Here is a 277382-nt window from a genome sequence, read left to right on the forward strand (position 1 = left end):
GTACAAGCTCTCAGAGTGCTACTCCTTCATCAGGTAGCTACCTGATGTGTGATTTTTAAACTCACCTTAGTGTCATCCGCAATCTTTGACACACCACACATGGTCCGCAACTGCAAATCATCTATGTAAATTGTGAATAATTGCAGTCCCAACACTGATCCACGAGGCACACTACTAGTCATTGATTGCCCACCAGAATAACACTTATTTACCCCCACTCTGTGCTTCCTGTAGGTTAACCAATCCTCTATCCATGCTAATATGCTACCTGTGAAGACCTTTATCTTATGCAGCAGCCTTTTCCAAGTGCAAGTCAATCCTATCCCTAAGGTTCTTCGCCAGTAATGTCCCAACCACTGCTGTAAGGCTCACCGGCCTGTAATTTCCCACCCTGTTGCCCTTCTTAAACAAAGGAACAACATTGGTTACTCTCCAGTCCTCTGGGACCTCTCCTGTGACTGAAGAGGATATAAAGATTTAAACAAAGCCTGAGCAATTTCCTCACCTGCTTCCCTCAGCATTCTGGGATGGATCCCATCAGGTCCTGGGGACTGGTCTATCTTAGTGCTTTTCAAACACCCAACATTTTAAAAACATATCGGCATGCCCAAGAAGATCAACCTAGCCCGCCCGAGACTCACCATACACCATGGCCTTCTCCTTTGTGAATACAAATGCAAAGTATACTTCCTCCATCTCAAGGCATAAATTCCCTCCTTTGTCCTCGAGTTGATCTACCCTTTCCCTAGCTGCCCTCTTGTTCCTTATGACAGTATGTATAAACTCCTTGAGATTTTCCTTAATCCTATACCAAAGACATCTTATGACTCCTTTGAATTCTTCTAATTCCTTTTGAGTTCTTTCCTGCTATCTTTGTATTCTTCAAGATCCCTGTCTGTTTTCAGTTTCCTAAACCCTACATATGCTTCCTTCTATTTGTCTAAAATTGCGATCTGATTTGTCATGCAAGGTTCCTGAATTTGGCCATCCTTATCCTTCACCTTTACAGGAATATGCAGGTCCTGAAGTCTGATCAACTGGCCTTTAAAGGATTCTTACATTCCAGATATGTGGATTAACCTTCAAATTGCCACCCCCAATCTACATAGCCTTCCCCGAGTTTAGTACTTTCATCTGAGAATTACTCATCCTTGTCCATAACTAACTTAAAACTTACAGAATTATGCTCACTGTTCTTGAAATGCTCCCCCACCAAAACTGAGATCACCTGGCCAGGTTCATTCCACAATACCAGGTCCAGTGTGACTCCTTCCCTTGTTGGACTATTTACATATTGTTTCAAAACCATGCTAGATGCACCAAACAAACTCTTGTACAGGTCCCACATGCCCCAGAAAACATCCCAATGATGCACATTCCTCCTATACCAACACGGGAAATTAAATTGGGAAGCACAAAATTCTTTTCCACAGTCTGATGAAATTGTGAGGACAACCAAGAGGATTCTGTTGGCGATGTGCAATATTTTCTGGTGCATTTTGCTCTCTGCCTCTCCCAAACAATAGGAAATGATGGCAACTTTCCTTCCTTTTTTGTATGAACACAAATCAAATATTTTCCCTCACATTTCTGTTCCAGTTTGCATTTTCACATTATCATACTGCATTCAGCCACTGGAAGTTTCCCATCTCACCCTAGGTATTAAATTTCAAAAGACAGAAAAGAAATCACAAACTCATAATTTTTCCTGTTGGTCCTAACATGTCTGCTCAATTAGACCTCCCAACATGCTCTGCATTAGATTCAGAATCTCCCAATAATTCATAGTCAACTTATACATTGAATCCTGATATTCTGGGCTGAACAATGCAAGTCCTGATCTCTAAGTCAAATGCACTAAGAGCCCACATTTACAAAGGACCATGATATGATTTCACAAAATAATCAGACCATAACTTAGAGGCAGCTCCTTTTCCTAATCTTCTCCATTCCCTCCAAACTTTAATCGAGAATAATTGCATATTCTTTCAATCCTGTAGTAATCTGCCTATATGCAAATCTTGCCTCAGCTACCTTCTCTCGCACACACCCACTGCAATCTTTTACCTCAGTACAAATCTCTGCCCCAGCTCTAGGTATGGATAGTTTGTCTTATCAAAACACACAGCTATTTTAATTCTATTTAATTTGACCAAAAAAGTCAAGATTTACCACAAAAAGAGATGACCGTATAATTTTAAGAAATGTATTCACAGGTCCTTAAAGACAAAAATGAATCCAGAAAGCACAAGAGGGGAATAATTTCATTCAATTTGAAAAATGTTCATCTTCATCCATGGATGAATTCCCTCCCTAATGGCATTGTGGGTCAACTCACAGCAGGTAGACTGAAGCAGTTCAATAAAGCAACTCACCCCCAGTTTCTCAAGGGGAACTAGGGCCAGGCAATAAATGCTGGTCAGCCAGTGACTCCCACATACTAGAAAAATGAATATAAAAAAAAGGCTCATGTTCTGGGGGTAAGTATTTAGAGCAAACAGTGTGCGTCAGAACCAAGAGGTGGAGGGGGGTGGCGTCCATGAGGGCAGGGAGCTGCTGATGACCAGGGTAAGGGTGTGGGGAAGGTGAGGGAGTATTATAGAGATCAGTAGGGGGCAGCTGGAAGAGATTGCTAGGATGGGGTCTGCAAATAAACTGCAACTTGAGTGTGTTTGTACTTAAAAGAAATGCTAGAAAAGTATACAACTAGCTGAACTAAAAGCAGAAAATGCTTCAGAAACACAGCAGCATCTGTGGATAGAGAAAAAGTTAACACTGAACTCAAATATCTCCCTTCTTCAGAATCCCAGAATGTAACTCACTAAACCTGGCAGATTCTAAGTAAAAAAACAATGACTGCAGATGCTGGAAACCAGATTCTGGATCAGTGGTGCTGGAAGATCACAGCAGTTCAGGCAGCATCCAATGAGCAGCGAAATCGACGTTTTGGGCAAAAGCCCTTCAGGAAGAAAGGCAGCTGGAAGCGTGGAGAGATAAGCTAGAGGAGGGTGGGGCAGATTCTATTACCATTTAACCATTGGTTCTCTCAACCACTGTCAAAGCCCAGCCTTCTACCATTATGGCAAAATCTAACACACAAAGATGTCTGTGCATCTAATAATTGCTGTTTCATCTCTTCACATTGTTAATCAGATAAAACTCTCTGCAGTTCAGCTAGCACTGAATACTTTGGTGAGAGTTTGATATTAGATGTCACATTTTTAAACGGTTTAATGCTTCCCTGGAAAATGATACACCCACTAGAAAGGGTTGAAATTACTCCCAGTGTGTTTCTGACAGTTTCAGTTAAAGCTTAATTTAAATAAAACAAATCAGTTAATTGGCAGGAAGGAATACTAGGGTTAAAAGTGTATTCATGCTTCCTTCTACAGGATTTTCACCAGAAAGGAAACAGCCTGATTTGGTCATCTTTGAGGCTGCTAAATAACAGCCCATGGTGTTTGGGGCAAGGTACTGGCCTGGAAGGAGGACTGGCTGACCGGCAGAAGGCAGAGAGTGGGAATAAAGAGGTATTTTTCAGGATGACAATTACTGACTTGTGGTATTCCACAGGGGTCAGTGTTGGGACCACAGCTATTCACATTATATATTAGCAATCTGGACAAGGGAAGTGTTGATAGGTTTGCAGTTAACACAAAGTAGGTGGATGGACAGATAGTGTTGAGAACGTGGGGTGTCTGCAGAAGGACTTGGACAGACTAGGAGAGTGAGCAAAAAAGCGGCAGATCAAAATACAATGTGGGAAAGTGTGAGGTTATCTACTTTGGTAGAAAGAATAGTGGCATTAAGTATTTTCTAAACTGGGAAAGGATTCAGAAATCTGAAGCACAAAGGGACTTAGTAGTCTTAGTTTAGAGTTCTCTTAAGGTTTACAAGAAACTTCTGGTGGCAGTTAGAAAGGCAAATGCAGTGTTGGCATCCATTTCAACAGGGCTAGAATACAAGATTAGAGATATACTTCTGTGGCTGAATAAGGTTCTGGTCAGACCATGTTTTAAATATTGAGAGCAGTTTTGTGCCCTGTATCTAAGGAAGCTGACCTTGGAGGGGATCCAGAGGATGTTTACAACAATGACCCCAGGGATGAAGGGCTTGTCATATGAGGAGCAGTTTAAAAACTCTCAGTGTATACTCGGTGGTGTTTAGAAGGATGAATACGGAGAGGTCTGGATAGATTGCACGTGGAGAAGATGTTTCCACAGGTCAGAGAGACTCGGAGAAGCCTCAGAGAGAAGGGACAAACCTTTAGAATGGAGATGAGGAGAAATTTCTTCACCCAAGGTGTGGGGAATCTGTGGAACACATTTCTGCAGAAGGGTGTGGAGACAAAATCATTGAGTGTATTTAAGACAGAGTTAGATAGGTTCTTGATTAGTAAGGAGATAAAGGGTTATAGGTGGAAGACAGGACTCTGGGTTGAAAAACTTATCAGCTATGTTTGAATGGTGGAGCAGGCTTGATGGGCTGAATGTCCTAATTCTGCTATCTTATGGTCTGCCATCTCCATTAATCTTTTCAAAGAAAGCATTTATATCCAAGACTTTCCTGTAAATAAAAAATGACCATTCCATTACTCCATCAAAAGAATTCAATGGGATTGCTTACATTCAGGCTCAACAAATTCAGTTGATCCAGAAAGTTCCCCTATTCTGTGTATTTCCTTCAAAACCCATCTCCAAGGTCACTATTTGCATGTTTTCCTTCTCCCGGCATAATCCACCCTCATTGGTGCAGAGTACTCAAAATCATTTTGCCTGCGTTTCCTGTAACGTGCAATTTGCTGCCTTCTCCACATCCTGTCACACAGCAGTAATGTCTCCTAGACAGGTTATCTAGCAATTATGAGCCAATACAAATAACAACTCAGATTCTGTGTGGGGAGAGAAAACAAATTCTATGATTCTGTGAATTATCCTCACTCTGCAATGTGTGGTCTGATATTGTTCATATATCTCCTTTATTGAATGGTTTGTTTTATAATATTAGAGTCATAGAGATGTACAGCATGGAAACAGACCCTTCAGTCCAAACCATCCATGCCAACCAGATATTCCAACCCAATCTAGTCCCACCTGCCAACACCCGGCCAATATCCCTCCAAACCCTTCCTATTCATATACCTATCCAAATGCCTCTTAAATGTTGCAATTGTACCAGCCTCCACCACATCCTCTGGCAGCTCATTCCATACACTTACAACCCTCTGCATGAAAAAGTTGCCCCTGAGGTCTCTTTTATATCTTTCCTCTCTCACCCTAAACCTGCGCCCTCTAATTCTGGACTCCCCGACCCCAGGAAAAGACTTTGTCTATTTATCCTATCCATGCCCCTCATAACTTTGTAAACCTCTGTAAAGTCACCCTTCAGCCTCCGACGCTCCAGGGAAAACAGCCCCAGCCTGTTCAGCCTCTCCCTGTAGCTCAGATCCTCCAACTCTGGCGACATCCTTGTAAATCTTTTCTGGACCCTTTCAAGTTTCACAACATCTTTCCGATAGGAATGAGACCAGAATTGCACGCAATATTCCAACAGTGGCCTAACCAATGTCCTGTACAGCCACAACATGACCTCCCAACTCCTGTACACAATACTCTGACCAATAAAGGAAAGCATACCAAACACCTTCTTCACTATCCTATCTACCTGCAACTCCACTTTCAAGGAGCTATGAACCTGCACTTCAAGGTCTCTTTGTTCAGCAACACTCCCCAAAACCTTACCATTAAATGTATAAGTTATGGTAAGATTTGCTTTCCCAAAATGTAGCACCTCGCATTTATCTAAATTAAATTCCATCTGTCACTTCTCAGCCCATTGGCCCATCTGGTCCAGATCCTGTTGTAATCTGAGGTAACTTTCTTCAGTATCCACTACACCTCCAATTTTGATGTCATCTGCAAACTTACTAACTGTACCTCTTATGCTTCATCCAAATCATTTTTAATGTAAATGACAAAAAGTAAAGGGCCCAGCACCGGTCCTTGTGGCAGTCCACTGGTCACAGGCCCCCAGTCTGAAAAACAACCCTCCACCACTACCCACTGTCTTCTACCTTTGAGCCAGTTCTGTATCCAAATGATTAGTTCTCCTTGTATCCCATGAGATCTAACCTTGCTAATCAGTCTCCCATGGGGAACCTTGTTGAATGCCTTACTGAAGTCCATATAGATTACATCTACTGCTCTGCCCTCATCAATCTTCTTAGTTACTTCTTCAAAAAACTCAATCAAGTTTGTGAGACATGATTTCCCACTCACAAAGCCATGTTGATTATCCCAAATCAGTCCTTGCCTATCCAAATACATGTACATCCTGTCCCTCAGGATTCCCTCCAACAAATTGCCCACCACCAAGGTCAGGGTCGCCGGACTATAGTTCCCTGGCTTGTCTTTACCGCCCTTCTTAGACAGTGGCACCACGTTTGCCAACCTCCAGTCTTCCGGCACCTCACCTGTGACCGTCAATGATACAAATATCTCAGCAAGAGGCCCAGCAATCACTTCTCTAGCTTCCTACAGAGTTCTCAGGTACACCTGATCAGGTCCTGGGGATTTATCCACCTTTAACCATTTCAGGACATCCAGCACTTACTCCTCTGTAATCTGGACATTTTGCAAGATATCACCATCTATTTCCCTACAGTCTATATCTTCCATATCCTTTTCCACAATAAATACTGATGCAAAATATTCACTTAGTATCTCCCCTATTTTCTGAGGCTCCACAGAAAGGCCGCCTTGCTGATCTTCTTAATCACGTTGTTCAGGTATGTTATGACAATCATCTGGAGCAGGTGTGATCAGAGCCCAGGCCTGGTGGCCTACAGGTGGGGACACTGCTACCGCACCACAACAGGCCTCAAATTGTTTTATATTGTTTTTCGTTCCAATGTCTGCTGTTTAATTATCAACAGAAAAGCATTCCTTAAAAGTTTATAGTCTTTGCTCTCTTATTGCTACAACTATCCACTTGTCTATCAGTTAGTTCCAGTCTCGCAATGTCTGTTGAATATTTTGTCCTTTCCAGATCCTGTGCAATAAGGCTGCAAATGGACATGATCCTCCAATCAATGCTGCCTATACAGATCACAGAGCACATATCCTGTTCTGTACTTTCAGTTGGATCTTTCAATCCTGACTCTAAGAATGACACTTCAAATGCAGTGATAGCCACAGAGGAGTACAGAAGGCATGCTGAAGTCTCCAACCAGCGATTCCTTCAAAACATTTGCGGAGGGTCCAAGGAAGCACAAATCAGTTGAATATTTCAGTACCAAGCCTTGAATTCTACCATTTTAATTATTACAATCTCAATATACACCAGTAACTTTATTTTTAAAATAATCCAAAATCCTAGTTACTGACTAAAAGAATGAAACCAAAAACTTTCATGGTTTAAAACAAAAGAATATTTACTGTACTTGAATCAAACAAAATAAACCATAGGTAATACCTTACTTTACTACTTCTACTTTAATATCCAGAATCAACACGCTAAACACAAATTAACAGGTATATTGTACTTGATTATAAACTATAAACTACACATTAAATGATAAATACAACTAAGGTAGATCTTACAAACTGCTTGGCAGTTCACAATATAAATCAAAGTTCTTCAATGATTTGTCTTACAAAGCATTTCAGCTCCTCTGCTTCCAGAATGTAGTTTGCTCCCCTGCAAACCACAATGAACAGAGTTTCATGGTTATGGTCATTTGCACAAATGGCACACATCTGCGGAAACTCCTCAACTCAGTTTCAATGATACAGATTCAACATTATCTTCAAATAACAGATAGAACTGTGGCAACTATACCTGCTTATTCTCAGCTTCTGGACTTATTCTCTGTGTACCTTCAGCTTGCCTGTGAACTTGTCAAATTCAACTATTCAGCTTTTTTTGATCAAAATACAAAGCTGGGAAAACTCAGTAGGTCTAGCTGCCTCCAAGGACAGAGAAGCAGTGAATGTTGAGTCCAGTTTGACTCTTCAAAACAGGTTTGATAATGCAGAAAAAAGATGTCAAACATAAGCTGTATTATTTCTATAACAAAAATGTTATATACTATATTTGAATACTCACTTTGCATGAAAATTATTGACATATATTTTCTTCCAAAAAGAACAGTTTTCATTCTGTCCTCTACAATTTATGTTTGCATTTCTTAGCCAGGCCACATGATGGCATAATTGACCAAAAACAGTAAATGCATTTGCACAGTATTGCTGTATAGAAACAGCAAACCTATTTAAAAGGTTCTGCTATTTTGGTGCAAAATACATAACTTCTGATGAGATCATCACATATTTAAAATGCCTGAAAACATTAGCAATGTTTGCTTATCAAGACACTGTTTCCCCACCCTAGAAAACCTTGAACTAAATGTCTTCCTCTGCAACCCTATGACAAGTGGCAGATCTACAACAAAAAAGCTCTAGGGCCAACATGCATCTCCCAGAGGTAGATTTAATTGTGTGTCCCATTGGAAATGAATTATTAAAACTTCTTGACAAAAATCTGAAACAGCAAGCACTTTCCCCACGATGATTAGAATGAGTGAAAACAGTCAGCGTATCAAGATGAAAGGTTGCCTATAAAACACATGTTTGCCTGCCTGCAATCCCAGAAGACATATTGAGAGCAGCTGGACCAGCTGGTGTGTGGCAGAAAAATGTCAGGAATCATTTCCTGCAAACGAGGATATTACAGCGGAGGTGGAGTATGCTGGGACAATGGGATTTTACTGAGCTGGGGGAAGGAAGCATCTACGTTGTTATGGAAATGTGCCAGAGTAATAAGAGACCTATCACCAATTATTTTATTGAGTGGCTTAAACTGGACTGTTGTCAATGGTAGGAGCATAAATTCTAATTGGTAGTAAACAGCATCAATAAAAAAGCTTAATAATTTCTATCTCCGGTGTTTATGATACACCCATGGTAACACATTGAAACACAAAGTTAGCAATGAAGCAAAGGGCAAATGCACCAAGCATGCTAGTATTAATCAAGTATACAGAGCTTAATTGATTTGGGAATATACATAGGATGAAAGATGGCCACATTACCAAAGATGTGTTTATATGGAGAAGGAGACAATTTCCAGAGGCCACCAGGGTGCCCAAAGCTCTAATTTGGGGATATTGTCAAAAGTGACATGGAATCCAATAACACCAACCAGGATAAGTGGGAAACTTGAGATAATGATGGAGGCATCAGCTGTGAACAGGGAGTTTACCACCACCATGACTTGCGATTTTAGAAGCTTCAAAGCGGATTCCAGCCCTAAAAAAAAGTATCAGCATAGGTCAATCCACACCATCAGCAAGGGACAACTCAATAGCATGACATTTGTCATAGACCTTGCATTTCCAAAATGGGATCATCAGACACCAAAACAGGTGCAAATAATCTCATCTGACCTTGAACAAAACTCTTAAGCTATGTTCCTGTCATCATTTCTTTTTGATGGAAGAATGCCATTCTTAACAAGTATCTGCTGATGCTATTTGAGTGTGCAGGCAGAACCATAAAATTACAGTGACTGGATATTCATTATGACTGTATTGAACAAACCAACCAATTAGTCTCACTGCCTTTTGCTTGCTCCATAGCACTGCAAATTGTTCCCTCTTGAAAATTATTATTGGATGTCCTTCTAATGTAATGCATTTCAGATTATAAAACTGATTGTAGAATCAAAAACTCATCTGCCCTTTAATTACTTAGCAAATTATCCAATCCAATAGTGTTGGACTACTATCCCACTCATAAACAGATAGTTTCCATTCATTAAAATCCTTGTAATTTTGTGCATCTTTATAAAATGTAGCAGAAGAATCCTAGTTCTATAGTTTCTATGTCCTTCATCCTGTGTATCATTCTGGTAATTCCCTGCATCCTTTCCAAATTCTTGACTTCCATCCAGTATCATACCCAGAATTGGGTATAATACCTTGGTCAAGGCCCAGACGTTTAGCATCATTTCTTAGTTTTATAAATTGAGACGTAACATATAAAAAGTAGAGGATACTGTGTGTTTGACTTTCTTTAGATGCCACATCAAGACTTGAGAAATACCATCAACACTGAGATGGATTCTCTGCACCAGCAAGGAGGACAGGTGTACTAACATCAGCATCCTTGTAGCAGCTAATAGCACCAGCTATGATGATCCGAAACCACCTGCACTGAGCTTGTCATGCGCTTATGATGCCGGAGTTCTGACTGCCAAAGCAAATCATCTTCAACCAGCTCAAGGAAGATACTCAAACAAGGAGAACAATAAAGAAAGCATTACAAAGACTTCCTGAAGGCTTCCCTCAAGAAATGCAACATGTATGTCAATGCATCGGACACCCTCATTCAGGAGAAACCAACTTGGAGGAAATTCCTGTACAAAGGGACATAATTAGTCGAGAATATCCGTTGACAAGACAAAGTATGGAAAAAGAACCAGAGAAAGGAATGCCAATTATCTAAAGGCCTCCTGGAAACATCTAGTGAATGCATTGTTGAGATTTGGCTCTGGGATCAGGCTCATCAGCCATACAAGGATCCACACATCCCAGGATCAGTGATATGGAATTTCCTAGGTGGACAATCATACTCATTAGGGAGTGATTGCTGATGACAACCCAATAAAACATTATATTATTTGGTTTATATTTTCTGTTGCCAAAAGTCTTCAAACATTGAAATTGTGACCCCACACTTTCCTTACAATTAGCAAAACATTATCTGCTTATGACAAATGTCTTCGAACCCATGAGACAAAATGAATTTACGTGAAATATGAACATTGACAATCTTTCAGTAATCCTGTCTTAAAAGGAACTTCATTTCAACATAAATTTAAAAGTAATTAGTCTTTTCTTTGCCTGAATGACATTATTTGGTCGTCATATCTCTTGCATAATAACTGTAAAGACTGGATTTAGAGGTTAACATTTTAATTAGTGGGTCATCTGCATTTTCATCATGTGTAGCTCAAGTTAATTTATTAGATGTTGAGATTATTGCGGGCTATTGGGGATAAAGATTCCATTTATATCAGATTTTTAAATTGAAGTCATTAAAATTGTGTGTTCATGAAGCCATAGACTGATAATACAGAATGTGTATAAACATTTCTTGACTTTCATGAAATGTGGATTATTTCCTCACACTATTCTTCCTTCTCTACTGTATACATACAGTTAGAGTTAGAATTACATTCTTGTTTTTTTTTTAAAATTGAGGTTGAAAACGATGTTTGTCAATCAGAAAATGGGGCTTTCATCTAAAGTGACAAATTGACGATGGTAGATTAAGAAAATACATTAAAAGATAATGACAGTGGGCTCGTGTGGTGCAGTGGTACTGCCCGTGCCTCTGAACCTGGAGAGTTGGATTCAATCCCATCTTCTCCAGAGGTATGTAATAAAGTCTTTGAACAAATCAATTAGAAAATAAAAGATATGATGGTAGACAGGTGATGGCACATGTTTAAAAGAAATAATGCGTAGTACACAAAAATAAATTTGATTAGTGTACATAACCCAGACAAAAGTATTCTAACCGTGATGAAGAAAAGAATAGAAGAATGTATTAACTCAAAAGAAACACCTTATAGAGTATTAATTTTAGAATTCTGCAGTAAAATCCTATTACAGAAAGTAAATTAGAATGGAGTAATTCACTGTGAAACATGAAAATGGACTGTAAATGGCTGTAAAAGTGGGTGGCAGGGTGGCACAGTGGTTAGCACTGCTGTCTCACAGCGCCTGAGACCCGAGTTCAATTCCCGACTCAGGCGACTGACTGTGTGGAGTTTGCACGTTCTCCCCGTGTCTGCGTGGGTTTCCTCCGGGTGCTCCGGTTTCCTCCCACAGTCCAAAGATGTGTGAGTCAGGTGAATTGGCCATGCTAAATTGCCCATAGTGTTAGGTAAGGGGTAAATGTAAGGGGTGGGTTGCGCTTCGGCGGGTCGGTGTGGACTTGTTGGGCCGAAGGGCCTGTTTCCACACTGTAAATAATCTAATCTTAAAAAAAAGCTTCTATAGGTACATGAGGGGGCAATTATTCTTGGGACTCAGTGTATTTACAGAGTACAGTCTGAACAGTAGGGTTTTCTTTTAACAAGACTTTTATTGTCATTAGAAGTTCAAAAGAAGCAAGGTTAATTATTTCAAAATTGACCCAGTAATAAAAGAGAAAGTGCACATCAATTATTTTCTGTGAGGACGTTACATTTATTACAGAGGGTTAGTTTTTCTCATTGATGTATCAGATGTGGATGTTGCTGGCTAGGCCGGCATTTATTTCCCATCCCTAATTGCCCCTGAGAAGGTGGTGAGCTGCCTTCTTGAACTGCTGCAATCCATCAGTAACCAAACATTGTCATTAGGGAGATAGTGCCAGGATTTTGACCCAGAAGTACAGAAGGAATGGCAATAGATCTCCAAGTCAGGATGGTGAGTGTCTTGGAAGGAAACTTGTAGGTAAATGTGTTCCCATGTATCTTCTGTCCTTATCCTTCAGGATGGAAGTGGTCACATGTTTGCAAATTGTTCTCTCTGGAGTCTGTGTGAATTTCTGCAGTGCATCTTGTAGGTAGTAGCAGCAGTGTGTACTGAGTATTAGTAGTAGGAAGAATGAAGAGTTATGGATGAGGCATTAATCAAGTGGGCTTATTTGTCCTGAATGGGGTCAAGCTTCTGGAACGTGACTAGAGCATTGAGGAAAATGGCAAGTCTTTTATCACAGTCCTAACTTGTGCTTTGTAGATGATGGATAGTTTCTAGGGAATCAAGTGGTGAGTTACTCACTACAGGATTCCCAGCTGCTGACCAGCTCTTGTCCTATGAAAAGGCAGGTTTAGTTTCACATCAATGATACCTCCCAATCTGGTTACAGTGGGAGATTTCCATTGAATGTCAAAGAGCAATGGTTAGGAACTTAGAAACAAAAAGAATTAGGAGTGGAAGTGGGCAATTCAACCATTTGAGTCCACTCTTGCCATTTAACATGATCATGGCTGATCTTATCTGGTCTAGATTTTCCCTAGTTATTAGATGGTCATTGTCTGGCACTGTGTAATGCAGATGTTATTTGCCACTTGTCAGCCCAAATATAGATGTTGCCCAATTCTTGCTGCACTTATGCATAGACTGTTTCACTATTCAAGGAGTCACAAGTGGAGCTGAACATGGTGTATCATCAGTGAATATCCCACTTCAGACCTTTATGATAGAAGGAAGGTGATTGATGAAACAGCTGGAGAGGGTTGTACTTAAAGATGTTATCCTGCAGAGATGCTCTGGAACTGAGAACATTGATCTCCAACAACAATAATCAATTGTTTTATGCTGGATGTGACTGCGATCCCACAAGAGATCACCCTTGGTCACCATCAGTTTAGGTTTTGCAAGAGTTCCTTGGTGCCACACTTGGTCAAATATTACCTTTGATAGCAAGGGCTGCCACTCTCAGCTCACCATTAATTTCAGCTCTTTTGTCCAATTTAGGGCCAAGGCTGTTAATGAGAGTAGCAGCCGAGTGAACCTTTTGGAATTACTGAGCAAGTGGTGCCTGATAGTATTATTGAGAACCCCCTTGCTTCATTTTGATAACCGAGAGGAGATTGATGGAGCAGTAATTGTCCACAATGGCTTTGTCTTGCTTTTTGAGTAGAAGGCAGACCTGGGCAATTTTCCACATTGTTATTAGCATTGTAGTTCTATTGGAACAGCTTGGCTAGGGGCAGTGCTAGTTATAGAGTATGTTTTCTGTCCTGCTGCCAAGATGTTGGCAGGGCCCATAACGTTCGCAGTATCTGGTGCCTCCAGATGTTTTTGATATTACATTGAGTGTCTCAAATTGGCATTTGTGATGACAGGGACCTCTAGATGAGGCCAAGATGGATTATCCTGAAATTTAAATTGAATTGAATGATTTATTGTCACATGTATTTAAAAAAAAGTGAAAAGTGTAAAATGGCACCATTGTGAAGTACTGAACATGTTAAAAGACATTACTGAAGTAGAGTTTATCTTTCTCATTCCTCCCCCGCTTGATGTCAGGCAGAGTCTCTGTAATGGACTCTGGGTATCGGTTACAGGCCTCTGCTGCTGCCACTCCCATGACTGAGCTGGAGCCATGGGCCAATTCTCATACCCCTGGAGCCCCAACCAAAGGTCATCCAGACAATACATCGGGACCTCACTCCTCCGTTGTCCACTCCACTGATGCTTCTGCTTGTTCAGGTGCCCAGGCCTAGCTGCAGACTAGGACTCTTGGCTAAGACAACAATTCAAGCTGGAGAACCTGCACCGTACTCGCTGGAAGACCCTGGACTTGGATAGTTCCATGTTTGCCTCATCCTGGCATTGTTGCCATTGATGATGCCTCCTCCTTTATCATTCACTCTGACTCAGCCACCACTGATGTCTGGGTATCTTCGTTCACCATCCTCTCTTTTTTTAAAAGATCATTGTGATTGATGTGATGTGCTCACCATCATCAAAGATGGAGATATTTGTGGTGACTGTCCTCCTGATAATGGAAAATTAAGCAACTACCATTCACAGCTGTATGTGGTACGTTCAGAGCTTAGGTCTGATCAGTTAGTTGTGGGATCATTTATCAGATATTGCTTCCAATGTTTGGTGTATAGGTAGCTCTGTTTTTAGCTTCAGCAGGCTGGCCTCTCATTTTTAGGCATGCAAGTACTGCTCCTGGCATACCCTTCCGCACACCTCACCTCATCACTGTTGATTCCTCCGATTGGCGATAATGGGGAGTGGGCTGATACCATCAGTTTACAGACTGAAGTCGAATAAAATTTGGATGCTACTATTGGCCCACACTGCCACGTGGATAAAGAGCTGAGTTACTCAATCTATTTATGATCTGAAACAAAGACAGAACCTGCGGTAAAGCTCAGCAGGTCTGGCAGCATTTATGGAGAGAAATCAGAGCTAACGTTTCAGATCGAGTGACCCTTCCTCAGAACTCGACCCAACATGTTAACTCTGATTTCTCTTCACAGATGCTGCCAGACCTGCTGAGCTTCACCAGCAATTTCGGTTTTTGCTTGATTTGCAGCGTCCACAGATCTCTCGTCTTCTGTTCAAAATCCATCACATTTTGTAACATTTCTTTGCAGTAGGCTTTTAAAGAATTTTTCCAATGACAGTTTTTGCATTCTCTCTTTCCACTAAACTCCTTTTAGCCTTTTTTTTAAATGTTTCATTTCACTCAGACTATAATCTCTTTTGGGAAGATTTTCATCAAAATTGGCCATTGCTTTGCACAGCTTTTTCAAGACGTCATTAATTATTGAACAAAATGACTCTTTCTTATTCATCAATCTTCATCTTTACAGCTGTCTGTGTTTTGTAGCTTTCAACTCCTCCGTAGATGCCACATGGGAGGCAAAAGATTCTAAAACCCTGAGCACTTAGCTTATCCAACTCCATTGGTGTGCCCATTTCTACATTTGTCTCCTGGGTTTTTCCAATATGTTCCACATAGCCTTTGGCTCCAAGACAATTTGGCCACAGCTTCCCCCACATACCATGTTGCGTGAGACAGGCCATCTCATTCCAAGCTATAAGGATTTTAGGAATAGCCTTAACTATATTATAATCCTTCCATAATTCCTGTTGGAATCAAGTATTTTCGGTTTGGAATGATTCACAAGCACAATTTCACACTAAAATCACCTCTTGCATTTCTACCATGCAACAATGTCAGATCATTCTTTACTGTTTTCAAGTCTGGCATACTCTTCTTTGAAATGCATGTCCTGGAGTCAGCTTTTTCCTGTGAATCATTGCATCAATGTTAAAATACTTATTGAGCAGTCTATCCAACTTCCTCAGTGATTTCACTTGGTGAGATAATGAAGGCCTCGACCACTTTAGCAACTTTCCCATTTACAATCTTCTGCAAATTAGAATAGGGAAAGGCTTTGGAAATCTGAAGTACAAAGGAACTTGGGATTCCGAGTTCAGATTTCTTAAAGTTAACTGTCAACCGAATCTGCATGTTAGAAAAGCAAATCCATTCTCATGAAAAGGGTTCAAATGCAAGAGCAGAAATGTACTGCCGATGCTATGTAAGCCCTGGGTCAGACCATATTACAAATATGAGCAGTTTTGGGCCCCATATCTATGGAAGGATATTTTAGGCTTGAAGAGGACCCAGAGGAAGTATACAAGAATAATCCCAGGGATGAAGGGCCTGTCATGAGGAGTGGTTGTTGACTCTGGGTCTCTACTTAGAGTTTAGAATGATGGGTGGGGCGGAATCTCAAATTAAAAGTATAGAACAGTGACACGTCTAGATAGAGTGGACATGGAAAAAGATGTTTCCACCAATAGGAGAGACTAGGACCTGAGGGCAGACCCTGCAGAGTGAAGGCACAACTCTTCAGAACTGAGATGAGAGAGTCAGAGTTGTACAGCAAGGAAACAGACCCTTCAGCCCAACTAGTACATGCCAACCAGGTATCCTAAACTAATCTAAACCCATTTGCCAGCACTTGGCCCATATCTTCTAAACCCTTCCTATTCATATACCCATCCAGTTGCCTTTTAAATGCTGCAATCATACAATCCTCCATCACTTCCACTGGCAGCGCATTCCATACACACACCACCCGAGTGAAAATGTTACCCCTAGGTCTCTTATGTCTTTCCCCTCTCACCTTAAACCTATGCCCTCTAGCTCTGGACTCCCCCCACCCCACAGAAAAGATTGTGTCTATTCATCCTATCCAAGCACCTCATGATTTTATAAATCTCTAAGGTCACCCCTCAGCCTCTGACGCTCTAGGAAAAAACAGCCCCAACCTACTCAGCATCTCCCTATAGCTCAAATCCTTCAATCCTGGCACCATCCTTGTAAATCTTTTCTGAACCCATTCAAGTTTCACAACATCCTTCCAATCGGAAGGAGACCAGAATTGCATGCAATATTCCAAAAGTGGCCTAACCAATGGCCTGTACAGTTGCAACGTGACCTCCCAACTCCTGTATTCAATGCTCTGACCAATAAAGGAAAGCAGACCTTCTTTCACTATCCCAACTACCTCCAACTCTACTTTCAAGGAATCATGAATCTGCACTCCAGGGTCTTTTTGTTCAGCAAAGCTCCCCAGGACCTTACCATCAAATGTACAAGTTCTGCTCTGATTTGCTTTTCCAAAATGCAGCACTTCACATTTACTTAAATTAAGTTCCATCTGCCACTCCTCAGCCCATTAGCCCATCTGATCAAGATCCTATTATACTCTGAGGTAACCTTCGCTTTTCACCACATCTCCAATTTTGGTGTCATCTGCAAATTTACTAACTATATCTCCTATGTTCACATCCAAATCATATATGAGATGAGGAGGAATGCCTTCAGCCAGAGGGTGGTGAATCTGCAGAGACCAAGTCATTGAGTGTATTTAAGACAGTGATTGATTCATAAGGGAATCAAATATTACAGGGAAAAGACAGGAGAATAGAATTGAGAAATATATTAGCCATGATTGAATGATGGAGCAAACTTGATGGGCAGAATGGTTTAATTTCTGTTCCTTTATCTTGTGGTGTTTTGCCATACCTTTTCTACTTTGGAGACCACTCAAATATTAAATTGGAAATTCCACCATCATCTTAAGATCATATAGATTCCTAGGCAAAAGTGAGGACTGCAGATGCTGGAGATCAAAGTCTAGATTAGAGTGGTGCTGGAAAAGCCCTGCAGGTCAGGCAGCATCCGAGAAACAGGAAAATAGACGTTTCGGGCAAAAGCCCTTCATCAGGAATGAAGCTTTTTTCTCGAGGACCAGTTCAGCCAAACGAATGAGTGTGTCAGTGGAAGGGTACTGCTGGGGACGTCGGGAGAGGAAGAAACGGAGGGCTTGGAGGCCATGGTCATGGTGGACGTAGGTGTAGAGGTATTGGATATTCATGGTGAAGATGAGGTGTTGGGGGCTGGGGAAATGGAAGACTTGGAGGAGGTGTAGGGGGTGGGTGATGGCTTGAACGTATGTGAAGGGTTCCTGGACTAGCGGGGGGATAGGACAGTATCGAGGTAGGTGGAGATGAGTTCGTTTTTTTTCTTGAGGACCCGTTCAGCCAATTAGGCTTTTCTTGAATAAGCACCAAACTAAGAGACGTGTTATTGAGGTGATGTTCAATCCAAATGGATAATTCCATTGTTTATTTGTACCTAACCTAACAGAGCTAAAGTGGTGGTTAGCTTCTGAAATTCATGTCTTTGGTGCTTCTAATAAATCAATTATTTTTAGCAAGTCAAGAGCTCTCAAGGTCTACTCCACATCCACCCAAAGCAGTAAAACCTGTTTGAGAACACTTATTAAAATATCCCATTTCACCTGGAGGTGTAACCCATTTTTGTGATTTTTTTTCTCAGCAGAAAGCATTGTAATCACTTGATGTCTTTTTGGCTCATTGTGAACGAATTTTATGGATGAAATTAACAAAATGACTCCACAACAATTCAAACCGAACACGACAACAGAACAAACATGCATGGGCAACAAGTGCTGGCCAAGCCAATACCACCCATGTCCAGAAATGGATAAATTAAAATACAGTTTTTGCACAATTCAGAAAATAGCACAGCAAATACTCAACCAATTTACAACTTTCAAAGCCATGAGTGTTTGCCCAGCAATCTTTAGAAGAACCACTGGATACTATAACAGTGCAACTGATCCAGAACAAAAGAAAATCTGAGCTGCTTCCAATCAGAGATTCTTAACTACTACTCAAAATTGATTCTTCCTAAATTTCAACTGAGACCCACATCTCAGAGGCTCAATGTGATACTTGCACAGGAACATCCAGGCACATAGTTATATTAATACTACATCGGGTATTCATGAAGACCAACATTAACATGAAATAAGTTCTGCAGGGCAACACCAGTGAAAACTTCCCATAATGGAAAATTGATTGTGAAACATTTAACTTATTTTAGATACAGTCAGGGGATAAACAAGAGTAGAGGATAAAGCAACGAGAGCAGAACTTAAAATGAAAGTGTTTCCTAACTGAAATGAACAAAGTACCCAAAGAAAATAATTTATCACTGGCACATGGATTATATTGAATCCCAAGTGTAACCTTGGGATTCAATATTGTGTATCCATTTCTAAGATGTACTGGCAGATCTTCTACTAGCCTACTCACTCTGCCTATTTCAAAGGATGGGTGGTAATTTCCCTGCAGAGCTATATTCGCTCTCTTCTCCCCCAGCAGAAGAGATACATGGACCACCTCAATGTTCCAAGTCAATGTTCTGAGCAATACTTAGAGCTGCAAAGCACAACTTTATTACCAATGAGAGCATAAAGGCAGCTGAAATATTGCCAACAGATACAATGAAAGAAAATAGCAAACTATTCGAAGTGTTGTAAAACATATTCCTTCCTAAGAAATATTTTACGTGCATTCAAGGAAAGCTCTATTATTCAAAGTCTTTAACAATTAAAAACATTTTTCCAATTTTGTTAATTCTGTTTTAAAACTTTTAAAAATTTCTAAATTTTGTTTTTGTTTTCTTCCAAGGATTTTAAAATATGTTAATATACTTAATTTTTTTGAAATAACCTTTAACCTTCAGCGTTTTGAAGCTTATTCTTCCCCTGGTCCCCCACTTCGATGGTAAGCAAGAGTCCTTCTCCAGGTGTATCGGGCTGAACAAGCCTATCAGACTCCTATCCCAGTGGATGTGTCTGCCCTATTGTCCACAAGTGCAGCTATTTCATTATAACACTCATCTCATTTTACTTTCAGTATTTTGATCAAGGCCCAAAATGGTTTTAAAAGTTATTTTCTTCCCACAGATAACTAAGCTATAAAACAATCCCAACAAAGGTGATCATCTGTCTCTTATTTCTCAGTTCCACTCATAATTTTACTGAATGATCTTACAGAAATATCCTCACTCAATACAGCTGTAATGTTATCCCTCACCAAAAAAGTCACTCTCCATTCACTCTATCCTTCGTGTAGCATCTATATCTTAGAACATTAAACTGCTAATTCTGTCTATCCCTGAACCACTTTTCTCTAAAAGCAATGATATCTCAGTCCCATGTTCCCAATCATGCTCTAAGCTCACCTGCATCCTACATTGAAGTTAATGCAGTTTAATTTGAGTCTTACCTTGCTCTCTGCCATGCCCTTGTCTGCCTTGACTATTTGACTTGCTCCCCTTATCTACTATCATAGTCACAGCCTTTCCTGAACAACACCCGCAGATCCCCCCCAGAAAGATATTGGTCCCCTTCCAATCCAGGTGGAACCCATCCCGGTTATACCTCTGAAGCGATCTAATGAACCAAAAATGTGAATCCTTGTCCCCTAGCAGCATATTCACATGCTGTATCATCCTATTCTTAATATCGCTATCGTGTGGCATTTGTGCTAGTCCAGATATTACTATATTCAAGGACCTGCTTTTTAAAACCTCCTGCCTAGTTTCCCATTTTCTCGGCTGAATATGATCCCTTGCTCCTACATCGTTGGTTTCAACCTCCTGCTGGTCACTCTCCCCTTTCACCCTGACAGAGACATCCTTGACTCTAGCAACAGGGAGACAACACACCATCCTGATGGCACAGACAGACATTTCTGTGGCCCCAGACTAGAAAGTCCTTTATTACAATCGATCGTTCGGAACCTAACATACGCCTAATTGCAGTTGAGCCAGTTCCTGTATCAGAAACCTGGTGTCAGTACTATACTCCCCTGAGAGGCTACACCTTCCCACCACCCCCCTCCGCAATCCACATTATTCAAAACAGGACATCTGTTCGAAATGGGTTAGCCACAGAAGGCTATCCAATTATACGGGTAGAACAGAGAACTAAACTTCTGCAGTATTTTTCTCATTTGTCTTTCATTATGATGCTTGCCCATATTGTAGTATTATATTGTTCACACTTTAATTTAGAAAATGACCTTCATTCGACTTGATTGCGGTCGTTATCTCTGGTCTTTTGCTATTGACTCTTTTGCCTTTAAGAACGAGAAGAATATGCAGGCACTCTACAAAGTACTATACAGACATTTTGTAACCAGAAATGTATTTTTCACTTCTTGTCTCTGTCACTTTCTTTCACGTGTACAGATCATGCCACTAAAACTTTATCTGAAGAATCTGCAAATTTGTACTGAGGAAACATGCTGCTAGATGTTTGATTGCTGCGGCCACAAATGGCCACTTGGAATCTTGCTGTAGCTTTAGCAATGTTGCATTTTCCTTTCACTACCAGTGCCTCCACCATTGAGGTGGCTAGCAAATTACAGTGCAAAAGGGAAAATCAGAAATAGTCTCAGGGACCTAACAGCAGGTTTAAAACACTTCTAGTATAAAGCTAGAGATAAATGCAATGAGAATAATGTAGCCTGATGCTCAGTATGTAGTTATCAACTCAGTATATTTCCACAACTTTGTACATTAAGTCTCCTCCAACCTTACCTCTATTTCCAGATTCTGTCAACTTTGATCATGATATTAATCTTAAATTGGTATGGTATTAATTATCTTACTGGAAAAGTAACTGGTTTTATTCCCCAACCTCAAATTCTGCTATCTCCAGTCTTTTGCAATAAGCAACATATATTCATTTTTTCCTTTCACTCATCCTTCACACACCCAATTAGTACCTGCTGTTTTTGGTGATTATGTTTTATCTGTTCCATCTGCTGCTTTAACAGCTTCAGTCTCTAATTATGGCTCCACAGGTACATTCCCAAATTGGCCACATGGTACGAATTCTACCCCATTGAGTTTGTGTTAGTTCAAAGTAGATGCCACTTAACAAGTTTCTAATCTCGTTAATTCTTTAGCAGACCAAGGCTAGTGGGAATAAGCTGAAAAGGGACATGTGTAATTCAGTGCCATAAATACAAGGTAATTCCATTTGGTAGAAATATAGCAGTAATTATTTTCTGAATGCAAGTTGGCACTGAATGCAGTGATATGAAACAGCAAAGGAGATTAGGACACAGCTTAACATTAAAGCCAGCACCACAGAGCAGTAAAACTGTGAATAAAAGCAAACAGAATTCTGGTTTTAATTCCAGGAGGAAATGACAAGTGTATGTAAAGCCTCAAGACCTCGTTCAACGTGTGCATATAACACCATGCTGTAGAGGAAAGGTAAAAGCTGTAGTGGGTTGGGGGAGGGGTGGAATAACACAAACTCACAAAGGTTGATACATAAAAATCTTCTGTTCAAATACAAAAAGAATTAATGACCCATTTAAAGTATGCTTTTGAAATTGAAAATATTGTTTATGTGGACAGAAGCAGACTTTCTCCAGTAACTGATGGATAAAGAATGAACGACCATAGATACATTGATAAATTTCTGTGCAAAAACAAAGAAAAACCTTAAAGACTTAATTGCCTGCATCTGCTCACTCCTGTGTACCTTGAGTTTCTGGGCAGCCATTACGCTCTATATTCTTCTTCACCTCTTCTCACTTTCCATTTCAACAATTTACACTCACCTCTCATCTTTCCAAAAAGCTTTGGATTGTGGAGCACAGACTAATAACTAAAGTCACAGCAAGTGGTGTCAGGTGAAAGACAGCAGAATGGAGAGCAAGCTGACTCCAGAAGAGAAAACAAAGTGACGATCAGATTGGTAAGAGATAGGAAGAGTTTCCAAGTGTTATTATCTGGTTAGGAAACAGTATTGTCTTGAGTAGTCAAAGTTTGAGATTCCAGTTACCTAATGAGAGAGAATAAGGCCAAATGATTCCAGAGTTTTGAATAAATAAACTATTGTTGCTCTTCAAACTTTGTATAGTTAAGCAAATGCAAGTTAAGACAAATTATAATCAAACATCCACCAAAGCACATCAATTATCACGTGATCAAGACAGGGCCATGAAATTCAGTGTGGTTTGAGAGATGTTAACAAATAATTAGGAAATCTATTTAGTAGAGCATGATTATTCCTTGCAATGGAAATATTGAAGTAGAAGTTTATGTTTAAGTTATACCGGATACTGATGAGACTGCATCTAAGGTGCTGTGTACAGTATTGGTCACTTTATTAAAGGAAGGATGTAAATGTTCTGGAAGCAGTTCAGACATTCACTGGACTAATGGGCAGGTTGTCTTATGAGGCAAGGTTGGATAGACCTGGCTTTTATCTGGAGTTTTGAATAGTAAGAAGCAATTTGGTTGAAAGATCTTGACACGATAGATGTGGAGAGGATATTTCCTTTAATGGGAGAATCTAGAATTAGGGCTCACTTTTTAACAATAAGGAGTCACCTATTTTAAGAATGAAATGAGAAAAAAATGTCTTCCCTCAGAGGGTGATAAGACTTCGGAACTCTTTCTGAAAAGGCTGTGGAAGCATAGCCTTGGTCAATTTTTAAGGCAAATGTCAATAGTTGGTCAGCAAGCAAGGCAGTGAGAACTTGAGGATAAGCAGGATTATAGATTTTTGGTTACCATCAGGTCAGCTATGATCTTATTAAGTGGTGGAATAAGCTCAAGGGATTCCAATTCTTCACTTAGGAAGACCTAAAAGTTTGGAACGCCTTCACAAGCTGGTCCGTTACAGACCATATCAACAACTGTTCGTGCCATGGCCATTTAATCTCTGCTTGAAATGGTACTCCACTGGATTCCAAAGACAGCACTTCAGCAGCTAATCACTGCCACAATTCCAGCTCTTACACATCCAGCTAGTTTCAATAAAGCTAACGCTACCTTCCAGAGATTCACCAAGCTCCCATAGGTCTCAGCTGCACCAAACAAACACTGACGACTGCCTTCACATCCAACTGAAGGCATGAATGGTTCTCACCCTCTTGCTCTAAATGGGGTTTTCATAATTTTCCTGAGCCTTAATGCCACCTCATAGCTCACTTAATGGTTCCTGGAGGTTTTGCAGCAAAATTACCTGGGGCATCCATCAGGAGCGCCACTTGTCCTATAGCAGACCATTATCTTGTCAAATAGTTTACATTTACCCCCTGGCAAATGTCCTGTGGTTGTGTACACATGACACCACCACCCCACACCCCCTACAGCCCACCATCCACAGCTGCCTCAACATAGAACCTGTGCAACCCATTCTGTCCTGTGTATGTGTCAAAACATCCAGGATATGCAGCAAGTTGTCGTCCTTAGTCGTCTCTTGTGAATAAGGCCCATTTGAGTTTCTTAAAAATGTTCCATACTAACAGACCACACAAAATTACAGGATGCAATCATGGTCTCCGTGAGGTAAAGGTATCGGACAGGGTCTCTCATTCCATAGCAAATCAATAATATTCTTTACAAACCTTGTTGAAAACTAACAAAGATTTAGTAATCTACAGGAGGAATTTTCCTTTCCAAAAATTAGTTAATTTCATGCCAAATTAAAATTTTAAGGCACCCAGTAACCAGGAAAACAAAATTTTCAACCCATGACAATTATCACTTTAAAACTGTCCGTTAGCCACAACAGTAATGGAAAAAATATCTTGCAGGTACCACCATCCTTTGGCCCAATAATTCCACTGGGTTTTCAACATTTTTGAACCGAGGCTTGGAGTAACTCTGTTCACATACTAGCAAACTGCTTCATTAAATTTCCTATAGCTATGCTTATAGTGCATTAAGGGGCAATTTTGAATGAGAAATATAGGCATATCTAATCCAGAATAGGCTGGAGATAGGTGAAGAATTCTTGAGCTGAAAATTGATGAAAGTTTGCATATTGTTTACTGCAGCTGACAGATTTTTTTTGGCAAGCGCACTTTATTTTGCCTTGCACATGGACTGCCTCAAACTGGATTTCAATTGACAGTATAAATAGGAGATTCTCAAGTGTCCCACTCCTAACCACTATGAGGAGGACACCTCAGAAGTCAATTGGATATTTTCAATAGGTGTGCCTTTGTTTCCATTATTTTTAATGCAAATAAAAAGACAGCAATGAAAAAAAAGATTTGTTAACTCTCCCCTCTAAAGAGGGGAAGTTCTGTGATGACCTTATTGCAGAGAGGATTGAAAAAAGTGCACGTTACCAGAAAAGACAGACAATCAGGGAAGTCATTCAGCTTCTCCCTGAGAATCTGCAACTACATGAATTAATACACACCACATTAATGGTTACAAAAATAACTTCACACTTTAATGGAACTAGGTATTAATTTAGGCAGTCATAAGGAATCTCTCTAATATAACAGTGATTTCCAGGCATGTCCTGTCAGGTGAATGGCTAGCTTATCTGAAAAACCGAATTCAGTGTGTCAAACCAAGATAACTGAACATAAGGCAATTTAGTTTTGAATGTAGTTTCTCTCTTTGAGGACAGAATACAATAGAAACCAGTCCTTTCAAAATACAACAGCACTCTCAATGCTAAGCTTCCAGTTGTGTACGTAGAGATGACATATGATATGTGTAAGATTTTTGAAAAGCTGTGTTTATTTTTACTGTAACAGTAAGGGGGTCAGTTCTAGTACATGCACAGATACTGTGTCAATAGTTTAGACTGTGATTTCATTACTTGTAACCAAGTTAAGCTTTAAATGCAAACTGAAACCTGGATTAGGAAGTATATTACTAATCATTTTAGGATCGACTGTTTCCCAATAGTTCTATTCATTGGTCTGGTCTTACTATTACAATTATGAATACATTGGAGTATTGTTTTTCCAATTGAATTTTTTTGCAGTTTCTATGAAAAGGATTTATTCAGTTTTCTATAACTGAACATGCGCTTCAGCCAATGAATAACAAACAATATTAAATTTTAAAAATCATCACTTAATATGCAGTTTAAATCCAGAATCCAGGTTTAAGAGCCCCATCAATTACCAACTAAGCTAGCTTGGAACTACAACAGCAAAGTTTTCCTAAATTACTTCAGAGAACTGCTGCTTGATCTGCAAACACTATTTCCATTTTGTATATTTGTGATACATGACAAATTTAGAAAAAACTTTATCACCAAGAATAAAGCAGAAATCTAATGCTCGGCAGCTGTGGTGCAGCTCGGATGGCATTGAACAGAAAGTCACCATGATCAGATATCCATGATGCCTTTCCTGTAAGCAGGAGTACTAATTAAGTTACCATGGTGTATTCATCCTTTGGAATTCACCTCTTCCTGCCTTAATCAAGAAGAAAAATACAAGTTTAAAATTTATGTTTATAAGTGGCAAGTCTTGCCTTCCTACTCCAATTTATAATGATCCTACCAGATTTCATAAATAGCAGAGTTTACAAAAGCATCTACCTCCTTCAGTGACTATCAAAAATACTAAAAGGGATTAAAGCAATAGATAAAACCTGGATAGATCAACGAACTAAGGAGTATGTTAATATTTCCTGTGCAAACTTGTAGCCTTCGCGCCTGAGTTGTATCATCAGAAAGCCTAGGACTTGACACTATTCAGGAAGTGGCCCTTACTACTTTAAACGCAGAGACACTTTGCATCACTGAAACAATACGTCCCTTTCACCATTCACAGCAGGTTGCACACTATTCACTCTTTGTCCCTCTTACCAGTGAACACAAAATACATGGATAAAATAAAGTTAGGGTGGAAGACTGTGATATAATTAAAGAAATTAGTGGTCTGGTAGGCTTAAAATTAGATGAATACCCAGGGCCAGATATGACATATCCTAGCCTATTGATTGAAACAAGGGAGGAAATAGCAAGAATACTGGCAACTATTTTCACTTCCTTTGTGGCAGGGCAGAGATACCAGAGGATTAGAGGACATTCAACCTAATGCTATTATTCAAGAAGGGAGCAAGGGATTAACCAGAAAACTATAGGCCAGTCAGTCTAATTTCAGGGATGAATTCACTGGCAATTGGAGAGGCAGGGAACTATAAACATGGTTTTGATATCGATCATATCTGACCAATTTGATTGCATTTTCAGAAGAGGTAACCAGGCATGTAGATAATGGCAATGCATATTAATATAGTGTACTTGAACTTCAGAAGGGCTTTTGATAAGGTCCCAGATGGGAAACTGATCATAAAAACAAGAGCTGATGGGATTGAAGGACATTTTGCTAATTGGATCCAGAATTGGCTGAGTGGCAGGAAGCAGCAGGCAATCGTTCAGCTGTGTTTTTGTCACTGCGTCCAGTGGAGTCCTGCAGGAACTGGTATTGGAGCCCTTGCTGGTTGTGACATATATAAACAATTGCAATTTGAATGTGGGAGTATTTTTCAGCTATGTTCGTAAAATACAAAAATGGGAGGGGTGGTAAATTGTGAGGAGGGCATCAGGCTGGTCAAACAGGCTAATCAGTGGCAAATGGAATTCAAATCCCACAATCACCTGAATAAGGAGCAGCGCTCCAAAAGATGGTGTTTCCAAATAAACCATTGGACTATAACCTGATGTTGTGGTTTTTAAACTTTGTACACCCCAGTCCAACACCGGCACCTCCAAATCATTCAGATTAGTGAGAGGTAATGCACTTGGGCAAGACAAAACTTGAAGAATGGTAGGCTTTGGGAAACAGAGAATCAAAGGGGCCCTTAAGCTAACAGGACAGGTAGATAAATTGGTTAAGGTGCATATGATATATTTGCTTGTATTAGCCGAGGCAGAGTGTTTATTAATAGGGAAGTGATGCTGGAACTGTACAAAATGTTGGTTAAGCCAATAGAGTATTGTGTATAGCTCCGGAATTCACATTATATGGGTGATGTGGTTGCACTGGAGTTGATACAGAGGAGATTAGTATTGAGAGAGATTGGACTGCCTAGCGTTATTTTCCTTGGTGCAGTGGAGGAGGGACTTGATTGACCAGTGTTAAATTTTAAGGGGAATAGAGAGAAGAGACCTTTCCCCTCAGAGGAGGGATCAGTTACCATGGCAATAGATTGATGGTAATGTTAGAGGTAGGAGGTTGAGAGAACATGAGGAAAGAATTTTTCACCTGGAGGATGGTGAGAATCTGGAACTCACTGCTTGCAAGGGTTATAGAGACAGAAAACCCCATAACATTTAAACAAGTATTTAAATGTACACTTGCAATGCCAAGGCATACAAGGTTTTAGGCCAATTGCTGAAAAGTCAGATTAGAATAGTTATATGGTTGTTTTTGACTGAGCAGACTCAATGTGCTTAAGGGTCTTTTTTCCACATGGTTGATCTTGAATGACTCAATGCTTACAAGCCTCAGAAAAGTATACTCATCAGCATGAACATGCCATTGAAAACATTTAGTAAATAATTTAAACTATGCTCAGAATTACGCCAGAAATCAACTGGAATTCTGTCTGACCAATCAAAATTTAGTCTGAGAATTAAAATTGACAGAAAATTGTTCTTGTCACTTCTCCATTCTAATCATGGCTCAACCAATCAACGATCTTTCCGCATATTACATAAAATGGTGCATTATTCTTCCCCTCTTCTGTACCACCATTGCATTAGATTGCTATTAGCCTCCTCAAAAGATAATAGATCCAGGATTTCTGGAGTTTAAGGATTATCACCTGCTTACTTTTAAAATGTATATTTATATTTCATTCTACTTTAGAGTTTAAAACTATTTTCCACATGCATTGCTTCTATGCAATATAATAAACAAGAATTAACTCAAAGAAAATACATTGATGAAGTAAACAACCATCTATTGTTTACTCATTATGGTCCTCCTCCCCAAACTGATCAATTCCTCGAAAACCAAGAGAAATGAAGGGTTACTTGGATAGGGTAAGGGGTGGGTCTGAGTAGGTTGCTCTTTGGATGGTCGGTGGGGTCTCAATAGGCAGAATGGCCTGCTTCCATATTGTAGGAATTCTACAATTCCATAAAACCATGTTAATTTATAAAATTCAAATGAACTGGAGGATGAACCCATTGTGGATTTATATTCAGTCCACAATAGAGAGTAAATACTGTTTTTTAAAGTGATACACTTTCCAGCTTGGTAACATATTTTGTATATTAAGCAAAATTAATAATGCAGCCAGTATGATAGCTACATTTCAGGCAACTTCAACCTTCACTAAATGAGAAAAGTGCATTAAATGCATTTAAACACAGATTACATCACTTAAAATACTAAGTTTTGTTACTTCACACGACATACAATTTTTCACGAGTTTGTATGTATTTCACTGCATATGTAGTTAATTTGAAGGCAGGAAGCATTTCAAATTTCAGTATTGCAAATATAAAAATAAAAACCCTTTAAACAAATGAAGACACATGAAAGCATTTTGAACCAAAAACAAAATTGTGCAATTTCTGACATGCATTTTAGAAATTAAAATTTACTTCTATAGTTTTTTTATTATTCATACATGGGAGAGTATGGATATTGCTGGCTGGTCAGCATTTATTTCTGATCCCTAGTTGGCCTCGAGAAATTGGTGAGCTGCCTTCTTGAATCACTGCAGTCTATTTGGGATGGGTAAATCCATAACTTTGTTTGGGAGGTGGTGCCTGGACTTTGACCCAGCAACGGATTTCCAAATCAGGATTGAGTATGGCTTGGAGGAGCACTGCAGGTGGTAGTGTTTTTATGTCTATGCTACATCATACTGATTGAGGTTTTGGAAGTTGCTGTCCCAAGAACCTAGTTAAATTTATACAGTGTCTCTTGAAAACCGTACACACTGAGCATTGATGGCAGAGGAACTGAACATTTGAGAATGTGGTGCTAAATCAAGCAGACTGCATTGTGTTGGATGATGTCAAGCCTCTTGAACATTGCAGGAGTTACTTTCCATTGTCTGGTTGAGTATATTTTAATCATGCCCCTAACTTGTACCTTGTAGATGGAGAACAGACTTTGGGGAGCGATAAGTGAAGTTACCACAGGATCTCATGTCTGAACTGCTCTTGTAGTCACAGCATTTAGCTAGTTAATTTTCTGGTCAATGGTAAGCTTCAGGCCGTTGGTGGTGGAGTATTCAGCAACGATAATGCCATGAATGTTAAGAGCTGACGGTTAGATTGTTTTTTTTGTTGGAGATGGCGATCACCTGGCAACTGTGGGGCAAAAATGTTACTTGCTATTTGTCATCCTAAACTTGGTTAAACTTGGTCCAAAAGCTTGGCTGCATTCCTGAAGAAGGGCTTGTGCCTGAAACGTCGCATTTCCTGTTCCTTGGATGCTGCCTGACCTGCTGCACTTTTCCAGCAACACATTTTCAGCTGCATTTGGACACAGACTACTTTCGTATCAGAGGGGTCGGAATATGCTGAATATTGTGCGATCATCCCACAAACATCCCAAATTCTGATCTTATGATGGAGAAAACTCATCACTAAAGCTGCTGAAGAACTCCTACTTGTTTTGTTGCTGTGACAGAAGCAATTCAAAATGTAAGAGAATTCTGAAATAACTCCACAGAGGCAGGTAACCCAACACAGAGTCACTCTTTATTTATGTGGAAAGTCCTTGACACTGATCTAGCTTTCTCAGAGCCAGCTCTGAGTGAATAGAACCTCTGACACTCCTATTTGTATCTGTCAGCCACAGCTCCTTGATTTGACTACATTAACAGCCCCAATCAGGGAACTCATTCTAGGAGGTTCACCTGACTCACCTCATTATAATCACTACAAATTCCAGTAAAGCAGGGAACAGATTTGGGAGGTGACAATTAAAGACTTAGGGAGGCAAGGGAGCTTGGAAATCAAACGTAAGTTTTTAAATGTACCATGGGATCAAGGCTTGATTTTCACTCTTAACCACATTCTCAAAATGTTTATACAAAGACAGCTTAGGATTTGTAATGTCCAATACAATACAGGACACAGCTTTAACCAGTGAATTAATGAACTTGTACTTTTGTCTGTTGTTAGTTAATTTTTTTTTACATTAAATGGCAAATCCATAGAAAAATACAGCGCAGTACAGGCCCTTCGGCCCTCGATGTTGCGCCAACCAAATCCTACCTAACCTACACTAGCCCAATAACTTCCATATGCCTATCCAATGCCCGCTTAAATGACCATAAAGAGGGAGAGTTCACCACTGCTACTGGCAGGGCATTCCATGAACTCACAACCCGCTGCGTAAAGAATCTACCCCTAACATCTGTCCTATACCTACCACCCCTTAATTTAAAGCTGTGTCCCCTAGTAACACCTGACTCCATTAGCGGTAAAAGGTTCTCAGTGTCTACCCTATCTAAACCCCTAATCATCTTATACACCTCTATCAAATCTCCCCTAAACCTTCTTTTCTCCAATGAGAACAGGCCCAAGTGCCTCAGCCTTTCCTCATACGATCTTCCTACCATGCCAGGCAACATCCTGGTAAACCTCCTCTGCACTCGTTCCAATGCCTCCACATCCTTCCTATAGTATGGCGACCAAAACTACACACAATACTCCAGATGAGGCCGCACCAGAGTCTTATACAACTGCAACATGACCTCAGGACTCCGTAACTCAATTCCTCTACCAATAAAGCCCAGTACACCATATGCCTTCCTCACAGCACTATTTACCTGGGTGGCAACTTTCAGAGATCTGTGTACATGGACACCAAGATCCCTCTGCTCATCCACACTACCAAGTAGCCTACCATTAGCCCAGTAATCCATCTTCTTGTTACTCCTACCAAAGTGAATGACTTCACACTTAACTACATTAAATTCCATCTGCCACCTTTCTGCCCAGCTCTGCAACCTATCTATATCCCGCTGTAACCTGCCACATCCTTCTTCACTGTCCACAACTCCACCGACCTTTGTGTCATCCGCAAACTTGCTCACCCAGCTTTCAAGTCCCTCCTCTAGATCATTTATAAAGATGACAAACAGCATCTTTGTAGGAGTTGTTGAACAAATCCTACAAATTAACTTACTTAAAGCTCATTCCTCATTTATTTCAAGTTAGATGTATTGAATTTATGCTCAAGGTTCCTGATGTCTGTAATTCTGAATCTCAGATTGTGGGGTACTTGGTCATTCTCTGTGCACTCTTATATGTGGGTTGAGTCAGTAACCATTACCAGGTCAACATCCATACTGCCTCTCACAGCTTTCCTGATGCACTGGGTTGGGGATTACATCTTCCAATTGTAATTCGGATGTACTTACATATTTTTAATTTGTGTTTGACAAATTGAAGAAACGCATATCTTTATTATATCTTGATACAACAAAATATATTATTTCTTCTGTTTTGATGATATAGCGCAACCCTTCTGCTAGCCTTGTCTTTTTCACATTAAAGATTTCTAAGCAGAGTTGCTCATTTTGTAGCTCTCCACCTAAAGTAGAATCCAGCTGCAGTGGTGCCCCAGATATCCCTTAAATACATTAAGAGCGACATTACCTCCATCTCCAGTTGTTCCTTCTTTCCTTAAGAAGGTCATGTCCCTATATTTAGTATTTGCTACCGTCCTCTGAAATTAGTCACTTATTAAGATTTAAAAATATAGAAATTTCTTTTTAATTGAAAGAACACAGTCTGTTGATGGCAGAAGACGTTCTCACTTATATTAAACCTGAAATAAAATAGAATTTGATACAGAATATCATTTTCAATTAAATTGAAAAAGACTTCATTGACAAAGTGGCAAAATAGCTGACTAGATGGCTTCAAGTGGTTGACAATAGCAGATCATCCTGGTATTTTCCATAATTATGGAATTATTCGATTACTTGTTTTTAAAAAAATTGCAAAATTATCATATTCAGCATTGCAGCAATGCAATATTCCATCCAACAATATGACAGCAGCAACAAATTATTGCCTTGAAAACTGTAGCGCAACAGCATAAAATCCAGAAACACAAGGAACAGGCACAAATTCAATTCTAGGGAAAAGCATACGACTAATGATTATTCATCATTAATCTGTCGACAATGTTACTGAAGAAGGGCTCATGCCCGAAACGTCGACTCTCCCGCTCCTTGGATGCTGCCCGACCCGCTGCGCCCCTCCAGCAACACACCTTCAGCTCTGATCTCCAGCATCTGCAGTCCTCACTTTCTCCTAGACAATGTTACTGTTCCTCAGACATTTCGGGCAAAAGCCCTTCATCAGGAATAAAGGCAGAGAGCTGGAAGCATAGAGAGATAAGCTAGAGGAGGGTGGGGTGGGGAGAGAGTAGCATCGAGTACAATGGTTGAGTGGGGGAGGAGATGAAGGTGATAGATCAGGGAGGAGAGGGTGGAGTGGATAGGTGGAAAAGAAGATAGGCAAGTTGGACAATGCTTCCAGCTCACTGCCTTTATTCCTGATGAAGGGCTTTTGCCCGAAACGTCGATTTCGCTGCTCGTTGGATGCTGCCTGAACTGCTGTGCTCTTCCAGCACCACTGATCCAGAATCTGGTTTCCAGCATCTGCAGTCATTGTTTTTAACCCTACTGCGAATCCTCTTGCAAGGATGCCTGCCTTGAAGAGGTTTTCCTCCTCTCTCTACAAGAATCTCAGGGAGTCCCTCTCCCACTGCAACTCCCAGGTCATTTCCTCTACCCTGAAGCTCTTCAACCATGTCGTGAAACAAACTCGGTACCACAGCCACATTTGCTTACTTCAACAGCTTCCTCATTTCCCCTTCCCCCACCTCATCCTAGTTTCAAACTTCCAGTTCAGCACTCTCCCCATGACTTGTCCGGACTTGTCCAACCTGCCTATCTTCTTTTCCACCTATCCACTCCATCCTCTCCTCTCTGACCTATCACCTTCATCTCCTCCCCCACTCACCCATTGTACTCAATGCTACTCTCTCCCCACCCCACCCTCCTCTAGCGTATCTCTCCATGCTTCCAGCTCACTGCCTTTATTCCTGATGAAGGGCTTTTGCCCGAAACGTCGATTTCGCTGCTCGTTGGATGCTGCCTGAACTGCTGTGCTCTTCCAGCACCACTGATCCAGAATCTGGTTTCCAGCATCTGCAGTCATTGTTTTTACCCTGAAACAGCAAAGGGTTTAGTTATATAGTTCAGCAATGATCAACTTTTGGTGAACTGTGAAACCACTACTTTATAAATTTTGAAAACAAATTAAGCCAAAATATAATGTCAGTACTATCATGCAGCTTTGCTACATTAAGATTAAAAGTTCGAATGAAAATCTTAGTATGAAGTTAGTAAAGTCTGGGACTAAAGTAATAGTGATGACAAGTTAATGATTGTACAAAAATGCTTATGCAGAAAATAGGAAGTGAAGTTCACATCAAAGAAAACTACCATTCAAGAGAGGGCATGCATCAGGAAATCTTATGTGAGCTGTAATCTCTTTACATCACTCAAAGAACAATCGAAAATTGAAAATAAAAGTGCAATGTTTGGTCAATTCCTCAGATTTCAGAACTCATTGTGGAAAAGTGCATTGCCAAATTAATTCTGTTTGAAATATTGATTTCAGACTAAATGCAGCTTTATAATTGCAGCTAAAACAATTGTCAAATGATTTCAATAGTGTATTTTCAAATTTGGATTTTTTAGCCAACTAAGGTACATTTTGTTTTAAATATTCCAAAAATAACATATCCAAAAAGCTTCATTCTGACATGTGCATTTAGGTTACAGTATATTATCTAAATAATGTTGATACTCTCCTTGAATATACCTTATACAAGCAATAGCACAGCTTGAGAGATTCCCACTTTCTCTAACCCATAATGGACTGACCCTGATAAGACTCCTGACCATTATTGCCCAAATGGATTATCTAATTCCCCTGATGGAATTGAGAACACTCAACTGTACACAATCCTGTGCCTAGAGTAGTATTTCCAAGTTCTTCTTAACTCAAGAACGTTAGCTGGACTCAAATCATTAAATGCCTTCTCTCCACAGATGCTGCCAGACCTGCTGAGTTTCTCCAATGATTCATTTTTGAGAGAGACATACCTGTAAACCCTGGACTGATTGGACTTGACTTGCCAGTCTAAGCATTTCTCAATCCCCAGGCAGCAGAGACAATGATCCTCAGACTGACCATGACCAAGCCCCTAGGAAAGCCCCTTTATGATTGATAAACTCACCTCAGTCCTCTTGATCACATTATGTTGGGCCCCCCGGACTCTGACAAATGACCATTTGATTGAAGCACATGCAGTATTATTACAATGTGAGCTGCTGCCATAATTTTGTCAGTGTGACATTGATGTAGCACAGTGTTGCAGAGAAACCATAAGACATAGGAGTGGAAGTAAGGGCATTTGGCCTATCGAGTCCACTCCGCCATTCAATCATGGCTGATGGGCATTTCAACTCCACTTACCTGCATTCTCCCCGTAGCCCTCAATTCCTCAAGACATCAAGAATCCATCAATCTCTGCCCTGAAGACATTTAGTGTCCCGGCCTCCACTGCAGTCTGCGGCAATGAATTCCACAGGCCCACCACTCTCTGGCTGAAGAAATATCTCCGCATTTCTGTTCCGAATTGACCCCCTCTAATTTTAAGGCTGTGTCCACGGGTCCTAGTCTCCTCGCCTAACGGAAACAATTTCCTAGCGTCCACCCTTTCCAAACCATGTATTATCTTGTAAGTTTCTATTAAGTCTCCCCTTAATCTTCTAAACTCCAATGAACACAATCCCAGGATCCTCAGCCGTTCCTCGTATGTTAGACCAACCATTCCAGGGATCATCCGTGTGAATCTCCGCTGGACACGTTCCAGTGCCAGTATGTCCTTCCTGAGGTGTGGGGACCAAAACTGGACACAGTACTCCAAATGGGGCCTAACCAGAGCTTTATAAAGTCTCAGTAGCACAACAGTGCTTTTATATTCCAACCCTCTTGAGATAAGTGACAACATTGCATTCGCTTTCTTAATCACGGACTCAACCTGCATGTTTACCTTTAGAGAATCCTCGACTAGCACTCCCAGATCCCTTTGTACTTTGGCTTTACTAATTTTCTCACCATTTAGAAAGTAGTCTATGCTTTTATTCTTTTTTCCAAAGTGCAAGACCTCGCATTTGCTCACGTTGAATTCCATCAGCCATTTCCTGGACCACTCTCCCAAACTGTCTAGATCAAATATGTCCAGCCAACTAACTGTTTGGTGCTGCCAAGCATGACAAGCTTCCTATCTGCATACTAAAGGCCAATACAAGCCTGAGATGCTGAGATTTGCAAATTGAGCGAGTATTAAGAAAATAAGCTCGAACCTAAGATGCATTCCATGCTGTTGCATGAGATGGGTGGCTCCAAAGCCTGCAGCCTTGAAAGGTAAGGTTATCACAAGCTTCAGAGTGAAAGGGTGAAATATATTATGCAATATAGGAGGTTCCTGTTTTTGAGGTCAACTTCCATAAACAGGGAGGAGACAGGCATTGTTCAACTAGCATGCAATGAAATGTTGGTGAATGGACCTTAAAACAAAGACACTCAGAAGCAAGTGGTGAGCCCTATCCACTAGGTAATCACTTTGGATTTCAAGTCAGGAATCATCACTGTCTAGTTTTGAGACAGGAAGAGAGAATCACAAACCACACAGAAATGAGAGGAGATTAGATAATGAGATGGAAATAAGTGGTATATTATTGTTTATCAGTGGATTTCCAACTCACAATTGAAACCTTAAGGGGGAAAAGTTTGAATGTGTTAAGATTCAAAATTTTTTAGTTCTACTGTATTTTCCATGTTTTTCAGCAATCCCCATGCTGCTCAAGGGCTCGGAAAATTCTGCCCCAAGAGATCTTATTAGCCACATAGATTAACTGTTTACCCACAGAGAATTGAAGAGCAGTAGTACTGCAGAAACCAGTGAGCACATTCCAGAGGTTCATTACTCGAGAAAAGATTAGCTTAATATTTAGTTTATCCTTACTTCTGCATAAATTAAAATCATATCCCTGAAACTTCTCAAAAGTGTCACACTTCATAGACAAAATAAAATTGAGGGAGTTGTATGTTTACCAAGTTGCCTTCAAGTCCTATGATGCTTTTAATAAATCAAACTATTTCAACCTGAAGAACAAATCAATAACAGTTAAGGATTCCAACAAAAAGGTCATGGACCAATGTTTCCAAAAAGCAAAATTACACAAGTTTACTTATTTAACAAATGTAAATCCCTGAAACCAAACAAGCATCTCCTCATTTGCTGAATTTGAAGTGATGAGTCTGCCACTTAGCCTGTTGAGGGACCACTCCTTAGTAATGTGCAGCATTGTTTGTGTCTCTCCACAAGTGCAGAAAAGGATTAGGACAGAGGTTCCTGTAACTGTAGCTCTCAATCTGCCATTCAACATATGAAGTTTGTTAAAAGGAATTATGCAAGTAAATTCCAATGAAAAACATTCCCAGCAGTTTTCTTGATGCCTTAAAAAGGTACTTGTGACTATTTCCAATTAATTAGTACCTGTGTTTCTATTCAATTATAGACAAACATAATGTCAGCCATAGCTCAGTAGGTTGTACACACATCTGAGCCAGTAACTTGTAGATTCAAGACCCACTTCAGAGACTTGAGCACAGAGCTTCACTTTTTTTCAAGCAACAGTTGGAGTGGGTGGAGCGATAACGAGGACCAGAGGGCTGACTGGAAGGTAAATTTTAAAAGATATAACAGTTTACGTCATGTAAAGATGGAGCACATACTGAGCAGGAGCAGAAAGAGGACTATGGGTAAGTGAGGCTAATTATGTATGGGTGATTGCTTTACCCAAAACACTACTCAGGTAGCGTCCCCCACCTGTCATCCTCATCCAACCAAAAACAAAAATTCTATGTGCCAAGACAGTGAGAGAGAAGAGTTCAACACGTGGCTACAGGAATGGTGCAGGGAGGAGGGTTTTGGATTCCTGGATAATTAGGGCTCTTTCTTGGATAGATGGGACCTCTACAAACAGGATGATCTTCATATGAACCAGAGGGACACCAATATCCTTGGGGGGGGGGGGGGGGGGTGGAGTTTGCTAATGCTGTTTGGGTGGCTTTAAATTAATTCAGCAAGGGGAATGGGAACCAAATTTATAGTTCAAATATACAGAAGGCGGAGAGTAGTGAAGTCAGAACTAAGATTTCAAGGTCGCAAGAAGATACTGGCAGGCAAGAGGTTGGTTTGAAGTATGTCTACTTCAACACCAGAAGCATCCAGAATAAGGTGGATGAACTTGCAGCATGGGTTAGTACCTGGAATTTCGATGTGGAGGTCATTTCAGAGACATGGGTAGAGCAGGGACAGGAATGATTATTGCAGGTTCAGTAAGATCAGAGAAAATGATAAAAGAGGGAGAGGTGTGGCACTGTTAGTCAAGGATAGTATTATGGTTGCAGAAAGGACATTCGAGGACTCGTCTACTGAGGCAGTATGGGCTGAGATTAGAAACAGGAATGGTGAGGTTAGCCTGTTGGGAGTTTTCTATAGGCCTCCAAATAGTTTGAGATGTAAAGGAAAGGATAGCAAAGATAATCCTCAATAGTAGAGAGTGACAAGGTAGTTGTTATGGGGGACTTTAACTTACCCAATATTGACTGCGAATACTATAGTTCAAGTACTTTAGATGGGTCATTTTTGGTCCAGTGTGTGCAAGAGGGTTCCCGGACAGTATGCAGACAGGGCAACAAGGGACGAGGCCAAATTAGATTTGGTACCGGGTAATGAAACCGGCCAGGTGTTAGATTTGGGGGTAGGTGAGCACTTTGGAGATAGTGACCACAATTAGGTTATGTTTACTTTAGTGATGGAAAGGGATAGGTATATACCGCATGGCAAGAGTTATAGCTGGGGGAAAGGAAGTGCAATTAGGCAAGATTTAGATTGCCTAGGATGGGGAAGGAAACTGCAGGGGATTGGCACAATAGAAACGTGGAGCTTATTCAAGGACCAGCTACTGTGTGTCCTTAATAAGTATGTACCGGTCAGGTAGGGAAGAAGTGGTCAAGCGCAGGAGCTGTGGTTTACTGAGGAAGTTGAATCTGTTGTCAAAAGGGAGGCGGCAGCTTATGTTAGGATGAGATGTGATGGCTCAGTTAGGGCGCTTGAGAGTTACAAGCTAGCCAGGAAAGACCTAAAGAGAGAGCTAAGAGCCAGGATGGGACATGAGAAGTCATTGGCAGATAGGTCAAGGAAAACCCTAAGACCTTCAATAGCTATATCAGGAATAAAAAAGAATCACTAGAGTAAAATTAAGGCCAATCAAACATAATAGTGGTAAGTTGTGCGTGGAGTCAGAGGAGATGAGGAAGTGCTAACTGAATACTTTGCGTCAGTATTCACACTAGAAAAAGACAATGTGGTCAAAGAGAATATTGACATACAGGCTACTAGACTAGATAGGATTGAGGTGTATGAGGTGGAGGTGTTAGCAATTCTGGAAAGTTTAAAAATAGGTAAGTCCCCTGGGCCAGATGGGATTTAAGTAAAAAGTGAGGTCTGCAGATGCTGGAGATCAGAGCTGAAAATGTGTTGCTGGTTAAAGCACAGCAGGTTAGGCAGCATCCAAGGAACAGGAAATTCGACATTACGGGCCAGAGCCCTTCCTGATGAAGGGCTCTGGCCCGAAACGTCGAATTTCCTGTTCCTTGGATGCTGCCTAACCAGATGGGATTTATCCTAGGATTCTCTGGGAAGCCAGGGAGGAGATTGCAGAGTCTTTGATCTTGATGTTGATGTTGTCATTATCTACAGGAATAGTGCCAGGAGACTGGATGATAGCAAATGTTGTTCCTTGTTCAAGAAGGAGTAGAGACAACTCTAGAAATTATAGATCTGTGAGCCTTACTTCAGTTGTGGGTAAAGTGTTGGAAAAGGTTATAAGAGGTAGGAGTAACAGGAATGCAGAGTACTGAGCTAATGGTAAGCTTCTTGGTAGTGTAAATGAGCAGAGAGATCTGGGTGTCCAGGTACACAGAAGTTTGAAAGTGGCCACCCACGTTGATCGGGTTGTTAAGGCGGCATACAGTGTGTTAGTGGTAGAGGGATTGAGCTTTGGAACCATGAGGTAATGCTGCAGCTGTACAAAACTCTGGGGCGGCCACATTTGGACTATTGCGTACAGTTCTGGTCACTGCATTATAGTAAGGATATGGAAGCTTTGGAAAGGGTTCAGAAGAGATTTACTAGGATGTTGCCTGGTATTGAGGGAAGGTCTTATGAGGAAAGATTGAGGGACTTGAGGCTGTTTTTGTTAGAGAGGAGGTTGAGAGGTGACTTAATTGAGACATAAGATAATCAGAGGGTTAGATAGAAAAAAGGCTTTCGCTGTCATCCTCGGATGGCGGTGGCTAGCATGAGAGGACATAGCTTTAAATTGAGGGGCGATAGATATGGGATGATGTCAGAGGTAGTTTCTTTACTCAGTAGTAGGGGCACGGAACACACTGCCTGCAACAGTAGACTCGCAACTTTAAGGGCATTTAAATGACCACTGGATAGGCATATGGACAAGAATGGAATAGTTTAGGTTAGACAGGCTTCAGATTAATTGCTCAGGTCAGTGCAACATCAAGGGCTGAAGGGCATGTATTGCATTGTAATGTTCTATGTTCTAGAAGTCTATGCTGTCACTCCAACAGAATACAGAAAGTGGTGCACTGTCAATGGTGTCATCTTTCAGGTGAATTATTAAGTTAAAGACCTTTTTGCTCACTTTAATACAAATGATACCAAGGCACTTTGTTGAAAAGAAACAAAGGTGTTATACCCATTATACTGTATCTATCAATATTTGTCCCTCAATCAACACAAATGACCAATGGTTTTTACATAATTTGTGGGAAATTGCCTCAGTGATTCCTAGATTATAACAGTAACTATATTTCACAAATGCTTTGAGATGTAAAGCACTTCAGTACATTGAGGATATGAATGCTGCTATATAGGTCTTTCCCGTTTACTGCATTAGATGTAGTTATGTGCATTTGTGCGCACAAATATAACGATGCACTTTTTTTAAAAAGTAGAATCAGGATTCAATTAAATATATAACTATCTTTAACTTCACTTTACACAAATATACATAGATATTAGTTCCCAAAACCATTAATTTCAGAATTTTATATTAAAATACTTCAAATTTCAGGTAGTATTGCATTGAAGAACAGTATTTGATAGAAGTTTGTAAGCAGTATTAAAAAGCCCCAAGAGTGCCTGGAGAGAAACTTCAATAATTGAGGTCCGCTGGTCAACATTAGGTGACTGCACGGTGCAAAACCTCAAGATGACATTTTTTTCTTGAAATTCTGATTTCAGTCTTGTGAAAAATTGAAATGCTTTTAAAATGCAAAAGAAAATGTAATTTCTGTATACAAGATCCGTGTCCCTAATACGCTTTCTTTACAGTTATAACATTACCTTCAATGTCTTTTTAATCCAGAGTTGAATAGAAATAATGAATACAGAGTGTATAGAAGCATGAAACTATGTTTGTGTTTTTTTTAAAAAATGCCATTTTCCATAAATGGCAACTGAAAAATATTTACTGTCTGGTGCACTTGGTAGAATTATTAACTTTTACAAATATTCACTGCCTTCTGATAGGATACACAAAATATTTGTGTCAACTACTTTTCTTTATTGCATTTTACCATTCGGAACTAACAAGTCAAAAAAGTACACGGCATTTGTGACTGATCAGGTTATAATGACATCCCACTAAATTAACAACAAATGAGATCCTTTGTGTACATTCTTGTTTACAAATATTTTAACCATTTTTGGCATTTTAAAAAAAAAGGTAGTCAAATAAACCCAAGAAAGCAGTGAGCTTCTACCGGAACCAGCACCAGTCTAAAATACTTTTTAATAGTGGCACAGGGAATTGCTTTCACATTTCTACTTTGGAAAGGAAAGCAAAATGGGCATTTTGAAGTCCATAAGGAAATACAGGGTGTACACTTACGTGGACACACATGTATACATTGACAAACACACACACGCGCACACTCAGACCTAAGCTTTTATAGTGTTCTCACTCTTTACAGGACCAAATCAGAACACTTATTTCCCCTAGCCAATAGTTTAAACAGCACAGTGTTCACACAGTTTTAAAACAAAACATTAGATCCTGAATCACAAAACTTTACGAAAGCGAGCCCTATTCATAAACACAAACCTGTTTTCAGGCACTTTGGTTAAGGGATCAATTCACCACACAAGTGAATGGAAAAGGCTCTTCCATTAGTTGCTACCAAATTAATGCCTTATGATTCGGCTACAAAATTTGAATAATTTGTTACAGTACTTGAATACATATAATGTCTTGACACCTCTTCCCAAATATGTCCAAATATAAATAGGCTGTAGAGTTTGATTCTCCTGAATTATTCACACTGTCCTTTTTACAATAACCATTTTCATTCTGCAATTGCGTTATAATTAGATACGAGGTTACTAAAGTCATTTTTAAATTCAAGTTTCAAGCGCAGTTTTTTTTTTCTTCCTTTAAACAAAATTCTTACTTTTCCCCATAATCCCCCAAACCAATATAGCTGACAAGAACCATTTCAATTATATTGTGTGTCTGGCTATGGTCCTGCTGTAGAGCTGCCAGCAGCAAGAAAAGAGGTTCAACATTACATTGCCCCTTCAGAGAACCCTCATTATCATCCCCATTAATTATGGAATGTTTTTATAAAAGCAAAGGAAATCTGGATATCACCAACATACTATAAACATATTCCCATGATCATACTCATTTTCAGTCAGAAAATAGTTGAGTAAACAATTTTAAAAATAAAAAAATTCCCAACTAAGAATTGTTTTTAAAAAAAAATGATCAAGGGAAATTACTCAATTCCTTGGAACCAGGTCAAAAGCCACAGATGTTTGCAGGTCTTCAGCAATACACATTTCAATTGTTGCTTTTATGCTTCACTTATTTAAGTCTGCATGGTCTTTCCAGCATACTCCAGCTTCAGGTTCAAATCCAAGTAATCATCAACTCCATAAATCTAATTGTGTCAGCACCATCTTTAATCCATTAGGTTGCTTAATCTTTCATTTAGTTTGAATGGAATGCTTATGCAGCAGAAAATTTGTGGAAGAGCATGTTTTTATGAAATCATGAAAACAAAGTTTTGCTCAGTGAATCCTAGAAATGTTCAAATGTTTTATGTGCTTCAGCACCACATAAACAAAGTTCTCTTTTATTAAGTGTGGTGCATGCAAAACCCAGCTACAAAAAGGGACAGGGCGTCCACTATGAAGAACAGCAGCCATTTATAGGGCCAATCGGCAGTATTATCAGTGTAATCACAACAGGACAGTAACACGCAAGCTGGCTGCTACACAGCCATGATTCTGCACTACAGGCAATGGCTTAATAGTTGAGCTTTGTAATTGGCCGTTCTCGACTACCATCTACTTGGCTGATGACACGCTTGCGATTGCGCTTTAGTTTGAAATCTTTATCGAAGACTTCCCCTGAACGTAGGGCTGACACCAGGTCATCAAATTCTCCTCCCTCTTCACTGCCTTCTTTAGCCTTTTTTGCTTTGCGCTCTCTTTCACGTTGCTCCTTAAGCTAAAAGAAAAATAAATTTGTTAAAAACAAAATTGTTACAAATGAAGAAAAACAAAAGCCGTTTCATGCTTATACATTGATAACTCACAAACTCACTTTATACTTACCCCTCAAGAGGGACGTAATACCAAGACAATTTGTAAAAGGTCTTTATAAATAGTCATTATTTATCCTATTGTAGGGAAATGTTATTGATACAAATCACAATGACAAAAGGAGCAACTAACACACATTGTAAGAACCATGTCTATAACATTATGGTACGAGAAAAATAAACTTAAAATCAGTGTGCTTTGAGACAGACAATTGAACACGAGGAAGAAGGATCATGTCGACACTGGAACTGGGAAGCACAACCACTGAACTGACTTTCCAGGTCTTTCTGCATCCACCAATAATCTATTTTGCTGACAGGTTTGTCTGTGAGCACATGCACGTGTGTGTGTGCATGCTTGTAGCATAGTATCACAATAATAGAAGGAGGCAGCCATTTGGCACATCAAGCCTGCTCCACCCTTCATTAAGATCATGGCTGATCTATCATCTTAGCTCCTCCTACCTGCATCATCACCATAACCCTCAATTCCCCTGCCATGCAAAAACCCATCCAATAGTGTCTTGAATATATTTAGTGAAGCGCGTCTACTGCTTCCTTTGGGTAGACTATTCCACAGATTCACCAATGTCTGGGAAAAGCAGTTCTTCTTCATCTCAGCCTCAATTCTACTCCCTGAAAATCATCAGGCTATGTCCCCTAACCTTAGTCTTACCCACCAGAGAAACAACTTGCCTCTCTCTATCTTATCTATCCCTTTCATAATTTTGTGTGTGCAAGGGAGAGTTTATAAAGAGATTAGAGTTTTAGTTAGTAGCATTATATGCAGATGGTTTGTATGAGTTTTCCTGTAGCTGTCTAATTATTTCACAATAAATTCTTGTTCAGTACAGAAACCTGGTCAGTGCTTTTGATCAATATTGGTCTGCAAGTCAAGTAAATCGGGGTAGTCGTGTGCTCAATAAAATAACTAACATTTGCTGCAACTTCACAAGCAGCTGAGCTCAAATTACAGCATGCAATCCCAGTGGGGTGTAATATAATCCATAGCTACTAATATTGCAATTGAATAATTAATTTCGTGTAAACATCCAGGAATCAAAATGACTCCCAGCTACAAAATCCACTTGTCCAACACTGAGCCTCCTTTGTTCAATTAAATAAAGATGAGTTTCACATCAGAGCTATACTTTCTGAACTCAAATCTGCACTGCAAATGTCTGGCTTTAAAGCAACAAATGGAGCTTGCTTCATTATTTTTAAATAACTTTATCCACAACAATGCTGCCACTAACAGGAGTGAAATTAATAAACACCTTGGGAAAGGGTAGAAAACAAGTTCAAAAGTCTTTTGCAAATACCACAGATGTTAGTTCAATTGTCAATTTTAAAGTCAGAGATGAATAGATTATTGCTATCAGAAAGCTTTAAGAAATACAAGATAAAGGCAATGATGTGAAGTTAGGTCATAGATCAACTATAAACTCAATAAATGGTAGAACAGGCTCAAAGGGCTAAATCACCTGTTCCTATGCCTATGAATGTATTGTACCTGCTGTCAGTAAATTCCCTCATTCAAATATTCTAACAAACATTTTAGAAAAGCAAGTTTCAACTGGAAGGAGCATTTCTTGCACATCTATTCAACCATCTGTTAATGCTGATAATAATTAACCATCCTTTTGTAGTGTTCTAGTAGATTTCACTAGTCTAAAAGACTCTCATATTAAGATGATTACAATGGAACAAAAACAGGAGGCAAACAAACAAACAGAGAAATAGAAGAAAATGAATGGGACTAAAGGCTGTTAAGATGCCTGGATGCAACTGCCTGCAATCTAGCTGCAGAGAGAGAGTGTGATTGTAATGTACTAAAATTCAACCCAGAGTCTGGAAAGGCCGCCGTTGACTGGAAAATCATAAATGTAAAACCGCTATTCAAGATCAGGAGACAGAAAGCAAAATACTGAGGTAAGTTAGTCTAACGTCTCTCATTAATAAAATACTAGAATCCAAAGAAGTATTAGCAGGATATTTAGAAAATCATAATACAATTGGGCAGAAACAACAGGGTTTTTTGAAAGGAAAATTCTGTTTGAAATGTTTGAGAGTTCTTTGAGGATGTAACAAGCAGGTGGGTAACGAAAACTATCTAATAGGCCTTTTGTAAAATCCAAGTACTAAAAAGGTACTACATAAAGTTATTGCACAAAAGTTCATCATATTCGGATGATATATTAGCATGGACTGAGGACTGCTTCCTGTTAGCTAGCGAATCAGGATAAATGGATCACATCCAGGTTGACAATCTCTAACTATTGTAATGTTACAGGGACCAGTGCTGATGCCTAAACAATTCACAATCTATATTAATTGATGAAATGTTTCACAATATGGTCGGCAAATTTGCTGATGAAAGATAGGAAAGCGAGTTGTGACAAGGATACGAAGTCAGAATGTAGATAGATTGGCTGAGTGCAAAATAATTTGGAATGTGCAGTATAATATAGGACAATGTAAACTTGTCAAGTTTAATGGAAAGAATAGAAAAGCAGAATACTATTTAAGTACAAAGAAACTGTGGGATACTGCAGTCTGGAGGAATATTGTATTGATGTGCAGAAATCACAAAAGGTTAACATGCAGGTAAAGCAAGCAATTAGGAAAGAAAATTGAATGGTGGCCTTTATCACAAGGGAGATGGAGCACGAAAGACAGGTGGTCTTCCTGTAAAAGCAAAATGCTGTAGAAAGAGCTTCAATGAAAACGAGTCATGTTGGACTTGATACATTAACTGTTTCTCTCCCCACAGATGCTGCTAGACTTTTCTCCAGCACTTTGCTTTTATTTCAGATTTCTAGCCTCTGCAGGACTTAACTTTTATAGGAACTTTTGCTACCATTGTACAAGCATTGGTGAGAATATACAGAGAGCTTCAGTACAACTTTGGTCTCCTCAATTGAGGCATCCTTGAGGATTAAAAAAGTGATCCTAATGAAACGCAAAATTCTGAAAGGATGCGACGGGATAGAAGGCAAGATATGTTTTCTCTTGTGTGGGAACCTACAAATAGGTTTAAAAAAAAACAGATCTTCCATCTAAGATAGGTAGCAGAAGCAACTTCTTTTCAGAGGGTTGTTAATTTTCGAAATTCTCTTTCATAGACAGCAGTGAAGATTGGGTCATTGCATATATTCAAGGCTGAATTAGATGGAATTTTTATTTATATGGAATTCAAGTGTTCTGGTGGATTGACAGACCATAAGCAGATTAGTCATAACCTTCTTGAGTGGTAGAGAAAGCCTGGTGTATCAAATGACCTAACCAGCTCCTATTTCTAGTAATCTTATAAATATTACACAGCAAATGACTTTTTTAAAAATGAAATAATTTACATACAAAGCAACAGCCTTAAGGCCACAGCAAACAAAAAAAATATAAAACTGGTAATGAGTTACAGTAAGAAACAAGAAATAGACACACAAAGAAGAATCAATAAAGAGAATGGAGGGTTATGGAAAAGGCAGGAAAGTGGAGTGGAGGATTATCACACCAGCTGTGATTTCATTGAATGGCAGAGTAGACTTGATGGGCTGAATGGCCGACTTCTGCTCCTACATTTTATGGTCTAATCACCAATAGAGTTGCTGTGCTCTGACAGTACAAACAATCTTTTGGACTTAAATATCTGTATATCCTAACCTAAAGTTTCATATTTCATGAACAATAAGATAGGAAAGAACTAACACTCAAAAGCTCTATGCCTAGTCTCAATGAAAAGACTATTTTCAAAGCGCTGAAGTCTGATAACTATCAATTTAACAGTACTGTTTGAAATAGTATTGTGGAACCTTCTTGAAGAAAATTACAGAAGTGTTAAAACCAATATTTATCATTTCGTCCACATCTCTCAAACAGAATTTGGTCATAACTATAATGTTGTTTGTGAGCTTAAGTTTGTTTCCGATATTCCTACAGTGGCTTTAAAGTATTTGCAGCATCCTAAGTGTTATGAAAGTGTAGAGGTTTACTGTACCTTTGAGAGAGAGTTGAAATGCTAGCAAGAACTGAAAGCACAAAGTCCTGAACATAGGAACAATGTAACAATTGGTCAAAACAAATAGCAGCAAATTTGGCCAGTTTAAATTATGCCCCAAGATACCAAAATCCAAACATATTTGAATGTATTATTTTGATACTATTAAAACCCAATGAAACAATCCAATGTTTTGGGGTATAAAACTGGACATTTTGAACAGTTGGGGGAAAAACTGTCAAAGACCAACAAATGTATACCGCAAGCTGATAAGCTCTGAAAGGTACCTGTCTGTGAGGAGTTTGTGCAGCAGAACCGGGTCTGACCTGGAGAGAATCGGCAGAGGAGACTGGTTTTAAAATATCGTTTTTCTTTTGTAAATCTTAAATCGGGAATTTTTAAATCAGACTAGTATTGTAGAGTGGGAGGTAGAAGATAGGTTTAAGTGAAAGGAGTTGTAAATAGTTGTTTGTTTTAATATCCTCTGCAGGACGTAAAGAATGAAGTTGTTCATTTTTACTTTAGTGACTTCTGGGATAGTTCTTTGCCTCTCAAATTTTAACAGGTTACAGCTTGAGGTGAATCTTGTCTGTATGCCTGGTTTAAATTAGGATAGGGGTTCACCCTGTGTCACAACAGTAAATTATCAAAGGCAATATAATAGTGTATGACTATGATATAGAATATTAGAGGTCAAGCATAATGGACTAAGTCAATTCAAATAGTTTATACAAATACAGACATTTACTTGTGCTACTTTTTTTTTCCCCAGATAGAAAAGCAAAAATTCCAATTTTCCAGAAAATGTCATATCATTTGAGAATTTGTTACAAGAAAATGTAAAACAACAACAACAAAAATGTCTGTGGCTATGAGAAATACATTTCATCGAACCTGTGCCTCCATTTTTGCCCTTCGTTCTTCCTCCTCCTTTTTCCTCCTCATGTTCTCATTTTCCTGTTTGGCCTCTGCAAAAGCTTGGAGGAATTGATCAAAAATTCCAAAGAATTCATCAGGCTGTATTTTGCCAGTTTCTTCTCCAAAGTGCTTTACAGCTTTATGAAACTGGGAGGAACACAATGACAGGGTAGGAAAGCAGAAATTTACAGAGAGAGATCAATATGTAAATACAAATCACATTTATGATACTGAAGAACATTGCTTTTCAATGGCTAAAACTGGTTAAGCACTATAGTACATGTTTATTGCATGTTCATAAAATTCAATAGATGACAAAAAAAATCTTTATATTATTCACGTGGATTTTTGCTTAAAATAGGCAAGATGTAAATTTTACCAAGTCCCAGTTGCTAACACAGAATGTGACTATTTTTGATCAAGACACTTAGAACAAAACAATTGGATAAATCGCACATGTTATGGAACAGTAGTCATCGTTACTTCAGACTAATGTTTGACAATGATTTTTAATACATTGAAAATTCTTTCATTTTCATTCCTAATGTGGTTAATAATCCTTCTTCGCACCAGGAGCAAATGTCATTCAATGCTACTGATTTTTTGTTCAAGGATGTGTTTCCACATTTCTGCCTTTTCTGGGAATTGCCCAATAATGCATAATCCCTTGCTGGAGACCGTAAATCACGACAGAAATTTGCAGCCCATTTCAGTATCTGGTGTCACTTTGTCTCCCAAATCCAAAACTAGTACATTTCATGTCCACCTTCGATTGTACTTTTCCAGCAAAGCTCTAGTTATACCAGACTCTAATATTAGACAACAGTTGCACCTCACTTATAGAATTACTATAATAAGATTTGCACATTAAAGACATGCAATCTTGTTAGGTTAGTTTTTTTTCTTCCAGATTTTTTACTGCCCCTATCCCTCACCATTCAATCTTGTGTTCAACCTCATCCCTGGTCTTCATTTAATTAGTTCTAGTAAATGCAGCAGTAAAAAAAAAGAGCAGTACACATCGTAGTGCTCAGAATTTCAGTTTAGATCATAAAACTTTACAAAACATTTTAATAGTAAAGTATTAAATTATGAAGTTGCTTTGATGTAGTTATTCCCCTCTTATCATACAGTTTCACTATTAGTACCATCTGTATACTTTTCTTTACAGTCCTGAGGCAAACATATTCATTTTATTAAACACAGGAACCAGGCATGTAGCTCAGCATTCAAATAAAGGATGTGTAACACAAAGTCTCAAGAACATCAGGTGGTCAAAAATATATTCATTACTGAGCTAATTTCTACATAGCCAATGTTAGACACACTTGTGTTTAGATAATAATGACAACAGGACCCCAAATTGAAGGGCAAAAGATTTTCACTTCCAAAAGTAAGGTTTGCATGCAGACAGTCCAGATTTACAAAGGGTACAGCACAACTAAATATTTAAAATAAAACACAAAAACATATTATTGTCATTGAATTATAATGACATTAAACAGTGTGTTTTTCAGCAAAGACCAAAAATATGCTATTTGTCAACTGGAATTAAAGTGCTATGCTCAGGGCGCAAGCAGTTAAATGTAATCATTTTGAATTAGTTCTGCTTTCATTAAGGCTTACTTATTTAATAAGTCATTTTTCAACTTGAGCTATAAGCATTTGTTCTGCAGTTTCAGTACGGCCACAGAAGCTTATTCTGATGTATTCAATTGTTCTCCAGAGTAAGCACTACATTTACCCAGAAATAGCAATTTTAATTATTATAACGATACGAAAATTGTAAATGAATTATTCTATTTATACTGACTCTTTCAGCAAATATGTGGCTCTAGTTCTATAATTCTAAAACAAATGACCTGTAATGGTAACTCAGTGTTGCCCCATGGGAGGGCAGAATGACACCAGAGTGGAAGAAAGTACATCTGAAACCCTGCTTCATTTTTGGCAACCTCAGTCAGCCTTCATGTGGAGCTGAGTACTGAGCAGCTTATTCCCAGTTAAGAAGCTACACATCTTTCCCTTCAGTTGTGTCAGAACAGCAAGATTAGTAACCCAAGAACAGGATATTCAAAAATTGCAAGTCCGTGGCATGGACTGACTGAAAGGTGTAGGAAAAGAAAATCAGAAAAAAAGAGAGAGAGGGGTTCATGATTATAGGAAGGTCTAAGTGTCAGTAAACTTAAAATGTGTTGGGTTAAAAGGGGTACAAATGCAAAGAAAAATAAAAAGTTCATTTTATTTACCAGATCTTTAGCTTCCGACAGCAGATCTTCCACATCAGAGAAGCTGAAGCTTGCCACAGTGATAAACTGACTCACCACAGAGACAAACTTGTCACCAGACTGTGCAGGTTGTGATTTTTGGTATTCCAGCTCCTACAAAAAAATACAGTGATCTACTTTTCTAATAATCACTTAAGCATTTTTGCCATCTTAACAATTTGCAACACAGTGATGATAAAACTCTTCCAAAGGTGATATCCAGGGCAGAGGAGTTTTGTTGCAGGGTATGGAGGGGACTGAAAGATTCAGGTGGATTTGGTAGAAGTGACCCGTACAAGAAGGATGATTGCACCTGAATCAGAAGGGGACTAACATACTGGCAGGGAGACTTGCTTGAGCTGCTCGGGAGGATTTAACCTGGTAAAGGTAAAAGGTAGAGAGGGGGGACCCAGTGAGATAGCGAGAAAAGAGATCAATCTGAGATTGGTAGAGTTGAGAGAAGAATTGAGTCAAAAAGTCAGGGCAGGCAGGGACAAAGCGGAGAACAAGGCAGGACTGATAAATTAAACTGCATTTATTTCAATGCAAGGGGCCTAACAGGGAAGGCAGATGAACTCAGGGCCTGGTTAGGAACATAGGACTGGGTTTTCATAGCAATTACAGAAGCATGGCTCAGGGATGGGCAGGACTGGCAGCTTAATGTTCCAGGATACAAATGCTACAGGAAGGATAGAAAGGGAGACGAGAGGAGGGTGTGGCATTTTTGATAAGGGATAGCATTACAGCTGTGCTGAGGAGTATATTCCCAAAATACATCCAGGGAAGAAGTTATTTGAGTGGACTGAGAAATAAGAAAGGGATGACCACATTATTAGGATTATATTACATACCCCCTAATAGTCAGAGGGAAATTGAGAAGCAAATTTTTTAATGAGATTTCAGTTATCTGTAAGAATAATAGGGTGGTTATGATAGGGGATTTTAACTTTCCAAACATAGTCTGGGACTGCCATAGTGTTAAGAGTTTAGATGGAGAGGAATTTGTTAAGTGTGTACAAAAACATTTTCTGATTCAGTATGTAGATGTACCTACTGAAGAAGGTGCAAAACCTGACCTACTCTTGGGAAATAAGGCAGGGAAGGTGACCGAGGTGTCAGTGGGGGAACATTCTAGGGCAAGCAACCATAATTCTATTAATTTTAAAATAGTGATGGAAAAGGATAGACCAGATCTAAAAGTTGAAGTTCTAAATTGGAGAAAGGCCAATTTTGATGGTAGCAAGCAAGAACTTTCAAAAGCTACCTGTGAACATCTGCCCCCAGTTAAAGAGATGGATGGAAAATGGGAAGCCTTCAGAAATGAGAGTCCAGACTCAGTAATTTCCAGTTAGGGTGAAAGGAAAGGTGGACAGGTATAGGGAATGCTGGATGACTAAAGAAATTGAGGTGAAAATGTGTTGCTCGAAAAGCGCAGCAGGTCAGGCAGCATCCAAGGAACAGGAGAATCAACGTTTCGGGCATAAGCCCTTCTTCAGGAATGAGGAAAGTGTGTCCAACAAGCTAAGATAAAAGGTAGGGAGGAGGGACTTGGGGGAGGGGCATTGGAGATGCGATAGGTGGAAGGAGGTTAAGGTGAGGGTGATAGGCTGGAGTGGGGGTGGGGGCAGAGAGGTCAGGAAGAAGATTGCAGGTTAGGAAGGCGGTCCTGAGTTCGAGGGATCTGACTGAGACAAGGTGGGGGGAGGGGAAATGAGGAAACTGGAGAAATGTGAGTTCATCCCTTGTGGTTGGAGGGTTCCTAGGTGGAAGTTGAGGTGCTCTTCCTCCAGCCGTTGTGTTGCTATGGTCTGGCAATGGAGGAGTCCAAGGACCTGCATGTCCTTGGTGGAGTGGGAGGGAGAGTTAAAGTGTTGAGCCTCGGGGTGGTTGGGTTGGTTGGTCCGGGTGTCCCAGAGGTGTTCTCTGAAACGTTCCACAAGTAGGCGGCCTGTCTCCCCAATATAGAGGAGGCCACATCAGGTGCAGCGGATGCAATAGATGTGGAGGTGCAGGTGAATTTGTGGCGGATATGGAAGGATCCCTGGGGCCTTGGAGGGAAGTGGGGGGGGGGGGGGGGTAGTGGAGGAGGTGTGGGCGCAGGTTTTGCACTTCTTGCGGTTGCAGGGGAAAGTGCCGGGAGTGGAGGTTGGGTTGGTGGGGGGTGTGGACCTGACGAGGGAGTCACGGAGGGAGTGGTCTTTTCGGAACGTTGATAGGGGTGGGAAGGGGAGGGAAATATATCCCTGGTGGTGGGGTCCGTTTGGAGGTGGCGGAAATGATGGCGGATGATACGCTGTATATGGAGGTTGGTGGGGTGGTAGGTGAGAACCAATGTGGTTCTGTCTTGGTGGCGGTTGGAGGGGCGGGAAGTGGAGGACATATGGTGGAGGGCATCGATGATCACGTCTGGGGGGAAATTGCAGTCTTTGAAGAAGGAGGCCATCTGGGTTGTACGGTATTGGAACTGGTCCTCCTGGGAGCAGATGCGGCGGGTTTGGTTCAGAAAAAGAAGAAAGCATATGTCAGGTATAGAAGGCTGGATCAGATGAATCCTTAGAGTATGAAGGCAGTAGGAGTATACTTGAGGGAAATCAGGAGGGCAAAAAGGGGACATGAGATAGCTTTGGCAAATAGAGTTCAGGAAAATCCAAAGGGTCTTTACAAATACATTGAGGACTAAAGGTTAACTAGGGAGAGAATAGGGCCCCTCAAAGATCAGCAAGGTGGCCATTATGTGGAGCCGCAGGAGATGGGGGAGACACTATACGAGTATTTTGCATCAGTGTTTACTGTGGAAAAGGACATGGAAGATATAGAAAGTAGGGAAATAGATGGTGATATCTTGAAAAATGTCCATATTACAGAGGAGGAAGTGCTAGATGTCTTGAAAGGTATAAAAGTGAATAAATCCCTAGGTATACCCTAGAACTCTGCGGGAAGCTAGGGAAGTGATTGCTGGGCCCCTTGCTCAGATATTTGTACCATCAATAGTCACAGGTGAGGGGCCAGAAGACTGGAGGTTGGCAAATGTGGTGCTACTGGTTAAGAAAGGTAGTAAGGACAAGCCAGGGAACTATAGACCAATGAGCCTGACGTCGGTGGTGGGCAAGTTGGAGGGAATCCTGAGGGACAGGATGTATTTGGAAAGGCAAGGACTGATTAGGGATAGGCAACATGGCTTTGTGTGTGGGAAATCATGTCTCACAAACTTGATTGAGTTTTTTGAAGTAACAAAAGAGGATTGGGCAGAGCAGAAGATGTGATCTATACGAACTTCAGTAAGGCATTCGACAAGGCTCCCCATGGGAGACTGGTTTAGCAAGGTTAGATCTCATGGAATATTGGGAGAACAAGCAATTTGGATACAGAAGTGGCTCGAAGGTAGAAGACAGAGGGTGGTGTTGGAGAGCCTGTGACCAGTGGAGTGCCACAAGGATCAGTGCTGGGTTCACTACTTTTCATCATTAATATGAATGATTTGGATGTCAGCATAAGAGGTATAGTTAGTAAGTTTGCAGATGACACCAAAATTGGAGGTGTAGTGGACAGCAAAGGTTACCTCTGATTACAACAAGATCTTGACCAGATGGGCCAATGGGCTGAGGATTGTCAGATGAAGTTTAACTTAGATAAATGTGAGGTGCTGCATTTTGGAAAAGCAAATTAGAGCAGGACTTATACACTGAATGGGAAGGTCTTAGGAAGTGTTGCTGAACAAAGAGCTTGGAGTGCATATAGAGTCACATATAATAGTGAAGGTGGCGTTTTGTATACTTTTCTTTATTGGTCAGAGTATTGAGTATAGGAGTTGGGAGGTCACGTTGAGGTTGTAAAGGACATTGGTTAGGCTACTTTTGGAATAGTGCGCGCAATTCTGGTCTCCTTCTGAACAGATGGATGTTGTGGAACCCGAAAGGGCTCAGAGAAGATTTACAAGGACTTTGCCAGGGTTGGAGGTATAGGGAGTGGCTGAATGGGCTGGGGCTGTTTTCCCTGGAGCGTTGGGAGGCTGAGGGGTGAGCTTATAGAGGTTTATAAAATCATGAGGGGCATGGATCAGGTAAAGAGTTTTCCCTGGGGTGAGTCCAGAACTAGAGGGCATAGGTTTAGGGTGAGGGGGGAAAAGATATAAGAGAGGCCTGAGGAGCAACTTTTCCATGCAGAGGGTGATGCGTGTGCAGAATGAGCTGCCAGAGGATGTGATGGAGGCTAGTACAATTACAACAACATTTAAGAGCCACTTGAATGGGTATATGAATAGAAAGGGTTTGCAGGGATATGGGCCAGGTGCTGGCAGGTGGGACTAGATTGGTTTGGGATATCTGGTCAGCATGGATGAGTTGAACCAAAGGGTCTGTTTCTGTGTTGTACATTTCTATGAGTTTAAGAGGTAAGTGAGTAGATTCACTGGCAACAGCAAGTTTTTATCTGCTCTTTCTAGCTTGAGGAGTGAAGCAGTTTTATCAAAATGATTACATGGGTACCTTCCCACACGCACTCTCCCCCACCCACTTCTTTTAAAACACGTCTAACAGCACATTTTGATGGTAGCACATTGTAAATTAGGAACATTTAACAAATTAGTACTGCCTCCATTTTCATTTAAGTGTGGTTACCATATAGACTTGCTCTTAAAAAAAGCACTTTCCTCACCCAGACACCTGTTGCTTCCTGTTTGCATTCTCCACCCCCGTCTATGAGCAAGGGCTTGGCAGAGGAGCTGGAGTGAGAGGGAGTGGGGTGCGTGGCATGGCAGGAAGTTGTGAACAGGAGATTCAGACAAAGGAAGCAGTGAGCAGGAGAGGCAGCAGGGTGCAGGGAGAGACAAGTAAAAAAGTAATTAAGAGTCCCAGTAAATGGATTTGTGAACCAGCTAGACTCAAGACAGTGAATTACAGGACAGGAATATGATTCACCCTTATTATATTGTTGTTCTGGGAAAGTGATTTTTGTTCAGTACAATTGTTTTAAGAATACATTAAGAGTGAGAAACAAGAGATCAGTGTCATTGACAATTTTCATAATCTCTGCTAAAACTTGCATAATATAAACACAGCACAAAATATTTCCTATTTACCAGTTTCTGTGAGGTACTCTCCCACCCTCCTTCAAAGCATGAAGAATGAAAGATCACAGCAAAGCTCATTACTAAAATACCTCCTATCTTAACATGTGCTAATTTCCACTTTTGCAGAGACAATTTTCAACATAATTGACATGGACCTTATTTTAGTAACTTGAAAGTCAAAAATCCTTTTACAAATACCATGACTAAATCCAAATTGTAATGGTTCATTTTTTGGATCTAAAGTTCCATTCAGATTCCTTTGTCACAACACAATACCTACTAGATTCACTAAAATAGCAATGATTTAATAATTGCAAATGCTAAATAATTCTAACGTGTCTCAACACAATCAGGTGGTTTATCATATTAGAATTCATTATATTTTAAAAGATAGTTCAAGAAAACAAAGAAGAATAAGCCACTCCTAAAAATAATCTTACTAGGTTTTCCTGTGCATCTGGCTTCCTACCTTTTAAATGCCTGTACAATGGAATTATACAGGAAAGCTAAATTTAAAAACACACACAAAAAAAAAATCACAGTTGGCCAGTGTGTGTCCTGCAGCTGAAAGGTGAATCTAAAGACACCTGGTTACCTTGAAGTCTTAGAACAACTATTGCACTAATATTTCTTACAAGTGTTGAGTTAACTAACAAACTCAAAATATACATTTAACAGAAAAATCAAGCTGCCCTGGTACAAATAAAAGTACATAATACAGGAAGGAATAGGCACATTTGTAGAGTAGTGAGGAAGGAAGTATGTCTGATGTTAAGGGAAATGGCATAACACAAACGACCATCACAGCTTTCCACCCCGATTTCCTTTGAATATATAATAGAGAAAACAATCCAACAATGAACAAAAGGAGGAAAAAAAATGTATTGGGAATACTTACATTCTCAACAGCCTTCAGACCATTTCTGAGACTACTGAATTCTTTTTCCAGCTCAATCAAACTACAAAACAAAATCACATCTCTGATCAATGAATATGTTTTAGAGAACACCTTCTCAATAATTAAAACTAAATCCCATTTTAAGTTAAAATCAAATGCCCGCTTCCCAAGTTTAGTGAGTATTATTTTGTCAGACATTTTTGGAATGGAAATCAGCTTTAAAACAGTGAAGAACTCTCAATGCTTCAGCAATCCAATCATTTGAGTTGTAGTTTCATTCATCATTTATGAAGTTAGGCAAAGTTAACTGCCCTAAGACACACGCATTGATTCTTTATGTTAACCCCACTCCACATTACTCCATCGGTGTTATCAAAGTCATAGCCTCTCCCAGCTAGAAAGATGATGGCAGGTGCACAAAAACATCACCCTCTAATAGTTTCCCTCCAAGCTGTGAATCATCCTAAAATGGGTCAAAATGTTAAGCTCTACAGATACCACCGCCACTGAAGCACCTTCACCATGTGGACAGCAGTACTTCAAGGCAGCAGCTAATCATTACATTCTCAAGGGAAACTAGAGATAGGCAATAAATGGTAATGATGCCAGTAGTAACCATAACCCCAAGAATTAAGAAAAATACATTGCTTTCGGCTTTTTAATCTTTCAAAAAGAGGCACATTGTCATAACCAAGTCAAAAATAAAGAAAAGCAGGCAATGTGTTTTCACTAATATAAACGAGAGACTTCAATATTTCAGAAGAATATTATCTGAGATGACACTGTAGAATGAAAATAATGTCATTCGCAACATATATCTTTTAAGTAACAAGAAAGAAAGAATAACAGAGCAAAACTGATGCCGTGCTGTCACTAACACTTCATGGGCACAATTTGTCATTATATTAACAGCCTGATATAAGAAGAAGAAAAATAATACCTATAATTCAGTGTTGCACAAATACCCATTCCCTAAACTTAACAAATACATGATGGCTCAACCATTACTTAAGTATTTTGTTTTTTAAAAAAAAGGTATTAAATAAAGATCTCTAACCATGCAGCCACACATCTCAGAAAAAAAACTTACTTTACTTTGGCTGCATCAGGAATGCTCTGCAGGTCATCATGTATGTTCACCACCTTTGGGTATTTCTTCTCCAAAATTGTAATCAAATAGTGCAAAAGGGTAATGCTCCTTTGAAAAGAATAACAATGTTAATTATTTTAAGCATTCAAAACCACAAAGCAGAAAAAAAGAATCTACAGAATCAAAGAGAGACTCTTACAAACTATTTGGAATCTGCAGTCACAAATGGCTAAAATTCTTGCTAATTCTTCTCAACTTGGATGAAGTAAATTGTTAAAACTGCTTCAAACGTAACTAATTCCTCTGCTGTATTTACCAATGAGCAAGTGTTTCAAACAAATGGGGTACTTCCTTCTGATTTAAAGCTAAATCATTTTCCTTTGATTTCTGGAGAACATTTGATAAGGTCCCTCAAAGACAATGGCAGAAAATAAAAGCTTTGGTGTAGGGGGTAGCATATTGGCATGGATACAAAAGTAGATATAAATGGTCTTTTCAAGTTTGCAAGATGCACAGGGAATAATGCTGCAACGTCAACTTCTTACAATTTATACAAATTATTTCAGATGATGGGACAAAAAATGGTAGGCAAATTTACTGACTGAACAAAGATAGATAGTCAGAGTAATACAGTATGGAAACAGGCCCTTCTGCCCCAAACTGGTCCATGCTGCCCACACAGCTAGTTCCAACTGCCCATTTTTGGTCCATACCCCTCTGAACCCTTGCCAGCCACATACCTATCCAAATGTCTTTTTAAATGTTGCTATTGTATCTGCCTCAACCACTTTCTCTGGTAGCCCATTGTATGTATGCACCACTGTGTGAAGAAGTTGTCCCTCAGGTCCTTCTTAAATCTTTCCTCTCTCACCTTAAACCTATGCCCTCTAGTTTTCAATTCCCCAATATGAAGCAAAATAAGCTGCAGAGGACGAGAGGTTAAGTCAGTGGGCAACCATGTGGCAAATGGATACAATATGGGAAAATGTGAAACTGTCCATTTTGGCAGGGAGAATAAAAGAAGCATGCTATCTAAATGGTGAGAGTTTGCAGAACTGAGATATGGAGGGATCTGACATCCTTAATCATGAATCATAAAGTGTTAGTATAAAACTCCAGCAAACAAATAAGAAAGCAAACAGAATGTTGTCATTCGTCAAAAACAGTTTAAGTAAAAAGGAGGGAGCTTGCGCTTCACTTAAAAGTGAGACTACATCTGAAGTATTGGACACAGTACTGGTCACCTTATTTAAGGAAAGATGCAAATGTATTAGAGGCAGTGTAGGGGAGGTTACCTGACTACACTTAAAATGGGAAGGTTGTGAGTAAAGACTTAATGGGCCAAATCGCATAATTCTGCTCCTATATCTTATGGAAATTTGGCCTGGCTAGGAATACTCTTCTAAACTCCAGAGAATATAACAGGTGACTTGATAGGGTAGATGCAGAGAAGATGTTTCAGATTTGGCAAAATGTTTTCCCGTAGGAGGATCTTGAGTATTTGGAATTCTCTTCCTAAAAATCTGGTAGAAGCAGAGTACTTGAATATTGCTAAGCCAGAGGTAGATAAGATTCTTGTTAGCAAGTGGTTAGAAGATTATCAGGTGTTGGCAGGAATGAGAATTAGAGTTTACAATCAGATCTGGCATAATCAATCTATAGCACCCATTTGAAAATGGTCCCATAAGCTAAAAGTCTTGGGTTCAAGCTTCAAAGCAACGATTGCCAGTGTGAAACTCCATTATAGCAGCAGATTTCTGTATCAACAGATTGATCTCTGCATTTACAAGCCTCTCCTAGAACTCCTATACCACTCTTGCTCTCTCCACAACACAACATCCTCATTCTTTTGGGTCTCTGAGGGAGAGATAGTTTTCAAGCTTTGAAAAAGGGGGCACAGCAGGGACTGTGTTTGGAAAGCGCTGCTTGAAGGCTATTTTTAATCCACATTTACTGCAGCTTCTGAAGCCAACAAGTGTAACCAAACATGTTAACATATATTTTAATCTATCTGGATAATGTAATGGAGCACTATCTATCTCGAAATTTGTCAAAGCAGCAACGAACAATCTGATTTTGAATGAGCAATGTTACTCGTGTCTTACTTCTCAATACTAGACTTTGTGTCTGCGATTTTGTTGAGACTAGAGAGTTTAAAGCCATAAGCATTGCCTCTTTGTCCCTTGTTCATGTAATTGCCAAAAGCTAAAACCACCTCCAGCAGCTCCTTCAGATTTTTGCTTCGTAGAACTTCCTTGGAACTCAAAAGGAGAGCTGAAAAATAATAAACAGTAGTGATTTTACCGAAACTAAGCGCGATAGTTTATCATGCTACAAAATATTTAAAATGAAGTGATCTAAAAACTTAAAGCTATAAAATTCAGAAGCAACTCAAATCATATTCTAATACTACCTTAAAAACTCAAGATCATGTTTCAAGTATCAATCAGCAAAATGATGCTTATGGTTTTGCTAAAATAAAATATTACATCGACTACAGACTGCATGAAAATAGACAGCAACAGGACTTGCTATAAAGGAGAATACCTTTCCAATTTTAATTATAAACGCTATTCAATATGCTTCACAATAACTACATTAAATATTCATTGAAGAATACACAATCAAAAATGTTATCCAGCAGAACTTGAAAAATGGTATCTGTACTTGAGGAAAAATTGCCATCCTTGAATTAAGTTGGCCCAAATAATTTTGTAACATTATTAATCAATTGTTAATAATTGAATCTGCATGCGATTGTTATATAAAGGTAATGGTTCTGAAAGAGTTGAAGTTGCATTAGCTCCACCCTAACTTACATCACATTGATGACAGTCTCTGGATAGAGAAACCATCTTTCTAATAGAGACCGACGTGACTAACCTGACTCTGGGTAGTTTGCAATTATACCTAACTAGTTTAGGTTACTGGTGTCCATTGTTAATAGCATTAGCCAATAAATTATACTTCATTATGTAAGGCAAGTGCTTCATAAGAATAAGGCTCTCTAGTGGTCTATCCTATACCACTGATAATCAGACAGGCTCACAGCCAGCGTAAGAAGCCAGAGTGAGTTCGTTCCCAGAAGCGTGTCATAATATCTCCCTATTGGTTGATTAAAAGTATCTATCTATAAGTAGAATTTGTTATTGATCGTCTTGGGACTCTTGTGGTGCAGTTGCAGTGCCCTTACCTCTAAACCAGGAAGATTAGGTTTAAGTACATGTTTGGTTTCTATTGTATTAATGGCTTCAGTTTTAAAGAAGGAAGTAAGAAAGCACTGCTGTCAGATTCAGATTCAAAAGGTGATTTTATCTGGTTGTGACATAGGCAAAACTTATTTGTGTTTAACGGCAAGGTGGTTACACTGCAAATCCATTTGTAATCAAAAAGAGTAAAAATACTAAATTATAGTGATCAGTTTAGCTTCTCACGTGTAGATCCACGTTTAACACTGCATAAATAAATTGATGCAGTGGAGGGAAAGGTGGATTTTCATTTTGTGCTGCTAAGGTGATTCACAGGAGAGTTTGATGTTGTAACATGGGTAGAAAATTGATTGAGAGATAAGATACAGTAACAAATCATTTTCAGAATAGGGAAAGGTTTACAGGGAAGTACTGAGGGGTAGGTATCAGGGTTTCTGTCCTTTCTTAATGCATATGGCACAATATCACAATTTGTGGATTATATTTGAAGCATTGTAAATTGTACAGAGCTTCACAGGACAGAGACGAGTTGTTGGAATGAGAGGACAAATGACAGCTTATAATTAATGAAAAAAGTAATTTATTTTGATAGAAAGAAAACAGAGAATACAAGCCAGAGTGGAATTCTACAGTGGGGGCAGGAGCAGAGAGATGAGAATGTGCAAGAGTTTAAATCGTGGAAGCTGGCAGGGCTGGCTCAGAGTGTAGTTGGAAGCACTGTCCACCTTCCCAGGCTGGATTAGAGGGGGGAATTGGATTATCTGAAAAGGGAAGAAAGTGAACACATCAGCACACAAGAATTAGGAGCAGCAGTAGGCCTTCCAGCCCTTCAAGCCTGCTCTGCCACTCAATAAGATCATGGCTAATGTTTTCATGAACTTAGCTCCACTTACCCGCATTTTTACCAGATCCCTTAATTCCGTTTTTTTAAAAAAAAGAGTATCTACCTTAGTTTTAAAAGTGATTAAGGGCTATTAGGAGAAGACAAAGACAATACTAGTCTAACGAAGGACTTATGCCCGAAACATCAACTTTCCTGCTCCCCTGATGCTGGCCGACCTGTTGTGCTTTTCCAGTGCCACACTTTTCGATGAGGTTAAAAATACCTTGTGAGCCAGCACCGTGATTATGGACAAACGATCTCCTTCTATGCTGGAACAATTCCATAATTCTGTGAAATTATTTATTCTAAACCTATTGGAAATTTTTTTGCACCTAGCTAGATATTTTGCAAAATAGGACAAGTGAAGTGACATTGAAGAAAATGAAGACCAATTTCCATTAGTTATTCTTAATGATGTTTATCTTATCTAGTTTGAATGTTAACAAGCCCAGAAATACTAAAGCAAGGAAAAATGATAAGAACATAGGTTATACCTTCAACTTTGGGTTTAATTTCAGCCACTCTTTCAGCAAATTTTTTCTTGAAATAGAGGGATTGTAATCTTTGCTGGTAGTGGGGAATTCTAGTAAAGATAAAAAGAATCCATGTGAACATGAATGCAGTGTCTGATCGCAGGAATTCTGACTGAAAATTGCCATCATTAAGTAACTCAATCAGATCATTCCAGTGGCAATGTACATTTCTTTTCTAACAATGACATTTTAGCATTAGGGATGACATACTGAAACAATATATTTTAAGTCTGAGACCTGCAAAAATGGTTTTGAATGCACACATACAAGTTAGTCTTAAACTGATCTGTTATTTCTACTTGTGTCTTTGGTTGTGAAATTCAATTTTGCTAGGTCACCAGATAAACAGAGCAGAGGAATCACTCATGATGCATCCAATCAAAATTCCCATTCTAGTGATTTCAACAAGAAGGAGAAGGGAAGTGGGGTGGGGAGGTCTTACAATTGCAGATCAATCTGTTGCTGCCCACTTCGCACCACAACTGAAGCTGAATTTCATTCCTTTTTATTTATCTCAATTCCTTAATTTAATCGAAAGGCAATGCAAGTCTCTAAACAATATCAAGTTATGGCATAGCATCGTATCTATAAGTCTTTCAGTCTAGCAAAAGTAAAGTTGCCACAGTCCTAGATGACCATAACACTGCTCTCTCATTACAGAGGCATGACTGGTGTTGAGTTTAAGGCAGCAGGACAGTTATGGTGACCTCAGCCACTGATGGCACTGCGCATCACAAACCAGCCATATACTCAACTGAGCTAACTGATTGCCTTTCAGTCGATATACTAAATAAACTACGGTCAGTCAGTGTCCAAGCACACAAAGTTGCTTCTGACAATAGTCAGTTTCAGGAAATCCAATGAAACTAAGTGCCACGGTGCAATAGTAATTATTACTGCAAACATGTTATGGTTTATTAAAAAGAATATAATTATTTCAATACACCAACTCTTTGGTCAGACTGTCTATTTTCTTATGTTTTGTTTTATCCAAAAGAATATTCAACCAGCCTACAAGTTCCACAAAAGTGCCCTGCAATTCATTTCTATAGCTAACCTTCATGAACACTTACCACTTGCAGAGAAGAACACGTGCCCTAATACTGTAACAAACAAAATGCTGGCACAAAATCATTCCACCAATTTATTTTGTCAATAGATTTCTGCTTATATCAGTGTTTTGACATTTATACCTGCTCATTTCATACAAGAATCTATCTGCTTTTGCCATGCGCTCAATTTCATGCTTGTGCTCCTCTAGCAGATCAACATCACTTTTCTCAGGGACAAATTTCAGCAGCTGAAAAGGAAATTCAAAATTAATTTCTTTTAGAATTTCATAAACAGGGTTTGTTTCTCTGCACACACATTGCACATGTAATCTGAAGAATTTTAACTTTGTTATTTTTTTTAAGACTGTTCATGCAATGTATTCCCAGTTGGAACAAAAATATTAGTAACAAATTAAAGCATTCTAACTAAAATAAAATCTCCCAAATCTGGATCTAGATTATAGAAAAATAGCCCAAAGTCAAGTACCTTGCCATTTTTCATCTACCCACATAGGGAGTCACTGGCCCCTTTTAAGAAACTGCTCCACAACGGAAGGATCATTTCTAACTATAATGTTGTTAGGTAGGACAGATCAATCCAGGGTGCCAACGTGGTTCTCAGATTATATTCTTGAATTGTTTTTTTTTAAAATGTAACTAGGTTATCTATCTAAAATGCAATAAAACAAAAGTTCTCTTCCACAGGGAAAGAATCCAACCTAAAATGATTAGGCAAGAATTGGGAGGTTAAAATCAACTTGGCGAAAGTAAGGATTGCAGATACTGGAGATTAGAGTCGTGAGTGTGGTGGTGGAAAAGCACAGCAGGTCAGGCAGCATCCGAGGAGTAGGAGAATCAATGTTTCGGGCAAAAGCCCTTCATCAGCATTGGGAGATGTCTACCAGTAATTGGGCAGCAGGTGGCTCAGAGGTTAGTATGCTGCCTTACAATGTCAGGAACCGGGATTTGATTCCTCCTTGGACAACTATGCAGAGATCGCACATTCTCCCAGTTTCTGCATAGGTTTACTCTGGGTGCTCTGAATCATTTCCACAATCCAAAGATATGCAGATTAGGTGGATTGACCACATTAAACTGTCCATATTGTCCATGGATGTGCACGCTAGGTGGATTAGCCATAGTAAATGCAGGGTTACAGGGAATGAGATTTGGGTGGGACACTCTTCAAAGGGTCGGTGCAGACTCAAATGGGCAAAATGGCCTCTGTCCACACTACAAGGATTTTATGATTTCAGAGGTCCCAGCCTTCAGAAAATTTCTACATCAGTTTAGACATATAAATCAACACACTTGCTGATATTAGGAACACTATTTCTTCAGCATCAGTTGATATATAGATACCTAGTTTGATTCACGATATAATGCATTAGGTGATCTGAGTTTAATTTTATGTAATTCCTGATCATGTTCCAGGGAGAGTCTTAGTCAAAAATAAGATCACCTTAAGCTGTGAAACTTGGTCAAATATCTTACCATCATTCACTGTCTAAACTCATTTCAGTCAGGTATCGGACCATAATCAATAACTACACAAGCCTACTCTACAATCATTCAGGAGTCAGGCAAAAATAAGAAACCTTTTTAGGGAAACGGAGCAAAAACACTTTCAAAAGCACTATCTGAATTTGATCTGGAAACCAGAGTATAGCAAAATACTTCGAGCTCTCACCTCTGAATAGATTATTCAAAACATTGGCAAAACATGGTATAGTCAAGTTACTGAGCATTAAATATTCTATTTGTCTGAAATATTGACATTCAAAACTAACCAAACCTTTTACATCTTTTAAAAATGTCTCAATTTATTTTTTTTACTAAATTTGTAAAGAAACAATTAAAAAGGTTTGTGTTAATTAAAATATCCAATAAACCTCTTTGCAAAATGGTGTATTCCCTCTTGAATTCAATGTTGTAACAGACCTTTGGCACCCTCCACAAATTTTTGCTTTCTTATGGATTCAGGCAATTTAATCTTGACGATAAAAATATCAATAAAATTTCAAGTTTCATAATACAAATATCTTACAAGCGAGTCGAGTACTTGAAGTAGTTGTGAAATTGTATTTTTCGCAGGTTACTTTCTGCTTTGTGTGACTTCTAATGGTTGGTAATGACTGATGCTCTTTAATGCTTTCCCTTCATCTCAAGGAAAAAGGACCCTTGATCTGGACTACATTACAAAGATCCTAATTCATACTAACTTGAAAGAACTACTGCTTTATTTGTTCGTATTTTAAACTGTAACCAGCTGTCTCCACTCAGTTGACTAATGGCAGTCAGATGTGGCAGCATGAAGCTGAATTGATGAAAGAGAAGTGATTAAGGTGCAAGGAGATTCCTATAAAAGTAATGAGCCGGCTTCTATCACCCTAAAGCAACATTATGTACGTCAAACATGAATACAAAAGCTGTCCGTATTTTCAAATTGTAAACCACATGTAATTCAGAATCTATTATTCAACCCTTTTACAAATCACTTAACTTTAAAAAGGTCTTGTGTTTCAGGTCAAAAAAAGTTAAATCCACAATTAAAAATCTTTTTTGAAATAGTGCAAAATGTAACAGAAGTATGGTATTTATTTTTAATAAAAATTCAGGTGGATGTAAAAAATGTCTAAATAGACCCTGAATATGCATATATCTAAATAATCTGAGTTACTGGCAGTTTTATTGCCAACACTGCATTGGCTTATATACCAAGAATAAAACAAATTTAGTTAGACTGCTAATCCAAAATCCAGTTTATATCAAGGGCTTCAACACTGCTGACAATTGATGATCATATTACCTGGCACTTTTAGAATTCAACTGCATAACTCTCAGCCACCTTCTACCGACTCAAAATTCACAATCAAATGAATTCCAACTAGGTTTGGAAGATTATTAGTTAGCTATCTCTGCAAAACATTCCTTCTATTACATCCTCAGATGTTCTTCTCCTGATCGTGGGGACAAACTTTTATGTACGGGGAATCTTTGCTTTATTAATCTTTAGTCATTCCTATCTCTCAACTGCCTCCATTTCCACTATGTAGTTAGCAGCAGCATCTTCCTTGATGAAAGCAACTGCAAAGTACTCATTCTTGTATCAAGCTATGCCCTCTAAAACTACAGTACTACTGACATGGCTTTCTTCTTCCATAACTGTAGTTTCCTGCCTCGTGGTTGACAGGATCTTCAACCACATCCGACCTGTTATCCATGCATCTGCCCTCAAGACACAGGGGTGACGGTTAGTGAGAACCGTGGCAAGTGTTTTGAAGGTATTCTTACCATTAAGACCCAGTAAGATTTCTTACAAGCTTGCCAATGCACCTTATTAGCTATCTAGAGTCAATAGATGTGACGCTGGCAAAGCACAGCAGGTCAGAAGTATCCAAGGAGCAGGAAAGTCAAACGTCTCAGGCCAAAACCTTTCATCAGGACTGACAAGAGGTTTCAGCCCCAAACTGTCTGATCTGCTGTACCTTTTCAGCTTCACATGTACTGAATCTGGTTTCCAACTTATGCAGTCCTTACTGTCTCCAGGTCACTTATTATCTATCTACTCTGGCTCTACATCATCCATCATGTTTAATTCTATCCCTATTTTAAAACATTCCATTCCTGGAAAAACCCACCACACAGCAGATATCCACCAAATGACCAGCAAACCTGAGACCATGCCATTTTTAAAATATTGCTGTGCAGCTGGACCTGTTGTGGCAATCTAATGTTGCCGCTCACTGGCAACATAAATGGACAGCAACCAAAAAGCCACAGTGTTCAGAGCCGGAATGGCTGATAATCCTTCACCCGTACGTCATTCACATACCCTAAAGCAAATCAGTGTTTAACCAACAGATCCTGCACTTCACTTGTCCTCAGCTACATCCCTTCTGGTCAAGATCCCTATTATGAAAGAGAAGTGGAGATATGGTATTCCCTTTCAGAAGGATACTCATTTCTAAACTCTTTTCACTTGCAGCAATCTGTTCAAAGTGGCACAGGGAAGATTTATCTTCCAACCTGATGTGTGGTGGCCATTCACTTCTAAAATATAATTTACCATGGAAGTGATATAGCCTCCCAGACACAGCCCCATCAAGTACAACCACAGTACAAAATGCTTCAGAACCAACACGGTACCTGTTCAAGCATGTCCTTAGGTAGATCCTCTTGTTCATCCATTGTTAAAATAGCACGTTTAATCTCCTCATTGGACAGCTTTAACCTAAATAAATAAATAAATAGATACATAAATTGCATCACTACTACATATACACCGTGTGGCTAGAATAAAGAGATTCTCCATGCTAAACCTCCAAACCACTAACAATAGTTGGGTGATATCAGAGCTACTTTACAGTTTCTTTTTCATATGGCAGTTACCAAAGCATGCTCAGTAAATACATAGCTGTTATTTGATTGAAACAGAAGTAGATGTTTGTATTTCAGCAAGTAGAACACCATGCCTTTAAATAAAAGCAAAGTACTGCAGATGCTGGAAATCTAACATTAAAACAGAAAACGATGGAGAACTTCAGCAGGTCTGGCAGCATCGGAGCAGTTCTAAAAAGTCACATCAACTAGAAATGTTAACTTGGTTTTTCAACCTTCAAACGTTGCTAGATGCTGTCAAATCTGGAACTTAAATTCAGATCATCCCTTCATTGATGGTTTCATGTGTCATAATAATTGAGTTGAGAAGGTTTGGATCTCATTCCTAGTACTAAACTTTCAGGGGGAATTCTATACCAGCTGACAAGATCACAAAGTCAAACCTGTCAAACAGGTATTCATAGATAGTTCCTTTGACCATATAATCTACTTTTCTCTCTTTCACACCAGTATATAGTAAATATATATGGAGAAAAGTTACTTATTCCTGACTGGACCTTCGGTTCTTCTGGTTTGATACTGCACTTTTGATACTGGTATAGCATTTCAGTGGCACAAAGTCAACACCAAATGCACATTATGAAATTGATAACTGGCAGAGAGTGAAGGCTACCTAGATTCCCAATGGCAAGTATGAGCTTCAGCGAAAGCAACAAAAGCATAAAGTGTGAACCACTGAAATAAGCAATATTTAAAATGGTGACCAATCGTTACATACAAGTTATAAATTTTAATCATGTAGTTTCATTTGTGCTCTGCTGCTGCAACATTCTTCTATCTTCTCCAACCACAGCAAAACAAAAATGTATTGAACGGAATTATATGGCAATAAGTAGAAAGAGGCTCACAGCTGTCTTTGACATTAAGATGATTTCTCTGTCGTATTCACTCCTTCCACTAGTCCACCAGGCCAAGCCTTCTTTAAAGCTCCCATCTGCCCTAGCCTGAATTTATCTTTCTTGTTTCCTCTCCAGTCTGGTCTTTTGCTCTCCTCTATCTTTTTTGTTCACAAGACTCTGCTCCTCCCTCCTCAACCTAATCTGACTAACTTGTTGACCACATTTTCAGCTCTGATCTCCAGCATCTGCAGACCTCACTTTTTACTCTAACTTGTTGACCACCAAACTCCCTCATGATCCCCATGTTAGATGATATTGTTAACAATATCGATTATCTTCACATGCTGTCCTTTGCTCCTTTAAACCTGATGCTATCACTCCTCTTTCAAAAAAGAAAATTAATGGTCCCACTATCCTCACAAATTACCATCCCATCACCAATCTCTCCTTCCTCTCCAAAATTCTGTAGATGCCTTCCAAATCAGAGCCATTTTTATTTGACTCCTTCCATTCAGGTTTCCACCCTTACAACTGTTTGAAATGGTTCAAAGTCACAAAATGTCTTTGAGAGATTGGGACAAAATGTAAACGTTACTTCTTCGTCCTCCTGAGCCTGCCTTTGACCATGCCACCCTCCACAGGAACACATGTAATAGCTGAACTTCTTACTCACAAACCAACACCACTGAGGTTTTCCCACCATCTATCCTTGGTCCTCTCCTATCATTCACCCATTTGTTTTCCTATGATGGCATTACTGAATTGTGCAGCATGAGTTTGGACATCGCTGATGTTATGACTGGACAAGTCAGTTTCCAGACTGAAACCATTGTTTGTTCTGGTTTGAACAGGGTACTCTCTCACTGCAACTGAAGCATGCAATGTGGCAGATTTTGTTTCAACAATAAAACAAAAGTTTATTCAGCAAAAGAAAATAACCAATCTATTGACTTATAGCACAAAGTTTTAAAATGTACAGTAAATAAGTGTAATCCCATTATTTACAAAACAGGTTACAAAACCAAGTTAACATTCCTAGTACAGGAGCTAACAGCAACCCTTGTACAGTACTCACACCACAATCCTTTCCTTTATAAGTACCTTGTCAGGTTTAAAGTAACTAACTTTGTAGGCAACCTCCAATAGTTTATTTTTAGAATTATCACAAACTTAAGATGAAACAAACAGCCTTCAACTCCTCTTCGGGTTTTATCTCAACAGTTCCAGCCTGGAACTGCCATTAATTCCTTACTCTAACACAATCTTCTTTATAACATTCTCCACATTGAAAACTCCTCTATGCATCTCTATGCAAGAACTTCACAGGATTTTTGGAAAACAACGTAAAACTGAAACAAAAAAAAAGTCTCTCTCTCTCTGTAGGTATTTCTCTCAAGCTGGAAAAAACCCCAGTATGGAAATTTCAAATAGCAATCTTGAAGCACAATAGTTCACCTTCAGTTGTAAAATGCTGAAGTAAACAAAAATCCACCAAGCTGCCAAAAGAGCCTTCACAAATTGTTACAAAATAATTCACTACAGCTACAGAAATACTTTGAAATTAATTCTCAACTTCAGACTCAGAACCAATATGTTACTAAATCAAAACTTCAAAACCCAAACTCAAAATATGTTACAAATGTAAATTGTAACATAAAATTACAAATGTTACAAATATGTTATAAGATGTTACAAATGCTGACAACAGGATAGAATGGGAGGCAGATGGGCCAAATTTTGCAAATGGGACTAGATCAGATTGGTCTATGATTCTGACATTCCACACTACCATCTCTCAATTCCTCCACTTTTGCAAGCTATCAGACTGCTTTTCCAATATCCTGTACTGGCTTAGCAGAAATAGCCTCCAATTAAATATTTAGAAAAATGAATCCTTCATTTTCAGTCCACATTTTTAACATTTACAAGCCATCAACTTAATCACTGCCATTGGCCAAAGTTTAAACAAGTCTGCACAATTTTGGTGTTGTAAGATGAGAATTCAACTGTGGCATCAAAAACCCCATACTACATTCCTAACAGTTTACCTGTGTTGTATGCCTGATAGCCAGTTGGTGAAGGAAGAAAACAAAGCCAAAGACAACCTTTGCTTAGCTTAGGTTTATTCAAAAAGAAAGTAGAAATTTCATATAGTATACTACTGATATGACCAGATTTTATTCATTTTGTGGGATGTGGGCATCGCTGGTTGGCCAGCATTTATTGCCTGTCCAGAGATGCCCATGAGAAGGTGGTGGTGAGCTTAATTATTTTAAGAATTTAAAATAAAATAGTGTCACATTTTCTTATAAAATAAAGCAATTACCTGGATAGAAGAATGTTGCAATTCTGGGCTCTTCGCCCATCAATTACTGATAGTTCTTTCACTTTCTTGGTGGAATTAAATGCGTCTTCATTGGCATCTGTCTCTTTCTGTGGGCCAAGAAAATATTACAACAGGAATTAAATTGAATATACCATAGAAGACCATAGGCAAATTTTATTCGTGGGGCTACAGTCATAGCATGTTTGTAACAATTTAAAAAATCAAATAACACTATTTCCAGGCATTTGGATCATCTCTATAAAAGTTTTGAAGGTTAAAATGAAAGATGCATTGTTAAAAACATTTCCAAGTATTATCAGCTCTACGTGTGGATTTGGTTTTTACATTATAAAAGACAACCCCATTAATCAACGCATGCTCAATGGCTTCATTACCTACTTTAGACCAAGACTTTGCGTTAAATGTGTCAATGAATAACACGGTGTAAATACAAATATACAATAGAAAGATTATCTGGTAAGCATTCAATCTGTCTCAGAAGTTAAGTTCTCTCTCTCCAGTCTGGTAAAACGTTAAGGTATCAAATTAAATTTGGGACTAGTAGAATCACTATCACTACAGTGTGGAAAGAAGCCATTCAGTGCATTAAGTCTGCATCAAACCTCCCACGCAGACCCAGCACTCCACTTTATCCCCATAATCCCACATATACCATGGCTAACCCACAAAACCTACATACTCCTAGGCAGTACAGGACAGTTTGCTGTGGTCAACCTACCTCATGTGCACAACTTTGGACCGAGGGAGGAAACACACACAGACCCAGTGAGAACATGCAAATTCCACATAGACTGTGACCCAGGCCTGAATTGAACTCAGATCCCTGGCGCTGAGAGGCAACAGCATTAACCACTGTGCCACACAAATAGATGTATTTATAACTTAAATTGTCATACATTTCCTTGGCTTGATAAAGTTTTGGATTGCAGATGAGCAACAACTAAGCTGTTGCTTTCAGCATGGATAGGAACTGAAGCCAACTTCTGTAAAGTATGACAAAACATTTCTTAATATATATCCTGTCCTTCTTAAACAGTTGTTAGACTATGAGTTGCCCAGCTTTATGGTTACGGAGGATGTTAGTGTGCTTGCACTGCCAACTTCCTAAGCAAAACACACGTTCACTTTTCAGGTCTCATTTGAATAATACTGTTCAGCTTTTAACACTAAATTATTTTCAGCTGACTACTATCTGTTTAGACTGGACACACAAATTCAGCCCAAAACTTACAAATTTAGGCAATTTTTGACATTATTTAAACGATTCTGTTGATAAACAATCCAATTTGAAAATCAACCACACACAAGATCACAAAGACCTTGAATAATCAGTATCAAGTTGGCAGATTATTAGTTTGGAACAACTAGCTTTAGTTCTCTGATGAGGAGGAAAATATTGGTTAGAAATCACAATTCTAGGTTCTTATCCACTGCCTGGTAGTGTCCAAGGGTGGACACTGGATGAGGTCAGTGACAACCCTTAGGGAGGTGCCTTGCATCATTCAGCAACAAAATGAAGGCAGAGACACAGGATTGCTAAACAAATAAAATAGCAAATGTAGGAAAATCGACATCTATGAATGCATGCAATATGTGTAAGCTTTTTCTAGAAATTTCTCAATTATTGGTAATCTATATGGTCCGAGGACTAAAGTGGCATTCTGAAATCAATGCATGACAGATAATAATGTAGTAGGAACTCATACATCACTTAAAATGTGATGCCCCAATTTTAGCAAATAAAAATACAAAGTGACATGCAGCTTGTTGTATAAACTGAAATATGAAGCATTAACAAACTATGTCCTTAAATTTTAGGTGCAAAGCAAAGCTCGTTTGCAATTTGAGTACTGAAGTTAAGCAATGGGTCTTTTTATTTCAAAAATGTGTAAAATTTAATATTATAAATCGTGCTGCAACCCATTAAGTACAGAATTGTCAGAGCCTGTTTACAACTTTAATAAGATAAAATTAATTGGCATAATATTCTACTTCCCCATTTATCTTGGTCATAACTCTATTTCCAAATTATTCAAAAATCAGGTTCCATTGTAACAATGTTTACATGCTCGGAGTATAAATTTATACCTTTGCACAGTTTTCAGTGGATTAGAAAATATTACATTAAATGATTTGTCAGTTATGCTACAAATATACTGCTGAGAATACTCACTAAAATCGACATATACTCAAAAATCAAACAACTTCAACATATATTTTTACCACCATAAACCTCGCACTCTGATTTATATACAAGTAGATCCCTTTCGCTTTATCAAAGCACATGCTTACCTGTTTGGAATGATTGCTGAGAAAGAAGTCCTAAATGCAGGCCAAAAGCAAAAAAAGGAGGATAACAGGTAGCATCAGTTAATAGCAATTTTATAAAGTGCAGTTCAGCGATTGTTGCAAAATGGAAAATAAAATAGATACAGCACAATAAAGTGGATAAAGCATTATCAGAATGTGATTAGAGATTTTTGCACAACAAGCAAGAATGTCATCTGCCAAGGTTAACCCTTTCACCATGTGGTAATAGCTCAGGCATAGAATAAGTTACGAGTGCAAGTTTATCAGAATCTGGATAATATTGTTATCAAATTATACATTCCAAACATACACTGTTCACAACATCAAAATAGATACAACATTTCAACAATCCTACAGAAGTGTTTAAATTTGTAACTTCAATACTGTGTGGACTAATGATGATTTTATAAAGTGTTACTTGTTGAGATATAGATGCTCATGAGAAAGGTTGGAACATCTGAACTTGTTCGGTAATCAAACACTAAAGCATCATAATATAAGGCAACAAGCTACGTTGTTACGAATCAGACCAAATCCCCTCAAAATATTTTAAAGGTGGTGGCCGAGACCCCAACTTTTCTTAGTGTGAAAGGCAAGTGTAAGGCGTTGTGTTCCAAGTGCAATTCGATTGGTCAGACCACCAGGCTTGAAGCAAAACACGTTTTATTGTTATACTATAGTTAAAATACATTCAAAATAATTTAAAAATTAGCTTTACTATCACTATCGAAATATTTAAGATAAGATGCGTTATTACCCACTGATTAGTTGTTCCAAAATAGTAACATTCTATAAACAAACCCTTAGCAGAGGCAATTTCAGTAAAATAAATTGTTTCACACGCAATTCTAACAGCAGAGAGAGAACACCCCAGCTTTTAGCTATATCAGAGAAAAGGACAACAGCTTCCACCTCCAGCTTCCAAACCCCAGCAGCTACTGAAAGTCAAACTAAATTCCTGATACTCTGGGAGCTTGACCCCACCCATTTATGCTGCTTCTATTATTCTACCTTTCAAAAATAAAACCGAGGCCTCACAAGCTGTTTATTGATTTGAAACAAACCACTCGGCGTCTCTGTCTCAACCTCACTTCATTAAAAAAAAGGACAAAATACATCTCTGAAAGCCATGGTATTGTCACAGCTATGTCATCCAAATCTCAGAATTAATTTAAATAAATTGCATTAACATTTCTGCAATATTGTATAAGCTTAAAAGGCAATTCACACACCAAACGTTTTAAAAATCTTAACAAGAAAACGCATGAGATTCAAAATGAATTGAACAATTGAATCTCTAGAACGAAAGGAAGCATTTTTTCTTGTCTGCACTGACCCCTTGCAAGTGTAATCTAAAACTAAGTCATACTGTACAGTTTGGAGTAGGCCACTATATTTTTCTGCTTGTGCTTCTTCATTTTGTCTTGAAGGTGTAATGGCTTCAGCCACAAATATTTTTGATGTATTAACAAGCGTAAGCATAAACAACTTTTTACTAATTCCTCCATCACAGAGAAGCTTTTACTAGCTACTCAATAGTTCAGAATGCAAAGGATTTGGTCCTTCTACATTCCACAGCCAAAATTAATGTTTTAACCTCCACTGAGCACAGGGATAGGAATAGATCTCAATTTTTTTCCCCTGTCCGGTAGCAGTGGGAGACAGAGCAGAGGTGACACTGGAGACCAGGAGGCTGTCAGGAAGGGAAGGACTTAGTATAAATACTTATCTTCAAAGCCCACGGTCTTTTTCCTGTCCAGAAGCAGCGGGCGATAGAGCAGAGGTGACATTGGATACCAGGAAGTTGGAAAGGTAAGGATTTAAACTAATGGGGCAGGGCTGGGAACCAGAAAAGCAAACTAGTAGACAGTGTGGTGGAAACTGGAGACTAAGGATCATGAAGTTAGCATTACGAAGGGGAAGAGTAGGCAGAGAGCAGATGAACATAAAAGGAACCGGTGGTCTGAAGAGCATATACTTTCATGCAAGGAGTATAGTGGGTAAAGCAAATGAACTTGGGGCTTGAAGTGGTGCCTGGGAGCATGACATTATTGCGATCACATAGATTTGGTTGAAAGAAGGGCTTGATTGGCAACTATAGCATATAGATGCTTCAGACAGGACAGGGAGGCAAGTAAAAGGAAGGGGGAAGGAGTTGCATTGCTGGTCAGGGATGACATCACAGCTGTGCTAAAGGTGGACAATATGGAGGACTTGAGCAGTGAGGCATTATGGGTAGAGCTGAGAAATAAGAAGGGTGCAGTTACATTGTTGGGGCTGTATTACAGGCCTCCCAACAGTGAGTGTGAGGTAGAAGAACAAATAGGTAAACAGATTATGGAAAGATGTAGAGGCAACAGGGTGGTGGCGTTGGGAAATTTTAATTTTCCCAACTTTGACTCGGATACACTTAGTGTCAGAGGTCTGGATGGGGCAGAATTTGTAAGGAGCATCCAGAAAAGTTTTCTAGAACAGCAGGTCAATAGTCCAATTAGGTAAGGGGCCATATTGGACCTGGTATTGGGGAATGAACCAGGCCAAGTGGTAGGAGTTGCAGTGGAGGATTTCTTTGGGAATAGTAACCACAATTTTCTAAGTTTTAGAATATTCTTAGGCAAAGATTAGAGGGTACTAAGGGAAGAATATTAAACTGTGCCAAGGCCAATTATATCAAAATTCAGCAGGAGCTAGGAAATGTGGATTGGGGCCAGCTATTTGAAGGAAAGTCCACACCTGATATGTGGGATGCTTTCAAAAGGTAGGCTGAAGAACAAGATAGGCGCGTCCCTTTGAAAACAAGCGATAGGAAAGGCAAGATCAGTGAACTGTGGATGACAGAAGAAATTGTGTGACTTGCCAAGAGGAAAAGGGAAGTGTACATAAGGTCCAGGCAGCTAAGAACAGAACAGGCCTTCAAGGAATGTCAGGAGAGTAGGACCAATCTTAAACGAGGAATCAAGCTGGCTAAAAAGGAGATCATGAAATAACTCCAGCAAGCAGAATTAAGGAGAATCCCAAGATAAGCAGAATTAAGGAGAATCCCCAAGGTCTTTTATTCCTTAAAAAAGCAGCAAGAGGGCAACTAGAGAAGGGGTTGGTCCACTAAAAGATAAGGAAGGAAAGTCATATTTTGAACTGGAGAGAATGGGCGAGATTCTCAACGATTACCTTGCAGCAGTGTTCACAAAGGAGGGGGATATGATCAATGTTGAGATCAGAGATAAAAGTGTGTTTACTCTGGAACACGTTGACATAAGGAGGAAGACGTGCTGAGTAGGCTAAAGGATATTAGGTAGGACAAATCCCCAGGACCAGATGTGAGGGAGGCAAGGATAGAAATAGCTGGGGCCCTGACAGTTATCTTTGTAGCATCCTTATACACAGGTGAAGTGCCAGAAGACTGGCGTGTTGCTTCTGTTGTCCTCCTCTGTAAGAAGCATAGTAGGGATATTCCAGGTAACTACAGACCAGTGGGCCTAACATCAGTGATGGGAAAGTCACTGGACAAGGTACTGAGGGATAGGATCTATTTATATTTGGTAAAGGATGAGCTTATCAGTGATAGGCAACATGGTTTTGTGTGGGGCAGATTGTACCTTACCAACTTAGAGTTCTTTGAGGAAGTGACCAAGTTGATAGAAGGAGGAAGGGCTGGAGAGATCATATACATGGGCTTTAAGGCGTTTGTTAAGGTTCCCCATGGTAAACTAATGGAGAAAGTGAAGTCACATGGTGTGCAGGGTGTTCTAGCTAGGTAGATAGAGAACTGGTTGAGCAATAGGCGACAGAGTAGTAGTTGAAGGGAGTTTCTTGAAATGGAGAAAGGAGATGAATGGTGTTCCACAGGGATCAGTGCTGAGGCCACTGTTGCTTGTAAAATACATAAATGATCTGGAAGAGGGCACTGGTAGCCTGATCAGTAAGTTTGCAGATGACACAAAGTTTGGTGGAATAGCAGAAAGCATAAGGGACTGTCAAAGAATTCAGGATAATATAGATAGACTGGAGAATTGGGCGGAGAAGTGGCAGATGGAGTTCAATCTGGGCAAGGTGATGCATTTTGGAAAGTCTAATTCTAGAACGAACTATACTGTAAATGGAAGAGCCTTGGGAAAAGTTGCTGAGCAGAGAGATCTGGGAGTGCAGGCCCATTGTACCCTGAAGGTGGCTGCACAGGTGAATAGAGTGGTCAAGGAGGCATATAGTATGCTTGCCTTCGTTGGAAGGAGTATTGAGTATAAGGGCCCGCAGGTCATGTTAAAACTGTACAACACATTGGTTCAGCTGCATTTAGAATACGGTGTACTGTTCTGGGCGCCACATTACCAAAAGGATGTGGACGCTTTGGAGAGGGTGCAGAGAAGGTTTACGAGGATGTTGCCTGGTATGGAAGGTGCTATCTATGAAGAGAGGTTGAGTAGGTTAGCATTGTTTTCATTAGAAAAAGGGGACTGGGGGGACCTGATTGAGGTCTACAAAATCATGAAGGGTATAGACAGGATGGATAGAGATAAGCTTTTTTCCCCAGGGTGAGGGGGGATACACATGGAACGTACTTTACACAGAGGGTGGTAGGTGCCTGGAACGTGTTGCCAGCAAAGGTAGTAGAAGCAGGCATGGTAGATTCATTTAAGGCGAGTCTGGATAGATGCACGAGTAGGTGGGGAGCAGAGGGATACAGGTCCTTAGGAATTGGGTGATAGGTTTAGACAGTGGATTTGGATTGGCTCAGGCTTGGAGGGCAGAAGGGCCTCTCCCTGAGCTGTAAATTTTCTTTGTTCAATTCAGTTTAATCTCCTGTTAGCCTTTCTGTACTGAATAGAAAATGATCATACTAACGGACGAATAAGCTGCTTATTGATCTGCGACTCAGAGTTCGAAACATAATTTAGATCATGTTGGTAATATCACTACATTTCTCGAAATCCTGCCGAACTAATCGGAAGTGTGGTGGTTTACAACTCCATCTATCATTACAATGAACAGACTACCATAACTGCTAAACATTAAAAAGAAAGGAATACATTGTTTCATTGCTAAATAAGCAAAATTACCTATTTTGTTTAAAGTCATCCAATTTGCTGAGAAACAGTAAATAAGAGAAGTATTTGAGTATAAAGCATTTCTTTGTAATTGATCTAATCAACACATGGTTCAACGTGCAGACTTTTATGCCTATATTAATACCATGTGCTGGAAGCAGAAACTTAATTCAAGTTACCTGTTGCCTTTGGTAAGCTGAAAAAGTCTTTTCTATGTCTTCCAAGTCAAGTACTTTGAAAACTTTCAAATCATCAATGTCCATCCAGATTGTTTCCACAAGTTTGTTCTATTAATATGATCAAAAAATAATTTACCCAATGAAGTTTTTTAATTTAAGTGCAAATCATTTTTGCAAAGATTATAGTGCAAATATTAAATTAATTAATGTGCTTTGTCTTATAACTTTTTTAGATTTGTTGTTGAATACAGATCATGTAATTACTAACAAACTATTTTAAACATACCAGAAAGTCTTATTTTTAAAAAAGTATATATTACTAGGAAGATTAATTATAAAAATAATTCAGTGAAGTTTATGCACATTGAATTAATACAAGTCAAACATTATTGTTTTTGTTAGGACAAGATTATTCAAGACAAAAATGATATCTTTCTTATTCTATGAAAGAAATACAACAAACCTCTGGTAATTTGGACCAGTTGAAGGATTTTAAAGGGTTTCCTGGTTGGGGAATATTTTTCTTCTTGAGTCCGAGGCCCAAAGGTGCTCCAGGTGGTGGTGGCACACCACCCAATAATGGTAAACCTGGAGGGGGAGGGGGTCCACCTGGGGGTGGGGGTGGGGGTGGTTGTGGCAGCACAGATCCACCTAAGGGCAGTGGTGGTGGCAGTGGAGGATGATCACCTACTGAGGGAAGTAGAGGTGGTGGTATTGGACCACCTGGGGCTCCAAGTGTTGAAAGGGGTCCACCAGGAACTCCAGAATATTTTGGTCTCTAAAATTGAAGCAAAATTGCAAAGACGGTATTAGGCAACGAGCAACCACATTTTAACTTGATCAACTCCAGACCCTTCTTTGGAAAAAAATAGCACACCAATGTACTGAAGTTTAATTTTGACCAAAGCGATATATACAGCTTTTCAACTGTGTACAACAATTAACTGATCCTTTCTTTATAATACTTTGAACATTGTCCTTTTTACACTTAACTAGTGGTAAAGCATCCTCAAATTATTAATAGAAACTTGCATTGCTTAGATCCTGGATCTGGGCCATCAGATCAGCTGCTTGTTTCTTGGCAGCTTTGTGCTCTTGAGATTCTCTCTCCAGCTTTTCTTTCATTTTATTCAGTGTTTGCATCATCTCCTCCTTTTCTTGTGTCTTAGCTTCACATTCCCGCTCTTTTTTCTCTAGTTTTTGCTGCAACTCATTATGCTCTGTAAAAGAAGACTTTTTTTTAGATTCGTTAAAGAAGATGAGGATACACATAGAAAATAGAGTCTTAAAAACAATTACCCCAGATAATTAGATTTTATTCAAATAATGTTTACTGTTGCTTTCAAGCCAAAACTAAATCCACAAAAATCACACAATGTCCACACAGAAGATCCTAGATTCAACCCTAAGTTCAACTTAGTTCAAGCCAGCTTAAAACAACAGATTTTAGAGGGCTTCATTTGTAATGATTAGCTTTAAGATGTCAACAAGAGTAGACATGTCAATCGGTATTCTCTTCATGCTTGATATTTGGCTTATGCTTGAAGATCCATAAATACAGTATTATTACCAGGTTGGCTATGTCATTCTACCCGATGAATATTTCTAATACTACTTTTCATTCTAAGTTTACACAAGGAATTACTAGTTCGAAGAGTAATTGGAGGGTACTGACTCCTATGAAACAGCATCTTAATCAGTAGTTTCAAGAGAAGACAAAAGAATTTGGAATGGCAGTGGATAATACAATTGTAATTAAAAAGCAGCACAACTCTAATGGCTGAAACGTACATGTCAGAGCAAAGTTTAAAAACATGAAAGTTAAGTGAATAAAATAATGAACACACCTTTTCGCATTTTTTCAGCCTGTTCCTTCCATTGTTTGACTTCATTTTCATTAACCAACCTATTTATGTTGAACATTGGTTAAAAACAGTCACAATAAGGTTTAGCAGGCAATGAGAATTGATCAGTCTTCAAAATCAAAATGCCTAGTACTGCCATCTTAAAGATAAAGAAAATTACAGGGAATGACTTACATTCTAACAACATTCCTCACATTGAAGTTTTCTAGAGGAGTAACATCGGGGTCATGCCCTTTATCATTCTGTAAAACTATCTGCTGCAATATTCGATCAAGCAGTAACCAATATTGTACAGTGTTTCCACTTCGCTTATCTGATAAAGAGAAATATTAAAATGGAAAGGAATCATGAGTAGAATTCACAAACCAATTAAAATTCCTTTGAATAAGATCAGTGATGAATATAGATTAGAATGATTTATGTCAGAGTTTCTGCTTGAGTATAAGTAATACAAGTCCATGAACAACAAAGGTTAGGCAAGGAATAGTGTTACTGTAATTTAAATAGCACAAATTCATATGGCTATTTTGGAATAATTTATTCTGTATCAGCATACTTAAGGAAACCATATTATCCAATTGTTTTTAAAACAGACTTCAAATATATTTCTGAAGTCATGCTAACTTTCAGATCAAGTTTTTGATTTCTTTTCACTTTACTCACTGACTTAAAACTGAATGCATTGCTTTCCCCTATATAAAATGGCCCACAGTACTCACATGGCATTTGGAGACAATGATGGAGAATTGACATAAAGTGCGGGTATGCATCTGTATAACTGATTTTTTTCTTAACCAATTCAAATACTTGGGTGGCACTTTTCGTGTCGATGTGGACCTAAAACAGTACAATCATCAACTATGAGTGAACAGACCAAGCTTTGTATTTGATTATTTGGCAATGGCATTAAATGTATGCAGTAACCCAACTACTCACCATCTCAAATCTTTTTGCTAGTTCAATTTCATCCTCGTTTCTAAGCATCTCAAAGAAATCCAAATGCCTAACAAATAAACAGAATTAGTATAAAAACAGCATCAGTATTTTAAATATTATTTTCTGCAAATAAGGTACACTTACCTATCTAAAGTTGCATTTTCATGTTCACGTAATTTGTCAATAACGGGCTGAATACCTAACATCAAAAATTCATATCGGAGATGAACTCTGAAATCAAGACTTTCCTATTGAAAGGAAATAAATAGCGTTATAATAACAAATTTCTTTTCTCCATGGTTATAGTTTAAAAATCTAACTTATAAATTAGCTGGAACCATAAATGGCCAATAACAATATTGTCAAACAGGTTGATAGCAAACAATCTTAACCACATTTGAAAAACTGATGCACGATGGACAGGCTATAAAGCAGGCTGTTTTACTAGCATTGACAAATTTCTCCTCTGAATAATTAAGATAAAAATGTCTCACCTCCCCTGATCCTTGACTTAGAACAGCATTAATGAAAGACATAACAGCAGTTTTGAGATTCACTTCATCCTTGTACCTTCCTGTATTTCTGTCCAAGTCATTGACTAAAGTCTGAAGAGGAGACAATGGGCCACACAATTTGATAATAAAGCAATATGGGCATGCAAAAAAATACTGCAGAGAAATATAAGCACTTAGTTTCAAACAGAGGTATCTAATGTTTTCATTTTTTTTCACTGTAATCTCAGATTGAAAAACAAATTCCATTATTCCTGAAGGATTAAAATTTAAACAGAATTTTAATTTTTCAAAAGTATTTTTCATAACCTTTAAAAACATTTCCCCAATGATTTTATTACTTATTGGTGCACTACATGAGAGAGTTATAAATGCTGATAAAGTGCAAGTCATATTATGTACAGGCTTTACTAATGAAAGAAAAAATATAATAATGACAAATGGTTCTTTTTAAAAACTTCTTCAGGATAATTTTAATATTTCACTGAACATCAAGGAGAATGCCATAGCACTGGAAGAGTAACACTGAAGTTTGAAGCCTAATAATGATCAACATTAGTAAGTTGACAGGGTGGTCAGTTCTGACCAGGACCTGAGGAGCAACAGGAAAGATGTTGACACTTCCAGTTGCCCCTGCTTAGAATTCACAAAAGTTAGAGTAGAGTATCGATGCCAGAAGCATAGAATGTGTCTGTTAATGACACCTAGGCTTACATAGGAGTGGGAGTACTACACATCTGTCTCTAATTGCACATCAAGACAAAGGAGTGAAAAAATGTCAAGACGAGATTCTATTTTTCCATCCACAATGATGGTCTTCTCTCTTGACAGTGATGTTGATTTGTTGCAGATCTTGCCCCATATCCAGATGTAGTTGATATTCATGTAGTGAACTGCCAGCTTTAAATTAGCAATGAAGGAACCAAGAATAAAATAAAAGATGCCAGATCTAGTCTCCAAATGCTTGCTCACTGACTGAGTCTGTGGTTGGATCTAAGTGCTGGTCTTCATGTAACCTAATACATGTGGCCATCTTATCATAGAGTTACAAACCATACTTTATGGTAACACCACATCTCTCAGGATTGCAACAAAAGTTGTGCAATAGATAGCAAAAATTTCTATTTAGTAACTTTAGTTGTTAAACATCTGCCCAATTGTCCAAAGTTACTCTTTAGCATTTACATTTTAAACTTGAAGAATTTAAAAAAGCAAATTTTCAAAGGTGACAATTAAAACAAAAGCCAAACATTAGACTGGCCATTCTGGAAGCACTGAGTCGATCCTGACTTTGTCTGTCTGTCTGTTCAGGATATTAGCCCAAGGCACAATATAAAAAGTCAAACTTCACAACATCAAATTAAAGAACTATAAAGTCAGGCTAAATCAGTTTTCTATAAGCGAAAGATGTAATTTGCATTTTTGTTTTAAATTATGAGTGAGGTGAATAAGTGAAAGCACAAAAATTACTTGAGAGAAACTGCATAAAAGAACTGACAGTTACAAAGTTTAGGGATCATGAGGTGTCATCGTCATAAATTATTATATGGTGGACAAAGTTTGCACATTCTATATGCTACCAGGATTACATATCACTACTACAATTAGCAGGCATCATATATAAACTAAACCAAAAAGGAGTTAGGCAGAAGCTCCTTACACAAAGTCAAGATACATTTATATAACATGTTTCTTGGTCTTATTTTAGTGAGGTGGGTGCTCAAATCTTTGCACGAATTATCACATATTTAATTCCATTTGATAAAATTGCTGTTCAGAACCAGTGGAAAACTGTACCTGAAAGCGTGTTCTTTCACTGGCGTATTTCTGGTAGTGCAGCATTGCTTCCAATACCTTCTTGTGACCACCTGGCACCAAACACACAGCACCCAAAATTTCTAGGACTGCTACTTTAGTCTTTATATTTTCTGTTGTAAGACTTTGAGCTATTACATTAATACTCTCTACATGAGCCAAAACATGGGCCCTGCCCTGAGAGTTGTTCATTAGTGCTTTAATGCAGCCTATTAGAGAGGTATGTATTCGGGATTCTGATGTTTCGTAGTCCATACTTTTCAGAAAGTTCAGAATGCATGTTAAGCCATCCAAGTCGATGAATCTGGTAACAAACCTGCCAAAATGGAAGAACATCAAGATTCAAAACGAGTAAAATAATTCCGTTGATCATATACAACTTAAAACACATGGTAGACTATAATCCTTCTGGATGAATGGTTTATAAAAACGTTAACTGTGCCATTCATGTGCACCATTGTGCATTTCTAGCTGAAATAGATTGTAAAACAACTAAAGAAAGCAGACTTGCAGAGAAGTAAAGTAAATTTACAATCCAGGTAAAGTCCAAGCTCCTCAACTATTATACCTGTACTTCTAAAGTATGATGAGTACAGAAGAGCAGAATTACTTTTTATAAAGCCAAAATCCACAGCAGGCCCTCAGCTAGTACAAGTACAAATACAAACAGCACAGGAAGTTAAAAAAAAACAAAAGATTAACAACATTTACTTCTGTATCTGAGCAGAATAATGTTTAAAAAAAAGATCTCTAATTACAGAATGCAGACACTATGGCACCATTGCTAACAGTAGAATTATGCTAATAATGCAATGGCACTAGAGGTACAAGGATGTGAAAGGCCCAAAGACAAGAGACACAATTAGGAAGTCCAGTCAGTTCTTCTATAAGGCAATGGTTGCATTCCTGTGCAATCCTGCATTATAGAAAAATCGCACTTTAGAAACAGCGCTTAAAAGTGTTGGTGATTTAATTACGTGACAGCCAACACATTTTAAAAGATTGTGCTTTAAAAACAGCATCCTCATTTCATCAACTGCATCACAGCAAATTTGCATTAACAAAAAGCATGTTATAACAGAATGACCTGTAAGGGATCTTTAAATTAGGAATAACACTAAGTGGGAAGAGAGGGTATTAAAAAAAAACAAAAACAAAACTTAAAATACAGACTTAAAATGAGGACTCCTTATTTCATGATGCATTCTTGTTGAGCTTAGTCAACTACCTAACAAAATCATCTTTCCAAAGATCATTTGCCAAAAAGAAAACATATGGAGAAAATAGAGCTTAAAAAAGAAACATTTATCGATTACAAAAAGTTATAAAAATTAACTACAATTATGCCATACTGAAATTGAATGCTTTCTTGGGTGCTTATATTTAAAGCCAATGTTACCACTAGGTGGAGCACTACATACACAGTATCAATGGTATCGGGTAATGTTACTACAAAGGGACAGCAGCCTGTAATAAAAACGGTGCGTCTCAGTTTTCCTTCTCCCATTCTGGTAACTGTTTAACTGAAGCTAAACTCTTTCTTAACTAGCAATGTTTCTTGTCTATAATGGAATTAGGATGGAGCAAGAAATTAGAAGCCCTTTGCCTGCCACTGAAGTTGACACGAGGGATAGCTTAAGGCAGGTTCCTTTATGCCCTTGAAGCTTGATCTAGATTTAGGTTTAATTAATTTGACATTTGGATTCCCAAGTTTCCCCATTTGATAGTGAACATTAAATGAGAAACTCAGATCATTCTGTATCATTGCAACATCATCCACACATGCAGAGGGCCACACTATTAATTGAGATTTCTGGTACGAGGGGCCAATGTCATCTGGGCTCAGCGCACGTGGAAATGACACAGATGGTTACCTTTAAATGGGAACGCATACACAGTGTTTCAATGTAAAATCATAAGTATTCATTAAAGATAGATTACCTCATTGGTTGCGTTCTCAGTGCAGTCTTCAAACTCTCAATAGTTTTATTCCTTTCTTCCTCATCTTCTTTCTCCAAAGCGATAAGCGATTTTCTCTAAAAAGCAAATAAAAGGTCAGTTCACCAATTCTTTCCTTTAATAATACAGCATACAGAACATGTAAAGAAGCTGAGCATTTTGCAGACACTGTACTGATCTATTTCTTTTCTGGACTAATATACATCAAGGATTAACTGCCCAGCTTCCAAGTTAGTCTTTAGGATCGAAATCAGCATCAGTGGTTCAATTTTTCACAGCCATCAAGACCACAAAGGCTGATTGTCACAAGGAAGAGGTGTAGGAAAGGACACAAATTTTCTCCAACATATAATCCAATTATCCTATTAAACTCAAGAGGCTACACTGAGTAACTTAACCTAAATGGGGCTCTCTCATTCGAAATACTCAGACTACATGAATAACTCAAGGAATTTATATATGACATCTGATTAAGAAACACTGAATTATCAAGATATCCATGATGAGAAAGTGCCAATTTATTTTAACATCAGCATCATTTAGTTATTTAACATCAAGCATCTCTATAGACTTGGGAATGCACTGAAGGGAGAAAATCAAAACCAAATAGTTAGGTCATCTTCAAGTGTTCAGAAGCATTTTCATATTTGAAGCCAATTGGCAATCCCCAAAAGTGCATTATTAGTGCTGGGAGTGTTGGTTTATGCACTAGTGTGTAAACATGTAAAACATGCTAGTTATTTGTTCTCGGGAGGCAGAGACAAGAATCCATGCGTTCATTCCAATATTCAACTCGATCATAGCTGAGCTCTAACTTCATTTAGGCAAAAGTGAGGACTGCAGATGCTGGAAACCAGGGTTTAGATTAGAGTGGTGCTGCAAAGGCACAGTAGGTCAGGCAGCAACCGAGCAGGAAAACTGATGTTTCGGGCAAAAGCCCTTCATCAGGAATAGCCTGTTCCCGATGAAGGGCTTTTGCCCGTAACGTCAATTTTCCAGCTCCTCGAATGCTGCCTGACCTGCTGTGCTTTTGCAGCACCACTCTAATCTAAACTCTAACTTCATTTTTGTTGCATATCCCTTGAAACTCCCATAAAACAAAAATTTCACTTGAATATTTTAATAGTCATTTTTTTCTGGCATGGGTCCCATTTTCAACTAACTTCTTGGCAAAAGCATTATTCCTGACTCCACTCATTAACAACCCTTGTTACAATTTTAAAAATTATTCTCCTTTGTTTTGAATTCATCCACTAGAGAAATATAGTTTCCCTGTCTCTAATCCATCACTTATTATTGGCAACTCATTGAGCTCACGTCTCAATCTTCTAAATTAATTTGAATGGAATTCACCCAAGTTCATGCAACCTGTATTCATATTTTAAACTTCTGCACTAGGCAAATCCCTAGGGAATCTCCCCCATCTAAACATTATTCCCGCGATTCACCACCTGAAAGTGAACTAAGTTTGTGAGAAGATTTGTAGATCAGGTGCTCGTTGTGGCTCTGTTCGCTGAGCTGGGAATTTGTGTTGCAGATGTTTCGTCCCCTGTCTAGGTGACATCCTCAGTGCTTGGGACCCTCTTGTGAAGCGCTTCTGTGATCTTTCCTCCGGCATTCGTAGTGGTTTGAATCTGCCACTTCCAGTTGTCAGTTCCAGCTGTCTGCTGCAGTGGTCGGTATATTGGGTCCAGGTTGATGTGTTTGTTGATTGAATCTATGGATGAGTGCCATGCCTCTAGGAATTTCCTGGCTACTCCCTGGCAGAGAACTGACACTGGAAATGGCAGATTCAAACCACGACAAATGCCGGAGGAAAGATCACAGAAGCGCTTCACAAGAGGCTCCCAAGCACTGAGGATGTCACCTAGACAGGGGACGAAATGTCTGCAACACAAATTCCCAGCTCGATGAACAGAACCACAACAATGAAAGTGAACTACGTGGAACTCCATTTGCTGTAGCTTTGCAAACGCATTTGATCTCTCCATGCCTTTTTGCAATTTTCTGCTCCAAACCTGACAAACTATTTTGCCTCGTATCAGAGTTGAAGAGGTCAGATCCAGACTTAAATCTGGCTTGCTGGGTCACATTTGACATTTTATTTAATGAGTGTCTTTTGCTGAATCAACAGCATGCTAGACTAGGTGATAGCAGATTAGGTGATACAACAAAACAAGTTCATTTTGCAAAAGATAAATAGAATAACCAAAGCTATTTACATGGCACAATTTGAACGATTTCAAATAAAAATACATTCCTATGTTTCCCAACACCATCACGTTACTATACACAGACACCAGAGAAAATTAATTTGTTTCTCAATCATCTATATAGGTTTGACTAAAATGTTCTATTCAATTCCCAGTCTTGAGAGATTGGTAGCCTCCCTCTTGATAGGTCATTCAATTGAGTGTAGACTTTCTCAGGTTCAAACAACTCTTTCCAGGTTCTAAATATTTTTGGTTCGTAACTTGCACACTACCATCCTTACGTTGCGGTATATATTCATCTGGATAGTATATAAAATACTTTTTGCTGTACCTTGGTACACGTGACAGTAATAAATGAAATCAAACAGTAGCAAGCTTTATTAAATCCCAAGCTGAGATTTGTAATAAAGATGGAGTGTTTACAGCAGTTCACTAAGTTATCGAACATAGATCCAGACAACAATGATCAAGGATGTCCCAGATTTAGTTCTTGATCGATGCAGAGTTACTTAGACTAGCAGTAGGAATACAACAATTTATTTCTACACTTCTGGCCTACAAGGAACAAAACAGACTACCATCGATGACAACTATCAGCCCCTTCTAGAAGTGCACAAGCAGACATTGAGAGAAAAGTAATCAAGTTTGGTAGTAATGCTCAATGCAGTTGAATTGCCCATTGGCATTCCCAGGCAACGTCCATGCAAGACTCATCCCTCATCCCTTTGATGTCTACCTCGGATTTAAAATCTTAGTTTTGTAACTCCCTTCTTACCTCAAACCCAACATAAAATTTAAGACCAGCCACCTTGAGCGCTGTGGAAATGGAAGCATTCCAAAGGTACATGAAAGTCAAAATTGAAATATCAGAACACTGTCAGAATGCACAGGCCTCTAGCCTCAATGCTTGTTTTTTTTTTGGGGGGGGGGGGGGGTGCAGGGCGGTGGAATATTGATTTGAAAAGAAAAACAAAGTACAAACTAATTCATAGAAATAAAGGAAAATAAAAGTTGGACCTTTATTATCATTGCTTTGATAAGTGCAAATAAAACACTATAATTCATGAGCGAGAGTATGTTTACCAAACACTATGGAATTTCTGACCCAATGCTTTATGTTACCTTTTAGGCTTCAGGTGAATAAATATGAAAACTATTAAATGGCATTGGAAGCAAAATAAAGATTTGCTTGAGTGGCATTATTGATTCAGAATGATGTGGGAAATGAGCTACCAAAGTCCAGAATTGAAGGTGCAAAACTCCACTTACCAACCGTGTTCTAAAAATATGAATCAAAGGTTAATATTGAGAGAAACTTAACATTCCAAATATAATTGCTATTTTCCATTGAGCTCCACTCATTACCTTTCTCAGAAAAAAAACAGTTCTGATAGCGTGTTTTAAAAATGCATATTACCAGAATTCAGGCTACACTTGATGAATAACATGGTTTATAAATGTAGAGAACCGTAAAATAAATACTCACAACTGCCATAGAGTTCAACTGATCAATGTAAAACTCTGGCCAGCTTGTAGCTCCTTTGTTTTCTTCTTGCTCCTAAAAGATAGATAAATTATATAATTACCACGAATGTATTTTGGAAGGAGAGGAATGGAGAGATTTAACAACAGGAATAGACTGAATTTTTTCCAGTGGCATTCAGGCCGTGGCACCAAAGTCTATATTAACAACTCATTTCAGCTGTGGGTATGAAAGCTGCCGCACAGCTCTTCTGTACTGCTGTAAGAAAATCTGTTGAAATTACCTGTTTTGGAGTACTAGCTGGTCACCTATGCCATAAAGTGTGTGCTCCACTGTTCAGTGAGGACAGAAACAGGCTCTGGTCTGAAAATCTCAAATGAATAGGGTTAAAAATCTCACAACACTAGGTTATAGTCCAACAGGTTTAATTGGAAGCACACAAGTTTTCGGAACGTCGCTCCTTCATCAGGTGATTGTAGAGGACACAACTGTAAGGCACAGAATTTATCGTAAAAATTTACAGTGTGATGTAACTGAAATTATACAGTGAAAAATACCTTGATTGTCTATTGAGTCTTTCATCTGTACGAATACCATGATAGTTGCACTTCTTTCATTTGTAAATCACGAAACTTTTTTTAAATAAAAGGTTCCACTCTCAGGTTAACTGTAAAATTGGTGTTAGCCCCCTGTGTTTTCTGTCTAGGCCATGATGTTTTGATTGATTCTAATCTAAAAAGAGAGATCACAGTTTTACATGAATTCATGCAGTTTTTGAGCAAAGTACAACTTCACCCCACAAAATGTGTGCGCGCGCGCGCGTCTGTCTGGGTTGGGGTTGAGTGAGAGAGAATGTATGTGTGCGCGTGCGCGTGTGTACGGGAGTGTAGAGTGTCTTGTCTGTGAGGGGGTGCATGAGAGAGTTGGGGGGGCCTCATCCCATGTACTTCTCATGCAGACGACTTCTACTGCCTTCCAAAGGTACAAAGCCAACACACCAGGACGTCCCATCGTATCAGGCAATGGGACCCTGTGTGAGTGTCTCTCCGGCTATGTTGAAGGCATCTTGAAACCCATTGTACAGGGGACCCCCAGCTTCTGTCGCGACACTACAGATTTCTTACAGAAACTCTACACCCATGGATCAGTCGAACCGGGAACACTCCAACAGTCCAGGGCATTCGACCTCGGACCTTCGGATGACCATCCTCCAATGCGGACTTTGGGACAGGCAGCAGCGAAAAAGTGGCCGAGCAGAGGCTGATAGTTAAGTTCCATACCCATAGGGAGGGCCTCAACCAGGATATTGGGCTCATGTCACATTACAGGTGACCACCATTGCACTATACACACACATATATACACAGATACTCCCAGACTTCGACCACTTTATATTCACTCACACACATACACTCTCTCTCAGACACTCACAACCCCCACCTCAGACACACACACAGATTTAAGACACTCTACACTCACATAAACACACACATACACTCTCTCTCTCTCACTTAACCCCCAACCCAGGCACGCGCGCGCGCACACACACACACACACACACACACACACACACACACACACACATATATATTTTGTGGGGTGAATTTGTACTTGCAGAGTTGCATAGTTTTTGAGCAAAGAACAATGAATTTATATAAAACTCTGATCTCACTTTTTAGATTAGAATCAATCTAAACATCATGGCATAGACAGAGAACATAGACAGGGGGCTAACACCAATTGTTAACAGTTAACCCGAGAATGGAACATTTATTAATAAAACATTTTGTGATTTACAAATGAAAGTATTGAAACTATCATGGCATTCAGATGAAAGACTCAATAGACAATCAAGGTATTTTTCAATGTATAAGTTCAGTTATATCACACTGTAAATTTTTGCGATAAATTCTGTGCCTTAATTGTGGCCTCCACTACCACCTGATGAAGGAGCAGCACTCCGAAAGCTAGTGATTCCAATTAAACCTGTTGGACTATAACCTAGTGTTGAGAGATTTTTAACTTTGTACACCCCAGTCCAACACCGGCATCTCCAAATCAAATGAATAGCTAATACATTGTGCAACCTGCCAGGAGGCATGACATTATATATCAGAGAACTGCTAACAGTACTGATACTGGAGTGGTAAACAAACAAAGGCAGCTGAGTAGCAGTGCATGGAGGCCAGCAGTTCAGGTGTGTCAGGCACATTGAAAGATTTGAAGGTGAGAATTAGCATTTTGTTGGGGGGGGGTTGGAGATTGGGCTAAGAAACTAGGAGCCCGTAGAACTTGGTAATAACTGCCTTAATGTGATGGAAGGTGATAAAGATGTTTGTGAATTTGCCATAAGCCGCAGTTAAGGTAGATTGATTTTTTTCAGCCTCTCTCATTTCAAACTTCAAGTTAGACAAAGCAAAATCATGAGGCTACAGCAAAAAGAAGAGCAAGAACTGTGGGCGCAGGCAGACAACATCAAAGTTATTCAAATATTTTCAATATCAAATGCAGCATCCCACAGAAATAAAAAGTTCACTAGAAAAAATATCCACAAGCAATACATTAGACATTGTGATACTATTGTGACTTCATGTCAAATCTCAGGGTGAAATCTAGACCATAAATTTCACTTTTGTTCTTACCATGGTGGTCAGTCATTAAACAGATTTACAAGAGGCTGCCAGTGTACTTTTTTTTGCAAAACAACAAAGACACGCAAAAGAAAGATGAACTGTATTATGAACTATCACAAGAGGCATTTGAAATGGTCACATTACAAATATCAAAGATAAATTCAACCCTTTTATTCCAATAATACCCTTAGAGACACCCACATGCAGTGAAGGGTCACCTGGTATCCACACTAAAGCTCCTTGTTTTTACAAAAGTGTTGGCTGAACAGTCAACATCCTTGGAATTATGACTGATCAGAAACTCAACTGGACTACCAGAAGCACAGTCGCTACAAGTGCAGGTCAGAGGCTAGGAACACTGCAGTGAGTAACTCATCTCTCGACTTCCCAAAGCCTGTCCACCATCTACAAAGTAGGTGTGTGATGGAATACCCACTTGCCTGGATGAGAGCAGCCTCAACAATACACAAGCAGCTAGACAAATCAGTTCACTCGATGGGCATTACATTCACAAGCATCCACTCCTACCACCAACAGTCAGTACACACTACTGGTACTATCTACAAGGTGCACTGTAGAAGTTAACCAATGATTCTCAGACAGCACCTTCCAAACCCATGACCACTTCCATCCAGATGGAAAATGGCAGCAGGTAGAAACACCATCACCTTTAAGTTCCCCTCCAAGCCACTTGCCATCCTGACCTAGAAATACATCTCTATTCCTTCACTGTCACTCGACCAAAATCCTGGAAATCCCTTCCTAACAGCATTGTGAGTCAACCCACAGCAAGTGGATTACAAAAGTTCAAAATGACAGCTCATCACTACATTCTCAAGGGCAACTAGGGATCGCAATAAATGCTGATCAGGCAGTGAGCTCACATCCCAAAAACAAATAACTTAAAATGTTCTATCTGGCAAAAGGTCAGCATTTATACAATGTTCCTTTCATTTGTCTCTTCCCAAGACCTTTAAACAAGTTAACTCAGCTCATTTGCTAGTTAACATGTCTTCAACAGTCTTGTAGAAGAATGTTTCTTTCTAACACCTCAGTAGTCTTCTGTTTCTGGAATTTCTTCTAAGTAACTCAGGATCTCACCCCTTCTTTACTAAGATTAAGAATAATATCTTTTCTGTTGGGAACCTCTTCTCTGATTGAACCTACTCCTGACTGACTTCTTCTGGATTGGTCTGATTTTCCATGTAACTGCACTCCTTTTGGCAGGCAACAGCAGTTTCTTTTTCCTAATGTACTGAACAGTTCACCTTAAAGAACTAAAGAGGGTAAAAACAATGACTGCAGATGCTGGAAACCAGATTTTGGATTAGTGGTGCTGGAAGAGCACAGCAGTTCAGGCAGCATCCAAGGAGCATCCCTGATGAAGGGCTTTTGCCCGAAACGTCGATTTTATTGCTCCTCGGATGCTGCCTGAACTGCTGTGCTCTTCCAGCACCACTAATCCAGAATTAAATACCTAAGTTAATTGCATGTAAACAAAACAAAATCTCCAGACATTCCTAATCATATTTAGAACAAGCATAAAGTGAAACTTTGAATTGGAGTTCTACATTTTCGCATTGAGGATTGGTCATCATTCTGAGTTAAAACTATACATCATTACTCACTTTAAAACATAAGCTCGCCAATAAATTATGAACCCTCACCATGAAAGCAACAGGAGAATGAGTATAAAATATGCTGAAATAATCTGTAGAAATGACAACCAGTTTTTAATGATAAAATTAGCATGCAAACTTATACTTCCATTTCAAACAATAAAAACATGCACACAAATGTAAGGAAATGCATACAAAATTTTACAGTCTCATTTTTGATGTCAGAAAACACCAAACTCTTGAGGCAATTGAGTATTCCTTAACTGTAAAAAGGAGGAAAAAGTATTTTCTTTCAAATAGCTACTTTTTGGTGCAGTGGTGACTGTCAAAGAAACTTTCAGCTACTCAGGATAGGAGCATGGTGTGTAAGACAGGACATACAATGCAAAATTGAAGAGAAAAAAATCTCAGCTGACAAAAACAGCCATATTATAAAGCAAGTGCCATCAAATTTATGATATACAGCACATGTTATTTTAATTAAGTATAATATTCAAGATTGAGGGATTATTAAATCTTTAAAGGATACAGTTGCCAAAACAGCATAAAACTAACTTAGATATTGCAAAATGATGTTAATGCAAGTATCATAGCATTAATGCTATCAGGATACAGTAGCATGATAATGTTACTAGACTGGTAAATGCCATGATAAATGTGGGGCTTATGGACACAGGGAGAGATGCTGTTCGGGGGGTTGATGCAGACTCAATGGACCAAATGACTTCTATCTGCACTGTTGGGACTCTATAATTCTATGATTCTGTTATTTGGAGGCTCCAACAGGTGAGAGAGAGAGATTCAATGCCTCAATTTCCAAAGATAAAAGGGTGGCATAGTAGCTCATTTGTTAGCACTGCTGCCTCAGTGCCAGGGCCGCAGGTTCAATTCCATTTTCAGTGACCATCTGAAGTTTGCATGTTCTCCTCATATTTGTTTGGGTTTCTGCTAGGTGCTGCGGTTTCCTTCTACAGCCCAAAGATGTGCAAATTAGGTGAATTGGTTATTTTAAATTGTCCCATAGAGTCCAGAGATGTGCAGGCTAGGTGACTTACCCATGGTAAATGTGGAGTTACAGGAATAGGGTGGGAGGGGTGTGTGGGCTTTTGGGGGTGGGGGGGGGGGGGGGGATGCTGTTCAGCAGGTTAGTGCAGACTTGAGGGACTGAATGGCCTCTTTCTGCACTGTAGGGATTTTCCAATTCTATGACTAGTCCACAGTCCTAACCTATCTATATCCATTGTAAGGTTATTTCCTCACCACATTTTACCGACCCGACTATTCTTGTGTTGTCCGCAAATTTGGCTATGGAGCCTTCTTTCCCTGTATCCAAGTCGTTAATGTAGGTTGTAAATACCTGGGGTCCAAGGACTGAACCCCCATGGCATCCCACTAGTTACATCTTGCCAACCAGAAAAAGAAATTATCCTGACGCTGTCTTCTGTCCATCAGCCAGTCATCTACCAAGGCTAATAAATTACCCCATATCCCATATGATCAAACCTTGTGAATTAACCTTTTGTGCAGCACCTTATCAAATGTGTTCTGGAAGTCCAGATAAATTACATCTGCAGCATCCCCATTATCCACTGTGCCTGTTAAATCTTCGAAGAACTCTAGCAAATTAGTCAAATATGACGTGCACTTTATAAAACCAGACTGACTCTGATGGAGTGTTTTGACTTTCCAAATGTCCTGATATTGCTTCCTCAATAATTGATTCTAACAATTTTCCAACAACAGGTGTTAAACTAACTGGTCTTTAATTTCCCAGATTTTGCCTCCCTCCCTTTTTGAATTAGGGCGCTATATTAGCCATTTTCCAATTAGCCAAATTCCCTGTTATCAGGGAATTTTAGAATATTGTCACCAATGGATCTACTATCTCTGCTGCCACTTCCTTTGCTACCCTATGATGTAGGCCATCGGGCATAGGGGATTTGTCTGCAATCCAAACAGTTTGCTTCATACCTTCCCCTATCGATGTTGATTGTTCCAAGTTCTACCTTATCTATTGCCCCTGATTTGCCCATTCTATCGTCCTCCACCATGAAAACGGTGTTAATTCAGCATCTCTGCTATCTCGATGCTCCCCGCTGCTAACTCTTTAGTTTCATTTTCCAAGGGACCAACATTCACATTAGCGATAATCTTCACTTTTATATAACTGTAAAAGCTTTTGCTATCTTTTTTATATTTCATGCTAATTTTCTTTCATAACTTACCTTAGCTCTGGATTAATTTTTCTAGTATCCCTTTATGTCTGAAATTTTCCAACATTCCAGCCCTGCCACTGGCTTTGGCAATAGGGCATACCTTAGTTTTTGACTTTATATTGTCCTTGATCAGCTATATCCTCCCTTACCATCTTTCTTTTTCACTGGGATTTTTTTAGTTGTGAGGAATCGAGTAGCCCCTTAAACATCTGCTACTGCTCATCTGCCATCTAACCATTTAGCTTTCCAGCTCAATCTACTCAGGCTAATTCAGTCCTCATGCCTACACAATTTCCTTTGTTTAATTCCAGAACACCATTGTAGTACTCCACTTTCTCACCACCAAACTGAATTTTGAATTCGATCATTCTCCCTAGCAGATCCTTAATTATAATGCTGTCAATTAATCTCTCCTCATTACACAATACCAAACTCAGTAGCTTGCTCCCTGGCTGTTTCCTGGAAAAGTAAGTTGTGGAACCAATCTCTAGTACATTGAATGAACTCTGCCTCCAGGCTACCCTTGCCAATATGATTCTTCCAAATCTATGTGTATAATTAAAATCACCCATGATTATTGCATTAGTTTTCTTGCAAGCCTCTAATATTTCCTGGTTTATATTGTGCCCCACTACAGAACTACTCTTTGGAAACCTATTGATTACTCCTACCAAGGACTTCTTCCTTTTGCTATTTCTACCCAGACAGATTCCACATCTTTATCTCATGCTTATGTCATTTCTCACTTCAGCACTGATCCCTTCCTCCACCAGCAAGGCTACATCGCCTCGTTTTCTTTTCAGTCTCTTTCCACAATGCTGAGTACACCCAGATATTCCATTGCCAGACCTGGTCTCCTTGTAACCATGTCTCAGTAATCTCTACTGAATCTTACCCTTTTGTTTTTATTAGCGCTATTAACTTCTTAATTTTGTTTTGAATGCTTCATGCATTTATATGCAAAGCTTTTAAATTTGTTCCACTGTTAAATTTTTGTCCTTTTTTTTAATAACCCCTTGGTGCAAAAAGATATTCACCTGTTCTGTATCTCACCTTTATTGTTAGGTAACCATCAGCCACCGTTAAGGTGGTGGTAAGAGTGCAGGTTAAGTTGGGTTTTCTAATTTTTCCTCCTCCCCATTTAGTTTAAAGCCCCATCTACAGCCCTAGTTATGCGATTCGCTAGGACTCTGGAACTAACACGATTCAGATGAAGATTGTCCCATCGGAACAGGTCCCTTCTTCCCCAGTACTACTGCCAATGTCCCATGAATTCAAACCCATTTCACCCACACCAATCTTTGTGGCAAGCGTTTACCTGTTTAATCTTATTGAGCCTGTGCCCATTAAGTATCTGATTCTCATTAACTACCTGACGTTTATTTCTTTTTAAAAAAAACCTGACCCAACAACGTCCTTTTAGATTAAAAAAAATCTATCATCGCTTCCTAATTTGGTCTGAATAATTCCAACCCCAGAGCACTGTGCAAGAGCTTATTGCAATTGTCTGACAAGTCACTCAGTTAAATGTGATTCGGAACAGAAAATAAATACTACACCATTAAATAATTTTAACAAAGCTATAATTTCCAAATTCAGATGTTCACACCACTTGCTGGAGCACAGGAACGTTACTGTGTCACGACAATGGACATATATTGGGAGAAGGCTGGGCTTGAACAATTAACAAAATGCTACTTTTAATAGTATTAAATGCTGAGATGTTAATATGCAAAGTACAGAGAAATTTCCAAAACAAACTAGAAGCATGTCAGTTCTCATCAATGTTGAAAGAAAAATTTTGTAACGATGGTACAATACATTTCTGAAAATATTAAATTTAAAATTATTCAAATGGAATTCTGAAAAATGTGCTAAGGCAAAATTATGCAAGGAGGAAATAGTCGTCATGATAAAGCTTTACGAACAAAAGTTCTGAAGGGTCAATGATCTATAAATGTTTCTCTCCACAGATCCTGCCAGATCTGCTGAGATTTTCCAGCATTTTCTGTTTTTGTTTCATTACAAACATGCACCTGTTTGATTCTAAGTTCCAAATGCAGGTAGTAAATCATCCCAACATTCATCATTTGACCTCGATATCCTTGACAAATGGAACCACCAAGTCTTATAGGATTCTAAAATGAGAATCCTGGATCTCACAAGGTGATCAAATTTGTCATTTGTGATTAGATCCCTTTATTTTTTTGTAAATGTTAACATTCTGGAATATACTTTCTATAGCTTCATACCATTAAGAGTAAGGTTTTGAAGACAAACAAGCTGCTGCGATAAAGTACAAAGAAAGCACTGTCGAAGAAAATGGATACTGGTCAGGGGCTCTTACTTGCCTCTAACTTTCAAAAGGGAGAGGAATGGATAAGATGGATGACTAGTGCTAAGGTGGCTGGTAGCAGAGCTAGAGGTTGAATGGTAAATCAAAAGAAAGAGAGGGTATGTGCTAGGAGTGAGGAAAATAAAATATGGGAAAATGCCTAGGTAGGGATACATTGGGTGTCAAGAAAGGGAATGAATTTTTCAAAATTGAAATCCCCCATCTAAATGCAGTCTGGTGATTTATTTGTCTGCCAAACTTCATAGCCACCCAAGGGAAATTAAAGTAATGCAGAAATACAGAAGGTGAAAATAGAGAGAAATTGCATCAATACACATCAGTATTAAGAAAAAGAATATATGCCCCAATTTAACATGTGTAATAACACTGGAGTTCAACCAAAGGATACTTTCCTCCTCACATCCACATGAGCTCCCTCCAGCAAAAAGAAATTCAACTATGATTCAAAAAGTAACGTTTCAGAGATTGCTTTTGGTTTTTAACAGGTTAGCTTCTGCAAACATAGCAAAAACGAACATATGAAGGTTTGTTCTTCACATAATAATGGTACACACATTCTACTCCCTAAAGAACAATGACTTTTACTCATTTAGACAATCTTTACATCTTGCCAAAACTAATTTGCAATTGAAGCCCAAATTGTTTAAATTAATCTCAAAGTGCATGTGGCCTCTCAAGGGAACTGCAATTAGAATGGCAACAATCCAAGCAGTTTATTGACTGACCACTAGATGTTGGCGAGATTATATAATATTCTTAAATGTTTACAGTTTAATTGATGTTTTAAAAAGCTAATAAAAACCTGTACTCAATAAATAGATGCACATGTAAAATATTACAAAGGCAAAACACAAATGGCTTAAAAATAAAATTTTACTCGAACTTCAAAAAAAAATCAGGAGCTGTAGCACACAAATTTGAGTGAAGTTTGGAATGACAGGCAGTTCTATTAATATCTATTCAGATGAATAGTGACCAACAAAATACAAATCAGATTTATTCCTCAATGCTGAAATTTTCTTCAGATTTTAAACTTATAACTAATTTATGAAACCATTTCAGGAGTTCCTCATTTTTAAATCAAACTAATTTATACAAATAAAAACAACTATTAAACATTTGTGTTCAAAGTTCTCTGATCCTTTCACCCACACAAACACAACCTCCCACTGAAACTGCTACACTTTTCTCTTTCAGGTCTGTTGTTACGATATGGGGTAAACTTTTCTGCTTAATTTAAACCCAGCAACACAGAAGAGATTTATCCCATGCAGTAATCTGCAAAAGTCGAGTGACTAAGGACCACTTAAAAGTAAAATTTAACAACTTTATTTCTTAAAGTACAAGAGAGAATAATTAACTTACCACTATTTACAATTTCTTTCTCTAACCTATCTTTTAGCTTCCCTTCGATCATACTAGTCCGATAAAACTCCCAATTAAAATTTACAAAACAACACACCTCAAAAACAGGCAGCTGCAGGTTCTTTTTCCTATGTCATCTTTTCTCCTGGTTAGCAATTTCTGCATTACAGGTTACTGATCGAAAAGGGACTTTTAAGAGATTTACTTTTTCAAGTCGTACCTTACATGCTAGGATGTGGCAGATCTCCTCTCAACTGCTCATTTTTCCCCCAGTCTATATACCCAGAGTATCAGATCATATGTTATTGGTTTTTAAGATTGTCAACATACTCAATTCAAACTGGATTGGAAATTGGTATTTTAATCGGGGTATAATTTAAACTGATTGGCCAGATTCAAATTTGTTTTTGTCTCTAGGCAACAAGTTACTCGAGTTCCAAAAAGAGAAAATGCTGGAAAATCTCAGCAGATCTGGCAGCATCTATAAGCAGAGAAAAGAGTTGACTTTTCAAGCCTAACTGACTCTTTGTCAAAGCTACTCGAGTTGTTCAACTCAGTGTTACATATATTGTTGCTTTATTACGAGCTGTCCAGTAGTTCTACTGCTTTTAACTCTCTTAAAAGGTATACTCACATCATCATAACGGTCTCACCCCAATTATCATCAAGCCTGCTGAGAATGATTTGTTGTTGTTGGTAAACTGACCACTGATCTCTACCTAGCAGAGGTTGAAATGGAACTCTCCAACACTACTTCCTACTTTTCTTGAACCATGATCCCAATTATCAAGGAATTGTTTCAAGAACAATCACAGATCTTATGGCTTCCCAAGATCTTTCCTACATAACTTCCTACCTCAAATGCACTACTTCATACAACTCACTAATTCCTTTCCAAGATCCATAAACATGCTGGTCTGGTAGACTCATCATTATAGCCTGCTCCCATCCCACTAATTTGTTACTTTTTAAACTTTGACTTTATTTTCTTCCCCTTGTTCAGGGTCTCTCAACATATATTAAAATTTTCCACTAATACCCTCTGTCAGAAGGTTTCAATTTCCTAGCCGTGTTTCATATTTATAGTAGATGGCCAATCTCATTGATAAACAGAAGATGAAAAGCTAAGGATCCTGGAATTGTATTCATTAGAGTTTAGAAGGTTGAGGGGAGATCTCATAGAAACGTACAAGATAATGCACGGCTTAGAAAGGGTGAATGCTGGGAAGTTGTTTCCGTTATGTGGGAACACTAGGACCCATGGACACAGCCTCAGAATTAGAGGGGTCAACGTAGAACAGAAATGGGGAGATATTTCTTCAGCCAGAGTGGTGGGCCTGAGAAATTGATTGCCACGGAGTGCAAAGGAGGCCGGGACATTAAAATATCTTCAAGACAGAGATTGATAAATTCTTAATCTCGCAAGGAATTAAGGGCTACGGGGAGAGTGCGGGTGGGTGGAGTTGAAATGTCCATCAGCCATGATTGAATGGCAGAGTGGATTCGATGGGCCGAATGGCCTTTCTTCCTCTCCTATATCTTATAGGTCCTATTTATAGGCCTGTTAAACCAGATCTGGGAATTCACAAAACTATTTCAAGCAACTAAGAACAGATGACAGAGTGCAAGATGGATTTGTAACTGGAATTGGAGGACATGCAGTCTCTCTTGTCTGTTTTCTTTGACTCTAAAAAGGGCATAACATAATAATAACAGATTCATGTGAGATAGAAACAGGCCCTTCAGCTTACCATTTCTATACAGATCAACAAACTCCATAATCCCATTTTACCTGAACTTGGCTCATACCCTATTATGCCCTGCCATTTTAAGTATTCATCCAGATGCTTCTTAAATGTTGGGACAGTATCCGTCTCCACTGCCTTCTCAGGCAGCATGTTCCATAGACTCTGGATGAAAAAAATTTTCCTCTGATCTCCTCACCTTAAACTTACGCCCTCTGGTCTTAGACATGCCTGCCATGGGTAAGAGATTCTCACAATCTACCATCTATGCCTCATAATTTTGTATACCTCAACCAGATGACCCCTCAGCCTCCTCTGTCCCAAGGAAAACAAACCCAGCTTATTTCTCTCTACCTCTGCCTCTCCCTCACCTCAACCCTCTCCCAAACCTTTGGAATAAAGTGCCTTTTCCTGTAATAGCAAAACTTCTGAAGATTCAAGTACAGAACGGGTATTTCTTTCCAGGGACAATATTCCTCAGAAGTTCCAATCTTTAAAATTATGTAACACCTTCAAGCTAAAAAAAACTTTAAGGTTTCAGTATAAAGGTATACAACAAAGACTACTGTCCTTAAGAACATCAGGGCTATACTGGAGAAATATCCCAAAACAAGCTCAGCCTTTATTCAATTTGTTCTAATACAGTCACAACACTGGCCATTATTTGGCCAAGTGAAAAATTGTTCAGGCATTTTTGTCCACAAAAAGCAGAGTAAATTCAGTTCAACAAATTGTTGATTATTCAGTTCATACACATTCAGCAAAATGATATGAAAGGTTGCAAGTGCAATTGGAGATGGTTGGACTGTACTGTCACTCTAGTCCCATAACTCTACAGGTTGCAACATAAAATTGAGAAAGCATTCAATGTTAGTCTTAGAAATGAAAACAAATACAAAACCAAATCAACCTGGCTTCTTTAATAAACAGAACTATTGATGTGTTAAAAAACAAAATCCAAATATTCAGAATTGGTTAACTGAGTCTTAGGAAAATAAGAATGTTCACTCCTGTAAATAATTCAAAAACAAACATTTTGGGAAAAATGGGAAAAAATATTTTTTCTCCCAGGAATTCATTTCAAGAAAAAAGATACTCCGGGCGAATGGTAGCTGTTCTTTGAAGGCAAAAAGGATAAAGGTGTAGAACCAGAGACTCTTGATTTGGTGCTTTCGTACATGTTCAAGCTGCAATTGCACACAGTTGTCAGTGGACACAGAGCTGGTTCAGGAAACATGAAATTGAGAAACCATTTCAGTCACTCTTGCAGAAGAACAGATTAGGTTCACACCCCAATCTCTCATCCAAGGTGTTTCAGAAATTGGACACACAAGTACATGAAGGGGAGGCACAGGTGGGGACTGAAAATAGATTCAATTGATTATAATTGAAAGCAGTTAGAGTCTGCAGATATGTTCGGAGACAACATAGATACAATAGAAAGAAGTTACAATAAGATGACGTAGAATTGAGTGATACATGTCATCATTTGACTCACTGAACAGCCAAAGCTGACAATTGTACAATAAACCTTGACAGCGCATTTAAAGGAAAATTCTGATGCAGAAATTTACAATGGGAAAAGAAGCAGCTTGCTGTCAAAAAAAAGCATGCTTAATGCAAGGTTTTCTACAGATGATTATGAATGGACCATTCATTATATTACTCACAACAAATTAGAAGAAATGTATTTCAGTATTAGAAGTATTGTACCAGAGTAGAAAATGACTTTATTTAACGGAAGGTGAAATAAGATTTCCAGAAACCAGATTGGGATCATGAAAAGCAAATACCGGATGTAATCTTATTCAAGATGGAAGCAATTTATTAAAAAATAGCCAGAGGGGAGTGCGTCTTTTATTAATAAAATGTTAAAACTGGGATTTTAAAAGTAAACTTGGGATAATTCATTAATGCACCTGGAATGACATGGTTTAATAATAATTTGTTTAAAATCAGCAATTTTAATTTTTATGAAAAAATTTGTACAATGAACAGGAAGAATAATAAGGAAAACATCTAGGAGAAAAGGATAGGATAACAAAAAGTACATTTTAATAATCAATATGGAGAATGAAAAGTTTAATTGTAACTGCAAATTGAAAAGGAAAAGCAGTTGGCTGAGGAAGCTCTGATCTGGGAGAAATGGACAATTATTTAAGAGTGAATTGAAAAGGCTATCACAGAAGAGATCACCAGTAATAGAATTAATGTGAAATTTCAATGATGAAATCTAAAACGACTGAAGCTGCAAATTAAAATATCAAAAGGGCTGATGTATGTTTCACCAGGGAAATGCAACAATTTACTTTTTAGGGACTGAAAATCATGGACAAGCGATGTACTTATACACTAATGGGAGAATGCTGGTAATATCTAATAATAGGGCTTATGGGATCAAATGGGATCAGCAGACCCATCTTAGAGACACATATCAGGAAGTACCAGCTCGTGACTGGAGCTCTGCAATAACATCACAACAAATCTGTTAACATACAGATTTACTTGTACAGTTTTAATTATGTAAGAGGGTATGTAGGGTATCTTGATCTTAGAGTAGGATAGAAGGTCGGCACACTGAGGACCGGAAGGCATGTACTGTGCTGTACTGATCTATGTTCTACGATCCAACTAAAAGTGGTGCTCAAAAACTGTAAATAAGAAAAAGCCTGAAGGTGTGAGCTTGTAAAAAAAAAACAAATCAGATATCTATAAATAAACAAAATCTTGCATTTAAATTGTTAAAGTAGTAAGAAGGCACACCTGCTGGAGATCTTCAGCTCAACAAGAAGCAACAATTAATAATTTAACTGATGAAGACACTACACTTGCAAAGGCTGCCAATATTTGGTTGACAATATATGGGAACTCCTTTCCAAGACTGAACAACCTTTCTCACAAATGACTATGGATTTTGAGATTACAGCTTTCAAGACTGAAACAAACATTTGTTAGGTCAACTATTAAGGAATATAAAACAAAAGATGGAAAAATAAAGTGTAGGTGTATATTAACCACCATCTAACTAAATGGAGGAGCATGCCCAAGTGTCGAACTGCCAATTCCTGTTTTACATTCCCATCACTGCTCAAATTCAAGCATACTTTGAAGAATCAGATTAAGTTTCAGTCAGCAGTTTGCAATAAAATGTGCAAATTTCAACCCTGCCAAATATTTCATGCAACCTAGTAAACTTTCTAAAAACATTATTCTGATTGATAATGTATCACTATTGCAGTAATTGAAGTTAAGATGCTGAGTATTCGAAAAAAATCCTGCATAAATAAAAGCTTGGGTTTTTTTTGTCTCATGGTCAAAAAATTCCATACTTTTCCCAAAGATAAAGTTGAGTTGAGAGAGGCACAAGGCAGTTGCCAAAATAAGTAGGGACACTCAAATGCTACAGGCAATTTCTGAACATATTCCAGATATTGAAGTTAGGTCAATTTATGATCAATTCTCTGCCTGCAAAATTAACCAGCAAGTACAATATGTAAAACCCCAAGTCGTGAGGATCTATCTCCCACAAACAGTTCTTTGTATGATGTACATTAAATGCAATGCCTGCTTTTGGGCAAATACGAAGAGCTTAGACTCAGGCCATATGCTCCTAAAAGGCTTACAAAATTTCAAGATATGGATCTTCTATTTACCAGACCTTGCTTAAGGCCAAAATGAGCTGAACACACTACTGGAGTCAGCACTGAACTGGAAGAAATCAGAAAGAGGATAAGGCAAGGCCAAGGAGAGATTTATTAGATGCAGATGAACACTTTCAAATGAGAGATCACTTGGATCTTGAAATCATTTGAGATGCTTAAGACATGTCAAAATGTACACATATAAGACAGCATTTTACTTGCCATTACCTTCTTTTGATTCCAAGTGTCAAGGAGTTAATCAAAAGAGTTTAATACACAAATCAGAACACACAGAAGCAGAGGAAGAATAGCAGAGTCAGACTAAGTGACTGATCTTTCTGAAGACCAAGACTTGTATCGGATGAACACACCTGTTTCCTTTCCCTAATGATGCCAATAAATGATTTCCATGTTTACCACAGAATATAAAAGTCATGTGGTAGTGGTATGCTGGCATCTATTAATAACAGAGTTGTAAATCGAAAGAGAGATTGTTATATTTTATTAAGAGGAAATTTTCATTAGCAAGTTCACGTTTCTGGTTTGAGGTGAACTGCAAGCACGTATGTGAAGAGGGAATTTGTGCAACACCAAAAATCATAAGTCTCTGAAATGACTTTCCAAACCTCAAGCCTTTTTTTAAAATGCATCCACTGAAAAGAAAACAACACTACTAATGATCATCAATAGCTGTAAAAGTTCGAAAATAGGGGAAGTGAAATTTGATGCCTGATTCAGGCATCTAGCAAAACAAACTCTAATATTGTTTGTGTGACTTTTATTAAATACAGAAAGACTGTCCCAGAAGACGACAAAAAGGGAGGAAATATTTAGCTGATTGGAGATTAATGCACAGATGAATATCAGTTGCCTGTACAATACAGAAATAGCTAACTCACAAAAGCAAACAAAGTAAAACAATTCTAAACTGAACGATGCACTCAAGACTGGGAAACCAGAAAGCTGGTTCACTTTCAAAAGAAGTCAAAACTTATAAAAAGAAAATAAATGCAAAGTTTCAGTGTAAATGGAATACTAGTTGACTTAAATTTTCAACAGTGTCTTCCATTAAAGAAAATGAAAAGAGCTAACTTTCAGTGATCAATATCTAATTATAAAGTTAAAAATCACAACACCAGGTAATAGTCTAACAGGTTTAATTGGAAGCACTAGCTTTCGGAGCACTGCTCCTTCATCAGGTGACAACCGCCTGATAAAAGAGCAGTGCTCCGAAAGCTAGGGCTTCCAATTAAACCTGTTAGACTATTACCTGGTGTTGTGTGCTTTTTAAACTTTGTACGCCCCAGTCCAACACCGGCATCTCCAAATCATGTTTAAATTATATACTGTGATTTAGGAGTTTTTTTTTAAAAAAGATCCTTTTCACTGAACGCAAAGAAAAAATTGGAAGCACTTTGTTCCACTAATTCCTTCTCCTTCTTCCCTTCTCAAAGGGTAGAGATTAGGGGACAAAAATTTGCCAGTATAACCAACTGCAACCTGGCTTCCTCATCCTTTGTATTATTTCATTTGCTGTAACTAACAAATGTGTTCTTCCCTATCTAGAAATCGTCATACCATTCAGAATTGGAACTGAAGGTGGGTGGGGAAAATCAAGTACAGCATAGGTGCTCCAACACAACAGGAGGAAGAAAACAAACCATATGTTAATTTTTCAGTGCTCTTCTCAGACACACCACAATAGCTACTTAGGAGGGCCATCAACTGAATCTGGACAACTGTTGTCTGTTTCCTGCTGCCTTCAAGTAAGGTACAAAAGAAAAACATTAAAACAGGCAAACACATGCAAGTAACAGTTAATATTCTCTTGTGAAAATTGTGTGAGACAAGTATCCTGTGAATTCAAGTTCCTGAACTCAGATGTTTCCATCTACTTCTAAAAGCATAGTTTTAAAAATGAAAAATATTTCCTTACCTTTTTCTTACTACAGTATATCTGCCATTTCTTTTCTGCAGGAAGTGCAAACATTGCTTCCCTGTGTTTATCAGTAAGATCAAGTTCATCCTAGGAAAATAAAATATAAAGTTAAAATCTTAGAAAATACAATATAACCAAATACAAATATCTACGCACTTGTACTACTAATAAACTTCATCATTTGTAGTCTAAACATTTATATACTAGAGTATTTTTCATTAAGCCATCATCTCTTGTACCAAAGAATAAAATAGCCAAGACTGACTAAATTGAAAATCTGCCCTTTCAGTTCACGTAAAATACTTTGCAAAAAATTAATGTTTTAGAAAATTTCCAGCCTACTCTAAAGCCACAAAATGAGATATAATTTCACACAAATTGGGCCCAGCACTAAGAGTTAAGAATGGCAGGTGTAGGATGAGACAGCATATTACAACTAAGAACATATTTGTGAATCTGATTCATGGCACTAGGTTTTTTGTCAAAAAACATAAGACAGCAAAGGACATGTTTTATGTAGCATCCAACTTGTTATATTTAAAGATGAACAAACCCTCCCTGGAATGTTGCATGCTGTAGCTTCATCCTGTACTAACCTGAACCCAAGGTGGTTGGAAACAGAATGTGCCATTGCTTGTAATTTCAATTTTATGGTCAACAATGTATCTAACATTGTAACATTTTAAGACAACCATCATAACCTGCAATAAGGTGGAATAGACATTTAAAATATGTACAAAAACACACAAAGAACTATTGAGCTGTATAGGTAATGACATGGTATTATGCTTGGGATTAAATCATAGTTCAGGTGGCTAACTTACTTGTACAAAATTAGCAGAGCCAATTGAGATATTTATATGGATGTCATAATTCTCAGGCTTTTGGAAGGGAAAAGAAAACAACTTGTATTCCACCTCTGCATCACAATTCAAAGACTCAGCAAATAATCACATGCTTGGGCACTGGGCAAGGACACAAATTAATTCAGCAATGAAACTCCTTCCATTCATACTCACGAGCATCACTCACTTTTTAAAAAATGCTCAGTTCAGTAACATATTGATTGCCAGTCAGTGACCACAGTCCATCAACAAGTAGGGTGGCAGCCAGTGAACAGAGAAAAAGGATGAAAACAAATTGAATATGAAGCCTAATATTCTGATCAATGGCAGCAATCACTCTCAATAACGAGTGTGATTGCTTAAGAAATTCTGCATCACTAGTTTTATAGGTCCTTGTGTGGCTGATGAACCCAATTTTAGAGCCATACGTTTAGCAGGTGTTTCCAGGAGCTGTTTCCTAATATTCAAAGCAAAGAGAGAGATAAACTTGGGTTTTGCAGTAGATATAATAACAAAATGGATCAGTGTTCATGATCATTACACTGAAACCGGAAAACAAAAACCTCTGGAGTCCACAAATACATAGCTAATTGCAGAAACCATCACATTGCTATCAGTGATTCTTCTATTCTTCGCCAAAAGGTGCTGAAATACAGCCAGAGTGCATTCAATTAGGCAACATAGAACATAGGGCCTGTATGCGCTGTATTGTTCTTTGGCCTTCGATGTTGCACCGACCTGTGAACTAATTTAAGCCCATCAGCCTACACTAACCCATCATCATCCATATGCTTATCCAAGGACTGTTCAAATGCCCCTAATGTGGCTGCATTACCTACATTGGTAGTGCAGGGTATTTCACACCTTTACCACTCTGAGTAAAGAATCTGCCTCTGACATCTGTCTTAAATTCATCACCCCTCCATTTGCAGCTATGACCCTTTGCACAAGCAGATGTGACCCTCCTAGGTAAAGACTCTCACTGCCCACCCTATCTAATCCTCTGATCATCTTGTAGGTCTCTATTAAATCGCTTCTTAGCCTTCTTTTCTCCAATGAGAACAGACTTTCCTCATAAGACCTTCCCTCCAGACCAGGCAACATCCTGGTAAAGCTCCTTTGTACCTTTTCCAATACTTCCACATTCTTCCTATAATGGGGCGACCAGAACTGCACACTTCAAGTGAGGCCGCACTAGCATTTTGTACAGTTGCAGCATGACGTCATGGATCTGGAACTCAATCCCGCTACCAATAAAATCTAACACCATATGCCTTCTTAACAACGCTACCAATCTATGTGGCAACTTTCAGGGATTTATGTACATGGACACAGAGATCCCTGTGCACATCCACACTACTAAGAATCTTTCCATTGACCTAGTATTCTGCCTTCCTGTTATTCTATCAAAAGTGAATCACCTCAATTGAAATGTGAGGAGGACGTAGGAGATTACAGGGTAACCTGGACAGGTTAGGTGTGTGGACAGATGCATGGCAGATACAGTTTAATGTGGTGGCAAGAACAGGAAGGCAGATTACTACCTAAATGGAGTCAAGTTAGGTAAAGGAGCAGTACAAAGAGATCTGGGTGTTCTTGTACACTAGTCAACGAAGGCAAGCATGCAGGTACTGCAGGTAGTGAAGAAAGCTAATAGCATGCTGGCCTTCATAACAAGAGAGATTGAGTATAGAAGCAAAGAGGTTCTTCTGCAGATCGGGCCCTGGTGAGACCGCACCTGGAATATTGTGTGCAGTTCTGGTCTGCAAATTTGAGGAAAGACATTCTGACTATTGAGGGAGTGCAGCGTAGGTTCACAAAGTCAATTTCTGGAATAGCGGGACTATGTTGAAAGATTGGAGCAACTGGGCTTGTATACCCTTGAGTTTAGAAGACCTAGAGGGGATCTGATTGAGACATAAGATTATTAAAGGATTGGACACTCTGGAGGCAGGATGCATGTTTCCACTGATGGGGGGAGTCCCAAACCAGAGGACACAGCTTAAAAATACGGGGTAGGCCATTTAGGACAGAGATGAGGAGAAACTCCTTCACCCAGAGAGTGGTGGCTGGGTGGAATGCTCTGCCCCAGAAGGCAGTGGAGGCCCAGTCTCTGGATTTGTTTAAGAAAGAGTTGGATAGAGCTCTCAAGGATAGTGGAATCAAGGGTTATGGAGATAAGGCAGGATACTGATTGAGGATGATCAGCCATGATCATAATGAATGGTGGTGCAGGCGCGAAGCTTAGAATGGCCTACTCCTGCACCTATTGTCTATAATTAGCTGCATTGAGCTCCATTTGCCATCTTTCAGCCCAGTTCTGCAGTTATAGAGTCAAAAGGTCATCGAGGTATACAGCACAGAAATAGACCCTTTGGTCCAACTTGTCCATGCCGACCAGATATCCCAACCCTATGTAGTCCCACCTGCCAGCATCTGGTCCATATCCCTCCAAACTCTTCCTATTCATGTACCCATCCAGATGCCATTTAAATTTATCCAAGTCTCCCTGCAACACTCTTCCACACTGTCCACCACTCCACAGACTTTGGTATCATCCACAAACTTACTAACCCATCCACTTATGCCGCGTCCAAGTCATTTATAAAAATGACAAACAACAATGGCCCCAAAACAGATCCTTATGGCAACCACTCGTAACCAGATTCCAAGCTGAATATTTTCATCAACTCACACTCATTGCCTGCTTACAGAAAGCCAGCTTCTAATCCAAATTGCTAATTCACCTTCAATCCCATGCCTCCACATTTTCTCAGAAAGCCTACCATGTGGAACCTTATCAAAGGGTTTATTGAAGTCCATGTACACCATGTCAACTCTCCTACTCTCACCCACATGCTTGGTCACCTTCTCAAAAGCTCAATGAGGTTTGAGAGACACAAACTGTCCTTGAGGAATCCATGTTGACTATTTCCAAACAAATTGTTGCTTGTTAGATGAATATAAATCCTCTCTCTTATAATCCTTTCCAAATCTTTTCCTACAACAAGCATAAGGCTCACTGGTTGATAATTACCTGGGTCATCTCTACTGCCATTCTTGAACAAGGGCACAACATTTGCAATCCTCCAGTCCTCTGGTACTAAACCTGCAGACAATGACGACTCAAAGATCAAGGCCAAAGGCTCGGCCATCTCCTTCCTAGCTTCCCAGAGAGTTCTCAGAAAAATCTCAATTTCAATGCTATTTGTCTTGCTGTAAAAGTCTTTAGATAGTCACAAATAGGTGGTTAAAAGGCACCTCAAGTTTAGAAAAAATATTTCTGGCTCCGATAACAAATTCTATGTTTGTAAAATGTCAAACTGCATTTCATTAAATAACTATAGCTTTTTTTTTGCAAGATTTATGGTAGTTCAGCTTCTGCCTTAATTCCATGTACATGTCCCAATCATTCAGTTTTGCACTCCAAAATTTAATTACAGGTGAAGGGCTCCCCCCACTGACTTGGTATCATGTACAGAGGCCTGGATTCAAGACAACCTGCTCCAGAGATGCAAACTAACGCTTTTGAACAGGTCGATCAGAAAATTTCTAACATCTGGTAAGGGAAAGACCACCCCACAAAAGATACATCCTTATGGCCAGCTGAACTTGAAAACGTGTCTACAGAATCGCTATTGCTTGCTTGTGTCACCACGGAAAAGGTGGCCTCGGCTCACCTCATTATAAAATACAAACTTAACTTTGGCTATCTATTCATTATTGGCCTATCACCTCCACTGTGTGTCTGGGCAAACTTTCATTACTAGAACATCAAGGCAATGTGACAGCTCAAGACTGGCAGATATGTTAAATCTGATTTTACCACAGATGGCAATTCATGACAGCACATAGCATAATTAAACAATCAATGCATTTGGCAGACATAATTTATAGTACTGAATGAATTTAGTAGGTGCTGCTCAAAATTAAAATATCTTGCAAGGACTGGGGAAGAATTTTCAATCATTTATTTTCAGCATAGTCAACCAACTCTAATCACATACGCATTAAGGGTGTACTTCAGAGTCAGTTATGATTCCCAACAAGACTGTCAATTTAAAAAAACAATTTAATGCAAGTCATCAAATATATTTTTTATAGGGTATTAAGAGGTCATGTTCTTCTGACCTGGAGCCAAAAACTTGCTTGCACCCTGGACATTTCTCTTTGCTCTGCAACTTCAATGGGTCAACATTCTTGCAACACTGTGGGAGTAGTTTCACCACATGGACTACTGTGGCCTAAGGTGGTATTCCACCATCTTCTCGTGGATAAGCGCTGGTAATATCTGCTGGGTGAAGATTTTTTTCTGACAAAATGCTCTGCTTAACCTATGAAAGTCCATCAGCAACATCAATTGCCAAAGATCTGACTTAAAAGGAATAGGTATGGTGGATTTTGAGAAGATTTGTAGCTCAGGTTGAGGTTCTGGTTGTAGATTTGCTCACTGAGCTGGAAGGTTCATTTTCAGAGACTTCATCACCATACTAGGTAACATCACCGGTGAGTCTCCAGATGAAGCACTGGTGGTATGGCCCACGTTTTATTTATGTGGAACTACAAAGAGCAACGGAAAAATCACCTATACTGTATATTAGAAAAGAACAGATACCCAATGAACACAGTCTGCCGATTTCTCAGCAACAAACCCAAACAAGCAAAATAGAAACACTAGCCATTCTCCCCTACATCAAAGACATCTGGGAAATGACTGCCAGACTACTCAGACCTCTTGGCATCATGTAGCCCACAAACCCACCAACAAACTAAAACAGAAGCTAACGAACTTGAAAGACCCCACGCAGACGACAAGCAACACTAATGTCATTTACAGAAAACCTTGCAAGAACTGTAACAAACACTACATTAGACAAACAGGCAGAAAACTAGCCACCAGGATACATGAACATCAGCTAGCCACAAGAACACATGACCCACTCTCACTAGTACTTTTACATACAGATGAGGAAGGACTTCAAATCGGGACAACACATCCATCTTAGGACAAGCCAAACAAAGACACACACAGGAATTCCAAGAAGCATGGCATTCCAACTGGAATGCTATCAATAAACACATTGGTAAATGGGATCCAAGTCACCCCCTGAGAAAAAGAACAGGAAGTGACATCAACAACCCAAGGAAACCTAAACACAAAAAAGCGGGCCATACCACCAGTGCTTCATCTGGTGGCTCACTGATGTTACCTAGTATAGTGATGAAACGTCTGAAAGTAAACCTTCCAACTCAGCCAGCAAACTTTCTTCCAGGAAAAGGTAAGGTTCAACACCTCAGCAAATACATTTATGCCTCTTATGGTACAATGTATGTGTTGTAAAATAGCACATCAATTAACATCCCTTGAGCAATGTTATAGGAATCTGAATAGACAATGACTTTCCATTATTGTTTATAATACACACACTGCTTTGCATGCATTCTTTCTTGTACATAAATATAAATAAACAACATTGTAGTACTAAATTTGAATACACAGTGACACTTCAGCCCAATCCTGGCAGGACAGTGTTGCTATATGTTTCTTACTCATCATTCCATATAGCACTTTAACATTTTCTAAGTAAATTGCCAAAATACCACCATATATAGTTCTAGTATGATCAGTGCAGTTAGATAGGTTACAGTAATCCATAAGAGTAAATTTAACCTAAAAATAGAAAATTAGCAGAGTATAAAGGGTTTGCAGAGGTGGGACAGGGGAAGCATAACGATCAGCTAGGGTTAGTTTACTAAATAAAATCCAGTAACTGAGTAGTATACATAGCAGGGTCAGGTGAAAACTACTGGTTTGAGTGTGATGACTCAAATACTGATATTTAGGCTTAGGCAAAATATATAAAGCCTAGAGTCTATAGTGGAAGGGAACTATACTCAAAGATGAGCCTGAAATGAAAAAAAAAGTCAAACATTTGGCAACATTAAGAGGAGAATTTTACAAATGAAAACACGGGACTTATTTTTGTCTGTACAATTTTATCCTTCACAATACAAGCAACATGTTTTATTGGAAATGGCAACGCTTTCATGGAACCCTTGTAACAATTTTCTTATTCTTGGGACCTGTCAGCACATTACTGTTTTCCTGTTTTTGGAAGAGTGAATAGACAGCAGACCACAGAACAGATGTACTGAATATTATCCTGATCTTGAACAGCTGTTCTAATGTAATTGCAGGAAAATAAACACCCTACTTGAAACCTTGTTATTCAGCTAAACAAAGCAGAAATTTTTTCCAATATACTTTGTTTGTACTAATAAATTGAACTGTAAGTAAAGCCTCTACAGAGCATAAGGTTAACCAACAATATCATAATTTGGTTAAATCAAACTCCATATTTTGAAATAAATCATACAACTGGTATTATAGTACAGCTGCTGAAAGTGAATGACCTAGATACAGTACACGTTAAACAGATACAAGGAAGGAGTCTCCAGCTAAATGCAGTCCTTTGTAATGAAATGTGATTAATTATTCAATTGGATAAATTACTTGTCACACATTGTACGCCGATGTTCCAAACAAAAGGGATAGCGATCAACTGTTTGCTCACAGGCACACATGACATGTATTTAAAGTTCCAAAAACTACTCATGAACTGAAGTTGAATCCAATTAACCTTGATCTGTTCAAAATTGCTGCATAATTATTTCGTTAAAATCTCAAATCTTTTTAAGAACATAGAAGGGGAATCTTTATAATTAAAGATGCACTGTCAAACAATAAGTGCATAATCAGAATCAACGTGAGAAACACATCTTTATACACAATGAAGTGAAGAGTACCACTTGATGCAACTCTTTCTACTAATCTGATCATTTGCTGTTGTTTGAACTCCTTCCCCATGTTCCACCTTATTGACATTGCCTCTCTCCCACCCACTTTCAGTCCATTCAACAATCTAACCTGTTCAATTTTTAAGTTCCACTAAAATTGCCCTCCTTATTTCTCCTACAAATAGAATAGTAACAGCTATTCAAAATAATACTTGAGGAATTGTTCTAAATTATTTGTAACAGTGTTATCATTATTGCCCCTACCACGAGGAGTGACATCATTTGTTAAAACCAGTGTAGTTAAGATAGTAGTATTGTTTAATGGACAATATAACCATAAGACATAGGAGTGGAAGTAAGGCCATTCAGCCCATCGAGTCCACTCCGCCATTCAATCATGGCTGATGGGCATTTCAACTCCACTGACCAGCATTCTCCCCATAGCCCTTAATTCCTCATGACATCAAGAATCTAATAAGCAAGGGGCAATGAAAAGTGTACTTATTAGGAATAGAAACTATACAACAGCAAAACAAATGAGCAAGTCACAATATTCACACCTGACAAAATAAAATCTAACTATTCTATGTCAATAAATCATGCATAACAACTGGTTAACATTTTGCGCATAGGATCGGCTAGAAATCGAAGTACAGCATCTGAATCAGGGGTCAGGATGGGGACGCTCTTAGGGTCTCAGGACAACGATCCAGAATGCCTGCCATTTGAGATTAATGGTGACAATATTACTTTAAATTCCATTTTCAGCAGAAAATGTGTACAGCAAGTAATATATTGCAATACAAGAATATGAAATACAAATGTGAAGCAATCAAGATAATTACTCCTTAATGACCAGAGTATGTTTTGTTTCAATTACCACAATGCAGGTCATAGGCTTATTTCCTTCAAAAGTTTAGAACTGGGGGAAAATCTGATTTTAAATTAGCAATGCTGCTTCAATGATAGGAAATAAAATTCTCAGACTACTGTATTATGGCATTTAACATGGTCTGAAGGAATGCCTGAACCTAATAGAATGTGGGAACAGATGTGGATTTGTTAAGTGTTAGTTGGGTGTGATAAATATGGGGTGCTAGTAATCAGTGGGGTGAGTTTTATGAATTGTGGTTGACTGAAAAAAAGCGCCTAGTTAAAAGAAAGTGTGGACTTGAATTCCATTTGAGCAGTTATCTTGTGTACACCATTGTGAGCAGAGGATGGATGACCAAAAAATGTAAAGTTTCAATTTATGACTACTCTCACTGTTTTCTGAAAATGAGTCTTATGACCATTGGAAGAATTAAGTTACCATGTGAAGTTAATTGCTTCTCCAAATAGAAAGCAAGATATGGCTTTAACACTTTAATTACTATATGAAAGCAAGATGAGAAATTGTGAATTGGAGCCTGATTATTTAAGTACAGTTTTAAGATTTGGACACATGGTTAAGTTTCACTGATTACATTTATCTAAAAGATGGTTTCTTGACTGCTATGAGGCATTAGATTAGATTAGATTACTTACGGTGGGGTAACAGGCCCTTCGGCCCAACAAGTCCACACCGACCCGCCGAAGCGCAACCCACCCATACCCCTACATTTACCCCTTACCTAACACTACGGGCAATTTAGTTCGGCCAATTCATCTGACCCGCACATCTTTGGACTGTGGGAGGAAACCGGAGCACCCGGAGGAAACCGACGCAGACACGGGGAGAACACGCAAACTCCACACAGTCAGTCAGTCGCCTGAGTCGGGAATTGAACCCGGGTCTCAGACGCTGTGAGGCAGCAGTGCTAACCACTGTGCCACCCTCTTGGAAAACTTAGAATTACTAAGGATAGTAATATGTAAGAGTACTTAATGGCATTCAATAGGTTTTGAGGGTGCAGAAATTTCATTTGAAAATTCCCCAATCTGTGCTGACATTAAGTTATTGGACTGTGCCAGAGTATTAAGTATGGACATGGATCAATTTTTGACAGAAGTTAAATTTGAACATAAACATACACTGCTAGGGCATATGTCAAAGGCATTTTTTAAAAATTGAAGGCATTCCTTTCCAGCATAATTCATAGCACAAATGGGCAATCGACGACTGCATCATCCATTTTGTTTTCAACATTAATAAACTGGCAACAGTATCTAGAGACCGGTCATAGGTGACAGTGTACAAGAAGAAGTATAATCAATAGAAAAGAGGACAGAAATGCTATTGATAATTTTGAGAAAAGATGAACAATTAGGATTTATAATGAACAAGTAAACCGACAAAATACTCAGTTTCGGCACAATATTTTAGGTACAATTCAAAGTGCCTCTGTCATGAACTGTACCAAAATTATAATAAAACATTTGAAATTCAACATGAGATGTAAGATTCTGAGGAAGATGCAATACATGTCAAAGATTGCAGTGTATTGATCATAAAGTAACAGCCCAATGGAGGAATGCGTTGATGGTAGTATCTTTCAATTATGCAGTGTTGGACAACGGATGCATGTTTACTGGTGTGTAGAATCAACTGGCTAAAATGCTACCTGGTCTGAGCACAAAGGATTGTGACAGATTGAAGGAATTTGAGATTCCTCCAGTTTCAAATTCAGAGATATTAGCAGACTAAAACTTTTGAAAATACTGTGTTTACTTATTGTAAAATAGCCAGAATCAAATAATCTTATTAGCATGAATGTAGTATCCAGTGAAAAACTCTTGTTATTGAGTAGGATACCAATGAAAAAAAGCACAGATGAAACCAGACATGGAGAATAAAAAAAGCTACTGTATTTGGAAAATCTTTGAATTTGCAATTTACACAATCAGGAGACCATTGCATTCTTTTAGCAAACCTAACCTCTCCATAAAAAAGACATCAAAAACCCGTTACTGATATCACTAAGTGTACATTTAGAAGATTAAAGGGTCATTTAAAAGGGTCAAATTCCATAGGCAGTTTGCCTATCATTCTCAAAAGTTGAAAATTTTAATAAGAGGATGCAGTAATAAAGCTCAAAGAGTATGACAAGTTCACAGAAGAGATAAACGACAGATGTTAGCTTTATAAAACTATTGAAGGACACAGTTTTTTGCAATTCTGCCCTTTGCAAGAGATTTCAGTGAGCTAGTGGACAGGAATTTAAAGATATGGGATAAAAAGGGGAAAAAATCATTTTCCATTTTCTTGATTTAGTAAATAGATTTTGTCAATCCTAATGATGGAAGAGCCCAACACATCAGTACAAAAGATCAGGTTGAATCTTTTGCAGCCATCTTTAGCCAGAAGTACCAAGTGGATGATCCATCTTGGCCTCCTCCAGTGGTCATCAACAACACAGATACTAGACTTCAGCCAATTCGATTCACTCCACATGATTTCAAGAAAGACGACTTGTGCTCCAGGTCTTGCTGCTCCCTTAGCCAAGCTCTTCCAGTACAGTTACAACACTGGCATCTACCCAACAATGTGGAAAATTGCCCAAGTATGTCATGCACATAAAAAAGCAAATCCAAGCCATTTAATTACCACTACATCAGTCTACTGCTGATAATCAATGAATTGATGGAAGATGTCATCAACAGCGCTATCAAGCACCATCTGCTCAGTAATAACCTGGTCAGTGACACCCAGTTTGGGCTCTGCCAGGGCCACTCCTGATCTCATTACAGTCTTGTTTCAAACTGGGACAAAACAGCAGAATTCCAGAAGTGATGAGAGGGTGACAGCCCTTGACATTAAGGCTGCATTCAAATGAATGTGGCAATAAGGAGCCCTAGCCAAAACTGCAATCAGTGGGTATCAGGGGAAATCGCTCTGGTGGTTAGAATCATAACTGGCACATAGGAAGATGGTCATGGTTGCTGGAAGTCAATCATTTCACCTCCAGGACATCTCTGCAGGAGTTCCTCAGGGTAGTGTCCTAGACACAATCATCTTCAGCTGCTTCAATGACCTGTTCTCAAATTATAAGGTTAGAAGTCAGAATATTCACTGGCAATTGCACAATGCTCAGCACCATTCACAATGAATTTGACAATGAAGCAGTCAAATGCAATGGGATCTGGACAATATCAGTCTTGGGATGACAAGTGGCAAGTAATATTTGTGCCACACAAGTGTCAACTATGACCATCACCAATGAGAGACAAACAATCTAACCATCACCCGCTGATATTACTATCACCAAATTCCCCACTATCAACATCCTGAGATTTATCATTGATTAAAAACTCAACTTGACTCATCACATAGACACAATGGCTAAAAGAGCAGATCAGAGGCTACAGTGACTCACCTCCCGATTCCCCAAAGCCTGTCCACCATTTACAAGACACAAGCCATAAGTGTGATGGAATACTCTCCATGCCCGAATGAATACAGCCTCAACAACACTCAAGCAGCTTGACACCATCCAAGTCAAAGCAGCCCAGTTGATTGGCATTGCATCCGCCACCAATGCTCAGCAGCAGCAGCAGCAGCGTGTACACTAAGCAGAAATTCAAAGATCCTCAGACAGCACCTTTTAAACCCACAACCACTTCCATCTAGAAAAACAAGGGCAGCAGATATGTAGGAACAGCACCTTCAAGTTCTCCTATAAGACACTCACCATCCTGACTTGGAAATATGTCACCATTACTTCGCTGCTAGGTCAAAATCCTGGAATTTCCTCCCTAATGGCATAGTGGGTCAACCCACAGCAGGCAGACTGAAGCAATTCAAGGTGGCAGCTCACCATCTTTTCAAGGGCAACTAGAGATAGGAAAATAAATGCAGGCCAACCAGCAACACCTGCATCCCACAAAATGAATAAATTAAAATAATTGTAAAGATAAGAAAATAAATATGGATAAAGGTAATAGAAAAGTGGATACGGTCCTGACTTGGACCACTGAAAACTTCAGTGAAAATGGTAGGGAATTTATCGATAATGAATTCAGAAATGCCTGCATGGATAGGAATATGACACGCATGAATACAGAAGCAGAAAGAATAATAGTACGGTAAAGGAATCATGCAGTAAAAGATGAAATGATTCATAAAACATTTGCAGATCCAAAGTGTAAATTATAATCTGCGCTAGTGTGAGCTGTACAGAGCGCTAACTATTTTTTGGAGATGATGGGAGGATGCAGTCCATATCAATTAGCTTTTGATAGGAATCCTAAAATTCAAAATCAGTAAAAAAGCAATCAGCCAACATCTTCGAAAGGAGCCTAATTACCTCTGCTTTGTTGGAACATTTGAATGCATTGCAGGCAGACAAAAAAGTTTTCATTAAATCCCAAGTCTCAGAGTTCAGTGATCCTCTAGGTACAAGTTAAGGCCATTGGAAACCAGTTTCAAACATGGGAGATATAGTTTATTATAGGGGAGTGTATGGAAGGTCCCAAAAGGTGGTTATTGACAAATAACATTTGCACAACATGGAAACTAGACTGTTAGAGTACAACATGCGAGATTACTTGGTATGAATTACAAATTTATAGATTCTGAAGTCAGAAAATAGAAAGGAACCAGGTACCTCATATCCAAATATTGCACAGCTATGATAATCAAACTGTTGCAATTGACAAGCTTGTTTGATGATGGACAGTCAGTTTCGATGGTCAGTATGAGGTAATTAGTCCTAAAGGACAACTATAGAAAGTGGGTAGTAAAGTCAAATATTTACCAAAAGAGGTTAGTCAATGGGGAAAGACAAATAAGAAAAGCAAGGAAGGCCTCTGGAAAATATAGAAACTGGCCGAATATAAGATCGGAGACAGGAGGCCAGGGCTGTGGACTAGGAACATCGATGAATCTACCCTAAGGCAAAAAATGCAATTTTAAAAGTTTTCTTTCAGTTGTTAGCAACAAATGCTTCAGAATGTAGCTGAATTGATATTAAAACTGCAATTCTGCAAGGAGATCAGCATGCGAGGGAAATGTGTATTCATCCACTAAAGGGTACCAAATTCATTTGTGAGACACAATGTTAAATAAATGTTTGTACATAATTTGGTACTTCTCAGTAAGGTCATCCTCATTAAAATTGGGATTACTTAAAAGGAGATGATGCAATGTTTTAGGAGCACATAAGGACAGCTTTCGTTCATATTTGATGCCCATGGAGGATTCTTTGTGGGGCTGTGGGCAGTAAATTTGAAAATACCACAAATAGATTTAAATCAAACTTAAAAATTGCCAGTCATGTTTCCCAAGCTTGTCAATACACAGGACTGGAAATCAGGCAGATTGGAATAAGTTTCACTTTGCAAGAATGTTATTTGGAAAATGTTTTTCCCCCTTGCAATTCAACAAAGTTGTATTTCACAAAAAGATGCTGTGCTTCTAAATATGAAGTGGATAATTGAAAAATTCAAAAGAAAGGAATGATTCACTAGCATTCCCAGTTCCCCAGAGAAGTAAATAAGTGATACTAGGCTACCTCAGAGAAATGTAAAAAGTGAGCATCATCACTTTTGAACTGCAAATACTAATAAGCCTGACCCAGCAAAGACAACTAGCTTCTTCCCTAAAAGATGAACTCCATAATCAGGCTTTCATACAAAAAATCCTTCAGTTTTATATAAAAGATGGTATTAGTAAAGCTGAAATTAAATTTTCAAACTGCATTGTGGTATTTGGCCTAGATAATATCAGTCATCCAAGTTCAATCCAAGTCAGCTACTTGATCGCAGGACCAGTGTTAGAAACACTTGTATTTTAATTCCAAATGAAGCACAAGGAACAGTCAAATAGTCACTTAACTGGAAAGGCAGAAAAAAAGATTTAAATTTCTTTTGGTAAATATATATTCTGTAGAGATGAGTACTGTAACAGTTTTAATTCCACATCTGCACCCTACAATAATGAAATACATATGTAAAAATGTGTATGCACTATTTCACTTCTGACAGTTCACTCTTTACAAGAGGCATTCACAGCTGGTTAGAACATTCTCTTCTACTTTTGAAATAACCAAAAATTGATTTCAGTGGATCAATACCACGGAAACAATGCACAGACGCCAACCACAAATTTTCTTCTAGAAGACACTTTAATGTTTGTACTAATCAAGTTGCTAACAGAACTTAAATTGTAGCATTTTGCAATAGCCCCAGTGGTATTATTGCTGGACTGTTAATTCAGTGACCCAGGTAATGTCCTGGAGATTGGGGTTCAAATCCTACCATCATAGAATTTGAATTTAGTAAAAGAAAATTTGGAATTAAAGTCTAATGATGATCTAGCTTACACATGATTCCAGACCCACACGTGATTGTTCAGAGGGCAGATTAGAGTCAATTTGGGATGGGTAATAAATGCTGCTCTAGCCAGCAACACCTTCATCCCATGAATAAACTAACAAAATTCTGCAAAAGCAGCTGTTCAAAAGGGATATGGGATATAGGAATAGAAAATACTGTTTTATCAAGAGTGAGTAAATATTTGCTGTATCTTTGACTTCACAGTATCTTTTCAGGTTGATAATTAAAATTACATTGTACCATTTGATGCAGGAACTGGAATTCTGCCAATATCTTAAACAATATTGATCTGTTTCTTTACCAAATACATAGAAAAGTGAGGAAATAATCAGTATAACAAGATACATCTGCCAGTGTAATCAGTCAAATTTTACATCACACAGCAATGTACTACACCCTTACAAACAGAAGCCAGATACACAGTTCAATAATATTCACGATATGTATTTACAAACACTTCACTGCTTGTTGTTTGTGAGGAACAATGATTCTTGTCGTTAAGGGCAGAGTAGGGGAAGATCTGTTTGAATTCAAATGCAAATTATGTACACATATCCTTTCTAGTCTGTAGTGACTTCTACTATGAAGTACACACCCTGTAGGTGTCATGATTTGGAGATGCCGGTGTTGGACTGGGGTGTACAAAGTTAAAAATCACAACACCAGGTTATAATCCAACAGGTTTAATTGGAAACACACTAGCTTTCGGAGCGCCGCTCCTTCATCAGGTGATTGTTAACCTGATGAAGGAGCGTCGCTCCGAAAGCCAGTGTGCTTCCAATTAAACCTGTTGGACTATAACCGGGTGTTGTGAGATTTTTAACCCTGTAGGTGAGCATTTTAAGCTTTATTTCAATAAAGGTCTTATGTTAAGCACACTGCTGTGTGCATTACTGCAGAGCTGAGCTGCCAACGGAGAGAAAAAAAGAAAAAGAAAAAAAAAAATCAGTGAAAACACTAAGAGAAACGGCTGTAGGTTTTCCCCTAGCTGTTCAACTGGCAGGGAATGAAAAGCAAAACTAGAAATTACATGGACAACTGCAGAATTATAAAATAGCAACAGATCTGTTCAGCAAACCAGATCAACTTTTGTCACTATTGTGAAGTGACTGTTTTCAAAATAAATTCCACCCTAATCTCCCTCAAAAAACCTTTGAAGTCATGCTTTCAGTCCCACATGACAAATTTAAAAACAAATCCATTGATCAATACAAAACTTTGTGAACTTGGCTTCCAAAAACCTACAAAACGGTAAGGTCCTGGGTAGTGCTGCTGAACAAAGAGACCTTGGAGTGCAGGTTCATTACTTGATTAGATTCCCTACAGTATGGAAACAGGCCTTTTGGCCCAACAAGTCCACAGAGATTCACCTCAGTAACTATCCAGACCCATTCTCCCATCCTCTATTTACCCCTAACTAATGCACCCAACACTATGGAGCAATTTAGTATGGCCAATTCACCTGACCTGCAAATCTTTGGACTGTGGGAGGAAACTGGACAAACTCCACACAGACAGTTGCCCGAGGTGGGAATTGAACCTGGGTCGCTGGCACTATGAGGCAGCAGTGCTAACCACTTCCTTGAAAGTGGAATCCCAAGTAGACAGGACAGTGAAGGCGGTGTTTGGTGCGCTTGCATTTATTGGTCAGTGCATTGAGGAGATGAATTGGGAGGTCATGTCGTGGCTGGACAGGAGAATGGTTAGGCCATTTTTTAACACTGCATGCAATTCTGGTCTACCTACTATGGGAAGGATGTGTGAAACTTGAAAGAGTTCAGAAAAAAAATTTACAAGCATGTTGCCAGGGTTGAAGGGTGTGACCTATAGGGAGAGGCTGAATAGGCTGTGCCTGTTTTCTCAGGAGCTCTGGAGGCTCGGTGGGGGGGGGGGGGTTAACCTTGTAGGAGGAATGTAAAATCATGAGTGGCATGGATAGGGAGAATAGCTAAGGTCTCTTCCCTAGGGTGGAGGAGTCCAAAATTAGAGGGATAGGTTTAAGGTGAGGGGAAAACTATTTAAAAAGGGACCTAAGGAGCAACATTTTCTCTCAGAGTGGTGCATGTATCTGCCAGAGGAAGTATCGGAAGCTGGTGTGATTACAACATTTAAAAAGGCATCTGGGTGGTTACATCAATAGGAAGGGTTGAGAGGGATATAGGCCAAATGCTGGCAAATGGGACTAGATTCATTTAAGATATCTGGTTGGCATGGACAAACTGTTTCCATCCTATACAGATCTATGATTCTAAAAGGCATCACCTTCACTATAGGTGACATCACGCAAAAAAAAGAGTGAGGAAAGCAATTGTCTGACTATAAAAAGCTGAATAATTTTGCCTAAGCGTATAATTAAAAAGGAAAGACAGACAGCCACTGAAGATTCTGACAAATCACTATACACAATATAACAGATTGGTTCAGTGAAGTCAATTGGTGAGATAACATGATGTAACAACTTTCACAGATCTATACAAAATGGCTCAACCTATCAATTCAAAAATGAAGACCTAGCAAATCAGGTTAAAGGCTATAAGATGGCATGATACTCATGCTAAGAGGACATGACTACTAACTTGCTTGTAATAAAATGAAGTTTGAGACTTCCAAATCAGTTGGAAGAGAGTAAATCCAACGTGACAATATCTATGGAATGTGTTAGCAGTGCAGTAACAGGGAAACAAAGATGGATAAGAACATGCATTTACTCAAATATTCTAAATAAAACCCCGAAGAGATCTCACTACCCTATACCAATCGTTTAAGGCACTTTACTACAATTTGCAAGTCAAAACTTTTCACCATAGGTGCAAAGATTACTGGCAAGTGAAACTGGATGAAAGAATGGCAGCTAGCTACATTCTGGACACCCTTTGACAGATAAAATGGTTGTGCATACCATTTGGCATTTCCACTACCCTGAAGAATATCAACGCCTACATGAGATAGATGGTGATTTTCCTACATTAGAAGCTAAAGTGGATGATCTGCTAGTTTATGGCTACAGACACAATGGAAAAATAAGCCATTGCTGGCCACAATCAAAATCTATAGTTACTGCTTGATACAGTTCACCAAGTGAATCTGATGCTGAATGAGTAAAAATTACAATTATAGATGTCCAAAATACATCCCTATATTTTTGACCAACAGCAAAAAGGTTTTAATGGATCTTGAAGAGCGCGCGCTTTGGCAGCACTGTAGCTACCACGATGCAAAATCCATATGGATATAAAATGATTTGTTGGACTCATTGAGTATTTGGCAAAATTCTTTCCCCAGTTTGTCATTGGAGTGTGAACCATTACAACAACTCATGGCCAGAGATATGTAGTGGTACTGGGTCATGGAACAAGAAACAGGAGTTACTAAACTTCATAGTGATAGAAACTCCATGCTGAACTACTAGGATGTAAATATTGAATTCACCCTTCAGTGAGACATTTCGAGCAACCCTAATGTAACAATATTAACTGCTGCCATTTGCAGCAGGGCTACTAACAAAGACATTACGCCCATCTTTGCTTAGGAACATTTCTGTCAATACTAAGAAGAGACAGTTGAGCCTGCCCACAAACCAACTCAAATCACTTTCCTCAAAACACTGCTATCTCCCTCCGAACATCTCATCCTATCCCTGCAACCCCACATTTACCATGGCTAACCTACCTAACCTCAACATCCCTGGATACCATGGGCGATTTAGCATGGTCAACCTACCTGACCTGCACACCTTTGTTCTGTGGGAGGAAACTGAGCACTTGGAGCAAAGCAATGAAAACACAGGAGAACATGCAAACTCCAAACAGATAGTTGCCAGAGAGAGTGGAATTGAGTCTTGATCTTTTGCACAAAGTGCCAAAGTGCTAACCACTATGCTAGCCCATGTTTTTACTGGCTTACTGTTGCCATAACCACTTTTTCTTGTAACAGCCCCATCTCCCTTGTCTGTCCTAACCCCAACTAACCCTTAGCAGCTACCGATCTTTTCCTTTCCACTACCTATGTACCCTATCAACCAACCCAATTCTCTCCCTCCCTGACTAAAATCCATCTGGCTCTCTCCATTCCCCACTGGATTTACAAGGATGTTGCCAGGGTTGGAGGATTTGAGCTATAGGGAAAGGCTGAATAAGGTTTTCCCTGAGGCATCAGAGGCTGACGGGTGACTTGATAGAGGTCTATAAAAATCATGAGAGGCATGGATAGGATAAATAGACAAAGTCTTTTCCCTGAGGTGGGGGAGTCCAGAACTAAAGGGCATAGGTTTAGGGTGAGAGGAAAAGATAAGAGACAAAGGACAACTTTTTCATGCAGAAGGCGGTACATGCATGGATTGAGCTGCCAGAGGAAGTGGTGGAGGTTGGTACAATTACAGCATTTAAAAAGCATCTGGATGGGTATATGAATAGGAAGGATTTGGAGGATATGGATCAGGTGCTGGCAGGTGGGACTAGATTGAGTTGGGATATCTGGTCAGCATGGACAGGTTGGACCAAAGGGTCTGCTTCCGTGCTGCACATCTCTATGACTCTGACTACTTGTTTTTGTCTCCCCTTCTACATCCTGCCTGACTGCCCCCCTCCTCTCTTCACCACCTGAGTCTCCTTGACTAGCTACACATCACCTGTCAGTGGGCAGAGGCTGGTTCTTTTGCTCAGATCCACTCTACTGGCCAAAACATGAATAAAATCAATGATCACACTCAGCTAGTCCAGTGTTTGTTCAAAGTACCAATGCGATTTTAAAAGAGTTGCCTCAAAGCTTCCCTGGACAAGCTTTGCATCCGTGGCAAAGAGTGTTCAGGGTTTCTCCAAAGCTTGTATTGTTCTGTGCATAATAAAATTTTACTTGTTCACATAAGCTGGTGTGTTGCAGTTGCATTAAGTGTGTAAAGAACCTCAGGGAAAAAAAAGAACTGAACACCAAGCTAAGCAAGCTAGAGAGCCGCTGAAGACATAAGACTTCCCAAATATACCATGATTGAAACTGGAATCGTTGAAGTGTAAGTTCTTCACAATTGCAGGAACCGATTATCTTGTCATAGTAGACTACAAGTCAGACCACTGGCAGGTAGACCAGTTAACATCAACGTCAACTGCTGCAGCTATTGGCGAATGCTTAAAAGCACACAGCCATTTAGTATTATGACATTGTCATTGTGACAGTGGCCTTCAGTTTACAACTGAAGAATTCAGTTTCTTTATGAAAGATTGGGAAATTCAACATCACACATTACACTAACCCCAGTCAAATGGAACAGTTGAGGCAGCAGTAAAAAGCACCAAAGAAATCAAAAAGAGAATCAAACAAATCCTGTGCAGATGTATACAAGAAAATCCTCAAATAAAGAAGCACACCTACTGAAGTATGGGCTATAGTCCAGTATAAAAACACACAAACTAGTCTTACAATAACAAATATGCAAACAAAGTCAGAAGAAATAACAGGTACGAGTGAGATAATCAAGATGAAAATTAGAAAGCCAAACTTAATTTCAACAAGACAAATGAACCAAGCCATTGCAGAGTCAGAGTAAATCAGGATACATATATTCAACAATCTCAAAAAAAGACAGGCCAAGTGGCAACCCTGAGACCTGCATGGCGGAGTTGTCACCTTGATTGTACATAAAGCTGAACCACCAGTTATATTGTCAAGACTTTAGGCACATAAGCCCAGCTGCAGACAGCTGATCGGGAAGAGGTAAATACACCATCTACAGAAAACACATCAAATTTAGATTCCATCTACCTTCCCTTGAAAAAAAAAGGGACCAGAAATAACATCACCCACCTTAAGAATCCAAGACTTATTAAAAAGTGGGATATACCATCAGCACTTCACCAGAGACTCTCACTGATTGTGTTGTTATCTAGTCACGGAATATCTGAAAACAAACCTTCCAGCTCAGGGAGCTAACTTACATCCATATTAACCAAAATATCCAGATTTACACAGCAACCCACTAACAGAAGTAAAACATGAGCTACCACAGCAACAACAACTGACACAAGAATGACATTCCCTGGCAAAACACCTTCATCTAAACAAACAACCAATGGCAATAACACACCATATGCACAGACTGATAGGACTACGGCATGAGAATCTTACTATGCATAGCTAGTAACTTGAGTAACTAAAAACATACATAATTCACGTTTCTTATTTGTTCAAGGGGATGTTTGAATTGAAATGCAATCATGTACAAATGACTATTTTGGTTTACCATAGCTATGACCTCTTATATGAGGCACGCACACATACTGTCGAACTACACCTGAAACTTCACTTCAATAAAGCCCTTGTACTGAAAATATTGTTCAAATGTACAACACAGTAGTATGCGTTCAGGAGAACGTTTTGATCCATTTGGTTGCAGTCCAACGAGAAGACAAAGACAGGCTGTGCTAGATTAAGTCCTGCAGAATGAAGTGGTACTTTCACAGTGGGTGAAAAGCTAAGGACAGCATGTTTACATTAGTTATGGAGAAGGACGAAGAACTATCTACTTAATACTTAATTGGAATTCTACATCTGTTCAGCTATGTTCAGAGAATCTGAAGGACAGGTCTGGCTGAAGTAAACTTGAGTCAGAGAACCAGGCAGAAATGCAATTCAACAATTGTCTTTGAGCGTGGTTTTGGGTCCGGTCTAACTTCATTCCCACAAGAGGAAAAAAGTGCAATCCAGTTTAGAATTCCCTGGATGATAATGGAAATACATAATTAAACAAAGCTGGAAAAGAAAAGGAGAGTGCATGACAAATGTCATCTTGATAATAGAAGGAAGAATCATGCTGAATATAGCAAGCAGGGAAGTGAAAAGGAATTGAAAACAAATGGAGTGCAAAGTCATGCTGGTAGAAAATACAATAAGAAAATAATGAACTTCTAAAAAGGTATGTTCGTAAATCAAAGAATTTTTGGAAGCTCGGTAGGATCAACTAGAAACATAAAAAAATGGAGATCCATAGGCACTGCTTAATATATGTTTGAGTACGTTGATGGTATTTACCAAGGAAGACAACAGCAAAAGTTGTAGTGAAGGGGATTTGTATTAATTATGTATCAACTGAAGTTGATTTTATAATGTTTAACGAAAGTATAACACAATTACTGGTATCAGTTGTGATTTGTTACTTAAATTTATAGCTGATGTGGTGTAACTTATTAACTGTTTTAGAAAGCATCATTTAAATGTCATTGTTTTTGCAATCCCAAGTAAAAAAACTTATAAAAAGGATTTGTTTTCATGCAACCAGGATATTTACTAATTCTGCCAGCCTATTGCTGTTTATAGCTATGACAAGTATATTAAAGGAATTTCATACCTATCAATTTATTTATGCAACCAAATTCAGAGTTCCACATAATTTACAACATTAATTATAAGAGTATATTACTGGTTTTGTTTTCCCTTGATTTAAATTTCAGTTTATGTCAAACTTCTTGCCAAATGTTTTAGTATTTTCATCTCATTTATTTTATCACCTCTTATACAGGTCGTTGTGCAATTTCATGATATAGAAAATCACGCTATGGAAAATCAATAAAGAAAATCATGCTGTAGACGATCGCGAACAGAAAATCACTACACCTATTCAGTAGAAAGTTTGTGTTATTCAAACAACATCCACATTTCAATCGCACTATAGTCAATTCATGCTGTCAAAATGTGTGTTACAGCAGAACAACCTGTACTATTTTCAAAGTTGACACTAAGATAATTACACAAATATTGCTAGTAATAAAGATTGCTAGTGCTCAGAAGTAAGTTTAGATGCATTTTAGCCAATGAAGCTGCCAATGTTTTTAATAACAAATAGTCAGTTAGCCATGTCCTGTTGTTAGTCATCAAACCCTAGTCTTTTAGGCCGATCAACTTGTTTTCTATTTACACCCACATTTCTTTCTGGTTTGACTTGTTTTGAATCTCATGTATTTGGAGAGTTGCAAAGAGAAGTTTTGAAGGCTCTTAATTAATCATTAAATAAATACAGTATCTGAATATAAAAGATTTGTTAGTCTGTAGCTTGGTTTCTAAAAGTTAAAAGTTAATTTAAACTTTTTAAATAGCTGTCAATAGTCCAAAGAACTGACTTGTCCTTGGTTTAAAAAGTTGGGACCTTCCTATTTAATGCAGAGTGTGCTTTGCTTTCCTATTAGATCATAATTAGAGGGAGAGCATTGACAGTGGATCCAAGATACCTAGTTTATATATAAAGAAAAATTTATAAAAGTGCTAGAATTGTTCAAGTCTGACAGCACCTTTTGAAGATCTATAGCCTTTCACCAGAGCTGGGTAAACCTAGGTTTGTAAGGAGAAGTGGTGGGAAGAATAATAAAAGAAAAGTCTGTGATGAAGTGAAAGGGTAAAAGACGATAGAAGACAGAGGGTTTTGAGGTATAATACCAAAAGGGATGATAATGATTCAAGAACAAAAGGTGTGCAGAGTCATGAATATCAGGATTCTAAATAGCTGCTAAATAAATGCAAATTAAATGAGGGAAAGGAAAGACACACACACACACACAGACAGAGAGACACACAGTCAAAATTATGAGCCAGAGATTATAGTCTACAATTGTTGATCGCAATGTTGTGTCCAAAAGGCTGTGAAGTTCTGTTTGAAAGATGAGCTGCTGTTCCTCAAGCTTGCACTGAGCTTCATTTAAATATTGCAACAGGCCAGAGGAGAGCGGTCTGTGGGCATATGGTGAAGAATTTAGAGAGGAGAGGTGATTGGGAGCAGACGGTCCATGTTTTGAATATGGATGTTCCATAAAGCGATCACTTAGATTTCATTTGCTCTTCCCCAATGTAGGAGAGACCACACTAAATACAATACTGGGGACACCACGTGAAAACTGGGCAACTACTTCTTGTGAACACCTCCATTCAATTTGAAATTTTAGGGCACCCAATAGAGTCATATAGCATGGAAACAGACCCTAATATGCACCAACCAGACATCCCAATCTAACATAATCCCACTGGCCCATAACCCTCTTAAACCCTTCTTATTCATATTCCTGTCCAGAGGCCTTTTAAATATTATAATTGTACCCACCACTTACACCACTTCTTCTGGTAGCTCTTCGCATAAAAACACTGCCCTCTGCATGAAAATGTTATCCCTCAGGTGCTTTTTAAATCTTTCCCTCTCACCTTAATTCACCGCCTACTTTCAAGTTAACAATATTTGGAACGACAAATGGATTTTCAGTTACTTTCTTATGCGTTTCATTCTGCAGTTAAGCTACTAAACATACAGGAGTTAAACTTCATTTCTAACATCTTAGCCACAGAGGTGGTGCAGGAGTAACCATGTTAGTTGAACTAATTTCATTCTGAATGTCGCAAAGTTGTAATTTACAGAAATACTTTAGCAATAACATCATTATCTTTAATTAGTCATGTAGAAATGCCAATGTGGAACCTAATTATTTTAGCGACTGAACTCCAAAAATATGATTTTCACATCTGACACTAGGTAGCACATATCGATTTAGTTTTAAACTCCCGGCAATATGATGGTCAATTATGTCAGGCTAGACACTGACACTTCATCATTCTACACACCAAAATACCAATAGTGGTCATTTATAGGAATCTTCCAAGAATAATGTTATTATCCTTAATTAGTTTTCCAGTAAGTCCCTTAGGGAATGATTGGTCTCCTAAAATACCATCATCACATTTTTCATCCACATACCGATTTATTCTTAGTTCCTAGCAATTTGACTGGCTAACTAAAATGCTAGACATGATCATACCGTTGTGCACCAAGATTTGGAAATGGAACTTATCAATGAACCAACTCACGACCTCAACTTACTTTTTATTTCCCTCAAATGTGCCATTTATGGTAAAAAGGTTCTTTTAAAGTGTGATTGCAATATTAAGCAGTGAACACGTTGTGTCTGCAATGTTTCAAAAACAACCGTGCGTGATCAGTGACTTGACCACGCTTTCTAGAACATTACAGCAACAGCAATAGAGCAGCCTGCACTCTATCCTTATGCCTTCAAGATTAACCCTCAGCAAAGTGTTTTACTTCAGAACGCCAACTTCTGCAGAAAAATATACTATTTTGTCTTTTCCTGTGTGCAGTATGTTAAGGGCATTTAAAAGGATAAGCAAATAAATATCTGTATTGTGAATTTTAACCCAAATATTGCACCTTTATTGAAAGATTTCTTTGATAATAGATCGATAAGTACATTAAGAAACCTGGCTAATAGATCTTTTGTTTAAAACTAAATACAGGTAAGGCAGTGGATTGGTCATCTGGGTAACTGGAAAATCTGTTACAACATACAGATTACTGCAATACCTCAAATACCATGATGTTTACTGTATTATTCTGTCCAATTATTATAGTTAAATTTACCTCAACGTAAATATATTATTGTACAATCAAATGGCTACATAAAATATTAACATTTGATTGAGGAGAAATTCAATTACCACAATCTATTGCAATGTCCAAGCAGTCAGCTAAGGGTGTTTGGGTGGGGGGGGGGCGGGGGGAGGCTCTAAAGTTTTATTGAAGTGGTGTATGCTGTAAAAAACATGGATGCATGTACTCCTCAATATGTTTCTATTACTTAGTGTGTGTTTTTATTTTACATTGACTAAATGGGTCTCTTGATCAACTAGAATATTTGATCAACTGGCCAACTCCTGGTCCTACAGATGTCACTTCATAAAAAGTTTGCTATGCTATGTTTGAGTTCTAAACAACTTCAATTTGTCCTTACTTGCAACTGTGAGCCTCAACATATGCTGAGAGACATTGAAGTCAAGTTGACAGTGTAGAGAAAAACAGGATCACAACTTCAGGACTGCCAGAAAACAAAGCAGTTCTTATATGTCTGGTCATAACTCCAGAATTATATCACAACTGTAAAAATAAAAAATTTAATGCTAATTCCATAAACTGGATTTAAACTCTCCTGTGCATATGTTCTGAGGTTAAACGTTTTAAATATACAGAAGCTTCCATCCAAGTTGCCAGGAGATTTTTTTTTTAACTCCAAAGAAAATCTCTGAATTTGTATAACTAGTCATGGTCAGAATTCTCTGCCTGAGCAATCAACTATCACTCCAAGTAAAAAGTTAAAAATCACAACACCAGGTTATAGTCCAACAGGTTTAACTGGAAGCACGAGCTTTCGGAGCGACGCTCCTTCATCAGGTGGTTGTAGAGGACACAACTGTAAGACACAGAATTTATAGCAAATGTTTACAGTGTGATGCAACTGAAATTACACATTGAAAAATCCCTTGATTGGCTCATCTGTTAGAATGACCATAGCATCTTCAAGTCAGTCCAAGTAAGACATGTAAATGAGCTACACTGTCTGGAATACTGCAGTGACCAGCTCAAAGCTGCAGTATAATGCAGTTTATTAGTTCAAGAATAGACTATGTCATAGAGTCAGATGTACAGCTTGGAAACAAACCCTTTAGTCCGACTCATCCACACCGACCAGATATCCTAACCCAATCTAGTCCCACCTGCCAGTACCCGGCCCATATCCCTCTAAACCTTTCCTATTCATACACCCTTCCAGATGCCTTTTAAATGTTGCAATTGTACCAGCATCCACCCCTTCCTCTGGCAGTTCATTCCGTACACACACTACCCTCCGCATGAAAATGTTGCCCCTTAGGTCCCTTTTATATCTTTCCCCTCTTACCGTAAACCTATGCCCTCTGGTACTGGACTCCGTCACCCCTATCCATGCCCTTCATGATTTTATTAACCTCTATAAAAGATAACCCATCTGCCTCCAGTAGTCCAGGAAAAACAGACCCAGTCTATTCAGCCTCACCCTATAGCTCAAAACCACCAACCCTGGCAACATCTTTGTAAATCTTTTCAGAACCCTTTCAAGTTTCACAACATCCTTCCAATAGGAAATAGACCAGAATTGCTTACAAGATTTCAAAAGTGGCCTAACCAATGTCCTGTATAGCTGCAACATGACCTCCCAACTCCTGTACTCAATACTCTGACTAATAAATGAAAGCTTATCAAACACCTCCTTCACTACCCTATCCACCAGCGACTCCACTTTCAAGGAACTATGAATCTGCATTCCAAGGTCTCTTCATTCAGCAACACTCCCTAGGACCTTACCATTAAGTCCTACTCTGATTTGCTTTTCTAAAATTCAGCACCTCGCATTTATCTAAATTAAACTCTATCTGCCACTCCTCAGCCCATTGCACTGAGGTAACTTTCTTCGGTGTCCACTCCACATCCAACTTGGATGTCATCTGCAAACTTACTAATTATACCTCCTATGTTCACATTCACATTCACATCCAAATAATTTATATAAATGATGAAAAGCAGTGGACGCAGCACCGATCCTTGTGGCACACCCCTGGTCATAGGCCTCCAGTCTGAAAAGCAATCCTCCACCACCACCACCCTGTCTTCTATCTTCAAGCCAGTTCTGTATCCAAATGGCTAGTTCTCTCTATATTCCATGAGATCTAATCTTGCTAACCAGTCTCCTATGAGGAACCTTGTTGAATGCCTTACTGAAGTCCATTTAGATCAGATCACCCGTTCTGCTATCAATCCTCTGTTACTTCCTCAAAAAATTCAATCAAGTTCGTGAAACGATTTTCCACATACAAAGCCATGCTGACTAGCCCTAATCAGTCCTTGTCGTCTTCCCAAATACATGTAAATCCTGTCCCTTAAGATTCCCTCCAACAATTTACCAACCACCGGCGTCAGGCTCACGAGTCTATAATTCCCTGGCTTTTCTCATCAGCTTTCTTAACAGTGTCACCACATTAGCCAACCTCCAATCTTCTGTGACTATCGATGATACAAATATCTCAATAAGGGGCCCAGCGATCACTTTCTTAGCTTCCCAGAATTTAGAAGAGACCTGATCAGGTCCTGGGGATTTTATCCACTTTTATGCATTTCAAGACATCCACCACCACCTCCTCTGTAATATGGACATTTTTGAAGATATCACCATCTATTTCCCCCACATTCTCTCTTCCATGTTATATTCTGCCTGGAAGTCAGTGGTGAGTGGTGTTCCACAGGGCTCTGCCCTTAGGCCTCTACTGTTTGTAATTTTTATTAATGACTTGGAGGAGGGGATTGAAGGATGGGTCAGCAAGTTTGCAGATGACACAAAGGTTGGAGGTGTCGTTGACAGTATAGAGGGCTCTTGTAGGCTGCAGCGAGACATTGATAGGATGCAGAGATGGGCTGAGAGGTGACAGATGGAGTTCAACCTGGATAAATGCGAGGTGATGCATTTTGGAAGGTCGAATTTGAAAGCTAAATACAGGATTAAGGATAGGATTCTTGGCAGTGTGGAGGAACAGAGGGATCTTGGTGTGCAGGTACATAGATCCCTTAAAATGACCACCCAAGTGGACAGGGTTGTTAAGAAAGCATATGGTGTTCTGGCTTTCATTAACAGGGGGATTTAGTTTAAGAGTCGTGAGATCTTGTTGCAGCTCTATAAAACTTTGGTTGGACCGCACTTGGAATACTGCGTCCAGTATTCTGGTCGCCCTATTATAGGAAAAATGTGGATGCTTTGGAGAGGATTCAGAGGAGGTTTACCAGGATGCTGTCTAGATTGGAGGGCTCATCTTATGAAGAGAGGTTGACTGAGCTCAGACGTTTTTCATTAGAGAAAAGGAGGAGAAGAGGGGACCTAATTGAGGTATACAAGATAATGAGACACATAGGTAGAGTCGATAGCCAGAGACTATTTCCCACGGTAGAAATGGCTAACACGAGGGGTCATAGTTTTAAGCTGGTTGGAGGAAAGTATAGAGGGAATATCAGAGGCGGGTTCTTTACACAGAGTTGAGAGAGCATGGAATGCGTTGCTAGCAGTTGTGGAAGCAAGGTCATTGGGGACATTTAAGAGACTGCTGGACATGCATATGGTCACAGAAATTTGACGGTGCATACATGATGACCGGCACAACATAGTGGGCTGAAGGGCCTGTTCTGTGCTGTACTGTTCTATGTTCTATGTTCTCCACAGTAAAACACTGATGCAAAATACTTGGTTAGTATCTTCCCCATCTGCTGAGGCTCCACACATAGGCTGTCTTTGGCTCTCCCTAGTTACCCAAGTCAAAAATCAAAATGACATTAGATGATAGTCCAACAGGTTTATTTGAAATTGCAAGCTCTCAGAGTTCTGCTCTTTCCTCAGGCTCAGTATATTACAGAGGTAGAAGATATAGTTATTTATAAACGAAAAGTTAACTTTAAAACTAGCTGCCTTGTTGAATCTTTTAATCAGTGAGAAGGTAAACTGTTGATGAAAATGCAAAATCCAGATTCCTTTCGTCTTTGTCCCTAGATAATTAAAGATTTTATCAATGTACAAGGGGTGATAACTCAGACAATGCACTTTAGGTATGAGGTCCTGCTTCAGATTTATGTTTTAAGGTGAAGTCTGGTTTTTTGACCTTTATCTAGAGGCAAAGACTTGAAAGGCATCTGGATTGTGTGTTTTAATAAGCAGTCTACCTTTTAAATGATTAAAAGGATTCAACTAGGGCAGCTAGTTTTAAAGTTGTTAATTTTCTGCTTATAAATACTGAATTATAACTCCCTATCATACCACGCCTATGGAAATTGCAAGGTCTGAAAGCTTGCAATTTCAAATAAACCTATTGGACTATAATCTGGTGTTTGATTTTTGACCTTGTCCACCCCAGTCCAACTCTGGGATCTCCACAATGATAGACAAAGACTGTTTATCTGAAGTAAATAATCCACACTCAATAGATAGGGTTAAATTTGATTAAAGTAATGAGTAAGGAGCAGTAGACGTCAGCAAGATATTCAAAATCAGATAACAGTATAACTAGGGAGCATTTTAAAGTGATATGAACTTATGCCAAGAAGCATTTATATAATAAAACCACAACAAATGAGGACATATTGCCTATTGCATTTGACGTAGCTTTTCAATGGGATCCTTCACTCTACATGGAAGTGCAAGATTTTAGGGTTCACTAAAGCAATTACAATGATTGACACCCTCAGACTCAGCCAAATCTCTATAACCTAAAAGCTTAGAACTCCTGATTAGTTATAGGTCCTATTCCAGGTACCAATAAATTATCAGAAATTTCACAATATAATAGAACTTAAAATTCCAAGTATAAAAAAGAATGGTACTTTGTTTAAGTCTCGATCCATTTTGAAATATCACTTCACACAGATCAGTGGACAACACATCTAATAAATTTGACTGAAAAATTAATTCAAAGAGGTGATAAGGTGCGTACATGAGGGTAGTGCAGTTGATGTGATCTAGATGAACTTCACTAAGGCTTTTGACAAGATTTTTCATGGCACAATGGTTAAGCAGCAAAAGCCCATAGGATCCAAGGCAATTTGGCAAAGTGAATCGAAAGTTGGCTAAGTGGCTAAAGGGAAGTGGTGGTTGAAGAGGCAAGCCTGTATCCAGTGTCAAGCTTAGAGTTCAGTGATGCCCCTAGTTGTTTTTTGTGAACATTAATGATTTAGATTTAAATGGAGGATATATGATCATTAAGTTTGGAGAGGACATGAAAATTTGTAGCTAGGTAAATAGGCAAAAAAAGCCTTAGAATACAGGATAACATTGATAGGCTGAGCAGTGGCAAATGGAATTTAATCTTGAAAAATGTGAGGTGATGCATTCTGGGAAGACTAACACAGTAACGGAACACACGTTGAATGGTAGGACCCTAGGAAATACAAAGCAGACTGACCTTGGCATTTATTCCAGAATACAGCAAGGCAAGTAGGTAAGATGAAGGGCATTTAGAATACTTGCCTTTATTAGCCATTGAATGTAAGAGTAAGAAAACATTAGCTCGGCCACAACTGCAGTACTGTGTGCAGTTCTGCCCACCACACTAAAGGAAGAGTGCAAAACAAAATCAGAAATTGCTGAAAAAATTCAGTAGATTTGGCAGCATCTATGGAAAGAAAACAAAGTTAATGTTTTGGGTCTGGTGACCCTGCTTCAGAACTTCACTAGATGGGGTGCAGAGATTCACCAGGATGTTGCGGGGGCTGGAGTAATTCAGTTATGAAGAGAGACTAGGTAGACTCAGGTTGTTTTCTTCCAGCAGAGAAGGCTGAGGGAGGTTCTGATGGACAGTCCCTGAGCATGAAATGTTAACTTTGCTGTCTTCCTAGATGCTGCCAGACCCACTGAGTTTTTCCAGCAATAATTTGTTTTTGTTTCAGATCACCAACATCCACAGTTGTTTTATAGAAGGCTGAGGGGGAGACCTAATTCGGATGTACAAAGTTACGAGGAGCATATAGGGAGAAACTTTTCGTTTTATTAGGAAGTTCGATAATAACGGGCCATAGATTTAAGTTAAGTGGAGGTTTAGAAAAGATGAGTGAGAAAAGGTTCATCCAGAGGGTGATTTTTTTTTAAATCTAGCATTCATGGCCTAAAAAGGGTGGTAAATGCAAGGAGCACTCAAGGCATTTAAGAAATTTAGATGAGCATTTGAAATGCTATACTATACAAGTCGACAGGTCAAGTGCTGACAAATGGAATTAGAATGGATAGATGTTTGATTGACAGCACAATGGGCTGTAGCTTTTCCTTCCGTGCTGTAAAATAACATGATTCAATGACAGGTCAATTGAGCACACTTCTCTTGACTGAAGGAATACTGCTGCTCCTCTCCTTGTGAACCGAAACACGAAGAATCACAGTTTATTAATCCTTGCAAGCCCCTTAACACCCGTACAAAATCAGATGTCTTCAATTCTAATTAGCTTATTAATGTGTAAACAATTCACAGTCAATCTTGGACTGACTAATTAGTGTTTGCCCAATTCAAGATTACTTCCAAAGAAACAAATTTCGTCTTAGCATCACATCCGACTGGTCCCAATCAATTCTTTGACATGGAAATCGCTTTATAAGAGCATCTCTTTTGCAATGGATTATCTCTTAGCTTACCAAAGATAGATGGCACCAACAGAACAACATTATTTACTCCAAAAATGGAGTGTCATGTCCCTAGTGATAATATCACCCCAAATGTCCCAGCTCATAAATGAAATATTCTCCAAAACATCATACAGGCTTTGAAAGAATTTTGCGTGAATTCAGAATAACTACTGATACCTAAAATATCAAAACATCTATACAAAACTCATGGAAAAACAGCTGTTACATATACTGTGACAAAACTAAACCATTTTTTAAAAAATGGTGTGTCTTTGAATAAAAACCATTTACCTCAAAACATTTTCACATTTCAAGTTTGCGTTAGCCTGGGCCATAAAACAAATCACAAACTCATGACCACAAGACCATACAAAATAGGAACAGGAATAGGCCATTCGGCCCCTCAAGCCTGGTCCACCAATGAATAGGATCATGGCTGATCTAAATGTTCCTCTCATCCACTTTCCAGTCCAACCTCGTAACCCTGAATTCCCCCAACAATCAAGAATCAATCTACCTATCTCAGCCTTAAATACACACCTGTTTTTTGCTTCCACAGCTCTGTGGCAAGTAGTTCCAAAGGCTCTCAGCTTTCAAAGAAACTCCTTCTCATCTCAGTCTTAAATTGGTACCCCTTTATTCTGAGACTATGCCCATGAGGGGAAACATCTTCTGAACATTTACCTTGTCAAGCCTCTAAAGAATAGTACATGCTTCAATGAGCTCTCATTCTTGTAGACACCAGTGAGTAGATTCCCAAACTATTTAGTGTTTGTTCAAAGACAATCCGTCTTTCCAAGTATCATTCTATGTGAACATTCTCTGAAAGTGCCTCAAAATTAAAATGATATCTTTCCTTAAATAATGAAATATGACATATTTTTGACATGGGCAATATGGCTACTTTCCTTACAGAAAACACTTTACAACTAATCACAATTAAATATAATTAATCACTCATCTAAAATCTAAATGATTAATTATTGGAAAATAACAATTCTGCCTTCACACTTCTCCTTTTTAAACCTTTTGATCCCTCATTAAGCAATGTTAGAGACTTTGAAGAACAAATGTATGGATTCACTATGTTTAATTCATATTTCTACATTAGATTAGATTAGACTTACAGTGTGGAAACAGGCCCTTCGGCCCAACAAGTCCACACCGACCCGCTGAAGCGCAACCCACCCATACCCCTACATTTACCCCTTACCTAACACTACGGGCAATTTAGCTTGGCCAATTCACCTGACCCGCACATCTTTGTGACTGTGGGAGGAAACCGGAGCACCCGGAGGAAACCCACGCAGACACAGGGAGAACGTGCAAACTCCACACAGTCAGTCGCCTGAGTCGGGAATTGAACCCGGGTCTACAGGCGCTGTGAGGCAGCAGTGCTAACCACTGTGCCACCGTGCCGCCCAAAAGGTTACTCAGGTTAAGAAGGGAAAACATTCATTTTACATTCACTTTTGAAATCAGCATGTATTGAACTTATATGTATTGAAATGTGGTCTTCAAAATCTCACGTGAACAGTTCAGTGTATTATTAAAAAATGTGTGGGAGAGAGAAAAAAAAACTTGTTGCCTCACAATGAGTCCAGCATCATAGAAAGACCGAACTACCCAGATTGGGGAGCATACAGAGCTTTGGTCAAGTGAAAAAATACTTCAATTTAATACATAAAAGATCAAGGCTGAGGAAAAGCAGAGTGACTGAAAAGGAAGCCAACCACCAAAAACAGAAGACAGATTTGCTTACTCACAAATTATTTAGAAGTCGGCAAAAAGGAAGCTTCAGAAACTATTCCAATATTCCAACTGAATAAGGAACTTAAGTGGTGACCTTTTACTGAGTTTGGAGTATCTGTAAGGCTGTTATTGAAGATAAAAGAGGTTGAATCTTTATTTCTAATATTTGTGCTAAAGATCATTTCAAATAGATTTCATACAGTGTAAAATAGTTTACGCTTCCTTTCATGTGTAATAAAATTTGATGGTCCTTTGACATGTTCACAAAAGGTTGCTTTGGTATTTTTACCAAAGGACTTTTTTATGACCACAGTGGTCAGTCAAGTCATGTTTCACAATGGGATGACTTATCAAATACTACCATCTGTTGGGATCATAACACATGGTTTCAGATTTGAAAACTACAGTATGGCGTACAATACTGGAAGCGTGCTGGTCAATTGTATATTTGTGCATAATAGCTACATTTTAAAAAATTTGTTGGATTTGTTAAAATCAAGATATCCATAGCCAATTTATGTTGCAGGCGATAATGAATATCCTGTCCCCACGGTAGGAACAGAATGGTCCTGTGGAACACAAACTCAGCATAAGTGCACAGGTTATTGATAAGTAGTGCTGCTTGATGGCACTATAAAATGACAGGTTCCATCATTTTACTGATGGCCAGCAGTATGACTCAGAGGTACTAACTGGCCAGGTAGGATTTTGTCCTGCTTTTTAATGCACAGAACGTACCACAGGAAGTATCCACGTTTCAGGTAAATGCCAAATTTCAGCAGTATTGGAACAGCTTAACTAGGGGCACACCAGATACTGAAGAACACATCTTCACTACAATTGCCAGAATGTCATCAGGATCTATAGCTTCTCTTGTAACCATGCCTCCAGTTTCTTTATCACGTATTTTGAAGCCAATTGGCTAAAAACTGACATATGTAATGCTTCAGAGGCCAAGATGAATCATTCACATCATCCTTCTGGCTGAAGATTCTTGCAAATGCTCTAGCCTTGTTATTTTTTTCCAACCGATTTTCCAGTTCCCACCATTAATGATTGGGATGTTTGAGAAGCCTCCTCTACCATGAGCTATTTAACTGTTCCACCACCATTTATAGCTGGATGTGATTGAACTGCAGAGTTTTGATCTTATCAGCCAATCATTGAATTGCTTAGCTCTATCATTTGCTGCTTATGCTGTTTAGCATGCTAGTAGACCGGAGCCTGACACCTCATTTTTGGTGAATGTTTTGGGTGCTGTTTCTGGCACTCTTCACCTGAACCAACGTTGATTTCATGGCTTGATGGTAATGATAGAATGGAGAATAAACTGGGTCATGAAGTTACAGATGGTGGTTGAATACATTTCTGCTGATAGTCCAGAGCATCTCACGATTGCCCAGTTTTGTGTTACGACATCCCCAATGACTCATTCAGCACACTGTTAGTGATGCACAACACAATGGAGGGTATATTCAATGTGAAGACATCTCTGCAAATAATCACTCTTCAAACACCTGGAGAAATTTTTTATTAAAATTACCTAAAAGAGAGTAGTTACTTTAGGTTTTCCACAAGAGAAGGCAATTAAAAAGTATTACTATACATTGCATGGTTATACATTAAAATATACCATAATGTCCTGGTAAAGATTCTTACTGCAGTTAATTTAACAGATTTGACAAACATTAAGAATATTTAAACAAGGTTTGCAGAAAACTAGGTCATTCAGCCTATCATTTCTGTGCTAGCTCTGTGCTGAAACAATCCAAGACTATTGCCAATATCCAGCTCTTTTCCCAAAGTAATCTAATAGGCTTTTAAGAACATTTAGGAGAAAATGAGGACTGCAGATCTGGAGCTCAGAACCAAAAAGCGTGGTGCTGAGAAAGCACAGCCAGTCAGGCAGTATCCGAGGAACAGGAGAGTCAATGCTTCAAGCATTCCGAAATGCCAACTTTTCGGAACTTTAGCCCATCATAAATTGATAGCTATCGCACGAGTGCAGAAAAAAAGTGATTGGAATGTCTTCAAAAATACTACGAAAATTCATTATGGCACTAATCTCAGGTACTTTGAAAGATGTAATTAAATAAAACAGTTGCATTGATGCAAAATACATTAGCTTCATACTAATTATTTATACAGCTGTACTCAGAGTATGGAGGATGATCTCCCTTATACTTCAGCAATGGCACCTCACTGACACAATGCTCCAATTCCAACTTAACTGATACCTTAACCTCTAAATCAGGATTTCACAACAAAGGTGGTGGTCACTCACCCTACCGTGCCTCTACTGACTCTGACATGTTGTTTTAGACAAAATGAAACTCATACACTCAAGTTATATACTGTCAAATAATGTGCGCTCACATGGACTGGAGAATTAAACCCAAACTTAAATACCTTCCCACAGACTAATGATTGCGTAAAAAGAAACAGAAAACACAAGATTTAACTGACTGTGACAGGTGAACCAGGATTTTTCTTAAATGCTCTTTATGTATTTTAAACATTAATAAATGCCATTCATAAACCATTTAGAAATCCTTGCATTATTGACGAATTACTTAAGTGTACATAATTCTCTTACACTAAAACAGCTGACAAGGTCAACATAACACATGCAATTGTATCTAAAAGGAATTTGCTGGACATCTCTACATAAGAGAAATGAATTGTATACTTCCAAGATGCTGCATTTGGACTTCTATGAGGTCAGTTTATTTTTAAACTTTCATAGGATTTAGTAATATAAAAGGGTTTTTTTTTCCAATTCGCATACTCATAATATGAGTAATTGCCCATATATGTATGCAGGTATAACTGCAAGAATAAGTGTGTGCATTTGCATGGATCGTTGGTAATTAACTCAAAATATCAATGCAGACTTCCCACACAATGTAACAAGGTCACATACAGCCTTCAATAATGTCAGATGGATTTATAAATCAGAAGTATAAACTGAAAATAACAGTTATGAAACATTTCTGTGCTATAGAGCACTTTTTTAAAAAAAAAAATGTACTTTTGATATCACAGCAGCAAACTGCCTGAGAATTAGACAATGGACAGCAATTGAGCAAAGGGATTTTCTCCCCTCTTTTGCTATTAAATTAGGGTTTACAACATTCTCAAATGCAAGTTATTCATTTTCAAACTCCCTAGGTACCCCAACTTATATGGCATTCTTTCACAATTTCTTGCTGTTGAAAAAATTCCACACAATCGGAACAATCAATTCAGCACAGACTCGAAATAGCATTCCTTAGATGGAATACCTGTAAGTATGGAAGCTACAATAATAGAATTTTCATGAATTAACAGTACTACCAGAATGATAATGCTGTGCATCAATACAAATTTGACAATAACTTTTATAAGCCCAACTGAAAATAGGTAGTCAAACTTGAGGTTCTACATTCTATCAAAAACCTCCCTCTGCTTAGCAATTGGTGCTTTGAATTAAGTCCAATTTAGTAGGTGCACTTTCAGGATCAACAGAACGTTCACCATTTCTTTAAAAGTAGAACTTCGCTTCATTGAATAAAAGAAAAATCAGTCAACCCATCAGTGATCTGTTTGTTAGTCAATTGTTTACATATCAAGAATGCTCACTCTAAAATGCATCTTATGGGAACTGCAAAATATATCATTTAATCAGTCTGTGAAGAACCTTACATTCTCTCAAGAAATTCACATGTGGCTAGATCAGTGTTCCCCTAAATTGCTTAATTACAGCAAAAATGTTATAAAACTTGGAAGGGTTCAGAAAAGATTTACAAGAATGTTGCCAGGGTTGGAGGATTTGAGCTATAGAGAGAGGTTGAATAGGCTAGGGCTGTTTTCCCTGCAGCGTCAGAGGCTGAGGGGTGACCTTATAGAAGTTTATAAAATCATGGGGGGCATGGATAGGATAAATAGACAAAGTCACTTCCCTGATGTGGGGGAGTCCAGAACTAGAGGGCATAGGTTTAGAGAGAGAGAAGGTAAAGATATAAAAGAGCCCTAAAGGGGCAACTTTTTCACTCAGAAGTTGGTACATGTATGGAATAAGCTGCCAGAGGAAGTGGTGGAGGCTAGTACAACTGCAACATTTAAAAGGCATCTGGATGGGTATATGAATAGGAAGGGTTTGGAGGGATATGGGCTGAGTGCTGGCAGGTGGGACTAGATTGGGTTGGGATATCTGGTTGGCATGGACGGGTTGGATCGAAGGGTCTGTTTCCATGCTGTACATCACTGTGACTCTATGACTCTAAAGTCTGTATACAAGTTGATCAGCACTCCATCTCCTATCAACTCTCTCACCCACTTCTTCCTTTCAGTTTTTATCTCCTCATATCCCATTGTACATAAAAGGAACTTAGATTAGATTACTTACAATGTGAAAACAGGCCCTTCGGCCCAACAGGTCCACACCGACCCGCAGAAGCGCAACCCACCCAAACCCATTCCCCTACATTTATCCCTTCATCTGACACTACGGGCAATTTTAGCACGGCCAATTCACCTAACCTGCACATTTTTGGACTGTGGGAGGAAACCAAAACACCCGGAGACACAGGGGGAATGTGCAAACTCCACACAGACACAGTCGCCTGCAGCGGGAATTGAACCCGGGTCTCTGGCAACGTGAGGCAGCAGTGCTAACCACTGTGCCACCGTGCTGCCCCAAACTGGTTTGTAGGTAACTTGTTTGTAGGTTACTTGTTTGTAGGTTCTACCTAATGTTATGGATAATGACAATGGACAATTGACACTTGAATTTTACCTCTGTGGCAAGACGTTGTCACCGCATTCTAACATGTCAGCGAGGAAAATTCTGCCACAGATGACTCACTCATGCTGGACTTAAAAGATCCTGAGAAGGTAGACATATTCAGGTGGTGCCTCAACTATCCTGAAGACCAATGTGCCAGATTCTTAAAGTGCCCACAGCAACTGGTCCCCTCCAAACGCCACCACAGCGAGCAATGGTACAGAGATGCTCAGCATCTCAACCATAAACCACCAAGATCAATTCAACAAGAATGATCAAGAGATTCAGGATCTCCCACAACACACGCAGGATGTGTTCATGAACCAGTAGCTACACCAAAATTCAAATGAGAATAAACAAATCTATAGGCAACTAAAGGACGAGGTGCAATAAAGAAACAAATAAATGGTGGGTACAAAAAGAGCATGACACTCGTCAATAGCCATGAAGTGAATAACTTCAGTACAAAATTATTTACAGACTGAGAACCCTGGAGACTCACTCCACTAAGAACCAAAACAGAGTGCCTCAGTAAAAACCAATAGACAATCAACGTCTGCTAGAGACAGCACTTAGAGGACCTCCTCAATCAAGATGCAGCCTTCAATGTAAGCGCTCTCGACATCATCATGCCACAGTACCTGCCATCATCTCAGTGCATAGCCAACCCATTGTAAAGTCAAACAAAGCCATCTGACAGCTCAAAACAAATTTGACAAATCCACAGCCATCGTCCTTGTCTTGAAGGAATAAAGCATGCTGGGAGATCTCAGAAAGGAGATAGGTACAACTGTGGAAAGTACAGAAGGATTCCCCCACTGCCTGCCATGGGAAAGATCGACGTGAGAATCTTCCTCAATCCATCTCCTTTTAATGGCTGAACAGCCCCTCCCCAAAATGGCTTCTGCTTGTCAAAGAGGCACAATGGACATTATTTCCACTCCGTGACAAATCCAATAAAAGTGAAGGGAAAGGTAGCAACTTTCAGGGACTTATGTACCTGGCACCAAGATCTCTGTTCATCTACACAGCCAAGAATTTTACCATTCGCCCAGTACTCTGCATTCCTATTACTCCTTCCAAACTGAACTACCTCAAACTTCTCCGTATTAAACTCCATTTGCCACTGCTCCACCCAGCTCTGCATCTTACCTATGTCACTCAGTAACCCACAACATCCTTCAGCACTATCCACAACTCTGCCTACCTTAGTGCCATCCACAAATTTACTACCCATCCTTCCACGCCCACGTCCAGGTCATTTAGAAAATAAAAAAGTCAAACAGCAGTGGCCCCAAAACAGATCATTGCAGAACACCACTGAGCTCCAGGATGAAACTTTCCCAGCAGCCATCACCTTCTGTCTTCTTTTAGCTAGCCATTTTCTGATCCAATTCACGAAATCACCTTCAATCCGAAAACTTTATTTTGTGCAATAGCCTACATGCTGAACCTTAGCAAACGCCTTACTGAAGTCCATATACACCACATCAGCCACTTCACCTTCATCCACCTGTTGTCACCTTCAAAGAACTCAATAAGGTTAGTTAGACGTGACCTACACTTCACAAAACACTGAACCATCCCTAATCAAATTATTCCTTTCCACGTGATTATAAATCCTATCTCCTATAACCTTTTTCAACACCTTACCCACAACCAAAGTACACCCCACTACCCCAAGGTCCAACATTTCAACTCCCCCACCCACTCTGCTGAGGACATGCAGGTCCTGGGCCTCCTCCACCACTGCTCCCTCACTACCCGACGCTCGGAGGAAGAACGCCTCATCTTCCACCTCAGAACACTTCAACCCCAAGGCATCAATGTGGACTTCACCAGTTTCCTCATTTCCCCTCCCCCCACCTTACCCCAGTTCCAACCTTCAGCCCAGCACTGTCCTCATGACCTATCCTACCTGCCAATCTCCCTTCCTACCTATCCGCCCCACCCTCTCCTCTGACCTATCACCTCCCTCCCCACCCCCATTCACTCATTGTACTCTTTGCTTCCTTCTCCCCAGCCCCACACCCCCCATTTATCTCTCCACCCTGGAGGCTTCCTTCCTCTATTCCGGATGAATGGCTTTTGCCCGAAACGTCAATTTTCCTGCTCCTCAGATGCTGCCTGACCTCCTGTGCTTTTCCAGCACCACTCTGATCTAAACAACCATTCCTGTCCCTCCTCAAGCCATGTCTCTGAAATGGCCACAACATCGAAATCCCAAGTATAAACTGCAAATTCACCCATCTTATTCCAGATGCTGCTGGCTTTGAAGTACACACATTTCAAATCAACATCCTGGTTGTCAGTGCCCTCTCACGACGTTGTAAACCTATCCCTGACCTGACTATCCTCAACCTCCTGTACACAAACTACAATTCAGGTTCCCATCTCCCTTCAGTATTAGTTTAAAGCCCACCCTCCACCCGAAAAGCATTAGCAAATTTCCCCCCAGGATATTGGTAACCGTCTGGTTCAGGTGAAGACCATCCTGTTTGTAGTGGTCCTACCTTCCCCAGATTCCCTCCACTTAGTGCTTCCAATTAAACCTGTTGGACTATAACCTGGTGGTGTGTGATTTTTAACTTCCCCAGATTGAGCTCCAATTATGCAAGAATCCTGCACCATACCTGCAGCCACGTGTTCAACTCTGCCTGGTCACTAATCCTCACTTCTCCAGCACATGGCACAGGCTACAAATCAGAGATAACAATTCTTTCTGCTAGCTCTAAGCTTCCATCCTATCTCCCTGAATTTCTGCCTTAGATCCCCATCTTTCTTTCTACCTAGGCTGTTGGTGCCTATGTGGACCACTACTTGGGTTGCTCCCGTTCTCCCTCCCCCTAAAGGGTCCCAAGGACCCGATCCAGGACAACACAAACCCTAGCAGCACCTGGGAGGCAACATCAATCGGGAGTCACTCTCATTCCCACAAAATCGGTTTCTCCCTAACTATGGAGTCCAGAATGATTAAAGTTCTGTTCCTCTGCCCCCTTCCCTTCTGAGCAACGGGTACAGACTCTGTGCCAGAGACCTGTGCCCCATTGCTTACCCCAGATAAGTCATTCCACCGCCCTCACCCCCAACAGTATCCATAACAGTATAGTTGTTATTGAGGGGAACGGCCACAGGGGATCCCTGCACTGCCTACTGGTTCCCTTTCCGTCCCCTGACGGTCACCCATCTACCTTCTTCACATGGCTGTCGAGTAACCATGTCTCTGTAACTCCTCTCAATACTCCTCTCCACCTCCCGAATGATGCAAAATCCATCCAGCTCCAGTTCCCTAACGCGGTTTTTGAAGAGCTGGAGTTGGGTGCACTTTCCACAAATGATATCAGCAGGGACACCAGACGTGAACCTTGCCTTCCACATTCTGCAGGAGGAACATTCAATGCCTTAAGCTCTATTCTCATTATTCTAAATTCCCAAATAGACCGCTGAAAAAATGCAACACGGAAAAAAAAGGCCTTACCAACCAACACAGAACCTTTTTTTGGGTCAGAACAGGAGGATGGGTGCTCTAATCCAAGCTCTGCAAAGGTAAGCAATCATTGGGGAGGCACAGAAATGCCACAAGAATACCCTGAAAGCCTCCTGAAACAAATTAACATCCCCACTGACACATGGAAATCAATTCCCCTGGAAAACAAACTGGAAAAGCATTCCCACAGGCACCAACCACTTTGAGCATCACCAAGTGGAGCAAATGGAGGCCAAGCACAAGCGGTGGAATGAGAATCCAGAGAGCCATATGCACCTCAAACACCACCTACACCACCCATGGCAGAGTCTGCTTCTCCAGGATTGGAGGAAGTCAGAAGATAGAGGGAGTCATCAGTGCAGAAGGTGCGAGGAGGAGAAAAGAGAAGACTGAGGAGGCAGCAGAGGAGAAAATGAAAGGCAATGGCTGTGATACAGAAAAGGAAAGATGGAGGTGGCAGCGGTGGAGGAGAAAGAGGCACAACAATGAATATTTATTAATAAATGGGTAACAAATACTAGGATTGCCAGAGGTACTCATACACAAAAGAATAAAATGCATTTTGTGCAAAATAGTATTTGTATAAATTTCATACATGATGATATACAAGCTGATCAGCTCTCCTCCTTCCCCCCCCCACCCCAACATTTCTTCCTTTACTATCACTCATCACATCACATCCCATCCCAAGTAGAAGAGCCAAAGTGACTTGCGCACAAGTCTTATTCAATAAAAAGGGATGAAAGAAGAGAGGGTGGTGGTTAAACATGACCTCAATTTTTACTTCTCTCTGTCAAGAAGCTATTTTAACATCTCAGGTAGGATTACTATTTTGGCAAAGCAACTTCACTGCTACAAGAGGATGACACAAGCACATGCACTACTTATTTCTGGTCAAACAATTATTCCTCTTTTATGCAAATCTTTATTCCTTTGCACAAGATTTCACAATTAGCAATTCTCCGGAACTGGCCTAAGTCACATTGATGTGCATCTTAAAACAAAGATGCATGTTAAATGGTTATGGAGACTACATACATACCACAAGTTCAGTGAACATGATATCCAGTTCTTCAGTTGGAGGCATGGGCAATGCCGGCTCCATTGTCTGCAATGCAAAATTGTTGTCATTTCTCAGTCTGTATGTGATTTCTGGGTGGTCACTGCCTCGAAAGCAGCAGAATATGAAGGAAAGACCCCGACTACTTCTTTTTCGAGGGGCCATGTTCATATTTCTTTATTTACTTGTCACAGCAAATGGTGCCTGCAGAACCGAAAAGAGAAAATTACATTAGTATAGGAAGTGGCAAGTCAAAATTCACATGCACTGGTTTTCAATATTCAACATGGTTGACCCAAGTTAGTTTTTCTCCAACCTACATCATAAACATTCTACTTGTTCAGTTCATTTAAGAAAAACAACTAGTACCATTTAATTTTTAAAAATCAACCTTTTGAGGATTAGAATTTCTAATAGCTAGACTTGAGTAATGCAATTATTTTTCACAAAGTAGTCAAGGACTGTGTTCAGGATCAATTGTACTAATTGAAAATATAGTGCCAGCGTTGTCACAACTTCGACATATCAAGCAATATCCTTAGCTGTAAACTTTTTCAAATAAATACCATAATGTGTATGTACTGGATCAGCTCAGTCTGCTTCTATCCGCAACTACAGCTTACAGCATGCCCAAACATTTTTAGATAAATGCAAGTATAGTATCTCAAATTTATGCACACTTGGATGAAGATTAGTTCACAATGGGTCCAGTAATCAGATTGAAATAGAAAGATTTTCTGAATAGCCCAAAATTTTACACATCAATAATATATCCACCAATCACTACCAGTGGCAGCTAAGTCAATATGTTAGACAGCAGTTTCCAAATTTTCAGCAGGCCAAGTTTAATTACTACAATTCATAATTATCTACAACTAAATTGAGTCTTTGGTGAAAGTTTGATTTTCATACAAAAACCATTGAACTTTTCTTTCCTCAGAATCTAACCATCCATAAAAGATCCAGGCTTCACTACCTTCTTGTTCCAAACACACCACCTCTTAAAAAAAAATAAGGCAAACATCTTATTCTTAAAATTATACTTGCTAGCTTCAGTTTCCCCCAAACAAGAGGGAACATCCTTCTTCCACCTCATCTAGTCCCGTCCAGATCATGCTTCCAAAAATAATCCCCCCTTATTCCACACTGCAACTGACACAGGTCGAGCTGGTTCAACCCTTCATGAGGTAGGCCCATCACTACAGGAATGAGTTGAATTAACCTTCTCTGAACTGTTTCTAAAGCAATTTTTCCACCCCCATACAACTTGACCAAAACTATATACAGTGCTCCAGATGTGGCCCTGCAAATACCCCTGTACCCCTCTACAGTAAAACATCCCAACTTTAAACAATATTCCAACACTCTTAATCACTCATTACCTACACAGTCATTTTCTGCAATTAAGTGTACCAGCACATCCAAATTCCCCCAATGCCACTAACTTCTATTTAAATAGTACACAACTTTTCAATTTTGGCATGGAGAGTATAAAATTCACATTTATACATTTTATATTCCAAAATTGAACATTATGAAGAGGTCAGAACTGCTGACAATTTGTAGAAGTAGCCACCATATAATCTATCTTTGGTGCAAAATTACTTTCTTTTAAAAGAAAACAACCATTCTGTGTGGTTGCAGTTCAAAGTGCACAAATCTCTTGAAGAGCTGCAATGTACTAACTTTACTTAACCTCTTAAGACATAGTAACAATTAGCTTGCAGTAAAAATTATTAATAAAAGAAAGTGTCGAAAAGTGTTTTATTTTGCCGTCTCTGCTTACAATGTAATGCACATTAAAATAGAAAAAATATAAGGCAAGATGATATCTGCATTAGAGAACTGGTAGGCATATACTGTTCCAGTAATACGAAGAGACATAAATCAGGTTTGAATAAGCTCTTAGATCCTTGCAAGCTTGCATGGAGCCATAACATGAACTCTGAGCTCAGAGTATCCTTATAAATATTAATCCAATTCCTTTCTAAACACAGGCTCTACTGTATTTAGATAATTGATTTCTATAATTTAGTATCTAGACATTTTGCATTTATTACAAAGCTGAAAATTCAAGTTCCTTTGTAAAGATGCAAGTTTCACATTTTTTAAAATTCAAGGAACTAGTGATTCTCAGCTGACAAGTGATTGGGAGGGAACCTTCATGATTGATTTACAGATCCACGATCTCTTGCACAAAACAAACACAGATAGGATTAGGTCAACTTATGCCTCGCATTTGTGTACCATTATACCCATGGCACAGGAATGACAATAAGCAAAAGAAATAAAGTTAATACAGCCTTCCTTGAGGCTGAATTTATGCAACAATGGAGGAAATGGTAAAAACGGTGTCAAAACAATTTAGGATGCTTTACTCTAATATTGACAGTTAGATCAAGGACATCAACACCAATAATGTCAACACTCCCCCAAAAATGCTTCCAGTATACTGCATTTCATGAAATGTTCCCAAACTACTAAAGTTCAACAGCAGGTGTTTAAAATTATGCAAAATGATAGGCTGGAAATATGCACATTTTCTGAAGCATTTGACCTGTGGAGGGAGAAATGTTGGCATGCAAGTTATATCAGGATAGTTCTTAATGATGCAGAACAACAATGGCAGAGGCATGGCAGTAGGTTTCAGATCTGCCCCATTGGCCAAATCATTACTATAGCTGGTGATATGTAGCTTCATCATGCATATACGTTGACCAATGTAGATATCATTCTTGCAGATCAAAACTCAGTTGGAAGTCTAGGGTTATGGGGACAGGCAGTAAAGAGAGGTCAAGGCCATGGTTAGATCACTGAACAGGCCTGATTGGCATACTTTGGATTAGTGGTGCTGGAAGAGCACAGCAGTTCAGGCAGCATCCAAGGAGCAGTAAAATCGACGCTTCGGGCAAAAGCCCTTCATCAGGAATAAAGACCCTGAGATTATTATACAGAGAGGAAGAAAACTTCTTCAAGGCAGGCATCCTTGCAAGATGATTCGCAGTAGGGTTAAAATCAACTAGGTAAAAACAATGACTGCAGATGCTGGAAACCAGACTCTGGATTAGTGGTATATGTTTGCTCCTATTTTGCTCGTTATTTCACAAGAATATTTGGTGTTATGAACTATAAAATTTGCCATAGTAAACACTATGATATATATCAATACAATACAATTCCAAATGCTGCATATTGTTCTAAACCTTCTCAATGTACTACTCAATATTTGAAGAAAAAAGATTTACACCTGAAGAAATCAAAGATTGTAAGATTTACATTTCCTGTTGACACGAATATTGATTAAGCATTTTCAAAGGCAATGGAAGTAAATTGCTGAGAGGTTAAGAACATATTAGAGTGTGGAAAAAAAATAGAATTTATTACTTTGGAGTTTAATTTAGATACATGTGAGATGCTGCATTTTGGAAGGCAAATCAGAGCTGGACTTATACATTTAATGGTAGGTTCCTGGGAAGTGTTGCTGAACAAAGAGACCTTGGAGTTCACAGTTCCTTGAATGTTGGAGTCAGAGTTAAATAGAATAGGGACGGCATTTGATACACGTTCCTTTATTTGACAGAGCATTGAGTCTAGGAGTTGGGAGGTCATGTTGCGGCTGTACAGGACATGGGTTAGGACACTTTTGGAATACTGCATGCAATTCTGGTCTCCTTCCTATCGGAAAGATTTTGTGAAACTTGAAAGGGCTCAGAAGAGATTTACAAGGATGTTGCCAGGGTTGGAGGATTTGAACTATTGGAAGAGGCTTAACAGGCTGGGGCCTGTTTTCCCTGGAGCGTCAGAGGCTGAGGGGTGATCTTAATAGACGTTTATAAAATCATGAGAGCAATGGATAAACACAGTCTTTTCTCTGGGGTGTGGGAGTCCAGAACTAGAGGGCATAGGTTTAGGACGACAGGGGAGAGATTTAAAAAGAGACCTAAGGGGCAACTTTTTCATGCAAAGGGTTGTGAATGTATGGAATGAGTTGCCAGAGAAAGTGGAAGAGGCTGGTACAATTACAAACATTTAAAAAGGCATCTGGATGGGTATATGAATAGGAAGGATTTGTAGGAATATGGGCCAAGTGCTGGAAATTGAACTGGATTAGGTTAGCATATCCTGTCAGCATGGATGAATTGAACTGAAGGGGACGTTTCCATGCTGTACATCTCTGACTCAATAATAGATTCAACAATTTGTCTCAAAACAAAAAAATGAAACATGCCAAAGACTACACAAGCCCACACCTAAAAAGAAAGGAGGTCTGCAGAATACACTCAATTAAATCTGTAGCAAGACCCGATGACTGAGATAAATTCAGATTCCTGCAAAGGTGGACTAAAAACATAATAAAGACAGGGAAAATAAACTACAAGGACAAACTAGTGAGGAATTTAAAAAACTTGATATATGAAAAAGGAAGAGAGAGAGGTCATAGTGGACATCAACCCTTATAAAATGAACCTAGGAAGACAATTTCAGAAAACAAGAAATGATAGAGGAGTTTCAGTCTTTATGATGAAAGGTACTTCAAAACATTCTATTAATACAAAAGAATATGGGGGAGGAATTACATACCATCACTAGAGAAAGTAGTATTAGATGAATTCATGGGGTTACAGGCAGATTAGTCCCCTGGCCCTGATGGTGTGTAATGGTTGTAATTTTTCAAAACTTGTTGGATTCTAGAAAAGTACCAGTGGATTGGAACACCGCTAAATTTGACTCATCCTTTATAAAAAAGGGAGGGAAGCAAAAAGCAGGCAATACACTCAATTAAAACTGCAGAACAATCCAAAGACTGGGATAAATTCAGACTCCAGCAAGGGTGGACTAAAAACAAAGATAGAGAAAGGTCAATTTGCCTAACATCTATACAGGACATTGGTTAGGCCACTTTTGGTATACTGCATTCAATCCTGTTCTCCTTGCAAATAGGAAGGAAGGATGTTGTGAAACTTGAAAGGGTTCAGAAGACATTTATAAAGACATTGCCAGGGTTGGAGGGTGTGAGCTATAGGGAGAGGATGAATAGGCTAGGGCTGTTTTCTTCAGGAGCAGAGACTGAGGGGTGACCTCATAGAAGTTCATAAAATGAAGAAGAACATGGATAGGGTGAACAGTCATGGTCTTTTCCACAGGATAGGAGAATCCAAAACTAGAGGGCATGGGTTTCAGGTAAAAGGGGAAAGATTTTTTAAAAAGGGACCTAAGGGACAACTTTTTCCACAGAGGGTGGTGTGTGTATGCAATAAACTGCAAGACGAAATAGTGGAAGCTGGTAGAATTACGACATTTAAAGAAACATCTGGATGGATACATGAATAGGAAGGATTTGAGAGAAATATGGGCCAAATGCAGGCAAATGGGTTTAGATTAATTTAGGATATATGGTCAGCATGAACGCGTTGGATCGAAGGGTCTATTTCCATGCTGTACATGTCTATGACTCAAATCACAAAATATTCATGGCTATGTGAAATTAGAGCATTGTTAAAATGATTGGCATGCAGTTTAACCTGCATTACTTCACTAAAGTTGAAGCCATGACAAACTGGAATATGACTAACTGACGCGAAATAAATATTTCTCAGTTTCAAGTCAAATTAAATCAAAAACTCTAAACAAAATATATTTGATATGTTCCAACATTATGTACAGAGGAACTTTATGCAATACTATTTATGGGGAAACTAGTTTCTGAATTCAGTAACTATTAAATGTAACAAAATACCATTATGGTTACTACTGTAGTACTCTGTTAGGAAAGCAAGCATTAAGTGACAATAGATTGCCAAGATTCGTATCTTCAACTTATAAAGTGCAAATCTCCATGTATTTTTGAGACAGTTTTGTGCAATTTTATTTAAAAAAAGCAACTCCGCTTCACTCGCAGGATTCCAGGGTTTTTCAGTGCATTAACTTTCCAGATGAAATTTCATCTGGAAGTAAATAACACAGCACTGTGCTTGGTTTACAAAAGCTTTGAATATTTTTTCAATGTTAAGAATGTTGCTCAACTTGATTGGTATTAGCTATGCTAAATTAACTAAAGGAGTGCAAATATCACTAAGAAATGACAAACCAGGTCCCAACTACAAAATCATTTACATTTTACAATTTTAAAAAAATCGACAGATAAGTTAAACTTCATTACTTACCTGCTGAGAATTTTTTTGAAAACCAAAATAATACCACCTTGACAGGTTCACCTCTGGTAAAAGTTAAAATCATATCATTGGGTATGTATGACAACAGAAAAAGCTGCAAATACAGGCAGCACCTAACATTTTGTTCCAGATGTTTGTTATTGGCTTACCCAAATTCAAATATCACTAATAAAATATAATTACCAGATCTCCCATTGTAACATGCAAATAAGCCAGCACTAATGCCAAAGTGCACCATCAAACTGTGAGCAAAAAGCAAGAGTACATGTCGACAGGAAGAGCTGGAAAAGACTAGAATTAGAAGGTCGGCAAAAGTCAATGTTGGAGCACATTGAAAAAAAGGGGGCAAATGGCCTATTCCTTCCCCCATGTTTCTATATACTGATTTATAACTTGAAGGTTCTAGTTACGTGTTCCATCAAAATCGCCATCTTCCAAATGCATATCCGCCAACCCAGAACACTATGAATTCCTCCAATCAGGTTTCCAACCCTCCACACAGTACCAAAGTAGAATGTTGTTCAAATGATCTACAAAACTGTAACCATGATATATTAACATTTTGCAACATTCTTTACCTTGTTCTGCTCTTCACAGAAGTATTGTCTAATCCATCAGATAACTGGGTGAAACCACACACAGTCTTAGTTCCATTCTCAACTATTCAGTCATACTCAGGAAACCACCTACAAATTCTTCCCTTCCTACTTCAACACCACTACCTTCTTCAAACACCCTCTTCCCTGCAAAGTCTTCAAACATGTTGTTGCCCTTCAACAGTTGCACAGTTGAAAATAGGTTGGCTGTGCTGGCAGTCTGCTCTGAAGCTTTGTCATATTTCATCCTGAAATAAGCTTACAACTATTCAACCATCACTAAAATCTCCTATTTTAACCTTAGTAACATTTGACTTCATTCCCATCTTCGCTTAGCTAATGCTGAAACCATCATTCATGCCTTTATTACGTCTGGTCTCAGCTATCCAAAACGTACTCTTGCTATGCCTCTAACATTCTACCTTCCACAGTGTGGGTGATTCAAAACTCAGCTGACCCTTAAGTTTCAGCAATTCCTGATCCCCATCACCCTGGTTATGAATTTGGTGTGGAAAAATGGTAAAATTGTAAAAGCATGGGAAAGCATGGCAAGATCCCTCTAACATAAAAGTGCTGGTTATGCTTAAAAGACTTCTAAAAAGTCTGTAGATAAGTAGCTGCTCAAATTGCCAGAATGTGTCAAAAAGCCATTCAGTTAGCAGGTCAAAGCATCATTTTTACCAAACAGTTTAAATTCAGTCAATTAATTTAAAAAGACACTTGGAGACCACAGACCAATTAAATTCAAATCTGACATTGCTGACAACCTGAAACCAATCATACTATATGAAGTTGACGTGTCATAGGGGATGTATAACAGAGGGGCAATTGGACAGAGGTAGAGCCAACTGCCTTCTGAAGGAGCAAAAGCGAACAGCCATCCAAGAAAGAAATGCCAGGCTCTCAAGAAGTCTCCACTCTCTATAAAAGTATACAGCATGGTTAGTAAATATTCTTAACACCAGAAAATGACTGAAGGCATTTCAGAAAGAGGAAGGCAACAGAAGAAAGTACAGAAGTTCAGGAGGATTCATTCTGTGTGAACTTTCAGACACTGTTTTAATTTATTGTTCTTATAAACTGGATTTTTATTAATAAGACCTGCGTTACTGTAATAGCATTCCTATTAGAATTTAGTTCAGTAAGGGAATAGGTAGTAGTTAGAAGAGATTTATTCTGTTAATTAGATTAGATTACTTACAGTGTAGAAACAGGCCCTTTGGCCCAACAAGTCCACACGGACCTGCCGAAGCGCAACCCACCCATACCCCTACATTTACCCCTTACCTAACACTACGGGCAATTTAGCATGGCCAATTCACCCTCACATCTTTGGGCTGTGGGAGGAAACCGAAGCACCCGGAGGAAACCCACGCAGACACGGGGAGAACGCACAAACTCCACACAGTCAGTCGCCTGAGGCGGGAATTGAACCCGGGTCTCTGGCGATGTGAGGCAGCAGTGCTAACCACTGTGCCACTGTGCCGCCCACTTTCTGAAAATAAAAACATTTTCATGTTAACTTGTTCATTGTTGGAGTTAGATAAATAAATGGTTAATGATAGTGGCTGAAAGGATTCCGTTTCATTTAACCACTCCTTTATAACAGATTGGGGGTAAGAGGTAGGTTATACCACGTTTTAGCAAATTACAACACCCTTGCACTGTGACCTATTTGTTCCTGATGAAACAACACCTTGATTTTAAATCTTTGTTTTCAAGCCTCACCATATTTCTCCAAGTACAGTTCAAGTACACAAATCCTCATATTTGCACACCTCTATTTCTGGTGCTCTGCTCATCCCCCATTTCAATTACTCCACTGTTAGTGGCCATTCCTTCATCTAACCTGTTGTTGTGAGATTTTCATCTGCCTTGACTTCTCAAGACACTCCATAAATCCTTGAACAAGCTGTTAGACATCTGACTTAATGTCTACATATGCAGCTCCATGTCATTTTTGTTTTATAATGCTCTTGTGAAGCACCTTCAGAAGTTTCATTGAGTTGAAGGTGCTATACAAATAAAACATCGGTGACGCTATGGTAGTGTCCATACTCCATATTCAAGTCACACATGCTTTAGAAAAAGTGTAACAACATCTCAGAATAGGTTGGTTCAAAAAAAGAGATAAAATAGTGATTCTTGTTCAAGACCCCAAGAATCTACACACTGCTTCTCAAGCGACAATCCAAAACACTTCAGATTACACATGTATGTGGAATCCCACATCATTCCCACCTGTCTTGACCTGTTCGTCATGTCCAAACAGTCAGACTGCTCATCCAAAATCCCGAGCTGAACATTAGGAATATAAAAGCCATTGAATTCGGTTCCTACAATAAATTCTGTTCACAACCAATGACTCCATCCATCTTTTGAGCACTCTTCCAGTCAGAGTTGAGCCGAGAAGAGCCTCGAGCCACATACATGCATTACAAAAGCGGTCTACATTTACCTCCATATTATCTGACATCACCCCCAGTTTCAGCTTATTTAAAAAGCCCTTATTTGTACATTTGTTGCCTCTAGATTTGACTTCTCAAATGGAATCTGTGCTCTCCATAAAAGTTCACCCAAAGCTCTATGTGCATTTTAGTTGCCCGTGTTCACTGACTTTAACTGGCTTCTCTCAATCCACTGAATGCTAATTTGAAATTAGTCTTTGCCAGCTTTACAACCAGGCTAGGTTGTAAACTATGGATTCCTTCCCGAAACATTTGTTTCTCTACCAGTCTTTTCTCCAAGATGGATCTTAAGCTGAACTCTTGAACCAGGTTTTTGATCATTTGTTCTAACATTTCCTTGTGTGTCTCAGTTTCAAAATTTGTCTAACAGCTCTCAAGTATTTTGGAGATGCTTTCTTGCATTAAAAGGTCCATAGAAACTTTTGATGTTGTATGTAAAGAATATTCATTGCGCACAGCAATTTTGTCAGTGGCCTACATGGTGAATTTCAGTATGTTGCACTGCCCAGTTGGAATATTGACCTCTAGGATCTCATGATTCAATATTAATAGAACTCCAATACAAATGCAGAACTCCCTGGACACTTAACTAAGTGTTGCTACTCAATCTGTATTTAAACTCACGCATGGAGAAAGGAACTCAACCAAGGTACGAATTTACACCTTGAAGTTGTTGATTTGGGAATTTTACTCTGAAAGGGAAAAGTTATTTGTGGAACGTATTTCACAAAACACATCTAAAATTTTGACACAGCAAAAGTTCTGAGCATTGTACTTGTGGTTCTTAAACTAGGGTCCTAGAAACCTTCTCAACGTGGCCATGACACAAAGACTCTCCAGTTTAGTAACACAGATGACGTCAAAGGTGTCAGAGTGCAGGATAAGTAAGTGTGTGGCAGCCAGAGGCATTTGGTTCTCTCCAGGGTTCCTGTTTTGATCCATGCTCCATAAGACAAGACACAGACTCTGCTGTGTGAAGCAGACAAACTCAGTAATGCTTTTACAAAACCTAGCATTAATAAAAATATTTCATTTGTTAGTAGCCAATTCTAGTATAATTTAGAGCTATTTCATAGTTTTGTTGGTATGAAACATAATATGGTCAACAGAATACAGTATAGTTCTTCATCTTGATACTAGATTTGCAAAGTAGCACACAGGTAATAATGTAGATTGAAAATTCCCCACGAGCACAGTATGACAATTTTGTGGCCTTGAGTTTTGGTCACCAGTTTAAAAATAAACTGCATTGGATACAAGGAATTAATTTACCAATTCAGGAAATGCTAATTCCATTTAAAAATGGTATTAAATGTCATCAAACTGACAAAATACAACATTTAGCATCCTGTCAGTACAATAGATCAATGTATTTCAGTCCCTAAACTGCAAATTTTGAGAAGTGGCTGACAAAAATTAAATATTTGTATTCATCCCTATTCAGAAATAGGTTTTGAAAAATTACATTCTATGGCAACAAAGCATATGCGCACCACCATATTAGTTAGATCATTAAGTTAGATAGTAGTTTTGTTCAAGACTGTAGAGTCACAGATGTACAGTACAGAATCAGACCCTTCGGTCCAACCCATCCATGTTGATCACAGAGAGCCATAGAGCGCCATAGAGATGTACAGCATGGAAACAGACCCTTCGGTCCAACCAGTCCATGCCGACCAGATATCCCAACCCAATCTAGTCCCACCTGCCAACACCCAGCCAATATCCCTCCAAACCCTTCCTATTCATATACCCATCCAAATGCCTCTTAAATGTTGCAGTTGTACCAGCCCACACCACATCCTCTGGCAGCTCATTCCATACACGCACCACCCTCTGCATGAAAATGTTGCCCCTGAGGTCTCTTTTATATCTTTCCCCTCTTACCCTAAACCTATGCCCCCTAGTTCTCGACTCCCCAATCCCAGGGAAAAGTCTTTTGCCTAATTACCCTATCCATGCGCCTCATAATTTTGTAAAGCTCTATAAAAGGTCACCCTTCAGCCTCTGACGCTCCAGGGAAAACAGCCCCAGCTTGTTCAGCCTCTCCCTGTAGCTCAAATCCTCTAACCCTGGCAAAATCCTTGTAAATCTTTTCTGAACCCTTTCAAGTTTCATAACGTCTTTCCAATTGGAAGGAGACCAGAATTGCATGCAAAATTCCAACAGTGGCCTAAACAATGTCCTGTACAGCTGCAACATGACCTCCCAACTTCTGTACTCAATACTCTGACTAATAAAGGAAAGCATACCAAACACCTTCTTCACTATCCTATCTACCTGCGACTCCACTTTCAAGGAGCAATGAACCTGCACTTCCAAGGTCTCTTTGTTCAGCAACACTTCCTAGGACCTTACCATTAAGTGTACAAGCCCTGCTAAGATTTGCTTTCCCAAAATGCAGCAACTCGCATTTATCTGAATTAAACTCCATCTGCCACTTCTCAGCCCATTGGCTCAACTGGTCAAGATCTTGTTGTAAATCGGAGGTAACCCTCTTTGCTGTCCACTACACCTCCAATTTTGGTGTCATCTGCAAACTTACTAACTGTACCTCTCATACTCGCATTCAAATCATTTATGTAAGTGACAAAAAAAAGTAGAGGACCCAGCACTGATCCTTGTGGCACTCCACTGATCACAGGCCTCCAGTCTAAAAAAACAATCCTCCACACCACCTTCAAGCCAGTTCTGTATCCAAATGGCTAGTTCTCCCTGTATTCCGTGAGATCTAACCTTGCTAATCAAACACCTTACTGAAGTCCATATAGATCACAGCTACTGCTCTGCTCTCAATCTTCTTTGTTGTTACTTCCTCAAAACTCAATCAAGTTTGTGAGACATGATTTCCCATGCACAAAGCCATGTTGACTATCTCTAATCAGTCCTTGCCTTTCCAAATACATGTACATCCTGTCCGTCAGGATTCCCTCCAACAAACTTGCCCACCACCAACGTCAGGCTCACTGGTCTATAGTTCCCTGGCTTGTCCTTACCACCCTTCTTCAACAGTGGCACCACGTTAGCCAACTTCCAGTCTTCTGGCACCTCACCGGTGACTATGGATGATACAAATATCTCAGCAAGAGGCCCAGCAATCACTTCTCTAGCTTCCCAGAGTTCTAGGGTACATCTGATCAGGTCCTGGGGATTTATCCACTTTTACCCATTTCAAGACATCCAGTACTTCCTCCTCTGTAATATGGACATTTTGCAAGATGTCACCATCCATTTCCCTGCAGCCCAGATCTTCCATATCCTTTTCCACCACATATCCTAGCTTAATTTAGTCCCGTTTGCCAGCACTTGACCCATATCCCTCTAAACCCTTCCTATTCATATACTCATCCAGATGCCTTTTAAAATGTTGTAATTATACCAGCTTCCACCATTTCCTTTGGCAGCTCATTCCATACATGCACTACCCTCTGTGTGAAAAAGAATTATACCAAGGGTCTCAAATTTTTCCCTTCTCGCCCAAAACCTATGCCCTCTAGTTCTGGACTCACCACCCAGGGAAAATATTTTGCCTATTTATGCCTCTCATGATTTTATAAACCTCTATAAAGGCCACCCTTCAACCTCCGATGCTCCAGTGAAAACAGCCCTAGCCTATTCAGCCTCTCCCTACAGCTAAAATTCTCCAAACCTGGCAACATCCACATCAATCTTTTCTGAACCCTTTCAAGATTTACAACGTCTTTCCAATGGGAAGGAGACCAGAATTGCACACAATGTTCCAAAAGCGGCTTAACCAATGTCCTGTACAGCCACAACATGACCTCCCAACTCCTTTACTCAATGCTCCAGTGAGTAGAGGATAACATACCAAACACCTTCACTATCAGATCTAGCTACAACTCCACTTTCAAGGAACTGTGAACCTGCACTCCAAGGTCTATTCATTCAGCAACACTCCTAGGATCTTACCGTTAAGTATACAAGTCCTGTTCTGATTTGCCTTTTCATAATAACACCTCGCATTTCTCTAAATTATACTCCATCTGCCTGTCCTCAGCCCATTAGCCCATCTGATCAAGATCCCGTTGTAATTGGAGGTAACCTTCTTCACTGTTCACTACACCTCCAATTTTGGTGTCATCTGCAAACTTACTAACTATACCTCCTGTGTTCACATCCAAATAATTTATATAAATGACAAAAAGCAGTGGACCCAGCATCGATCTTTGTGGCACACCATTGGTCACAGGCCTCCAGTCTGAAGAGCAACCCTCCACCACCACGTGCTGTCTTCTACCTTCAAGCACAGAAATTACTTCAAGTAATTTGCTTCAGAAGCCACTATTGTATGTTAAAATAACTATTCATCAACTTAAATATTTCACACTATTTTTGGTACAATACTTGCTCTTGGCTCAACCCTAAACCAGTCATTTACAGTGTGCTATTATAGGCTCATTCCTGTTGTCTTTGTTTAACAAAAATCAAAAAGTGGCAACACCACAAGTGTCATTTTAAATTTCACTTGGAGACACAGACAATGAAATAGCTTGTCATTATATGGGAAGATGACAAAATATTAAAAGTGGTATTTTGAGCTATTTCCTCTTTGCTAAAATCTATTTGCGTCAACTAAAAATAAAATTGAAGCTTCGCTATATTAAAATAGCAATGTAATTTAACTTCAGTCCAAATGTCGCCAATAACCCAATAAAGTACAAGTATTCAAGAATAAAAAACAAGTTTTTTTTATTACCCTTGCCTTAGCTTCCATTTCAAAAATGCTTTGATCATGCAAGACTCATGTCAGTGGCAACTGCAGATTTTCTAATAAGTTAGCTACTAACACAATTTACCAAACTTCACTCCAAAACTGAAGTAATAACTTATTTTCATAAATTGGTCTTAAATTTGTTCTAAGTTAAAGAATATCAATGCTGGAGAACAAAGCATTTTTAGCAGAATGGTTGTGTTCTGTGGCATCTGCCAGCGAGGAGCCACACAGATTAACCTCTCCCCAGTCTATAATTCTCAAAACAGGAAAGGAAGGGGAAATACCACATTTTACTGAGAAACATGTGTATCATTGAATTTTGCAGTTATTTTGTCGCTTGTCTCACGTCTTGTCAACATATTTGACACACCCAAGGAAAATGCCAAAAGTACGACAGTTTGACAGAACAGGAAGAAAAACAAAAGGGTGAGGAAGACTAAGGGATAAGATGATGAGGCAAAGTCCAGATCCCATCCTTCCCACGAAAAGTAATGGAAAATTATGCTTTTTTTGACTTTGATCAACAATGGTCATAATTTATAGTCATGAGGTAGAAAACAGAACTAGTGGACCATGCTTAGACTGCCCTCCGATTTCACTCTTCTCAAAACACTTGACAATAAAAGCAATATAGCAACAAAATTATGTCAAAGTACTTGCAATTCCCCAGGCCCCCTCAATGAAATGCTCATTTTTCACACAGACATTCATAACAATCAGCTGAGTCAAAGATCTTGATCAACTCTGAAATACTGCTCTGGAATGCCCAAGTGTTAGGGGCTACAACTTCTCCTTTGAAAGGAGATTATCCGTCTTTCCAATGGACAGGTTGGTGACAGTATCGTGTACGTGTATAAAATAAAGCAACAAAAGAAATGGAAAAGAAAATGCAAGGCAGAAATTCATTTATTGAAATTCTATTAACAGAAGTGTATTTAGTGACAATTCAATTGCATATGGAGGAGCTCAGTTTTAAAATCTGATCTACAAGGTTGCAATTTACACATCATAAGAGTCAGAAAAGGGATGCTGAAATACAATGAAAACATTGATGGAGGTCAGAAACCACTTCTGACTTCAATTATATTAAAAATTACCCATTTATTGAGAGACATTTTCTGCTTAGGGGCCTCCTTTTACAATCTTGCTCAGGAATCCACACACTCAGCAGTAGAGAGAATCAACACGAAACTAGCCCCTTTTACAGCAGTCAGTGATGATGAGGCAAAGTCCAGATCCCACCCTATGTTGGGTGAAAGTGGGGAATGTCCGTTTAATACCTACCCTGGAGTCAGTAAATTTTAAACAAACTTTTTCTGAGGGAACTATTAAGCTTAAGTGACTCAGCATCCCTCAGAATTTGCTGATGTTAATGGATTATTTCAGAGAATTCAGGGAAATTGCCCAATGGAAATTTCAATTACCTTTTCCACTCCCACAGAGTCAGCTGCATGGGATTTTGCATAGTCCCAGAATGTAACTTAAGACTGCATTACAGAAACCACTAACTACTGGAATACCTGTGCCATTCACACATTTATTGCAGCTTATTAATCCAGCAAGTGTACTTTTCTCAGGAAAGGGGAGTATGGTAAATAGGAAAGAGAAGAAAACTAACAAGACATCTTCAAACTACTTTTTATCTTTTTAGTGACTCAGTTACTGTACTTATTAGGATAAGAACATTGGCATGATCATGTTGTAAATTTCCTTTAATTACCATGCATTATATACACTCCTGCAACACCATCATGCCTGGACAACTAAAAGAATATAGCTGGAGGCTTCGAGTGTGTGAAGTGGTGAACAGATTTCTTTTCACCTAATGCTCAACAGTCACAGAATTATAGACATGTATAGCACAAGAGACAGCTATTCACCCACAAAGTGCACTGGCTCCCTCAAAAGATCTACCCGGATAGTCCCACTCCTCAATCTTTCCCCATATTTTTGCAGTTCTCAAGTAGTCTTTACCAATTCTTATTGAAAAGTTGAAATAGCATCTCTATCTCATAACTTACACAGCAGCACATACCAAAATCTAACCACTTGTTGCATGAAGTGAAAATTCTTCTCACTACCTCTGGTTCTTATCTGTACCCTCTCGCTGTGGAGTTAATAATCACTTGAAACAATTTATATCTAAACTAACTACTTTAAACATCCTGACCAAATCTCCATCTTTTCTCACAGGCAGACAGCCACAGCTTTGCCACAATAATCCCTCAGGTCTGCAGCCATCCTAAAAAAGATCCTCTAGTTCCATCTGCTTGCCTCATGATCTTCCAAATTTATGGACATGCAAAATGGGCAAATGTACATTAGCCAGTCTTTCTGGTGCATTTGTACATCCTGACATTTGTGCTCTATGACTCTTAAGTTTAGGATTTCATTGGCAACATATTAACAAAGCAGCTAATTAGCAAATTTCAAATATCTGTGCACAAACACCTCTTCCTCCATCTACCCCAAACTTTTCTCCTTTTGTCTAACAAATTAAAGAACCGTACAATAGGTGTTGAATGTTATCTGCCACATAATTGCCTACTCCAGCCTGGTTAAACATCATACTTTAAAATGGGATGTTGGCACTATTGGCATTTGTTGCCAATTCCTATTTGCCCTAGAGAAGGTAGAGTTGGTATACCCATAACTAATGTCCTCTTGAATCCTATTACTATCTTCCTTGGTGTTACCTGCATTTCCAATACAAATGTTGTTGAAAATTTTCAAAACCTTGGGCACAATTACAATTTAAGTAAATAATACACATCCAGAATCCTATTTTTTAAAGAACACTCAATTTTTTTTCTTTAAGAGGAAATGCAACATGCAGAGAAACAATGTTTGCGCTCTTCCAGAGGCAATTGGTAATAAATAGAATGCTGCTATGGAGAAGAATGCTAACTTTGCTCATTAGCATGGTGTGCATATTATCAAATACTTTTCAGAATTCTACGTCACATCATCAGCATTACCCAACTTGCTCCATTACTCAAAATTTCTAGAAAGCTAGCTTAACACAATTTTCTCTCAAATTCTGCTGGCTTCCCACATTTTCCCAAATGACTATTAGTTTTGTCTCAACTTATTGTTTCTAAAAGCTTACTCTCTACAGGTTAAACAGACTGGACTGTAGTTAGATTCCTTCCATCATTTTTGGAGCAAAGGTGTTACAGGTTCAATCCTCCAGTACTTCGGCATTACCTCTGCACCCAAGGACAAATTGAAGATTACGGTCAGTACCTCCTTAATTTCCCCCCTTCCCTTGGTATCCTTTAATGAGTTCCACCAAGTCCTGATCACTAAGTACAAATGGAGTAATATCCTCAAATTTAAACTCAATGTCTCAACGATATCCTCTTCACCATGACTTGCACAGCATCCTCTTAATATCTTAATCAACACCATTCCTTCATGTGTAGCTAATTTAATGGGTTCATAATCAGCTCCACTCCTCTTTTTACCACCCTTAACTATTTGTATGCCTAGAGAAGACTTTTGGATTTATCTACATCAGCTGCCAGTTTCTTATGCCTTTACTCCACTTTTTGCTGTTTTTAGTTCGTTTCCTTCTAAAACTGCTATATTGTGCTTGATTCTCAACCGTATTATCTCTTTGACATCTCTCATAAGCACACCATTTCTATTTCATCTTACTAATTTGTCATCCAGTGTGCTCAGATTGCTCTGCTCATCATCCTCATGGGAACAGTTCTGATACAAATCAAGATGTAGCTCCACTATAAAAGCAATTCATTGTTCAATTAGTTTTACATGCCAATTTTTTTATTTCAGTTTACATCAACAAAATCCATTCTCACACCCATTGAATTGTGTTCTCTAAATTAATTAGTCTCAATCTGGATTACTTGTCATTTCAATAGCAACCTAAAACCTTTTCATATGATTACAGTCCCCTAAATATTTTCTTATTGTCACTTTATTTACATACCAGACCTGATTTTAAAGAACTACGTTCAGCAATGATTTGGAGATGCTGGTGTTGGATTGGGGTGTATAAAGTTAAAAATCACACAACACCAGGTTATAGTCCAACAGGTTTAATTGGAAGCACACTAGCTTTTGGAACGACGCTCCTTCATCAGGTGATAGTCAATGTTCAGCAATGCCTCCTTTCCCATTATACATAAAATACACCACAAAATTCTCCTGAAGACACTTTAGCAACTATTGCCCCCCTCTGCCCTTTACAACAATTATCTCATCTATATTCAGCTTAAAATGTCACACTTAATACAGTGATGCAGATGTGATTTATATATATTTTAAGAGTTGTGATCTTTGAATTTGAGCGAAGAAATTGGAATGACTGTTGAAATCTCCACTGCTGTTAGTACACATATGGACAGTACCCCTGCCAATGATGTCATTCTGTCCCATTCACTAATTGTGAAATGACCTGCCAATTTAAAAGAAAATGCAGCATCCAAATAAGAACAAAGTGTACATGCTCAGATCTTGATTAGATTACTTACAGTGTGGAAATAGGCCCTTCGGCCCAACAAGTCCACACCGACCTGCCGAAGCGCAACCCAGCCATACCCCTACATTTACCCCTAACCTAACACTACGGGCAATTTAGCATAGCCAATTCACCTGACCCACACATCTTTGGACTGTGGGAGGAAACCGGAGCACCCGGAGGAAACTCAAGCAGACACGGGGAGAATGTGCAAACTCCACACAGTCAGTCGCCTGAGTCGGGAATTGAACCCGGGTCTCAGGCACTGAGAGGCAGATGCACAATGTGAACTTTGCTTTTTGGGGGTGGGGCAGCTGTTGGGAGACATAGCCGAGAAATAAAGATGTAAACACATTGCTTTGTACAACCCATCAACCACTAATTGATGGGGAAAAAATACAAAAGGAACAAACATGCAAGGACTTTAACTATGGCCTCAAATCAGTCTTGAAAATATGTTTGCTTCTTTCTGCAGCCTTTGTACAACTGTTTTTAAACTCTTGTAGCTTAAGATATCCTCTTCAGTGTTGTAACCAAACACTTCTGGTCTGGAAAGTTTACTGCTGAACTCCTTGCACTGTGGTAACCTTATTAACTTTAATCCCTTTTTGGGAGCAATTTTACATCTATCTTCAGCCAAGTACCTAGCAAAAATGCCTAAACTGAAACATAGGAGAAAAGGTGTTTCTCCCTTAATTGAAAGAACATTCCTGACCACAAACTAGTGCATAATACACATTGTTTATTTTGTTTGCTCAAAATTCTCCCAACGCAAGTAAAAACCTTTTACTCTTCAGGAAGACTTTGCCTCTGTCTTTTAAAAGAAATTATCTTAGCTACAGAAATACCTACATGCTACTAGTTAACATAATAATAATTAATCTGTTTCAAACACAGAAAACCCTACATGCTATAGTTCAAATTCACACACTATCCTACTGTGAAATAATATTACCCATTCTTCATTGTTGCTGGTTCAAAATGCTGCACCTCCTTTCCTTCCCTCCTTCCAGCAGCATTACGGGTGTTCCCACACCATAAGCAGCATAGCAGTTCAAGAGGAGACCTTTTTGTCAGGCACGAGTGCCCACATCCTATGAACAAATAAAACTATTTTGACGATTTTTGTTAATATCCTGTCAAGCTTCTCCTCTTTAAAGGAGAACAATCCTAGCTTCAGCAATATAGCTAAACAGAAATTTCATACCAGAATTATTCTTGTAAATCTTCTCTGCGTCTCATGCTAACGATTTTTGCTAATGTGACACCCATTTAAAAAGGGAGTAAGGCAAAAGATGGAAAATTACAGACTGATTAGCCTAACCTCGGTCGTGGGTAAGATCTTGGAATCCATTATGAAGGATGAAGCTTCATAACACTTGGAACTGCATAGTAAAATAGGACAAGGTCAGCATGGTTTCATCAAGGGGTGATTATACTCGACAAATCTATAGAATTCTTTGAGGAAGTAACGAACAGGTTAGACCAAAGAGAGCCAATGGACGTTATCTATGAGGGAGGTCAAGAAGGCCTTTGACAAAGGTAATGCACAAGAGGCTACTGAGTAAGAGAAGGGCCCATGATGTTAGAGGCAAAGTGCTAGAATGGATAGACGCTTGGCTGTCTGGCAGAAAGTGGTCATACAATTCCAAACCAGGGTAGTGTTTGGTTTAAGAGAGGAATTTCCAGAGACTGTTGCTCCCACACACGGCTGCCCTGCATACAGCCAATATAGGAAGGTGATGCCGCTGGAGACTTGGTTAGTAACTGCAGTGCAGCTTGCAGATAATTGCCAGTGCACACTGGGCATGAAGTAAGTGAATGTTAAAAGGTGATGAATAGAATGTGAATCAAGTGAGCTTATTTGTTCTGAATGGTATAAGATAGTTGTTGGAGCTGCATCCATCCAGGCAAGTGCAGGGTATTCCACAACACTGTTGACTTGTGTTTTGCAGATGGAATACAGACATTGGGGAGACAGGAGGCACGTTCCTCGCTGCAGAATTCCTAGCCCCTGACCTGTTCACATCAGTATAAAAATTATATAGCTGGTCCAGCTCATTGTCTGGCCAATGTCAACTCCCAGGATTTTGATAATGGGGGAGGGGGGGACGCTCAGTGATGATTACACCATTGAATATCATGGGTGATGGTCAACAAAATGATATTATATTGTTACGTTATTGCCCAGTCCATTTAATTTTTATTATCAATTTTAAAATCAACTGTCAATATCATATTTTAACTTAATGAGCAAACAAACTATCAAATTCCAATGATCAGAACAGAACCAGAGAACAATGGACTCATCAGGTTTATACCAGCCTTGACTGGAACAGTCAGAATCTAAACTCCTTTTTGCACAATACTGCATTGACCATCGAACCATGAGACACAATATACTTTCAAGAGATGCAATGTACTTTCAAGATACATACTTATGATCTTATAATATGTAGCACAACGATATAAAGTTCTCATACCCCTTGTTGGAGATGACTTGAAGCATGGCACTATATTGGAAGCACACTGTTCAGTGTCTCTTGTAATCCAAAACTTTAAACTTAGCCAAACTCTTGCGCACCTACACCAGCCTATATTACAAGCATAAGCATTGCCAGTCAGAAATACCCTCTGGGGGCAAGCCCATACCAGTCATAACACCATTTTTGGTTGCTTTATTAACATCCTTGCACTAGTAGGAATGGTCCCAGTATTTTAAGTGTCTCATTTTATTTTTCATTTAGCAAATCTACACATTGTTGAATGCTTCAAGACATTCAAAATCTACAAAGTCTCTCATGGTAGACTGGTTACTAAGGTTAGGAGAAAGTGAGGACTGGTTATTAAGGTTAGATCGCATGTGATCCAGGGAGAGCTAGCCAAATGGGTACAAATTGGCTTGAAGGTAAGAAACAGGATGGCAGTAGATGTATTCTTTTCAGACTGAATGCGTGTGACCAGTGGTGTGACATAAGGATTGGTGCTGGGTCCACTGCATTTAGTTATATATAAAATGATTTGGATGTGAACATCGGAGGCATGGTAAGTAAGTTTGCAGATGACACCAACACACATGGTGTAGTAGACAGTGAAGATGGTTACCTCAACAGGACCTTGATCAGATGGGCCAATTGGCTGAGTAGCAGATGGAATTTGATTTAGATAAATGTGAGGTGCTGCATTTTAGTAAGGCAAACCAGGGTAGGACTTGTCCAATCAATGACAGGGGCTGGGGAGTGTGCCAAACAAAGATCTAGGGGTGCAAGTGCATAGCTCCTTTCAAGTGAAGTCACAGGTAGACAGGGTAGTGAAGGTGGTGTTTAGTATGCTTGCCTTTATTGGTTAGTGCATTGATTATAGAAATTAGGATGTCATGTGTCTATACAGGACAATGCTTGGGCCACTTCTGGAATATATGCTCAATTCTGATCTCCCTGCTTTTGGAAAAATGTTGTGAAACTTGAAAAAGGGTTCAGAAAAGATTTAAGGATGATGTTGCCAGGATTGGAGGGTTTGAGCTATCAAGAGTTTGTGAATTGGCTTGGGTTTTATTCCCCCCAGTGGATGCTGAATTTGGTTCCACAAATAAATTGGTAGGTATGTAATTCCTTTAATACACTTGTCATACCCATGACTAGCAACAGGCTGACAGAATTAGTAATTTCATGCCGCCAGGGAATTTAAACTCCTTACAAGTGTTTTATTTGGTGCGACAAAAACAAAGTTTAAAAGGATGCTTTCTAAAACAGTTGAATTTATAGCTGCTACGGTGGTAAGTTATTAAGTAATGAATCATAACTGATAACTGATACCAGTAACCAAGCATCAATACTTTTAATCGAAATAACTCCAGTCGATACATAATAGATACAAATTACTTTTACCTTCACAGGTATTACAATAATGTTCAAAAAAATTTTGTGTAGGCAATGATTAAGTTGCTGTAAAAAAAACTGCTTCATGTTACACATTTGAAAAGTTTGCTTGCCTAGCTATTTATCGTTCTAGAGGTAATGTCTTATATTGTACAAATCTGAAGCAGAAACACTGTGATGTTCATGTGGATTGAATACTTAGATTTCTGCAACTTAACATTAAGAGCAGAATATTCACATGCTCATGATTTCCCATTTTCTCACACCACCATACAAATAATTCATGTCAACATGCAAGAAATTCTTTACCCAAGAATACCAAAGTGAATGCAACCACTTAGCTACCCGCATCACCATAAACATTTAAAGTCAGTATATCTCCAGTCAAACTGGATTTTCTTCACCATTACAGTTGAGGTGCAAACTTTTCTCGTACCTCACGTTCTGGCATAACAATCCACTCAGCTTTTATTCTTTAAATCTGGCATTAAACAATCTGATCAAAAGTAAACACCTCACTGAGCTCATGGCAGCCATTTTCTTTTGAACAGAAAATGCAAAAAGGGCCAATACAGACACATCTGTTGGCACCCTGTGAATAGCATGCAGTCAAGAAGAACTGCACAGATGGGATTCTATATTCATCCCCAGAAATAAAATGCAACTCTTTTCTCTAATCACTAGAATTGCATTCCTTGTTGTGAAGAAATTCTAAAGATTTAGTCTAGTCCATTGCTTTTGGACTGAAAAGGAAAAAAAAGTCATTGCACAGCCTGGAGGTGTCTGTGCTCTAAATCATGTTTAGCAGTTCATTTAAAAATGCTGTGCAGGAGACCAGGCAAGTTGAAAGCCTCGCAAGATTCAACTTGACTGCGTTCCTGTGGGCAAAGCAAAACTAAATATTTCTGTGCAGGATAACTCCTGTCTATTTTGCCATTTTAAAGGAAAATTAGTGTATTCAACCCATAGTGATCAGAACATAATCTATTGTAACTAGTTTAGCCCAATTTTCATTCAATGACCTTAAACCAATGAAAACGCACTTCTTGCGCTTTGTTCACACATACGTAACATTTAGATGCAAAATCATAAAACCCTTCATTGTGTCCCTGTGTGTTGATTACAAAAGAAATTATGCACGAGTCATCTGATTCTTCTTGTTCTCTATTCAAAGGTTAATCAACTAAACATTTTCATAAACCCCATTTTTATTGTTAAAATAGTTTTTAAAATAAATCCCCTCATTGACCTGATAATACAATCCACTGGGGAACAAATACAACTTAGATAAACAAGGACAAAAAATGCTTGGTCCTATGAAAATTTCAATTTGGTTAAACAATACCCAGTATTTGCAAATTGATTTTAAAAATATTTAGAAACAGAACAATCATGATGAATGAAAATTGATCTTAGATAATGTTGCTTTGTATGCAATCTGTGTAATGTGGTGAATTAATTTCAACAAAATAGAGCCGCAGCCACCTGTACTTCACACCTAACAGAATTCAAATAGCTTTCCCAGACTTTGGTGCAAGGCACATTTACTTTGTGTGTGAATTTGCACAATGCACCATGCTGTGATTGACAGCTATATTAGATAAATAAGGCTATAAATAGTCTAACTAGTTTCCATGCAGACAATGGTGGCAGCTCAGATTTATATATTTGCCATTTTCTGAGATGCTTGGTCAAAATTTACAGAAAATTAAAAGTTATTTTTGGAGTTATATTGGCACCTTGTAATAAAAGCTCATTAAAATGCTTTAGGAAAATAAAAACAATGCTGCTGGATTCAGAATTTCCATCTAAACCACTTATGAGTTGTATTCCTGTTGAACAGGACCAGAAAGAATACAAAAAGCAATCAGGTAAAATGTGATGAGCTGAGTGACAAAAGGGACAACTCTTGACTGTCCTTTGAATTGGGCCACTGCTTTTGCAATCAAAAAGGAACTGTTAAGTATATTCAGTGGTTAGTTTAGTTGCCTATCCTAAACAAAAAGGCCACACAAAACGCAATTCCTCAAAAAGGATTTACAATCACTCAGTAATAAAAATGGCATTCAATTGCCATAAACTGAAGAGAGCATGTAATCCGATGGAATTATAGGATACAGTCCCCAAAACGCTGAACAAATCCTTGGAATATACTGACATTCCATGTAACAAGTGGATTTAAATTGTTCTGTTGCCACAATCGGATTGACTCAATGGAGATTGGAACACAGATGGCACCCCCAGAACACCTAATAAAAAAAATCATACTTTAATAAAAACAGCATTTATTTTAATCCAGTCATAAAACTGGCTCTGGTCATGGTGTCTGCAAAACTGACATCTCACTGATCTTTAAAAACACGTCCTCTGGGGTAATGTGGTGCTGAAGCGATCTTGAAGCCATTCTGCTCAGGGAATTCCTCAAATGCTCTAAGGTGGAATTGAGTTCCCATTATGACATTATTTTTTCAGGAATGGCTCAGTTTCCTATGAAAGTGGTGCAAAGAGTAAAAAGAAAACGGACGTCATGCTCAAGCAATAGAAACAAATGCTTGTCTATTTTACATTCTGCATGCCATCTTTAAAAATAGTCTGCCTGACGATAAGATGATTCATTTTATCTTAGCAGCCTCCTTCTCTCCTACTCCAACCAGTGTCCACATCTTCCACCAGCCTTCCTTCACTCCTAAACAAAAACAACACTCCTATACACAGGTATAGGGTGACTAGGGTGCTGAATCTTATTAAAGGAAACTATGAAGATATGAGGCATGGGCTGGCCTTGATAGATTGTACAGTTACTTAAAAAAGGGATGACAGTGGACAGACAATGGCAAACGTTCAAGGAACACATGGGAGAACTGCAACAACTGTTTTTTGGCCTATCTAGCACAGAGACAAAATAGGTAAGAGGGCCAATCCATGGATTACAAAAGAAAACTAGAGATGGTATCCGATCCAAGGGAGAAGCATACAGATTGGCCAAGAAAAATAAGATCGGAGGATTGAGAGCAGTTTAGAATTCAGCAAAGGACCAAGCGATTGATTAAGAAGGGGGACATACAGTACAAAAGTAAGCTTGCAGGGAACATAGAAACTGATACCAAGGGTTTTTATATGTACATGAAGAGAAAGAGATTAGCAAAGATAAACGTAGGCCCCCTATAGACAGAAACGGGAGAATGTATAACAGGGGACAAAGAAATGGCTGAGCAACTGAAGACAGAACCAAAGTATGTATCACAAAAGTGGACACAAATCAGACATCAGAAATGTTGGAGAATGCAAGATTTAGTGAGAGGGAAGAATTTGGGTGGCACAGTGGTTAGCACTGCTGCCTCACAGCGCCAGAGACCTGGGTTCAATTCCCGCCTCAGGCGACTGTGTGTGGAGTTTGCACGTTCTCCCAGTCCCTACGTGGGTTTCCTCCAGTTTACTAGGTTAGGTGAATTGGCCATGCTAAATTGCCCATAGTGAAGGTGAAGGGGTAAATGTCAGGGAATGGATCTGGGTGGGTTGCGCTTTGGTGGGTCGGTGTGGACTTGTTGGGCCGAAGGGCCTGTTTCCACACTGTGATCAATCTAATCTAATCTAAACTGAGGGAGATCAGCTAATAGAGAAGTGGTGCTGAGAAAATTGAGGGGATTGAAGGCGGATAAATCCCCAGGGCCTGATAATCTACATCCCAAAGTACTTCAGGAAGTGGCTCTGGAAATAGCAGATGCATTGGTGGTCATCTTCTAGAATTCTATTGACTCTTGAAGAGTCCCTGCAGATTAGCTCCCTCCAATGTTAGTCAGAGTTTCTTGACAAGGATCATACATATCGTGGTAGTTCAAAGTCTGCCATTCAATAGATGTGATGTGTTATAACGAAGCGGTTAATGACTTAGTGTTTCCAATTCCTCAATGCAATGGTATGGTCGATCTTGCTCATGAAGATTGCTCCGTATGGGGCATGGAGATGGAGATTAGTTGAATAAGTCAACAGAGGTGCAGCACAGATGGTTCAAGTGCCTTATGGTTTGGTCATGTCAGTCAGAAATTGTGCAAATGAATGATGTTTGCAAGGACAAGAAACAGAGGGGCTAAATATATAATTTACATTACTGCATGTGTGATGGAGTTCTTTTCATTGCCTTTTTTTAAAAAAGTTAAAAGATTAAACAACTTACTGTCTACCTGATAAACAAAAGCAAAGAATGCAGAAGCTGGAAATCTGAAACAAAAACAAATTGAAGAAACTGCAGAATCTGAGGAGCTGCCAGACAGTTTCACCAATTTCAGTTTTCACTTACTTTCTACCTAAGCTGCTGCAAAAATTTACCCAAATTATTGCATCTCATCCAAGTCCATATTCTTAATACCTTTTGATAAGGTATGTAATCTGACCAGCTTCTACATCCTTGAGCCTTACTGATTTGAAAAAGTCTTACCCTTCTCATCTTGCCCAAAGGAGGGTCCCAGTCCTTCAGATCACACTTTATAGCCTCAAATTATTTACTGCATTTTTTTTTTAGGGCAGTTATATACTTGCTGGGGTTCCAATACTGCAAATTGTATTCTAGGAAGTGTCTAGCAATTGCTATTTACAATTGCAGAGTTAATTCTTTTGAACAATGTTAAATTTTCCGAGTTAATCCAAGCAAAATGCTCATTAAATATTTGAAAACAAACACCAGATTACATCGTAAGCTTATCCTATGGCTCCTTGAACCTTTTCCACATGTTCTCCAAAGCTGATCAGAAAGACATCCTTTTGCCTGCACACCATAACATCTTTGATTTACAATTTGAGCTAAGTCACCCACTCACCTATATGGAACATACTTGGTAGATATGGTCACACCTACATACCTCAATTATGGCCCTCACCTACCATAATTTATGATACTTCATTTTCCTATTCTTCAGCTCATACTAGAATCTCTAAAATGCACAGCTTCACTTGCTTTAAAAACTTCTTATTTTACCTTTTCCAAAAAAAATTGAATTAAATCGATAAAAACAACTGAACTATCACTTAGGAATAACATATTTAAATACCAAGTGATATTATGAAGAGTCCATCAGCTCCAAACCACTTTTTTTGTGCTTTGTAGGCTATAGGTTCAGTGAAGCATGGCTTCTATGCCCTGATCCAAAACCAATGCCAATTTACAATCCTACACAGTTACTTCTCACACAATCCCAGTAGCTCCTGTGCAGAAAGAGTGCATCACTACACCAATGTGGTTTTTTATTGTTATTTTTGTTTTATTTATTGGGTATGGGCATCCTTAACTAGACTAGCATTTCCTAATTGCCTTTGAGAATGTGTTAGTGAGCATTTTTCTTGAACCATGGCAGTTCACGGTGCATACTTGCACACATTGTTAGGAACAGAACACTAGGATTTTGACCCATAATACCAAATAAGGATGACAACATGGACTTTAAGCAAAAAACTTTCAGATGATCATGTGCCCAAGCATCTGCTGCCTTGTCCTTCTAGCAGGTAAAGATCCCAGGTTTGAAAGGTGTTGTCAACAAAGGCTTAACAAGTTATGACAGTACATCTTGTAGAGTGGTGAAGGAATGAGTATTGAAGGTAGTGGATAGGATACCAAGCAGGTACCAGATATTTAGCTTTTTGAGTGTTGCTGAAGCATCATCCATCCAGATAAGTAGACTATTCCATCACACTCCTGATCTTTGCTTTGACGACCATGGGCATATGCTGGGGAGACAAAAGGCATTTGTAGAATTCTTAACCGCTGACTTCCTCTTGTAGCAATAGTATTTTTATGCTGGTCCAGTTTCTCTTCCTAGTCAACAGTAACTCCCAGAACATTGATGATGAGGATTCAGCTATCATTGAATCTCAGAGATGGACAGATCCTCTCATTAGAGATGATTACTGCCTGGAATGTGAATGCTACCTGCTACCTATTAGGGGAAGTCTGGTGTTGCTGTATATGGATACAGGCTGTCACAGTTTCAGAGGAGTTAGTATGGCACTGAACACTGTACAATAAAACAGCCCCCACTTTTCATCTTATGACAGAAGGAAGGCCATTGATGAAGCAGCTAAAGATAGTTGGACTTTGGATACTGGTGACCACAAAAGGATAATAATTACCCACTCAGCACTTCTGGCAGAAGATGGTTGCAAATGCTTCAGCTCTATCCTTTGCACTGATGTGCTGGGGTCCCCTTCAGCGAGGACAGGGATATTTGTGGAGGAGAAGTCTCTTACATATTTGTTTAATAGCACACTGATATTCACAACTGGATGTGGCAGAACTGCAAAGTTAATACTGATCTATTGTCGGATTACTCATTTATCTGTCACATTACGCATTATTCGGTTTAGCATACAAGTATTCCGCTATTGTCTATGAACTTCTAGATTAGATTAGATTAGATTAGATTACTTACAGTGTGGAAATAGGCCCTTCGGCCCAACAAGTCCACATCGATCCGCCGAAGCGCAACCCACCCATACCCCTACATTTACCCCTTACCTAACACTATGCGCAATTTAGCATGGCCAATTCACCTGACCCGCACATCTTTGACTGTGGGAGGAAACCGGAGCACCCGGAGGAAACCCACGCAGACACGGGTATGTATTCCTTTCTTACTTTGTGCAAACTGTTAGTGCAGCTCCCCCCCAGTGTGGATTTTCAAATAGGGGCTGAGTGAAACCAAACATTTGCACCGCACCCACTAATAAACTGTGCATATCAACAGCCACTGTATTCAGGAATAACCATGATGTGGGAGATGCCATGATGGACTGAGGTGGACAAAGTCAAAAATCTCACAAAAGCAGGTTCTAGTTTAACAGATTTATTTGGAAGCACAAGCTTTAGGAGCGCCACTCTCCCATCAGGTAGAAAAAGCAGCGCTCCGAAAGTTTGTACTGCCAAAAAACCTGTTAGCTTCAGTAATAACATGCAATGAAAGAGTCTTGATAAAAGGGCATTATTCATTACAGTGAAATTCATTTCAATATTACAGCTTTAACTATTACTCCATTTTAAAATTATATAATTACACCCTAATTTTAAAATTTTACACTGAAGAATTCTGACAAACCTCCAGTTTCTGCTATCTAACCTGATTATGTATTAATATTAGCAACTGCTTTTGGGATGCATCAGTTGCAAGGGAATAAAGTGGATACAGCAGATATTAGAAAATCTGAAAAACTAGAATACGGAAGTGTGAAAGGAATCTAACCTTCTCTCCTGGGAAATATTGTGCACATAGTCCCTCTTCAGTACCGGCACAGGCACCGTGCCCCAACTCTTCTGGCATAACATCAATGACTGTATCGGTGCAGCATCCTACACGCAGGCTGAACTGGAGCAGTTCATCACCTTCACCCACAACTTCCACCCCGCCCTCAAATTCACTTCGTCCATCTCGGACACCTTCCCTTTTCTTGACCTCTGTTTCCATCTCCAGACGAACATTATAAACCCACAGACTCCCATAACAATCTGGACTACACCTTCTCCCAGCCAGTATCCTACAAGAACTCCATTCTATTCTCCTAATTCGTCTGCTGCATCTGCTCAGAAACAGTGGCATTCCATTCCCTGGCATCTCACTTGTCCATCTATTCCGAACAACCTGCTTTTCTTCCCTCTGTCATCCAGCCAATCCTCCGCTGCACCACCTCCATCCCCCATTCCACTGCTCTAAAACCCACCCCCCAAACGCAATAAATACAGAGTCCCCCTTGTCCTCACCTACCAGTTTCCTTTTCCAATGCACCATCCTTAAACATTTCTGCCAATTCCAACTAGACCCCACCAAGAACATCTTCCTCTCCCCACCCTCTGCAAGGACCATTCCCTTTGCCGGTCCTTGGTTCGCACCATTCTCTTCCTGCACTGGCACATCAATCCCTCAACTCCATCCAGGGCTCAAACAGTCCTTCCAGGTGAGACAGAGGTTCACCTGCCTCTCTTCCAACCTAATTTACTGCATCAGGTGCTCCTGATGTGGTCGGCTCTACATCAGGGAGACCGAACATAAACCTAAGCAACAGTTCGCCAAGCACCACAGCCAGGTTCACTGGACCTCCCAGTCACCGTCTATTTTAATTCCCCTTCCTTCTCCCTTTCCGACATGACTATCCTTGGGCTCCTCCATTGCCATAATGAACCCAACTGCAAATTGGAGGAACAACACCTCATCTTCCACCTGGGCAGTCTATCGCCCAGAGGACTCAGTTATCCAATATCAAATAACCTCCCTTCTCCCAACTCCCTTCCCAGCCCCCCCCCCCTCTCTTCCACCTACCGGATTCATTCCTCCCATTGACCAATCAGGTTGCACCCTCTGTGTTCCCCTATTCCCACTTCACCGCCAGGCTCCCAGTCCTGAAGGGTTCCATCCAAAATGTCAACTTCTCCACCTCCTGATGCTGCCTGGCTTGCTGCCCTTCCAGCCACTTGCATGTCTACCTGCAGCCAGTAACCATCACAGACACAGAAGCAAACAAAAACACACGATCTTCTCATCCATGAACCTCCATGAACACTCAGGAAGCAACCAGAGAGCAGCGATACCAATCGGGGCAGTATCAAATGACATCCACCACTGTCCAAGCAGACATATGCTCATTCCTGAAGTGGTTTCAAGGTCCTCAAGACCCTCTGTCCCAGCTCAGTTCGATAGGGTCAGAAGGTGAGCTTCAGGGCAGACAGTGCGGAGACTCCTGGGGAAGAGAAGCAGGATAGGACCCTGGGATTAATATTTCCTTTCTCTCTCCCCCCACCCCCTGTCTTTTGCCCAACACCCAGTAATTAACAGCTCTGTAATTTTTAAATCCACAATACTAGGTCAGGGCTGCAAGCGTTAACTGGGTTGCTAGTTAGTGTCAGACAAGTCTCACTTCACTTGGTCCTTAACATTGGGTTTTTTGAAATATTCACCTTTATCAGTTATTGTACATATTTTTAATTTTGCTTGTTTTAATAAAATCTGTTTCTTTTGCCTCTGAAACATCTGCCTATGTTTTCACCACACATCTTACAGCATAAGCCCAGTGTCAAATCCAGGGAGCTGGTGCACAATAAACCAACCAGCACTCCCTACACTACTGAAATATTTAAGAGTTAATAACTAAATCCCTTCAGAAACAAAACCCATATATCTCAAGTTCAGTCTTTAAATTATTTTTTAAAAATATAAACCACACGTCTTACATATTAAATAGCACCTGAAGGATTGTCTACTTGTTTTTTAACAAAATGTCCCAAATCACACTCATTCCAGCTAATCCCCAATGTAGACACAAGAGAAAAAAATAGAAAGACATGTCGATTAAAAAAGGGAGTGGTATTGGGTGTTTTGAAAAGCATGAAGGTAGACAAGTGCCCCAGGGCCTGATGGGATCTCTCTGACAGAATACAAAGGACGCGCTTGCACACAATCTTTAGTCAAACAAGAGGTCCCAGGGGACTGGAGAATAGCTAATGTTGTTCATTTAAAGGCAACAGGGATAATACAGAATGGCAAGCTTTATGTCAGTGGTAGGGAAATTATTGCAGAAGATTCTTAGCAACAGCATATATTCACATTTGGAAAAGTATGGACTTACTAGCAATATGCAGCATGACTCCGAGCAGGGGAGACCATTTCTCACAAACTTGATCGAGTTCTTTTTTGGTGTGGTGATAAAAGTGACTGATGATAGATTTTGTCTACATGGGATTTAGCAATGCAAGCTGATACAGAAAATGTAGTCACATGGGATCAGGAGTGAGACGGCAAGAAGGATACAGTTATGACTTCATCATAAAAGACGGAGTAGCAGTGGAAGGGTATTTTTCTGAATGGAGATCAGTGACTAGTGTTATTCAATGGTTATGACCCCTGTTGTTTGTAAAATATAAAAATGATTTGTGGGAGAATATATGTTGTCTGCTTAGCAAGTATGCAGAACACACAAAAGGTTGGGACAACTAGGGATAGTGAAGAGGATTGCCAGAGGATACATCAGGGTACAGATGTACTGGAAACTTTGGCAGAGAAATGGCAGTTGAAATTTGGACAACCGTGAGGTGATGCATTTTGGAAGCTGTAATGCAGGAGGGAAGTATAGAGTAATTGGCAGAACACTTAGAAGCAATACCCTATAGAGAGATCTTGGTATGCAGCCTCTGACTTTCAGAAAAATTGTAAGAAGTTACCTTAACATCTCCTACTATCCAGAGTCATTTACATGGCTATTTCCTCACCAATCAATAGCCTATTTATATTTTCATCTTCTATTCAGAAATCAATAAAGAACATTATAGTTGAAATACTGACTACTCCCTGTGGTTAAACAAAAAATAATTCACACAGATCTAGCCATTAATGGATGATTTGCATTAGATGGTTTCTGGAGGTGAGGTGGTCACTGCATTGTCTCTTGAGTATCTGACTGTGAGGGTGATGATTTGGCATTGTCTTGTAGGTATTACTAACTGTATTGTAAAGATTTTGTATAAAAGAAGGACTGTTTCCTTTGTTCAGGGAGCGCTTCCCTGTACACACCTCCCAAACCATGGCAAAGTGTGTTCAGGGTTTCTCCAAATCTTGTATTAGGCTGTGCTTAATAAATTTTGCTTGTTCACAGAAGTTGGCGTTTGTAGTTGCATCAAGTATGCAAGAACCGCAGGAAAAAGAATTTAACATTTGCTGGCAGTGGTAGAATTCCAACATGTCCGGAGCTTCCAGGTGGACTGAGTAAGTGATCGTCTGAGTCTCGGTTGCATGAAACGAATGGGCCTACAAAAGGTAAACAACCTTGATCTTTCTCCTTAACCTATCACTCAGTCGACCCCTTTTCCCCTAGGACTCTGTAGTGATTAGAATATGAGGTAACTTACGCACTTACATGCCAACAAGTTCACTTTCAGAATCAAAGGTTACTGGGAATTGGGAGATTAAAGTCCTCTGGATTAAATTGGGGTTCGAATCCCTGGACATATAAAGCAAGAGGTTTTGAGTCCCCCAGGTATTTGTGGGTCGGAGTCCTATTGTGGTGAGGTTTAAGGCATCGAAGCATACGGGTAAATAAAAACTGATGTGTCTGTCTCTATCACCCTGCCTTATGCCAGTGAAGAGGGGAGATCCCCCATGTGAAGGTCAGGACCCCAAAATGGGTGTGGAGACAACAGACACAAAGGGTCTGAGGGTCCAGAGCATGAAACAAAGGGGAGAATTTGGTACTTCTCAAAGTTATTGCCTTTATCACCAACAACTCCCCTTCGGAGTACTTTTAGGACAACATGGTGTCAGAAGCGGGAGAAAGTGGAGTCTGTCTACCCGGATCCCAGAACATTAACTATCGTGGAAGATTTGGCTGGATCTTTGTTGTGGGAGTCTCTGTTTCTGGGCTGTGGACTCGACTCTGCGAGTTCTTCTTCTGGGTGCCGTGTGGTCGGCTGCAAGGGTTTTCTCTTTAAGTGTAATTTCATTGAGAGGATGCAAAAAAAAAGCGAGAAATGCTGAAATTGAGTTTGTACTATTTCTTGGGTCGATAAAGGAAGTTTCTATGTAAACTATGCCATACTGAAAGCATTTGATATTTAAATATTTTGGTTTGTTAGTAACAGTTTTGCCTTACTGAATCAGAATCTCAATTCAATATAGTGTTTTGCAGGCTACGTAATAGGGCAGATTTTGTTTTCATATTATCATAAAACATTATGTTCTTTTTAAAATTATCAAACTTGTAACCTTAAAACAAACTGAGGACCTTGAGCCCAAGTTGTTTGAAATTCTACAATGTTTGTTTAATCTGGCTAAAGCATGACCACTGAGACAACTTTTTTTTAAAAAAAGTATTGTATTAAAATATCTTTGCTGTTTTTAATGCAGAGTTTTCACAAAAAGAACAGTGCATTTTAATTTTGATGTTTTGTTAAGATTTTAGAGAATATTCAAACTCGAGGCTGAGCTGTTGCAGTTCTGTCAATTATTGTTAAGAGTTCATTGCCCCCCTTCATATTGCAAATTCAAAGAATGTTGATCTCAACAAAAGTTGCCACTGTAATTCTGACTGGTTTATTTGGGAAGTTTCATTTGGAGAACATATTAAAATATATTCTGTATTTGTTTCCCACAAATATTTGAGATTTAAATCAGAACTGAAACTGCCTCTTCATTGACTAAAGCACAGGAAACATTGTTGTTTTCTTGCTGTTCCAGATTTTTGAAATACTTTTCCTGACAGCTTTCATATTAAGCCAAGTATTAATTTGTTAAAGGAAAATAATTTTTGAATAACCTGAATGGGGTCCCCAAAGGGTTTGATTTTAGGACCACTGATGGTTGCTTATAAATGATTGAATTGCTTAGGCAGCACAATTTAGAAGTTTATGGATTGTATAAAACTTGATAATGCCATAAATAGTAAAACAGAATAACAGACTTCAAGATGACTGAGAATGTTACAATAGGCAGACACGATTTAGTGTAGTTAATTGAGTGACTGTCTTCATACTGATATCCACCTTGGCAAGGAAGGAATGAGAGCGAGAGCGAGAGCGAGAGCGAGGAAATGCAAAGATACTTTCAGCAGCTAACAGTCTCTAGAGTTTCTCCATTCACAGGTAAAGCATGCCTTCAGACCACCACCACCTACCCCTCCAAAACCTGATCCAATGGATTCAATCAGCTTTCCAGTCATGAGCACAAAAAGTGAAGAGGCTAACAATGGTAAAGAGGAGGTCTATATGCTGGTTAGTTGCATCTGATGAACATTAAACCATGTGAGCTTTACTTTCTCTTTCAACCATTTAAAAAGGATACAAAGGTATACTGATCAAGCTGACATCAAAACAGCCAGTTGGCTTTGTTACATTTGACAGCAGAGCGGGAGCAGGAGCAGCAAAGAATGCTGCATTCACTATTCTGCTGCTGCTGCAACACTTCACACTCAGAGATGCTGGTATCCTCCATCTGAAGCATCTCCGATTGAGTCTTGTCCGTTTTGTTAAGTATTTAACTGCCTTGATCGAAGAATTCAGATCTCTTCATGGAATGGTCTGCAAGGACAGACTGGATTTTGTTTTCACGTTGGACTTTGCTGCAGGAGATTTTGGATAACTGGCTCATCTTCACTTGTCACAAAGTCGATCCCTTTTGTTTTCTAAGAGCTGTTCCTTTTCTTGGTTTTTTTTCCAGAGGGGTCATAAACATCTTCTGGTTCCAATGAGACTAGTTTTTACAGAGATTAATGAGTACTGAGAGGTCTTTTTGTTTATATATAAACAAAATGAGACTTCAGGCCAAAGTGGTCATGTTTTAGAAGTGACCTGTGTAATGAAAGGGGAGTGGTCAGCCCTCTAGCTGGGCAGCTCAGTCCAGAACTAGTTAGGGGTTCAACAGTAGGCTATGTGGAAACTCTCTCTCTGCCCTCCTAACTTCAACCTGAAAGCTTTTTGTTAAGGCTGTTTAAGGGAGTTTGCTTATTGGGACTGTTGTGTATATTCAGAACAGCATAATTAAGTCTGTTTTGGATAGACTGAGTTCTGTAGGGATTCTTTATTCTGTTCTTTGTGGTTCATTGAGTACATTTTGGGAATAAATTTGTCTTTTTAAAACCTGGTAATCAACCTCACTATCTTACTCTGGGTAATTTTCACGGTACACTTAGCGAGACAAATTGCAAAGTTATGGTCTGGGTTGTCTGCTTAAGAATGTTTTGAGTAGTCTGGCCTAGTCCATAGACTTGGAGGGAGGGAAGTGAGAATGTAAGAACCTTACTGGCGAACACTTTTCTTTCTACGCGGAAGGATCCTATCTATAACAACAAAAATTACCAGATCATTTAGTAATCATTGTATGCTGTATGTCAATACTTTGCTTAAGTACTAGCTGTCAAGAGTTTTACGAAAGGTGGAAGTGCCATCTAGGTGGCTATCATGGAATGATAGAGGGAATATAATAAGAGTTAACTTGTTCTGCTGACCTGCAGGAAATTAAATGTCACGAGGCTAGGGTTGGATGCCTCTGACTTACAGATACATGGTAATTTCTTACAATCTCATATTTATAGCATTTACATTCCTTGCTATTCAAAAGCCTATTTACATTTTCATCCCTATTCAGAAATGAATCAATAAAAAGATTGTTAGAATTCTGACTACTCCATGTAGTTAAAAAATATACAATTCACACCAGATCTGGCCATTAAGGGATGATTTGCATTACAGGTGGTCACTGCATTGTATCTTGAGTAGCATGTGTCTGTAAGGGAGTGACTGGTGTTGTCCTGAATGGCATGTGACTATGGAGGGAGGATGGCTGAGGGGTTGTCTTGGGGGCATTACTAACTGTGATGTAAATATTTTATATAACAAAGGACTGTTTCCTTCGTTCAAGGAGAGTTTTCCTGGACATGCTTCGCAACCATGGCGAAGGGTGTTCAGGATTTCTCCAAAGCTTGTGTTTGACTGTGCTTAATAAACCTTGCTCGTTCACAGAAGTTGGTATGTAGTAGTTGCATCAAGTGTGCAAGAACTTCAAAATAAAGAACTTAATTATCAACTGGGGGAAGTGGAGGTATCCTCCAATCCTCCACCCTGCTCCAAGAGGAGATTGGAAATTGATTGTTTGGACTTCTGATATTTCCTGTCTTTTCTCTTAATTTTCTTTTTTGGGGGGGGGGGGGGGGAAAAAGAGGTGGTGGCACGGTGGCTAGCACTGCTGCCTCATAGCGCCAGAGACCCGGGTTCAATTCCTGCCTCAGGCGACTCCGTGTGGATTTGCACATTCTCCCTGTGTATGCGTGGGTTTCCTCCGGGTGCACCGGTTTCCTCCCACAATCCAAAAAATGTGGAGGTTAGGTGAATTGGCTATGCTAAATTGCCCGTAGTGTTAAGTGAAGGGGTAAATGTAGGAGAATGGGTCTGGGTGGTTCGGTGTGGACTTGTTGGGCCAAAGGGCCTGTTTCCACACTAGGTAATCTAATCTAAACCTGAGGAGACATTTTTCAAAAGATGTTAAACCTCTTAAAAATTCCTCTCTCACTACGTTAACATCAACTAATATTTCACATTCTTCCTCCCGGATTAGAATGATTCTTCAGAAGGGAATCCAACGTCCTCCACCTCCAAAACACATTATCCTCCCCATTCCAACCCTCATTCTCTAGAAATCAAAGAACTTTTGATTTTCTATATTTTACTTTTATCAACATGCTTGCATGGTCTCTCTTTTTGCTTTCCTAATTTCATTCTAACCTCACTACTACGTTTTCTGTACTCGAACAGGTTTGAGTAATATTGATCCCTTGGAATCAAATTTATTTTTTTCCTTCCTTTACGCTCCTTAATACCCAAGGGTCTTGGATTTATCAGTCATGCCCTTCTTAAGGGAAGGTACTTACTCAAAACCTTTCACCCATTGTTACATAAATACCACAAACTCACTCCCCCACAACACACAAAAAAGGCAATGTGAAAATGAGTAAATAATCTGTTTTGCTGATTGTGATAGAGGATAAACACTGGCCAGGGCATGAGGGATAACTTTCCTCCACACTCGAAAATAGTACTACGTAAATTTTAACTACTTGAGCAGGAAGAGGCCTTCGTTTAGTATCTCATCTGAATGCAAGACACATCCCTTGGTATGGCACTGGAGTATCAACTTTGATTCCAGACTCAAGTACTGAAGTGGGTCCAAACAAAATCTGATAGAATCACATAAGATGGTATCAAGATAGATGACAGAAGAAAATTTAGTCAAACAGGTTGATTTTTAAAAAGTCTGAAGCAAAACAAAAAAAGGAGACGACGGAGAAAGCAGTTTAGGAAAGAAATTCTAGAGCCTACAGAATTGAAGGCATTGCTGCCGTAAGTCAAAAAAACACAACAGGGCAGAGACAGTACCACAATCTTAGAGGCTTGTTGTGCTGGTGGGCATTACAGATAAAGAGAAGGGGTGTGCTGTGATGTGCTATTAGCTAATTAGCTTAATGTTATTGTAAAAATGTTAGAGTCTAATATTAAAAGGATATAATGGCCAAGCATTTACAGAGCCATAGAGATCCACAGTACAGATAATGGCCCTTAGACCCATCGTGTCTGCACCAGTCAAAAAGCAGCACTTAACTATTTTCATCCCATTTCAAACACATGGCCCACGGCCTTGTACGCCTCACCATTGCAAATTCACATTTAAGTACTCCTTTAAATGTTATGCCTCTCTCACCCTCACAGACGAGTTCAAGATTTTCACACCCTCTAAGTGAAAGGTTTCTCCTAACCTTCTGTAAATTTTTTACCCCTGACTTTAAATTCATGATCAAGTAGAGTCAGTATGGCTTCATGAAAGGGAAATCATGCCTGACCAAATAATTCTATTAAATTTAGGTGGTAACAAACTAGATACATAAAAAGGAAAGCATTAGATACAATATATTTGGATTTTCAGAAAGCATTTGTAAAGAGAGCACACATCAGGACAAGAACCCATGGTGTTGGAAGTAGCATATTAGTATATAGAACTGATTAAACAAAAAAAGACAGAGGAGGGATAACATGAAATTTTCAGGATATAACCCAAGTGGTGTGCCACAGGTACTCAGTACAGGGGTCACAATTTACTGTACCAATGACTTGGATGAGGAAAGTGAATGCACTACGGTGAAACTTACATGTGACAAAGACTTGTGGGAAGACATAGGTGATGATGCAATGTCTATCAAGGGATATCAACAGGTTAAGCAAGTAGGCAAAAACTTGATAGAGGAAATAGTGTGGGAAAATATGTGGCTATGCACTTTTGCAGGAAGAATAGAGCAGCTGAATATTACTGAAATGAAGAAGGACTGCAGAAAGCTACAGAACAGAGGGATTCAGAGATTTCATGAACGAGTCACAGGAAGTTAATATCCAAGTTCAGCAGGTATTAGAAAAAGGAAAATGGAATGTTGGTCTTTATTTTAAAAGGGAATGAGTATAAACATTAGGGAAGTTTTGTTAAAATTATACAAGGCACTAGTCAGACTTGAGCTGAAATACTATGAACAGATTTGGGCTGTTCATCTAAGGAAAGGTATGCTATCATTGAATGCAGTCCAGGGACGTTATCTAGGTTGATACCAGATTTGAGGAACTGTCTTTGGAGGGCAGGTCGAAAATATTAAGCCGATACTCAATGTAATTTAGAAAGATGAGGGGCGACCGTATTGGAATAAACGAGATTCTCAAGGAACTGGATAGGGTACATACAGAAACGTGGTTTCGCCTTGTGGGAAGAGTCTCAGACCAGGGGACATAATGTCAGAATAAAGGGTTGTTCATTTAAAACAGAGATATACAGAAATTTCTTCTTTCAGAGGGTTGTCATAGATGTACAGCATGGAAACAGACCCTTCGGTCCAACTTGTCCATGCCAATCTGGTTTCCTAACCTAATCTAGTCCCATTTGCCAGCTTGACCCATATCCCTCCAAACCCTTCCTATTCAGATACCCATCCAGATGCCTTTTAAATGCTGCAATGTACCAGCCTCTGCCACTTCCCCAGCAGCTCATTCCATACAATAACCACACTCTGCATGAAAACATTACCCCTTGGGTCCCTTTTATATCTTTCCTGTCTCACCCTGAACCTATGCCCTCTAGCTCTGGACACCCCCCAATCCAGGAAAAGACCTTGTTTGTTTCTCCTATCCATGCCCCTCACGATTTTATAAACCTCCAAGGTCACCCCTCAGCCTTCGACGCTCCAGGGAAAATAGCAACCTCTCCCCATAACTCAAATCCTCCAACCCTGGCAACATCCTTGTAAATCCTCACTGAACCCTTTCACGTTTCACAACATTTTTCTGATAGGAAAGAGACCAGGACTGCATGTAATATTCCAACAGTGGCCTAACCAATGTCCTGTACAGCCGCAACATGACCTCCCAACTCTTGTACTCAATGCTCTGACCAATAAAGGAAAGCACGTCAAACACCTTCTTCACTATCCTATCTACCTGCAACTCCAAGGTCTCTTTGTTCAGCAACACTTCCCAGGTCCTTAGCAGCACTTACACACTTAATGGTAAGATTTGCTTTCCCAAAATGAGGCACCTTGCATTTATCTAAATTAAACCCCATCTACCACTCCTCAGCCCATTAGCCCATCTGATCAAGATCCCGTGGTAATTTGAGGTAAACTTCTTCGCTGTCCACCACACCTCCAATTTTGGTGTTGTTGCAAACTTGCTAACGATACCCGCTATGTTCGCATCCACATCATTTATGTACATGATGAAAAGCAGTGGACCCAGCTCCAATCCATGTGACACTCCACTGATCACAGGCCTCCAGTCTGAAAAGCAACTCTCCACCACCACCCTCTGTCTTCTACCTTCAAGCCAGTTCTGTATCCAAATGTGAATCTGTGGAATTCTTTACTGCAGAAAGCTGTTCAGTCTGTTTCATTAAGTATATTTCAAGGTTGGTGAGGCACTTTTTTTTTAAATCAGCAATTAATCTAGGACTATTCGGAAAAGACAGGAAATTGGAGTTTAAGATCATCAGAATAAGCATAATCTCACTGAATGGGCTCAACAGCCCATTCTGCTTCTACACCTTATGGTGTTGTAGATGATAATAATAATAAAGTGCAATGAAACCAAACTTGGATTTTACTGTCTAGCAAAGGAAGTATATTCTTGCGAAGCAGGAGGGAGAATACAAATCCAAGGGAAAGGTTGATGTAGCTTTTAAAAGTAAAAAGTCACCATTGCTCTACCAGACCACATTGTTGCTCTCTCAAAGACAACTATTGGTGGTTTTACCCCGAGGGTCACAGAGGTTGAGGAGTTCCTCACAGTAACCTCAGCTAGTGCAAGAACTGAACCCACTGTTGGCATCATCGCAAGCCTGCCACCCAGCCAACTGAACTCACCAACTCCCTGCTTTCATAGTATTCAGGAACCGAACCTCTTAAAACCTATTAACAAGTAATAAGTGATGAAATGTCAAACTAACTATGCCCATTTCATATTTGTGACAATACAAAAAATTAAAAGCAGCTCAAATTTACCAAACTTAATAATTATGAAATGATAAATAGCTATTCCAAAACATTCATACACAGAATTGTTTCTGGACAGTCCTAACAGCAAGTCTCATTCTTTAACAACAATCCCTCATCCCAAAAAGAAAACTGAACAGCACATTATTCACATTAAAAGTGAGTTAATAAAACCAGGTTTTTTTTATGTTCGAAGAATTAGTATTTACAGTATTTGGAACAATTTTTAAAAAGGATCTATGTACCATAATTTTCATGTCAAAACTGAACAGTTGCACTCAAGCTGTGATGAAAAAGTAACAGAAATAAAAGAATCAAGGGCCTTCACTTCTTTCCACGTTTCTGTATCCAAAGTAGGTACATCTATTTTCATAATAAGATAAATTTGATGCAATAAGATTACTCCTTGGCAATCATGGCTACAAGGCAAAAACAATAGGGTACAATAAATCATGTTGTTTTCTCTTGGGGACACCAGCTAAGCTTTGAACATCACTGTCTTGAGGGTGCACCATTCTGCAAGAACATGCGTATCATTTTAATTATCCTATTTAAAAAGAATATTGATATGTAAAGTATTTTAATCTTAGAATATACATATTACAATAAATTACCTATTAAAAGATTTAACCTCACCTTTTCTATTCAGTGAGGCTTAAAAGCATAGTTAAAATGCCAATATTAAGTCATCAGGTTTCTCCATCTTCACTCAAACCCTGGCAAACTATACTCACTACAACCAACTGAAGGACCAGAATTATTTGCTATAATATCCATCTGAAGTGCAATTTAGCACCACTTTTGAAAATTTCCTGGTTACACCCATCTACTGTAACTTTTACAGGTTCTAAAACGTCAAGTTAAAAGCAAACTTTCCAGTACAAACCAGATCAAAGAACCTATCCAGTTCTATTTAAAAATCAATAATATTTTTAACTACCAATGCATTAATCAACCTTGAAACAGGGCATGTTGTAACTATGTCAGAATGTACTATAAATCAAAGATACCAGGCCACTTATCATCTTATGAAGCACTTGAATGAGCAAAAGATTAACACATGCCTCACGGTGCAAGAAGGATAGCAAAGTGTTTTGTACAGTTTTAAAGAAAAAAACTAAGTGGATAGACCAGCAATTGTGTTTTTTTAAGAAAACAGCAGCAGACTAAAAACTCAACTATATTAATAGCACCATAGTAAATAATCACATTCTAAAGGGGAGTTCTAATGAGAAATAGAATTGTTTAAGCATTCCTAATCCAACTTTAAGCAGAGAACTTTCAACAATCAATAAATCTAGGTTAATCTAAATTAAAGCCATATCTAAATCTCACAAGTAGGAGCTTAGTGTTCAGAACAAAAATTACTTCATCATCAAGCATACATGATCAAAACCATTCCTGACTAACAAAACTCAGACTACCCTTCCACTTCCTTCTTTATAAGATCTAGTTCGGAGGTGAGAATGCCACAGCTGCTTTCCATTTCTGCCAATAGGAAACATTTCAGCACAAGCTCTGAATTCAATACACAGTGCCCAACCACATTGATGCTATGGTCAAGAAAGCACAACACCACCTCTACATCAAGAGGTTAAAAAAGGAAGTGTCTGGAAAGACTCTTACTAATTTTTAATAGATGCACCATAGAAACATTACAACCGGATGCATCACGGCTTGCCTGCCCAGGACCATAAGAAACTACAAAGAGTTGTGCACACAGTCCAGTCCATCACACAAGCCAACCTTCTATCCATTGACTCCATCTGCACTTCACGTTGCATCAGGAAGCTAGCCAACATAATTAAAGAATTCTCCCACTCTGGTTCTCTCTTCTAACCTCTTCCACTGGGCAGAAGATACAAAGCTTAAACAGACATGCCAGACTCAAGAACAGCTTCTTCCTTGCTGTTAGATATCTGAATGGACTTCTCGAAATTTAAATTTATAAACATTGATCTCACTTTCTGCCATTTGTGCAGCTATAACATAGTAAGGAATACCAATGTTCTATTACCCTTAATGCACTTGTATGATATGATCTGCCTTAAACATGCACAAAACAAAACATGTACCTAGGGACATGTGATAAAAATAAACCAAATCAAATCTTGGTGCTTTTATGCAAGGTTTGTGAAGGTTTGTAGCTCAGGTTGAGGTTTAGGGTGTAGGTTTGCTATCCAGAAGTTTCATTACCTGGCTAGGTAACATCAGTGGCGACCTCCAAGTGAAGCGAAGCTGTTGTCTCCTGCTTTCTATTTATATCTTTCTCCTGGATGGAGTTCCTGGGTTTGTGGTGATGTAATGTCCTGTTCGTTTTCTGGAGGGGTTGATATATGGCATCTAGATCTATGCGTTTGTTTATGGCATTGTGGTTGGAGTGCCAGGCCTCTAGGAATTCCCTGGCATGTCTTTATTTAGCCTGTCCCAGGAATCCTACTAGCACACAAATCCACCAACACTCTCAAACAAAAACTAAAACTTAAAAGACCCAGTACAACCCATGGACAAAACCAACGTCATCTACAAAATTCCATGCAAGGACTGCCACAAACACTACATAGGACAAACAAGAAAGTTAGCCACCAGGATACACGAACACCAGCTAGCCACAAAAAGACACGACCCTCTCTCCCTCGTAGCCCGACACACGGATGAAAAAAAAACACCATTTCGACTGGGACAACACATCTATCCTGGGACAGGCTAAACAAAGACATGCTAGTGAATTTCTAGAGGCTGGCACTCCAACCACAATGCCATAAACAAACACATAGATCTAGATGCCATCTATCAACCCTCCAGAAAACGAACAGGAAAATGACATCACCACAAACCCCCAGAACCCCATCCAGGAGAAAGATATAAATAGAAAGCAGGAGACAACAGCTTCGCTTCACTTGGAGGTCGCCACTGATGATGTTACCTAGCCAGGTAATGAAACGTCTCGATATCAAACCTACAGCTCAGCATGGTGCTTTTATATTTAAGAGTAAAACACAATGGATGCTGTGGTGCTTTGCATCATGCCCATCTGTGTTTATATTGCTGACTGATTTTAGTCTCCATCTAAAGGGAACAACTTGCATTTATGTAGCACAACTAATGTACAAGAAACATAAGGGCTGTTCAGAAGGATAAACAGACTAAAGTTGGCATCCAGCCAAAGATTATATTAGTCTACAAGTTAGGAATATGTAGAGAGAAAAAAAGTTGTATCCTTACTTCTAGGATAATCCTTGATAGTTTAGACGGAACAAAGTTCAGTAGAGTTATGCTATAATCTGGTGCACAAGATTGGAAACTGCATTATATACTAAGCTGCACAAAAGGTTTAATGATCAGTCCATCTGTCAATGCCTAAAACCATTTCAGTACACTTTGCAGGGCAATAGGAGAGATCACTGCTCTAAATGCAGCTCAGCAGACCTATTTAGGAAAATATTTTCCTGCATGTACAACTTGCGTAAAAAAAAAATCTGAGAAAAAGTGGGTTGATGAACAAAATAATTTCTAACCATCTTTGATAAAAACCATGGTGCAGATCAGTATCTGAAGCACAAGCCCTATTTTAATACTCCATGACAATTGCTTGGGGCACCAAGCTGAACAATTTTCACAAAGTACTAAGCAGCAATCACTGTTTTGGTTTGTGACTTTTCCTCTGGAAAACATTACCTTCAACACTCTTCACATAGCGAGGAGGCAGAAACAATACTGAATGCTATAGTGAAAACTGAATCTTACAATTTCTACAATCTAATAAAGAATTTCCCAAATATTACAGTAATTAGTATTGATGTTCTAATTACTCCAGACAACATTATAGCACTTCTGGTCAAGTACACATTTAAAACAATTGGAAATGACTAGAAACTCCAGCTTTCTTTGCAAAAATTACTAACATTAAAACAACATTGCTGCCTCTTGTCCGTCAAGTCTTTTTGAACCCAGAACATGATAATGAAGACAGACTAACTGATCAGAAAGCTGGTACTGAGCACTACATTACAATTTTCCTAAGAATTAAAAGAACAAAATATGACTTCACACCAGCCAAAAGAAATCAGTTATAAAAACAAATACTGTATTACCAGGAACTGCACAAAAGGAAGATGAGGGGGTGTAACAGTAATGCCACTGGACTGAAAATCCAGAGGTCCAGGTTAATTATTGCCATAGAGATAGATATAAATCTTATGATGGCAATACATCTAGAACATAAAACTAGTAACAGTAATGGTAACCATGACAACAATCAATTGTCGTAAAAATCTATAGGTTAACTAATGTCCTTAAAGGAAGATTATCTGACCATCATCCAGAACTACACCAATAGGGCTGACTCTCAATTATCTAAGCAAGCAATTCCATTCAAGGACAACAAATGCTGGCCTTGTTAGCAATGTTCACAGAAAAAAAAGATTGTTTTTCTTCTGTCCAGACTCAAACTCAGATTAACTGACCAACTTCATCATCACTCACTCACTTCTGAAAAGGAAACCAAGTCTAGCAACCAAACACTAACAAAAATGTAAAATGTAAGCGTAGAATATTATATTCTATGAAAAAATGTCAGGCATCTGCACTAGGACCAACTACAAGATGAACCTGTTCTGAAATGTTACATACACTCTACAGGTGGTACTTGAACCCAGGCCTCTAATTCAGAGGTATGGACATTCCCACTGGACCAAAAGAGCCTCCTTTGTCCACATTTGAAACCGTAAAATTTGCCTTGCAAAATTAAACTCCAATAGTAACCATGACATCAAAAAATTAATTGTTGCCACAAATACATTGGCCAAAATGAAGAGACCACAAGGGTCCACAGATTTGCAAACGATTTGTCCAAGTGAGTAGTAAATTTGACTTGTACTAACCCCAAGAAATAACAGCTCAAATTAATTTATGCTATTATTTACACTATACAATATTTTTCTGTAACATTTACTGTTCTGCCATTTCCTCAACAGAACAGCTAACTATACAACAGTCCCCAATTAAAATCTATGGCAAATATGATTTTGCTGTATAAATGCTGTTTTGATCAAGACTGTCTATTGGGTTGTTAAATAATGAAGTGATACACTTCAGCGATTAAAAACAGGTTGGTGATTTTTTAAAATACATGGCATTTCCAGTGTTTGCATAAAACTCAACTACATGTGGAAAAAAATCTCAAAATCATCCATTATATTCAAATCAGTTTGGACAAGCCTCATTGTCACTTTCTAATATAGTTGCAGGTTAAACATAACAGATAAGTTGAATACTCTGTGGACTTGCTAACCAAAAGAATGAAATGTGGCTTAATAAGTAAGTTTAAATTTTATTTAGATATTTAATGTAGTAATTGGTCACACAAGGCTGCAGATGTTAACAAAACAAACTGATTCCACAAAAATCAAACAAACAAACCTGTTACAGTTGGAAAGAAACAAACAGCAAGGATTTCAAACTGTTCTCAACATTCAATGCAGAAAAATTAAACTCCACTCAGATCTCAACCTCCACACTGCTTTTTCTTTCTTGAACTATGAGAACAAATTTACCTGAGTCATAGAGATGTACAGCATGGAAACGGACCATTCGGTCCAACTCGCCCAAGCCGTCCAGATATCTCACCCCAATCTAGTCCCACCTGCCAGCACCCAGCCCATATCCCACCAAACCCTTCCTATTCAAGTACTCATCCAGATGCTTTTAAAATGTTGCGATTGTAGCAGCCTCCACCACTTCCTCTGGCAGCTCATTCCATACACACCCTTAGGTTGCCCTTAGGTTTCTTTTATATCTTTCCTCTCTCACCCTAACCCTATGCCCTATAGTTCTGGACTCCCACACCCCAGGGGAATTTATTGTATTTATCCTACCCATGCCCCTCACGATTTTATAAACCTCTATAAAGGTCACCCCTCAGCCTCTGAAGCTCCAGGAAAGCAGCCCTAGCCTATTCAACCTCTCCCTTTTTCGTCCAAACCTGTCAACAGCCTGAATTAAAACTTACTCAATTCTAACCTGGAGACTGTTGTATACCATACTCTCCTGACTTGGAAACTTCACACTAGACAGAGGGAATAAAAACTGCTTTTGTTTTCTTCTGAAAAGAACTAAAACCGACTAGGAAATAAATTAAACACTTGCTTTTGAATTTAACTCTTCACAACTAAAGTTTGGCATTTTCTGAACTGAACACAAGTCAAAACTTATAGCTTAACATGGTTACACAGTGATAAACCCAAAAATATAAACTTCTTAACCCATTAACCTCAGCACTTGATTGCATCATAGATCTTGGAACTTGTGCACCGAGGTCACAGAATGACTGATCCTTTTTGAAGAGCCAAAGTACTAAATGTTAACTATTTGTTTATTTTTAAAATGATCTAAACTGCAAAAGTAGTTAACACACAGCAAAAAAATTGAAAAAGTATCCCTAAAGAGGCACTTTCAAATCAATCATTACTTCGTAACACCGTTCCCTTGTTGTTATTTTAACAATTAAAATTAAACTGTAAACAAGAATTCATAGAACCATACTTTTACTTATTTTGATCACAGTATTATTTCCTTTATGTGTTCTTGACTAAACATCCACCACAACATTGGTTTTGCTAGCTAAGTGAATGGTTTTTAAATTGGGTGGCTGTAATATTAAGCTCCAAACAAAATCTTGAATTCAAGTCCTCAAAAATGTGCCCAAAAACACATTGTGGTAATTATAAATAAAAGTCTCTTCAGAGTTGTTGCATAAATAAAGTATATAAAATTGACATGATGCTAAATCAAGACTGTCTTTTTCACCGCTGTTGGAATATTTCAGTATCCCAGCTTCTAATTTCCTGGAAAAATATCTTGCCTGCTAATCTATCCACCCTATCTTCATTCCATTGTAATTCACGTTAAGTTAAACGCCATTATTTTTGACCAAAATTTCTCACTTTCATAGACTTAAATATTCAGTTTGATGTTATGATCACTACTTTGTTGGTAATCTTTTACTCAGCAGTAATTTAACCTCCCTCATTACCCATTAGCAGCTCCAAGTTAACTTGCTCCCTGCCTGGCCCCATGGTACATTGCTCTTGTAAGTTATTTCTAATGCTCTCTAAAGTTTTAATATTTTATTCTGTTTCCTGAATAACGCTGTATCCTGCCATTGGATTTCTGAGAGTCATGTAAAACTTTATGATACCAGATGTGACTATTGAATTAGTGCTCATTCCTCATTGCCTAACATTGGAAGTGGTTTCCCCCACCCCAAAAAAAGTGATTAACCACCAATGAGTTACTACAAATGATTATAGAAAATTCATGATATAAACCAATGTCATGTTTCTCATTCTAAGGACACAATGAGACATGTCACTAGGAAATCTAATAGAGGTGTGATCCTAGTTATGCCTATACTGGATAAACCAGATCTTTGTTATGAACTGGTTTGATCGGTATTCTTTTCAACAATAGAATGCTTTGAAGAAAATGGGTAAGAAAATGACAGGCAGGATTCAGGGATTGAATTGAAGTGACAAAAATGTTATTATTCAAGTTTACCAAATTAACAAATACAATGACTAAATCGCTATACTGAATACGCAAGATAATGATTCTAAACTAACCAAATTTATATTCTAACATTCAGGATTTAAATTTAGATAAATAAGAATTAACAGATGAATGGTCAATGAAATTCTCACCGCATTTTATTGTAACCAAGATAAATCCTGACACTTCTCACTAAAGCTCCAGTACCTTTGCAAGAAAGTTCCAACTTTTCATTGTTTTACAATCTGGCCTTAGAACAGCATCAAAACCATGCACTGAGACTGTCTCAACAACAGACAGATTTGCAGGCAAGACAGTAAGGCAGGCAGTGGCAGACATTTAAGGAGGTAACTCATGACTCCGAGCAAAAATACATTCCAGTGAGGAAGAGCAATTCTGAGGGGGATATATCAACCCATGATTAACCAAGGAGGTTAAGGAGAGTATTAAGCTGAAAAGGGAAAAAAAGCATATAAAAAGAGGGCAAATTCAGTGTTAGTCCCAAAGACTGGGATAAGTTCAGAATCCAGTGTCAAAACCATGCACTCTGACTGTCTCAACAACTGTTCCCACCAAAACAGATCAAGGATCCTGAAACAGCTCCCAAGTGTCTAATTAGTATGACAATTCCATTTCTAAATTTTTTAAAAATTATACTAGCGTCAACAAGCTGCTGAATTTCTGAACTGCATAAACAAATATTGCTATGGGCTTCTTTTACCCCACTTATGACTATGCTAAACTATCAATGGCTCTCAAGGTTTCTTATTAGTCCAAGGCTTTATCCATAGCATGGATTCACCCTAATTTAGGGCTTAGCCTGAACCTTAACTGCCTGGAGTTTGCTAACAGTAGCATTTGTTCGGCCTCAAGCAGCCATCTTGTTTCAATACACTCTCCTTTCAGCTGATGTTACCTCCTCTCCCGGATAACATTTAAATTGAAATGAGATAACCTTAAGTACCACCTATCTCCATGATGATGTAGCCTCCTCTGAGCTGGACTTTTAGCTTAATAACAATTTCTTTTTCAATCTGATGAAATAAATGGGTTTTAAATGCCTCTAAGTTCATAAAACAATTTTAATGAATTCAGTTTTAATTCCCAAAATGAAAAACAATCTTTCAGGTCTGGCCTTATTGCAAGTAGTTTAGATATTTCCAGCTGCTAATCTCAAAATCAACTTTTGAAGGGCAATATACTTCAAAACGCTTCTATTGCATTTATCCAATTTCCTCCCGTTTTAAGTTATAGAAATGAAATTTTAATATCTACTAAACACACGAACCATGAACTAGATATTTGCAGTAGAAATGGAAGTAGCTTATTTCCCTTCCAAACATGAAAAGAAGTTATCCTAAATTTCAGTGATTACAGTAGTTATTCATGTTAATAACTGTATATTGTACTTAGCATAAAATCATTCATGGATGTATGATCTACTGTAAATGCCTGTCCAATTCATTAACTGCTTACAGGAGGTGATTGACAAAAGCAGCAAAAGAAAAACCTGCTGCATGCAAGTGTTTAAAGTCCGGAACGTACTGCCTGAGATGGTGGAGGATGTAGTTTCAATTAAAGTATTCAAAGGGTAGGAAACTTATCTAGAAAGGAAGGATATGCAGGGGAGAAGGGAGAAGAATTGAATGAGTAAATCTCTGTTCCAAGAGCCAGTACGGACTCAAGTAACATTCTGCTGCACTGTAACAGTTTAGTGGTTGTGCGAACAATATTCCAAACGATTTGTTTTCTGACTAAAACAAGTGTTCTTGAATTTCCTTCCAATGGTATGACTCTATAAAAAGGTTAAACCTCAACTAGTTCATGCTTATCCAGTAACAAAAGAAAAACTTACAGCAACTGTCCTTCATAAGGAAAATATACACATTTTATCTCTAATATCATTTTGGTCAGGGTATGGTTATGCTTTGAGGGACTCTGCATCAAGGTTTTATTTGGAGCTCAATTTTACTGGACTATAAAAACTTAATATCATTTAATTTGGCTTCAAGTCAGCATCTGAAAGAGGAGAAATTGATTTTTTATGAAACAAATTTCAGCATTTGCTGGTTCAACTGCAGAGTTCCAACTAGCCCCTATTTTTGAAGAGGCATTTCTCTGTTTAGTTTTAATACATTTTAATCCAATAATTTAATTGAGGAAAACTGGTATTGGGAACTAATTTATTTCAAGGTACTCAGTATCCTATTGACAAATTAGATGCTAATAGTCAATGACCTATATCCCAGGATTCTGAAAAGGAGACAGCTAGCTCCATTGACTGGGCAGCTGGTTTGCAATGGAGTGTGATGCCAACAGCACAGGTTCAACATCTGCACTGATTTAGGCAACCATGAAGGTCTTGCCTTTGCAGCCCTATCCTCAGACTAAACAACCACAAATCATTTAAAGAGGCCAGCCCATAGGGCTGCTATGACTATAGAGACTTTAACTTCCATTTGCAAAGATGGAGGATGTGAAGACTATAATTTTTCAAAATTACAAATGCTCTAGAATGGTCCCAGAGGATTGTAAGTTAACAATCTGTAATCCATGGTCCAGCACAATCTTCACTGTACCATTAGCAGCAGGGCAGGGTCAAAAACGGATTGAGACAGAGCATGCCTACAGCAATGCAGGCTTCATGAAAATGAGGTGCCAACCTGGTGAAGCTACAGATAAACTAATTGCATGCTAAGCAGCTGCCTACAGAATGCTGCTTCTACGAAGATATCCAGCCACCAACAGATAAGATCAAAGCTCTGCAGTCCTGTTGTATCTAGTCCCGAAAGGCAGTGGTGCATTCTGGATTAACGAGCTGTACATAAATTCCAATTCTCAAAGTGCCAGAATCTAACATGAGTGCGCAAAATACATGACTGAAGATTTTGCAACATTTTCAGTCAGAGATACCGTTCAGATTATGTGCATCACTCCCCCAGAGATCCAGAGTACAATAAATATTTCTTCAGTCAATTCAGTATACTAGATAGAAAAATGATTTTAGCACTTTATTATATCCAAAGGCTAAAGACACCAACAACTTTCAGTTTTAATGCTGAAGACCTTTAGTTCTAGAACTAAACAAAGACATTCTTTGGTCAATGTGCTCCAGCGCACCGAACCAACAATATCAGTATCCAGGCATGCACTATCCACAAAATGTAGAAAAAGCTAATTAGTGTATTTGTCTACTCTCAATATGGACCAAAGAACTGAATTTTAAGAGATAAGCTGATAATGCTGACTTCCAAGACAGCATTTGACAGAGCATGGCATCAAGGAAACTTAGAAGATTGAAGGCAATAATAAAAAAAGAATCAGATGGAAAACTTCCCTCACACAAAGGAAGACACTTCTGCTTGTTGGAGACCAAACATTTTGATCCCAGGACATCTAGGTTCCTTAGGACAGAGATTCTAACTAACTTGTTCAGCAATGTTGTTATTATATACTTACAGGGCAGCACCGCTGCCTCAGCACCAGGAACTTGGTTTCGATTCCACCCTCAGGCAAATGTCTATGTGGAGTTTACACATTGTCCCAGCAGGTGTGGGTTGCTGCCAGTTTTCCTCCCACAGTCCAGCAAGTTAACTGGATTGACCAAGCTAAATGTGGTGTTACAGAGCAGGGTAGGGTGCTTGGTCAGGGTGGGACTTCTTCGGAGTGGTAGTGCAGACTTGATGGCTTCTTTCTGCACTGTACAGATTCTATGATTTTACCTCTGGAGCAGGTGGGACGTAAACATGGGCCTCTTAGAACTGCCTCCTACACTAACATTGTACCACAGAGCCCGAGGTTTCTCAGGACAGTATCCAATGCTGTTTCAACCAATTAAGGTCAGATGTAAATGATGCTCACTAATGATTTGTGTTGCCATTCACAATTTCAGATCATGAAGCAATTTGTGACCACATGCAACAAGACCTGGACCATATTCTGACTCGAACTGATAGTAGGTAGTGTATTCACACCTTATAAAAAGTGCCAAGAAACAAGCATTTCCAACAATGGAGAATCTAACCACCTGCCATTTACATGAAACACAATTATCACAGATGAAATTCCCCGCTGTAAACATCCTACTGGTTACCAAAGCCCATAAGCTTAATTGGATCAGTCATTAAGTACTGTGGTTACAGACAGGTCGGATGTTGGGAATTCTGAGAAGAGCTTCCCACTGACCCTTCACCCGGCCTTCCATCGAAAATGAAGAGAAGTCAACAGCATCAAGGAATTTTCTGCACTTTCAGCCGTGACTCAAGAACTAGGACATTATCAAGGATAATCAACTCACTTGTCTTGAACACTTCAAACTGCATATCACTTAATATTGCTTTAAATAAGAAGTTTCTAAATACAATTAGTACTGCATCCAGCACAATAAACATTCAATCCCCACACCACCAGTGACAGTGTACACTATCTATAAAGATGTTCTGCAGCTTCTTCGACAACATCTTGCAAACCCCTGATCTTGACTACATAAGGAGGTATGAATTGGAACAGAAATTCAAGCCACAAACTTTCCTCACTTGGAAATATATCATTATTCTTCACAGTTGCTGGATCAAATTTCTAGAACTCCCTCTTATAGCATTGTAAGCATATCAAACATATCTGAATCATGGCAGTTCAAGGTTCACCACCTGCTTCTCAATGGCAATTAGGGACATGTAAACTGAACATCCCATGAACAAATAAACAAAGATATAAAAGTGCTCAAAGATATAGAGTCAGAGATGTACAGCTTTGTATAATTAAATACTAATTTAATTAATCCAATTTCTCAAAATAAGTCCATTATTAATTGTTGGTCCCCTCATCTTTATCTGCATATCATCCTTTGTAAATAGAGATAGGTACACAAATCAGTATCATTGCATGTTTTAATTCCTAGCTGTACTTCAATATCAATTCATTCAATCCCTGCTTTTTCTGCATCTTTGACAGTCTTTATCTTTTCTAATTATTAACCTTTAGAAAGACTGAATTCATTATTTTTAATTCACATCATAAACTCTACTCCTTTACCACCAAGCCCTTCTCAGATAACTGACTCAGATTGTACAAACACATTTTCGGTTTAACCTCCACACAATGCTTAACATTAAAGTGAGTTTACGTCTCCATACCCTCTGCTAAGATCAGATAAAAATTGCACACCCTAATTCATTAGACAATCAAACAGAACTTTCAAAACATATTGTAAATTCTAAATTCAATTACTCCTTTTTCCTCTTAGTTGGTTTCACAGTTCATCCTACAAATTCAGCTAATTCAAAACTCTCCCTACCACTAAGATTCTACTCATCAATCGCTACAAATCTTAAAAATAAAGAAAATCCTTTATAAATTTGAAATATTGTTGCATTTTGGCACCAATCACTTGAGCACTTTAACTGGAGAGCCACAGATAGTCATACTTAGCACAACTCTGCCCGATTCCAAGACTTCAAATTTTCATTAGAATACTGGTGCAAGGCCAAATAAGTATCTATAGTATCGGAAGTATAATATGGATTGTATCATTCAGCATAGCGATAAAATGTAGTAATCCAAATATGAAGAGTTATTCACTAATCTGAGTAAATTTTACTACATTACTTATCCGGAGCTATAGAATACACTGATATAAGCTCCCTATTACTGAGTGATATTGAATTGTGTTTTTGCTGTCAGTAGAGGGCTCTGCAATTATACAATTCAGGTCTTGACAAGCAGTCTTGAAAATGCAAGGAAAGGATGTTGCTTGATTAAACGTTAAAACAAAAAATAATGCTTTTGTTTAGAAAGTTGAGCTTAAGACACTTTAATAAAGCTGAATTGGGCTTAATACTGTGGATTGAAAATGAGAAGCAGCATCTAGTCAGATTGGACCAAACTTCAAGTTACACTTTTACTGACATCAGAAATCAGAACCACCACACACAAATACATAAATGGCACCAAAATGTGTTATGTTCTACCAACAGGAAGTATGCAACTTGTTTACTGTTCAAGCTCATGAATTATATCCTTCCTGTAATTGATTATTTTCCACATCCCACTACTTCCCATTAACAAGGTTGTGTGTATCATTATCTTACAAAAGGTCTTTGCACAGGGAAGCAGACTTTGAAATAGTATTCTCTGAATTGTGTGGTGAACTATGAGCATAAACAAACTAAATTTTCAAATATGTTCTCTTTTCCATTCTATTACTATATATGCAACCTGTTCTACTGACAGTCTGATCATGTTGTCACACTGAACAATTGTCATTCTTGCATTATAAGTATTCAGAGACCCCTGAACAAGTACAATAATAAACTTCAATTCCATCCAATGTTTCCAAATCAAGTCAACAGAACCAAAATGCATGCATTCTTAGTGAAAGTTACATCAAGTATTTCAAAGCCACTTTGTAAAGTCCAATGTAATAATGTTAAATCTAAATGAGTTTGAAGCAAAATTTTCTAAACTCTTCAAATTTTGAACAGTGATTTGACTCTAGTTTAATCCAGAATTATTCTGGAAATAGTATATAATCCAATCTTTCTAAAAATATCATGAAGAAACCTTAATAAAAGCGTAATAACATTGTGCACATAAAATGCTATTTTGCTCCTCCTCAGAAGTCACTTTACAATTCATTTGATTAATGGTAAAATATTAAGAGAGATCACCCAACAAATGAATTATCTACAAAACATTTACTTCTAAAAAGGTGACAGAAATTTGTTGTTTCTAACATGCATTAACTAATTCACCACAATGAACTTTGTTTTGGTGATATCATGTGCAAAAACATTTTTAAAAATTGAGAAAATGAAGTATGCAGGTGGTCAGTCAGCATTTCACATCAAAAGCCCTACATCTGAAAAAAATAAACAAACAATTTTGCTGAAACAGAACAATGAGAAAAATGAACAGGAAACAAATTACAACCTCAGAGTTAGTCAAATAGGATATATGATGAACAGCCACACAGGAGGTTATTCAATTATATAAAAAGAACAAGTGTGACACTAAAATGACATTTACAAAACAATAATTTGGAAATTTTTTTGGGGGGGGGAATATTGCGGGGGCAAGGTTTGGGGTTGAAACCCTGAGAATATTCAAATCCAGCAGCTCAAATGGGAAGATAAACAGAATCTAGTGCCACTTTAAATTTATACTAGTTATATCCTCAAATATCAGTGCATATTAATTTCCTCAAAATTTTCTGTACTGCTGCTATCAAAATACATCCAGAATGTTCTGCCCCTCTTACATAAAACACGCCCAATGCAAAGGACCATATTGATAGGGATTTCTTTCATTGTCAGAAAACCTGCACTATACTTCACAAGAAAAAAAAGTCTTCCTGCCCCAATGGAGACCACCAAAAATGGCACAATGAAAAGGATTAAAATGCCCTTCTGGAAGCCTTGCAGCTCAAAAGTATACTGCACTTGATAATTTGGGTTTACAGTTACATTTCCATTGATGTAGAAGGCACAGACTTATACTAAAATATCAGAGACACTATATAACTGCATCCCCAATTAACATGTGAAAATTAGTTATTCCACTAGATCCATTTTGCTTCCTTCCCTCCTTGCAACATTTCCTTACTAGACACTCAGTGGCTGTTCTTTGTAGGCTGCATTACTTTCCTACATACATCTCAAAAGTATGTGAAAAATGAATGAGTGAGATCAGGAACTCAGTGATCACAAGTTGCAAAACTGGTAATGCAACATAGTAGAGTGCTGTCCAAATGTTTCATCAGGATGTACTGTACTGGCTGAAACAACATGACCATGACTCAACCCAAGTAGCCAAACATCTCCCACACCTTTGCCTCCCATCAAATGAAGTTTAAAGGGACAACTCACGCAATAAATACCAAGATATTCTCAAAAAAAGGGACAGCAGAGCTTGACCTCAAATAATTAATCTATGGCCTTTGGCCCTCATGTTCAGGGAAGCAGACAAAAAACATATTTCTGTGTAAAAGTTTTTCAAAAATAAAACACAAAAGGGGTATTGCAAATCCAAAACTCTTCTTGAAAAGGTAGTATGCTGAATATTATAGAACAGGAATATAAACAATAAGTTAGAGTTAAGCATGAATAAATGAGGCATGCAAACTCCTGTCATCTGAGTTCTCAATTTATTAATGGAGATGACAGGAGTTTGCATGCCTCATTTATTCATGCTTAACTCTAACTTATTGTTTACAACCCACCAGTACCAAGACATGAACAAAGACACAAAAACAAATTTTCTATTGTAAATAGAGGTGTATGAAAAAAATCAAATTAAAGTGCCAAAGTTCAGAGCAGGGGAAAAAAACTGCAATAAAGTAGGGCCATCGATGGAAAGAACCAGCATTCCCAAGAGAAGAATCTAAATAACTGCAATTTATAGTAACACCCATGCTTTACTCCAAACACATTTGGTTTTAAACAAAAGCAATTTATACTTCTGTTTAGAGTTCTTATGTTCCCTTGCTGTGTTGTTTTAAAAAGCAGACCTTTACATTGCTTGGCATAGACTTGTATAAATTGTAATCAAGGTGCAACTACTCCTAAACAGATCTTGAGTCAAAGATTTGCAATCAATATTATGTAATGTTCTGCTCAAAGTCTTTTTGAATGCAGTTTTACTTCCCTGAGAAAGCTGAGAGACATTTACAGGTCATTCAGTTCTGGTATAATCAGATTTTAATTACTTTTGATGGTCAAGTTCTTTGTCCAGTGTTCTATAACTCTTTATACACGCTCTTTCTGAAAGATGTTTCATTGAATTTGTGTATAAATCAACAATACTTTGCACTGACTACATGAAATTACAAACTAATTAATTAGAAATTGTTTCATATGAAACTTGTGATGCAATTGTAGCAGTTTGCACATCTATATGCCACAAAAAGCAATTTTATAGCAAACAAAGTTTTAACACTTTCAAAAATAAACTGTATACTACGGAGCACATGTTGCAAATTATATGGCCGTGTTTTTTCCTGATTAACACAATTGTGCCACACAGGCATATGCAGAGGTGCAGTGTTACAAATCAACAGAATAAACTATCCTGCATTGCATCAAAATTATGTTCACAGTGCATATTTCAAAAATACTACTTTAAGCATTAAATCACATATTAGAAATATTGGGACAAAAGTTATGGAATTATGTTCAATGGGAATAAAGCACAACCAAGTTAAAAATTTGCACATTTGAGAAAGATACAAATAGTCAAAACACCTTAAAAAGACAAGAATCTGTACATCGACCCCTCATTCTAAATAGGAATAATTTGGAAGATTGCATTTTCCTTTAATAAGGGATCATACCAAGTTCTGCTAAAAGCATTTTTGATTCTAAACGTTCCGACCTAATGCTGTAAAGATTAAAATCTTCAAGTGACATATCAGATAACCCACCAATGAATTAATTTATACTGTTATCACTGGCTGTAAGAAAAATCCAAATTGCTCTGGAACAGATGATATTTGTTTTGTATACGGAGACATGATCTGGATATGCCGGTGTTGGACTGAGGTGTACAAAGTTAAACATCACACAACACCAGGTTATAGTCCAACGGGTTTAATTGGAAGCACTAGCTTTCGGAGCGCCTCTCCGAAAGCTAGCGCTTCAAATTAAACCCGTTGGACTATAACCTGGTGTTGTGTGATGTTTAACTTTGTACGGAGACAAGTATTATTCGATGTCAACTAATCTGTCATTGTCCCTCACACCAAGGTAAACAACCTTCACCCAAATTATTTGTCCGTGTCGACTGAAGACCTTCACCCACGTACCAATTGTAATATCGCATCCTGTGCTCATATTCTGTCATCGCTTTAATTCTCAACATATTGACATAAGAGTTCATTTGGAAGAAGAGGTGAAAGCTACAATATCAACCTATGTTTTGCTGTATATTCTTACCTCTTCCCTTTAATGAAGCTATGCCTTTTGCTCCTGTTTAACTTTTTTCTCCAATGACCTCACGCATAAAATCGGACACACCCAAAATTACCATTCTATTACAATCCAAACACATCTTATCGCAGTGCATATGCACACGTCAATCCCCGTCAAACTCTCAGCCGCTTCAGGAGCGCACGCCTCTCAGTCACATTCAGCTGCAGTCATACTCTCTCCAGTAGTCTCCCCTCCCTTATTCCATGATTAAACTGACTGCAGATGGAATTGTACGTACTCTAGTTGTATTCGTATCAAATTGTATTCCCAGTGGTCGTAGATTGGAAGGGAGTGTTTGCCCGATTTCCTCGATATTGTTACGTGCAAGTCTGACGAAATTAAATATTTCAGGGCAAAGCCCAAAAACAAACCCTCCCACAGCTTTTTTTTAATTCCCCCATATGCCGTTTTCATTCAGCATCGCACGTTTAGAAGGGTGGAGGCAAAAACACGAAATCCCTTTTACAGGTGATTGCTCTCATTAAATTCCAGCCCTCAACCCCTAGGTCTCCCCACTCGGGAATATTAAATAGCAACACGCCGCAAGCTTTAAAACATTCAAACATTATGCCAGCTTCTCCCAACCAGTCACAGACATTACGAAGGGGGGAGGGTGGGGGAAGTCACCTTCCACCCAAACCAACCTCACCTTAAATAACAATAAAAAAAAGCCACAAGGCTGACAAACAAAAGGATAGAACTGGGAAAGATTAGTGATTTCTGACATGTGGGCTTAGCGTTTTAATTCCGTGAATCAGAAGAAGGGAATCAGGCGAACGACTGACAGCATTATTCCTCGCATCTCAGCCTCTCCGGCACAAAAATCGCCCCCAAACTCCTCTCCCGGCACCAAAGTATAACAGCTGCAAATGGGTGGGATTTAGGGAGCCTGGTGAGAGAAAAAGCCTCCCCCAGCGGTGGAAGGCAGACTTAGAGACAATCCTGCAAACTCCGAGCGTCTCCCTTTTGTTGCCGGCTCGCCTGACAATAAATATCTCGCAAACACAGGGGTCCGGTCAGTGGCGGTCCCCCCCCCCCGGACCCCCTGCACTAACCTGAACATTTCCGCACACTTTCCCCCTGATGAACCAGCCGAACACAATCAACCCTAACCCAGCCGCAAATCTCATTTCCTCCAGGGATAGTAAGACAACAAAGATTGCTCACCAACAAATTCCACCCATCCGTACAGCAACGTCCATATTTTTTTCTTCCTCCCCTTTCTTCTTTACAAAAAGGATTCAGTTTAACAATTTCCTTTCACTGCAGGTGACATCATCCTATTCGACCCCACCGAAGACAGCAGCCGACCTCGTGCGCATGTGCCCCATTGGTTTGTTGTACGCGATGAGCCATGGGAGTTGTAGTTCGCGGGTCTCAGGCAGCTAGCAGGAAAACCAGCCAATTAGGTAGAACTACAATTCCTAGGGGCCACCGCTAGGCTAACGCCTCTTCATTTGCAAGGCCAGTAGTTATTGGTTGTCCTTCAGGGTGCGGGTGAATGATGGTAACCCTTTTCTCATTGGCTGACGGAGGGCGGCTTTGGTCAGGCATGGGGTTGTCATGGGGATCACGTGCGCCGGTCGGTTCATGGCCGCGGGCACGGTTGGACCGTTGGCCATGCGCTGCACTGTCCTGTCACAGACCCAACAGCACTCTCTTTCACAACGAGTCGTTGTTGTCCTCTTGTGTTAACACTCTGGTGGAGTCACGCCTTATCTGTTGCCACATCTCAGTGAAATGAATCATCGCTCATCGTCACATGTGAGCACTTTAAACTATCGCCAAGTTCAATTTAGTGTTGCCTTTCAAATTCGTCAAAATGGTCAGTGCATTGGTGTCTGCTTATGTGGGCACGAGCGTAGGGCAAAGGTCTATTTGAAATCAGTCAGATGGAAATAGTTCCTAGGTGCACCACACTGAGCAGGGGCAAAACCTGATGATACAAGGAGCCATATGGCTCTTATTACATGTGTGTCAAAGATCGAATACACTGATCATCCGCAAGTCTGCAATGTAATACCTATCTCAGAAACCCACGGTTGTTTATACCAAACGCATGATTAAATTAACTTTCACATACGTCGAAACTTTATTATTTTGCAAACAGGTCATTGGCTCCTTAGAAAATTAATCACTTGCCCAGACATATTTCAGTTTTTTTTTACAAAAGCTAAAATAGCGAAGTTAATACCCGATGAGCACTGGTTTAAAGACCACCATTGACTGGACTTACCGTTTACGGCTTTTTTAAAAAAAATTCAATCCGATTTTACATCCCTCTGGTAAATCATAAATTTTGCTGGGTTTAATTGTGGACTTCATTGGTTGTAATTAGCTTTGGGACGTCCGATGGACGTGAAAGGCGCTATATAAATAATATATTCAAGCAGTTCTCTGATAAGCTATTTCTGTGTAGCATTGTAAAAATCAGTACAGTGAAATAACACGTTTTCGCAACTGGAATTGTACACATCACGTGACATTAAACATTTCACGAATAATGTTTTGTGTACATTTCTGTTTCTGTTTCTTAGTTTAAAAATAAGCCACGTAGTTTGTAAAGTTCATTAAAAAGCTTCTGCATTGCTTGGTACTTTCAAAATAATGGACGCTGGTCGAACAGGGGTGGTGACTCAAACCTAGTAAATTTGCCACAGAATTTCCAAAACAAATTAAAGTAAAATCAATAAATGTAATAACATGCCCTCAACATTCAAAGGATGTTTGCCGAAGTAATGTTCTGTAATTACGTTGAGCGATGGCTTCTGTTACATAGACTGGTTTTACAACATTTCTGCAGTAAATTAAAATGCAACAAAATGGCATTGTTGCGTTCAGATGACCACATAACTCAATTTCTGCAAAGAAATGAAAATTGGACCCTAATAGAATTCTCAGCCCCAGGGAGATTAGTTTCTTGATAGTTAAGTATAATTTGCGATAGCAATACTGAGGCACCAATATGTCAAATGCAATTTACAAAACTTATAGTCAAAGAACTTAAGTAGCAATGACCTAAATTATCAAGCATTTGCTCACCAACAACCTGCTCACGTATGCTATTTTGATTTAAGTTGATCGCACAACTGACATTACAACCGTGATAAAATTGCACACACAGATAAAAAGCTGAATTCTAGCAACAGGGTAGAGTCACTGCCCTCCACATCAAAGTATATGGAGATAGAGAAGGGCATCATAGGTCTCAGAACTAGAGGGTAACATTGTAGTGGCTGGACTCCTAATTAGTGCAAGAACATGGTTAGATTCCTTACAGTGTGGAAACAGCCCCCTCAGCTCAACAAATCCACACCAACCCTCCGAAGAGTAACCCACCCAGACCCATTTCCCTCTGACTAACACACCTAACCTGTGCTGCAAATGTGTTGCTGGTCAAAGCACAGCAGGCCAGGCAGCATCTCAGGAATAGAGAATTCGACATTTCGAGCATAAGCCCTTCATCAGGAATAGACGTCGAATTCTCTATTCCTGAGATGCTGCCTGGCCTGCTGTGCTTTGACCAGCAACACATTTGCAGCTGTGATCTCCAGCATCTGCAGACCTCATTTTTTACACCTAACCTGTGGGCAATTTAGCAAGACCAATTCACCTGACCTGCACATCTTTGGACTGTGGGAGGAAACCAGAGCACCTGGAGGAAACCCACCCAGACACAGGGAGAATGTACAAACTCCATACAGTCACCCAAGGCTGAAATCAAACCTGGGACCCTGGTGCTGTGAGGCAGCAGTGCTAACCACTGAGCCACCGTGCCACCATTATTGGAGGCTACTCATCTTAGCCTTGATTCATTGCTGCTTGGGATAATGCCCAACCATCTTCAGATGCTTTATGAGCCACCTTCTCTCTAACATATGGTCAGAAGGTATCAGTTTGCTGATAATTGTTTAATGCTCAATTCTATTCCTCAGATAATGAAGCAGTTCCTGTGCATATGTAGTAATAACTAGATAGGTAACATTTATGCTACACAAGTGCAAGGCAATAACTACCTCACACAAGAGACAATGTAATCATTTCCCATGTCATTCAGTTGCATTATGATTGTAAAGTTTTCCACCATTGACATTCTGAGGTCACCATTGACTAGAAACTGAAATGGGACTCGCACATAAATACTAGTGAAATTAGCATCTCTGGACCTTCTCTAAAGCCATTCAACAAACTACAAGGCATAGTCAGGGAGATGATGAAAATATCCTCCCCTTGCCTAGATTAGTGCATTTCCAATGACTCTCTAGATCCTCAACACCATGCAGAAATGTACTTTAATCTTCAGAGAAGCCAATAACTTTTATTTGAACAGCTAAAATGATAAAAAATATTAAGTTTTAGACATTTACCATAATAAAACCCTTAAATACTATTGATTAAACACTGTTGAGAAGCAATTTACACTTCAAACCACAGAATAGAATATATAACTTGATTTTAATTTAACTGAGTGAACATACATTACAGGTATCAACTACACTTTCCTTTAAGTAGACATCCAGTACTACCAAAATTGGTCCAAAGTAATTCTTTGTTCCCAAAGCTCTCAACTTATTTTGCTTCCTCATAGAACTTACTTCATAGCAAAGCTTAGGATAGGGTGATTTTAGGGCCCAATAACTGAAGACTAAACTTTGAGAGAGCCTATTGTGCTTGTCAGGGGCATGGGCTGGGGCAAGGAGAAGCTCTTGAACCTGCAATTTTTGTACCTACTCCTGCTTCACCATGAGAATATTACCAAGATCAACCCTCTATTGCAACCTTGGAGAATCTGTTAAGTTCTCACAAACTTTGTCCTTTCAATCTGACCTTAAGCTTTCATCCGTTTCTGGCATAGTGAGCTATAGAAAATGGTGAGGCTGTCTCCTGGACTCCCAGCAGACCTGGTTGTAATATTCACTGATATTTTAGGAAATTCTATACTGTAATAGCTCTCTCTGCAATCTTGCTCTTTGCAATGTAAGTTCACATGGCCTTTGTATCTAGGCAGAAATGTTGATTTCCTTTCATTCACAAGGAAGCTATTCGACCCATCAAGAAGCTGCTGTTTCTCCTGTGGGTAATCCAGTAAATCACCCTATCAAAACCGTACCTTTAAGATTAAATTTCTTTCAAGTTGTCATCCAATTTCTTTTGAGAGTCATTTATAGTCTCTGCTTCCAGGCCATTGTATGCACCAAGGATCACTCACTGTGGATAAGTTCTTCCTCTCACTCCCCCTAAATTTCTTGCCCACAACCATAAATCTGTCTCTCCCAGCCATTAGCTACTGAGAACAGTTTTAGTCTTCCTGATCCAAACCTATCAAGATCTGGTACACATCTGTTCAAGATCTCTACAATCTTTTTGTCTTTTTCATTTCTGGTATGTGGCATTGCTGGCTGTGTCGGCATTTATTGTCCATCCCAAGGGACATAGAAACTTAGAAAATAGGAACAAGAATAGGCCATTCAGCCCATCAAGTGTGTTCCACCATTCAATATGATGATGGTAAATCATCCAACTTGGTACCTTGTCCCCGCTTTCTCCGTCTTTGATCCCTTTAGCCTGAATGAGACAAAAATGGTGGTGTAGAGTTGTTTTTCAGGGTGGAAGCCCATAACCAGCAGTGTTCCATAGGAATCGGTACCAGATCCACTTTTGTTTGTCATTTATATCAATTATTTGGGTGAGAAAGATAGGAGGCATAGTTGCAGTTGACACCAAAATTGATGGCATAGTGGACAGTGAAGAAAGTTAGTTAAGAGTACAACGAGATCTTGATCAGTTGGGTCAGTGTAATGAGGAGTGGGAGAGTGGAGATTAATTTGATAAATGCAAGGTATTGCCTTTTGGTAAAACAAACGAGCAGGCTTTATACAGTTAATGGTGAAGCCCTGGGTAGTATTGTAGAATAGAGATATCTAGGGGTTCAGGTACATAATTCTTTGAAATTTGTGTCACAGGTAGAGAGGGTCGTTGAGAAGGTGCCTTCATGGCTCAGGTCTTTGGGCAATGGAGTTGGGAAGTCACGTTGTGGTCATACAGAACATTGGTGAGGCCTCTTTTGAAGAATTGTGTTTTTTGGTCACCCTGTTGTAGAAAGGATATTATTAAACTGGAGAGGTTTCAGAAAAGATTTACCATAATGTTGCTGGGACTGGAATAGACTGGACTTTTAAGAATAGACTGGGACATTTTTCATTTGTATTTGTTAAAAATATCAACCTGCTAATCGACAACATATAAGGCAAAGTGAGTCTTCAACACGTCTTGTCTTCAGGAAACTTTGTACTCCATCATCCTGCTTTGCTCTGTCAATGGAGAGCAAGATGCTTGCATTTTTCCATGTGTACGCTGCCTTGATAACTTATCTGATAAACTAGTGGAGTGCAATGTCACCTGCTATAGCCTGAATTTAGACCTTACTGCAAAAATGAAGAATCATGATGACCTTGACAGCCATAAGCAATTTTGTCTACATCCTTGTGTGAAGATAAAGTTGTGGATGAACCAGATGACAGCTTGTTGACAGCTTTTTTTTTGAAGTGCAGGATTTCTTATTTACTATCCTCCTTAGTTTTACCTAATCCTAGAGAAATAATATCTCAATCTTCCCCATGCACACAACATCCTCCACAGAGTTGTCATTGTATTTAAGTGACTAAATAAGTTAAATTCCTTTATGTTGCTTTGGATTTGAGAATATTAATGGCATTTTGGGTTCAACTTTGATTTTTTGTCTTACTGTGACATTTTGAGAAGAATTTTCCTATTTTCAATAAAATATTTTGTCATGTGAATTGTCTGCAATGGCCCAGAGTGAATTTTATCATGCAATATTCCACTCCTCATTAATTATGCAACAGGCTATTTGGCAACCTTCTCATGGAATCACATGGTTGGAGAGGCTTAAGTGCTCACCATCCTGCTCATGCCATATTTAAACCCAGTTTCATACTACTTAAGATGCTACAGGCCAGAAACTCAAGATAGACATGCAGGAGGCTGGTAGAACAGAGCAAACCAGACAGCGGGGAGTTAGGGGTCAGGGGGTGTTATGGGAAGGTGGCGGGAGGTATGGTAGGGCTAGGTGAACACAGGTAGAGGGTACAACCCAGTTGGTCAATGCGAGGAATGAATCCAGTTGGTAGCTGGAAGAAAGAGTCAATCAGAGAAATGAAAGGGAGGGAGAGGAACTGGGAAGGGAGTCAGGGATGTGAAAGGAGATTATGTGAAATTGGAGAACTCAGTGTTGAGTCCTTCCAATTTTTTTGTCTGAGGTATGAAACCAAAAAATTGTTTGTTGACTTGGTGGATTCTGTGTTGGATGTAGAGGAGTAGAAGTCCTCCACATGTTGGGAACAGGAGGCCTTGAGCTGCTGGAAGGATGAGGAGAGGAAATAGAGGTGCTCTAAGCTTCTTCCTCTCCCACAACCCATTCAGTCACCCTCCACCAATACCATCCTCCACCTCCAAGCAATCTCCCTGAGGTAACAGTGGCTGAAGGACCTGAACTTAAGGGAATCTATATTTGCCAGGATTTGGTGTTGGAGAGACTGTTAGGTCTGAAGGTTGATAAGTCTCCGGGGCCTGATGGTCTACATCCCAGGGTACTGAAGGAGGTGGCTTAGGAAATCGTGAATGCGTTGGTGATTATTTTCCAGAGTTCGATAGATTTGGGGTCGGTTCCTGAGGATTGGAGGGTGGCTAATGTTATACCACTTTTTAAGAAAGGCGGGAGAGAGAAAGCCACAAATTCACCTGCACCTCCACACACATCATTTACTGCATCCGCTGCACCTGATGTGGCCTCCTCAATATTGAGGAGACAGTCCGCCTACTTGCGGAACATTTCAGAGAGCACCTCTGGAACACCCGGACCAACCAACCCAACCACCCCGTGGATCAACACTTCAACTCCCCCTCCCACTCCACCAAGGACATGCAGGTCCTTGGGCTCCTCCATCGCCAGACCATAGCAACACGATGGGTGGAGGAAGAGCGCCTCATCTTCCGCCTGGGAACCCTTCAACCACAAGGGATGAACTCAGATTTCTCCAGTTTCCTCATTTCCCCTCCCCCCACCTTGTCTCAGTCCCACCCTCGAACTCAGCACCACCTTCCTAACCTGCAATCTTCTTCCTGACCTCTGCGCCCCCATCCCCACTCCGGCCTATCACCCTCATCTTAACCTCCTTCCACTTATCACATTTCCAACGCCCCTCCTCCAAGTCCCTCCTCCCTACCTTTTATTTTAGCCTGCTTGGCACACTCGCCTCATTCCTGAAGAAGGGCTCATGCCCGAAACGTCGATTCTCCTGCTCCTTGGATGCTGCCTGACCTGCTGCGCTTTTCCAGCAACACATTTTCAGCTCTGATCTCCAGCATCTGCAGTCCTCACTTTCTCCTAGAAGACATCTACAAAGCAGGCTGCTTTCAAACCAGCTGCTGAAGTCAGGGCTGCAGTTAGATGTCGTGGGAGGGAGTGGAAGAAGAAAACTTACTGAGTGCACATAGGCAGAACAGATGACACATAATTGTAAAGACATCATATGTTCATTTGCACTCTGTGTCTCTAGAATCATTTCCGGTGTCAACTCCAGTTAAGTTGCACTCACATGAGAGATGAGCAGACTATTCAGACATTTGAAGGATAAAAAAAATTACAATGGCCAAACATTGCTCATCTACCACAAGCAACGGACTGCTTGACTACAGATAGCATTAGCCTCTAAGGCTGGCTCATTGCATTGATGGCAGCCAAGACTTTGCATTTTAATGTGGACTATACTGAGGTTAGATATGGTGTTCAGGGATTGTGCAATGGCCCAGCCTGTGTACATCATTGTACATTTGCATCCACTTTATAAATGAGAGAATATAATCCATGGTGATTTCACACATCTCTTCAGGAAAATGTTTGCTCTTTTCAAGGCGGCACACTGCTATTCAAGGCTAATGGCATTTACCATATCCACTGTCCTTCATTGAGCATTGGTCTTCTGAGCAAAGCAATGCAAACTGCCTCTCTTAGGTTCAAAGTTGACGAACAGGGTGCTCAAGCATTTCAGGACAGCTTTTCAGCTTACTTGCAGTCTGAAGTATTGAAGGTTTACCACTGGTGAAAGGGTCAAAAGAGTTCTTCTTAACCTGAGTGGCATGGGGCAAATATTTTCAGCAAATTATAGCAGAAATGACTACTGGAATATGAAGTATGATGAGGCAGCTTTGCTATTGACAATGTTCAATACATCTTTGGATAGTGCAATTTCATGAGAAGCTTCTTGAGCTTGATTGGATACCACCCTTTCATCAAAAAACAAAAGACAGAAACAAAAATTGCTGGGCAAACCCAACAGGTCTGGCAGCATCTGTGGAAGGGTTCTTCAGAACCCCTTTCCTCAACGTTTGTGAGTTGTAAACCCACCAGAAAACCTCATTACCGCCAATGGAGAATTACTAAAAGAGAATGTGGAATCTAATACCACTGTCTCAAGAAAAGCAATTCAGTCACCCCTAACATCCAGGAATATATTCCAATGCCAGTAGCTTGTGTGAAAAGTGACTTTTGCTGTAGAACTACATTTGGACATTCTGTGAATACTTATTTTTCCTAAATTTAGTGTTACATGGCCAAAGAACTTGAAAGATGAGACTCCATCAAGTTTTTTTCCCCCCAGATTTGGAGATTTTGTGTTTGTGAATGAAAGTTTTCAAGAACAATCATTGTATTTATTTGTACAACTCAAACATTTTGTTAATTATCTTTGTACCTTTCCTTGAATATGTTTTACTTGCAATATCTAATCCTTTAATTGTTACAAGAGGAATCTGGCTGATCCATTTCTGATGGTGATCACTACTTCCTAAACAAAGCTGCCCTCATGCTGCCCAAACAGTGTGTTTGCCATGTAGACTGCTGGCACATGGATTAGGTGTGAAAATTGATGTAGCACATTGCCATTCTGCATGATTTGAACCCCTTAGATTAAGGACTGTCTATCAGTAAGGCCAGCAACCTGATCTTATGACTGCACAAATTGGCATGGTAAGACAAGCATGGTGATGAAGTGACGCTGAGACCATACAAGTAGGCACTGTGTGAGTAAGCGCTGAAAGAGAAAGTGAGCAATCTTGAGATACAGCCTGATCCAGTCTGATGACAAGTTGCCTGTCACTGTGCACAGTGTTTCCACTGCAACTTTCTAATGATAGTGATGTGATCCAATGCTTCCACAGTGCACCAGGTATGGTTACCCAATGAAGGATGAGTGCATCTAGTGCCCATGGATTGTGCCCTGTATTGCAATGTGGTCACCATAAACATGGATATTGTTTGGTGCAAGTAGTGAGCTGAATCTGCCAGATGTCTGCTCTGGCTTCCTTGTGTTTTTCCAATATCTAACTTTCTTGGCAAATTTAGTAAACTGGGATGCTGAATATTAATGAGGCAAGTTGTGGCATTAACAAAGTATTCAACAATCAATAATTACCATCAATTAGCATTTCATCAGTACGTAGCGTGAATCACATCGTGTCACTTTTGAAATGATCTCATTGAGATGGGCCTCGCCAGATGTCTCATCCAACTCTGCTGCACATCATGCATAGACTACTTCACTCAGAACCTAATAGGATTCTGTCCAGAGAATTTATAACAGAAAGTATTGATGAAAAATTATGAAAGAGACTTAAATCATGTACAGAAAGTGAAATAAGGATTGGGAAAGAAAGGCAGAATTAAAATAGATTTAAAAAGACAGATTTTTTTTAATTTCAATACTAATTAAATTCTAAGGCAGTGAGAATCCACAAAAGTACAATTATTTTTCAGGATTTCAGGCCTAGAGAATGCTTTTTTGGTAGTACTTATGACTTGGTCATCTTGCATATGAATGCACCAATTCTTACTTTTACTGGCTTGTTTAGTAAGTAATATGAAGAGCTTACAAACTTGATACTCTCACTTGATTTTAATGCTGAATCCACTGGTTAGTTCTATTATATCCAAACCTGTGAATAACCACGTAACTCAAACTATTACCAGAATTCTACATTTAGCTGCACAGATGTATTTGCTGAAAGTCCAATTTACTCCATAATAATGGTGAGCATTATTGCCTCATTTTATTTAAATATAAAATATTGCATTTCAGTCATTTATTTGTGCTTGCAGACATTTTTTTCATTTCATTAGTCTTCTGTGCTAACTTAGAAACATCCAATTTATCCAAATCGTAAAGAGTTACACAAAGGATTGATTGAAGCGTTTATTCAATTCACTCAACGTCCAACATTAGATTAGATTATATTAGACTTACAGTGTGGAAACAGGCCCTTCGGCCCAACAAGTCCACACCGACCCGCCAAAGCGCAACCCACCCATACCCCTACCCCTAACACTACGGGCAATTTAGCATGGCCAATTCACCTGACCCGCACATCTTTGGACTGTGGGAGGAAACCGGAGCACCCAGAGGAAACCCACGCAGACACGGGGAGAACGTGCAAACTCCACACAGTCAGTCGCCTGAGTCGGGAATTGAACCCGGGTCTCAGGCACTGTGAGGCAGCAGTGCTAACCACTGTGCCACCATGCCGCCATTAATTGACAATGACTTAAAAGGATACTTAATTTTCAATTTACTTATAATCAGCATTAGCATATCAAATCACTACAATAGTTAAAATTTTCTCGCTGTACATGATTTCCTTGAAGACTTTCAGTATGTAATGATAGTCTTCACATTTACTGCTAGTTTTTGGGCAGTTGACCATTAACCATGGAGTTCAACCCAGGTGAATGTGAGGTGATGCATTCAAGAGAGAACTGTACAGTTAATGGGAAAGTTCTGGAGAAAATTGATGTACTAAGCGATCTGGATATTCAGGTCCATTGTTCCCTGAAGTTGGCAACGCAGATCAGTAAAGTGGAGAAAGCATATGGCATGCTTTCCTTCATTGGACGGAGTATTTAGTACAAGAGTTGGCAGCTCATGTTACAGTTGCGTAGGACTTTAATTCAGCCACATTTGGAATACTGCGTACAGTTCTGGCCGCCACATTACCAAAAAGATGTGGATGCTTTGGAGAGAGTGCAGAGGAGGTTCACCAGGTTATTGCTTAGTATGGAGAGTGCTAGCCATGAAGAGAGGAGTATTTTCATTAGAAAGACAGAGGTTGAGGGTAACCTGATTGAGATCTACACAGCCATGAGAGGTATCGACAGGGTGGATAGCAAGAAGCTTTTTCTCAGAGGGCAGAATTCAATTACTAGGGGTCATGAGTTCAAAGTGAGAGGGGAAAGGTTTAGGGGAGGTATGCGTGGAAAGTTCTTTATGCAGAGTGTGGTGGGGGCCTGGAAGGCGTTGCCAGAGGACATGGTAGAGGCAGGAACAATAGCGTTAATTAAGAACTACTTTTCGTCATTTATATAAGTGATTTAGATGTGAGCATAAGTTTGCAAATGGCACTAAAATTGGAGGTGTAGTGGACAGCGAAGAAGGTTACCTCAGATTACAAAGGGATATTGATTAGATGGGCCAATGGGCTGAGGATTGGCAGATGGAGTTTAATTTAGAGAAATGTGAGGTGCTGCATTTTGGGAAAGCAAATCTTACAGGACTTATATACTTAATGGTAAGGTCCTAGGGAGTGTTGCTGAACAAAGAAACCTTGGAGTCCAAGTGCATAGCTCCTTGAACATTGAGTCGCAGGTAGATAGGATAGTGAAGAAGGTGTTTGGTGTACTTTCCTTTATTGGTTAGAGTATTGAGTACAGGAGTTGGTAGGTTACCTTACAGCTGTACAGGACATTGGTTAGGCCACTTTTGGAATATTGTGTGCAATTCCACTCTCCATCCTATCAGAAAGATTTGTGAAACCTGAGAGAGTTCAGAAAAGATTTACAAAGATGTTGCCAGGGTTGGAGGATTTGAGCTATAGGGAGAGGTTGAATAGGCTGGGCCTGTCTTCCCTGGAGGTCAGAGGCTGAGGGGTGATCTTATAGAAGTTGATAAAATCATGAGGGACACGGATAGGATAAATAGACAACATCTCTTCCCTGGGTTGGGAAGTGCAGAACTAGAGGGCATAGGTTTAGAGTGAAAGGGGAAAGATTTAAAAGAGACCTAAGGGGCAACTTTTTCACACAGAGGGTGGTACATGTACGGAATGAGCTGCCAAAGGAAATGGTGGAGGCTGGTACAATTGCAACATTTAAAAAACATCTGGATGGGTATATAAATAGGAAGTGTTTGCAGGGATGTGGGCTGGGTTCTGGCAGGTGGGACTAGATCGGGGTTGGGATATCAATCGGCATGAACAAGTTGGACCGAAGGGTCTGTTTCCTTGCTGCATATGACTCTATGTATCTATTCAGATACATGAAGGGGCAGGGTGCAAACAGGTGCAGATCTTCAGAAAATAGGTGGCAGATTTAGATAGAGGATCTAGATAGGCGCAGGCTTGGAGGGCTTATGCTATAATTTTCTTTGTTTTTTGTTCTTTGTTCCTGACTAAATTTACATTCATCAAACAGAAACAACATGGCCTGAGATGAAGGCAGTATATGATGTTGAGTTCTGCCTCTATGTTTAGGTATATTTTCAATTAAAGAGAGAACAAGAACACTTACATTTGAGACGTTGGTTGATGGAATTTCCAAGTATTTTCTTACAAATGACACTCAATGCCAGACAAAAACTTTCATTTATCTCATGACATTAGCATTGAAAAACATCCAAAGGCACTTTCTAGACATGTAATTAGTCAAAAGTTGGTGCCTGTGGAAGCTTGGTTAAAGAAATAGGCTTAAAGGAGGGTCATAAAGTAAGAAAGGATTGAGGGACATTTTCAGATCTAAGTCAAGTCCCAGTGGTGGAACAAGCTAAGGGTGGGAGAGTGGGAGAGAGTGATACGCGTGAGCCTAAGTTAGAGGGTCAGAAATCTCGATGTTTAAGTGTGTCAGATTTTGTAATTGGTACAAGAAAGATTTTGTATCTTTGAATGGTGAAGCCTAAGACATAGTGAAATTGCCAGGTCACAGAGGGATAGGATCTGAAGAGACTTGGGAGTATTAGCCAGACTTCTGCATAGGGTACCAGTCAGCGGTGTACTCCTGAAAATGAGATGTTACCCAGGAGGCTGCAGAGACATGGGTACCAGTCGCTGACAGGGGTAGGAATTCTCAGTGTAAAAAAAATCTTCTAACATGCAGGGGAAAACAGCTTGTGAACTGAGAATGACCAGAGTTCAGTTACAGCTTGGTACTAACCGTATTCTGCAGAAAAAGTAAGAAAGGTGAGGTAATGCAGAAGCCTTATTTGAATGAGGGCAATGAGGTAATACCAACTAGGTCCCTGGTTCAGAGTCAATAAGGTAAACACATGCAGTATGCAGATGAGCCTAAGCCAACAGGGAAAAAACGACAATGAGAGATAAGGGAAAAGGATAAAAGAAGACCCTTGGGGCATGCAGACAGTGACAACTCTGGAGACTCACCATCTCAGAAGTAATACCTACATCAGAGACGTGGTGGGAGTGTGAGCAACGTCTGGCCAACATCAGCCCTCCTCAGCAGCAGCAAAACAATAATCCAGATCGGGTATTACCTTTTATCTTGTGTGACTACTCAGGAAGTATCAGAGGACTTGAATGGGTGTATAAATAGGTTTTAGTTCAGTTTGTGGGAAAATATATGAACTCTAGTTTGTAATAGAATATATAAGAAATACATGCATTGTTTAATACTTTAATTAAGTGACTTTTGAAGTTGTAAGAATTGATTCTTCTGCTCTCTGTCCGCACCAGAAGCTGCAGCCAGTGATTGCTAGACTCAGATAGCAGCAGGCGGTTTCCGGACTTAAACAGGCATCAACAGGGAGGGCAGCGAAAAATTAAATTAGAGGTATTGATGGACCTGGAACAATTGAGGATCAGAATGCCCAAGAGTGAAAGGAACTTGGTGCAGGTTAGGATTCAAACAGCTGAATGTTTGGATTTGCTGAAGTTCGTAAAGGCTGGGAGTTTGCCAGGAGCAGCATTTAAATAGGTGTGATGGTGAAGTGTATATTGTTGGCTCAGGCATCAATGGAAGAGATGAGGAGTAACTGGAAAGATGGATAACCGATAGAGGTAAAGTGAGAAATATTGAACCAAAAGTTAGGGTGTTGGGAATTCTGTGGGTACAGTTAAAATGACTTAGCAGTGATAGTTGTTCATGGACCCACACAAAGAATGTTGGTTTGTTGGGTTTTTTTTTTGGATGGGGTGATATTAGAATATGAGTGCTGAAGTGAGTAAAGATAGTCTTGTCTCTGGTGGACAACATATTCATTGTTCTTCCTTATAATAGTAGCTGATGTCAAAGTCCAGAGAATGGATATGGAAGATATTTCCAGCAGATCTGTATGATTTGGCTGCAATCCCAATGATGTATTCATGTCCAATTTCAAATAGTATAATTTCTTGAGAATGTTGGTATAATAGTTCTCCTTAACAATCCTGAAAGTCTTGCTATACATCAAGTCTGAAATCAAACAATGCAGGTTTTGTCAAGCATCTTCATTTATTTCATCATCTTCCCAAAGTAATCCATATTTAAACCTTATTTGTGTAATCATAATCACAGATTAGTAATGGACCGTAGAACTCAGAGCATAGAACAGTGCAACACAGGAATAGGTCCTTGAGCCCTACCATGTCTGTGCTGACCATTATACCTTTCCAAAGTAATCCCATCTGCCTGCACATTGTCTGTATCCCTCTATTCCCATCTGTTCACGTGTCTGTCGAAATGCTAACATATATCATCTTCTACCATCTCCCTTTGCAATGTTCCAATATCAGGTCTAATAACTTTAAATCTATCCTTCAATTTCTCGTGGTCTGACAAAACTAAATCTTTTTCATCATTTTGGAGAACTAAGACATATAAAAATATCTGATAAAGTAAAGAGTTGGTTTTATGCCTGTCCTCAGATATTGTTGTTGACAATGCAAGAGATATTTTTACAGTAAATGTTGGCAGGGTAATTCGCCTTGGATACTTTTAGCTGAGCTCTACCCTATTCTCACCCTATGTCAATAGAAGATCACTTTATGGTCAGAGTTTACTGGACACTATCCAAGAGCAGGAATACTAATTTTTTTCTTGCTGAAAAACATAGAAGCTTTTTGTGTCACTTTATGATTTCACCAGTCATGATCAACTGAGTTGAGTTCATGCTTGGGATTTTTGAGTATGTGTTCTTTAGTTCTACAGCAGATACATCTATTTATTTGCCCATTTAGTAGTCAAGGAAGTATTATTAATGGTTTTGATAACTACTTTTATATGTCTTTGTGGAGCATTGTAGCCTGAGTGATTTTTGTTCATGTTTGCCCTACATAATAATAATCAAGTTATAAAGTGCACTGGGACATTCCAAAAAAAAAATAAAGCTCTGTTTTCCTTCTTTATTCAATATGGTTTGAAAATCTTGCATTTGAGCCTCCAGTAGTTGGTACTATTATTAAATAAGCCACAGTTAGAGGTATCAACGGTGACTGAAGTGTTTCAATTGAGTTTTGTGTCTTGTTGAATGTTTCCCTCTTCTTTGCCCTGTCATTCAACTTCCTAATAGCCATTAACTACATTCTATCAGTCAGGCATGTAGGTGTTTACAAGCATTTGCAGCCCTGCTGCTGCTTTCCAGCCATATAATGGGTTATGACAGTATTGTAACAATCTATAAATACAAATGTTTAATGGACTGTTACCAGAATTTATTCAAATTGCATAGTACTTCAACTTACATTTCTTTCTAATAATACATTTATTTCCATGCACTGCAGGAAGATAAAACAAAGCTGCTGTTACTTGATAAATCTGTGAAATATTAGATATTAAAATTACATTGTCCCTGAAAACGAATGTGGAGATTGAGATTTGAGGTCACATCGTGCCCATTTAATGTAATGCAGGCAGTATATAAAATCCCTGTTGCCTACTCGTTGTCATGTTCTCTGCATGCTGCTAGCACCATTGAAACTAAGTCAGCAACTTTTAAAGGAAAGATGCATTGTGGCATGAACAGAATCTGAAATCACTGAGTAGTAGCAATGAACAATGAAGACTGACCACTGTATAGGCAAGAGTGCACAAACTTTTGTGGCTGCTGTTCTGGAGGTCTTAGTGGAGGGAGTAGAAAGGAACTCAAAAGTCCTGCAGAAAGCCTTCCCAACACATGATGACAAGGGAGTAGAATAGACAAAAATGGAGATCAATATTAAATGTTCAGCCCTAAGGATGTGGATGTAGTGTTGTCAATGTTGAGTGGTCAAGGAATGAAAATTCAAGCACTATATCCCACCAAATGCATGATAAACTTTAGACAAAACAGTTCACCACATCCCCATTACCTATCCATTAATAATCTCTCAATAAACATTCATACTAATCTTCACCTTCTCCTCATACACAATATTATGAGATTTATAAGTTGAATGTAAGATGGGACTCTAAATTTAGAGTTAGTAAAGGCAGTCATGTGATCTCTTGTACATGCTACCCAGCTGTGAGCTTGGGTAGTTTGTTTATTAAGATCAAAGGAAAGTTCAGCAAGTTTCAGTGAGAAGAAAGTAGAAGGTATATGTATTTGGCGATAATGGCAACAGTTTCTGGGTTAAAAATGTGTTAAACTCTGAGTATCCTAAAGTCCAAGAAAGGTGTTGAAGGTGCGAGGTTGCAAACAGTTAAACTGTAAATTGTCCACTTGTCAACATTGAACATAGAACGTTACAGTGCAGTACAGGCCCTTCAGCCCTTGATGTTGTGCCAAACCATGAAACCAATCTAAAGCTACACTATTCCATTATCATCCATATATTTATCCAATGATCATTTAAATACACTTAAAGTTAGCGTGTCTACTGCAGTTGCAGTCAGGGCAATCCATGCCCTTACTACTCTCTGAATACAGACCCTACCCCTGACATCTGACCTATATCTATCACCCCTCAATTTAAAGCTGTTTCCCTTCATGCTAGCCATTACCATCCGAGGAAAAAGGCTCTCACTGTCCACTCTATCTAATCCTCTATCATCTTGTATGTCTCTATTAAGTCACCTCTTAACCCCCTTCTCTCTAACAGAAACAGCCTCAAGTCTCTGAGCCTTTCCTCATAATACCTTCCCTCCATACCCGGCAACATTGTGGTAAATCTCCTCTGAGCCCTTTCCAATGCTTCCAACATCCTTCCTATAATGCGGCAACCAGAACTGTACGCAATACTTCAAGTGCAGCCGCACCAGTGTTTTGTACAGCTGTAGCATGACCACATGGATCCGAAACTCAATCCCTCTACCAATGAAAGCTAACACACTGTACATCTTCTTAACAACCCTGTTAACCTGAGTGGCAATTTTCAGGGACTTATGCACATGGACACCAAGACCTCTCTGCTCAACCACGCTGCCAAGAATCTCACCATTAGCCCAGTACTCTGCATACCTGTTACTCCTTCCAAAGTGAATCACTTCACACTTTTCCGCATTAAACTCTATTTGCCACCTCTCAGACCAGCTCTGCAGCTTATCTATGTCCCCCTGTAACCTGCAACATCCTTCCGCACTGTCCACAACTCCACCTTGACTTCAGACTCATCCGCAAATTTACTAAACCATCCTTCTGCACCTTCGTCCAGGTCATTTATAAAAGTGACAAACAGCAATGGCCCCAAAACAGATCCTTGCAGTACACCACGAGTAACTGAACTCCAGGATGAATAGTTCCCATCAAGCATCACACTCTGTCTTTTTTCAGCTGGCCAATTTCTGAACAAACCACCAAATCACCCTCAATCCCATTCCTCCATATCCTCTGCAATAGCCTACCATGGGGAACCTTATCAAAAATTTTACTGAAATCCATATACACTACATCAACTGCTATACCCTCATCCACCTGTTTGGCACCTTCTCAAAGAGATTGTGAGGCACAACCTACCCTTCAAAAAACTGTGGTGATTATCCCTCATCAAATTATTCCTTTCTAGATGATTATAAATCTTATATAGAAGTCATAGAAATGTACAGCATGTCCAACCCACCCATGCAGACCAGATATCCCAAGCCAATCCAGTCCCTACCTGCTAGCACCCGGCCCATATCCCTCCAAACCCTTCCTATTCATATACCCATCCAAATGCCCATTAAATGTGGCAATTGTACCAGCCTCCACCATTTCCTCTGGCAGCTTATTCCATACACGTACATCCTCTGTGTGAAAAAGTTGCCCCGTAGGTCTCTTTTATGTCTTTCCCCTCTCACCCTAAACCTATGACCTCTAGTTCTGGACTCCCCGACCACAGGGAAAAGACTTTACCTATTTACCCTATTCATGCCCCTCATAATTTTGTAAACCTCTATAAGGTCACCCCTCAGCCTCCGACACTCCAGGGAAAACAGCCCCAGCCTGTTCAGCCTCTCCCATAGCTCCAATCTTCCAACGCTGGCAACATCCTTGTAAGTCTTTTCTGAACTCTTTCAAGTTTCACAACATCTTTCTGATAGGAAGGAAACCAGAATTGCGCGGAATATTCCAAAAGTGGCCAAACAATGCCCTGTACAGCCATAACATGACCTCCCAACTCCTGCACTCAATAATCTGACCAATAAAGGAAAGCATACCAATCGCCTTCTTCACTATCCTATCTACCTATGACTCCACTTTCAAGGAGCTATGAATCTGCACTCCAAGGTCTCTTTGTTCAGCAACACTCCCTAGGACCTTACCATTAAGTGTATAAGTCCTGCTAAGATTTGCTTTCCCAGAATGCAGCACCTCACATATATCTGAACTAAACTCCATCTGCCACTTCTCTGCCCATTGGGCCATCTGGTCCAGATCCTGTTGTAATCTGAGGTAACCTTCTTCGCTGTCCACTACACCTCCAATTTTGGTGTCATCTGCAAACTTACTAACTGTACCTCTTATGCTTGCATCCAAATCATTTATGTAAATGACAAAAGGTAGAGGACCCAGTACCGATCCTTGTGGCACTCCACTTGTCACAGGCCTCCACTCTGAAAAACAACCCTCCACCACCACCCTTTGGCTTCTGCCTTTGAGCCAGTTTGTATCCAAATGGCTAGTTCTCCCTGTATTCCGTGACAGATAACCTTGCTAATCAGTCTCCCATGGGGAACCTTGTTGAATGCCTTATTGAAGTCTATATAGATCACATCTACTGCTTTGCCTTCATCAATCCTCTTTGTTACTTCCTCCAAAAGCTCACTGAAGTTTGTGAGACATAATTTCCCATGCACAAAGCCATGTTGACTATCCCTAATCAGGCCTTGCCTTTCCAAATATATGTACATCCTGTCCCTCAGGATTCCCTCCAACAACTTGCCCAGTACTGATGTCAGGCTCACTGGTCTGTAGTTCCTTGGCTTGTCCTTACCACCCTTCTTAGATGTGGTACCACATTACCCAACCTCCAGTCTTCCGGCACCTCACCTGTGACTATTGATGATACAAATATCTCAGCAAGAGGCCCAGCAATCACTTCTCTAGCTTCCCACAGAGTTCTCAGGTACACCTGATCAGGTCCTGGGGATTTATCCACCTTTATGCATCTCAAGACATTCAGCACTTCCTCCTCTGTAATCTGGACATTTTTGCAAGATGTCACCATCTATTTCCCTGCAGTCTATATCTTCCATATCCTTTTCCACAGTAAATACTGATGCAAAATACTCATTTAGTATCTCCCCCATTTTCTGTGGCTCCACACAAGGGGCACCTTGCTGATCTTTGAGGGGCCCTATTCTCTCCCTAGTTACCCTTTTGTCCTTAACGTATTTGTAAAAACCCTTAACACTATTTGCCAGAGCTATCTCATGTCTCCTTTTTGCCCTCCTGATTTCCCTCTTAAGTATACTCCTACTGCCTTTATACTCCTCTAAGGATTCACTCGATCTATCCTGTCTATATCTTACATATGCTTCCTTCTCTTTCTTAACCAAACCCTCAATTTGTTTAGTCATCCAGCATTCCCTATACCTACTAGCTTTTCCTGTCGCTCAAGCAGGAATTTACTTTCTCTGGATTCTCGTTATCTCATTTTTGAAGGCTTCCCATTTTCTTTCTTTCCAAAACAGAAGTAAGGCTCTCGGGTCTATAATTAGCAAGGCTGTCTCTACTCCCCTTCTCGAACAAGGGGACAGCATTTGCTATCCTTCAATCATCTGGCAGTATTTTTGTAGACAATAATGACATAAAGATTAAAGCCAAAGGCTCTACAATGTCCTCACTGGCTTCCCAGAGAATCCTCGGATAAATTCCATCTGGCCCATGGTACTTATCTATTTTCACACTGTCCAGAATTGCTAACACCTCCTCCTTATCAACCTCAATCCTGTGTAGTCTAATAGCCTGTATCTCAGTATTCTCCTCGACAACATTGTCTTTTTCCTGTGTGAATACTGATGAAAAATATTCATTTAGCACCTCTCCTATCTCTTCGGACTCCACACACAACTTCCCTCTACTGTCCTTGACTTGCCCTAATCTTACTCTAGTCATTCTTTTTTGCCTGACATACCTAGAGAAAGCTTTTGCATATTCGTGATCCTACCTGCCAAAGCCTTCTCATGTCCCCTCTTGGCTCTTCTTAGCTCTCTCTTTTGGTCCTGCCTAGCTAACTTGTAACTCTCAAGTGCCCGAACTGAGTCTTCACATCTCATCTTTATATCAGCCTCCTTCTTCCTCTTGATTCAACTTCTTTCGTAAACCACGGTTCCCTCACTCGACCACTTCCTCCCTGCCTGATAGGTACACACTAACCAAGACATACAATAGCTGTTCCTTGAACAAGCTCCACAATTCAATTGTGCCCATCCCCGGCAGTTTCATCCTAAATCTTGCCTAATCACATCATAATTGCCGTTCCCCCAGCTATAACTCTTGCCCTGCGGTATATATCTATCCCTTTCCATCACTAAAGTAAAAGTAAACAAATTGTGGTCACTATCGCCAAAGTGCTCATCTATCTCCAAATCTCACACCTGGCTCCGTTCGTTACCCAGTACCAAATCCAATGTGGCCTCATCTCTTGTTGGCCTGCTGACATACTGTGTCAGGAAACCCTCCTGCACACATTGAACAAAAACTGACCCATCTAAGGTACTCAAACTGTAATGTTTCCAGTCAATATTTGGAAAATTAAAGTCCCCCATAACACCTATCCTGTTACTTTCGCTCCTGTCCAGAATTTTCTTGCAATCCTTTCCTCTGCATCTGTGGAACTATTTGGAACCTATTGAAAACTCCCAACAGGGTTACCTCTTCTTTCCTGTTTCTAACCTCAGCCCATATTACCTCAGTAGACTCGTCCTCATCAAACATCTTTTCTAATACCTTATTGTCGTTGACTAATAAGGCCACACCTCCCCCTCTTTTACCACCTTCCCTGTTCTTACTGAAAGATCTAAACCCTAGAACCTGCAACAACCATTCCTGTCCCTGCTCTATCCATGTCTCTAGAATGGCCACAACGTTGAAATCCCAGGTACCAACCCATGTTGCAAGTTCACCCACCTTATTACAGATGCTCCTGGTGTTGAAGTCGACACACTTCAAACCACCTCCCTGCCTACCAGTACACTCCTGCGACCTTGAAACCTTATTCATGACCTCAGTACTCTCAACATCCTGTACACTGGAGCTACAATTCAGGTTCCCATACACCTGATGAATTAGTTTAATGAAGAGCATTAGCAAATTTCCCCCCCAGGATATTGGTACCCCTCTGGTTCAGGTGTAGACCATCCTGCTTGTAGAGGCTCCACCTACCTCAGAATGAGGCCTAATTATCCAAGTATCTGAATCCCTCCCTCCTGCACCATCCCTGTAGCCACATGTTCAACTGCTCTCTCTACCTATTCCGCACCTCATTAGTATGTGGCAATGGGTAACAAACCAGAGATAACAACTCTGTTTGTTCTAGATCTGAACTTCCACCCCAGCTCCTTGAATTTCTGCCTTACACCCTCATCCCTTTGTCGTTGATGCCTGTGTGGACCATGACTTGGGGCTGCTCCCCCTCCTCCTTAAGGATCCTGAAAACCTGATCCGAGACACCACGGATCCTGGCACCTGGGAGGCAACACAAGTCTCTCTCGTTCTCATAGAACCACCTATCTGTCCTCCTAACTATGGAGTCCCCAATGACTAATGCTCTACTCTTCTCCCCACTTCCTTTCTGAGCAATAGGGACAGACTCTGTGCCAGAGACTTGTACCCCATGGCTTGCCCCTATAAGTCATTCGCCCCCAACAGTATCCAAAAGTTATTGATCACTATGGAAATAGTAACAGACTTAGCAATGTTGTTATCATCATACCCATATTTTGTACTATGCACCACCATGATGGCCATATGACCATATACAATGCAAAACACTAATTATCACACTTGCTCAGAAAGTATCACATTACTGAAGACAGCAGGCATGAACTGGACAAGGAAAGGTGCGGCTGCATGTCCTAACCCTTATCAAAGAGACAGTGCTGGATATTTTGAGAAGCCATGATGTGAGGTACCAATGTACTGGACTGGGGTGGACAAAGTTAAAAATCACACAACACCAGATTATAGTCCATCGGGTTCATTTCGAAGTACTGGCTTCCTGAGCACTGCTCCTTCATCAGGCAGCTATGGAGCAAGATCATAAGGCACAGAATTTACAGCACAAGATCACAGTGTCATGCATGCAACTGATCCGATATATTGAACAACCCTAGGTTGTTGTTTAGTCTTTCATCTTTTAGAGTAGGTTGCAGGTTCGGTTATTAATGTGTAAATCCCAGAACTTCTTTCAAAATCACGCTCTGAAAATAACTTAAGATTTTATTTTAAAAAATGACAGCTCAGGCAATGTGTTAAAGGTGTGAGGTTAGAGTCAGTCTGTATTCCAATCTTGAATCAGACTGGTTCTATTTCCAAAGTAGGAATTGATGAAATGTGTAAAATTATAAAATTCACATGCATAAGCTCACACTGTTTCCCACACACATGCACACACTTTCTCTCTCTCTCTCAGCTCCCCCCCCGCCACCCCCACATGCACACATACACGTATATAAGTCTATGAGGTGAATTTCCATTTGCAGAATTGTCATTGCAGATACATTCAAAAAGTGCACAATCTGCAGGCAGTCAACCCATGTAACAGTTTATAAATTCCTACTTTGAAAATAGAACCAGTCTGACTCAAGATTGGAATACAGACAGACTCTAACCTTACACCTTTAGTGCATTGTCTGAGCTGAGATGACGCCTTTTTATCTAAAACCTTAACCTTATTCAAAACCTACAACCCATTCTAAAAGATGAAAGACTTAACAGCAATCTAGATTTTGTTCAATATTGTATATCGTATCAGTTGCATGCATGACAGTGTGATCTTGTGCTATAAATTTTGGGAAGGACATTGCTGAGGCTATATTCACTAATGAGACAGAAACCATCAAATCCGACAGTATTCTCATTCTAAATTCTCTTGACAATACACTCACCCGTTGTCCTCCAGTCTCTTCTGATATGCAAGCTGCACTTGCTTCTTTCTCTCCATTCTGAACAACTTTATTTTGCCCTTTTTATCCTAGCAGATATGAGAGAACAACAACCTAACCAAGTTGAGAGAAGAATAAGAAGCCAGTGAAGATGTAGAGGAACTATCACCTGACTTTACAATAGAAGGCACCTACTCAGTTATTGAGACTCTACATAATCTAAAGGATAATGTTGAGAATAACATGGAGGCAAGATCTGCATGGAGACACCAAAACAAGTACTAAGCAGACAGATAGCAACGATATTTCAGGTGCAAGCCTGCAGGAGGATGAAGCTGATGATTAGTTCTACTGCAAAGGATTTAGATGATAATTTCAGTAGGCTAAGCTTCAAAAATTCCTGATAGTTGTACAGACTGAAATGTTTGGTGCATTGACAGGTCTCCCATGAAGTCTGCAATCAATGTCAAGCAATTTGGAGGAACCTGGTTGTTGCATTCTTTTCACAGAGCTTGGAATTCCTCTTTTCTAACATGCTGACTAATTCTATCAACATGATGGTGGTACCATATTTGTGGTAATGCAGTGTTTAGTGACTGTTACCTTCACTTCCATTTCAACAGAAACAACAACCACTCAATTTCTGCATCATACAGTGCAAGATTGGACTGCTGGCACATGACTTTGCATCACAGCAGTCTCACAATCTAAATTTCTACAGATGGCTAGATCACTGAGTTACTGTCTGGTGCAGTGGCAGCAGCTCTGCACAGCCTGCATATCTCAGGATCACAACATTCATACTCGCAGCAGTGCCCTTGCTACTGTCTGTGAGCCAGCCAGTTCAGAATGCTATCACCCGTGCTGAGTTAATGCAGTATGAAGACAGGCCTTCAAGACCCAGAAGTGTTGAAGTTCTTCCCAAGACCATGTCACGTCTCCTCCACTGAAACTTAGCAGCCTTCCACCAGTTACTGTATTGAAAGGTGTTATGTTAAGAGAGGTATTGAGTGGTGCCTGGAGCTCCAAAATAGCATCATTAATTGTGACCATAATAAATCTATGTGCTTCCAACTGTCCATATCCTAACTCCTTCATCCATTTGCTGTCTGGGATGCCTGGCATTTACACCAGGTTTGAATCCTCAGGGCCCTTGTAGCTCCCAAAATAATTCCCACTCACAATGCCTAATTTCACCTAAATGGATTAAATTCAGCAAAGCAAATTTTATAGTGCAGAGCTGTTCTTGGTGAGATTGTGGAGGAGAAAATTGAACACAGAAATCAAAAGATGCAATGGCTGTCCCCATTTTCTGACAATTTAATAAAGATTGGGAGTAGTGAGATTTGCAATGCTCTTTGTTTAGGGTTTGTCATTGCAAAAATTTATTCTTATTCAAAAATCTCCAATTGGCCTAACACCTTTCATTGAAAAACAGAATTCTAAAAACACCAGAGTTTAAGACATTACACCTCTCTTACCAATGGCAAAGGAAGAGCACCCTGAAGGCCTAGCTAATGAGTTAAGCATAACTTCACATAGAACACAGCTATGCAAACCGTCACAACCTGCTTTCTGGTCTACGTTGAGTTTACTGATGTCAACAACAGTACTGCAATTGGCTGACTGTAGAGAAAAAAAAATCAGCCTAAAAGCTTGTCACTATTAAGCCATCACAAATGTTTAATGATCAATGACAGTGTATGTGTATTAGCTGGGCTATCTTGGCTTACTTGCTAATACCAACTGTGCAGGCTTGTGGTGAAGAAGGCTACTTTAATAAGACATTAGAAGCTACCAGTATTGGTAGCATCATGCAATAACAGCATTGGAAAGGCATTTTCTTTGTCTTCAGTAGTTTTAAATATTGAATTTATTTGCTAATTATGGACTCACACACAAATTAAGTTACTTTTCAAAGAGAATCTTCACTGTAAGAAAAACTGAGTAGCTGATATTATCTCTCCTTCATCCCCCACATCTGAAACTATTCAGTTTGTACAAATTTGGATTTCTGCTTGTGCTTTGCCACAGCATCAAAATACAAGGTTATAGCTAAACTGACTACATAACCAAGCCCAGTGAAAAATATTTCATTTGATAAGCTATGCTGAACTTGGATGCTGATGTAAGAGAATTTTTATTGGCAGCCTTCTAGTATTCCACAATTAATTTTTTTCAAGTGCATTTGACCCTGCTGGTCAAATTCATTTCACTCTGCGTACCCAGAAACAAAATAATATATACAGAGCTTCTTCTGGTCCAGCACAAATCATTTCCTTGTTTTACTTCAGCTGAGACATAAGAGCTGAGCATCCACCAATGAATGCAAGTTTACACAGCATTGCGATGTAAGTTAAACTTTGAGTCAAACTCTCCTCACAATATTAAGAAGTGAAAGCTATCTTTATTTTTCAATAAGAAGCAATAAGAAACATTATGAAGACATTAAAAAGGGCAGTAACCTAATATTTAATTTCACTAAATATTAATTATTTCTACTTTTGCAGTTTATGACATCACCTAAATCTTTTGTGGATAGATTACAGCTGTTGCTGAGTGAATGGAACTATCCTCAAGGCTATTTTGCTGGAAGTACTTTTATGAATTAGACAATCCATGTATTCTCTTGATGTCAGACTTCTGAGCATTATTGATATTTCCTGGATGAGCCTATCATTGGATAATTTTTCACTGTCTCATGATCTTCCTGTGTCATTGCCAAATTGAAAGGAACAACATGTATGCAATGTCAATTGTAATCCTTCTAAATCCACATTATTTCGGGGAAAGTTAAAAATAATCCACATCTGTGCTGGATATATTTAGTTAAGAATATTTTATCTCATCACGTGTGTGTGTGTGTAGTCCATTGTGCCTGCACCAGAAAATACCCAACTTCCATATAAATATAAAGAAATTTGAAATCAATAAGCTGGAAATACTCAGCTGGTCAGTTGACACCTCTGCCAAGAGATCTAATAACTATAGTCCCAATGTTAGCTCAGAAATGGGGAGGGAGTAGATGCAGATAAATTTCACTTAGGTTCTGCCAAATTTAACAGCAACATGACTAATATATTTCTTTGTTTTCCAGTCACATATTGAAAAATTGAGAGGCACATACCAGGATGCAGCTGGTAGAGAGGAAGCAGGACAAGATCACAAAGGTCAAAGTTAGGGCTAGGAAATTGGAAGCCAGAGGAAAAGATCAAAGGCTGGAGATGAGATTATGTGTGCCAGGGCTGGGGGAAATAAATTGTACAGTTGGTGGTTTCAAAGAGAGTAGGGCAAAGGTTAGAGGTTCTAGGGAGGGTTGGGATAGATTAGGTTTACTGGTAAGTTGGGGTTAAGAGTTGATCAGAACTGTTGGAGTGGGAATGAGAAGATAAATGCAAAAAGGGAGAGCAGAGTCACTCGGATAGGCAGAGGGATTGGAAGCTGAAGGGAAGATAGGAAGGGTTGGTGCATTGGTTGGCGAAAGGGGTGTGCTGCAAGATCTGATGCATTGGTGGGGAAGATTGGAGGGTGGGGCAGTGACCAGAGGTGTTGAGATGGGTGTAAGAGATTGCAGGCATTGATGAGAGTTGGTGTCAGAGGCAAGTGCAGATTGTTGGATGCTGCAAAGGCTCTCAGATAAGGGGGGAATCAGAAAGACGTGGGGGAATTAGGAGGTTGGGGTTCAAGGAAGTCCATGTCTATGGATACAGTACAAGTGCAGAATGAAGGGTGGCATGATGAAGCTAGGTCAAGCTGTCTGCCACCCTTTATCAGTCTGAAGAACTATCCAATAATATACACAGTCAAGAATTCTCATATCTTAGTCCTGTTTCCTTAGGAAGTAGGAGAATCCATAATCACTAACTACAAATGTGAAATCTGGTCTTCTTTGGTTGAACACATAAGTCAATGCGTGGGCATTGAGAATTTCCCATTTTCCATTTTGCTCATTTCTTTAAGACATGTTAGAAAGGGAAATATCATTGAAAAACAAACTAATACAAGTAATGTTGCTGACAGCATGCATAACCTGAGCTTCTGGGGTGATTGCCTGTCATTTTGTTTTGCATCTCACTTTCCCACTGGTATCTCTATCCTCAGAGCACTGCACTATTTGAGGAACACCATTTCAACTTTCAGTTGGTCACCTTGCAGTCTTCCAGGCTCAACATCAATTCTGAAGAAGGATCACTGAACCCGAAAGATGAACTTTGATTTCTCTTCACAAATGCTGCCAGACCTGCTGAACTTTTCCAGCAACTTTTGTTTTTGTTTCTGATTTACAGCATCCGCAGTTCTTTCGGTTTTTATTCAACATTAAGATTATATTCTAAAACTGCCAATCTAAGCTTCTATTTTGTTTCATTTCCTTTATTTTCTTTGTTTTTTTCTCTTGTCTTTGTTTTGATTGGCAGCACACTTCCTGTAAACATTTCTGTTTTTTTATTTCTTTTCTTTCACCATCACTATTCTCTTTGGCCCTGGATGAATAACTTTTCCAGCATCCAATCTCTCCTCTGTTTTCACACCATGACTGACCTTCCTTTAGTTCTTCATCCACCCCTTATTCAAAACCTATTACAGTTCTAACTTTTCCCAGTTCTGATGAAAGGTAGACAACCTGAAAAATTAATCCTGCTTCACTCCCTAGAGACGTGGCTTGATCTTGTAAATTTTTCCTACATTTCTGTTTTTATTGTAGATTCCCTACATCTGTAGCATTATGATTTTCAATCAGTATCTCAGCTGGTGTCCGTTCAAGTGACAGGGTGTGTTCATCAGTGCTGTGCTTTGGTTAACCTCCTCATTGGTGTGCTGTGGAGCTCAGTGGAAGAGAATTGTTGCTGGTTACCTTTATTGACACTGGCTGAATATGGGAATAGAGTGTATAAACAGAGACCTGAAGAAAGCGTGGCACGCAGGTGGACTGATGAGGTGCTGAAGGCCTTGGTGGTGAAGCTGGACAGGATGAGGAATAACATGTGGTAGTAGAATCAAAATGCCCAGAGCAAGCACCCTCAAACAAGATTAGGAACACATAACCAGGGAGGTCAGTTCCTGAAGTCTAGCCCCAAGGATTAAGAAGGAAAGCTACAAGAAATATGATAACATTACACGTGTGGTGAAGGTCATCTTTACATAATATCTCAAATCAAAATTTCCAATCTCCAAAATCTCCAACATCACGCTATTTAATATATCCCATCCTCATCACTCATGCATCAGCAATCCCAACCTCATAATTCAAATACTCTACCTCATCTTCATATACTTTTCAATAACGTTAGTTACACATCCAGTTCCAATGTTACCACATCACCCAAATATATTGTAAAACAATTACTGACTTCCTTCCCTGTCCCTTCTGGGAAGGTGGTCCATAACAGTTTGGAGCAGAACAGAATGTGCAAAGGCCAGTCATGCCTGTATTCCCTGAATCCCTTGTGATGGGAGAATTTTTCATGTTATAAAACCTTCAGAGACTGAGACTGTTGTGTCTGGCATCACAAATAACTTTTAAAATAATGAAATGTTCCTGCTTAATGTCGCTTTCCTAATGGAGCTTCCATGGCCCTCCTGTTTTCCCACTTCAACTCTCTATCTTCATTCCAAACCCTTTTGCACTTTTGCTCTCAGATACCCAAAAACCAAGCAGTGCACCATGAAAGATAATAAGAAGTGCAGATAGTTGATCAGTCAATTTAAGCCACTCGTTCAGATATTAACACCGAGCATGCATTATGGGGTAGTACAATGAGGGCTTATTGTGTTATGGTCTGTGATAGTGCAGATCTTTACCTTAGAACCCAAGATTTTTATGTGAATTTATCTCTGCAATTGTCACATATCATTAATTTAGATATCCATTGCTAAAAGGTGACATGAAGTTTTTTAACAATGCTTAATCTCTGTTCATTTTTTTGTAGGTAGAGTTAATGTTTTGAAATATATTTAACAATTTTGGTCTCCTTGTTCAGAATGAGATGCTCCTTTCCGGGTTACTGAAGTGTTTGTGTTTAGGAATTATCACAAATACTGACAGCTGCGTTGGGTTTAAAAATCACATCAAAACCAGAAGTTTGTCCTTTTAGAAAATTCTGTCTGCTTTTTGATCTTTACCAGATGGCTACCCAACCCCCAACTTTAACTATAAAGACTTGAGTTAAAATGTTTACGAGGGTGAAAAGCAGCACAGATGATAACAATCTGTGCAATTCTGTCATATCTATGGAGATTCTTATTTTTGTTGGAGGAATACATTAACTGGGCAGAGAAACAAAAATTATAAACCTGCTGAATCAAGAGTTTGGAGTTCCCATACATTCATGAAAGCACAAAGTAACAGTTTTTCTCTTCAAAATCTCACTTAGGATAAACACAATGATATAATATTACAATGTAGTCTTATTTATATTCTGGTTTTGAAATATAGATCCAAAGAGCCAGGTTCCAGTGTATAGAACCAGCATCAGCATGTGTGGTGAGAAACAGTACCAGAGCCAGTTCACTAAGAGGTAAAGTTGCAAATAAGTTTAGCTGTAGAACCCAGAACCACAATCCCAAGCCATTAACGTTTGCAGAAAATTATCAGCTTAACCAAGTACTTAGTTGATTAGTGAAGTTACTGGAGATTTTATCATGACTTTGAAAAGCTGTCCTGCCATCGTAATTTTCGAAAATTTCAAGACAGAGCTTAACAGGTCAGATTTGAGCACAGTTGAAATAAATGAATGCATTTGCAATAAATTGCTGACATTTCCAAAATTAGCTTTTTATGTAACTTGCCAAATAGCACTGGCCATGGATAAGGTGGAACATAACTCAAGAGAAGTCAGAGTTAACAATGGGTTGGTATAGTGATAAAACGATGGATGACTTGCTACTCAGTGTAAAGTTTAATCAATAAGAGATCCATCACACCTTCAGAATGCTTAGTTTGTTTTCTTATAGAAAATTCACACCAAATTTGGCAACCTTACAACATCATTGAACAGGTTTTTGAGGAAAGGTATTCTGTGATTTTGGACAACGTTGTGGCAAAACATTCAAGCAAAGTAAATTGAAATTCCATATAATCCTTGTACATAATGATGTGTCCAAAAAGATCAAGTCAGTATATGATGCCTCTCCATGTGGATTAAATGCCATGATCTCCCATGTGTTGGGTAATGGTGAGGACCCTTAGTGGCAATGAGTGAAATTGTGCTCTAAATAAGTACTAAGGATACTAAGGATTTTAGATTCAAAAATGCCTTGTGTCTCATGATTAGTTTTAACTGTGAAACTATGATCATGCAAGTATTTATAAAATCTTCTTAAACAAAAAATCAAAGACAAGGGTTATTGTTTTATCAGAGTACAATTTCACTCACTGCCACAAAGTGTCCTACCATTATCCAAAACATGGGAGTATCACTTTAATTGCAGCCCAAGTGCAGACATGGACTTTGGTTGTGTCTGTTATAAATATGACTTTTATTGCAGATAATCAGAAGATTATTATAAAGCTGATGCAGTGTCTACATTGTTGTACCCATTAGAGAGAGAATCCAACAGGGAAGACATATTTCCTTTTTCATATATTGATACGTTGCCAGTAACAACATATGATTTTGATAAAATAACTAGAATTTGAGAAGAGGCTAACAAGGATTGTAAAAATAGACAGCAATGGATAGGTTTTTTTTACAGGTGGTTCAAAGGTAAAGAAAAGTAAAGTCAGTGTTGATCCTTCAGAGAGTGTGAATGGGGTGGGGGTTAATAGTAGATAGTATGGAATCAGTGAATGAAAGAACAAATATTTTGCTTCTGTTATTACTATAAAGGATACAAAAGACATTCTAGTCATCAGGAAGTGAGGGAGAGAGGAAAGTAGCGAAACTATAATTGCAAAAGAAGTGGTACTAAGTAAACTGATGGAGCTGCGAGGTGACAAGATGGATTTCATCCAAGGGCCTTAAAAGAGGTAATTAATGAGATAGAAGATGCATTGCTATTAATTTGAAGGCCCCTATTCAAGAAGGGAGGGATTCATAAAAGGGCATAGGTTTAGGGTGAGAGAGGAAAGATATAAAAGAGACCAAAGGGGCAACTTTTTCACACAGAGGGTGGTACATGTATGGAATGAGCTGACAGAGGAAGTGGTGGAGGCTGGTATAATTGCATCATTTAAAAGGCATTTGGATGGGTATATTAATAGGAAGGCTTTGGAGGGATGTGGTCCAGGTGCTGGCAGGTGGGACGAGATTGGGCTGGTATATCTGGTCAGCATGGACAGGTTGGACTGAAGGGTCTGTTTCCATGCTGTACATCTCTATCTCTGACTCTGACTCTGGATACTGCAGACCAGTTGTTATGGTGTCTGCCCTCGAGAATTGGAATTGATCATGAAAGAGATTATAGCTGCATATTTGGAAAAAAGCAAGAAGCTAGCTTTTATATTTTTGCTCAGCTAAGTGCAGAGTAAGTCAAATTTGGTGGAGTGTTTTACACCACGAAATAGAGCAAATTTTCTCTCTGAATGTTACCAGACTCACTGCTTGGATTGTTATGATTGTCCCACTGGTGAGTATTACATCTGCTTTTCTCCCCATCTTACCATGAGTCAGTCCCAGAATAGGAAAGGTTTGCAGGCATATGGGCCAGGCTCTGTCATGGGATGCTGGAGAGTCATGCAGAAATGCACGCCATCACACCAAGCATTGGTCCTCAAGACTGAAGCCAAAGTTAGAGGAGGACTAGGATACTTGACCCAGGGTGGTGCCCAGAGGCACCCAACTGGCCAAGGGGCATGCAAGTCTCTCAGCAGAACAGAGTTGGCCAAGCCCTCCACCTCCACTCTGCCTGCCCTCTTCCAACTCTTAGAAGTTCAGGCTGGGAATAATCACTTTTCCTTAGACAACAAGACTCTTGGTATGTCTGCCTGTCCAAACATGAACACACAGGTCTTCCCCAGCAAATTTTCAAGGCCAGCTGGCTCCACCATAGAAAACAAAAGCCAAAGAACTGTGGATCCCAGACATAAGAAACAAACAGAAATTATTCAAAGATCTCAGATCTCAGCATCTATGGAGAGAAAGCAGAATTAATGTTTTGGTCCAGTGACCCTTCTTCAGAACTGGGACTTAGGCTTCCTCCATCTCATTTGTGCCACAAAGTAGTTCATGATGCGCAGGAGGCAGGAGAGGAAAAGAAAAGTCACTTGAGGGCACATGAGGGCCAGGGTTGACAGTAGTATACATCATTGTTGATAAAGTTTTTTTTCACCATTCATGAAGTAGTTTGTAGCTTTTATGGAGGATCTAAATACTTTGAGTACTTTTCAACAATACACTTTGGTCCCCAAGGATGCACCAAGGTGGGAGGTCTGCGATGAGTGCCCTTTTCATCATGTGGGAGCAGTGTTAGCAATGCATGTACAAAGCATTAGCTCAGTCTAACACTTTAGCTAAACCCAACCCCCTCCCCTTCAGTCTCCCTTCTTGATTGCCAGTCTTCGGTTGGCCATGTGCATGGGAATCTCCATCTAAGAGAGTTCACAACAGTAAAGCTGTCAGAAAGGTACGACACAGTGAAAGTCAATGCTGCATGATAGCCAGTGACTGCACACTCTGACTGTCTGTGTCACTAAGATTTTATGTCCTCTTGGCTTATGTTCTCTTAATGAAGGCCTATCCACTTTGCCTCACACCCCGGCTCACTTATCCCACCTATTATGAGAGATTTCGCAGCCATAATCCATGTGCTTCATGTTGGAAATGACAGTGAACAGCCCTCTGCCAATGGCTTTTTGCCTAAGCATTAATGTCATTGAGACCTCCAACATCACCTATTCCTTTCTTGGTGCCTATTCAGCAACCTTCACTCACTTCACATTTCCCAGCCATGTACATGTGCCTACACTTGGTTCCTGTCAACTCCCCAGTACCCAGCCCTCTTTCACTTTTGTGAGTGTGGTGACAAAATGAATGTGACCCATACTCCTCAAGTGACCACCAGATTCTGAACTGGTGGCTACATATGTGTTCATTGAAAGAAAGCTAGAATTAAAAGTCTCATGATGACTGCTGATTGTAATTTTAAAGAAAATCTGGTTTACTAATACCCTGTAGGGAAGGAAAATTGTTCAGCCTACATATGACTCCAGACCCAGAGCACTGTTTTTGACTTCAGAAATGGACTAGCAAGCCATTCAGTTATGTGAATTGCTAGAAGGTCTCAAAAAAGATGGACCTCTTGACATTAACTAAGGCACCAGAACCGAGAACAGCAAATTCAGCCCTCCCAATGCTACAAATTACAACATCTGGAGGCTAGTGCCAAAACTGGGAGAGCTGACCCACAGAGAGGTCAAGCAAGAACATGACATAGTCATATTTAAACAGAGTATCTCATAGATAATATCCCAGACACAGCCATCACCATCCCTGAGTATGCCCTGTCCAACATGCCCAGCTTCGGTGGAGGCACAGTGATACACAATCAAAAGGGAGTTGCCCTGTTGTCCTCAGCATTGATTCTGGCCCTCATTAAATCTCATGGCAGCAGGTCAAATATGGGCAAGGAAATCCCCTGTTGTTCACGATATTACATCCCACACCTTCCTGGCCTGATAACTCTACATTGAGCACAATTTGGAGGAAGCACTAAAGGTGGTAAGGGAACAGAATGTACTCTGGCTCGGGGAATTCAATGTCCATTGCATTGCATCCTGAAGAAGACTCATGTTATACTCAGAATGTTATCTTTGTTTCTAACTCCATTGATGCTGTTAGATCTGCTGAGTTCCTCCAGCATTTGCATTTTAATTTCAGCATCTGCTATGTTTTGCTTTTACACAACTGTAGCTTCATCAAGGACATGCTCTCCATCGTAAGGTCAGATGTGGGGATGTTCACTGATGATTGAACAATGTTCCGCATCATTCACAACTTCTCAAATACTGAAGGAGTCCAAGTCCAAATACAAGAAAACCCAGACAATATTCAGCTTTTGGCTGAAAAGTGACAATTAACATTTGCGCCATTTGAATGTCAGGTAATTGCCATCTCCGACAAGAAAGAACCTAACATTGCCCCTTGACATTCAAGAGCATTACTATCACTGAATTCTCCATCGTCAATATCTTGGAGGAAGCTATTCACCAGAAACTGAATTGAACTAAGTATTTAAGTACTATGGCTACAATAGCAGGTCAGAGGTTAGAAAGGTGAGCAACTCACTTCTGACTCCCCCCACAAAGCCTATCCATGAGACACAGGTCAGGGTCATGATGGAATATTCCCCATTTGCCTGAATGAGTTCTGCTCCAATAACACTCAAGAAGTTTAATGCCATCCAGAACAAACCAGTCCTCTTGATTGGCATTACAACCACAAGCATTCATTGTCTCTACCACCAATACACATAGCTGACATGTGTACCATCTACACAACATACTGCAAACATTCACAGACATTCCTTAGACGGCATCTTCCAAACCCATGATCACTACCATCTGGAAGGGCAATGGCAGCACATATGTGGGAATGCCACGATCTGCAAGGTTCCATCCAAGCCACTCAATATCCTGACTTGGAAACGTATTGCCCTTCCTCCAGTATTGGTGGGTCAAAATTCTGGAATTCCCTCCCTAGCAGCATGGTGAATGTACCTCCACTATATGGGCTGCAGCAATTCAAGAAGGTAGCTCACCACCACCATTTTCTCAAGAGCAAGTATGGATAGACAATAAATGCTGGCATAGCCTGCTATGCCCACATCCCATGAATGAGTTATTTTTCAATATAAAATTTTGCTTTAAACTTACTTAGATACAATGTTATTAAATTAGAGATTAGAAAGCTATTTCAAAGTACTTGATGTAACAACTTGTTTGTGAAATGAATGAGTTCGTTTAGGATTAAGGACATATAATTTAATTACAGAATATAGTTTAGTTGTTAGCCAGTTTTGTAATTGCAAAGAATAGTTTATGTTTGTTGTGAAACTTGAAAGAGTTGAGAATAGATTTACAAGAATGTTGCCAGGGTTGGAAGATTTGAGCCATAGGGAGAGGCTGAATAGACTGGACTGTTTTCCTTGGAGCATCGGAGGTGGAAGGATGACTTTATAGAGGTTTATAAAATCATGAGGGGCATGGATGGGATAAATAGACAAGGTCTTTTCCCTGGGGTGGCAGAGTCCAGAACTAGAGGGCATAGGTTTAGGGTGAGAGGGGAAAGATACAAAAGAGACCTAAGGGGCAACCTTTTCACACAGAATACATGTATGGAATGAGCTGCTAGAGGAAGTGGTAGAGGCTGGTACAATTAAGCATTTAAAAGGCACACGGATGGATATGTGAATAGGAAGGGCTTAGAGAGATATGGGCCAAGTGCTGACAGGTGGATCTAGGTTGGGTTGGGATATCTGTTCGGCATGGACAAGTTGGACCAAAGGGTTCTATGACTCTAAATAAGTTACTTTTGAGTATATTAAAGAACACAATTAGACCAAAGTAGGAACAGTTCTAGACAACAGTAATAAAGGAATTTTGGAGATTAATGTAAAACATTTGCACTAATGATATAGCTTATGGAATGGGGAACTTGATTACCAATGCATTCATCCTGTCAGAACCATGACACATCACATACCAGTAAGTCTTCTAAGTTTGTAAAATGATGTTGGTGCTCAAACATGTTTTCATGCCAACTCACTAGGCCTTTGTTTCTTAATCTTCAATGCAATGCTAATAGAGACATTCTCAGTTCCTATCTTCACCTGTCATTTTTGGCCAAGCTGATTATTTTTTGCTGACTAATGTTACAAGACTGAATACTTAACTCATTTTTATGAGGAAACTCAAGGTAATGCTTTGGAAGCCGGTTGACCTGGAGATCTCTGCAGAATATATCAACTATCATCTGCAGGTTTTCCTACACATATATTGTTTCATGGGTGAGCATCATAAGACAGTGTCGAAATCTCTGTATTCATGGAGTCATCCTTGCTAATTTTATCTTATCTAATAGGAAGACCCGGGTTTGTGGATAATCTATATGTTCAAAGATTTTACCCGAAAATCTGTTGGAAAGCTATGTAACCAAGAGAATCTTCTTCACAATCATGGCATGCCATGTTTCTATGTTTGACATGCCTGTGATGTAGAGAAGATTGATGTACAACATCTATCTCTTTGCTCCTGGAGGAACACTACTCCAAGTCTGTAGCTGAAGCATTAGCAGTTATAGTGTTTGGATAAGACAGATTCTAATAGGCTCGGACATCCATGGAGATTAGCACATCCTAATATTTTGATGCACAGCCTCCTGGTAAGGGTTTCAATCCCAGACTTGCATCTTCTTCAAGAAATATCTCAAAGGTTTTGAAACAAAACATATGAAACAAAATTTCACCAACTGGTTTACTGTTTTAAAGATCTTTGCAAGTCAGGAAGTAATTTTGAATTAGGAAACTCCGTAATTTCCTGTGGGTCTGCCATTATCCAGGGACAATGTACCCCAAGAAGCAAGTGGATTCTTTGGAAAATTTGCTTTAGTCATTAGACATGGGTCCTTCCACCTGAATGTGTAACTGTATGCATTCTGTGATCATGCTTTTCAACTATTCTGCCATGTATGAATGTATCATGCCAATAGGTCCTTGAAGACATTGTAAAACGTTAGCCATTTTATTAACATCCCTGAGTCAGATTGAAATTTTTTTATAACCCTTGAATTCCTTTATTGTAGTTGTGCCTCATGAGACCAAAATATTATGATAGAGATGCTGATCTGCAGGAAAAGCTCTTTTCTTTAGTTCTACCTTTCATAGCCTGTAATTCTGCACTGCTTCCTAAAGGTTTCCCTTTCCCACGAGGGATTTTAACTTTACGTATGGAATATCACATGTCCATTCACTCTCCAACTTGGGAACACTCCTATAAATCACTGGCACTCAATACAATCTTGTAACTGCCTTGGAGTGACGAACACTTCAACGTGACAAAATTTCTAATATTTTCCTGCTATAACACATCCCTTACAGGTCTGAAATACTTTTCCCATCATGTTGAATCTTGCTACAGTGTTTTCTTCTACAGGGTGCTTGAATGTTCATACTTTTCTATTGTTGTCAACATTAGCAGCATTCTAAAAGATGTGCTTCAAGAAATCTTCAGACCACTTCTAGTCCTGGCATGTGGTATGAGGCAGCTAAATGGGATATGTACAAGAAATCAATACCACTGCTCACTGTGCTGTTCAAGGCTGCCTGCACTATTGCTCACTATAGGGTACCACCGTTTGTTGCCACCGCCTTCTTTCAGCATAGGGTCTGATATGGTAGAGGAAAATCAGTTGCTAGTTTAATGAAAACGGTACTTGTCTTAATCAAGATATAGTTCATTGCATGGTAGAAATCAATTATTAGTTACACAGAATTGCTAAACATTGTTACAGAGACTATGAGGGTATCCTGGCCTTACTCCTTTGAAGTCCTAATCTGTTCTCTCACCAAATCCATCTGACATCATCATAGTGGGTGGTGTTTAAGCACTCTTCAGTATTGCACACTTTCTGCCTCCTTTTAGATTCAATCCCAATTTGTAACTATTAAATTTGAAGATAACAACTCAAAATTGTTAGTTGTTGCCATAAGTGTCTACACATTTGTACTATTTAAGGTCCTGACTTTAGTGAGTAGGTTAGTTACAGACATCCAAATGTAACTCCATGAAACTTTGTAGTAGCATATCAGAACTGGACTGTGATTACTATCTAAAAGTAAATTATTTTAACTCCTCGTGCACAACTGATCTAGTGTACTTTTAACTCTGGAATGTATGTTTGAATTCAGAAGACTGATGTGATGAACTTTCCTTTATCTGATGTTCTAAACACATTTAGCTTTAGGTTATGTTTAAGCTTATTATTGAAAATAATGCCATCGATCAAACACATTAACTGATTCCATGACTGATAATACTCGCCCTTCAAAACTGAAAAATAGATACTTAATTTTTACAATTGAACCTTTATGATGTTTTGTGAGAAAAATGCTAAGCTCTTAAGAAGCTGTAAGTGCATTACAGAAAAACAATGGTCACTTCTGTTTTCTGTCAGAAAGAAAGCTGCTATGCGTTTGAAATTGCAGCAGATCAAAAATTGCACAAAATTCTGATTTTCTCTGATGCATAAATTGGACATAGTAAGCCTTTTTTTATAAGTTAATCCTTTAAAAAAGAATATAATATAAAAGATGATTTATATGTAAGTTCAAGCTTGTTTCTGTTCTATTAAATGAATTAGTTTTGTTTTAAGTAATGGTTACTCATGAATTCACTTGGGAAGCTGCCCTGGAGAAGTTCTTGAATATAAAATATGAAGAAACTGAATTAGCACAACAACTTGACTTAATGAGAGCATTGATGCATCCTGCAACTTTTTGACACTATTTGGCTGAGTAATTGCTCCAATCCAATTTCAAGTATTGTTAAAAGCACCATTTTTTAAAACATTTAAACTTAACAATCTTGTTTTGCAACAAGATCTTTAGTAGAACATGCATTGTGAGATTCCTTTTTTCAGAAATGCAGATGCTGGTTTTCTCTATTTTAGCACTAACCTTTCGGGTTTTCCTTCATGTTGTACTACTTAGTAATAAGAGAAATATAGATCTCTTCTGGACTGAAATCATGTCACTACTATGTTGTTCATTAAGTTTTTGCAGTTCTTTCCTGAGAGCTTTGTTTCTTTCTTTGAGACTTGGGAGATCAATATTCAATAGTTCAGCTCATCCTAGGCATTGATGTTAAGTTGATTCTCACCATAAATCTCAGTTTTAGTGAGTTTCATGGAAGGTTTTCCTCCACAAATCCTAGTGAGTTTTCTCACACTATCATCCCAAATTTACCTAATTAGCTAACCACCACACATCTATGGCACTCTTCTCTTCCAGTGGTGGCCTGATTCTCCCTCTCACTACAGTCAGAGATACTCATCACTGCTGGAATATACTGGCATCTCTGGCATTGATGCCATACTTAAAAGATCATTGCACACTTGGTTAAATGCTCACAGTCGAGCGCTACCATGCAGATTTGGAGATAATCACTGGCATGAATGAGAAAGATAGAATTGGTACCCTGCTTTGCTGACAGGAGAACAAGGGAGCCCACTCCAGGAGCCATTTTCTCACAAAAGGACAGGACAGTGGCAGGAGGCAGCCATTCCTAGGAAGAATCACATACAAGCTTCCCAGAAGATTCCTCTCAGAACACTTCAAAGTTGACCTCACCTTCTACATCTAAGCAAATATTCTCATTACTGGGCTTTCACTGCTCAATAGCAAGAATATTGACATTATCAACATCCACAACTTAGCAAGAAACATCAACTTGTTGTTTCCAGCATCAAGAAGTGCCTCACTTGACTTCTCACATGATTCTCCCAAAGTTCTTGCCATAGCCCAGATCTTTCAGGGCTTGGGAGGATTCAATTCAATAGTTTATTTCATTCAATCATCAAATATCTTTATCAGTCTTTACCCAATAATCCTTTCTTACTATCAGGTCATTTCTTACCTCTCTAAGGATAAAAAAATTACAGTATTTTGGTCTTCCATTTCCATGTCCATCTCAGCAGTGGTTTGAATTCATCCAAACAGCTTATGTTGAAAGTTTTAGTTGTGAAGATCTCATGTGGTTTTTAATGTTGATTGTTAATTAATGTCTGCTTTGTCTCATATTACATTATATCTTGGGTGTAGACCAATATTTCCAAATATGTGTTCTTATTCAATGACAGTAAGTTTTGATTTGTGAATGTTTAGTCAATAAATTAGTCTAATGAACAAATTTAATTTTCTGAACAAAAATTGATTAACCACTCTGCTGTATTTTTAACATTTGATATTTTGAATACTTGGAGCTCAAAAGAGCAGACATCAGACTCCTAGCCTCTAAACTTTACCCTCTAAACTTTTTGCTGAGAAGGCAGATGAGCCTTACTACAATTCAACAAATATGTCAGGTTAAGGTTTCAAACTACACTGGAAATTGTGCCTGTTTTACCACTGTAATAGTTCCAAAGAACTCATGTTAGAGGATAGTTCTGTGAGTTCTACTGAGGCACTTGGAAGGATCTGAATAGAAACAATGGTGAAAGTAATTGATCCCAGAGAGGATAGATTGATTAGCTCCCTGAGAATAATTATTAATTTCTGGAATTGCTGCTCTTCAGCTGTTCCCAGGCCACTGATCAGCCATTGGATCAAGTTTGTAATTCTCTGATGTGAATCAAGATGAGCATCTCTTGTTTATTCTTGCTGTTTCAAATTACTTTTCCACAGGCATAGAGGCTGTATCTTGTAACCAGCCAAGATCCTTATTTTATCACACCTGCACTGTTTTAAAATCACTCATGAGAGTCCAGGTCCTCAGAGCTTTGTACAAATCACAAACTTCTCTTGTGTCAAATGTTAGATACAGGACGTTTAATTAGAAAGAAAGATAGAGAGCTGGATGAATGGAAACATTGAGTGTGTTAATATTTTGTCTCTACACATGGAAATATATTGGCTAATTTTCCAAGCATCTTTTTGTATACATATCTTTCCCAAGATGATGCATACATGCTGAAAGACCTCCAGTCTGTTGTCAACAATTAATTCCTCACATTACCTGGGATAATTAGCCTTTTTCCTTCCTTTCTCCCTGCAGGAATTACTTTGAAGCCAATATTAACTGGAGGTAAGAAGTATGTAGGTGAAAGACCTGATCACAGGGCTGGAGGGCAAGATCCAATTCCAGTTTCTGGAGGCACTAACATTGACCTGGCAATCTCCACTTAGGAGCTTAGTTAGTTAATCTGACTGTGCTGGAAGTTATGGAAAACTGCAAGGAAATTTCAATACACTATGCCATCATGCTAACATTCCATGTATGAAATTCGATGGGTATTTTGTCACATCAGGTGTACACATACAAATTTCTTTGAGCGTGCTTTATCATTCGAATCTGACATTGTCAGTGTCATTTTGGAACTCAACATTTCAGCCAACATTGTCTCCCACCTTAGTATATCACATATTAGCATAAGGAAAAACACTCATCAGCACTATTTAAGGGATTATCAACTACCAACACATCAGTTGCCAGTGATTATCTTCTTGCTATGATCGCTACCATTGCATAAGTTGATACTTTTCATTGTTGTTTTAAGTCACAAGTCTACAGGGAGTAGTCTAGCAGGTACTGAAGGAGTTTATCCTAACTTCAAGCCTTTTCACTAATTAGTTGTTTTCAGGCATGATTGTAATAATTAATAGCTATTTCCATTGGTGTACAGAATGACAGGAGAACAAATAAAGGCCTTGAAAAACAAAACAAGCAGAAGGCAGGGGTGGGAGTGTGAGGAGAGTTCTCAGCAGGCAATCATATCCATCCAGGGTATTCATAGAGAGAAATTCATAGAGCCATAAAATCATACATTACAGAAGACGCCATTCAGCCCATCAAGTTTGCACCGATAAATAACTACTCTAAATCTACACTAGTCCTACCTTGCAGCACTTGGCCCACAGTTTGAATATTATAACATTTCAAGTGCTCATCCAAGTACTTTTTAAAGGTTTTGAGGTTTCCCACCTCACTTACCCTCCCAGGCAGTGCACTCCAGATTCCCTTCTGGGTGGAATATGTTTCCCCTAAAGCTCCTGCCTTTCATCTTAAAACTTGCCTTTTTGTTATTGACTTTACAACTAAGGGGAACAGCTGCTTCCTATCCATCCCGTCTGCCCCTTATAGTCTTATACACCTCAATTCGGTTCCCTCTCAATCTTCTCTGCTCTAAAGAAGCCCCCTCTCCACAGCTGAACTGCTCTATTCCAGGCAACATCCCCATGAAACAAAAAACAGAAATTACTGGAAAAAAAACTCAGCAGATCTGGCAGCATCTGTGGAGAGAAATCAAACTTAATGTTTCAGGTCCTATGACCCTTCTTCAGAACATCCGATGAATCTCATCTTGATCTGCTGCAGTGAAATCACATCCTCCTGTAGTGTGGTGACCAGAACTGCACACTATGGTCCAGTTATGGCCTTACCAAAGTCCCATACAGCTCCAAAATAATCTCACTACTCTTATAATGTATGTCATGACTGATAAAATCAAGTAGGAGAAAGTGAGGATTGCAGATGCTGGAGATCAGAACTGAAAATGTGTTGCTGGAAAAGCGCAGCAGGTCAGACAGCATCCAAGAAACAGGAAATTCGACGTTTCGGGCATAAGCCCTTCTTCAGGATAAGGACTTATGCCCAAAACGTCGAATTTCCTGTTCCTTGGATACTGCCTGACCTGCTGCGTTTTTCCAGCAACACATTTTCAGCTCTGATAAAATAATATGCCTTCTTAACTACCCAATTAATCTTCCCTGCTGCCTTCAGTGAACTGTGGAAAAGCACACCAAGGGTCCTCTGTTCCTCTGAGCTTTCTAGTGTCCTGTCATTCATTATGTACCCCTTGTCTTGTTACTTCTTCCAAAGTGCATCACCTCACACTTATCATTAAATTCCATCTGATCACTGATCTGCCCACCTGACCAACCCATCTATATCTCCTGTAACCAAAGACTTTCTTCCTCATTGTCAACCACCCAATCTTTGCATTATTCACAAACTTACTTACCTGCCCCCTTAATTTTCTTCGATATATCTATATATATCACAAATAATAGGGTTCCAGCATTGATGCCTATGGTATGACATTTGACACCAGGCTCCAGTTATACAAACAGCCTTCTGCTGCCATCTATCACTAAGCCAATTTTATATTCAGCTTTCCAAGTTTTGCTGGATCCCAATTACTTCTACCTTCTTCATCAGTCTCCCATATGTGACCATATCAAATACTTTTGTGAAATACATTAACTTCACTACCCTCATCTACATACCGGCTCATCTCCTCAAAAAGTTAATTCAATTTTGTTAGGCATGACCTCCTTTTATCAAACGTTGCCTTTCCATATGGAGATTAATTATTTCCTTCAGAAAATTCTCCAAGTTCTACTACTACTAGTGTGAAACTGTACAGTCGCCAATTCCTTGGTTTATGTCCATCTCCCTTTTTGAAAATTAGAACCACAATAGCTGATCTTGAGTTCTCTGGCACCTCTGGACAGAGAGGAATTAAACATTTGCGTCAGAGCTCCTGCAATTTCCTTCCTCATCCCTGACAGCAACCTAGGATACATCCATACCTGGGGCTTTGTCCTCGATTAAGATCACCAAAACCTTTAATACTCTTCATTCTCGATTTCAAACTACTAAAGAAGTTTTTTGTTCCTTTTCCCGATTTCTGTACCTACCTCCTCCTTCTCCTGAGTGAAGCTATAAGTGAAATGCTCATTTAAAGCCCGTCATTTAAAGCTCCATGCTCAGATTGCCCCCTTGGCCCAGAATGTGTTATACTCTTTCCCGTTTATCTTCTTCCCCCTAATATACTTATGAATATCTTGTGATTCTCTCAGTTTTACCAGCCAGTGTTTTCTCACGCATGCTCTTTGCCCTCCTAATCGCTTTCTTTAGTTCACCCCGTACTTTCTATACTCCACTATGGTTTTATTGATGTTATGCTGCAGCTATACAAAATTCTAGTCAGATCCCACGTTGAGTGTTGTGAGCAGGTCTGTGCAGCACACCTTAGAAAGGATGTTTTAGCCCTGGAGGGAGTTCAATGCATGATTACAAGGATGATACCTGACTTCAGGGATTAAATTATGAGGACAGATTAGACAAAGTAGGCCTTTATTCTCTAGAATTTAGAAGGTTATGGGGTGATCTAATTGAGGTTTTCAGGATTTCAGCAAGGAAAGACAGAGTAGATACAGACAAACTCTTTTCCATTGGTTAAAGATTCTAGAAGCAGGGGGTACAGAATCATAGAGTCATACAGAAGAGAAACAGACTCTTCAGTTCAACTCATCCATGCCGACCAAACTTCCCAAACTTAATTAGTCCTATCTGCCTGTGTTTTGTCCATATCCCTCGAAACCTTTCCTATCAGTGTACCTGTCTAAATGTCATAGAGTCATAGAGATGTACAGCACGGAAACAGACCCTTCAGTCCAACTCGTCCATGCTGATCAGATATCCCAACCCAATTTAGTCCCACCTGCCAACACCCGGCCCATTTCCCTCTAAACCCTACCTATTCATATACCATTAGTTGCCTTATAAATATTGCAATTATACTAGTCTCCACCACTTCCTCTGGCAACTCATTCCATACACGTACCACCCTCGCTCCTTAGGTCTCTTTTATATCTTTCCCCTCTCACCCTAAATCTATGCCCTCTAGTTCCGGACACCCCGACCCCAGGAAAACGTCCTTGTTTATTTATCCTATCCATGCCCCTCATGATTTATAAATCTCTATAAGGTCACCCCTCAGCCTCCAACGCTCCAGGGAAAACAGTCCTAGCCTATTCAACCTCTCCCTATAGCTCAAATCCTCCAACCCTGGCAACATTCTTGTATGTCTTTTCTGAACCCTCTCAAGTTTCACAACATCTTTCCTATAGGAAGGAAACCAGAATTGCACACATTTTTCTAAAAGTGGCCTAACTAATGTTCTGTACAGTCACAACATGACTTCCCAACTCTTGTACTCAATACTCCGACCAACAAAGGAAAGCATACCAAACGCCTTCTTCACTATCCTATCTCCCTACGACTCTACTTTCAAGAAGGTATGAACCTGCACACCAAGATCCCTTTGTTCAGCAACACTCCCCAGGACATTACCATTAAGTGTATAAGTCCTGCTAAGATTTGCTTTCCCAAAATGCAGCACCTCGCATTTATCTAAATTAAATGCCACTCCTCAGTCCACTGGCCCATCTGATCAAGATCCATTGTAATCTGAGGTATTCTTCTTCTCTGTCCACAATACCTCCAATTTTGGTATCATCTGCAAACTTACTATCTACACCTCTTATGCTGACATCCAAATCATTTATATAAATGACGAAAGGTAGTGGACTCAGCACTGATCCTTGTGGCACTCCGCTGGTCACAGGCCTCCAGTCTGAAAAACAACCCTCCACCACCACCCTCTGTCTTCTACCTTTGAACGAGTTATGTATCCAAATGGCTAGTTCTCCTTGTATTCCATGAGATCTAACCTTGCTAACCAGTTTCCCATGGGAACTTTGTCAAATGCTGAAGTTCATATAGATCACATCTACCGTTCTGCCCTTATCAATCCTCTTTGTTAGTTATTCAAAAAACTCAATCAAGTTTGTGAGACATAATAGTCAATGCACAAAGCACAAATCAGTCCTTGCCTTTCCAAATACATGTACATCCTATCCCTCAGGATTCTCTCTGACAGCTTGCCCACCACCCACGTCAGGCTCACTGGTCTATAGTTGTCTTTTAAATGTTGTAATTATACCCATCTCTACCACTTCATCTGGTAGTTCATTCCATATACGCACTGCCCTCTGCATGAAACCATTGCCCCTCATGTCCCTTTTAAATCTTTCCCCTCTCACTTTAAACCTATGCCCTCTAGTTTTGTGCTGACCTACCCCTGGAAAAAGATCTTGGCTATTCACCTCATGTATCCTCCTCATGATTTTATAAACTTCAATAAAGTTAGCCCTCAGCTTCCAATGCTCCAGGAAAATGAATTTGGGTCAATTCAATCGGGAAAGATGTTAGAAAGAACTTCTGCATGCAAAGAATAGTGAAGGTTTGGAATGCTCTTCCTCAAGAGCGGTTGATGCTAATTCAATTGTTAAAATTAAATCTTAGGTAAACATTTTTTTATTAAAGAAGAGGCATGGGCCCAAGCAGGCATATAGATTTAGCCAACAGATGAGTCATGATCTTATTCAATGACAAAGCAGGCTCAAGGAGCTGAATAGCGTACTCCTGTTCCTGTGTTCCTATGGTCCTATGTTTCTAATTGTTCTCCTTGGTACCTGTTAAAAGTTTCTCTATTCCTCCTTATCCAGGGTCCTCCAGGCTTGTTGCTCCTACATTTCACCTGAAACAACATTTTGGGCCTGAATTCTCAACAATTCAATTTGAAAGCCCCCAACCTCTCCAAACACTCCTATTGTTCTGTCATGTATTTATTCACAAGTTGCTGTTCCCATTCTTCTTTGGCCTAATCCTGGTTTATTTAAATAAAATCGACCTTTCCTCAATCCAAAACCCTTTTTTTAACAGATCATCCTTCTCTTTTTCCATAATAAACTTAAAATGCATGTGTTGTTCTTGCTATTACTAAAATGCTCTCCCACTACCACCTCAAACATCTATCCAGCTTCGTTCCCCAGAATTAGGTCTTTGGTTGGACCTTCTATATGTTGAGATGCAAAGCTGTCCAAGAATTCCAAGAATTTTGTCCCTCTAAACCCTTTACACTATTGTTATCCCAATTAATGTTGAGGAAGATGAGAGCCTCTAACATAATTACTTTATTATGGTTGATACATACTTCAATGCATTGTTAACATATCTGCTCCTCTACTGCCTGCCAACTGTTTGTAGGTATACTATACACTCCCAGCGGTATGTCTGCTCCCTTTTCATTCCTAACCTCTTCCCACAAATCCACATTTGAAGATGCTTCTAAGATATTGCCCCACCTGACTGTAATAACTGACTTCTTAATTGATATTGCGGCACCATCTTCTCTTTTACACCCTTCCTGTCCTGCCTGAAGATCATATACTCTGGAATATTGAGTTGTAATAATATGTCTTTATGACTGCTGCAATATTACAATTGCATGTGTCAATCCATGACATTAACATATCCATGTAACATATAGTATTCCTAACATTAAATTAGAGACAGTCCAGCCTCAACTTACTCCCTTGAAACTCACATGGTAGACCTTCCTTTGTCTTGCTTCCTTTACTAAAGTAAATGGGGTCCCTATTGTAGTAACACAATATGTCCTCTCCAGCTGCTGGACTGGTTAATTCCTCCCAACAGCAATAGCAAACCCACTTGCAGAAATGTTGGTCCCACTCTGGTTCAGGTGCAGACTATCCTGCTTGTACAGATCCTACCTTCCCCAGAACAACTTTGGTGATTCAGGAGTCTAATAACCTCCCTCTTTTACCAATTCTTGAATCATGCGTTTATCTGCCCTATTCACCTATTTCGGAAATCACAAATTCTCCAAAGACAAATGACTTCAATAATAACATGCAAGTGAAATCAATCACTTGCTTTAGCCACAGCTGCAATTTAGAGCTGAGCAAGAACTGCATTGCCAGGGGTTTATGAAAGTGACATCTTTCGTGACTGATACCTTCCAGGCTGGAGCTGGAGATATTTGCAGCACCTCATAGTTTGCCATTCACTGCTGCTTCTGGGTTTGTCACTGAGGCTTTCCAAACAGTGCTCACTATATTCCAGTCTCAATGCCTAGAGATTAGCATGGACTGAGCATACTGTTTGTGCCATCAACAGCCATCAAATGCTGTACCATAGTTGGGCCTTTACATATGTGTATAGACTTCTGATTACCTCCTTGCTGGAAAGGATGGACTTTAAGTTGTATGCAAAGCACTCCTGATGCTGGACACCTCCATACGTCTGGTCTTTGACCACAGATTTATTGATAGTTTCCTAATCTACCAAGCTTTACGTTATATGTACCATCAGCATTTATCAGTAGGTTGGTCTAAGGTTTCTGCATCAAACTAATGCGTCACTGTCTGGTGAACTGACACCTGTGTTACACTTGCTTCCGGATTTGGTGGCAGTTGTCTCAAGCCCATTATCTCATAATGTAAATATTCTGGCTCTGATCTATCTCTGAAATACATGATGTTAGTATCAGAGCTATCAACTGAGATTATGAAATCAAGTGATGATGTTATGTCTTCATCATCATTCTCATCTGGATTACGATAGCCAGGCAGGAAAGTGAAGATAAGACTACAATCAAATCAGGCACACTCTTATGGAATGGTAGCACAGGTTCTATGACCAAATGGCTGAGTCCTGTTTCTATTTCTTGTGTTCTCCCATTACCTGATCAGATTTTTCTTCTTCGTAGCTGTCAGAAAAAATGGTACACGGATGAGTAAGTATACCATGATGGAAGGGGGCAATATAAGAGGAGCATGATTATACTGCTTACAGTTTGTAAATCAAAATAAATAGTGAATTGAAGGGGAATTGGGATATGATAAGCAGAAGCAGTCAGAAGGATACTACCATCATCAATGACTTCAGCCCAACTACTGGTCACCACACCAGCAATAACAATTCCAGTAAAGATCAACACTGTTCCCCATAGTGCTAGGCATGTGGAGATGCTTGTTACTATTTGCTGCCTCTGATTGCATACTAGGTGAAGTATGCCAGTCAATTTGGTGTAATAGTGTGTGTGTGATGTCACCGTTATGTTGAATAACTGGAAAATAGTAAAGTGTGAGTCTTGCAACAATGCTAAGTATACACGGGTCAGGGAAGTTATGAATATTAGTTACAAGTCCTGATTAATAGAAATTGTTAGTAGATGTTGTGTGGTGAATTGAGCAGTGGCCAAGGCTGGCATTGCAATTGATATGGCATTTGCAGATGCATTCACTGACCTTGGTAATGCATGTGATATTATCAAACATTTACAGAGCATCTCATTCTATTACATTTAAAATCTCAATACTTGACTCCTGGTATGTGCCTCTAAAATAATCTGTACCCAAGACATCTGATTGTGTATCTGTAGGACTTCCTACCCCATTGAGTATAGGAGATAACTTTCCTCCTCTTCCAGCAGTAAAACTTCCAATGCAGCACCAGAACAAATTAGACCCTTCTTTCTCTCCCAAGCTGCTATCATTCCTCACTGTTTCCCAGGATACTTCCTGCATGATTCCAAACATCTGCTGCATCCATGATGTACCAAGCACCTCCGCCACTAACCCCTTAAAGAGGTGGACACTATTTTTAATTGTGCTTTGTTGTTTATATGTATTTTGTTGCATATTATGATTTTAGATCCTTTCTTGTGTAAGTAGCCAATGACCAGCATATTGCCAACACCTGCAGTCCTCACTTTCGCCTAATGACTAGCATGCAGCATTCATTTTGATGAGGAGGTCCCACAAAGGTTGTCATGCAATTTTAACTAACAGGCGTAGTTAATCACTCATTGTGATCCCTGTTCATGTTTTCAGGAACAATCCAATTTGATTGAATTGAACTGAATTGAATTTATTGTCACATGCACCGAGGCACAGTGAAAAGTTTTGTCTTGCGAGCAATACAGGCAGATCACAGAGTTAAGTAGCATAGTTAAGTAAATAATAGGTAAACAGCAACAAAAACAAAAACACAGATATAGGCAAATGCTAAGAGTTTGTGAGTCCATTCAGTATTCTAACAACAGTAGCATAGAAACTGTTTCAAAACAGGCTGGTGCGTGTGTTCAGGCTTCTGTATCTTCTCCCCAATTGTTGAGGTTGTATAAAAACATTGCCAGGGTGGGATGCTGGAGGCCTTTCCTTGACAGTGGGTCTGGTAGACGGATTCTATAGATGGGAAGTTGGCCTTTGCAATTGGCCGGGCTGAGTTCACCACTCTCTGTAACCATCTCCGATCTTGAATGGTACAGTTGCCATATCAGGTAGTGATACATCCAGACAGAATGCTCTCAATGGCGGACCTATAAAAGTTGACAAGGGTATTCACTGTCATGCCAAATTTCCTCCACTGCCTGAGGAAGAAGAGACATTGTTCGGCCTTTGTAACCAGTGCGTCCACATGAAGAGTCCAAGAAAGCTTGTTGTGGATGACCACTCCCAAGAGCTTGACATTCTCCACTCTGTGCTGTTAATGTGTAGGGGGGTATGAGTAATATCCTGCCGTAAGTCAATAATGTGTTCCTTGGTTTTGTCAGCATTGAGAGTTAGGTTGTTCTCAGTGCACCATTTTTCCAGGTCTTTCACCTCCCAACTGTAGTCTGTTTCATCGCCATCTGAGATTTGACCGACTATGGTGGTGTCATCAGTGAACTTATAAATGGCATTAGTTTGGTATTTGGCGACGCAGTCATGGGTATACACTGAGTACAGTAGGGGGCCGAGTATGCACTCCTGGGGGGCTCCAGCGTTGAGTGTTAGTGAGGATGATATATTGTCCTCAATATTCACTGATTGTGGCCTATGGATCAGAAAACTGAGGATCCAGTTGCAGCTAGCGGGGCTTAGTCCGAGATCCCTAAGTTTAGTAATCAGTCTCAAGGGGATAATAGCATTGAAAGCTGAACTGTTGTCAATGAGTAGGATTCTTACGTAGCTGTTCTTGGTGACAAAATGTTCGAGGGAGGAGTGAAGGGCAAGTGATATGGCGTCAGACATGGATCTGTTTATCCAATAGGCAAATTGGAGTGGGTCAAGAGTATTGGGGAGGCTGAAGATGATTAATGCCAAGACCAGCCTTTCAAAGCACCTCATGACCACCAAGGTTAGGGCCACTGGGCAGTAGTCATTGAGACATGCTGCATTAGCCTTCTTTGGCACAGGGATAATGTTGGCCCCCTTGAAACAGGAAGGGACAGTGGCCTGCTGCACCATTAAATACACATTAAATGTGGGTACTTAGATAGGAGCTTATAATAATTCATTAGTAGGGTTGCAAATTAATCCTAAAGTTTATTGTGATTTGTCAAGTGCATGTGAATGATTTAAATATTGTACTTTAGTACAATAACCTATATATTCTGTATTTCTGTCACATGTTTGATGAAACAGCTAAAGTTAACCCAGGAAATCCTTCCCATTTGCTTGATGTATTATTTAATTGGGTTCAGAAACTGTAGGGTGAAATGCTTGTTTCAAATATAATATAGAAAATGAAATCATCCATCAAACAAGGTTTTAATTTAACTCTGATTTTGTGAACTGAAGTTTATTGTTTAATAAAAGGCTGACAACCTATTTCTGGGTGTGATCATTCATGTGCTAAATAATGAATGTTACAGGTTATGCTTTTAAGATACTGAGGAGGAGGAAATAAATGTTCTTACCTTTTTTATTATATATGTGGTGCATTATCAAAGCCAGTTAACTCTTTTGATAAGAATACCCTGAAGCCACATCCATTGTTTGGTTAAAATATCTTCCCAAATTACTTTGTGCTTTTTGATTCTTTTATTGATCCACTCACAAAATCCCATCTCCTGCAATTTATGTGTATTCTAACATGCATATTCATCCTTCTTCCTGGCTTTCTCTAAGTCATTATCCTTTCATATGGAAAAGAAGAAACTTTTCATAATATTTAAAACTGTCATACAGAGAAGCTACAAACTTTAAAATAAATGCCAAAAAGTCATTATACATGAGAAATGTCCATTTTTCTCTGAGGATCAACTTTTTCACACGGAAGTTGTTCATATATAGAATGAACTGCCAGAGGAAGTGCTAGATGCAGGTATAATTTCAACATTTAAAAGACATTTGGGCAAATACATGAATAGGAAAGGTTTAGAGGAATATGGGCCAAATGGAGGCAAGTGGGACTAGTTTAGTTTTGAGAAACTTGATTGACGTGGATGAGTTGGATTGAAGGATCTGTTTCCATGCTGTGTGACTCGATGTAATTTTCCCAAGAATTGAGTGTGTTGAATTCATAGCTTGTCATGTAATTGTTTTTAAAAGTGGATAATAGATTGATGAAATGTTCATACTTTATATTTATTTATATTCCTTTATGTCATCTTCTATTTTCTCTATTGTAAATTGTTCTGGCTGTTGCTTTCTAAAACCATATTGTTTTCAGACTGGAAGGATTGAAGTAGACTTGTTTGATGTTTCGGAAACTTGTATCAAAGGAACGGTCTTCTGTCAGTTGTTGGTGAAATACACTGACTGATGCATCTGAAGAATATTTTGTATATCAGTAAATAGCATTATGGCAACCTCATGTAAAATAGGCAAAATATTTAGTAAACCATGAAATTCAATAGTCTGTTATTTCAACTAAAGCACTCACCCAATTACGTTATAAGTCTTCAAGAAATCAAGTAGCCAGGATTGAATAAATTAGAAGCATGATTTGTTGCAAGTTCTCTGATAAAGTTTGTTATTAAACCCTCTGTTAATGGCTCCAGGTCAAGCTGTACATTGTGCATAATAATTAGAGAATGTTACAAGCTACTGGTAGCAAATGTCGGAGTCATATCTAGCACTAAGGAAGATGGTAGTGGTTGTTGGAGGTTAATGATCTCAGGCCTTGGATATTGATGCATAAGTTCCTTAAAATATTTCATCAACCGGTTTGGGCATGTTTTGACACACCTCCTGAGCAGGTAGGACATCAAGCCTAGAGATGCGACACCATCACTGTGTTACAAGATCCAATACTAGTAATGGATATTTTTAAACAATCTGTTCAAACATGTTATGATACACCTCTGGAGCAGGTGGGACTTCAACGCCAGTCTCTGGCTCAGAGGTAGGGACACTACCACTGCACTACATGAGCCCAGCATAAATCTGTTGGCAAATTACTAGAAACTTAGCTCGGCTGTGGCCAGATCCAAAGGAAAACTAGTAATACCCGATGTATACATTTACTGTAACTTGGTCCTGGATAGGGTTACAGAGTGAGGGCTTGGTTTTTTTCAATGGACAAGGTTTTATTTTAAACTTTACACTTTTTTTTACACATTATAGAGCCAGGTTCAAAACACAAATCAGTAGATTGCTATTTGGGGACAACTTGTTTCACAAAGGTTTGTTGGGCTGAGAGGAAAAGAGCTGGCCATCTTCACATGCAGCTGCATGTGAAGTAAATAGTTTACTTGTGACACAAAAAAACAAGCTAAACTTTCTTAGGAATATAAAGGAATAAGTATTTGACCAATTAAGTTAATTAACACCATTTCAACTTGTCTATAATTGTGTACACAATATGCCACTGTGCAGAGAAAATGGAAATTTATACAGTAACACCTTGATACCTTGATACGTTAACACCTTGGAGAAAATATGAATATTTATCAGTTAAGATTTCTGCTTCTGTTCATTAGTAAACAATCCCAGCTGTAAAGTGCGTATGTGGAGAGATCAGATGAGTATAGGATAGCACTCAACTTCAATGCGTCTACTGAGAGAAGGAAAAAGAAGCAACTTGGGTTTCTATTGAATTATTCATGACCTCAGGATGCCCCAAAATAACTTAATGTCAAATAAGTGCCTTTGAACTTTAATCACTATTGTAATGATAGGAAGAACAGCATTTATGTATAAAGCCAAAAAGCTCATAAATTTCAAAGAATGGTTATTTAAGTAAAGTACTTGAGAACTGCTGACCTACAAAATCATATTGCAAATGTCACTATGTTCAGGTTAAATGTAAATTCAGATTTAAACTACTGGTAAGGACCCCACTGGTATTGACTTTCTTATTGAATGTTTCAAGGAAACCCTTTCTCCTCACTGGTGAACTTAAAAACATTCTGAAGAAGAGCAAGGGAGTTATCTTATTGCTCATCAAACAATGTTATAATTAACTAATGATGGTTTAAAGTCACTTATGTTTGGGTTACCTGGTTGCCGTGTTTTCTACAAGTGGCTATACTTCAAAAGTATTTCATTTGCTGTAGAGAACATTGTGCGCACTTTCAGGTTGCTGTGAAAGGTGATAGATAAGTACTTTATTTTTAGAAAAAGAAAATTGTTATATGTATGAAAGATGCCTGAAGCCATGGTGTTCCTATGAACACCAGTTTGACTAAAATGAATAATTGCCGTGCCAAATTAGCTGTAGAAAGTGAAAATGAAGGTTGTTGACAACTCTTATGCTTACTTCCTGTTTTTATGATTTTAGATTGTTTGACTATTGTTGACCACATAAGCTGGAATACTGCATAGTGAGTGTTCATTATTAAGTAAAATAAATAAAATTACTAACTCATGAATAGAAACATTTTGTTTAGTAGAGACATTTAATCAAGCTGTAGACATTGAAGAACATACCAGATACATATTAACATAAATTGTCATTTATTTTCTAGAATCTATGTCACTGAGATGGTGAGAAACTTGTACTTATTTTTGAAGCTGTGTTACAAAGGTAATATGTCTGTAAGCCTTTCATCTGTTAGAATACAGAGATAGTTTCACTTCTTTCATGTGTAAATCACAAAACCTTTTTTAAAAGTTAATTTATTTTAATTTTAGTTTTAAAAAAGTTTTTGTGATTTACACATGAAAGAAGTGAAACTATCACTGTATTCTAACAGATGAAAGGCTTAACAGCCAATCAATTTTTCAATGTATAATTTCAGTTACATCACACTGCAAATTTTTGCGATAAATTCTGTGCTACGATCGAGCCCTCCACTATCACCTGATGAAGGAGCGTCGCTCCGAAAGCTAGTGTGCTTCCAATTAAACCTGTTGGACTCTAACCTGGTGTTGTGTGATTTTTCACTTTGTACACTCCAGTCCAACACCGGCATCTCCAAGTCATGGTCATTTTCACACAGTATCCTAATCACATGACCACTTGTCTGTTCTCAGCATGCTGCAATGTTCCAGTGAATCACAGTGCAAACTAGCAGACAGGGTACTTTACATCTTTCTGGACTTAATATTGAGTTTGACACCTTCAAATTGTGAACCAACTCTCATTTCTTCCCTTTCTTTTAGCTTGTTATCATGTCCCCCCCCCCCCCTGCATTCCGCTGACAATCCTTTCAAGTCTGGCGATAAGGCACACCATTGTTCTGCCATTCTCACATTCCAAACACTAAATCTGAACTATCAACATCTTTTCTCCATCATGCACCCTACACCCACTCCCCCAACACCCTCCCTCCCAAATTGTAGCATAAGTACAGTTCCTTCCACATTTCCCTTCAACTCTGATGAGAGTCATCTAGATTAGAAACATTAACTTGGTCTCTCTTTACAGATGCTGTCTGAGCCACTGTGATCTCCAGCATTTGTTGTTATCAAGACATATATTTTTCTGGATGTACCTGAAACTCACCAGCTGTCCTCTCTGAAAGAGTCATTTCTAGGAGGGCAGGCCCATCATCAGAGAGAGAGAGAGAGAGAGAGAGAGAGAGAGAGAGAGTGTGTGTGTGTGTGTGTGTGTGTGTGTGTGTGTGTGTGTGTGTAGTGGCGAAGGAACAGCATCATCACCCTCATCTACAAGCAGAACGGGGAGGGAGGAAATTAGAAACTGGAGACCAATCTCACTGTTAAACGTAGACTACAAAATTCTGTCAAAGATCATCGCCTACCAGGTTATGTCTGCTCTGGGATCAGTGATTCACCCTGACCAAACCTGTGCTGTACCGGGCAGGAAGATCACTGAGAATCTCGCACTCCTCAGGGACACGATCATCTACCTGCAGGACAGGGGGGTGGACACCTGCCTCATCAGCCTGGACCAGAAGAAAGCCTTCGACAGGATATCACACAAGTACATGAGCGATGTTCTCTCCAAAATGGGCTTTGGGGAGGGAATCTGCAACTGGATCCGACTGCTCTACACCAACATTGTCAGTGCAGTGTCAATCAATGTGTGGGTCTCAAAGCCTGAGAGGGGTGACTATCCCTGGCAACAGGGGCCTACAGGTTAAGGCTTCCCTGTACATGGATGACGTCGCTGTTTTCTGCTTGGATCCGCTGTCCGTGCACAGACTCATGTGCATATGTGACCACTCATGTGGACCTCGGGGGTTAAGGTAAACAGAGATGAGAGCGAGGCCATGCTCTTTGGGTACTGGGCCAACCAATCCTCTATTCCCCTCACCATCAGGACTGACCACCTGAAGGTGCTGGGTATTTGGTTTGGAGGGGATGGGGTGTGTGCCAAGTCTTGGGAGGAGCATATCAGGAAAGTGAGACAGAAACTGTGCAGATGGGAGAAACGGTCGCTCTCCATCGTGGGTATAAACCTGGTCATCAGCTGTGAGGTACTCCCAGTGTTGGTATCCATGGCACAGGCTTGGCCTATTCCCAGAACCTGTGCCGCAGCAGTCACCCAGGCCATCTTCCACTTCATGTGGAGATCAAACATGGACTGGGTCCGAAGGGACACCATGTATAAAAATCTGGGCAAAGGGGGATAAAACATACCCAATGCCACCCTCACCCTGATGGCCACCTTTGTGTGTGGCTGCATCAAGCTGTGCTTGGATCCCCGTACGCAAACACCAAGTGTCACTACGTACTGAGGTTCTACCTGTCCCCAATGTTGCGAAGGATGGGCCTGGCCTCACTGCCACGGAATGCTCCAAGTAGTTTAACCCTTCCGTATCACCTGTCCTTCATGGAGAAATTTATAAAGAAAAACACCTTTGACCACAAGTCCATCAGGAAGTGGTCAGCACATTGTGTCCTTGAGACCCTTTGGGAAAAGGAGAGGGCAGATCCTGTTGGGCAGTTTCTTGGGCAGACTGTCAAAGTCATTTGTCAGAATGCCTCATTGCCAGAACTTTCCAACAAGCACCAAGACATGGCTTGGCTAGTTGTGAGACAGGCTTTGCCTGTGAGATCCTTTATGCATGCCCAGACTCTCTGCCGCACTGCACGCTGCCCTCGAAGCAGCTGTGGAGAGGACAAGACTGTCACACACTTCCTTCTGGAATGTGTCTATGCAAAGTAAGTCTGAAGGGGAATGCAGTGGTGTTTGTCAAGATTCATCCCAAGCAGCTTCATCTTGTGGGATTCCAAGCTGTACGGTGTGTTCCCTGGGACACACGCTGAGACGAACATCAACTGTGCCTGGAGGATCATCAGCTTGGTGAAAGGCACTCTTTGGTCTGTCCGAAACCTGTTGGTCTTCCAGCTGAAAGAGGTGACCCTGACTGAGTGTTGCAGACTGGCACATTCCAAGGTCCAGGACTACATTCTGAGGGACATGCTGAAGCTTGGGGCAGCTGCCACCAAGGCGCGATGGGGAAAGACCACCATGTAAGGTCTGCCTGCCGAAGAACAATGGGGGGGCCACTCGGTAATTGGGCTCCGCTGATGTCTCAGCTAAACATCTGGATGGTCAACATACAGACTTGTATGTACAAATGATTCAGTCTGATCTCTGTATGTAAAGATATGTAATGTATATATGAACGGCATCACTAACTGTACAGATATCAAAAGATTTCTATGAACAAAGTATATTTTTGAAATAAATTTTAAAAGTCTTCAATAAATAATTGCTCTGCCTCCATATCACATGCTGCTACTTTAAGACCGTTCTTAAAATCCAGCTCTTCAACCAGGCTTTTGACCACACATCCAAATATAACTCTTGTTTGGAATGGAATCCATTCTTTTTAAATTTCACTTCTGTAAATGAACTTGATTTATTTGTCTGCATTGAACATGTTTTATAAATGCAAATTATTATTTGTTTTGAGTCCCCAGTTTGCCCCTGGGGATTTTGCCTTGCAAATTGCTTCCTGTATCTTCACTAATTACATTATGGTACTTCTAAATTGTTTTATTGTTTAACAAACAGTATGGTGATAAAATAAAAACTGAACATGATACCTTTCAAAACATATAATCTCGTCGATGTTAATAAAAATAGCTTTACTCGGTTGCTAAGCTGGATTTTTGGTGACGAGCGGCTCACATTTATTTCCTTATGAAGTATTTTATCAGATATCACAATAGCCATAACATCTTTTCCAAGAATTGATAGTAAGTTATTGCTGATTCTGGTTACTGTAACAGAATGGGTGGCATGGTAGCTCAGTGGTTAGCACTGCTGCCTTGCAGCACGAGGGACCTAGGTTCATTTCCAGCCTTGGGCGACTGTGTGGAGTTTGCACATTCTCCCTCTGTATCCGTGGGTTTCCTCTGGGTGCTCCGGTTTCCCCCCATGGGTCCAAAGATGTGCAGATCAGGTGAATTGGCCATGCTAAATTGCCCATAGTGTTAGGTGCATTAGTCAGACGGAGATGGGTCTGGGTGGGTTACTCTTCAGAGGGTTGGTGTGGATCTGTGGAGCCAAATGGTCTGTTTCCACACTGTAGGGAATCTATTCTAATTTAAAGTGCAACTGAGGCTGTTCAGCTTTGGTTTCTCAGCAATACATACTATATCATTATGCATTTAACAGTTTCCTTTAACCCAATTGATTGAAGAGTCAACAATTGTTTCTCTTATCATAAGTAAATTCAATAAAAAGCCTTACTTGGGACTGAGCAAAAGCTATCATCACTCACTTCACAGGAACAAACAGATTAATAATGACACTTTATTTAAAAGTTGAAATAAAACACTAAGTTGTTTTTATCTTGATGGCTTACATAAAATGTAACTGATATTAGCAATGCCAACTCAAATCACTGAAATCCTTGTCTGCTCCACTGGTCCCCCATGATCAAGAGCTACTTGCGAACACATATCAGAACACAAAACAATTCCAGCTGCAAAATTGAGCCCCCGCCTTTCTGTCTCTGTTGTCTTCGTGGTGTAGACTGTCAAATATATAATTTTAAAATAAGTGTGTGGAGTATTGTCAGCTAATAGTTTAGGTTTCATCTAATTTTAGGCAGAACTTGAGTAAATTAGTTCACACCCTGTCCTTGGTACCAGCTTTTTTGAATATATTTTCATGTTCGATTTTTTCTTCTCCTTACGGGAAGGAGAGGAGACTGGTCTAGAGCCATATATTTAGTGCTTGTTATGCTGGTTTCTGGATTTTCTGGGCTTAATTTGACCAGAAATCTGCTTAGTATCAATTTTGGTGAATTTCATGGACTTTTTGCATACTATCTTCCCAAACTCATTGCATTATCAATGCAGCACACACTTATGACACCACCTCACCATATTCTCTCAATCCCTTGAGACAGAAGTACTGGTCACTGCCAGAACCTCCTGAGATTCCTCGTGAGCACCATCTTTAAAGCGCAGTCTGGTTCACCTCATCAAGCCCTGGCTAGCTGCAACTGTCCTGCGTAGTTCCTGTCAATTACCCAGCTGTATCAAGCAGAAGTAAATTGGCATCCTACTTTGCTGACAGAGTTCTTGAGGTCCTGCTGGATAGGAAATGTGTGCAGTTGCCCTGTGATATTGGTGACTAATGGAGAGCCAGAGGAGTGAGCTGTAGCTGGAGTCTACAGGTTGGTACTCTAACTTGCATGTTGGGAATAGTTGCCATATGGTTTCTATCTGATGGCTGAGAGAATGGGAAACTGCATACCAATGAGGTACAATGACATTATAATGGAAATGTTAATGCTTGTAAATAGTCCTCTCACTGCTCACCACTGAGAATCGCATCTTTCCACTCAGCATTGGATTGGGAAATGGGACTTTTTGCTCACGTCATCAGGAAGCTACTTTCTGGCCAACTCACAAATTCCTCACCACTTCCACATTGTTCTGCTTCTGGGAAGAATCTGTCCTCTGAGTTCAGCTTTCCTGTTGTGTGGGGTGGAATTTTTTGTCAGTATCAATATATTTAAAACCTTAGTCTATGCTTGCTTCTGCTTGTGTAGAATACAATTGGCCTATTTGGGTTGTGGCTGAGAAATTATTAGTATGGCAGTTATCCCTTGAGGCTGAATTTGATAGACCATTTATTTCATTCATCAATGTAAAGTAAGTACAGTGTATTGAAATCAGAACCCAGTCATGCATGATATCCAAATATGAAGGTTATTTAAAATGTCCTTAGGGCCGGTTTTCTCTGATAGAACCTGGGGAAAAGATAATGAAAAGAAAACTGCATATCTAGTTGTTGATTAAGTCATTAGTGCTGCAGGATCAGTCTCCTTTGAGATTATAGATGAGAGCAATGGCATTTTTATTTATAATTTTAAAACTGCAAAATACGTCAACGTACAATTCACATACTTGATCAGACTAGGCTGTTGATTATTTTTAATTTGGCTACGATGTTCTGTCAGAGTTGATTAGTATTTTAATAGCAGCATTGAGGCAAAAATAGAAACTCTAATAAATCACATTGGACAAGTTGGATCCAGTTCCTCTGGCTTAGCAGCTGGCATTTTGTCCTGATTTGAGAACTGGAACAAATGCATTTGCAGCTACGTTTCTCTATCAAAGTAATTACTATTCATCCTAATTCAGGATCCTGGTCCATGGATTTTGTTTTTTTAAAAAGGAACTCTGATATGCAATCAATAAACTAAAAAAGTAAAAGATAATTGGAGATTTGTAGTTAAAAACAACTGCTCAAATTAGATCCTCAGGTATGGAATTGTCAATGTAATGATGTGATGGCAGCTGTGACTTGCTATGACAATGATTCATATAAATGGGAGCAACTGGACTGAATTTTGCTGCTTTATGCAAACATACAGCACACATTTATGGGACTGCTCTATAAATGTAAATAATCTCTTGGTTGTTCAGAGGTACCATCTATTGTTGCTATAAATATATCAGCTGGTAAATAAATAAGTAAAACAGCAGTATTTAATCCTGCTGTTAATACCAGGAATCTGATCCCTGGGGTTTATGGCTTCTGTGGAACAGCACCAATTTGAATGGGGAAGTGGATGACTGTATATTCCTGATGCATGCAACTGCCTGCTGCACAGCTGATAAAACTGGTGCCTAGGGAGAGTTTCTCAATGTAAATACTCCATGAAGCACTTACATTTATGGGTTCTGTGGCACAGCACCTCCCTGGCCTGGCTATGCTTCGCACTTTTCCCCCAACTCATAAACCCCACTTAGAGTCATAGACACGTACAGCACAGAAACGGACCCTTCAGTCCAACTTGTCCATGCTGACCAGATATCCCAACCCGTGGGCGGCAGGTTAGCACTGCTGCCTCACAGCGCTAAAGACCCAGGTTCAATTCCTGCCTTAGACGACTCGGTGGAGTTTGCCCGTGTCTGTGTGGGTTTCCTCTGGGTGCTCCGGTTTCCTCCCACAATACAAAAATGTTAGGTGAATTGGCCATGCTAAATTACCCCTAGTTGTTAGGTGAAGGGATAAATGTATGGGTCTGGGTGGTATACGCTTCAGCGGGTCGGTGTGGACTTGTTGGGCCAAAGGGCCTGTTTCCACACGGTAAGTAATCTAGTCCCATCTGCCAACGCCTGGCTCATATCCCTTCCTATTCATATACCTATCCAGATGCCTTTTAAATGTTGCAATTGTACTAGCCTCTGCCACTTTGTCTGGCAGCTCATTCCACCCTCTCTGTGAAAAAGTTGCCCCTTAGGTCTCTTTTATGTCGTTCTCTTCTCACCCTAAACTATGTCCTTAGTTCTGGACTCCCCCACCACAGGGAAAAGACTTTGTCTATTTATCCTATCAATGCCCCTCATGATTTTATAAACCTTTATAAGGTCACCCCTCAGCCTCCGATGCTCCAGGTAAAACAGCCCTAGTCTATTCAGCGTCTCCCTATAACTCAAATTCTCCAACCCTGGCAACATCCTTGTAAATCTTTTCTGAACCCTTTCAAGTTTCACAACATCTTTTTTGTGTCCATCTATTAGAGATTATTGGCCCACAAATTATGTTAGGTCCATGGGCATTTTAATTAAGGTGCCTGTTTCTCCTTTCCCTCAGATTATGGCCATCCCCCATAATGATTTTAATTAAAAGGAGCAGTAAAAAGTGAGGTCTGCAGATGCTGGAGATCAGAGCTGAAAATGTGTTGCTGGTTAAAGCGCAGCAGGTCAGGCAGCATCCAAGAAACAGGAAATTCGATGTTTCGGGCATAAGCCCTTCATCAGGAATGAGGAAAGTGTGTCCAGCAGGCAAAGTTTTAGTGCCTTATAAATGCACCTAAAAATCCCAGAAACAGTTAGGACTTGGTGCGAATGATACACTGCCACTTTCTGCTGGTTCCCATCAGACTCCTTCCAGAATTCATTTGAAAACTAGCAGACTCTCTGAAGAAAATCAGAGTGGTGTAGCCTCTATAGCTAAATAACTTCTGTTAATTCAAAACATAATATTGTACAAGTTACAGATTAAGTATTCCTTTTAACTGCACTCAATCGAGCCCTTTTTGAGCTGTACAAAATATATAATCACAAAAGACATATGATGCTTTTATACAGACTTTGCAATGATGATACATTAAGTGATTCATTACTGTAATAATTCAGTCTATCAGGTCAGTAACTGAAACTTACCAGAGCTGTCATTCTCATGGTGAAGTATTTTAATACATTTGAAGAGAGTTTGAACACAATAGTCAGATCTTGAATTTCAAGACAACAAATCTGTATTTGTGAAATAAATTTATGAAATAAAAATTTCTATAATTTCCTTCTCATTTACTTTGTATAATTCCATTTGCGTTGTCATTTGCATTATTATTACCTCTTAAAAGTAATGAAATACTCTAAGGTACCGTTCATAGAGTAGACTGATGGGATGCTAGAAGAATTAAGGGAATTGATTGATTACATAGTCAATCCTGTGCTCAAAGAGTGGCAATGAAGGTAATTTTATTGACTTCAACCCCGAGGCTATAAGGGGGGAAATCAATCTAGTTTTCCTCTTCAATGATCTATGATGACAAGTATAGATGTTTTTAATCAACCTGTTCAGATATGTTATGACACATGCCTGGAGCAAGTGGGAGTTGAACCCAATGCTTCGGACACTACTAGCACCATATGAGGCTTTGTTGTCAAGTGTATTGGGCTTAGCTGTTACGTTGCTCCTGCTGAACCGTTTATCAACAGACTGTCATATTGGAAAAGTGGTTACTTGTACACAGTGATGGAGGGTTGCTGTCGGGAATAACCATTTTTAGGACAGAAATAAAATGTAATGAACTTAAAATATTTAGATATATTTCAAACACAATCAATATCAAATAAAATTATCACATAGCTAAAGAGAAAGCCAACGAGTTAGCATTTCATTTTTGCATCAGAATTTTAAAGTCCTTTAAGCAGTCACCCAAGTAGGTCAGTTCTGTGCTAAATCTGTAAACTGCAGTGGTCTTCCATTTAGAACTAATGCAGTTTTGCTGGATTGTTGAGCACTGCAAATCTGTGAGAATTACAATGCCCTCTAATTCAAGAGGAATATAATATTGCAAGGATAGTTCATAGGCTATGTTGTAATCCCTCTCAGGAAATCTCCATACTAGTAAGAATGTGGCTTCGTTATTCCTGCTTTGAGGAGACAAAATGAAATCTATAGTATACTATTGATTTAGAGCAGGCACTTAATGAAATTACTTTTGCAAAACCTTCTTTCTTGGTATGTTTTTATTTGCATTTATAAATTAAAACTATTGATCTGAGATTTTAAATTGCAAACAGACCATCTAATATTCATTTCTGTTGATTGATGTATGTAGCTGACAGGCTTATATTTAGGTGACAATTTGAAAATCTACCCACTTAATATTAATGATTTACTGTAATCATACAGGGAGCGGCACGGTGGCTCAGTGGTTAGCACTGCTGCCTCACAGCGCCAGGGACCCAGGTTTGATTCCTGGCTTGGGTGACTGTGTGGATTTTGCATATTCTTTCTGTGTCTGCGTGGATTTCCTCCGGGTGTTCTGGTTTCCTCCCACAGTCCAGATATACAGGTCAGGGGAATTCGCCATGCTAAATTGTCCATACTGTTAGGTGTATTAGTCAGGGGTAAATGTAGGGTGATGGGTGGGTTGCTCTTCAGAGGGTTGGCATGGACTTGTTGGGCCGAAGGGCCTGTTTCCACACTGGAGGGAATCTAATCCCTTTTTGGTTGTCTTTTTGGACCTTTTTCTCTTGTGTCTTTAGCTTTCTGGTTACTTGTTTTTCTCCTTCACATCTTTAACTCTGTACTTCCTTGCCAGTTTGAGTAACATAGAGTCAAAGAGTCATAACAGTGAAAAAAAGAATAGAGAGAATAGGCTGTGATTTAGATATTAAAAGTCAGTAAAAATTGAATTCTCAAGGATTGCTTCCCGCATTTTCTTGTTAAGCTTTTGTTTTCCACTGTGCAAATTAAAGCTTCTTAGAATTCACAAAAAATATTCTCCTTAAGAACAAGGACATGCACTAATTTTAATATGATCACTAGGGAGTAGCATAAAAACTGTTGAAATGCTATTGTCTACCAAGTAGTCTTGTGAGAAAAAATAGCATGTAAGAATTGACAAACAAAGTAACATTTCATTGTAACCTTTGATTTAAATGACATATATTACTAAATATTCCATATGCTTAAGAAGGCTCAATATTTCTGAAGGGGTCGTAAAATTCTGGGAGGAGAGTAAGATTGAGCACAATTGGATGGATGCGAATTAAATTTCTTCCTCATGGATATGCATTTTCAGTTCCTGTTCTTCAAATATTGGACACTTGGGCTGCTGTAAGAGAGAGAACAGATGCCTCTCAGCAGGAGCATATAGACAGGCCCTATGGTTCAAATGGAAAATGATCTGGCAAGGACAATTATTAAGCAAACATCAAATTATCTGTCTGTTTCTGCTCAGAGAGCCTGTCTGAGCAAGTCCTCCCTTTCTGACTAATGCTGCCTTGATGCACATAACTGGGCTTGAAGAAAGGGTGGGGAGAGGATGTGCTTAAAAATGTGTTGCTGGAAAAGCGCAGCTGGTCAGGCAGCATCAAAGGAGCAGGAGAATCGACATTTCGGACATAAGCCCTTCTTCATTCCTGACCTGCTGCACTTTTCCAGCAACACATTTTTAAGCTCTGATCTCCAGCATCTGCAGTCCTCACTTTCTCCTGGGGAGAGGGTGTGGTCAGGAACACAGCTGGAGTTAGACTTTGGAAAAGCAAATAGTTTATCCCACTTCATGAGGGATGTAGTTACCAGCTTAGATTTCTGCAGAACAATCTAAAGCAGGATCACTGTTTTATATCCTCCTCCCTAACTCAGGAATGATGTAGTCAGTTGTAATGCACCCTACCACTACCACAGATAAAGTAAACTAAATCAGCTCAGTCAAGATTGAATTTTGTTGTGAAAGGTTGTAAGGGTGAAAGGGTCAAAGGAGTCCATTAAGCACCACACAATGAAATTATGATATTTGGACTTGGATGATTATTTTTCTATTTCAAAGATGGAGTAGGATACAATAGAAGCGAGCATTGGGATGTTCTCAGTCTCAGTATCACTCTATCATACGACTGTAACTTGTACCTAGTTGCTAGCAGGCAATAAGCTCCAATTTATTTAAAATAAGAGCCTCTCCTTGTTCAACTACCTAGTAGTTTATTACGTCAGATAAAGCACGTGCTGTCAATTCATACCAGGAAAGAGGATGGTGTCAGCAACTCTACCGCTTAGATCTTCCATCTTGACAAACTTTATGCTGCCTGACTGTTTCTTAGTTCTTAGTTTATATTTGTGTAACTTTGCTTTTATTCTACTGATGTGAAATAAATGTTCATTTTGCTTTAATGCCACAATCAGCAGTGCTATTTGTTGCACTTCCGAAATACTTACATTAAATAATGGGGAATATACAGCACTTAAACAAGCCATTCAGCCAAATCTCTCCAGGTTACCATAAAGCTTCATTTAAGCTTCCCTAATTAGAATCTATCAGCTTAATTCTTCATTATAAAGGTAGTTCTCCTATGATGCTAGTTGTGTTCTAGCAAAACCTCCCCTAATAGAAAATCACTTAATATAAATAATGGGGCCTACGGGAAAAATGGGGTTAGGGGCAGACCAGGAAGAAATATCACTCACGATTACTCAAAGATCATTCAAAAGTCTAACACAAAATATAGCACAGCCTGAATGAAGGTTGAAATCATATCTATTGACAAAACAGAAGTAAATTTAACAGAATATATTTAAAAAATCTCAGAAATCTGCTCTCTGTACAGTACCTCTCACAGAAAGCTGCTCTGTCAGCAGCTGACGTCAACACATGTGTGGTACGGCAGGAAGACCAGCGCTGACATCGCACATGTACAGAATGGAGCAGAGACATCGATGCAGTCATCGGAAATATGTAGACCAACACCAACGTCGTGCACACACAGAACAGCATACAACTGGAGCCCACGTTGCGCATGTGCAGAACAGCATAGTGACTTTTCAGCTAACATTGCGCATGCATAGCATGGCACATAGAACCTGGTGCATGTGCAGAACGTCTTGAAGACCAGCCCCAATATCGTGAATGCGCAGACACTGGTGCATGTACAGAATGGCAAGAACACCAGCGCATGCGCAGAATGGCTTGGAGATCTTGGTGCACACATCAGCATGTGTGCAGAAAGAAGTATGCAACCCCATCCCCACTGAAATCACGCTATTACCAACACAGGTAAGCGTTCTCCAAAATACCGTTCTCTAATTCTTCAGCAACATTATAGGTGAAGGTCATGTTATCCCAGAACTACCCGTGTTCCATTTTCATTGGTATGCTTATCCATCTTCCCCTTAAATGCTACTGTATGATTCACCTCACATTATCCTTGTAATACAGGTTGTTCTATTATAACACATGTTTAGTTAACGCAAATTCATTGTAACGTGTTTGACGAATTGGGGACATTGTTTCTAAAACGCAAATTTTTAAAATGTGTGTTGGCCATGACAAGATTATATCACCAACATGTTAAGCAGTGTTTCTAAAGCACAATTTTCCTATAATACCGGGTTGCACAAGAACACAACCATTGCATTATGGAAGGACCACCTGTAAGTTCCAAATTCTCACCAGTCTCCAAATAAAGAAGTTCTTTTCCTGAATTCCCTATTTAATTTCTTGGTGTCTGTCATATGTTGGTGACTCTAGTGAACGTCCTCACAAGTTATTTTTTACTCTTTCATGGAATGTGGATATCACTGATTCATTCCTAGTTATCCTAAGACTGAGTGACTTGCTAGACCATTTCAAATGAAAGTTAAGAGTCAAGCACACTACATTCCATTTGGAAACATATGCAGGTCAGACCAGTAGATTTCCTTGACTAAATTATATTAGTGAATCAGATGGGTTTTCATAACAATGGATGATATCATGTGTCATGGTCACCATTCAGATTTAGATTAATTCAGATTAATTAATTCATCAAACTTAAATTCCACCAGCTGCCACAATGAGATTTGAATCCATGCCCCCAGGGAATTTGCCTGGGTTTCTGGATTATTAGTCCAGGGACTTTACCGCTGCAGCACAAAAGTGAGAACTTTCACGCTGTGCTGCT

General features: G+C 39.3%; 1 protein-coding gene across 3 annotated transcripts; it reads right to left on the minus strand.

Annotated features, from left to right (window-relative positions):
• Window positions 1–43005: 43005 nt before the first annotated feature.
• Window positions 43006–210003, minus strand: daam1a (dishevelled associated activator of morphogenesis 1a). Of its 3 annotated transcripts, none has more exons than XM_060829105.1 (26): window positions 209858–210003; window positions 169223–169361; window positions 149792–150013; window positions 106852–106941; window positions 89344–89415; window positions 85627–85721; window positions 83668–84001; window positions 81853–81963; window positions 81503–81606; window positions 81359–81425; window positions 81142–81259; window positions 80597–80735; window positions 80405–80463; window positions 79590–79777; window positions 79021–79335; window positions 78558–78665; window positions 71006–71112; window positions 67589–67673; window positions 63581–63687; window positions 62349–62437; window positions 59868–60036; window positions 57763–57870; window positions 56673–56733; window positions 50689–50820; window positions 48416–48586; window positions 43006–43430 (listed from the first exon to the last, which is right to left on the minus strand). In XM_060829105.1, the coding sequence occupies exons 3-26, from the start codon at window positions 149978–149980 to the stop codon at window positions 43227–43229; spliced, it is 3222 nt and encodes a 1073-aa protein (XP_060685088.1). In that variant the 5' UTR covers window positions 149981–150013; window positions 169223–169361; window positions 209858–210003; the 3' UTR covers window positions 43006–43226. The 3 variants fall into 3 exon arrangements, with proteins under 3 accessions (XP_060685088.1, XP_060685089.1, XP_060685087.1); XM_060829106.1 differs by lacking the exon at window positions 209858–210003 and adding an exon at window positions 208655–208698; XM_060829104.1 differs by lacking the exon at window positions 169223–169361 and having other exon boundaries at window positions 209858–210002.
• Between the last annotated feature and the right edge of the window lie 67379 nt (window positions 210004–277382).

The sequence above is a fragment of the Hemiscyllium ocellatum genome, chromosome 8 (assembly GCF_020745735.1).
Source record: "Hemiscyllium ocellatum isolate sHemOce1 chromosome 8, sHemOce1.pat.X.cur, whole genome shotgun sequence".
NCBI classification, from domain to species: Eukaryota; Metazoa; Chordata; class Chondrichthyes; order Orectolobiformes; family Hemiscylliidae; genus Hemiscyllium; species Hemiscyllium ocellatum.

What these genes read in the sequence shown, in the direction of transcription:
- daam1a (XM_060829105.1), bottom strand. Translation starts at nt 149,980, where the DNA reads ATGAACATGGCCCCTCGAAAAAGAAGTAGTCGGGGTCTTTCCTTCATA. An exon ending in GGCTGAAAAAATGCGAAAAG is followed by an intron (nt 79,778 to 80,404) that starts GTGTGTTCATTA and finishes CTTCTTTTACAG; the next exon opens with AGCATAATGAGTTGCAGCAA. An exon ending in CCTGATGCAGCCAAAGTAAA is followed by an intron (nt 56,734 to 57,762) that starts GTAAGTTTTTTT and finishes TTTGTTTTGTAG; the next exon opens with TTTGATTGAGCTGGAAAAAG.